Genomic DNA, 227,057 nt, shown 5'->3' on the forward strand with positions numbered 1-227,057 from the left:
AAAAAAAAAAACATCTCATCCAACTGGACCCTTGACTGGTCAGCAACTAAAGTCAGGGCACGTATAAGCTGCTTTTCCACCAACAAGCCCAGGATCTTTGAGTTCTGAATAAATGGAGTTCTTGGTTGTAAAAATTCAGCGGGAATTTCTAATTGTGTTTCCATAGCGTCTTAGAGTTCTCGGAAATTAATTCAAATGAGTTTGATGACGTATGAGTTTGATGAGCCCAGCCGATGTAAAAACAACACAGCCCCAAATTTAACCAACCAATCAGCCGTGGTCATTGCAGCACACCCCCCTCAAAGTTCCAGCCTGGCTCAGCAAGACCCTGTACTGGGATGCCCCCTGGGGAATTTAATTACCCTGGAAATTGTTGTTGGTGGAAAAACGCGCAAACTGAATTTTAGCAAGGTAAACTGAAAAGTTCTCCAAAAGTTCCGGCAGTGGCAAAGCCCCTAATGACAAACAGCCAATCACGCACATATTCACAGCTAAAGAAAATTTTGAGTTTTCACCTTAACCTCAGAAGCATGTTTTCAATATGTGGGACGAAGCCGCAGGACCTGGCAGGTGTGCTAACAATTTTTTCATCGTGCCGCCTAGCTAGTACTGAATCTCAACCTCCATTTGCACTTTGCAATGTGAAAGCTAACAAAAATGAGTGCCTTTTCCCCGATTGGCAAACCGATGACATGATGAAGGTCAGTCATCGGGTGTTAAGAGATATTGTGATCTGAATCCCGACGACTCTGAAAAGTTCAGCGTCACGGTAGGCTCTTGATTTGTGCTGACTTGAAGCTGATCCGGAACGTTATCCATGTCTTGGGCGGATCCACTCACTGCAAATGAAGACGCAACATTAACGGACAGGCATTGGTGATATCGTTTTGATTGACTCTGCATGAGAGGTATCAATTTGAGATTTTTCCCTGTAGCCAAGTATGATTTCGAAAGGGAATATCTTAAATGCTGACACCCACACAATGAGATATGTTTTACATACTGTTCGGAAACCAGGCGTCCATGCTGTTCCGACGTTTCAGCATTGACTTCATAATTTCCGTAGTCAGCTCTTCAATCTGTTGTTCAAGATCTGACAGTACAGATTTCTTCTTGACCTTGGCCTTGCCACCTATGCCTTTATGACGAGCAAGCAAGAAAACCATAAATATTCAGATGATCAATTGAAATCAATAGAATTTAACAGTACTTTTTCAATGGAAAAAGGAGAAACAAAAATAGTAGTTAGTTGTACAACGCCTGTTTGGATGAGCTTAAGGACACAAAATAGCAAAATAGTGGTGGTGGTGAAGCAGTTTATGATGGCCAGCCTTCATCAACCTGAAAGTAATAAAGTTTTTTATGTTACACTTTATGAGTTACACATATCCACCTTCGACGGCGGACAGCAGAAAACAGAAAAGATTTGTGCACTTTTTCACTTGTTTGGGTCCCGCTCGCTACTCCATGTTTTGGCAAACGGTCCCAAATGTTCTCAAACAGTGGCAAAAGAGTGGAAAATAGTTGCTAATCTTTGCATACAAACATACGAATACAAACCATAGCTGATCCGCTCCAACTGCAGGACTTGCACCTTTTTTGGACTTTACCAGTAACCACAGCCAAGCATTGCGGGGGTTTGGAGGGGGATGAGGGGTGTTTAATATTACCCGGTAGAGAATATTATGCTAAATACATTAATAATCCTCCGTATTTTGTTCAGCCACGCTGCTGTTGTGGGTCAGGACACGCCAAGCGCAACGGTTCCTTTGGGTCACTGCTCGCAATTGACGATGCTGTTCAAGAATTAGAAACAGTGTTGCGCAACCTCCATTGAATGAGGATTGAGGCAATTGAAGAGATTAATCGCTCTTGAGGTTGGCTGCCCAGGAGAATAATACGAAGTTCCTGGATGGGTTCCATTTCTAAATTTGTCAAAATAAAAACAAGAGATTGCTGTTGTTGCTGTTGAGTCGCTGAAGAAGACCATATCTGTTTTTTTCAGTGCAATGATTACCTGAAACGACGACTTTCATGTTCTTCCTTTGTTCCATTTGCTTTCTTTGTTCGGCCATCTGAGCCACTTCTTTTTACTTCTTCTTAATGTCCTTGCTGAACACGCGGTACCTGTTCCCACAACGAAAGGCCACCCTTTCATGTCTCCAACTGAGCTTTTTGAACGTAAGCACATTCGAATCCTTATTTTTGTATACCGTTAGCCGATGAGCTTTTACCACTCCGTCCAGAACCGATCACGACCAGCCTTCTCTCGGGTATCTGTTGTATGCCTGGAAAACAAAAAGACAATGTTATTGATGACCATCAGACAATGAAGCAGACTAAAAGCATAGTTATATAATAGAAAACTGAACTCTAATGTAAGAATCATTTTAATTTCCCTCTTCAATAAAGTAGATCGCTTAGTCTATCTCAGTGGTTCTTTACAACCAATCACAGCTCTGCTTTAAAAAACAGGTGAGCCATGATTGGTCATTTCCTGAGCCTTGAGGAAGTGTGTTGTCGTTCTCATTTAACAGCAAGTGGCAAAATGCCCAACCCCTTGTGATAGATAAAAACAGGTGTTTTTGCTGCGAGTCCTAAATGGTTTCATTTGGAACTGATACAATGCTAATTATACTTCCACTGATCAACTCTTTTGTTTTTTGTTTTTGTCTCTTTGTGACAACAATGGACTTTTTTTTACAAAATGACATTGACTGACATTTAGAGAAAATAAAACAGAATTAAAACAGAATTAAGCAAAAATTTAAGCAGAGGTCTAATAAAACGAGTCATTCACAGAACACCAGAGCGTTTTTCAAGTGTTTCAGGTTTGCTCCGCTGACAGTAATCAACAAGTCTTTCTCTTAGGAAAGATCAGGTCTTCCAGGTTTTTTCTGGCGGCATCTGTTCAAATGGTTATACCCCAAAACACCAAAGAAAGCAAAACCTACAAGAGCAAAACAAATGTTGGATTCCCCCACCCCCCACCCCCACACATCTATTTACAGACAGCATAGTAAACATACTAAACACCAAAAATAAAACGTGAACACCTTGTTGACAATTTGATACCCATTGCACAGGTGCAGGAATAAACTCACCCTCCTCATCTGCCATTCGTCCTAATTTCTTCTCAAAATAAAATCACGTTGCGCCAACTGAAAGAGTACTGTAATTCACAGCAAAAGTTTTTTTCTCTATTCTTCACCAGGAACAACTTTAAAGCAAAGTACTGGTTATGAGCTCATTCTTAAGTGTGCCTTGCCTTGCACGAACTAGTTGATTGACTGATGATTAGGGTGTGTTCGTAAGGAAAAGCTGCCCAACTGGTTTAGGGAGATTCTACACATTTGGTTTGCATCATGCAAAACTCAAAATTCTTGCTGTATTATTCAACACATATTTCCCCTATTTGCATGTACAATACACAGGGTGACCCAAATGGAAAATAAGCTGCTTGAAGTTGCAGACAAAAACTCAAACATAACTTTATTCTTAAAAAAAACAACAACAAAAAAAACGCACACACAACAACAGGACACATAAAAAGAACTATAAATAACACATATGCAATTAAAGAATTAAAGACCTGATTGTCTGAAGCTCATTAAGGGGTGGGGCAAGCCAACAAGGCATAGTGCAAAAGTACAATGATTGTTGTTGTTTTTTAACGTTTTATTGAACAACTAATAATACAGAACAGTACAGTATAACAGCCAGGGAGGAGAAACAAATACACGGGAAAAGAAACTTCTACAAAACTATATTATAAAGCTCACATAAATATAAAGTTTTACTTGCTTTCTTGTTTGTGGAGTGTCCAATAGATTTAATATATTGTTTGACTTCATTTTCAAACATGAAAAAAATTCACTATATTGTCCTGTACAATACTTAGCTTCACGTCCTCAATAGAGGCGAGTGGGAACCATCATTTGCCCGGATACAGCAGGTTGGACATCTCCATCCAGGACAGATCCCATTGTACCTCCGTCACGTCCTGTTTGGTGGCAGGAAGAACGGCTGCTGGAGTTTCCTCACCAGAAATTGTCCAACAGCTGCGCGTGTAAAGCATTTTGTACCTTCACAACAATCGTTAAAAGGATCAGCGAGATTCCTGACGGGAGCAGGATGTTTTAAAGAAACATGTAGATAAAGGGGTCATCGGTTTATGACGGTTTATGATAATTATGACTACTGTGTTAGTGTAGCTTAGTGATAAACTACAGACTGACTTTGTTTACACACTCGCTACCATAGTAACTGAACTCCGTCATAAACAGAGGAAATGCTGTATAGTAAAATAAAAGATATGATCTTTTAAGATGCCACAAACCTGAAGTGATGAATTAGCAGGATAGCAAGTGGGAAGAGGATCATAAGAATACATGAAGCAACGATCCATATCCAGGAGCCTGTAAAAAGAACCAGCTATATTTGTTTTAATGTGTACAAGTACTGGAGTGATGTAGTTGTACTGCAAAATACTGGTGGTGATGATGAAAGTCAAAAACCTCTAATGGATGTGGCACATAAATACATCCAGTCACCTTCTATATTGTTCCTTTGAGGCGATTCTTGGTGGATTAGTCAAGTTTAGCAATTAATTTGAGTCTATTTGTCTGCATTTTAGTAAATTAAAGTGTACTTCTACCACTAACAACAGGACTGCAAGCAAAGTTACGCTAATACGGATACTTCAGAGAACCGCCAGAGTTGCAAAGTTGTCAAGAGACCAGAGGAAGGATCAAAGGATAGAGAGATGAAGCAAAGTGAAATCCAGCACCAACCAGACACCACCTGCCACCCACGGGGTTACAAAACCAGAATCTTTCACCAAACCTCTAAATTCCAACAGATTAGGGAGATCTCAAGAGACCAGAGGAAAAACTAAAGAAAGGAAGGGAGGATAGATGAAGCAGAGTGAGATCCACAGAAGGTAAAGGTATTAATTGGATACACAAAAAATATGTAGTTATCTAATTCATTCTGGACAAAATATTGACTTTTTACTGTTGAAAATGGATCAATGAGTCAAGTATCCCTTTAATCTCTATCCCATACAAATCAAGAAAGTGACATGAATTGATGAATTTACCAGAAGTGGAGCCAGCTGACACATCCGCAGATAATAAGCTGCCTGAAACAAATAGAAAAAGTCAAAATTGAGCAACTGAAAGGAGAGAAAATCCAACAGGGATGATCTTACTTCTTACTGACAACCAGCTCTGTGGGCTCTCCAGCTTTCCGTCCTGTGACGCACACTTATAAAATCCTTCATGCGCCTCGCTCACGTTCTCTATCATTAGTTTTATTTCTGAGCCTGGACCGGGAAAACTGTAGGTGGACATTTCGACACCGTTCCTGAAGAAGGTGGTCTTTGTGTGGTTGCCTTTTCGGTAGCGACAAGCTAGCACCACGCTGCCCCCGTGGGGTACGGAGAAAGCGGGGGTCCTCATGATGACCGGACCAGCTGTGCGACAAAGATGAGTCATAAATAAAATAACAATACTGTGTTTGCATCCTTCTGAGGACTCACAGCTGACGGTGATATGGACCGCGTTGCTGCGGCCTTCAGCGCCCTCGCACCAGTACAGCCCACCGTGGTCCCTCGCGGCAGAGACGACACAGGTGCGAGACCTGCCTGGGCTGACTGAACTGCCTGGTGAGAAGCATGCACCAGTCTTGGAGTCAGCGGTCCTTATTAAGCGGCTGGTAGAAGTTTGCCTCAGGACCCAAGCGGAGGAGTTAGTCAGGGTGTCAGGGCAGTGCAAGGTGAAGATCTCCCCTACGAACATGTGTCTGGTGCTGGGGGTCAGAGTCATCGAGGGTGGGGGCAGTTCTGAGACACAAAAAGACGGTCAAATGTTGACTTCAAAGTTTAACAGTTTTAGGTACTGTGAGGCTTAAAAAGAATCATTTTCCACTATTTAAGATGACCAACCAACATCAACATCGTAATAAGATAAAAAGAAAAAATGCAAGTCTGAAAATAATCAGAACAAATTTCAATATAGTTCTTTATTGTAAGCATTTTCGTTATATTTACTAAGCTCATTTTTCCTCTTTCCAGTCGATGTGCTGTCAGCTCAGTGGCCTAGCGGTACAGTGTCTGCCCTCACATGGGAGGTTGTGGGTTCTATACCTGGCTGAGTTATACCAAAGACAATTAAAAATGGAACCTGTCACCTCCTTGCTTGACAATCTAGCTAAGTTGGCCAACCATAAATAAGTATAAATTTTAAGGAAATGCTTCTACAGCTTGAAAAATATTCAATATTACTTGTTTTTGTCTAAAAAAAACTATTTTCAAGACCGCGGTGGTTGATATGGGCCTAGTATTAGTTTCTTATTTTTCAAAATCTTACAGGTAAATGTAAGTAAAATTTTGTTGTTCTGTTGGTAGATAATTTTACTTATTTGAAGCAATTATTTTCTGATTTTATTATATTTTTAGTTAATTTTTCTACTGTCATTTTTGCAGTGGGTGCTACAAAACTCTTGAGTAGTTACAATATTGATACATAAAATTAAAAAAATATAATAATGACAGATAATTATAAAGAAATAACTATATATCCCATTATAGCATTTTTCCTTAAACCTGCATAAATTTAATGGCAATTTTCTAAATACTCATTTCTAGTTCCTGATCGGAAAACGGCCGACATTGCAAAAACCAATACCATCAAATAAAGCTTGGCATCGGCCATCACTGCTTAATAAGAACACAAATTATGTAATTTAAAAAAAATAAAAAATTCTTGTACACAAATAGTTGGGTTTCTAGAGTGCCACCCACTAAGTGTGAGATTACATCATCAAGCTATATCTGTGATTGCCTATAAATGTAACAATATCATGACGAAGGAATGTTTCTATTCAACATGTCTTTGGCCTAAGCACAAATACAGCTAGTAGTTGAGATTTTCGGTAAATGGGAGGATTTCAAAGCCAAAAGGTAAGCAGCACGTACTTGATTGCTCAGTGAAATTGTAAATGTGGGCCCTAAATCAATATGTGATGAAGTGATTCCTACACAAATGAAAATGTCTGTGTATGAGAATGGTTATTTTTCTACATGTGTGATTGGCTGGCAACCAGCTCAGTATACTACAAGGTAAGTTGAGATTGGCACAACCTCCAGTGACACTATACAAAAAGCACGATACAAAATGGATGAATGGATGGAATTTATAGTTGTATGGCGCCTCCAAGTGGATAAGCGAGTGAACAGGCAGCAGCCAGTCAGACTTTTGTGCTGTTTTCATGCATCTAGTAAAAAACAGCTTCCAAAAAATGCAAATAATTGCATTTCCTCCATTTTCCAATTAATGGTTACCAAAACAGCACTGTGACTATTACCAAACAGCAAATTTGTACTCACCTGATACACTCAGTTCAACCGGCCTGCTTTGGAGCGCCACGGTAGTGTTACTGTTTGAGCAGCACTCAGCCTGGCACCAGTACCTGCCGGCGTCCTCCCTCATCACGGCGGTGATGGAGTAGCTGCTGCCAGAGAGCAGATGCCGGGGGTTCTTCCCCATCCGGGTGGCATCAGGTTCATTCCAGAACCAGCTGTAGCGCCACGCCAAAGTGGAGTTGGACGCCACCGTGCACCGCAGCAGCAAACACTCCCCGAGGAAGACCTTCGTTCCCGGCGGCCAGACGGTCACGCTGACCTTCGCGCCCTCTGGAGTTGGGAGTTTGATTGTGGTTTAATGACAAATGATGAGAGATCCTTCACACTTAATGCTAATGTGTGTCTAATAGGGGTGCAATGGAGTGGAGAATGGCCGTGCTGGGCAATTTTGGAAATGTTCAAGGTTGGACGTTAACGGAATGTATTTTAGAACACATTTTTACTTTGGTTTATTTGCAACTAGTCCTTTAACCAAGTGAGGTCATTGCTCATTAAAATTCATGACTGCTGAATATTGTCTTTGGGACAGGGGGATGCAGAATGTGGGGTAGAAATTTTACTTGTATTAAATTTGTGTCTCTCTCGCGCAAAAGTTCCCAGTGATCAACCATCATGCAAATTTAATTTAAGTTCCCATATATTATTATAATGCCCATGAATTCCCATGTGAAATGTAGCCTACTTGCAACACATTTCAATTCACTATAAGCAACAGTTTGGCAAATATTTAACAATTAATCGAAAGCAGGCTTCAACTGTTTATTGTCACGCACACTTTCACGTTAAACATAAAGCAAAATGAATTTTGTATTATTTTAAAACAACACGCTTTGCCAAAGTCTGCTTATCTCAATGCTAACAATGCAAAACCCCATCGACATGCTAACATTAGCATCAATAATTGCGGTTTTAGAAACAATGGATATTTAAACACGAACAGTAGAGCGATACATTTAGACAAATAATATAACAATACCTGCAGGTGATGTACAAACGGCTTAAGTCTTTACATTGTATTGATTGAATTATATTATTTTATTTTTCTATTTTTTTATTAAATACAATATGCTAGTGTATTTGAGTGCTATTTTCCTTAATAAGATCGACATCCGTTGGAACGAATAAATGGCATTTCTATTCATCTCAAAGCGGAAAGATGATTTGAGATACAAGGGTTTTGAGTTATAACCAATTAAAGTCACATCTTCTCAAAGCAACACTGTGTGTAACATTTATTTACAATTACAGAGTATAAATCTTCTTAACAGTAACTAGTGTATGGTGATATTTTAATCAGAATTATCTGTATTTGTTTCGGTTTTTTTTGAATTTCCACTTGTCTCATGACACTTCTGAGTGAACTTGTGATTGTACTTACCTTGTGAAGCTGCGACAAGGAGTACAAATGCTGCTACATCTGAAATGAAAAACACATTTTGCACACATACATGACCGTGGCTTGAACTTTTACCAATGTTGTGCAATATACAATAACAATACAGCAAAATCTTCATATTGAGTAATATTAAAGGGCCAAAACAGACAAGATAGTGGAAAATAACTGAAAAATAAATGGCATTGTGGTACAAAACAATTAATTTCCAAGTTTTGTGAAAGCCCTGCAAATTGTGTTTATGGTTTGCAAGCTTTAATATGTAGGGCTTCACAAGCCTGGACCAGGCAGACACACACGCACGCAGTTGTAGTGGTCCTTGTGAGCCTTTTGCACGTGATGTAACACAGGACAGCCTCTCACTCCTTAATGAATCTTTTACGCGGACTAGTTGTCCTCATGGGAGTGTCAGGAATGTGCAATGTACTTGCTGTATTTTCCTCTCTCTCTCTTTCTCTCTCTCACACACACAAACACAAACATACACACACTAAATTAAACTAAAACTAGACAAGGTTCATAATAAAGTTAATGCATGGTTGTATTCATGTACAATGCATTCTCTGTGATGCTACATATGTAAATGGACAAAAACAGCTCATTGAAAACATCTTTTTTAACGATATTGAATCCATGATATGGACTATTAACGTAAAAAACGTGATGTCATATTTTTTTTCATACGTTCAATGACAATTTAAAAAAATAAATAATAATTTGCAACCATTAATTTACTCACCCAGCAATGACGAGATGAGGATGATGTTCATTGCGTCCACACTTTGGGATCTTTCGCACAAACAAAAAGAGAAATATTTAGAAAAGGTGTATTTGATAATACAAAAAAAAAAAAAAAAAAAGACTTTTCAGTCACACGTGTTGAATTTTTGGGAGTTCTAGTACAATTCAAAAGGCAATGATAGTGGCCAGTCACAGCAGACAGTGATGGTCATCTTGGTGGAGACGTTTCCTTCCTGTGACAGTAAAGAGGCAGAGCATCAGATAAGAAAAAAAAAAAAAAAAAAACAGGGCAGGGAGATGTGTCATGAAAGATCCGCTAAACTAATTTAAATTATTTCTTTACAAGAAAGAGTTAGTCTTCAATGAACCTTACATGCATGGTTTTGAAAGGTGAGAGGAAGCCCGAGTACTCAGAAAAAAGACTGGAGATGAGATTCAAACCCAGAACATCAGAAACGTGATGCAGACATGCTAAACGTTAATCACGCATAGATCGAGTCTTCCCAGTGTCTACCAGGCTTGAATTATGACACAAAATTGTCATTTCAATTATCATTTTATTAATTTTCCCAAGTCTTGTTATGAAGTGACCTAGCAACCAAAAGTTTGCAGTTTGAAAGTACTGTACTAGCTAGATTTCCACTCCCGCCATTTTGACCAAAGCCACGCCCCTCATTAATGTCAAGCGCATGTGCAGTATTATGCTAATGTGATTAGCACTGCTACATTGCTCTATTTTTTAGCTTTATGTTTTTGTTATTGTTTGGAGAGCAGTCCACTTCCTTCTTTTTAACTTTTTGTTGCTTACTTGAGGTAAAAAATTTGGTCAATGAAACCGAGGCTCTGTGTGGAGTGAAATTTCCTTGATTTCCTTGATTTCCACATTTATGGCATAAAATCGAGGCCAATGGGTGATAAGTTTTTCAAAAAACATTTTAATAATAATCTCCTGTCAGATCATACAGACAGCGAAGTGCTTTTTTTTCTTTCTCAAACTCCCCCTTTAACTGAAATCTCCCGCAGGTAACCCCCTCCCTCCCTCTTTCCTTCTCCCCCTCATCCCTCCCCTCCCCTTTTCTCCCCTCCGTCCCTTCACATCCATCCTCCCATAATCCATAGGTTTTCTTCCGGGAAGCTGGTGCGCGCTGCAGGAATGCCTGCAAGAGCGACCATTGTTTTTGTCCGTTACTGAGGAAGAATAACAAGAGGGCGTCCACCCAAAGGAGGAGGAAGACGAAGGAGTATAAAAAAAGAAAAAAAAGAAAAAAGGAGCAGTGGGGCCAGCTGCTGCAGCCATGGCCGCGAAAGAGATCACCGTTTTCGGCTTCGCGAGTGTGAACAAGGACATCACAGGTGGGTCTTCTTGTGCTTCTGCTTCCCAAACCATCCCCCCGCCCCGCCCTTTCTCCTCCTCTTCCTCCGCCGCCTCGCTGCGGGCTCGAGTCGGGCATCGTCCGCGCCCCCTTCGCCTCTCCTTCGAACCACGCAGTTTGTTACGCGTGACATCTTTTTCACATGCATGTGCAGATGCAAGCAGGGGTGGAACGTGGAGCTTACTTAATATGCAGGTTTACTGTAAAGAAGTCCGTGCATGGCATGAAAATTGTGTTGTAAAAGGATGTTATGATAGGCGATTTATTAGATTCCCATCTGATTAGAAGCCTTTAAAGTGTATCATTTCAGTTTTTTTCCTGCCATCTAGTGTGTGAAAAAGGAGGGAGGGGGTGCTCTCAAGCAGATGTTCCATGCATCTTTTCAGTAGTAATACCTGAGCAAGGCCAAAGTGTTCAAATACTATTTTTTTACAATTGCTGAATCCTAGTGAGCACAAACACTGGCTGGTTCTGGTGCTGTGTTAATTACTCCTAATGGCTCTTAGAGTCGCACTGTGATGATTGAATCAAGCATCACTTCATTCAAATCCTGGTAAAAAAAAAAAAAAAAAAAAAAAAGGGGGGTGGGCTGCTCCAGAGTTGGGGCTGGGGAACCCTGGGACCTCCTGTACACTGGCACAAGGTTGTCTAAAGACGCCAGTCTACTGGGTTGACATCGCTGTCGGCTGAATATTTTTGTCTGTAATTCACCTGAAAGGGCATCACGGTGGACTGGTGAGTGACACGTCTTCCCTCACAGTTGAGCGGCCTCACGTTCGAACCTCAGCTCAGTTTGCATGCTGCCTTATTTCAAAAACATGACTGGTAGGTTCATTGAATACGTGAAATTGCCCTTTGGTGCAAATATGATTGTAAGTGATTGGTTGTCTATACGTGCACTCTGATTGGCTGACTATCAGTCCAAGATGTACCCCACCGAATTTCACGTGGGATAGGCTGTAGCTCACCTGCAGATGATGCACACGCAAGACACTTAATTAGATACACCTGCATAGTCCAAACAGCGCCCATGGGTCATGAAATACGTTTTCCTGGACCCTCATCAGCTGTTATTTGGTGCAATTCGACTTACAGTACTTTGTAATAATTACATGGCTCATTTCTATTACTACAGCATGTGCTAGCTAGCTAGCTATGTCTACAGTGCAAAAATGCAGCTTTGTTGTCTATATTTCAATTTCCTAGTGCTACTGTATGTAGTTTATGTTATACAGGCTAGCATGTGGAACATAAAGTGAATATATAACAAGCAGGAAATATGTGTAAATGTATGCCATGTGAAACTTATTGATTATGTAAATTAGAAAATACTTAACTCATTGACTGCCATTGACGGAAAAAGACGTCAAATAATGCATTTTTGCTGGGCTGGCAGTGAATGTGTTAAACACAATGTGCCAATATATTTTGTGATTATATTGCAGCATCCTTTTTTCCTTTTTTCTTTTTTTAAGACAAATTTTGCTTAAAAATCCGTCAATTTTGGTTGCATCTCATCTTAACTCATTGACTGCCATTGGCGGAAAAAGACGTCAAATAATGCATTTTTGCTGGGCTGGCAGTGAATGTGTTAATTAAGTGTCATTTTCTTGTCTCTTTCATCCACAGACAGTATCAGGAAGGTCATCGAGAAATCAACCATCAAGTTCATTTGTGGAATTAAGCTCGATACCAAAAGTGGTAAAACAGAGGACCGGATATTGGTAAGTTTGAAAGCTTTATTTGTTGTAGTAGTAGTAGTAGTAGTAGTAGTAGTAGTAGCCACTACAGTGTTGGATTATAGTACCCGGTTTTCCACGTCAACTTTTAAAATGTTCATTACATGGAATGTATCGTCTGAATCTGATGTGTGCACCAATCACAAACTCATCTACTTTGTGATTTTTTTTTTTTTTTATTCAGGAGAAGTCAGAGTGCATAAAGCAGGCCTCTTCAGCAAAGCGGAATGTCTAGATAGAGCTAAAGGGGCAAGCTAACATTCGCGTGTTGTTCATTTTTGATCATTTCGTGTATCCCCAAATGTGACAATGACAAATTTGCTTGACCAATATGTGACAAGCATTTGAATCTTGGGAACACTTGTGCTAGGAAAAACTACCTGCCATTGCCAAATTATACGCATCATTAGCGAGTAGAGAAGATTCTCTGTTGAACAACCACTAGACTGCAATGTTACCCTCCAGCCCAAAGGGAGGGTGCCAAAAAGTGGTATCGTCTACTACTTTTGATAGCTTTCCCATCTATTTTTAATGGCATGCCCAATTGTACCGAACTATACAGCTTTGATGAAAAGGGGATTTTGTTAACCGCATGAAAGAAAGACTAGGGTAGGAGGGTGGGTTCCTTCAATGCCACTGTGGAGGCAGTAGGGGGTCTGAGCAGTCCGCGGCGTTTGAGTCCAGGGCACTTTCATCTGACAATATGGGGCAGAGATGCAAGATCTCTTTTTTTGTTTGCTGGAGTAAAGTATTGCCAGTTTATCTAGATTCAATCTGGCGCCCGCTATGAACTTGGAATTGACCAAAAGGATGAAGGCGGTGGCTTTGCATCAACTGCAGCGTTGACTCATGCGTAAGGTTTAGATCAAGATTTATGCAACGTTCAATCAGTTTTGGTTTTATGACTCAAAACCTACAGTAGCCCCAGTTGCCCTGCCTGCAAACCCCCGATAGGCCAATGAGCTTTTATCCTGGCCTGAGCGGGTTTGGCTTTTGGCAGCTTCTGCTGCTTTGTGGATGTGTTAATGATTCATCGTGTGGCAAGAGCAGGCAGTTAAAGATTTCTTCTTCTTTTTTTTTTTTTTTTTTTTTTTTGCATGTGCAGCCTTTGATTTCCACGCACTTTGATAGGTCTAAAAAATCCTTCCAATAACCTCTCATTTGCCGCTTTCTCTTTAGAAGGTGAAGCCTGAGTTATGTCGCCCCTGCTGGGCCCCCGCGTAGTAGACTTTGGAGCTCGATCCGAGTTTGATCAACCACGCTGGTTCAGGGATTTTTAAATGCACTTCAGTGTCATGTTCGTAATCCTCAGGAACATCGAGTGGGTGGATGGGAGTGCGAAGTCAGATGAGTCAAAACGCACTGGAGGTTGCATTCTGTGCGTTGCGCTCCGACACATGAAAGACTGTCGACGATTGAAGAGTTCGGAAGAGTTCAGTTCTGTTGTAGTAGTTGTGGTCGTAATGATGTCCCTCCTGCTGCGTCAGCGCGCTTCACATCCGTTTACTCTTAACTATGCCTCCAACTGCCGACTCATTACTGTAATGTGATACAATCGGGCTTTATCGACTCAGTCTATCTATCGAGCATCCCTCTCCTGTGCATGTTTGGAAGCAGACTCCTTACACGCCACATAAGCCGCCAGGTGGTGGCTCTCACAAACACGTGCCAAGCTCCCACGTTGACATGAGGGCATCAGACTAAGCGTCATTGCTATCATGTAAGAGCCTCCACATTTTGAACAGTTTTAACAATTTATCCAGAAGACAGAGAAGACACGCACGTGCCCTTGATGGAGGTGAAGGACTTGAGTAAACAGTGGTTGAAGAAAATTATGTATTGAATTCATCACCTTCATTACACACAAGAGATTTGGTCAAGCTCTGACCTTGAAGATTTGGTTCATTTCTTTCTTTATTTATTCATTTTTTTTTCATTCGTTCATTCATTCATTCATTCATTTTAAATCGAGTCATCAAAGACTAAAATTTTTAAATTTTTAGAGTTGCCCTGTCTACTATATATGGTTTAAATTCAGTCACAATCAGACAATGACACTAAACTGGCTTAAAATCAAAATGGCAGACTTCCTGTACCTTTTAAGGCATGGATTTATGAGACCCTTTCTGGCTGGGGGGGGTTGGGGGGGCAACTTATGATAGACAATTAGACATGCCTACCAAATTGTGTGTTACTATAGTGGAACATTGAAACTGGGTCGCAATTGGACAAAATATGAAAGACAAGTTCATCTTTATAGGAGCCCTAAAAATGGCCAAAATTACTGCAAAAATGGCTGCTTCAAATCAAGATGGCAGACTTCCTGTTGTTTGCTAGGCATGGACAAATTCACAACCATTCTCCGCCCATAATTATTGGTGAAAATATGACATTTTCGCCACTTAATTAGGATTATTTTAATAATAAGTTTTAACTGTAGAGTTGATTTGCTCAGTAGCATTTGTTGGAAAGCATACAGTTCCTGTTTTTCATTGGTAATGGAGGAAACACAAGGAGAGTCTTTGGTCTCGAGGGAGTGTTTTAGCCGGGCCTTCAGAGTGTATGAAGTAAATGATTGGGAGCGACGGGGCAGAAGATGCGAGCAAGAGTAGCAGAGGGCAGTGCTCTTTGCTGGTGGAGGAGAGCATCAACCTGCCAAAAAAGTAACCTCTTTGGCTGAGATGCTACCTGACTTTTTGTGTTGTCACTCTTGAATGAGAATGGATGTGGGCTCCATACTCCATGTGGTGTAATCAAGACAGCTGGGAAAGCAGAAATATCCATCTTGGAGCTAACAAGGTTTGACTTCTAAGAATTGCTGGTTAGAATTATGTCAAACAAGATGATGCTAAGCGAATTAGCTAGCTAGCTCTGTTTGTCAAGAGACAATATGACTGATAGCAGCATAGCATGGGGTTGTTAGCACGAAAGATAAGTCCTCTATATGTGTTACTATATACTATAAGTATATTTTTGATATGGACAGGATTTTTTTTTTTTTTTTATGGACACCATTTTATGTATTGTTTGTTTGTTTGTTTGTTTGTTTGTGAACAATAAATGAAGCAAGTCTGATTTAATGGGCTTTATTTTCATGCCCAGCATAAATTTAGCACAAAATGTGGTCTCGTTAGTTGCGGGTGAATTTTTTTCTTTTGGTATTTACACAGACAAGCACAGAAGAATTGCTGTTTGTGCCATTGTAGATGTGAACACAGATGATTAGCCTTCTTACCAATTGGAAGCGGCTTCTGTCATTTGCTTTAAAGTTTTTTGCTTTTAGTTTTGGTAATATTCAACTCAAAAGTCTGTTTGTTTGTTTTTTGAATTTATTTGGGTGGCCGGAACGGCTATTCATTTAAATGGTATGATTTGATTTGAAATAAGTGTGGTCACAGAATGAATTAAATTTGTATCTCACGGCACTACTGTATTGTAAATTTTATGTCTTGATATTTTGTAGCAGCTGGAGTTGAACTACCCTAGCCCAACACATATTACAACTCAAATGCTGAAGAAATAATGTGTTCCCCCAAAGCGCTAATGTAAATGTGGTAGGAAGGTTGTGGTGGCTTGTCGAGCCTAAGGCAGATTTGTGCAGATATATGTGCCACTTTGACATGTGCTCTTGCTAGACATATCACTAATGATATATCTTTTGTGAGAATGTGAGTCGAACATTTTTTTTCCCCCTTGTCTGAATCTATGAAGTCATCTCCCCAACACAGAGGGGCTTTTAGTGGGATCGATATCTGAACATGGACAGAAAGCAAGATAGGAGACTCATCCTTACTGTCTTGTATATTGTGCAGAACATCGTTTCCGTTCTATCATAACCATTAAAACTCTCTGGACTGTTTTCTGCTGGGTGGTGTGATTCAGCAGCAAACTTTCCCACAACAATACATCGATATGTTTTGTCTCTCCTCAGGTGCTGGCGACGTGGCGTCTTTACTTCCTGGCGCCCAAGATTCCCGCCAAGGTACAGCGATATATAGTTCCAGCTAAATTAGGAAACCTCTCTAACTGAATGTTTGATGACAGATTGAATCCACATTTAACTTCTTGGAGATCCGAGCTTTGAATTCACACCCAGATCACCAGGTAAGTTTTGACACAAGGTTATACAGTAGATCGAATATTAGCTGATAAAAAATTTCTGCTTTTCTAAATATTAAGTTTTAAGACATAATATAGCAAAATATCGCTTTTCGCTCATTGATTAAATGGTCCTATTATCTGTGTACCAGATTAAGTGGACGGCTGATTTAATTGTCTGATATTAGCGCTTTTAAAATTGGGAAAAATTTGCCCCATTTTTTACCCTTTTATGCAGATTTTTTTTCTTTTAATCTACTGATTAATCAGTTGTCAGAATTTTTTTTCTGTCAAATATCAGAATAAAAAATAAATAAATCAAATACTGTGTACAAGCAGAATGTTTAATCAGCTCTTTCATTACTTTTTTTAGTGTACCTAACCAAGTCTAATTTTTTTCCTGCGCAGGTCATTATCGACACCGACAAGTCCACTTGCTGCCTGAGGTTCGAGTCACGTGACCACCTCAACCATGTGGTCAGCCACATCAATTATGCACTCTCACGGATATTCAACAACTCAGTGTTTGCGTAAGACTCACCAGCTCTCAACTGGAAGACATAATAATAATCATAACGGCCCTGAGATCTCCATCTTTACTCCTTTTGTGCAGCCCATCCATCTGTCACTCTGACAGCGATCTTTCCGATGGCAGCAGGAAGTATTCGCCTAGCTCGGAGACGTCGGTGGAAACCCAGCGGGCGTGCGGTAAGAAAAATAGCACACACGTACAATTGTGTTAGTTAGAGTGAACATCAAATAGCTTGAAAAAGATGTCAACGTTTCGTATATACTGTACATGCTGCCTTCTCCTTCAATCGCACCTTTGTGTTATTGGCCATTAGAAAACTAGATGGATGGGTGGATGGATAGATAGATAGATAGATGTGCTTTGGATCAAGAGCATTCCCTTTCCATATAATATGGTATACTTTAGATCTTGATATTTCGGATAGATGGATGGATAGACAAACATCTATACAAAAATAGCAACACATCCGCACACACATACAGTACTTAGAACCACCCAAGCTCTCTTTTTTTTTTACATCCAAATTATGGTCACCCAACACAAGAGGAAGTCGTCTTTCACACAATTAATCTCCCAGGTGTTCTTTTTCACACAAAAAAAAAGGAAGAAAAACTTTCTAACGTCTGTTGCCGCCCTCAGGAGGCTTTTCAGAGACATATGCCGCACTGTGCGACTATAATGGCATCAGCTGCAAGGAGGAAGTGCAGTGGGTAAGTAAGTGCTTTGAAATGTTTCACCATGCCAACAGGCGGATGAGTAATGTCAGAGGTGGGGGGGGGGGGGGAGTCAAGTCACATGACTTCAGTTGTACAACTTTGGATTTGCGTGGTTTAAACTTATTAAAGACTCAAATTGGCTTTGACTTGCCCTTTGGCATTTTTGTGGTTAGTGTGCACCTCATTTTGTTTTTCTCTCTGGGATGTGCACACACTCACAGCTGACAACGAGACACTCTAAAGCAGCAATGCCAGGATGAATCCCTGCTCCACACGCTTGTAGTCAAGTTGTACTTTTTCCCACCGTTTCTCACTCTTTCGCTTTTCTCTCTATGATGTTCACACACTCACAGCCGTCAACGAGGCACTCTAAAGCAACCACAACAGCAAACTATCCAGAGGGAAGATGACTTTTCAGCGTGGAGACATAGCTCTCTTGCTATCTGCACGTCACATACAACCACTTGAGTAAACGAAGACGCTCAAGTTCTTATATAGTCGAGGAGTCGGATTCGAAAAGTGCATAATTTTAGCTAACTGAAATAGTGAAAACATTTTCACAATCTCCACTATATCTCCACAGTTTGTACTACATGGTTCTCAGTCTTTGCACATTTCTTGCACATGCAAAAACATGCATAATGTGTTAAGAATTAAATCTTTGAATTCACTTCTTCACTATTTGAGATATTGAGTGCTAAGAGGCTAATGTGCAAATATATGTTGTGACCGAGCAATATTGTATGAGTTGATCTATGACTTAGGTAAGGAGAGTGGATGTGAGTTTTGTATTTGAGTTTTGCCTCATAAAGTTGGGACTTGCTTTGGAAGTTGAAGGTTAAAAAAATTAAACTTACTTATGACTTATTGTACACATGTGTGACTGAGTCCAACCTCTGGGAAATGTCGTTTCTGTCCTCTAGGACGTGGACACCATCTACCATTCCCAGGACAACCGTGAGTTTAACCTGCTGGACTTTAGCCACCTTGAGAGCAGGTGAGGATGGAAAAACACACACAAAAATCCAAAACTGCTACTTTTTCAAAATAACACCCGATACCCCACCTCACAGGGATCTGGCGGTGATTGTAGCATCGGTGGCGTACAACACGTGGTTCACTAAGCTGTACTGCAAAGACCTGCGTTTGGCAAGTGAAAATTAATCCGCGGCTGTATTGTTTTGTTGTTTAGCGGGAAGCTTACGAGCTCATATGCTTAATTGTGTTCAGGGCTCAGAGGTGACTGAACAGGTCCTGCACACAGTCAGCAAATCATCCAGCCTGGAGGAGATCACGCTGGAGAACGCTGGGTTGAAATCGTAAGCTAAAAAATAAATAAATAAATTGTTCTAACCAGAGGGGCGCTAACATCAATTTTACAGCTGACCTGCGAAAGAGGGTTCAGCTCAAGTGGAAACTCCTTAAAGTGATCTCGGATTGAGCCTCAGCAGAAAGAACTTGTGAAAAATTTTCAAATGTGTATGTTAAGGCAGGACTGAAAGATGCTTGATGCATGGTGTGGTATACGGATCATTAGTTATTCATTTAGTTAGTAGGATTGGCCTGACTGACTGATTATAATGGACAATAAGATTACATAGGTAGATGTTTGACATATGAAGTGTTGTGTTTTGGATTAATACGCTGTGTTGCAGAGATTTCCCACAGAAGATGTCGGCCGCTCTCTCCGAAAACCCCGCCGCTGTCATCCACTCACTCAACCTGGCCCACAATTCTCTGGACAACCAAGGTAGAGCGATCACTTGCACAGCCACACTGTCTCAGTTTCATATAGTCTTCCATTTTTTACCGATGTCAAAAATCAAATGTTTGACAAGCATCAGGACCTCTTCACCGGAGCTTAATTTAAAAGGGGTGAAACGTCTCTGGAAGCTCTAGGGACCGTGTCTAAGTGTCCGTTAGCGAGATGCTTAAGCGCTAATTGCTCCTGATGAGTCGACTGCCACCACGCATGGATGCCTCGGCCACCAGCGTGTGACTGTGACTGTGAGTGCTAATGTGAGAGCGGCTGGCTGAACAGGAGGCAACGCTACAAAACACAACGTTCAGAAATGCCTCACATTTTCACGGTTCACTATTCAACAAATTCACCTATTTCAGGGGTCAACAACCTTAGCCAAATAAATTACAAAAAAAATCTCTCTGGAGCCGCAAAACATTTGAGTATGAAAATTTCTTGGCTTTTTCTTAAATCTATTTTCTGATTATTGCGGCAGTTTTGTCGACATTTTCTGGTAATTTTCAGGATTTCTTCTTTTATTTTTGCCAATTTTAAAGTTATTTTTTAAACATTTTTCTTTTCTACCTTTTTAATTCAATTCTCTGACATTTTTGGCAATTTCACGGGCATTTTATGGTAATTTTGTTCTTCCTTTTTGGGCATTTTATGGTCACTGAACGTTTTAAGGTAATTTTTAAAGGTTTTTCATCAACCTCTCATCTTGTTTTCTGACAGCATAAAATTTGGACTAAACATAAATTATTAGTTAACTTAAATAATATTTTGTGTAAAAAATAAAAATGTTAAAAGCAAAAACAAAACTTACATAAAACACATTGATTTTTTTTTCAACAACAATAGATCCACAGGTATCCACTGGAGAGGGACTAAAGAGCCACGTATGGCCATGTGACCATTGACCTATTTAAAAAAAATATATATGTATTTAAATTCACCTTTTTTTGTGGAGTCTCTTCCCAAATATTTGCAAAAAATATTCACCATTTTCGTACTCTTTCTAAAATGCCCAAAGATGCAGTAAGATTTTTCCATATCCCTGTTTAAATTGGAATTGGTGTCAAGGAAGTATTATTTACATTTATTTAACTTCCATTTTGCAGGCGTGGCCAATCTGATCCAGCAAATGTGCCATCTCAGCAAGGGTCTCCGTCTACTCAACCTCTCCAAGACCTCGCTCACCTCCAAAGGTTTGCAAAAAGGAAAACAAAAGATGAAAACCGTAGTTTCCCTGATTGATGCCCCACAATTTTTGATTAGAATGCAGTTCTAAAATTCTAAATACCATCTACCAAGCCACCTTTTCTCATTCCCTCATGTTTAACCAATTAGGGGTGGTGTCGCTTTCTATGGCGCTGAACTCCAGTGACGAGTACTCCAACTCGCTTCTGCACCTGGACCTGAGCAAGAACCCCGGCATCCTGTCTGGCGACGACTCCTCGGTCAGGAAGCGCAGTACGTTTGTTGAATTTCGCCACTTTTTCCTTGAATCCACTGACGTTTCTTCATTCTGTGTTTGCAGAGCTTGTATCTCTTTTTGTCTCAGCCCAACTGCCTGGTGCATTTGGACCTATCGGGCACAGATTGCTCTGTGGACTCAGTAAGGCTTTAACAAAGAAATGTCCCCATCGTCCGCTCGGATTTAACCGTTTCCGCCGTGTCTCTCGCAGCTATTCGGGGCTCTTCTGAGGGGCTGTTGCGCTGATCTCTCCTTTCTAAATCTTTCCAAAAATTCCTTCTCTCACAGGTTAGTCCTATCTTTGAGCGCTGCCTGAGCACAAAAGGGCTGAAACGCTTAAAGATATCATTTGAAGCTCTCCCTAACGCTCCATCAGTCCTTCTTCCTTATCGATGTCCTCTCATTCTGCCATTGTCCTGCATCTCTACTTTGAGGATTTTGATTTTTATAAAACAGAATTTAATTACAGTAAAGGCCTGTTTGCCGTGGGGAATATATTCCAATCCAGACCCGTCCGCATTAGGTGAATTCTGCCTTGTAAAGCAACCATACAAAAAATAATAATAATAAAAAAAAAAAAACTTTATGCCTCCCTCATGCTTTAAGTGCATTTAAACTTGTTAAACACTTTTTAAACAAGTTGTAAATGTCTGTAAAGACACAAAAATTGGCAAGCATAAAATGTATAGAAAATACTGTTCAGTTTGTTGTGTTCTGTGAATACTGCTAGATGGCAGTAACTAATATACAGTACTGAGTTCAATAAGATTTTAAGTCAGCAATCATTTAAAATAGTGACACTCAAATATACTGTAGTTAATGGTCTGAAGACAAAAAAAAAGTTTTTTGAGGGAGGCCTGGCTCCGATTAATATCAGTTTAGTTCATTGCAATGGGGAAAAGCGATTTGATGTTTAGAATGTGTAAACTGAGTCACGATCTTGGTCAGGGAATGAATTAAACTCTGAGTCAAGGCACCACTCTATAATTGTTTTTTTTAAATAATCTTACTGGAACTGTGTATATGCTCTGCATGGGTGTAGTTTGAGAGCTCTCATTGTGTATGAATATTTAAATGAGGCCATCCGTCATTTGACCCCCACTCATTGGCTGCCTCTGCATGCGATGTCTGCACTCTGCGCTCAGCATGTCAACAGCATCCACTTTTGTCTGTGTGGCCACTCTCATCTCATCCATCCATCTGGCTTCCTCTTTACCTACTCTTAACTGTTCTTTTTTTAATCTGACAGGAAAGGGAAGGATACGCTGCCGTTGTTCCGTCAGTTCTTCAGCTCCGCCTTCAGCCTCACCCACGTCAGCCTCGCCGCCATGAAACTGCCACCTGACGTCCTCAGGTACTCCTCAATTTTCCGTAATTCTTACCTGATTGTTGTCACGGTGACTGACTTTGGGCGAAAGTCGGGGTACAGCTCCGACTGGCCACTCACCAATCGCAAGGTATATTTAGAAAACCAAACATTGCACAGTCACATTGACACTGTTTTAGAGCAGGGACGACCAAACTTAACCTTGTGTTTATAAAACATGCAAAAAAACATTTCAGTATGCTGTGCGTTACCATATGCTAAGAAGTTAGACATATTTAAATAGAAAGAAAAAAAAAAACTTAAATCTGAGCTCAGTGTAATATTTGATATATCCTAAAGTTATTCACATTAGTGTCGTATAGAAAAAAAAAAGTTTAAAAATAAAATTTTAAAATGTGATATTGTAGCATTCTACTTAAAAATGTTTGAAATGAAAAAAAAATACAGGACATTCATTAATCTTCTGTTTAACATTTTGTTTTGTTTACAAAAATTGCGTTCTATCTTACAACATTTTAAGTTTATCCCGTAAACGCTTGATACCTGCCATATTTAATTTTAGCATTACACTTCCTTGTGGACATATATAAAATATAAAATGTATAGCAGGTTGCAAATGACGCCCTAAGTGGGATTTTGGAACCCCCTGATTTCGCCTTTAATTAACTTAAGATTCCATTATTATTTTTTTGTCATGAGGAGAGCTGTTGTTAGCATGATGACCAGCGAGCTACATACCAATGAAAACAGTAAACGCATCCGTTGTATTTTCACTCCTGGAAGCAACACTTCATCACCAAGCCAGTAACGCCTTGAAAATGCTGGATCTTCATCCAGCTTAGCTCCAAATCATGGGTAGAGAAACTCATTGTGTATTATAAATTAGCCACACTGGAATGTCACAATTCTGTAAAATCCAGAGTTCACTTACAGACACATTTTCAGACATGTACAGTAGCAGGAAGGAATTGGTTGTTTAATGTCACACTTACTATAATTGGTGGGAAGGCACTCCTTTGTATGCCAGCACCAATTCCATGTTCAGAGATATATTCAGGTTCTTGCTCCTGACTCCACAGGGCTCTCCTCATGGGCTTAACCTCCAACCCTCACATCAACGACCTTCATTTGGACATCAGTGGCTGTGAGGTGAGTATGCATACAAAAATAATACCTGAATCTCACATGCATGTTGTATTGGTATTATGCTTAAGATTAAAAGATGTAAAAATGAATCTATGGTATATCGCGAGGTTGGTCTGGAATCTCGTCTTTGAACCAGGGAGTACTCCAACAGAGAACCAGAAAACATTCATGTGCTCGCGTCCTTTTTCCTCCCATCCTCCAGCTTCGATGCGCAGGAGCTGCCGTCCTCCAGGAGCTCTTCCCCAGAGTCTCTTCCATTGCCACTCTGGACATCTCAGACAATGGTACGGTGACACGGGGCGACATGACATATCCACCCGCGCCTCCACCTACCCTCCCTCTGACCTTGCCTGTTTTTGTCTAGTTCGTCCCCGGGCGACTTTTGATCTGTTCTCGTGTCGACAGGTTTGGATGCAGACTTGCTCACGGTGCTGCCCGCCCTCGCCAGACACCCTTCGCTAAAGCACCTTCATCTCGGCAAGAACTTCAACATCAAAAACAGGTGATCTGCGTTGTGCCTTTAAAGTGGAATTATTTGCGTCTCGGGTCGTGCGTATGCTTGCACAAAAAATAAATAAAAAAATAAAAAAATACTGTGAGCGCAGCATGTGCCAGCTGGAATTAACAGCTCTGTTGACTCTACTTCACTTTTCATACGCCACCGGCTTCTGACTCGCTATGCAGCTGCAGCAAAATTGCAATAATTAGCCTCAGCTCATTCGGTCTTCACGTGTTTACATCCGCAGGGTTCTGGATGAAGTCCTGCAGAAGTTGGTGCAGCTCATACAAGAGGAGGAATGTGTGAGTGAGGATGGCCTATCCAAATGGACAGTAAACATGATTTTATGAGGACTAAGAATGACGTTCTGCAGATAGTACTGTACGCCTTCATTCTGCATATGCCTGAATTTGAGCACTAAGATTATACACTTCTACTGGCATGAAATTAAGTGGCTATCTAACCTCCTTGGTGGAGCTACTGAGAGAGAAAAAAATCCTGCTCACATCACGTTTCTGACATGAATTATTGCTGTCTCCCTGTTTGCCATGTTTCACCATCTCTATATCACTATACACACATGTATAGTCAATAATTCATCCGCACAGTACATCAAAATACACTGAATCACTTTGCCGGTTCTGCTTCAGGCACTGCAGACCCTGTCGCTGACAGACTCGCGCCTCCGTTCCCGGGGCACGGTGCTGGTCAACGCCCTGGGGAGCAACACCTGCTTAAGGAAAGTGGACCTGAGCGGGAACAACATGGACGACATCGGGGCCAAGATGCTGAGCAAAGCCCTGCAGATCAACACCACACTCCGGTAAGGGGGGAGGGGGGGTTGCAAGTTGTTGTTAGACGGGGTGGAAAAAACCATGGCTGATTTGGTGGTGTTCATCATGTGCATGCTCACTGCAGGAGCGTGACATGGGATCGCAACAACACCTCTGCAGCAGGATTTCTTGATGTGGCCAGAGCACTCGAACAGTAAGCGCATAAGAATACCGCTATATCATGTGTCGACGGGTATATCAAATTTTGTAGTTTATAGAAGACTAAAATACGGAATGTTTTTTTCATAGAACAAAAAGAAAAGTTCCCAAAAAAATTATCCAAAAACAAACAAAAAGAATATTTGTAAATAAATAACTCAGAAAAGCTGTATCTCCAAATGTTGCAAATATTTCTATGTTTTTTAATATTAAAAAAAAGCACTAATTATGAGCTGTCGATTTTTTGGTGTTAGAAGAGTTTTGTATCTAAGAATTGATATAAATGAGCACCTTTTGTAGGATTGTGTATTTTTTCCTGAAAAATATCATAAGTCTAAGCAAAACAGGGCTTAATATTAGATGTTTAGTATACATTATTTAGCATTCATTGTTTTGTATAACTGTTAAATGTAGTTTATATTGTCTTTTTTGTTTTAGTTGTGATGCTGCAATTTTCATCCATTCCTGAGCTCCGAGTGTTGTAGAATGCAGAAATAAACGAACATGTTGTTATTTATCTGAATTTTTATAGGTGCAGTTCTATTATCGGATATAATTTGTGCCATAAGACCTGCAGTGCAAATGCAGCCCAAGTTGAAATTGGCAACACGAGCTTGGCAAATTGATGCTCCTTCTCCTTGCTATCTGAAAATGTTCAGCCATTGCTTCAGGCCAAGTAGGACATGGTTGAAGAGGGTATTACTCACTCTCTCGTACAGGGGGGGGGGGGATATTATGAGATGAGCTTGTCCAGTGGGGATATTGAACTTAACTAACCTTCAAATATGGAGGTAGCCGTGGATAAGTGCTTACCATGTGTGGCTGATGCAACTCATTCCCACTTCTTCTCTGCCCTCTTTAGTAATTTCACCCTGCAGTACATGCCTCTCCCACTGAGCGACATCAGTCAGGCGTACCGCAGCGCCCCCGAGAGGACGGAGCAGGCACTGACCAAGGTTGGTGCGAAGTGATTTTTTTCCTATTGGTACGTGATTAAGGATGCCTAATTCCGGACTTCATGCATAGATCCAGCGGGCTCTGGTGAGGAACAACCAGACTCAGCGTTTTTCCCAGCGTCAGGCTCTTCGTCTGCATCAAGGCCTCGTCACCAGCACCGCAGAGCAGGTAGCGCTGCTATTTGGCACTGGTTTTATATGAAACTTAGGATATTAATATTACGGAGGTGAATGCCACAATCAACTAGTTTGCACAAAAACATAACAATATGTGGTCATTTTATACCAAATGAGATAAAATAATTATTCCTGTCAAAAAACAAATGTAAAAATCGAACTAATCAGACAAAAATCGGGCAAAAGACCTAGAGTAAAAGATGACAAAATTATGACAGATATGACCAAAAAAATTAATATTACAAAAGGGATACAAAGCTGACAAAAAAATATAAAGGAATGACCTAAACACTTAAATTAAATTAAAATCTATAAATTAAAAAATACAGACAAAATGACAACAAAAACTAAATCCAAACAAAAACTAGGAAAAGTACAGACCAAAATTTGTTACAAATCAGACAAAACAAATCTGATTTTAAAACAAAGTGACAAAAATTTGAGAAGAATCCAACAAAATTCTGAAATTTACAAAAAAAGGATAAAAGTCTGATTAAAAACTACAAAAGAGTGACCAAAAAAATGCTAAAAAGCTACAAAAATTACAAATATCTGGCAAAAAACAACAATAGCTTGTCAAAAACAGACAAAAGTCTGACAAAATTGTGCAAAAGAAACTGCAAAACATCTGGTATAAATTTTACAAAAGTCTGACAAAAAATGACCAAAAGACCTGACAAACATGACATAAAAATCTGATAAACATACAAAAGGAGGACCAAGCCAGAAGCAGATACCAATCTGACCAAAAATATATATTTTTTTTTTAATCCTAAAAATAAGTCGAATAAACCAGACTAAAGGCTGACAAAAAATGCAGCAAACACCTGACTAACCTGACAACTTGTGAAAAGTGTGTTTGTATGATTATATTTTTTTCTGTTTATAAGGTGATGGAGCGTCTATGCGCACGTGTTCAGCAGCAGGTGTGCCTGCTGCGAGGCGTCGGAGAGGCGGATGACATTCAAGCAGCCAAACAAGTGCTAAAGGAGGCCAGGAATTCCCGCGCGGTGAGCCTTGTGAAGTTCTCCATCACGTGCGGGGCAAAAAAAAAAAAAAAAATGAAAGTATGTTTTCTCTTTGCGCGCTCCAAGCTATACCCCTCCCTGTGCGAGCTGGCCCACGTGCTCTCCGTGGACGGGCCGGTGCGCCAGCGTCTGGACTCGCTGGCTGGCGAGCTTGCCAAAGCCGCTGACAAGGAGCTTCAGGTAGTGCTATTTCTTTTTCTTTTTTTCTTTTTTTTTAAAAAGAACTTCATTTAGACCAACTTTTTTTTTCTTAATGACGCAAATCCCAATTATGCCACTTGAGCGGAAAAAAAAAAAAAAAAGTGAATTGTGTCATTTAATCCATCTGAAGTGACGGCTCCTCCTGTGCAGGTGATTGTGGATTCGATGGTGTCTCTCTGCCGCGAGCTTTGTCCCCTGTCGTCCGCCGCGGCAGAGCGACTGACCCCGCCGCTCTCGTCCGTCTCGGACCGCGTGTCGGTACCTCGCGCCGCCATCCGCACTGCGCTGATGGAAAGAGCAGCGCAGGACGTCCACCGAGCCTTAGAGTAAGTCATAAAGAGGACAAACGACTTTTTGCACTTTCCTAAAAAAAAAGAAAAAAAAAAAGGAAGCAATACTATTGATGTTCTTTAATAAAAAGAAAGGATTGAAGCTAGCTAGTATGTTGTATGTTTTATAATATTTTTTTTATTGTAGACAGTATTTTGTTCATTTGAATATATTTCATATCTTGGAGAATTTACTTTTAGCAGTTTGTAATTTTTTTACTGTTAATTTTTAAATGTATTAATTTTGTTTACACGCTTACATACAAGTTTGTCTCCTTTTTCGAAATGTGCCACATCAATGGTTGATCTTCTTTTTAGGAAATTCCAAATAAATAGTCTGCCTTCTTTTTAGGAACGGATAATACTAATTTTCAGTCTTCTTTTGAAGAGTGCAACATCAGGAGTTTGTCATCTTTTTATGCAAATGTGACATTTATAGTTTGTTTTCCTTCTAGAAAAGTACAGTATCAATATGATATTTTCATTTTAGTAAGTTGTAACACTAATCGATGAGCTTCATAAGCAGTTAGTCTTTTTAGAAGTGAACAAAATCAGTTGTTCCTCTGCTTTTTTGGAAAGTGCAACATCTGCACTTGGCTATCTGTCTGGAAAGTACAACAGCAATAGTTTGTCTTCTTTTTTCTGTAGTAAGAGTGAAACAAACTGGTATGATATTGTGTCAAATTTAAATGTCTGATATCACTCACTCCACGTGGCTCCAATTTAAAACAAAACATGTTGCAGTTACTTGCTTTTGCTCATTTTCTGTCTTTATCTTCCGCAGAGAAGTCAAACTATCTGTAGTCGCTTATCTCACCAACTCCATAGTGGACCAAATCCTGCAGGAGCTCTACACCACCCACAAGACGCTGGTAATACACTGGTTGCCGACGTTTATGTTCACATGCACAATTCGTAATGATGGCTCCCCATCCCAGACCCGGCAAGTCTCTCTTCTCAAACGCTGGGATGGGTCGTGCGAAGACGGAATGGGCTGGAGGTTCAACAGACACAGAGACTCCCTGGACATCACTGAGGAGGAGCTCGGCACCAGTATAGTAAGTGAGGGTACGCTGTTAGAATGCTAGGGAATAGTTTGGTCCCACCAGGTAGAGGCTGCCCCTGCTTTTTTTGTCAGTTTTTTGGCATATTTTTGTCATATCTTCTCAGCTTTTAAAATGTTTTGTGTCATTCTTTTGCATGTTTTTTTTCTGCAAACCGTAGCTTAAAACCTTGTTGGTGTCTTTAGAGGAGTTCCTCAAGGATCCGTTCTCAGCCCCATTTTCCTCACTTTAAAAAGTAACTTCTCTGCAAACCTACTCGTGTCTTTCCTACCCGTATAAATTAAAAACCTCAAAAAGCTCTGTGTTTTTCACCCTGAAGGATCTCAGGTGTTATCTGTCATCTTCATTTTATATTTAGCTCTCTTTTAAGTCTGTGCGAACATTGCTGCAACAGAAAAAGGCTTTAAAAGCGGCTTTGTTTTTTTTTTTTAAACCTCCACTGACAAAAGTACCGTCTTTACCCGGGGCTGTCTTTGTATTCTTTGGTCTAGATGCCACGTTTCTGTCTCCAGTCTTTCAGCATCTTCCTCCCTTCCAGGACACAATCGCCATTAAGAAGCGCAGCTCGAGAACAAGACGAATACGACCCGTCTCCACCAGGCTGAGTGAGTAGTGCCACACATCCCGCCTCCACCTCCCTTTTTCCCGTCAGACCGCCAAACCCCCCCCCCTGCAGTGACACAAATTGCTCCATTAGCGTACTTTCTGATGAGCCCATTTTTCCCTTTTGCGGTATTGCCGTCTGAAAGATGACTCGATGGTTTCTTTTTACAGTGGCGGCTAAGCTGTAATGGACATTTCGAGGAATATCCCTGATTGATGATAGGGAAGATTAACAATCAAATATCAATTGATTGTTAGCTGTTACGGGCAGTATGGTGCGCTAATGGATTGCATGTCTGCCTCGCAGTCAGAGGTTACGAGTTTGATTCTTACCAGCGACCATTCACGGGTGTACCCATCCATATTGTCTTGGCCCTCAGGTCTCTGTGACGACTCCAGCTCCTCGCCGCCCCCTTCCATCCCGTCCTACTCCACGCCTCTGTCCCGCTCAGCTTCTTGGGAGGGCCTATCTGAGTTGCCCACGCAGGGTCTGCCCCTCCACCACGTGACCAGGGTACGGCCGAGACCTCCACGCAGGCACAAAGGAGGATACCTACCAGCCGAGACGGTGAGGAGCCTTTCACTACAAATATCTATTTAATCCAGCCATTTGTCGGATACATTAATACCAGAAAAAGTACTCACACTCTGAAAGTAGAAATATAGAATGCTATATTTAAGTAAAAACAATACAACAACACTTGAGCAAATATTCTTTATCCTCTGTGAAGAACAACTAACATTACTGCAGCTTCTTCTTAGTGTGTTTCTGTATGTCTGTTTTATGATGCCCTCTGGTGGCCAAAATGCACACATCAGGGGCACATTATGAGGATGTATGCATTAATGGCATGATTTGAGATACGAGTATGGCGACGGAATGATCTAAACTCTTAAGTCAAGGCTTCACTGTATGGGTAAAGGAAAATTACTTATTTTGACAAAGTAAGGAGTAGAACACTATCAGTTGTAAAATGGTGGGTGTAAAAGTAGGAAGTTGTCAAAAAAATAAATACTCGGTAATCTACTTAAGTACAGTCATGAATTATGTGTACTGTTTTTGTCGCTTCCCACGACTACTTAACGGTTCACCCACACACAGACGCACGCATGCACGCACACGCACACCCGCTTCTTCTCTCCATATGCGGCAATCTATACAGATTAGATGCACTTGGCTCACGTCATCTCATCGGAGATGGCAATCCATTTCTTTGATTACATTTATAAATAGAACGTACTGGAAGTGAAGTCAGCCTTAAACACATTTCATGTGTGATGTTCTGTGTGATCAGCATTGTAGCGAAAATGGAGGAATAAGCCCGCTGGATGACGGACTGCCAGATTTCTATACTAAAAGAGTCCTTCCAGATAGGTAAGTGCTAACTTTCCAATTGTTAAAATCTCTCAAGTCGCTATTCAGTGGAGTTTTTATTATTCATTGAACTGAGCATTCTCATTTGTCCAAGGTGCCTCGAATGCACCAGTGGGGAGTGTTTTTGAAACTGAATACTTAATTTGAGAAGAAATCTCCCAGGATACAATTATGTAAAAAAAAGCACAGTGGAATTTGCTTTAGTCTTTGAAATCAGCTCTTAAGTCTCTCATTTGTCCAAGGGTCCTTGAATGCACCAATAAAGTGTTTTTAAAACACGGTAAGTGGCAGTGAATTGTACTCTTTATTAAATACTTCATTTAGAATAATTCTGGCACACTTTGAAATGCATACAAAATTTCAGTGCTTTTTTTTTTTCAATTCCTCAACAGAAACACCTTCATTTTATGTGTTCAAGTGTACTTAAATGCACCATGAAAGACTTCATTTTGAGGCGAAAACTGCAGCAATAAAAGCAGAAACATTGAGGGTCTTTAAATACATGATTTAGAAGCAATTTGCCACACTACAAAATGAATAAAGAGTTATAGTGATTTTTTTTTTTTTTTTTATTTTTTATTCCAATTTCCTTGAAGAAATTTGCGTCAAGAAAATACTGGATTGTAATATAAAATGACCAAATAAGAGGAGGAATTTAGATATAAACCATCGTATACGGGGAGGTGTTGCCTAGCAACAGTCAAACAGCAAAAGGTGAAAGCGCCAACACGCGGGTGTTGAGTCCAATGAGGTCCCGACCGAGTTGACAGAGGACACGTGTCATGATTGTGCCAGACGGGGCCGCCGAGTTTGTCTGACACGCCAACTCTGACCTTCTTCTCCTCCAGTCAACTCTCCTCTCTGCACAACACACACTCACTGAGAAGGAAGAAGAGGAGGAACGTGCTCGCCATCTTCGGTTTCCGCAGAAACCGCAACCAGACGCTGCCCAACCAGGAGTCCGATGCCGACTTTTACGGCGATCACGCCGTTACGACGGCACCAACCGGGTTTGTATATTCAATGTATCAAAAACCCCTCTCATTTGTTTGTCATGGTCATAATTATTTTTATTCTAAGGGAAAGGTACCTAAAATAACCAAAATATTATGTGTAAAAAAAAAAATCCTGATAATCTAGTGGTTCACATAGCTGTGGTCTCGGTCCTGCTCGTTCTTCCATTAATGAACCTTTACCTTCTTTTAGCTATTAAAATCTTAGATAACACCACCAAAATGCCATCTGCTCCACATCTTTGAGTGCCCTCAATTGCTTCTTCGTAGTTCATTTGAGGACACTTGGCAGCCGGGAATCTCACAAATATCCCTGACAAATATGTGCCTCATCTAAATATGCCAAGCGACTTATGGTGTACACTGTACACAAGCGTGAGGACACAGATGTCGACGACAGCCGGCAGCTTGCATTCTCCGTGCCAGAAAATGACTACAGTAAACCTCGTCCATCACATTTTTTTTGTACCGCTTTTCCTGTCAAGGGTCACATATCGAGACAAACAGCCACTCTCACATTCACACTGTCAAAGTCAGTCATTACTTTACTGTCACTTTAATCTGTTCAAGCACCAAAAATCATGATTTTTTGTTGCGTTGTTCGTAAAGAACAGCAGCAGTGTATTGTATAAATAATAGAAATAATGAAACACAATGTAAAGAAATTAACTGGCTTTCATAAGCAGTGATGATTTTCTCAATTAATCATATTTTCCGTCACGAAAATTATTTTCCAGACGGAAATGAAACGAAAACTACATCGAAGGCGTTCATTGAGACGATGACGATAACTAAAATAAAATCAAAGACTAAAACTAAAACAACACAGTGACAAAAATTCACAAAATCCAATCAGAAGAAGGAAGAATGGCAGGTGGGAGAAAAGAACCACTTAGAAACTGTTCACTGCACTTTATTTAATATTCACAAATGTTTACATTCATGGTGTAACATTAATCTCAGGCAATTATGTTTTTGTTTTTTTTTATTCAGGCGAAAGCTAAGTTTTAAGACGGCATACTATTGTCAATTCAAACATTGAAACAAAGTTTAATAAAGATACCGGTGCGTTAAATGTGTCTTGTGTTAAACTACAGTTACAAATTGGTGTGTTATAATTTTATGTATAAAAGTTGAAATGTATGCTGAAGCAAAACAGCGACTAAATTGTCAACAAGTCGACAAAAATTGCTCATTATTTTGTCAACTAAAATTGTTCTTTATTATCATCGACTAAAATTGGATTAAAACTAAAATACAATCAGATGACTAAAATATCACAAACTTAAATACATTTTATTCAAAAGACTAAATTCAATTTCACTTTAAGTGGAATTACTGTTTGTCTTGACTGTGTTGCTAACGATGCTCATAATGTTCTATCTTCAGGATAGCCACGGAGAACGTGTACACCCTCCTCCAGCCCCCGAAGTCTGCTGCCAGGTCTCCTGGAGACGGACCCGATGGGAAGAATACTCTGGTTTTGAGTCCGCCACCGCCAATGCCTGGCATTCTGCATTCAGGAATGGGAGGAGTCAAACATCCCTTTTACTCCCCCACTGAGGTACAGTCAGACCAAGTTAACTGCTCAAAACGTACCAGTTTGGTGAAAGCCGCCTTAATCCGAGCTTTTTGACAGCAAAAGTGGGAAGGAGAGAGGAGAAACGGCAGGAAAACAGGCTAAAATCCAGTCGTAAAATTGGCCACTAGAGTGGCAATGTGTAGCATTTATCTCCGGTTCTAAACGTCCGACATTTCTTTTCAACAGCGCTCCGAAAAGGACGCCATGCCCGAGCATCCGCAAATGGAGGCCGACAAATACTGGGCGGATGATAAGCAAAGAACGAGCGAGGTGCTGCAAGCCGAGGACGTGTGGCCGGACGGCAAGTCGGGCGTGCGGCACACAGAGAGGCGGCGCTCGGAAGAGAGGCCGGGAGAGGCGTGGACCGTCGACAGACACCCGGACCGGCAAATGGACAGACAGTGGACAGCGGAAAGACACACGCAGTGGCAGATCGATCGCAAGATGGAGAGACAGCGGCTCGGCGGCAGGCAGATTGACCGCTCGTGGTCGGAAGGCAGGCAGACGGACGTACAGCTGGACGCCCAGTGGACGGACAGGAGCGTGTGGAAGGCGGACAGACAAGCCCAGGCGCTTCATTTTACTCAGAGGCCGTTGCCGCCGTACCCTTCGGACAGGACGCCGTCGCCCAAGCAGGAAGTGAGCGCCGAGGTGGACGCGCAGGGGGAAAGACGCGTCAGTCCTGATGCTTACGTAGATGGGTGGAGGAGTGGCTACGCGGGGCGGACAGTTTCCTGCGTGACGAAACCTGAACCCCCGCCGCAAAGTAGCAAACCTAACTTGTCCAAATTGAGGCAAAGGCATCGATTGGAGAGCTCCGACACGCTACCTGGTAAGAATACATGACAACGGTAAATGGTTTCTATTATGAGGTACATTATAATTACTAAGGGGTATATTCACTAAGAATGTGCTGTGTCCAGTAATCGCGCGAAATATTGCACCACAACTGCACCCGCAGTCTGCGCCCAGTTACCCACCTATTCACTAGGATATTGTTCGAATCATATACCGGCCCCTAAGAGTACAGTGCTCCCATGCTATATGTGATGGTTCATTCATGTGAGCATTGCTGTATTATATTATTTGAAACTCCTTGGAGGAGGTAATACAAAATACAACAGTGAGTATTCCTCTGTTGCTGCAGAAGAGGATGACGATGGTGAGAGGGAGCCGGCCAGGATGGACAAGAAGGACCAGGAAATAAGAAGAGATCTGGAGGGTCAACCACCGCCGATTCCTGAAAAGGTGTGAGGCAATGACGACAAATATTCTTCCAGTTAATCACATTACTCGCGAGCTCACTACCCGTTCTCATCGGGTTAAACAGCCAAAGACTACATCATACGTGACTTTCCTGAAAGAACCGGCTCCGGAGAGAAGCTTGCCCCCTCCGCCTTTGCCCCCTCCGTTCAGCAGACCCGCGTACGGGCTGCCTGACAGATCTGCCAGTCAAGGTCGGTGAACATGAAATGTCAATGAGTAAGACTCTTTTGTTGGAATTTCAGCCTCACACTTGCCATGCAAATGTTATTTTTGCACAACCGCTTCAAAGCGCAGAGGGACAAATAGGTGACAGTCACAATGACAGATGTGTCAATGTTGTCGATTTATAAATAGCTCAGTTCCCCACGACGTGCTCTGCGAAGGCTGTGGTGAAAATGACTTTCTGTCATGTAACGACAAAAATAAATGTCATTATGCCCTCTTTTTCATAGCGAATAATCATCAAACTTTGATGCCATTCTCCACCTTCATTTGATGGCTTAGGTAGAAAAGCTTGGCAATGTAATGTCACCCACCTGTCTAGGATACAGGCTTCGATGGGGTATATGCCACGGAAGAGGCGGGACTTCCGTGATTTTGCACTTGAGTTTGGTTCCGGTCCGAGTTGCGAACGCGCAAAGGGGCACAAAGTCGGAAGCACAAGTATTTTGACTCAGGCCACATGTCGTAAACCAAACCAGAACCAAAGCTGATGTGCAAAAACAGTCCCGCCTCTTCCGTGGCATATACCCCATAAGGGCTCATTTGAGCTAATTCCGAAGTTATAAGTTCAACCTGGAATTCTCAGAGTTGTAATTCGTTATTTGCAGCTGATCGGTATCACGTGAAAAGATTTTCTTCATTTTTTAATGTCACAAAGTGGCAAAATAATTGGAGAAACAAAAATATTACTGCATGGAACAGCGACATCTTAGTTGCATTTTACACAATCTAACATTTTGTTTTTGTATGGAATGAAAAAGAGTGGAGTCTTTTATTATTATTATTATTATTATTATTATTATTATTATTATTAATGCACTGCCAAGGTATTGGATCAGGACCTGGAATCGTCAAATACTCAGAATCAAGTGAATCTCACTTAGACTCTGGTGCAAAAAAAAGGCTGTTGTGACCAGATGTACGAAAAAGCTTTAAGAACCATGCTTAAAGTTGAACGGGAAGTCAGCCATTTTGTGCTTATTTGACAAACTTCTACAAGGGAATTCACCCAAATGGGACCCAATCGGAAGCAGGTATCCAGGATAAAAGAGCGACGCTAAACTGCCAAGACTTAAAAATGAGCAGGTTTGACATGCAACAAGGTTTGCTCAATGAATGAATCAATCAGGTGTGCTTCCCCTTGTTTCCTATCCGTCAGGTGAAGAAGGAATGCGGCCTCAGGCGCCCGTCAAGCCCCAGAGGAATCGAAAAGCCATGTCGTGCGATGCAGGTATCGCCTATTGATGTGGCCAGCGAGCCTATATGTCAACGTAGCGTATGTGCATAGCATTTTGTATCTCGCTAACATTGCTCCATGTCTCCTCCATGTCCTCGATCAACTCAGGCACGGACAGGGACAGCCCCAATAGCATTGAGAAGCCCCCAAATCGCAAACCCCCCGAGAAAAAGCCTAGACTGCCCCAAAACAGAAATAAGTCACTGGACTTGTCTGGTACATGTCTGCTTTTTATATATATGTGTCTGTGTGTGATTGTGCAAGCATGCAACACTGTTAGTGTGGCGTTTGTCCTGTTTTGAAACTTCCATGATTTAAAAAGGTAATCACAAATTGTCTTTTTTTGGGCTAGCAACCGCCTCCTACAAAACTAAGCAGATTTTATACCCTGGTGAAATTTATATAATCAAAGGGTCACAAAAATGGTGTGCGTGTCTATCATAAAGGACAAAGTCTCAGGGACTAAATTTGAACAGGAAGCCGGCCATTTTGGTTTGAAGCAGCCATTTCTCCATCAGTAATGCCCCTTGCAAAGTTAGAAAAAAATTTGCCACTGCCACTAGATTCGCCGGTCAACATGAAATTTGGTGAAAATTTCAATCATAAGACGTATGAAAGTCTCAAGGACCAATATCTGAAATTAAACAGGAAGTCGGCCATTTTGGTTTGAAGCAGCCATTTCTCACTCAGTAATGCTCTTTTGTAAAGTTAGAGAAAAAAAAAAAGCCCCCACCACCAGATTCACAGACCAACATGAATTTTGGTGGAAATGTCTGTCACAAGACGCACGAAAAATTCTCAAAGACCCATGTCTGAAATTAAACAGAATGTCAGCCATTTTGCTTTGAAGCAACCATTTCTCACTCATCAATGCGCCTTGCAAAGTTCGGGAAAAAAAAATGAGCCCCCACCACCAGATTCACAGGTCAACATGAAATTTGGTGAACATTTCTATCATTACAAGATGCACAAAAAAGTCTCAGGGACCCGTGTCTGAAATTGAACAGGAAGTCGGCCATTTTTGTTTGTAATGGTCATTTTGAGTGAATTACAGAGCTTGACCAATTCTTACTACGGAATTCACCCTAGAAATTTAGGTGATGCTAAATAAGCATACAGCTGCTTAATGTGGGAAGAGCACACCACCAAAATTAATTAAAGGATTTACCAATAAAGTAATATTGTATTCATAATGCCATAGGAGTAAAACACCTGCCATGATTCTTACTTTAGATGAACAAACTGGGATGTATTATATTTGATATTAATCAGCATATTATTTGTTTGTCTTCGCAGACAGCTTCAACACAGGACCCGGTCACAGTGAGCTGGTGTGATGATGTCACAGCAGGGCGCATAACACATACACACACACACACACTGACACACACAAATCTGCTCCACTCATTTAACAGTGTTCGCTTCTTGAGAAGACCCCCTCCAAACCCTAACAATTGCCCCCGATTTGACTCGTGGCTTGTAAAATGTCCTGTTTTTTAGTCATATTATTAGAATGTGATTTCTACAACTGGAGTGCCCGACGACACAGCCGACTGCCTTGAACATGACTTGAGGATTTATATCTGAAAGGTGATATTATATTTTAATAGAGAGAGAAAAATCAATATAGTGTATGAGCACCCCCTCTAAACCACAAACACTGTATGAGTGAATGTATGAATAAAAATGTAATGGATACATTGTTTTTGCCAGACTGTTTTTTGTACTTTTGCTTTCAAATTGTACTCATTTATTATTTTTTGCTTATTAGTTGTGTCCATTCATCCAGCCAGAAGAGTATTTGTGACACTGCTGTCGAACCAGCTGCCAAAGGTGCTCCATGGACTTGAGGTCAGGCTCTCCAACACCAAACCCATCCTTTATTCTTGTATTTCACCAGTAGGAAAAATGTATTACTCCTCTCTCTGTGATTTGAGTTTCTGTTTAACGCTCCCGTTAGTTATTTCTTGCTATGTGAAACTTTTCAGCATCTGCTTGTGCTATTTACTCAAGACTGTGCCACATTAAAGTGCAAAAATGCCCCATTATCTGCCATTAGTCCGGCGGCATTGACGGAAACGAAGCGCTAAACGTCCATTTGCAGCCATTAATGACTCAAGTGCTCGCAAGCATTTACTGTGTGAAGCGCGGCTGCTTTGATTTTCGACATCACAGGTGGATGCTATTTATACGCCTCAGAAATAATGTCAACCCTCCCACCCCATCCGCCACCCTTTCCCGTGTTGGCATGGCGACAGCATTTCCCGTCGCAAGCTGGAGAATATGGAACAGCAGGGGGCGACTGATCACTGCAAAAAAAAAAAAGGCAGAGGCAGGCACTGGACACACACACACACACATCAACACACTGATACACAACTGCAGCCTACCAGGTTGTCATTAGCAACAGTTGCCCTGACCTTCTCTCCGTTTCTGCTGTAATGAGTCAGAAACAAGCCTGACAAACACACCAAGCCATAGTTGAAACTCAAACTTTGAATGTGACATTCCACTACAAGTCCAGTTATTTCTGTACAGCCATGTGGAACTTTTACGATGCAATACCACACAATCCCTAGTCAAAATAAGGTTTCAAGCCAAGGCTACGGTTTCAAACGAGGGTTAGGGTTTAAAAATTGGGGTCTCAATCCTGGGTAAGGGTTTCAAATATGGGCTAGCGCTGTAAATTGGGGTTTCAAGATAGGATTAAAGCTTCAAATAAGGGTTAGACTTCCAAATTAGGGTTTTGAGACATGATTAGGATTTTGAAGTGAGGGTTTTAAATAAGTATTATGGTTTCTAATTTTCTACAGTTTCAAGTAGGATTGGGGTTTTAAATTAGTTTCAAACCTGGAATAAGGTTTCAAATTAGGGTTAGAGTTAAAAATTCGGATTTCTAGCCAAGATTGGGGTTTCAATTTAGGGTTTCAAACAAGGGTTAGGTTTCCAAATTATGGTATCAAGATAGGGATGGGGTTTAATCTGGATTAGTCATTGGAGTCAGGACTGGAGTTCGAAATTAGAGTTTTATGGTTTCAAAGATGCGGGTTCCAAACTCTGGTTTCAAGACCTGATTAAGGTTTAAAGCCTGCGTTTGGTTTTGAGCAAGTATTTGGGTTTCAAGACAGAATTTGTTTTTCAAATTAGGGTTTCAAGACAGGTTTCAGGTTTTAAAGTAGGGTTTAAAACCTGAATTAAGATCTTAAAATAGCATTAGGGTTTCAAGACTGGTTTAGAGTTGGAATTAGTTTCAAGCCCTGTTAAGTGTATCTGAGTAGTTTTTAAAGACTGAGTTCGGGTTTCAAACAAAGGTTATGGTTTTCAAATTAGTGTCTCGTGCCAGGGTTCGGCTTTCAAACACCATAACTTATAATTGTTATGTTTGTAGTATTTTGAAAAATTATCTTATTGTGAATTTTTTTTTCTGATTTAAAAAAAATTATCTGATTGCAATTTTTTTTTTTTCTGTTTTAAAAAATTATCTGATTGCGATTTTATTTTCTCTTAATATTTTTAAACAAACACAAGCAGCAAACACATCTGTATTACAATAAAGAATGTAGTGTTTAGAAATATTTTGGTCTTCCGTTAATTTAAAAGCCAATTCTTATGACATCTGAAATATTTAACAGGTTTGAAATACACGACTGCAAAAAATCGCGCACACCTCAGGATAATCGCTCAGGCTAATCTTTCCATTCTGCACTTGAGTAATAAGCCACCATCGGAGGAAATATTTTTTCCATGTGGGCAGTACGGCTGATGAAATAAAAGGTAAGGCTCTCGTTGTATAATTGACAGCTTCTCTCTGGAGGCAAGTCAAATGCGGATGAATGGCCAGATTAGCACTTTTATTGGAATTTACCGCAACAAGTTTACAAACAAGTCGTAGAAATATGGGCCAGACGCTGCGTGAACTTTTAAACTCACTCGTGTTTGTCGCACGTTCTCTTTTTTTTCTTTTTCTTTTCTTTTTTGCAGATGACCCATACGCATCTTCCTCTTCTTCATCATCCTTCTTCAGCGGTTGCCAGGCAACGTGAGGGAAGAAGCTGGAAAGAGAGAACATGTGTGGGTAGATGATGAACACAAATGGATCCGGTTACATTACAGGTCAAATTAGCCCATTTTTTTGAAAGTTTGGAAAAAAAAAAAAATGGGCCAATTTGATCTAGAATCTAGAAAAAAAAAATCTAGAAAAAAAATTCTATATTTTTCTTTGAATTTTATTTTAATAAAAAAAAAAAAAAAAGTATATTCCCATGAGATAAAAATGAATGTTATTTTTTTCTATTTTAATAAAAACACCAGCTGAATGAAAAATCAAATGCAACACATGTCAAACGAAATTTAATTAAAATAAATAGTAAAATAACTTTAATTCACTTCACTATATTATTAAAATCATATTCAAATATGTTGTTTTGTTTTGGGGGGGGTTTTTTCTCCATTAAATTAGTCTATATTATACCTTAATTTGAAACCTGAATGAACAAACAAATGCAACACATGTCTCATGAAATTGAATTAAAATAAATAGTAAAATAACTTTAATTCACTTCACTATATTATTAAAATCATGTTCAACTATTTTTTTTGCTCCATTAAATTGGTCTAAATTATACCTTAATTTGAAACCTTAACGCTAGTTTAGAAAATTATTGCATTTGCTTATTTCTATACTGAATAAAATAGGAATTTAATATTTATATTAAGTGTTAAACATCAATTTGTTTTTTTGTTTTTTATATATATATATATATATATAATCAATGAGTTCCATTTTGATAAAGATAGACTCCATTCTACGTATTAAGCAAACATGTATGTGTCCTAAAAGTTAAAAAAAATAAAATAAAATAAAAACTTAGATGGAAACTTTGTGAATGAAAAAGTGATGCGACTGTGCAGGCAGTGATGGGATGCAGGCGGCGCTAAACCTGTTTGCCCATCACGCCTGCAAAAGGTCACAAGTGGTTTGCCGGGCTCTGTCGCCATGGGAACCGCCTCCTTAATGGGGACAGCGCAGACTCCCCTGTACTATCTGTACACTGTGAGCACCATGATGTCATTACAGTACATAAGAAGAGAACAGGGATGTTGCTTTTAAATAGATGAGAGTCAAAATAAACAACTGATGTGGTTGCACAAGTGTGCACACCCTCTTATAGCGAAAGATGTGGCTGTGTTTCGAATTAGCCGATCACATTCCAACTCATGTTAAATGTTCTGGAACCTGTAATAGAAAAGTGGCTAAATAAGGTTCAGCTGTTCTTGTAGGCTTTCCTGACATTTTTGGGGGATGGTCGTACGATGTGGTATTCTTTGGAACTAATTATTTTGCTGTTTTTTTTTCTCTTTTTTTTTTTATTTTTTATTTTTTTAGGTCAAATAACTTCAGATTTTCTTCAAGAAAATAAAACTGTTAAAATATGTGAAATTGTGGGGTGTGATGGAGGAGAGGGGCTGCGTAACCAGCGGTGATAAATTAACAGATTTAGTGTCATCTCTCAGTCTGGGAGTATCGACCACCTTAATCCCTCATCATCCCTCTCTTCCTCCTCATCCTCCTCCTCTACTGTCTACCACCGCCCCCTGATTTTCCACCTCTCCTTATCCGTGTGTTTTTCCATACCTTCAGATTAAGATAATACTTCATGTTTGTTTGTACGTGTCAGCGTCTACCCTTTAAGCCTGTAGCAGCGTGACGCCGAGACCCCTCAAGACTGTCAACATATTGATTTAGTCTTGTCAATGATTGTCAGTGACATCATTCCCCGTTTTACTTTTTTTATTGATTAACCTACAGGGGGTGCCACACATCGCACTTATGAATCGATTGGGCGGCGCGCAGCGAGAAAACATCGATCCGAGGTGGGTAAAGGCGCGAGGAGTGCGAGGTAATATCCTTGGTGGCTTATGTCTTCACTGCAGATGGTTTATGAAGACGGCGTTGCTATCTGTTAATCTGACACCCGTTTCAAGGGGGACAATCAGCGCTAATCCCATGACTAGCCTGATAATACCGCTCACAATAAAACCCCACGTGTGGACAACTCGCAGTGCATTCATAAACAATCAACAAGTTTGCATCGGGCATGGGCCAGCTTGAAAAATCGATTCGAACAGAAAACAATGGCAACAGAAGGGGATTGTTCAGTATTGGACATTGGAATTTGATATCTAACACAAAATATGGTTTGCACTTTTCTGCGCTCATTTCTGACAAACAATTGATGTACTTTTGTAAAATTGAATCAACATTATGTTACAGCTTCCTAAGAAGAGAAGCTACTGAAAACTGTATTTGTTGTGTTTTACTAAAAAGAAGAGAAACTGCTGAGATTGTAATTTCGATAAAATAAACTTTTGATGCTACACTTGATCGAAAAAAATATTTTTTTTTTAAATTATTTTGGACCTTCCTGAAAAGAAGGGAAGCTACTGAGTTTGCAATTTCCAAAAAATAAGACAAAAAAATGAGATAATTTCCAAAAAGATAATTTTGATGTGCACTTACAAAAATCTATTTGCAGTTTGCTAAAAAGAAGACATTGCGTATTTATGTTGCAACTAACAAAGAAGAGAAGCTTCTGAGTTTACATTTTCTGAAAAAGAAAACGTTTTTTGTTGCACTTAACAAAAAAAAAAAAAGAAGAGAAACTACTCAGGTTCCAATCTCAGTTTGCAATTTTAAAAAAAGGCCGTGTTTTTGTTTTCTAAAAAGAAAATAACCTAGTGACTTTAATTTCTGAAAAAGAAAACCTTTTGATGCTGAAAAAACTTTGCTACACTTTCCTAAAAAAGACACACTTTATATTTTGCCTGTTCCTATAAAGTAGAGAAGCTAAGATTGCAATTCTGAACGAGACAAACTTTTGGACTTTCCTAAAATGAAGACAAACTTTTTTTGTTGCACTTTGCTAAAAAGAAAAGCTTTTGAGTTTGTGATGACCGAATAAGTAAACAAACTTTTGACGTTACGCTTCCCTGAAAAAGACACATTTTTGATTTTGCAGTTTCCTAAGAAGAAAACATACTATTAAGGTTACACTTCTATTTTTCTTCTATACATAAATGTAACTGTGAAAGACGTTACATGGCAGTTTTATGTACATGCATGCGCACGTGCGCTTGTAGAGAGTGAAGGAGGCGGCTCCTGCGGGGTGCGAGGGCGGGAGACGGCCCCTTGTGAGGTGAGACGTGTAAGCTTGATGCTTGCGGTGGCGTTAGTGCGGATTAGGTCATGTATCTGTGGGATCAGGCCGCGTTAGTGGAGACCCTGCGGCACCCTGACGCCTTACCGCTTCACCCCACGTTCGTCCTGTCGCTCGCTGTACCCCGTACGTCAAGAAACATCTTGAGATTCACTTGGCTGCTGTTTCTAATACCCAGAGGACAAATGAAATGACGGCTATCAAAGCATTTAGCAAGGTGATGAGGTCAGCTTGTCAATGACAGGAGGTGGCAGAGTAGCCGTTCCAAAAGATTATCCTGTGGTTTGGGGTGTGTTTCAGAATGATCCTGGAAATTATTTGTGGCCAACAGCGCATCTATCGTAATTGTTAAACCTGTTTAAGAGTTACTATGGCAAATACTTATGTGCATCATCATCACTGAGTTGGATTGAGATTGTGATATGAAACAGCATCCTGGTGTTGGAGACCATTTGCTCAGAAAACAGTTGGGCCAACAATCTTAATCTTAATGCGGGGTACACACATGCTGATAATCAGGCTGTATGATCATTTTTTTTCCCCCGGTTTTTGATCAAAGTTAGCTCAGGCCCAATACTTGTACGTGTCTAATTTATGATTTGATTGATTAACCTGAGTGATTATCCTGTGGTGTGTTAAGAATTATCTTTTCCTCGACAGGCCGCACATCTTCTATTTCTTCTTCTACTAATTATTATTATTTTGCATTTTTTGGATGCCTTGTACCACTGTACTGCCTGTATTTTTTTTTTCTCTTTACAAAAACTGTCTTTTTTTTTCATTTGTTTTATCAAAACAATCTAATTTTGTGCAAAAAAAAAAAAATAAGTTGGAGCACATTGATCCAAGTAGCAGTCAGTCCTTTTTGACTTGTGTTAACATTTTTTTTTTTTTTTAAGAGTGTAGGTTAGTCTGTGTGAAATGATTGGCTGCCACATTGAAAATTCATATGTGTGATCATTCTAGGATCCACTTTCAGGCTAAATGTGAGCGCCGCCGCCAACGCAGGAGGGATGACGATGTGCTGGTGGACTATGAGGTAAGTTCCTCTGTGTGCCTCCCACTCTTTTTGTCCCGAACCCTCGCCGGAGGCCCCTGTTGGTTTTGCCGCTAAGCTTTCCTCCGGAAACACAAACGATTGCCAGATAAAGAGGTTAAAACACAGAACAAGAGGGCGAGGAGCTAAACGAAGGGGGTGTAAATTGCCACGAACTGGGCTTTTAGCAGAAAACGCTTCTTTGAGGAACATAAGGGCAGTCACATTTTAACGAGTCAGCAGTTTGTTTATTGTACGAATCAGATTTGTTAACAAAAAAAAAAAAAAACATTAACTGCTTAACGAGACAGCAGTTAGACACACACACACACAGACTCCGGATTAGTAAGTTTAACGGTCAGAATCGCTTGTTGTGCATTTCTCGACTTAGATGGCTTGTACAGAAACAGAATTAATTGACAGATTTTGAGTCTAACAGATAGAGGCAGGACAGTGGTGGGGGGCGGGGTCTCATTTGCCATAACCAAAACAAAGTGCTTTGTGGACCTTTTTTCTTTTCTTTTTCTTTTTTTTTTTTTTTACATTACATATAATTAATTGGCTTGAAATGTTTTTATTTGACAATTTCAAACTAAAAACAATTTAAATTTTGCTTTTTATTTTGTTACACATTTTCAAACCATTTAATTTGTAAACATATTAGTGAATGAATTAAACTAATTAACTGTTTCTTTTAATTTCTCAATACCACTTGTTGTATAAATTGTGAAATTATTTAGCAAATTAGTTTAGAATCAATTAGAAAACAAACTTCTGTATGAAAATAAACTAGTTTTTAATTTAGAAAGAATTATTAAACCATTTTTAATTCAATTCAAAAAGTTATTTCATTCGTTAAAAAATGAAAGGAGACAGAAAGTAGTGAAATTTGTGATAACTGCCCGTGATAAAAATAAATAAATAAATAAAAATAAAATAGTCAACTAATCACTCTAATAATCAATTAACTTAATTCTAAACAAATTTGACATTCAGATTATACTTATAAGAGATATTAATTTAGTAGATTAAATGTATACATTTTATTTTTTATATTATGTTACTTCTTTTATACATTTTAAATTGAATAACTTTTTTTTTAATTAAAATGTAATTTTAATATATTACATACTGCAAATGTAGAAAAAAAAAAGAAGCTCTATATCCATCCATCCATTTTCTTAACCGCTTGCTCCTCACAAGGGTCGTGGGGGTGCTGGAGCCTATCCGAGCTGGCTTCGGGCAGTAGGTGGGGTTCACCCTGGACTGGTTGCCAGCCAATCGCAGGGCACACAGGGACGAACAAAAAAGCTCTATATATCCATGATATTCCTGCAGATATGAATAAAAAGCAATGACTGAAACACGAACTCCGCTCAGATGAGACCAAAAGCAGTAGCTGAGATTGTCTAACATGTGGCGACGCTGAGTCCATTTGCAAACGGTCCCAAGTTAGACAAAAGTGAGTGACAAGTGTGTCAATTTGGCTGCATCACCGTACACACATGTACATGCTGTGTCTGTGTTTTGGTTTGGTCTGACAGGTAGCCAGATACAAAAAAAAAACAGACAAAGCGCGACGAAGAGAGACAGGCCGACACAGGGAGTCAGAAAACAGTTTGGGATGGGGGAGTTCTGGTATGAAGGGGGGGGGGGCACATGCCAGTGAAGCATGTGAGGGGACGCGGTGGCTGCGTTAGGGGGTGCGAGGGGATGTCGGATTGTTGCAAACAGGGATTTGCATCAGCGGGGAAAGAAAGGAAGGGGGCAGTGGCGCTGAGTGACAGAACGCTTTAGACACACAGACTAACACACGCACACACTCCGTGTCCTCCTGTCAGTCACGTAGTCGGTGCGTCCATTCTTTTTGTGTGTGTGTGCGTGCGTGTATGTGTGCCGTCATGTTCACCCCAGCTCATCGTTCATCTTTATGACTGACGGTAAGTTCATCTCATCCTTTTTTTTTTTCTTTTTTTTTTGTTCATCGGTGTGTTAGTATACAGTGTGTGATGATGTGGGGCCTCCACTGACCACTGCGGCTCATTTGCCACTGTCGGGGTCGCAACTAATGAGGTGTGCCGCAGAGGCGCAAATCAAAGGTGGATTTTTTGTTTGTTTAATTAGGCATTCAGTTTGATGGCATCTTGAAGGCCTGTCATTAGCGACCAAGTAGCTTGACTCCCACACGCATGAAAGGTGAGAAGCGTGTGATAGCCAATGAAAAAAGGCATCATAAAGTCAATTTAATTAGGATTTTTTTTAATCCTCCTTTTCCATGTCCTCGGGTCAAAATGACCCCGTTGAATTTTTACAGTAGCTTTCCTGTCCGTGCTATTTTCATGGTTTTCATTTTTCGTTTTATTGGTACAGCAAATGTTGATGGGTCAATGTGACCCGTGAAAAATATAGGACATCTTACTCCCTGGAGTTGTTTGAAATGTTGGCGACATAGGAGTGTGCTTGTGTTCCCGTTGAAAGTGTCCGCTGTGGATTAAGCATCTGACGTTAATTGGATTTGGCCTGTGAGACTTGTGAATCTTTGTGTCAAAAATGATTAAGCCCGCTGAGTTGTCGCACTCCACAACATAATGCGTCTAATCAATAGTCACTATCACGTGCAATAGCGAGTCGTTATTGTTCGTTTTAATCTTCAGGAGTAAAATGTATTATTCATTTAGAGGTTTCAGGAACACGTTCTGGATTAAATTTGTTTGCAAGGAATTTTCAATTTCAATCATTTGTTTCATTTGAACTACTGACTGTTTCTGTCAGGGTTAATGTGTGTACAAGCTTTTTTTTTTTTTTATTTAATGAGAACATTTTATTTCATTCTTACCCATGTTTTTTTTTTTTTTTTCAGTTTTACAAACAAAGCTGAACTTTGTGATTTTTGTTATTTGTTATGAAACTATAAGTTTTGGTTTTTGAATCTCATGCTTGATGAATCCCAACTATTCAGTTTGAAATGACTCATTCTTTTTAGGAAAGGGAAAATGCTGAGAGACGCCCGAAATTGAAAGAGTATAAATTAAAGCACTGATGCTGGCTTCTTCTCAAATTACAAAAGATGTACATTAGTTTCATTGTTTGGATGGATGGATGGATGAGTTGGTTGGTGGGTTGGATGAATGTATGAGGTGGTTGGGTTGGTGGGATGGATGGATGATAAATGGACTGGCTGGTGGATTGATAGTTGGGTGGATGGGTGGGTTCGGGTGGTTGGTGGATCAGATGATTGGATGGATGGACGGATAGATGAATAGATGGAACATAGTTGTGTGAGTGGATCAAGAAGTGGTAGAGAAACCAGAACATGTCATCTTGTCATCGTCTGCCTTGCTTCACTCCAGGACCAGAGAGACACACGGCCACAAAGCATCCCGCTTGAAAAAAGAGGAAGATCCTCACTAGTCCTGCTTCCCGCTGTCGTCTATGAGCCGCCCTGAGGCTCTCCGGTGGATTTCCCAGCATTCCTGACAGACAGCAGACGTCATGTCCTCGCCCTCCCTCCCCATGAACTCGCTCCCTCCCAGCCCGCTGGCCATGGAGTACCTCAACGACTTTGACCTCCTCAAGTTCGAGGTGAAACCCGACACGCCGCCGCTGTCCGCTCAATGCGGGTACCCAAAATCTGCCGGCTCGCCGTACGCCGGCCACCCTCCGCCGGACTCCAGCCTGAGCTCCAGCCCTTACGACTCGCTGCCGCCCTCGCCAACCCTGAGCGACGCCCACCCGCCGCCGTCGGGCTCATCCTCGCTTTCGTCCTCGTCGTCCTCCATCTCCTTCCCTCTCTCCGGCTTCACGTCCAGCGTCGGTTCCGCCGGATCTCAGGGGAACGCGGACGGCAGCCCAGGCCACGCTGGCCACCCTCAGGGCCCTGGTCCAGCCTCGCTGGAGGATCTGATCTGGTTTGCAGCCCTGCAGCAGCAGTTTGGCGGGGAGGTCCCAGGGCCTGCCACCCTGTTGGGTGCTCTGGGAGACAGAGAGAGGGCGCCTGTCAACGGCTTCCTGGGATGCGAGGACGCCGTGGAGGCTTTGCTGAACTCGGCTGCTGCGGCTGTCAGTTCCCAGGTACCAAAACTGGTCTACACAGACCAATTTCCATCCTTCTATACCGTGGATGGATGGATGGATGGATGGATGGATGGATGGATGGCAAATGAGGGATGGGTGGGTGAATAGATGGATGGCAAATGAGTAATGCTGGATGGATGGATGGATGGATGGATGGATGGATGGATGGATGGATGGATGGATGGAGAATGAGTGATAGATGGATGTATGTTTGCTGGATGGATGGATGGATGGATGGGTGGGTGGATGGATGGATGGATGGATGGATGGATGGATGGATGGATGGATGGATGGATGGATGGCAAATGAGGGATGGGTGGGTGGATAGATGGATGGCAAATGAGTAATGCTGGATGGATGGATGGATGGATGGATGGAGAATGAGTGATAGATGGATGTATGTTTGCTGGATGGATGGATGGATGGATGGATGGGTGGGTGGATGGATGGATGGATGGATGGATGGATGGGTGGGTGGATGGATGGATGGATGGATGGATGGCAAATGTTTAGATGGATGGCAAATGAGTAATGCTGGCTGGATGGATGGATGGATGGATGGATGGATGGAGAATGAGTGATGGATGGATGTATGTTTGCTGGATGGATGGATGGATGGATGGGTGGGTGGTGGATGGATGACTAATGGTGAGTTTTGGGGCATTTTTTCCCATTAGAATAATAATAACTAGAGCTGCAATCTCCAGTGAATAGGCCCTTGCACTCCTTTTTCTATCTACAGTACATTAATCCAGTATGAAGAATATCCAATCGAAAATGTCTTCCTCCAGTTTCCAGGCCTTTCTCAGAGCTCCGGCAGCACCTTGGGAGACTCGGGCAGTGACAGCGGCGCCGACGTGTCCTGCCCCAAGGGCGCCGACGTGTGCCACCGGCCGCTCGTCTTCCTGTCCAACCCCTCGCTCCCCAACGGCGCCAGCTCCGTGGGGTCAGTTGCCTACCCGCAAGCCCTCAGCCCTCAGGCCCGCCACGTCCCCCACCAGCATCACCACCATCAGCACCACCTTCACCACCCCCTGCACGGCGGCCACCACCATCATCATCATCACCCGCAAGTCTCACAGGTGGCTCAAACGAAACATTGGACGCAATTTTTCACTTGGGAGTGTGCTCACTTTTGTTACCAGCAGTTTCGATATTGGCTTATCTTGTAGATTCTGACAAGTTTCTACGTTGCTCCAGTTAATGAATAACATAAAATTTGATTTTCAAAGACCAGCATTTCAATTTTACACTTGGATGTCTTGGTGGATCTCTTTGAGCTCGATGTGGAGCGCAGTTCAAGTCTTATATTAATATCTGCTATTATTGCCTGGCGTAATCCCGATAACTGTCAAGTACATTTATGTCAGATTACATGACAGATTATGGGACAGTGAGAATGCACCTCCTCCAACAAACAAACATCCACCATGACGCTGTAGCATCAACGCATTTTTAATTAGTTTTCCTTGTTGTGTATTTTGCAGTGCGGCGGCAACGATCGCTTCTCCGACGAGCAGCTGGTGAGCCTGTCGGTGCGCGAGCTCAACCGCCACCTGCGCGGCGTCAGCAAGGACGAGGTGGTGCGCCTCAAGCAGAAGCGCCGCACCCTGAAGAACCGGGGCTACGCCCAGTCGTGCCGCTACAAGCGCTTGCAGCACCGCCACGCCCTCGAGTCGGAGAAACATGTGCTCACGCAACAGGTACGTTGATGGCGCCGATTCTACCATTTTGGAAAATTCAATAAATGCACATATTCCCCAATTTAGTGTCTATTTAGTGGTGTTGCATCGCAACCAAAAAACTGCAGTAAGTGGGGGAAAGAAGGCACATGATAAAATTTAGTGGGATTTTTAAAATCTATAATTAGTGACTAAAATCAATATATTAATATATTTATTTTAAAAAAACTGCTACAATTTAGTAGGATTCCATACAAAAAAAATAGAAAAATGGGCAAGTTTGACAATTTTGAAGGTTCCATACAAAATGTAAAAAAAAAATCCACAAATTAATAGTAACATATACAAAATATTCCACTCAAATTAGTGGTATTGTATCCTCCAAAAATCCACAGTTATAAGTGAAAAAAAAATATATTGTCCAGTTTTGTAGGCAGTCTAAGAAAAAAAAAAAAAGGCAATGTCATTAAAGAGGGGGTCAACCCCCCAAAAATGTCATGACATTAATATGTTCTATGCAGCCCCACTAGTCCAAATATTGTATTCTAGTTAATATTGCATTAGTGGAATATGAGTTAAGCAGCAAAATCCAGCAGTTTTTATCAGTTTCAGAAGGCGGCCATTTTGCCACTTGCTGGCGAGTGAAAATGACATCACAGGTGCTCAGGTAACAACCAATCATAGCTCAGCTTCAGAAAACAGGTGATATGTGATTGGTCGTTGCCTGAACCCTGAGCAACTGTGATGTCATCTTCAGTCGACAGAAAGTGGCAAAATGGCCGCCCCTTGAGAGATGTCAAGTAATAACCAATCACAGCTCAACTTCAGAAAACGTGAGCTGTGATTGGTCGTTGCCTGAGCCCTGAGCAACTGTGATGTCATCTTAAGTCGACAGAAAGTGGCAAAATGGCCGCCCCGTGAGATTGGTAAAAACATTTTGCTACATAACTCATATTCCGCAAATGTAATAGTAATCAAAATGTCATGTTTAGACAAGTAAGGTCACATATAACATATTATTGTCAAGAAATATTTAAGGTTGACTTCCCGTTAACGCACAGCCATATTGTTCAATATAAAGTCCATTTAAAAATTGCATATAATTAGTCAAACAAAAACAAACTAATATGGCGGACAAATTTCATTTTCCTCAGTAAATGTCTTCCAGGGCTGAATTTTTAAAAACTTCCATGGACTCTCCTGACAGTTTTCCCGGCATCATATCCCCATTAATGTGAAATCTCAGAAAAATGAAAAGCCATATGTGGAAAAAAACATTTATAGCGTTAAAGTCTGACAATGTTTTCTGACTGGAACCACCATCATGTCTTTCGTCTCCGCAGCTGGAGCAGCTTCAGTGCGATCTGACTCGGGTGCTGCGGGAGCGAGACGCCTACAAGGCCCGCTACGAGAAGCTCCTCGGCGCCAGCCACGCCGAAGCACCGACGGGCCGCGGCGGCAACGGCGGCAGCCCGCCGTCGCCGCCCCCTGACTTCTTCCTCTGAGGTGACACCGCCGCTGCCGCAAGCGCGGAGAGGAAAAGACGAGAGCCAACACGGAGCAAACGTGGATGTTTTGTGACTGTTCATTAGTTGGGTTTGCTGCTTGGACTCACTTTGACTACACTGTGAATGACGGTTGCACTCGCTTAGTGCAACTGTGGACAGGGATATACTACATTATGTGGACAAAAGTCTTGGGACACCTCTTCATCCATCATTCATCGATATTTTGAGGAAAATGTGCTAATATTAAGAGTATGCATTTGTAACATTATGGCCGAAAACTATTTAGATATCTTTTTTTTTTTTTTGTAAAGTCATAATTCTAAGTGAATTTAGTTGCTATTACTGATTTATGAATATTAGGACTTTTGTCTCCTAATATTCAGGCACTGGTAAAATTATGCTTTTCTTTCATGTAATATTATGATTCTATTCTCATGATATTCAGATTTAATTACCTTTAAATATATCACAGCTTTATTCTCCAAATATTACGGTACATATATTGTCTGTGTAGATCAAAATTAAATTTAACAAAAAATCAATTGAATATGATTTTATTTTCAAAATTACATTTTTAATTTATATAATTTTTGACATAAATCAGACTTCATTTTTGTAAAATTATGATTTTATACTTTCATGCAATATTTAAGCTTTACACCACTAAAATTGCTAAAAAAAAATTATGTCAAATTCAGTCTTTATTCTTGCAATATTACAACTATATTTTCATAAATTCATTACACTTTCATCTAATATTATTTTATTCTCATAAAATTCCAAGTTTTTTTATATATAATATTACAAATGTACTCTGAACATTTCAATGTTATTCTCATAATATTACCATTTCATTCTCTTTAAATTAATAATTATTTATGAGGGGAAAGTAAAATGTCACCTTTAGTCTGCAAAAGTTAAACAATAATTTAATATTAAACTTTTAGTCACATAAAATTATCATTTTTGTCACGTTAAATTACTTTTTTTGGGGGGGGGGGGGTATCTAACAAAACAATTTCAGTTTCTTCAGTTGTGACATCATCGCACGTCCCAATACTTTTGTCCATATAGTAAATTTGAAATGAACGTACCTTGGATTAACACTGCTCAGCATTTAATCTATGCAAAGCTCTCTAGGCCTGCAATAGTCTCCAATAGAGGCTTGGAGGCTGAAAATGTAGTTATTTTTATATATCTATGCTGTATCTATAAATTTGTATAAGAGGCTGCTTAAGAGACGTGAGTTGTGCAGTGGTGCCGGCTAACCGAGTTTGAATGAAGCATCCGTGGCATGCAGTTAATATTTCACAGTTGCCTACCAAAGCGTTTCAGCTCTTTTTATCAGATTGAAGAATGTACCACGGGAATCTTTCTACGATTGTGCTCAAGTCGGAACAAGAAGCACTTTTTTTTTTTTTTTTTTCCTTTTGAGAGGGGGTCATTATGCTGTTTTCTATTTTGGTTTTGTACATACATACAAAAGAGCTGCGGCTTGAAAGGTGTGCTGATTTGTAATCGAGTGTGTGCTTGTGCTCAGTGTGAAGATATCTTTGCAGACCCTCATAAACCCCCCATTTTTTTTATTTTTTTTAAGGCAACCACTCTTTTTCTAAATTTCCAGGAGCTGATGCTGAGTCAGTTTTAGGGCATTGTGTTCAGTACCCATAAAAGACATAATCAATCACCAGGATACTTGGGCTTGCCAAATGTGGTGCATATTTGGGCAAGCTTTTTTTTTTTTCATTGGAAGAATAATAACTAGAGCTGCAAGCTGCAATGAATCGGCCCTTACATCCCTGTTTCCACGACAACCACTCTAAATAATCATCACACTTTGACGCCATGATCTGCCCGCCATTAGGTATCCTGGCAAAAGCTTCATAATTTAGAATTGAGGATACCTGCTTCCGGTTGGGCGAATTCTCTAACAGGTTATTGTTAAAGTAAGAGCCCAAAATGGCTGCTTCAAACTGAAAATGGCTGACTTCCTGTTCAATTTCAGTCATGGGTTCTAGAGACTTTTTTTTGTGTTCTATTAAAATAGACATGTACACCAAATTTCCTGTCCATTGGCTAAACCGATGTCTCGGGTGTTTTTTGTTTGTTTTTTTTCCCTTCTAACCTTCAATTGGCCGCTGCTGAGTGACTTTTGCGACATTTTGTTCAGCAACGATAAAACGCATAATCATTCACCAGGAGGCATGGCCTTGCCAAAATTGACGCATTTTCGGCCCAGATGAAGCTCCCAAACAGGCATTTTTTCAGGGGAAGAATAATAACTAGAGCTGCAAGCAGCAATAAGCGGGCCCTTTGCACTCAGTTTTCCACAGCAATCTGCTCGAAATAATGATCAAACGTTTTGAGGGAGTTGTGTATGGATGTACTAAAACACAAAATGATTCACCAAAATGCAAAAATCTCTTATCTTGGGTCCTTATCATAAGTAATGACGCAGGGATAATATAGCAAAACAATCTACTCATGAAGATATGAAAATATTGACTGGGTGGATGCATTAGAGCTATTTATTTTGTAGAATAAATAAGGTGCTGTTTTATTTATTCACTTATTTATTCCGTATTTACTGATTGTTTCATTTTGTGCTGATTCTAATCACTCATTTGATCTGATTAGTGTGTTTTTGACTTTGTTACTTTTGGTTTTACCCGAAGAAAGACAAATGAGGATGGTCCTCGCTTCTACTGTAGTGTGGTTTCACAGCAAATAAAATTGACATACTTTACCATATATTCTGACTCACTAGCATTTTCTGTAAAAACACTGCGTGGAGTCTTATTTTTGGTCGTAATATGAGATTAAAGTTGTACTTTTAATGAATAAAAGTAAAAAGATTGCATTTTTGCTTTCATAAAACTACGGTATTATTCTGTGAAATTGTGACTCTTGTCAACTTCAGAATTTATTCTACACAGATTTATTCTACACTAATTCCGTGATATATTTTCACTTTTAATCTAAAAAAATATTTTTACAATATAATATTCCATCTATATGATTATTTGTGATTTTTTTTTTTGTAAAAAAAAAAAAAAAAAAAAAAGACGTAATTATTTTTAAATATTTTCCTAGTCACTATAATTGTGGCTTATGTTTACATATGACTGATTATTTTTGACAAGTATTTTTTTCCTTGTAAATGAATGTCACTTTGTACATGAATACTGTGAGAATACTTTTAATAATTAATTAAAGATGTGTTCCATTTATTATGGGAATATTAAAATTAATAACAGAAAAAAAAATAGTATTGTCAGAACAGTTAAAATGGCACCAAAATTCATTTCACAAGAATGTTTTTTGTTTGTTTTTTTTGGGGGGGGGCAGGTTATCATGTTTTTATCATTTAGATATTTTATATAATAGTACATTAGAATGAAGTCATAAAACATGAAAAAAAATGCAATATGAATTTTTTTTTAGAATAAAGTCAGGAAATGATATAATTCGTGAAAATTTTTAATTTTATTAAAATATAACTGGAATGTTTTGACAATAAAGTCATAATATTGCATAAAAATTGTAAAATTACAAAAAAAATCATAAAATCTATTAAATTAGCACATTATATTTGCATTGCATACGAAGATACGTTAAAAACGTTAAAAATATTAAGTCTGAATAATGTGACAAAGGGAGAATATTGCGTGAAAAACTAATTTTCACAAAAATAATGTCATCATAATGCATTCAGTTTGTTTCGATACCATTGTAAAATCTATTCACAGGTAATTGACCCCTAAAATGTTTAGAATTAACTACTTTATATTCATAACATAAACCATGACAATATTAGCCTTAAAAATACAAGGTTGCCAGATTATTGTCTGTTTTTGCACTGTGGTGAAGAAACTTCCACTAAAAACCCAGGCTAAACTTAACTTCACCTCTCCATACAAAGCTTGTCTTTTCATCACGAACATCACTCCATACTGAATAACCAACTTCAAATAAGTGAGGGATTGATTACTGTACACGTCTATTTTGCCGAATCGAATCACTGCAAAACCCACATTTGAAAGAAAAAGGCCAGCGGCGTGCGGTGGGGCGCTGCCTCTCGTGCCCTTAACGCACTGTCGCCACCACAGCATCGTCATTTTGTAGCTTTCCATTCTTCTCTCTGCATGCGTACCTCTCCGCCTATTCTTTCCATCCCTCCATCCCTTTATCCGTGGCCCTCTATGGGAGAGGGGCATGCGGCGGGTTAGTGACCCCCCGGCTGCGCGCTGTTTGGGATGACCTCATCTTCAACGCCGCCTCCCTTCTCTCTGTGTGTCTCTGGCTCTCTCTCTGGCCCGCAGAATAGGCGCAGGATTAGGCCTATAATAGCGTCCTGGCAGCCCACTGCCGGACTCCATTGTGGCTTTCTTTGTGTGTGTGTGCGTACATGCATGTGTGCGTGGTGTGTGTGCGTGTGTTGTGACCCACACGGCCACGCGTTGCATTCTGACTACAGGGAGCAAGTCCACATAGTGGATTAGAATTAACTGCAGAGCGATCAATATATTGATAATATCGATACCAATGTTGAAATTGATGGATGACAGCAGAGTGAAATCGATACTTTACTTTCACTGCTGCGCTTTCATCAAATACAAGCAAATATTTTGTTGAACACTTTCTCTTTTTCACTCTTTTTAATTTTTTTTTTTTCAGGTTGAATTACACTTTGTTTATTAGAAATAACCCCACAACTTTGCCTTCCATTAGCTTAATGCTAACAGATGTAAGAAAACACCATATACATGCAAAAAAAATAGCATTGATAGTTGAGCGCAAATAATGCATAAAAGATAAAGACCAACAATATAACACTATTTTTTTTTATCATCTGCAAAAAACAAAATATATTACTGCAGTTTATTGAATCACTGACAGTAGCTGTGAAACTCCTCTACGTATTATAGTGCCATCTTGTGGCCAAGTTGGGAGGTACACATCAGATGCACACGCCTTAATAATGTGATTTTATTCTTAAAATATTATGATTAGAATTATAATCTACTATAGTATCATAATTTCCTAAAAAAAAAACAAAAAAAAACACATTGTAAAATTCTGACTTTTCCCCGTTTATTGAATCACTGACTGTAGTTGTGAAACTCTTCTATGTACTATAATGCCATCTTGTGGCCAAATGGGGAGGTACAGACCAGATGCACGTCTTAATAATGTGATTTTATTCTTAAAAAAATTCTTATTATAAATTTTATCTACTATAATATCATAATTTCATAAAAAACTGACTTTTCAACAAAGAACAGGAAAAAAATAAATGTTAAAAAATAATATGAAATCAGATCATATAAAATAATGTTTATGAGCCCCACAGTGGGGAAATTTGCAACATTTTTTAATCATTAGTTGAAAAATAGTATAACAAAGAATGTAAGACAGCACAATATGTGTGGAGAATTTTTTTTAAATCATTGAAAATGATCCTTGTAAAGAAAAAAGACAAATTAGAGCTTGCCCTTTATCTACTGATGCCAAATCTTACAGTATTGTTCATATCACAACTGTTTGCTGCCCTCTAGCGGTTACGTTCCAGCACTGACACAAAAAGGTCAACGAGAGAGAGAGAGAGAGAGAGAGAGCGCTCCCATCGTCTTCTTGTAGTTGCAGAGAGCCGCGTGACAGGTGAGGAGGGCTCAGGTGCTCAGTGAGTGGGTGGATGATTGAGTGAAGGGGACGATTAGGGGGGTTGGTGGCGCGGCTTTTGGATTGTGTCTTTTCCCCAGTGTCCCCACTTTGAGTCCTCATCCAGCGTCGTGTCTCAGCTTGCAGATGCCGACAGATGTGCCCCAAGACGGACTCAAGACCGAGGAGGACCCCCTCAACAAGGTATCGAAGACAGTCAATTAGTTGCTACTCGTGTGCGTGTATGTATGTTTACAGTGTTTATGCCTCCCAAAGAAATAAAAAAAAAAAAAATGGAATGTCTTTTAATATGGAAAATAGCACAGATTACTTAATTTTGACATACAGATTCCGGATTTGTGGCCCCACTATTTTGTGAAAACGCTGATAAACATATAGTAATATATTTCTGCAACAAATGAGGGGAGAGAATTTTCAAAAATTGAAAGTATAGAAAAACATTTTCATTTAATTTAAACACACACACAAAAAATCACAGCTATTTTTACATTTTTTTATATTTTATATTTCCATGACAAACAGGAGGGAATTTTAAAAATTTAAATATTGAAGAAAAAAAAAAAAAACTATAAATATGTGGGTGTCCACTGTTCTTTGGCGTAATTCTACTGTCCACCACTAGGTGGTGGCACATTATTAATTTCGACACTAAATTTGAAAGAAGAAGAGTGAAAACAGGAAGTATTTAAAGCACAGCGTAGTTTCTGCTGAAATTTATTGAGTTTAAAAAAAAAATCCTCTGTAATCCTCCTTTTTACTACTACACAAAGTGACGATTTTAGGTTTCTTGAATAATATACATCTTCACGCATAATTATTGATGTATATTGCGAGATGATTGTTACGTTGGAAAAACGGTCATTGTTTACTGTAAACATAGAGAGGTAGGAACACAGTTAAACTGTATAATATTTTTGTCTTATCCGTTGCTCTTGCTCTCTCTCAATAAACGTTTTTTTTATTATGTTATTTATTATGTTCTTATTTTAATTATAAAATGGACTAAATAGGATATTTTTATATTGTGGATTCCACTTATTTTACCGGTGGTCTGGATCGTAACCCCCACGATGGATGAACTATGGTTTACTGTCATAAAAATAATTACTGATTAGTTGACCACATTGTGGCTCCTTCTGGCCACTAGGTGGCACTATAATACATTAAGTCGCTCACTAACCTAGTAGTAGTTGTGTGCAGAGGATAAAGAATATATGTCTGAGTGTTATATTTTCTGTTTGTGTTCAAGTATCCATTCCTTAACACATTATAAATTTGTATTTATAATGATTAAAAATTCAGTATTCTTTTTACAAAAGTAGACTGCTACCTTTTTCTTGAACTGACTCATTGGCAGGCAAAAATAATGCCCTTAAGCCTCATAGCAAGACGTTCACGGTTTGAACGCCCACTGAGGTGAGCACAAACGATTCCCGTGCCAAACTTGCCAACATGCTTTCCAGCGTGACCCCATGACCCTGTCGAGCACGCCGAACGTCCGCCGAGGCAGCACGCCGCTGCCCATCAAGCACCAGCTCAGGCGGGAAGAGGCCGTGCACGACGACTGCGACTGGTCCTCGGACGCCGCCTCCGCCTCGCCGCCCATCCGCTTCAGCCTGGCCCCGGACGAGCAGACGGCACCGGCGGCGGCGGAGCAGGCGGAGGCGGAGGGCAGGCCCGACGGCCCCCTGAGGATAGCCCTGCTGGGGCAGAACGGCGTGGGGAAGTCGTCGCTGGCCTTCGCCCTGGCGGGGGACGTAGACAGGACGGCGTCGGTGGATTCGGACGGTTGTTTGGTTTTTGCTGGTTGAGGGGGGGGGCGGAGTAGCTTCTCGAGGCTAACCTGCGCTCTCGTTGTCCTCAGGGGAGGGTCACGTGAGCGCCGTCACCGTGGACGACGAGGAGAGCGCCATCCTGATCTATGACAACTGGAGACATGTGAGACAAACGCTTTCTTTTTCCTCATTCTTCTGTTTACAGTCAATATAGATACTGAATGCATTTAATTTGGTTATAACTTTAATGTTTGTCTTGTATTTTCAAATGGCTCCCACCTTAATTTTTTTTTTTTTTTTCATATTTAAAAAAATAAAATTTACGGAAATGGATAGATGGATTTAAAAAAAAATACTCTAAATCGTTCTCAATCTCAATATTTTTATTCAAATCAAATTTAATGAAACGTTTTACCCAAAACATTTTGGTTTATTAGCGCTTTTAAAAAAAAAAAAATACTATAATATATATTAAATTTACAGTTTTGTTCTTACCTAAATGAGTTTAGGGTGTATAATTTTTCTACTTAAATATTGGTCTATATATGAAATAGATATTTTTATTATTTTTAAATAATATTTTAAAATATTTTCTTTACATTTATTTTTATTAAAAATGTAAATGGTTTAAATTGATTACATTTTATGTCTTTATATAAAGATGATATTTTCTGCATTTTAACAAAATAATAGGAGAAAAAAACTATTTTTGCAAATATTGTTAAAAATAATAATAATAAATATATTTAAAAGCATTGTTTGAATTTTATAGCTTTCATGGGTTTTTTACATTTGAAAAAAAAAATGCGTTTTAATTATATTAATTTTGTACATTCATAAATTTACAGATTTATGTAAATTTTTTCATTAAAACTGTCTAAATTGCCAAATAAAAAATTGAAGTTATTAATATTTTTTATACATTACAAAAACATAATTTCCTTTAAAAAAATTAAAAAAATAAAAAAATGTCTTTTTTTTTACTAATTAGTTTGATCTCTCACTCTAATTAATTAATTATTTTCTATGAATCTCTGCCAATCACATTTTGATGATGATGACGATCACTTCTACAACATTCCTAGAAAATCCCAATGTCACAATCACGGGTGAGCGATTTTTATTACAGGGCTACTTATATGGTCCTTGAGGGCTACCTGCTACCTGTGGGCTCCACATTAACTTTTTTTTTTTTAAGTACAGCAATCCATTGATTGGAGGAGGTCAATGGTTTGATCAAGCAGATCTGCAAACGTGTCACAAACCAGGCCACAATTGAGCATGCAAACAGGGGAGGCAAATTCATCGTTGTGTGCACTTGCAAATTCTTCTCCTGGGATCAAAACAAACGGCCACATCGTGACGACCCGCCGTGCTCATTATCCGTTTGTTTTTTCCCTCAGGCACGACTCAGGTGCGCGTGTGTGTGTGAGTGTGTGTCTGCGGGCTGCCCACAGATGTGTGAAATGACTTCACAAAGTTGTCGAAGTCCAGTGGGCGTTCACACGAATCCGCGCTGGCTTTTCTATTGTGGGATTCACCCGCGCGCGCGTCGTGTGTTTGTCAGGACCTGTCGGCGCTGCGCTGCGAGGTGTGCGTGCTGGTGTTCTCGGTGACCGACCGGCGCAGTTTCCACCGCACGGCGCAGCTTCGCCTCCTCCTGCGAGAGACCCAGCCGCAGACTCCCATCATCCTCGTCGGCAACAAAAGCGACCTGGTTCGCTCCCGGGAAGTCACCTGCCAAGGTCAGACGGCCCTCGATTGGCGATTTGTGCTGTCTAATATAAAAGTAGTGCATTGGAGCCGGCTTGCTGTATCTTGATGACAAGGAACTATGTTGAAGTGAGGGGGAGGAGCTTCATTTGGTACGGCCATAGCTCTGTCTAATAGAAAAGTAGTGCTTTGCCGCTATCTTCTGGCATTGTGTTTTTTCAATTGCGCAAGTGTCGCTGCTCGAGTGAACCGTAAAGTGGTGCAATTAAAGCACTGTGATGCCCCCGCCAGTGGGAAAGGAGAGCCACAGTCGCCGTTACACGTTCAGCCAGGATTTCACAAACACAAATTCAAAATGAAACACGTTCACAGAGCTGCTGGAGGCCACTAGTCGCGCCAAATTGACCGGCCAACTCGACTGCATTTTCTGATGTCACCCGATAGGCCACGCCCATTAAAGGCACACATTCAACACATAAATTAGCTTCAGAGTGTATTGTTGTTTTCATTTTTACATTCTCTTGTATTATCTTTTTCGAAATAGTTTTTCATAATAGGACTGAGATGGATTTTCTTAGGTCAATTCTGAAATTTGACAGTGCAAAAAAAAATAAAATCGGATAACCGATTTTTAAAATAATGAATATAATGAATGAAAATAACTTTTTATAAATATGTATATATATATATTTTTTTTTAGTTTTTGTTTTAATCATAGTTTAATGCGTCAGTTATTTTGTTGAAAAAAAAATTTTTTTTTACTTTATTTCATTTAGCATTCATATTTAAATCTGTGATTAAAAAAAAATATAAAAAGTCCTTTTGCATTTTTTTTATAGCATTTACGACCCTTGATTTTTTTTAAACACACTTTTAAAATAATATAAAATATTGGAGACCAAGAGCCACCGACAACACAAAAATATTGCGCAAACTTTGTTACAGTGTACAATCCTTCTAGGTGTTTACAGTAAATAAATGACAATTTTGCCCAAACTAACAAACTTATCATTTCATATTATACATCAATAATCATGCTCAAAAATGAAAACTATGACTTTCTGCAAGATTACAGTGATTACATTCAAAGTTCTTGAGCAAAAACTCAACTGATCTTGAAAAGAAATACTTCCTGTTTTCATTCTTTTTCTTTCAACTTTACACCATCCCAACTAAAAAGTGTGCTGCCATCTAATGGTTGGCAGTGGAATTGCAACCAATATAAACAAGAGCTACCACACAAAGTTGTGTTATCAACAGTACAAGCCTAAATCTAAAATAATCGGGACGGCAAACCTGGCACCCGGGATGTCGCGTTAACTGCAAGACTCCCTCCTTGTGCGTCCCCCCCCCCCCCCTCAGAGGCCATGTCCAGCGCCGCCCTCTTCAACTGCCTCTACGTGGAGATTTCCGCCTCTCTGGACCACCGCACGCCGGAGCTGCTGGAGAGCGCGGTGCGGCTGGCGCGGGGCCAGCCCCCGTGGCCCCCCGGCGCCAGCCCGGAGGACATGAGCGCCGGGGGCCAACGGGAGAGCATCACCTCGCGCGCCAAGCGCTTCCTGTCCAGCCTGGTTCCCCGCTACCAGCGTGAGCGAGCGGACGCCGGCCGCTTCCTGCGGCAGAAGTCGCGCTCCTGCCACGATTTGGGGGCGCTGTGACCACGATGATCGTCACAGGAAACTTTGGAGTTAGGGTTGCCTTAAGGGGGCAGGTTGTCATGATGAAACCACGTGCACGTGCAGTCAATATCATAAGTCTACACACCCCTCTTGAAATGCCAGATTTTTGTGATATAAAATATGACACCAAGTGAAATCATTTTTAAACTTACTTCACATCTGAACATTAATTGAGGTTAATCACAGGCGCCTTATTATTTATTTATTTTCTTTAGTTTTGTTTTTTGTTTTTTTCAATTGAGTTGTACAGTCACAGTAAAGTATTTTTTTTTTTATTTAAATACAAGTAATTATAATAAAATACAGATCATGTGGTTGCACAAGCGTGCACACCCTTTTGAAGGTTGATTCATATTTGGCTCTTAAAAACATTTTGTTAACGTGGCGGGGAAGTGGGGGATACAGTCTTTATAAAAAGTCTACACACCCCTGCTCAAATAAACGCAATGTTTCATGATTAAAAAATAATAATAATTCCTGTCAAATGTCCTTCATTTTGGTCTTTGCTAATTAACTTAATGCACGAGCCTTTGGGGATGATTTTAAATGTGATTATAAGTAAATTTATTTTGATATTAACTGGAATAAGGATGTTTGAAAGTAGTGTCACACAGAAGTGACGTCATCACACGGCAGCCAATAGAAAAGCACCTTCAGATGATGTCGCTTCAATGGTGTTTTTTAAATATTGCCCACAAGTAATACATATTTAAAAACAAAAAATAAAAAAAATAAAACTAATACTGAAACTAACTAAAACTAAGCATTTATTAAATAAGTAAAACTAATAAAAACTAACAGAACCCGCCTGAAAACTAATTAAACTAAATAAAAAAAATAAAAAAAACTCAAAACGAAATTTTAAAAAATGAAAAATTCCAAAACTATCATAACCTTGGTGCCTGCACACTTTTATAACCGGTTTAAATGGGAGTCAGCGCTGATTTTTTTTTTTTTAACACATTAACTGCCAGCCCAGCAAAAATTTATCATTTGACGTCTTTTTCCGTCAATGGCAGTGAATGAGTTAAATCATAAACACCTCGTATTTGAGTGGGGATGTGTAGACTTTTTTTTAAAGTGCAAATGTATAACTGCTAGCAGTGTATCGGTACGCCAAAAATTATGAGTTTGTTTAGGTTCATATTTGGTACCATAATGGAACAAGATGGAAAAATAATCTTGTGCTTTTGTGTAAATAGGAATGAATTTAATACCATTTAATATGAACCAGCAAAAGCTAAAAATCATTTTAGTAAAGTGCAACATCAAACTTTGCTACAGTGAACAATGCAGACGAGGCCAACAATTACAGATTGAGCGGTGTGAATTATGATGCTATAAAAACGCTAATTAATGGCATTTGTCATTGCTTTGGGAGAACTTGTTGAAGCGATGAAATGAAGAGGTTAGGAAAAAAATATTTCATGGAACAAATATTAGAATTTAGTTTGTAAATGTAGGTCAGTGCTTCGGTCTCGCTGGCCCTGACGAACCACCCTTACCTCATATGTGACGTGAGAATTCTTATAATCATATTACATACAATAATTTGAATGAGTTGGCTAGTTTTGGACAGAAATCATGGAAAAATTGGGACAAAGCTAACAACGACGCAGATGACCTTAAGTTGTGTGCTGAATGGAAGAGTCATGTCATGTGTTATATCTAACCACTCATATTTTGTACACAAATGCTACTTTTCTGTAAATAAGCCGCTGTAAGTGATAATTAAATGTGAATAAAAGCCTTTTTTTTTTTAGTCTAATAATAGCTTGCCTCGTTCATATCAATTACAACGAGGAGGAAGCAGTGCAGCAATGCTGTTGACTGCAACTCAGAAGTCATCCGAGAGGAGGGATACCACGCTGATGATTCATTTACTCCCATTGTGGTATCCATGGCGATGGCGAGCAAGCGGGGAACCACTGAATAGTAAAGCGAAGAGATCAAAACGAGGATGAGGGAAAAGTGTGCGTCGTCGTACGCGGAGGCATTGTTGCCACGTTACGGTCGTCAGGGAGACGGGGAGCCATCATAACACACTTTGCGGTGATGATGTCACGGCGCTCTTACCTCCTCTGCTGCTGTTATGCATTTGCAATTTCAGCCAGCAGCTTTTTTTTTCCTTCCTCCTCCTCTTCTTTTTCTTGGCGCTCATCCGCTATCCTCCCACCTCTTCCGCCCACACCTGCACCGGGATTTTTGTAACATCACAGGTCATTTAAACCATCGTTTGATGCCAGCAAAGGATTGAGGAGCTGTGATATATTAGGATGCAAAAAGAAAAAACATTTACATATTGCAGAAGTGGCATGATGTTCTGACTCATTCCCTTGGCTGAAAACTTGGAAAGGACTAAAAAAGGGTCGATGGACAACGGACTCCCTCTTGTGGTTGAGATCGTATCCTGCAACTGGTTGAGAACGAATCATGCGGCTCAACTGTTGAATACATACAGTAAAAAATAAAACAGTTTTAAAATGATGCCAAAAACATATCTACACAATTTTCAAAATGGCAATTATGCACAAGACAAAATGTGCGAGTGGCACACGATCAACACTGAAAACAGGTGAACCGTGATTCGACCTTTTTTTTTTTTTTTTTTTTATTGAAACTAATTTTCACATTCACAGCATATGAACAATTATCAACTCGAAGTTTCCATCTCGTTTACATCCACAATATTGAGAACAGAAACTGAGCTGCGATTCGTCGTCACCTGCGCTTGTGTGACGTCATTTTCAGGCGACAGGAAGTGCCCCCCCCCCCCCCCCCCCCCTCTGTGCTAGATAAACGAGTGGATTTTGCCGCTTAACCCCTTATACGAGCAATTTTGGCGAAAATGCTTAAAAAATATATATAAAGTTGCATTTCAAAGTAAGTTTGAAGCTATTCCTGAACCATTTAGAGTATCGGCATAGTTTATATTTTATTAAGAATGTTTGCCCGCCAGAGACCATCCGAATTTTAAGGGGTTTTGTATTATTATATGTATTCCACAAACGCCACCGTATTTAGACTAGGGGGGCGGTGGGGGTTATAGAACATAAACATTTAACTTGACTTCCCGTTTAAGTAAATTGTTTATATTCATGCCTCTAAAAATTAAAAAACAAATTCTCACATTGTGACATCGTGCCAAAAAAAAAAGAAGAAAAAAAAAAAAAAGACCAGACATTTTGTTACAAAGGTTAACAAATTATTTTTAATGGAATGATTGAAGCACAGATTAATGTTGTTAAAGATTTTCTTGCTCAGAAGAGATGAAAGCAGCCTAAAGGATGAAGATGATGATAATTCTGTGACATTTGACTCAGAGGCTGCAGGCCTGGAGCTTCTTGTCCGCCACCTTAAGGGCCACCCAGGTGTTGAGCATGGAGGCCCTCAGTTTGCACCACACCAGATGATTGGTCAGACCGAAGATCTGAGCCGCAAACTGAGCGGCCGCATCAGGCGAGAGGATTGTGGAACAGCCCAGACCTGCGGCGAAAGAGGGAGACATTGAGTGATGTCGGCAATTCAAATAAAATAATGACAACAAATTTAAAGCGGGACTCACCGCTCGGCATACGGAGGGAGGACCACACGTCCTGGGAGCCCCAGTCGGGCGTGATGGGTGGGCAGTTGATGACGGGATAAGCCGTGTTACCCGACATCACGGGGCCGAGTCCGTTGCTGCGGCCGGCCACCGCCACAAACACTGTGGGAACGCCATCTCCTGGTAAAACAGGAAAATTATGACGTCAAAAAAAAAAAAAAAAAAAAAAAAAAAGGATATTTTTTAGGATATTAAAAATAGGAACCCGATTTTTTTAGACCACTTCCTATATTTGGCTCAATAAAACAGCAATAACCAAATTACAGATATGGTTTCAATTTGCTTTCAAATGCAGAAAGTGAAAGTCAACAGAAAAATAAACACTCATGTAAGTTCCATATACTAAAGTATTTGTTAGCTTCCATCTGTTTGGATAAACCAACCTTCGTATTCCGCTTTGATGCGCAGTGTCTCATCGGGGCCCTTGTGTGCAGAGGTGACACGCAGCACGCAAGGAATCCCGTACGAGCCGCAGGCCTTCTTGATCTTATCGCAGTGGGCCACGTCCGAAGTGGAGCCCATCAAGACCACCACCCGTCCATTGGCTTGGGATTCCAGCAGCAGCTAAGGGAGAGTAAGTCACCGTTAGCAACACTAATTTAGCCAGCAAAACAAAGTCCACAACAATTTTAAAATACATTTAGACATACATGCTTTGAGTAAAAAAAAAAAAAAAAAAAAATCAAGAATGTCATGTTTAAATAAGAGATTTTCCTTTTTATTAAAATAAAAATTATCAAGGGGGAAAAAAAAAAAAAAAAGTTCAAATTTGTTATCCAAGCAGTTATTTTTGTTAAAAAAAAAAAAAGGTAAATTTGTCCCCCCCCCTCATCATTTTTATGAGATTAATGCTTTATTTTAAATAAAATAAAATAAATACTATTTTGACTATTTTGTACTACATTGCATTGTGAGCTGCTTTAAACAGTATATTGCCTCTGTGTATTTATACACTAGTTTGGTAAACAAACACTGAAAACTTGCAAATTTCAGCAAGTCGAAGCAAGTCACATGGCCAAAATACGCTGATAAATATTTGTTTTTGCGCGAGCAGTTTGGAATTCACTTACCACAGTTAAAACTCATTATGGAATGCAGCCTACCAGAATTGATTCAAAAGATCCAAAAAAATAAATAAATCAAAAGCGTCTTGTGATAAGCGAGGATAAAAAGGCGTTGGCGCACCTTGACCCTTTCGGAGACCCACTCAAAGTTTCTCTTCACCATTTGCATGGCCTCGGGGGTCACCTCTTTGAGGTCTCTGTAAACCTGGAGGGAGGAGCAAAGTCCTTGGCTCACTCAAGTCAAAACGGTCAGCGAGTTCTTGGTGATGAAGAAATGATAAAAAGACGAACCTGCTTATCTTTCTGCTGGCTTCTGTCCCCGGCGGGCCACAACCTCCACGAGTCGTTGTCGATCACGTCGGCCAGAACGATCTCCTGAGTCTTCACGTTGACGCCAAACTCGATCTGGGAGCCACACAGAGCATTTGAAAGACTGTACAAGCGTACGTTGCCAGCAGGGGGCAGCACAAACAAAAATTAGCACATGTATTTCATTATATGGTAGTTCGTTTTTATTTGTATTTCATAGTGACTTTTTAATTCAGTTTTACTTCGTTTTTAGAGCAAGTTTGTTCGTTTTTATTTTTCTCTTTTTTTAAATTAGTTTTAGTATTGTGTGCATCCTTTTTTTTTTTTTTTTTTTTAAATATGGAGCAACTACAATTCTCAAACCGTTTCTCTACCAACGTGCAGCAATACTCAAGTAAATACATTAAAAATTAACCCCGAAAGCTTATGAATGATATTGACAAATAGGGGTGTTAAAAAAAAAAAAAAATCGATTCGGCGATATATCGCGATACTACATCGCGCGATTCTCGAATCGATTCAATTTTTAAAAAATCGATGATTTTTTTTTTTTTTTTTTTTTTTTTTTTTTTAAGAGCTCAGAATTGTTCATTCGGTATTCGGATTCAACGGATTCAACGTCTTATCATCATTGCCTTTTTTTTTTTTTTTTTGTGTGTGAATCGATTTTTAAACTTCCATTTTTAATGGAAAAATATTCAACAAAACGTCTGACTTCGGGTTAGGATTCACACCTTGAGCATGGAAGAATGTTATATGAACGGAACATTAAGCCTTAATATTTTATTTTAATGCTGTTCAAACATGAAACAGATTACAACCTCTATAAGATAAATAAATAATACATTTTCATATAAATCTTACACTCTACAAGCTTACTGATTAGTATTTTCTAAATTTGAATGAAAAAAAATCGCAACAATCGACTTATAAATTCGTATCGGGATTAATCGGTATCGAATCGAATCGTGACCTGTGAATCGTGATACGAATCGAATCGTCAGGTACTAGGCAATTCACACCCCTATTGACAAAGATGAGAACAAATGACATTACCAATATAGTTAATTTAATAAATGTAACATTTAGTTTCAGTTTGTTGATATTTTTTAAAGGCATTTTTTTAAATGTTTTCTCAATTTCAGTTTGGCTTATTTTGTTAGTTTTTGGTAACTAATAACCTTGACTTACAAAATATTAAATTATACCCTCCCATGCAAATACCCCACCCATGGCCAAAAAAAATGTCACACACACACCAAAAATCACACATTCATTTAAAGGGGAGAAGACGAGAGAGAAAAAATAAATAAATAAAAAATTACCCCCACAAAATAATTCCCCATATTCAAAAATTACACACAGAAATTTACTACACCCACCCACCCAAATAAAATAATAATAAAATATATATATATATATATATATATATATATATATATATATATATATATATATATTAAAAAAAAAAAAAAAAAAAATCACCACACTTTCATAACAATCATACAAAAAATAAAATAACAATAATAATAATAATAATAATAATAATAATAATATAAAAGTGCCCAAAATCCATCAAAAAGACATCTAAAATCCCGGCACGCACCTTCATGTCGACCAGCGTGCAGTTCTGCGTGGCCCAGGCCTTCTCGAGGATCTCGAAGATGGCCACGGTGCTGCGGTTCATGATGTCCACCTCGCAGCGGCCGATGTCCAGGCCGGCCAGGCAGAACTTGGCCTCCAGCAGCTGCTCCTCAGACCACTGCGGGTCGTTGTTGGCGTCGTCCTGGAGAAGGTAAGCAGGATTGCTTTTGAATGTGGGAAGCCATTTTGGGGCCACAATGCTGGGGACTGAGGAGACTCGACTCAATCATGGCTGGACGTGCGTTAAAAAAAAAAAAAAAAAAAAAAAATCAATCATTATCTTTTTTTTGGGATAAATGTTTATTTTTAAATTTGGAATAACTTGCATTTAAACAAAATTAGTAAAAAGAAACATAATTTTCTGGTTAATTTAATTTGTGAATTAATGTTTTGTGTTAATTAAAGATGAAGATCAAGTTTTTTCCACCCCTTTTAAAATGTTTAGTTTAAATTTTTGTGCAACATGCTTTGGATTTAAAAAAAATTAAATTACATTTTGATTTTCCTAATAAAATTGTTTCTAATTTGTAGATCAATGCTTTGCATTGCAATATTTTTCTTAGTCATTTAAAAACATTGCATTCAAAATACCACAATATGGTGATGAAGTTCTGCCTCCACCAGTGAAAATACGATCCGTGCTCACCCTTTGTCGACTCTGGGCGAAACAAGTCCCCACCCCCTACCTGCTCTCGTCGTCACGGTAACAAAAAGCCTTACTTGGCATTGGCAATGCAGTAGAAGGGGGCGTGGTTAACAATTGCTTATTTGCATACAAACAATGCGGAATGTGCACTTTAATTCTCAACCCATGCAGTACTTCAAAAATATCCTGGGAATTGTTTTCAATGTACGGTGGACTCACTTTGAAGAAGGTCTCCATCTTGAGCGGGGAGAAGCGGTAGCCCTCTTTCACACCCGGGTTCCTCTTGAGGAAGGAGCCGGTGGCGACCCTGCGGCACACCCACTCGATGGGGATCATCTCGCAGTGCGCCGCCACGAACGCCGTGTCCGAGTGCTGCCTCACGAAGGCCGTCTTGATGCCTGCAAGACGGCGGACAAAAAAAAAAAGAATGAAGAGCGTTAAATCGTCAAATTAGATGCAAGTGAGAGATGACATCGCTTACAAGTCACAAGGAGCTCGTGCACAATTTGATGGTCTCATGAGCGGCAGATGGGTGACAGTTAGACAATTTAAGCGGCGTGCCGGGTTACGTAAAAATCAAGCTAATGAAACGACACATGACGACATTATTGTGGCCTGTTTAACTCTACAAATTGTTCAGAGTGCTCATTATATTCATATGAATTAGATTAAAGTAGGGATGATCGATACCACTTTTTTTCTAGACTGATACCAGTTCCAGTATTCACTTTTTAACACAAATATCTTTCATTCTGACACACATGATGATTTACTGTCAAACTGCTACAGTATAGCGCCAACTACTGCTGAAGAGGACTTAATGTCAGAATTTATTTATTTATTTTTTTGCCTTAAGGATATAACTGTCTAATAACGATACCGTGTAGGTAATCGCCCAACCTCAAGATTAAGCAAGTTAAACTTGCTAAATGTGAATTTTGTTGTCGTTTTCAATATTTTTTCTTTATTAAGAATGTTAAGAACTTTTAAAAAAATAACTTTGTATAAAATAAATTATATAGATAAATACAAACAAATCCCATTTAACAAAGATTATGCACTAAAATAAATACTATAATTAAAAAAAACATGTAAATTTGGGCATTTATATAATTATTTTTAAAAGAACAGAAATAAAAAGTGAGTTTTTATTTTGTGTCAAGAAGAACAAGTACATAAATATAATATCAAATAAAGTAGAGGTGAGTTTAGATTAAATGTAGTGATTGCCATTGAATAATCATTTTTCCTTGTTTCCTCCTGGACTACTTGGTTAAGTGTCCAAGGTTAAAGGTCACTAACTTTGACGATGAACTAATAATTAAACTACTCAAGAGTGTACATGCATGCGTGTAAGTTTTTGTGACTTTTCACCGGATTGCTGCAGCAGTTCGAACACGCAGCTGGTGGTTTTATTGGCGATGGCCGCTTTGCCCTCCATCTGGTCTTTCCTCACTGCATTCCCGGCGGTGATCTGGTCTTTGGACTGCACCAGAACCAGTCCGGGCTGACCCACGATCTCGAAAATCTGCTTGGTCTTGCCCTCGTTCAGCTTCTGACCGATGCTCAGCTCTTAAAAAATACGACGAGAGAGGCTATGTTATAAGGTGTGATTTATTTTTCCTTTTTTAAATATAGTTGCAAAATCGAAAATATTGTACTCTACCTTGTGTTGAGGCCATGTTTCTTTTCGACGCGCTGCTGAACTGCACGACAAACAAACACAAAAAGACTGAGCAAGACAAAAAGTTGTCAAGCGAGGATGAGAGTTGGAGGCGTGCAGGGCACAAGACGGAAGTAGAGCGTTTCTTACGTGCTCTGACAGCCAATCACAACCCTCCACTAACTCATTTGGACCAATCACAATACCGAATTGGCCTCACGTGTGAGGGGAGACGCCTCTCTTCTCCAACTTGTCTCGAGGGGAAAAAAAAAAAAACTTTTTGGGTAACATTCGGAAAACTTTCCCCCATTTTCTTCTTTTTAGTGACGCAGTGCGACAAAACTGCCGACCTGCCAACTCGATTGAGGTGATTTGTTATCAAACTTATCGCACAGCACGTCGAGATGCTTGATTACATCTTTCGAAGTTGAAATAATGACGCCTGTGTTACAAAACCGCCAACCTATTATTTTTTTTAAACTGACTCCGACGTGATGTTATCACATATAAATGATTTTATGCTGTTTTCTTGCGGTATTAATCGACCGTGTCTTGTAGGAAACACGCTCCTGCTGTGGCACGTGTTCTGGTAGCGAGGACGGAGTTGGGTGCGCATGCGCTGAACGCCTTCACCGCCACTTTGGGACCACCAGCGGCAGCTGCTCCACCACCGCCCGGCTAGCGTGCAAGGGAAGAGGCGAGATGGAGTTCGAAGAGTCCGGTATCGGGGAAGAGTGCGGGGTGTTCGGCTGCGTGGCGGCCGGAGAGTGGCCCACGCAACTGGAGGTGGCTCAGGTGCTCACTCTGGGACTTGTGGCGTTGCAGCACAGGTAACGAAAACGGAAGGCATCTTGGCCACACTTTTGAAGTCACTCGAGGCACGTGCGGTAGTTGGGGTTAAACATGATACAAAAAAATAAGAAATTTCAGTGTTGTTTGCTAACTTGTTTGTAAAGGTGGCGTTTAAAATGGACAATGAGCTCCTATCTAGCGTGGAAGTGGGAAAAGTTTGTGCCGAAGTGCGTTCAAGGACCGAAGCTAGTCTTCGTATGACAGCGATGTTCAAACTGGTTTGACGTTCTTCACATTATGTATATTTACAATTAGAGGTTGTTAGAGTAGCCAATAATCTATTTTAGAATATGAGTCAAGTAAGTATAAGTACATCCTTTTTAAAAAGTGAAAATACTACTCAAGTACTGAGTAACTAGTGATCTTTTTTGTTTTTGTAAGCGCACTAACGTCAAAAATAGACAACAGGAATATGCAAACTTTAAAGTCTATCACCCATGAGGTACCTTTGGAACTTCTCCCTTTAACCCCAAAAGTTGATTTTTCATTAGCGGTGCAACAATAAATCAATTACTCGACAACTAATCAATTATCAAAGTAGAGTTTCAGAATCAATTAATCTTCTAGAGACATCATTTGTTTATTATCCTCCATCCAGGCTTTAATTTCCTTCAGGCAGGACAAAAGTGTCCATTTTGTTCAGCGGCATCTGACTGTCATTTGCATAACAGTGAAGAGAAATCCAATGTTTTCTTAAGATGGAACCCAGGGGTAATAAATACAATGAAAACAGGAGGGGCCCCAATTTAGAACCCTGTGGAACACCATAACAGTGGGGCATCGATCTATTGAAAAAATAGACACACTGATCTCATTATAAATTAGATACATTAATATAAATAATTATAGTATTCATGTTAGTTGCAGCCCTATTTTCCATTGAACTTCATATTCATTGCGTTATGTATTATTTCTACATCAATTTTGTTACAGGTGACTCACAAAGAAAACAGGGTGTTCGAAAAATCACCGTGCACTTGAACAGTCTTTTTACTAACATATGTTTATAATCTACAATCTAGTTTACTATTCTCACTCAGTCTGATTTGATTACAATAACAGGCATGTTTCAATATAGAATACAAGATGTAACAATGTGTACTTTTGTGTATGTGCAAGTAGACTACAAAATGGCCCCCGGTGGCCTTCACAGTAACATGATAAGCATTTCACATGTGCATCATTTGGTTGAAAGCGTATTTCACAGGGCAGTGGCCCAGTGTGGCCTTCGGCAGATAAGTGAACGCGGCATGATCGTTATTGAAATAATTACCTGCGTCTCTGGAGGTGCGTCTTGGTCGGCCATGGAGCAGACTGAAAGGACTTCTATTATTGGAACCTGAGTCTGCTCTTCTTTAATGCTCACATTGTCTGCAGTTTTTTTCACTGGTGTCTGGAGAGTTTCTGTAAGGAAAAAAAAAGAAACATAATCATGATTTTTTTTTTTTTTTGTTATGAATGCCAAAGGTTTCTTTTCGGCGGTTGCGTCATGAGTCTGGCCTTTTGTCCACGGTGACAAACGTACCACTATGCGTACTAATTTCATTAAGGGGCCTATCATGGGATTCAGGGGGAGTCGGCCAGTCGGGAATTACAAAGACTTGTGGCTGTCATGTGAAGTAATTATGCAATCATCGGACACGTTTTCCAACCTTCGTCGTCCGCCTTCCTCTTCCTCCCTCGGCTGGCCGACAAAGCGTCGACGTGCGTCAGGCTGCTTTCACACGATCCTGCAAACGACGATAGAAATATGTTTATTATGTAGAATCAGCGGTGGTTGTTTTAAAATAGTGCTGTACTTTGTATTCGTATAGCGATTAAAAAAATTTTTACAAAAAGAGAGGGGGTGCGCCGTGGAACGCAATAATTCCTCGTGAGTGTCTTTGTTGTAATTAGCCGCCATGCCATATATGCGTTTTACGCACGTGACGCGTCACGATGATCATGTGACTGTACAAAATGGCTGATACTGTACTTAATGCAAAACTAATCATAAAAAGTGCTTTAAAATCATAATCGCTCGACATAAATTGACAATTTTTTCAGGGAAGAGTTGAAATTAACCATTTCACAGAATAGCTATTTAGTTTTTCATAAGTCTTCTATTCCTTTAATAGTAAAACAAAGAAACTAAGTAACTAGAAATAACTAAGATATAAAACTAAAAAATTAACTCATTCACTCCCAGCCATTTTCACAGAAGCAATCCCCTTCAACTCCTGGCTGTTTTACTTGATTGTGACTGATTTTGCAAGGCCCACAGAATATTATACTCGATGGCTATAAAAACACGGAACCTACCAAAAGAAAGATTAAAGTCTCTTCTTTCATCAGGAAAAAAAGTATATTTCTATCTGTTTCTGTTTTGCAGGAATTAGCATTAGAATGTAGCTAAGTTTCATCATTATCCACAAATCGATTTAGAATTGTGAGGAATTGAGCTTGTCTTTCAACATGGCCCTGGTTGATCTCCTTTGCTCTGCTCCCACCCGCTGGCCGTTTGTAATAACTACTATTTCTTCACACGTTCTCTGCAGTTGAGAGGCTGCATCAAAGCCTTCTGTATGCTCTAGCATAAAAAAAAACGTATAAATACGTCTTTGGGACACGTAAAACATTTAAAATAGAACGTATTTATACGTATTTGGAAGCAAATGAGTTAAGTAAAGGTGTACCTAATGAAATGTCCTGTGGTTGCCACTGGTCCAAGTGAGGACTACTTTCTGTTTCCATCCCTCGGTCTTCCTGCGGCGTCAGCGCAAGGCGTATCGGCGAAACCGCCTCAGAGCGACACATTCTGTCCTCCGCCTCGCTCATTGTATGAGCGTCGCGCTCCAGCATCGCAATTTGGTGCAAGTCCGAGCGGCGGTCCGTCTGCGAGCCCCTCGTCCTGCCATTCATGATGGCGTCCACCTCGCCGTAATACCTCATGAGGCGCTTGGGGTCGCAGTCTTCTGTCTTGCCCTTCTGGAAGGTGCGGTAGAGGTACTTGAGGTTCTTGTACTTGGTGTGGCACTGCTTCCAGTCGCGTTCAATGCCCTGCTGCATCAGCCGGTTGGAGATCTGCGTGAAGACGTCCCGCTTTCTGGTGGAGCTCTCCAGTTGGCTTTGCACGCCCTCGTCAGACCACACCTGAATCAGCGCTCGCACCTCCTGGTCGCTCCAGTTCCGACCCAAGTCCGGCACGGTGACCACGTGGAGTTGGTCGGCGGCGGACGGATCCGCGGATGTCGAACCGGTATCGGTTCCTCCCCATTTGGAATCCATGTCGCCGTTCATGTTGTAATGGTCGCTGTTGTCGTCTGACGACACAAAACAAGACTATATTGTACAGGCAATTTTTGAAGTCATATTTTAACATATCGGCCTCATTTTGCAGTTTTAATGTCATCATTGTCTTAATGTAATGTTTTCACATGTAAAATAAAATGAATTAATTCAATCAACCGGCCAATAAATTTCAACCGGCTATTTCACTTCCTGAAACTATCAGACAGTTCTTGCAATACGCTATCGGGTAGTACGTCAGACCTGCTAACTCATTTGAAACGGCATCGCGCACGAGTGCAGCACGAGAAAAAATATTAGCACGCCTCCAGTGTAGATTCCATTGTCCTCTGCTGGGGTCTACAGATGGAGTCAAAGCGACAACAAACGACTTTTGGTTTTTAATATAATTCACACTGTCTATTACTGACTTGATACATTGTTCGTTTCCTCAGAAGGCAAACCATTGAAGTTGCATTTTCCAAAAAAATAAAAAAAGGCAAACATTTCCTAAAAAGAAGACAAACTATTGAGGTTGCGTTTGAATTTTTTTTTTTTTTAAAAGGGGGGGGGGGGGCAGAATATTGAAGTAATGTATTCTAAAAAGGCAAACTATTGAGGTTGCAGTTTACAAAAAATTACAATACTGAATGTTTTCCTAAAAAGAAGACAAGCTAGTGAGGTGCATTTTACAAAAAAAAAAAAAAAAGCAAAAATATAGACGTAACATTTTCCTAAGAAGACAAACTATTTCATTCTACAAAAAAAAGGGTAAAAAATATTGATGTAATGTTTTCCCAAAACACAAGACAAAGTATTGAGGTTGAACTTTCCCCAAAAGAACACAAACTATAGATGTCACACTTTGCTAAAAATGTGAAGTGGTTTTCGTAAGTTTGTTTTACAGGCATGGGCTGATACTCGATTGAGACGATATGATAACAAACCATGAGGGAAAAAAATACCGCGCTACCGCAGTGTCACTGTATGAAAATTACAACTCTAAAATTAACTTGTTTGATATGTTTAGGTAAATTAAAACCGTATTTAATCCCCCATTGAACAAAATCTATTTTATTTTTAAACAAAATATAGAATAATTGAGAGTGATACAGGATAAAAGTTCTTGTACTTATTCCTACTCCTTTGAACATATAACTTATGGAAATTATTGACGAATTATTTTCTTTCTTCCCTTTACATTTTTTTTTTTTTTTACTTCAACTGGCGTTTTACACTTGTGTTTATATAGTCAATAAACCAAACCAAACTAAAAAAAACATGTTGAGTTTAAATAAATAGATAAACAAACAAATAAATAAATTATATTTAAATTCTAATAAATTTCTATTTAAATTCTTTACTAAGTCACAGTGTCTCAATAAAGTTGAGCTATTTTTAGAACTGACCTTTTGACTACTCATGTTGTCCTTGGGGCCAACTAGTACCTGTTGGCACTTTTTTTTTTTTTTTTTTTTCGGACAGTGCACATAAAACAATAGAACAAAAGGCATCTGTGTTTGCACAATGTGTCTTTTGTCTTGCTCCTTCCCTCCTTCTCCGAACTGCTCACCCCTCCCTTCTACGAGATAAAAAGTTAATTTAGAGGCAGTTAACTTAAGAAAGGTGGCTTGTTTACGCAGCTCTGCAAGCAGTCAATCATATTGTGCCCTGCTTAGAATTCCCCTCAAAGAAAAAATCATTTTGAATTGTACAAATTCATTTCAAACATTCCTGTTGGCCGTGAGTGGACGCGAAGGAATGCGTCATACGTACAGTTGTCAATCTCGATGACGACCTCACTTTCTGAACCCGCCAGCGCCTTCTCCCCCATGCACAACCTCGTCTCCATCCCCAGGGAGCTGTCCTCCAGTCCGCGGTCCAGCAAGATGGCTTCCACCTCGTGGAAAAACTTCATGTACTTGCCCGGACTGGTGCGGCCACTGCGGGACGTGTGGGTGCTCTTGGCCATCTTGTAGTCGTACTTGAGGTTCTTGTACTTGGTGCGGCATTGTTTCCAGTTGCGCACCACGCCGAAGGTGTGCTGCATATGTCTGGAGATCTCCTGGAAGATGTACTTGTTGTGCAGCGTGCTCTTGAGGCTCTCCCGGACGCGCCGGTCGGACCAGACGCACAGCAGCGCTCGCACCTCCTCGTCCGTCCAGTGGCGGCCTTCCTCCGGCCCGAGGAATCCCTGATGAACCTGGACAGCTGTTTTTCGAAATATGGAAGGGCATGATCGATTTCTGCAAAATTGCAGGGACTTCCGTATAGATAGGTAGCTGTTTCACAAATAAAAATATGTGGCAAAGCTGTGGTAGATAGGTACACCGTCTCGAGATTTAGTCACATTTCCTAGCCGTCTAGCGACTATTCTACTGACTGCGGCTTAAATAATGACGTTTGAAGATAGCTACTGAAAATATGCAATGACTGAGCATTGTATCGTACTAAATTGTGGCACATATAGTATGTGATAAATGTTTGTTTTTCCCCTTACCATTTTAGTAGTGTCAAAATGAAACTATTCGTTGGCAACTAATCGATTATCAGATTAATCAACTATTTTATAATCAAACTATAAGCATGAATTATTTTACATTTTTCTTAAAGTACACGGCTTCAACGCATTATCAAGTCCATTCTGCAGTTTTATAACGATCAGTGGTTTTGTTCAATTTCAATACCATTAAATAAATCCAAGTACGACATATTGCTAAGGCTTAATTGTCTTTTAGTTGTAGTTGTAATGTAGTTTAACATTTAACAATGCAAAATAAACAACAACAGGGTTAATAAATAGTAAATGTAAACAAAACGTTTTGTAATATACTTTAAAGCAAAATAATGTTTTATCTGATTCAATTATCGGTAATCGAAGGAATAATTGACACTAGTAATCAATTCGCTTGTTTATTTTTTTGATTGTATTTATTTTTGTGCGTAGCTAAAATGGCGCCACACGACATGCTTTGGGGTATTAGTCCCGCCCACTCTGGGCTACATCATAACTTGAGTACCTTTGATCGCATCAGAGCTGTTATTAGGCAAAATGGCGAGTGACTTTGTTGTTCTTACATGGCCTATTTGTACCGCCACGGCACGCAATTAGCTAACGCTAGCATTGATTGCTAGCTAACTAGCTAGCATTGATTGCTAGCTAGCAATCAATGACCACACCCAGGAAATGCTTCTTAACTGGATGTCAACATTGACGTGAGCTGCTCAGCGTTACTTCAATTCCCAAATGTATTATTGTGTTATTTGGGTCATATTGTGCTAACTAGCAGGACGTATGCGCGCACATGCCAGTCATGTAGTGAGCCACAGGCTGAAGCTGTCTTGTTTAATAAATGTTTAACTTTGCCTTAAGTGTGTGTTGTGTGGACCCACTAACACAACACCAGATGAGAATGTGGCGCCACGGACGAACCCATTGAGATTAGCCTATGGGCTAGCTAGTGGCTAGCACCTCTCGTTGTGGTGCTTTCAATAACTAACAGTTAGCAATACAATATGTAGAAACTTGTAGCGGTGTGATATGAACATACTGATTGACAGTGGGGTGTGGTTTCAGTGCATTTAGCGGACACACCCACAGTCTTTGAGAGCGTCAACAGCGGCTTGATTGTTCACCATTTTGAAGCCTCAATTTGGATACTTGATTTCTTTCAATAAAATTCACAAAACATTTACTTTAATGTAAATGTGTCCTGTAATTGTAGTGATTAAAACAATTAAATGTAAAGCTTTCAACAAACAGGCCTACCTAAAATGAGTTTGGTTAGCATGTTAAGTGTGGCCCTTGACAAGCCCCTACCGTCTTGAGTTTTACCTTCGGGAGCTGAGGAGGTGTAGACGCCTCTCTGATGTGCCCCCACCTCCTCCATTGTCGTGTCTGGCTGAGAGGCCTCCCGTCGTTTTCAAGGCCCAGGCTCCGACCTACGTTCAAGCAGCCACGTTCGACGCTGAGCCTCCTCAGACGCTGCTGCGAGACCAGCTCAAATGTGACTCGGCTCTGAGCCTCGTGCTGAGCCGCCGCCTTTTGTCCCACCCCCCCCACACCAGAGCCAGCTCGTCCGCCTCCTCCACCCGCTGACGTGGAAACGCTTTCCCCACCCCCACCCCCCCTCGACCCGTCTGGCTCTGCCGCTCAGTTCCCTAGGCAACCAGGCGGTTAAGGCCGAAAGCAACGCCCCCGCGCAGGAAAGCGGCCTCACCACTGGCTTAAGCTATGTGCTGAGGAGGCGGGGCCGAGTGTAATCCGAGAAGCAGCTTGGAAAATAGGCTGGGACATGCAGCAAGGCAGCAACTCTTTGTTGAAAGAGCGGCTGAGCCCCCGCCCCACAACCCCTTTCAAGCTTTTCCTTCCCGCTTTATGAAACCTGCCTGGTTTGCCTGCAGGCTTGACAGATAATGCTGCACTTGTACAGGTACAGGTTGAGGCATGTTTAATCCTGTGAAGAAAGAGGGGCATGATTACAGTACAGTTAATACACACACACAAAAAAATGTGCCCAAATGTGACATTGTTCACAATGGAAATTACATCAGATAAATTAATGCGTTTCTGTGTCTAGCAAATGAAAGGCAGACACATACATTGCTTTTTTTTTTTTTCCCCTCCCGTTGACCCGTGTGATTGTGCCTCCTCAGGGGTCAGGAAAGCGCCGGGGTTGTTACAAGTGATGGCGCCAGTCCACCGACATACACAACCCTCAAGGTTAAATCCCCTCACAAACGACATCAAAGCGCCGTCGGTGATCCAATCGCCCTCCTATTTATCGATTGCCTGTGATTTTATCTTTTCAGGGCATGGGCTTGGTGAGCACCGCTTTCCCCCCCGAGGCGCTCCTCAAGCTGCGTTACGCCAACCTGGGCATCTGTCACACGCGCTACTCCACCACCGGCATGTCGGAGCTGCAGAACTGCCAGCCCTTTGTGGTGGACACGCTGCACGGGCAGATAGCCGTGGCGCACAATGGGGAGCTGGTCAACGCGCACGCCCTGCGGAAAAAGGCCAGTCAATTTCAATCAGTGCCAATCACTATTGCCTTCATATGCAGTCATCCTGCAAAAATTATATATACATACTTTTTTTAGTATAACAGTATAGTTTACATTGAAAATAAATGAGTTCAATCATGAAAAGATTTTTTTCTTCACATTATGTTCTATTGCATTTTTGGAATGTGAGTAAACCAGCAAATCCATCTCAGGGGGCGGCCATTTTGCCACTTGCTCTGCACAGAAGGTAATGACCAATCACGGCTTCCCTGTTTTCTGTGTTTGGTCATGTGACATTCACAAGATGAGGCGTGATTTGTTGTTACCTGAGCTCTGAGCAACTCTGCTGAGACAAGAACATAATATTATTGTAAAGAAGAAAAAAAAAAAAAAAGAGGTTGACTTCCCCTTTAAGATAAGAAAAAAAAATAGCATTGCATATTATGAAAAAAAATGAATTGTCAGAGGAAAACAGTAATATTTTATTTTATTTATTTATTTTTTAAACATAATACAATAAAGTTGAGGAAAACCATCCATAGGTTTTTCAGGGATAACTCATTATTTAACAAGGGAAAAAGTTAACTTTTTTTAAGGCAATTTTAAGAAGAAAATAATTCGTTTTAAATCAACAGTCACATTTGAATAAGAAAAGTCTTAATTTGCGGAAAGCCCTACTTTGTCAAAAAAAAAAAAAGTACAAATTTTACGACTCATTTCATAAGAAAACTTTCATAATTCAATATGATTTAAAAAAACAAACAAAAAAAAAACACGTATAATACAATAACATGACGAAAAACATCTGAAATTTTTGTACGCACGTTTAGGTGATGCGTCACGGCGTGGGCCTGTCCACCAGCTCGGACAGCGAGCTCATCACCCAGCTGCTGGCCTTGACTCCGCCCCTGGAGGAACTGGACGCACCCAACTGGGTCGCCAGGTTTGCGTCCTCGTGTGACGACGTGCTTTTTTTTTATTCTGCCAGCCATTAAATTGTCTTTTAATTATTTTGTAGGATTAAAAATCTGATGACGGAGACGCCGACGTCGTACTCGCTTTTGGTGATGTTCAAAGACGTCATTTACGCCGTTCGGGACCCGTACGGGAACAGACCCCTCTGCATCGGACGCGTGGTTCCCATCTCCAAACTGTACAACTCGGGTAGCCGCCGTCAAGTCGATAACAACAAATGAGCCGTCGATCAGCAGTGTGCAAAATTGTTGTCCATATAATGTCCTGATTGGCTGTCTTGGTTTGTCAGGCGGCGGCGAGGCGGACACCGAGGGCTGGGTCGTGTCGTCCGAGTCGTGCAGCTTCCAGTCCATCGGCGCCAAGTACGTCTTCCATCACAATTGTAACTTTAGAAATATGTCGAGCAAAAAAAAAAAAAATGCAATTTAAGATGGTGTTCCACAGGGCTCAAATCCGGGGCCTCTACTGTTTTTATTGTATTTGCTGCGCTGGGGTTCTAAGTTAAGAACACACCACTGCTTTAGATGTATTCCCTCGTCTACCTGCCCTCAGGTATTACAGGGAGGTCCTCCCGGGAGAGATTGTCCAGATATCCCGACACGGAGTCAAGTCTTTGAGCGTGGTGCCTCGCCGCGAGGGCGACCTCCCTGCCTTCTGCATATTTGAATACGTTTACTTTGCCAGACCTGACTCCATTTTTGAAGGTTCGTGCGGACACTGTGCTGTTTTTGTACCTTTCAGTTGGCCAATTACGGCACATATATACCAAAATGGTGGACGGGACATAATAATGGATTGTTTGTGCAACAGGACAGATGGTTTATACTGTGAGACAGCGCTGCGGCCGACAGCTCGCCATCGAGGCTCCAACGGACGCGGACCTGGTCAGCACCGTACCGGAGTCGGCAACCCCGGCCGCGCTAGGTTACGCCCAGCAGGTCCGCCCGAAAGCAAATCTGCAACAAAACGCCCCAAACTGTCCTCTCGGGTTGTAAACGAAGCTTTTTTTCTCACAGTCCGGCCTGCCCTACATCGAAGTTTTGTGCAAGAACCGCTACGTCGGCAGAACCTTCATCCAGCCCAACACTCGCCTGAGGCAGTTGGGCGTGGCCAAGAAGTTTGGCGCCCTGACGGACAACTTTGCGGGCAAGCGGGTCGTGCTGATCGACGACTCCATCGTCAGGGGCAACACCATCTCGCCCATCATTAAACTACTGAAGGAGGCGGGCGCCACGGAGGTATGCTCTACTGTTTGTTCTTTATTTATCATCAAACATAAAATTAAATCTACACTGTTTAAGGCTGCCAACTCTGATTTCCTAGTGGCTCAACCTCACTGTGTGTATTTTTTTTTTTAATCTTCTGGGGAAAAAACAAAAAACAAAAAAAAACTCTCGCTGCAGTTTAGTCATTTGTGAAACTGTATAATACTGCCCCCTGGTGGCCAGACCACACACTACTACAAGGAGTACAGCGACGGAGTGCTGAAATGATTGTTAGGTTGGTTTCTCTGGAACAGCAGTAATGTTCCTGGGTCAGTTTGACCCAAGCTATGTTTTATTGATAAAATATGATGATTAACATTCACTACTTTCATTGCAAATATTTCAAACTAACCATTTTAAACAGTTTTTCTCATGAAAAATCACCAGTGGGAGTTCTTTAACTTTCAAATGGGTCAATTTGACCCGGGCTGTGGTCAATGTTCCAAAAAAATAATAAAAAAAAATGGATTTATAGCCCATGATTAAGAGTTTTCAATGCATATACGTCAAAATTAAACATTTAAATTGTTGGCTGGTGAGAAGTTTCATTGCAGAAAACTGTTAATTTGTAGTTAAACTTTAAAATGTGACAATTTGAACCGGGATGTTCTTATTGTTCTCAAAACATTCTAATAAACATTATTAACTATTTTAATTGAAAATATGGCAAAGTGATGAGAAGTTTCCCATTATTATTATTTCAATTGTATTTTTTAACCTCTATACATGCCGGGTCAAATTGACCCATTTTAATATTCCAAAAGCAACCCAAGAAGGCGGGACCATTTTCATTGCACGTATGTGGATTTTCATTTCGAATTCCAATATTTTGTAGGTTTTAACTTTAAAATGGGTCAATTTGACTCAGGCTATGTTCAATTTTCCAGAAGCCTCCAGAAAAACTGTTATAGTTCAGTATTAACATGCAGTTTCATAGCAAATATGTTTATTTATTTTCTGTTGGTGCCAAGTTTCATCGTAAAAAGCGAATATTTTCTGTGCTTAAACTTGAAAGTGGGTCATTTTGACCCACAACTTAACTTAAGCCATTTCTTCATCTAATTTCAATGGGGAAAGTCAGTCAGGACATCACTCTTATTTGTAATAATTGGATCTCTTCCCATGACATTCCTCGTGATCTTTAGGAATCATTAATGGCAGGCACATTTCTCCTGAAAATCTGAACTGTAATTTTCCAATTTTACCATGATCATAACAGTGGATTGAGCCGCACTCCTCTGTGACAGGTCCACATCAGAGTGGCTTCTCCTCCCATCAAGTTCCCATGTTACATGGGCATCAACATTCCCACGAAAGAGGAACTCATCGCCAACAAGCCCGAATTCCAGGACATCGCCGGATACATCGGTAAGCACCCGAAATAATAATAATAAAAATAAAAAAAAGTCCCACATCGCATTTTACTTCTGTTGCCGTGTGGCGTTCAGGTGCCGACAGCGTGAAGTACCTGACCGTAGAAGGGTTGGTGACGGCGGTCCAGAAGGGAATCGCCTCCACGCAGGGCGACAAAATGATCGACTCCACTTACAAGTCAGGTGGCAGGGTGGGGCACTGCACCGCATGTCTGACTGGAAAGTACCCGGTGGAACTGGAGTGGTAAACTGACAGTCGGGTTACGCGTCTTCATCCATCTTGAAGTGAAAACGTTTGCCTTTGTTACAGCAGCTGGGTGTTTCTACTGACCTCTAGTGGTTGAATTATGTAAATATAGCATTAGAAGACTTCAGTTTGTCCAGTTTTATGAGCATATTTGTCATTTGTTAAAAAAAATATATATATACACGCACATACCAGCGACCAAAGATTTTCATTTTTATAAGAACATTTGAGTTTTGTACTAAAATGAGTGACTGTGTACAATGGTCCTGAATATGTTGTTTTCTTACACATAAAATACATGGAACAAAATAAACTGACTGAATTCACCAAGAAATCCCAAAGTAGCATTTGTTTCAATAAAGTTTAATTTGAACCAACATTAAAAACATAGAAACAGTTTTGAAACAGTGAACACACAAAATACTTTGATAAAAAATGCAAACTGGAGCTGTGTAAAAACACATTCACTAACATTTTAAACATATACTCGATAAACGTGGCAGGAAATGGTCATCAATTTCTGTTTATGTGAGGGAGGAAGGGCGGAAAAAAATGGAATTAGCTGTGGCAATAACACACCCAAAAGCAATAACTGGTTGTCAAAGACTGGACTGGGCATTTACACAAATCCACCCAAGCCAGTATCATGCTCCTTAGACACAAAATTCCGTTACCTTAGTAACTTGGGAACATATTTTCGTCTTCTGGACTTCCTGTTGAACAGCAATAAAGACAAGAATTAGTGAATGAAACATTTAAAGCAATCAAAAGTGTCTTAACGTGCTTTCTATAGAGGACCAAAACTGCCAAAATAAAAGTGAAAATAAAACCAATAAAAATAATTATCCATCCATTTTCTGAACCGCTTACTCCTCACAAGGGTCGCGGGTGGTGCTGGAGCCTATCTCAGCTGGCTCTGGGCAGTAGGCGGGGTACACCCTGAACTGGTTGCCACCCAATCGCAGGGCACACAGAGACGAACAACCATCCACACTCACAAGCACACCGAGGGACAATTCGGAGCGGCCAATTAACCTGCCATGCATGTCTTTGGAATGTGGGAGGAGACCGGAGTACCCGGAGAAGACCCACGCAGGCACAGGGAGAACATGCTAACTTTACTCCAACCAGGAAGGCTGGAGCCTGGACTCGAACCCGGCTGGCAACCAGTTTAGGGTGTACCCCGCCCTACTGCCCAGAGCCAGCTGAGATAGGCTCCAGCACCCCCGCGACCCTTGTGAGGAGTAAGCGGCTAAGAAAATGGGTGGATGGATTGAAATAAAGAATGTTTACCAAGTAGGGACTCCTCCGGCAAGCCACGCGCCTGATCAGAGTCTTGCCACAGCTGCCGCCTCCTGAAACCTCGAGACGTGCTACCAGGAGACTCATCGCGGCGGGGCCTCAGCGTCTCGTTTCTGTGCCGCTTGGGCTCGGAGCAGGAGAAGCTGTTCCGTTCCAACTCCCGGTGGCGCTTGCCCAGCTTGAAGCAGTGGGGCGACAAAGCCAGAGCGGCCAATGTTTGGGAGGAATGATGCCAGCGGCGGGCCTCGGCGCCCCCAGCGCACATTCGGCAGGGGTTCGCGTTGAAGTGTTTGCTTTGACACACAAACTTGTGGTAGTGCTCAGCGAACTTGTCGTCTAAGCTGGACTTGGGTCGAAGCGTCTGGGGCGTAAGAAGTCTTCGGAGCGGACGAGCCGGGGACCTGGAGTTGCCGAGCACGTCAGCAGAGTTGGGGCTTCTGGGGAAGACCCGAGGAGATCTTCTGAGGACTTCCATCTTAGCCATCCTCACTTTTAATGGACTCAGCCTGACCGGGACGCCATAAACATCAGGTTGCTCTTTAAATTCGGTGCTTTCAGGAGCAATGCCAGCAGTGGGGAAAATACATTTGGAGCTCTGAGACGAAGACCGCGAGGGGCTGAGGTCCCACAAGGACAGTTGCTGATGCTCATCGGCGGAGGCGGCAGAGAGAGAGAGTCTTTTAGACCTCAGCGAAAATTCCAAGGAAGGACCAAAATTGCGAGACGGGCTCAGGACCCACGAGGATGGCTGCTTCTGTTCCTGGGCCGCAGCATTAGCCAACCTTTTGGACCTCAGGGACTGGGCCAACAAGGCACCAGGAGAGCGTGAAGGACTAAGGACCCCGGAGGATGGCTGCTCCCTGGCCGTAGCATTGAAAAGCCTTTTGGATCTCAGCGACTGGTCCGAGGACTGTCCAGGAGAACGCGAAGGACTGAGGACGCACAAAGATGGCTGCTGTTGTTCTTGGGCAGCAGCGGGAGCTAGCCTTTTGGACCTCAGGGACTGATCCAAGGACAGACCAGGTGAGCGTGAAGTACTGAGGACCCCGGAGGTTGGCTGGTCTCTGGCAACAGCACTAAAATGCCTCTTGGATCTCAGGGACTGGTCCAATGCGGGACCAAGAAACTGTGAAGGACTAAGTATCCTGGAAGGTGGCTGCTCTCCGGCAGCAGAACTAAAAAGCCTTTTGGATATCGGAGAGTGGTCCAATGAGGGCCCAGAAGACCGCGAGGGACTGAGGGAGCATGAGGATGCCTTTCTTCCGGCAGCAGGACTAAAAAACCTTTTGGATATCAGGGGCTGATCTGAGGAGGAACCAGAAGACCGCAAGGGACTGAGAGCGCACGAGGATGCCTTTGCTCCGGGAGAAGGGCTAAAAAACTTTTTGGATATCAGAGCCTGGTCTGAGGAGGGTCCAGAAGACCGCAAGGGACTGAGACCGCATGAGGATGCCTTTTCTTCGGCAGCTGACCTAAAAAATCTTTTGGATATCAGGGACCGATCCGAGGAGGAACCAGAAGGCCGCAAGGGACTGACAATCCACGAGGATGGCTGCTCTTCAGCAACACCACTAAGAAGCCTTTTGGACCTCAGGGACTGGTCTGAGGAAGGACCAGAAGACCGCGAAGGACTGAGGAAGCATAAGGATGGCTGCTCTCCCATTAGCGTTCTGGATGTTAGCAACATGGCCTGAGAGGAGGAATGAGAAGACCGTGAAGGACTGGGAATGCACGCAGATGGCTGCATTCTGGCAGCAGAGACGGAAAATCTTCTGGAGTTTGGGGACAGGTCCGACGAAGTCCCTAAGGAGGCACTGGAAGGACTGAAGGCAAAGAAGGATAGCTGTTTTTCCACAGTGATGGTCTTATTCAGGTTGATCCTTTTGGATTTAGGAGATTCTGGGATGTAAGACAGTTCCATGGCCAGAACGGTTTGATCCCTCGAAGTGGGGTACGGCCAACTGGTACATTTGGATTCCGGATTGTTTGTCTCTTTCTGGCTTGTGATTCGTCTGTGATTGTGGTTGCCTCTGCCGGACTGCAGTCGCCACTTGCGGTACTTCTGGAGTACACTGCTCCCCATCTCGGAAATGCGGCACCGGTGCTGCGCTCGCCCGATCTGATCGATCATGCTCGTGTAGAGCTCTAACAAAGTGCTGCCTTGACTTCTCAGGGCCAACTCCAGCTCCTCGTCCTGCTTCTCCGGGGGGACCTCAAACTCAAGGAAGTTCTCCAGACTGCTGTCGAGCGAGCTCGGCTGGGAACGCACATTTGACATTCCTGCAGTGGGGTTAAAAAAAAAGTGAGACAGAAAATACCAAATGCTAAAAGGAGACATACTGTATAAAGTCATTTTTTTGGTCCGGTTATGAATTGCTACTCTTACCATCATCATCCTCATCAGTGAATGTCTGGCGAGAAACACGAGTCTCATTTCCACCATTTTGCTGCGTTTGGTCCAGCTTTTGAACATAAAAAAAAATAAAATAAATTTAAAAAAATACATTTTACATTCAACACAAAACCATTTACTCTGTACATTTTTCTGCTTTTGTCAAGAAGTGGACGTACCTGTGAAGTACCGGAATAATTGTGCACTGTGGTGGTGAGCCAAAAAAAAAAAAAAAAAAAAAAAAAACATGCATTACAACATGTCTACAAATATCATTGAAGATTCCTTCATAACGTGATTAACACTTACACTGCAATGATGCATCCTCTCTTAAATGCAGCGGGCTCTGAGGAAAGATTCAGCTTGAATTATTTTTATGGCTACATACACTTGATTTGGCACATAAAGTACTCACAAAATGTTAGGATAATTCTGCTTTCAGGGGAAATTTCAGGATCAACGACCTAAAATGCACTAATATATTAACAAGTGGGTTTCATTTGACATTGAGACACAAAATTCCAAACATCCACTTTTTCACTTCTGGGTCTTTCTGTCCAGCCTCTATATAAACCTGCATATGACACTTTTAGCCACTGCAGCATTTTATTTTATATTCTAAAGCCCCCCCTTCAGCCAAATAAGAACATCAAATTGTGCAAAAAAAAAAGTTTGAACATGGAACTGTTGGACACGTTGAATAAAAAAATAAATAAAATAAAAATAAAGGTCAAATTAAGTCGACCTTGGATGATAGTGCATTTTAGGTTCATCAAGAAAAATCAACCCGAAAGCTCAATATCTCTAATTTAAAGTGGAAGGTGTAGTCAAACTCAATTAAGGGATTCTCGTGATTGCACCTCCAATTCCTTCGACTTTATCTGCTCTTCATACAGCGTCATGTAGTGCTCCAAGGCTTGAAAAATAAAAAAAAGACAAAACGCAGTCAAAACAGGCTAAATCAAGAGCCTTAGCGCTGAACATGAATAACAAATAACGGCTTACTTTTTGCATCGGTGTTAGTGATGTTCAGTTCGATTGCCTCGTGTTCATTGTACAGGATGGAGTACTGTTTTTTTTTTAAGAGAATGATGTTTGTTTATGAAGTTTGAAACATGGTGGGGAAAAAAGTACGCTAACTGCAGCTCGAGCTAACGATTCCGTCTCATCATCAACGATTTGGAACACATACCTTGCGTATAATTCGACACAGCGATTGTTGATATTGGAGGCCGTTCAGGGTGATTTTCTTCTTCAATTCGTCTAAGTCCATTATAACGAAATAAAAGTGAACGATGAGGCAGAAAAAACAAAAACGAGGATGTGGCGAAAAGGCTACAGATTCAAAATTTGGCTGTTAGCAGTGAGCGAACGCTGATTGGACGAGGGTGTGTCTTGGTGCTTTTGTAGCATTAAGGAAAAGAGAAAACTTCATAACATCAAGAAGCGATTAAGTAAACATATAAATTTAATAGTTACTTTTGTTGCCCCCCTAATTAATATTTTAGAGTATATGACAGTAAGAAATAAAAATTTGACATTTTATGGGTGTAATTATTTCAATAAAGCTGTTTCCTGACACGACCAATCGCATCGGGGGACCTGAACGCAACAGTGTGGTTACATGAAACGTCATCATCACGCGACAATGTTATGACCGCGGAGGCGGACCTGTACGCTGTTGATTCCTGGATTATGTTCGCTATTAAAAAAAATATAAAAATGTATTTAATACGTTATTGTTGTGAGGCGTGGTAGCATGGAGTCAAGCGGAACTCTGCAGGGGCTGGTCGCCATCGCCGCCTCGGCTCACTCCGAGCGGGTGGCGGTGACATTTGACGGCGGGTCCTCGTCGAACGGTCCGGTGTCACTTTTCTACAAGGACCTACTCGAACTTTCCAGCGAACTCTTCCATCTCCTGCAGCAACACTGCGAACACAACAACGGTGTAATAGGACTGTACTGTAGCGACGATCTCTTCGTACCGGTGTGGATCCTTGGGTGAGCTCATTAAAACATGCACTAACGTTGCAGAATTGGGTGCAATGGATTGTTCATTTAATATTAAGACCTACTTTATCCCTCTTTTTAATTGGAGCAGGATCTTGCAAACACCTGCAGCCTATGTGCCACTTGATCCAGGAGCTCCAGGACTTGTCTCCTCCCGGGTCATGAGCAAGTGTCACCTCAGGTTCTGTGCTGTGAAGAGCGACCTCCTGCAGGTTCACCAAGTTTTTCTGATTTATGGGGTTGATTTACTTGAAATTAATACGGCCTCCAAACAAAGTAGGACATTTATTAGGGCGCTAAGTAGAAATTTGAGTCCCCATTCATATCATAAGTTAACTCATAAGTCAAGTACAACTTGTGCTTTTCTAAAAATAATAAATAAAATAATTGACTTTACTCTCCCATGAAGAGATTCCAGGCGGCCCTTTCCCAGCATGCGAGCGTGGAAGTGCTTGCGGCGTGGCCGAAGTTCAAACTCACTCTGGTTCGGGTCGAGCCGCTGACGGACGCCAAGCAGGGCGTGCAAAAAACGGAACCATCCCGCCCCAAACCAGGAGGAAGTTTGGCCTACGTGCTGCACACATCCGGAACGACGGGACAGCCCAAGATCGTGCGGGTGCCGCACAAATGCATACTTCCCAACATCCTACACCTGAGGTCAGCAAGGACATGCTGAAATTAATGAGGCCGATTAATCGCTCGATGAAATTTATTAGCACGTTTAAAACTGTCTTAACTCTGCCATTTTTTAAATGTGTACATTAAATATTGCAACACATGACAAAGATGATGACTGACATTTAACCACCCCCCAGAAAAGGTCAGTTAAAAAACTTTTTTTTTTCTTTTTTTTTTTAATGAATCAGTCGATAATTAGAATATTGGAAGTGGCAAAAATTATTGTTTCCACGGATACTGGAAAATAAATGCATGGTCATTTTAATTTGTGTAATTAATGACTTTATTATAGTAGCTCGAAATTTGACTGCTTGTGTAGGTTTCAGGATTATAACACAGCAATATAGATCAAAAATGAAATATTAAATACATTTATTTAATTTTAAATAGTGTAAACGTAATATAGTTTTATTTAATTCGTACATTGGAATTCTTAGAATGTTTATTGATGCTTAATATTAAATTGTTTAAATTGAGCAATAATTTCAATTAAATCAAGGAATGCTGTTATCTTCTAAAATGTGAATTAAAAGTAATTACATTAATCAATTTGTATTTAGGTAGCTAGTCCATTTTTATCCTTGTTTTAGTTAATTAATTTAGCCTTCATTAAGAAATAAAATGAAATCTAGCAAAAACACATTATAAAATAAATGTTCATCAATATTGGCTGTGAAAAATATTTGTGACATAATTGAAAAGTGATTATTTCCTTTTTTTTAAATTAAAATGTTTTATCCTAATAATTAATTAAATGCAAATATAATTAAAGCAATCAAATTAAATACATTGAAAATGTCTAATAAATTATAAGTAATAAATTAATAATAGTGGAATGTATTATAAATACTAGTGTATTGAAAATATGAATGCATAAATAATAATTGTAATTACAATATTATAGAAATATGAAAAATGTATCTTTGTGATTTACATAAAAATAATATTTAAATTAAATTTTGGTGTTATGAGGGTATAAAACGGAATTTTTGCTTAAAATAATTATATTTCACACCAAACATATTTCATGTATTATGTGTATGTTTTTGTTATAGTTATTTTAAAGCTTGCTTCAAATGTCTCCTTTATTGCAACTTTGGTCTGTAATCAAGGACGAGTGATGTCATTCAACGCGTGTTTCTCGTCAGGCGGTTGTTTGAGGTGTGTTCGACCGACGTGGTCTTCCTGGCATCGCCGCTGACCTTTGACCCCTCAGTGGTGGACATTTTCCTGGCGTTGTCATCGGGGGCTCGGCTCCTCGTCGTTCCCGCCGTGCTCAAGAAAATTCCCAAACGGCTGTGCCGGCTTCTCTTCCGCCGCCACAAGACGACCATCATGCAGGTCGCGCCCGTTCGCGCCGATGCCTTCAATGCCGCTTGGTTTTCTCAGGATTACGTGAAAGGAGCAGAAAAGGAGCATCGCTCTCACGTGTTTCTCGTCCACAGGTCACACCCACGCTGCTGTCTCGCTTCGGCCCGCGCCTCCTCCGGCAGGAAGTGCTGTCGCGCGGCTCGCCGCTGCGCGCGCTGGCCCTGGGCGGCGAGGCGTGCCCGTCGGCGTCCGCGCTGAGCGCCTGGCGCCACGAGGACAACGCCACGGCGGTGTTCAACCTTTACGGCGTCACCGAGGTGTCCTGCTGGGCCACCTGCTACGAGATCCCGCCCTCGCTCCTGCGGCGGCCCCACGGCTCCGCCTCCCCCGCCGTGCCTCTGGGGAGGCCCCTGATGGGCACCCGGGTGGAGGTGAGGGGCCGAGATGGCGACGTGGTGACGGAAGGAGAAGGAGAGGTGTTCGTAGGTGAGTGGTGTCCGGCAAAGTTTGAGAAAAGCAAGTCAAAGTTTGTTAAAACTGCGGCCTGGGGGCAGGCGGCGACGAGAGGGTTTGCCTCCTGGACCACGAGGACGCGCCGGTGCCCGGGACGATGAGGGCCACGGGAGACTGGGTGGATGTGAATGGAGGGCACATGTACTACCGCGGCCGGAAGGACCGAAGCGTCAAGCGCCACGGCAAACGCGTCAACCTGGACCACCTGCAGCAAGTAAACGTGTTTTTTTTTCAACTGTCTTTTGGATTAAATGAAATGAGATCCGATCCAAGTGCTGAATCCAAAAGTTCTCTCTTTACAAAGATAACAATGCTAGAAATGATTTTTTAATGAAATATGTAACATTTAATTAAGCGGTCAAATTTATTCTAAATGAATGTCATTTTTTTTATATGTATGATTTTTTGATATACTGTATATTTTTATTTATTATGCTTTTTAATTAAACTTTTACTTTAATCAGTTTATTATGAAATATGAATATTTGAATTTAATTAAAATTTGTTATTTTTGTAATTGTGTCCAGGTTTTTTCTTATAATTTATAATGAATTCATATTTGTATATTTGAGTTTAATTTTAAATGTTTTTATTTTTATTTTTATTTAACATAATTTGTATGTGTATCTTAATTTAGTTTAAATTTATTTAGGTATTTGTGTAATCATTTCATGTCTTATTATAAGTTATTTTATAATATATGATAAAGTAATTTGACATTATTTAATAACATTTTATTTCATCATAGTTATTCTATAGTACAGTATATTAAAAACTATTGTAGTTTGCAGTTGAATAAAGTAAATGGGTTTTTTTCAAATACAATTTTAAATAAAAATGGAAAAAGTATAGTAAGTAATTACAATAATATTCAGTATACATTATTTTTTATGTTAGTCATTTAATACACACAGTTTTTAGCATTTTGATTGAATTAAGTTTTTTTTTTTTATGATGATAGTAATAATAATAGATTTTCATAGGAAAATATCAGATTGAAATTTCTCTATATATTACAATTGTGTGTTTTTAAATATTTTTATGTTATCAAATTATTTAAATAATTATTTTTTACTAATTTTATTTGCTCAAATGGAAATTCAATCTTGTAAATATTCATGCTATTATTTATTTATTATTTCAGCTGCTCTCGAGTCTGCCCGATGTGGATTCCTGCGCCGTGTGTCTGCACGAAGGCGGCCGACTGATCGCCTTCGTCGTCACCGCCTCGTCCGCGGGTTCCGACGACGGCGGGTCCGCGTCGTCCTCCGACCCGCTAAGCAGGCACCTCGTGAGGCAGCTGACTCCGCTGCTGCCCTCCTACGCCGTTCCAGACACGCTGCTGCAGGTCCCGGCCTTACCTTTGACCCCTCATGGTGAGCATGGACCAAAAATGGATTTATGAGGTATGTCTGGAATGCTCATTGCTTCTCATGTGCAGGCAAAGTGGACATGCGGGCATTGGTGAAAATTTACCAGAGGCAACGATTGGACGTCAGTCAATCACATAAAGATGTCTCCCAACTCAAGAAAATGCTGCAAACTTTATGGCAGGTATGACAAATGTCCTCTTATAGTTCAGTTGTTAAGAGGAGACAGCAGCAAAGTGGAGACTCCTGTACTCTTTTTTTTTTTTTTCTTGGCAATTTTATCCAAGAGGAGACTAAGGGCCACAAGACAAAGCAACAGACACTACGGTCTAATCAGTCGGAATGAGACTCGTTAACAAAAAAATAACGTAGGATTAGCTGGGTCCTTTATTTATTTATCCAAGAGGAGACTAAGGGCACCAAGAAAACAGAGTCCTGCAGTAGAGTGGAGACTATGTGTCGTACAGTTACTGCAGTGTCCAGGATAAGCTCACATTCAAAACATTTCAGAGTCTCTGACTTGTTAACAAAAAATAACGTAGGATTAGCTGGGTCCTTCATTTATTTATCCAAGAGGAGATTGAGGGCACCAAGAAAACTGACCCCTGCAATTCATGGCAATTTTAAACAAGAGACTGTGTGGTCTAATCAGTCGTAACGAGACTCGCTACCAAACAACGCTATTTATTTATCCAAGAGGAGACTATGGGCACCAAGCCAACAGAGAGCGCTCGTAGCGGCTTCCCGAGGAATGTTTTTAAGCATGTATAAATAAAGATTAGCATCTGTAAAAGATCAGATTGGCGCCATCAACCGTCTGTCTGAGTCGTATAAGAAACATTTGAATGTCTTCGTGCCCGTCAACAGGACGCCCTCGGTCTCGACGAGGACGCCACTTTGGACGAGAGCTCCCGTTTCCTGTTCGGCGGCGGAGACTCCCTGAAGGCGCTTCGACTCTGCGAGGACATCCTGGCCGCCACCGGAGTCGGCTCGCCTCGGCTTTTGGAGGCGCTCCTCGACGGGACCTTCGCCGACGTCCTGCGCGTCCTCGTCGCGCCGGGGAAAAGAGAGCGCATTGCCGCGGAAGCGCCTCCGGGGGGCGGCGACGAGAGGCGGCCTTTAAAAGTCTTTAAAGCAGAAGCTGAGACGAGGATGCAAGACGGAAGGAGCGCGTTGGTCCTCAGCGAGCGCTGGTCTTCGGACACGGGCAGATGCGTGGACGCCTCGCCGGCGCTTCTGGCGCGGGAAGACGGCGCCGGGACCAGCGTGTTCGTCGGCTCGCACTCGCACAGGATGCAGGCGCTGGACTTGGACGGCGGACGCCTGCTGTGGGAGCGAGTCCTCGGCGGACGCGTCGAGGCCTCTGCCGCCGTGACCCCGTGCGGACGCTACGTGGTCGTAGGTCGGCTTTCACCGTTTTCGTCACCGTCGTCGTGACGACACGTTGATGATGTCTCCGCTCAGGTTGCTACGACGGCGGCGTGTACGCGCTGAGCGCCGACTCCGGGGACACTCGCTGGGTCTTTGAAACGGGCGACGCCGTGAAAAGCCGAGCCGCCGCGGATCCGCTCACGGGCCGGATGATGGTGGGCTCACATGACGGTTTTGTGTACGCCCTCGACCTCCAGGTGAGACGGGGTCATGTGACCAAATGAAGGCTACCAAAAAGGGTAAGCAACAGCTGCGTCGATTTTCCTTTCAGGGTCAACGTTGCGTTTGGAGACGTCATTGCGGGGGCGGGGCCGTCTTCTCCTCACCCTACCTGGACGACGCCCACCGCCAACTGTACGTGGCCACGCTAGGTGGCAAGCTGCTATGTCTACACCCCGTAAGTTTCAAAACGACCTCGTTTTAGAGTCGCAGACTCACAAAAATGTGACAGTTACTTTTTTGTGGCGTCAGGAGAACGGCGACATCCTGTGGTCGCACAGCAGGGACGTCCCCTTCTTCTCCTCGCCAAAGTGTGGCGGCGCCGGCGGCCGCGTGGCTATCGGCTCCGTGGACGGAAATATCCTCTGCTTCGGCCACGACGGCACACTGGTGAGGAAACGAGACAGTAAACCTGCGATTATGCAATTTTAGCATCAAGTTAGCATGCTAATTTTGTCGGGGTGTGCCAAAAAATCGATTCATAAAAGAATCGAGATTCTCATTTATTAATCGAATCGAATCGATATTTAATATCCAAAAATGAAATGAAGAAGAAGGGGAAAAGGCAGATAAAATAAATAATAAAAAGACAGACAAAATATATAGAATAAAATATAAAAATAAATGAAAATGAAACTAAATATTTTAACAAATATTAAAAAAAGTATATAAAAAGCCTTCCTATACATAATTGTAAAAAAAAAAAAAACTTATATAAATGTTTTTTTGTTTGTTTTGAAGACGCCTTACTATACATGGCCGTTTAAAAAAAATACTTTACATGGCTGTTTTAAAAAAAAAAATGGTTGTTTAAAAAAAAAATGCCTTACTATGTATGGTTGTTAAAAAAACAACAACAACAACAACAAATAAAACGCCTTACAAAATACATGGTCGTTTAAAAAAAAAAAAAAACCTTACTATACATGGATGTTAAAAAAACAACAACAACAACAAATAAAACGCCTTACAAAATACATGGTCGTTTAAAAAAAAAAAAAAAAAAAAAAAAGCCTTACAATACATGGTTGTTAAAAAAAATGCCATACTATACCTGTAGATCATTAAAAAAAAAACACAAATGTTTTTTGTTTGTTTTGAAGACGCCTTACTATACATGGTCGTTTAAAAAAAAAAAAAAGCCTTACTTTACATGGTTGTTAAAAAAAGAAATGCCTTACTATAAAAAAAAAACAACAACAAATAAAACGCCTTCTAAAATACATGGTCGTTTAAAAAAAAAAAAAAAACCTTACTATACATGGTTGTTAAAAAAAACAACAACAACAAATAAAACGCCTTACAAAATACATGGTCGTTTAAAAAAAAAAAAAAAAAAAAAAGCCTTACAATACATGGTTGTTAAAAAAAATGCCATACTATACCTGTAGATCATTAAAAAAAAACACAAATGTTTTTTGTTTGTTTTGAAGACGCCTTACTATACATGGTCGTTAAAAAAAAAAAAAAAAGCCTTACTTTACATGGTTGTTAAAAAAAGAAATGCCTTACTATAAAAAAAAAAACAACAACAACAAATGAAACGCCTTATAAAATACATGGTCGTTTAAAAAAAAAAAGCCTTACTATACCTGTAGATCATTTAAAAAACAAACAAACAAATAAATAAATAAATAAACACCTTACTTGATGGCCATTTAAAAAAATAAAAATGCCTTACTATACATGCTTATTAAAAAAAATAAAAATCCGCCTTACTATACATGGTTGTTTAAAAAAATGCCTTACTATACCCGTAGATCATTTTTTTTAAAAACAAACAAATAAATAAATAAATAAACACCTTACTTGATGGCCATTTAAAAAAATAAAAACGCCTTACTATACATGGTCGTTTAACAAAAATAATAAAAATAAAAAAAGCCTTACTATACATGGTTGTTAAAAAAAAAAAAGCCTTACTATACGTAGATCATTTAAAAAAAAAAAAAAACACCTTACTTGATGGCCGTTTTAAAAAATAAAAACGCCTTACTATACATGCTTATTAAAAAAATAAAAAAAAATAAAACCTTACTATACATGGTCGTTTTTTTTGTTTTGTTTTGTTTTTGTTTTTTATTAAAAGATTTTAGTGTGTGCTTGTTTTTTGGGTGAAGGATTTTTTATTTTTTGTATCAGCTTTGGCAGTTCCAGACAGACGGCGCCGTCTTCTCGTCGCCGTGCGTGACCTCCGACCTCCAGAAGCTCCTATGCGGCTCTCACGACGGGCGCCTGTACTGCTTGAACGCCGCCGACGGCTCCTTGCTTTGGACGTTCCGGACGGCGGGCAAAGTGTTCGCCAGCCCCTGCACCTTCGACGGCGGCACGCTAGGGGAGCTGGTGGGCGTGGCCTCCACCGACGGCACCGTCTACATCCTGGACACCAGGGATGGACGTGTGTTGTGCTCGCGGACGCTCCCTGGGGAACTTTTCTCTTCTCCGGTGGTGTGTGGACGTTCCTTGGTGGTCGGGTGTCGGAATGATTATGTGTATTGTTTACAAATGAGCGTTTAGTCATTATTTATGCTTTTTTTTTTTTTTTTTAAATAAATGGACTTTAAATGGATGCAGAAATTAGTGTTAATAATCTGTTGTCAACAAACAAGCAGCCATTCAATTCAGACATGTTTATTTAAATTCTTCATAACATTTTTTTTTTCATTAAAGAATTCCCTTCATAAGTTTTTGTGGGACCTCCCAAAAAAAGTGCAAATGATACCAAACATCTTTTCTTTTTTTTTTCATTTTGTTACACATAACACTGCGTACACCAGCAAGGTTAGAAACAGAAGGCTCTGTCTTACATACAGTACATATGTTGCACATGATCACGGCAGGAAGAACATTGACCTGGGACGAAGAGGAGGAAGTGATGATGATGATGATGATGACCTACATCAGGGGTGGGCAAATTTTTGCACTCAATGGCCACATTTGATTTTTGAAATGGACTGAGACAAATAAAAAAAAAAAAAAAAGGCAAATAATTTTAATTAATTTAATATTGATTCACGCATTGTCTTTAAGATAATCTTATTGTTCATTATTTAACAGTAATTAATCAACCAATTATTTAATAAAATAAAATAACAAGGATGTTCCAGGTCATTTGTAGATGAGGCAAAATAAATACATAAAATAAGTAAAATAATTTATTTGAATTAAATTTATTTATTTTGTATTATGTAATTTAAATTAAATAATAAATAAGCTTTTTATTACATTCGTTAATACTTATTATTTAGTTAATTATATTAACATTTGCCAATTGAACACAATAATTAAAAAAATATTTTTATTGTATTATTTAGAAAAAAATCCATTAGCAAATTATTTAATGAGAAAGACGGTCCAATTCATTTGCAGATGAAGTTTAGAAATGAATAATATGTAAAACCATTTATTTTAATTCATTACTGTTTATTTGTTATTATATTTATGTAGATATTTTCCGTTAGTTTTGATTTTTATTAAATAATAGGGGTGAAGAATTACACATATTTTATTATATGATTAACAGTAAATTTTGCAAATTGGCGGCAACAAATATTACACAACAATGTAAAATAAAATCAATTTAAAAATAAATTTTAATTACGCAATGACGGGCGAATGGCTCATTGCAACAAATATTACAAATAAAATAAATCAACAGTCATCCAGATTGAAGAACAAGACCCGCCCACCCCTGATCTACATTGTACAGCAAGCAGGAAGTGGCCGGAAGCCGAGCGGTGCGGGGTGCGAACCCCCCACGAATCCCCACCATCCCGTCACGGACACAGTGGAAATAACACTGCTAGCCCTTTAGAGACCCTTTAGTGACTCGTTCCCGTCTTCACACTGGCGAGCTTCACCTCGTCATTGGAGGCCTTTGAGTATTTACAATCCCAGTGATTGGCTACAATAGGAATACAAATGTGGAATTGTGTGTTAGCCGCATGCTTGCAACCTTTACATATTAGAATATTTGTATATTTGAATGCAGCCAAGTGCGATGGGAGTTGTGCAGTAGTGTGGTCTCTCCATGCAGAGCTGGTGTGTGTGTAGCGGAGTGGAGGAGTGCAGCGGTCCCCAACTTTTTTTTTTTTTTTATAGCACCATGGACCGGTAGCAAGATTTGGACGAGTGGAATTCGTTATGTGACCTAGTTGTTTAATTTGTGTTTTCATTGAAATGAATGTTAACTCATTCACTCGCCGCCATTTTCACAGAAGCAATCCCGTTCATCCCGGGTGTTTAACTGAATTTTGACTGATTTTGCAAGGCCCACAGAAACATGGAACCTATCTAAAGAAAGACTAAAGTCTCTTCTTTCATCAGGAAAAAAAAAGTATGTTTCTATCTGTTTCCGTTTTGCAGCAATTAGCATTAGAAGAGAGCTAAGTTTTATCAGTTTTCACAAATAATTAATTTTAAGTAATTTAGGTTTTTTTTCTAGATGGCCCTGGTTGATCTCCTTTGCTCTGCTGCCACCTGCTGGCCGTTTGTGTAATAACTACCATTTGCATTTGCAGTTGAGAGGCTGCATCAAAGCCTTCTGTATGCTCTAGCATAAAAAAAAAAAACAAAAAAAACGTATAAATACGTCTTTGGGACACTTAAAACGTTAAAAAAAAATGTATTTACACGTTATTGGGAGCAAATGAGTTAATATGATATCATTAGTGTGTTCCAGACCCCTTTGAAAAACATAGCCGCTATGCTAAATGTATTCAGTGCTAGTCGGACGGCTGACATCTTTGTTTTTCTTGTAAGCTTCTTCTTTCGTCTCATCATTTGGCTCGCCGAAGAAGCTCCCGCAACAATTACTCATTTCGCTAGCTTCTGCGCTAACTTTTTTTACAACTAGATCAAGCAGATGGAAGTCTGTTTTCCAACTCGAACAAAATATTTTGTTAGCGGTACCGGTCCACGGCCTGCGAGTTGGGGACCGCTGATGTAGTGAGCAGAAGGGGTGTGCGGGGTTGGTCGATGGTGAGGTTGTTACTTGATGATCTGAGGACAGTCACTCCAGGCTTTGGCCTTTCGCTTGGCCAGCGCCAACCAGGCGGGCTCGGTGGACACCTGCTGCGAGTCCGTTGCCGGGAAGCGCTTGGTCACCTCCTTGACAGCAGGGGGCGACGGCGTGGAGTCGGCGATTTCCACTAGCAAAGAAAAAACAGAAGAAAGAGAATAGTGTTTATTGTACGTCTAAAAATAACTAGCTACTGAACTGGTGTTATATTGAATTTCTAATAGCATCTGATGACTTTTTTTTACTTTTATTACACTATGTTTGAAAACCTGTTTTGTTTTGTTTTGTTTTTAAACCAAGAATCTTGTTACGACACAAGAATCTGTACAGTACAGAGTGTGACTACCAGTGACAGAGCTGGGCAGCGTGTTGGCTTTCTTCAGCTGCTCTCGCCTCTCGAACCGTCCCAGCAGGCTGTCTGGTCTCTTGGGTTCGTCCGGAGTCTGAGGTTTCGAACGCGGACTGACGCTCGCCATTCCTCCTCGGCTCTCCGTGGGGCTAATTGTCATCGCTAAGCCCACCTGCGGACCGACGTGTGGATGGGTGAGGTTTGAAAGGTCAGTACAATATATATCAATGTAATCACATAGAAAATGTAAAGAAATAAAACGGTTTTATGAAGTGTAATTTAGTATGTAATGTAGTATTCATGTGATGAATGCCTCTAAGAGGTGTGGCCTAGTTAGTGACGTCTGGAGTCCGGTTGCTACGGAGTCGCGGACTGCGATTGGCTGGCGACCAGTTCAGGGTGTACCCCGCCTACTGCCCATAGCCAGCTGAGATAGGCTCCAGCACCCTTGTGAGGAGTAAGCGGTTCAGAAAATGGATGGATGAGTCGTGGATTCAACTCACGCTGTCTCGCTCCCGGGCTTGCTTCTCGGCCAGTTTGGCCTCCCGTTGGCTGCGACGCTCCTCGCGGTTCTGCTGCTGTTCCCGGAATCCTTTCTGCTTCTGCAGCGCCAGCGTGATCCACAGAGGGCCCGCCTCCTTCTCCTGGACCTTGGCGCTGTCCAGGGAGTGCCTGCTCTGAAGCGACGGTTTCTCTGCAGAGAGGGAAATAGAAACTTGGATCGAGGACCATCTATCTGTTAATCTATCCGTTCTATATCGGGGTTTTTTTTTTTATATATAAATTAGGTAAGACATTTCGGAACTTTATGAGAATAGTCAAAATACATGTCATGAAATTAACGATTAACATGTATCTTTAACGTTTGAAACCGTCAATGGCAGTGAATGAGTTAACCCTTAAGAGAAAAACTTTTTTGGCAGGAATTCGACCACAAATCAAGGACCGTGTCTCTGTAAGCCCTAAATTTGCAAGACCTATGTGGACTTGCTGACTCTGACCTCTCTTGATGAGCTCCGTCTTCCTGTCCGCTTTCTCCCTCCAGGGAATGTTGATGGACGGGAAGAAAGATCTCTTCTCCTTGGGTTCTTCGTCCCCTTGGGCTTGGTTGCTCCGCTGCAGTTGGGCCACCGTCGTAGGATGACTCCGGCCGGCTGAGTCCTCGGTCTCGCCGTGGCTCACGATAGGCAGCGGCGACGGAGGCGGGGTGGGAACTCCTTCGGTGGGTTTGGGCGAGGCATTGGGTCTGCGGTACAGAGACGGTTTAGAGGGGACGTGGTCTCCATCGCATCGTGGCGTCGGGCTAGGAGATTTGCCCGAGCCTGCCCGCGGGATCACAGGGGAGGCCGAGGCGAGGGAGTACTTGGCTTCTCTCTGAGGTGACGGCGGACTGGATCGGTCGGAAAAGACCGCGGAGGCGTCGGAGTCCAGCTCGATGGGGGTCAGGGGTGAGGGGACGCCGTCGAAGCTATCTCCGGCACTGTAGCGCTTCTTCCGCTTCTCCGTGGACTGTTCGCTGTGGAAACGGAGCGAGTAGTTGGTCCTCCTCAGCTTGATGCCAAACGGCGACGGATTCTCCTCGCCGTCCCAACTTGGTTCGTCGGGCTCCACCCTGCTTTCGGGCTCTGCCGACACGCTGCGATCCCGAGCCTTCCACTCGGGTCCCTCAGGCTTGGCTCCGGGGCTGGGAACGAGGAAAGACGGGAGATCTTTGGCAAAAACGCACTCATCCGCCGCTCTTTCTGCAATGCGGACATTCTTATTGGTCCTGTTCTGAGCTTTACGGCTTGCGGCCGGCGAGGCGGAAGCAGATGCGTCGGATGATGCGGCATCCTCTCCCATTTTATCATCCGACATGCTGGAACTGGAGCACTCCGAGTTCCTTTTTGAATCTCCGAATTTCTTCTTGGCAGGCGTGATGGAGAACTTGGTGCTGGCGGACATGGTCTTCCTCAGGTGAGTGTGGGTAAACTCATGCTGGTCTTCGTGGCTGGCTTGAGGTTGGCTCCTGCTGGGGTCTGGGTACTCGCTGCCCTCCTCCACACCTTTAAATATCTTGGACCTGATGTTGGCCCACTCAGCCAGGACTGCTGCCCCAGCTGGTTCCGTATCAGTGGCCTCAGTGAGGGATTTCGTATTTGATGACTTGCGGTCCGGGGACGTCTTGGTCTTGGCGGGCGGCATTCCCTGGGCCTTCCGGTCCTCACTTAGACCGAGGAGGGACTTGCAGGCGGTGTCCCTGATCTGGTCCAGGTTGACGGCGGTGCCACACAGCTGCGCGCCAGTCACCAGGATGGCGGTGTGGGGGACGTACGGAGAAGTCTGCCGGCTGGGGGAGTCCGGTACTTCGGAGGAGGACTTGGTTTCGACGGTGGCTCCGTGGATGGCGGAGGTTGCCGTAACGGGCGACAAGTTCACTTTCGGGAAGAGGATTTCGTTTTCTCCGGATGAAACTTGGAAGGAGAATGGCCGCTGCCGCTCCTCCATCTCCCGCCAGCGAAGCTCCTCGGCTCGCCTCTTCTTCTCCTGAGGATCTGAGCTTCCGTGTGCCTCATCTTCCGCCATTTTCTTCAGCTGTCCCTCTGACTCCAGTTTGCGTTTCTCTTGGATCTCTCTCAACTTCTGCTTCTCTGCTTCCTTCTTCCGCCTCTTCTTGCTCTCCTCTTCCTCCAAACGTAGTCGCTGAGCCTCGAGCTCCTGCTGCCTCCTCGCCTCCTCTTCCTCCTTCCGTCTTTGCTCCGCCCTTATCCTCCTCGCCTCCTCCTCCTTGCGCTCCTTGTCCTCTCGGTGCCTCCTCTCCTCTTCACTCCTGATCCTTCTCTCCTCTTCCTCGCGGAGCATCCTCTCTTCTTCTTCCTTCTCCTCCCGCTGCTTCCGACACCGCACTTCTTCTTCGATCCTCAGTTGTTCTGCTCGCTGCCTTCTCTCCTCGTCCTCCAGCTCCCTCTTCCGCTTCGCTTCCAGTCGTTCCTCTTCTACTCGCTGCTTCTTGAAGGCTTCTAGCTCTTCCGTGGAGGATCTGCGGCGGTGCTCTGCGGAGACCCCTGCCACTTCCAGATCTTCTTGCACCACGCCAGGGATGGATACTTCCTGGAGGTCCTGGGGATGTGTAAGTATGGTTAGTTAGCCAAAGGTTTCAGAACGCTTGGTGTAAAATGATGTTTCTCACCTGCGTGAACCGCCGATGCTTGCGCGAAACTCTCTGATTCTTGGGTTTGACCGACAGTTTATGCTTGGCCGCCGTGTTGTCCAGGAGAGATGTTGACTGCGGAACGGCGTCTAGGTTGACCGACTCGATGGTACCGCCAGGTGGGAGGACTCTTTTGGATCTGGGGGACTTCACAGGGGTGGCGTGCGATCTGGCTTGTGGGACCGCTTGGACCTGGACAAGAATAAATGCATTTACAACAGCATTACCCGGCTGGGTGCAAGACTGTAAGTGTTGTCAGCATTACCGTCGGTTCAGCTTTTGCAGGCTCCATTTCAACTTGCGCCGTCACCCTCAGAGGACTCTGCGGCGCCTCCTCCTCGTCAGAACTTCCCTCATCCCCTTCGCTTCTTCTCAGAGAAGGGGGCCTCTGGCCGAACTTGATAGTCTGCGCGATCTGCTTCTGCAAGGTAACGTTTTAAATAAAGAGTGACGCAAAAGGGAGTACATTTCGCATCAATCTGTGCTTGGACCTGACCTGCAGATTTTTCACTTTGTCCGAGACGTTTTCCTGGGACATGGCGAAATCCAGGCCGGCCTGCTTGGCCGACTCCTCCGGGATGAAGATGCTATCGTGCGAGAGGGCTCGAGATCGGATGGGATTCAGGTCCCTGCGGACACAGAGACCACGCCGCCGTATTTACATTCTGCAGTCTTTTTTTTTGATTCAAATGGGTTTTGGTTGACAAAAAGAGGTGTACATGAACATATAGAAATATTTCTTGTCCATCACACTAGTACATATACACACTACAATAACAAGTTCATCTGTGCATCTGGGACGGAGTCTCAAGAGTCCTCGAAAGTCTGAACAAAGAACTAAACTATAACGGTATGTAGGGGTGTTAAAAAAAAATCGATTCGGCAATATATCGCGATACTACAGCTCGCAATTCTCGAATCGATTCAATAGGCAGCCGAATCGATTTTTAACACATTCACTGCCAGCCCAAAAATGCATCATTTGACGTCTTTTTCCGTGAATGGCAGTGAATGAGTTAAACTTCCATTTTTGATGGAAAAATATTCAACAAAATGTCTTACTTAGGGTTAGGATTCATACCTTAAGCATGGAAGAATGTTATTAATGGAGCATTAAGCCTTAATATTTTATTTCAATGCTGTTCAAACATGAAACAGATGACATGTTTGTTAAATACAGTCGCTCACAGTTATCAGACTGAAGTTTCAGATAAATAAATAATACTTTTTCATACAAATCTTACAGTGTACATGTACAAGTTTACTGAATAGTATTTTCTAAATTTGAGTCAAAAAAATCGCAACAATCGATCTACAAATGTGTATCGGGATTAATCGGCATCGAATCGAATCGTGACCTATGAATCGTGATACAAATTGAATCGTCAGGCACGAGGCAATTCACACCCCTAACGGGATGATATTTTTGCATGATTTCCCTTTTTGCTGACTGGTTACACAAAGGCAGCTCGTTAACGGCCCATCAACGGAGCACCTTAGACTTTGACTGGCGTTCTCGTCGTCGGACACAACTCCATTGCACACCTCCCCGGTGGAGAAACTGGCCTTCAGCTGCGCCCCATCAAAGCCCCCCTGGGCCTCCTCCCTCTTCTGCTTCTTCTTCCCAAAGAGGCGTCTGAAGGGCTGGAACTTGACCTGCCGCCTCCGCTTCTCTGCCAGCGGGAAAGAGAAGGGGGGAAAAAAAAAAGCCACGTGATAAAGGCACAGTATAATCTTTTTTTTTTTTTTTTTTTTTGTTATATCTCTGGCCAGATAATGAGAAGTAGAGGCGGAGTTTTTGAGAACGTGTGGCTTTGAATGATTGACAGATGAATGACAGCAGATAGCGACGAGTTGACTCTTGTTAGGAACAAAACGTGGGGAGGGGGAAGAAAACCCCATGCAGAGAAAACAGGGCAAGCAAAGCAGCGAATAGCACGAATCAAATCTCATGCTAAACCGGTAGCACTTCCCGTACAACTCAACGATATCATCATCATATCGCATCGTCATTTGAGAGGAAAGCTGCTGCCATAAAATAGGTTAATAAGTCATGAAATCGTTATTTTATGGACGCCTTTGATAGTGCTCAAATGTAAAGGATTTCCGCCTTCAGGTTTGAAGGTAAGTACTCCATTTAGCCTTAATTTTGTACATATTAAGGACTGTTGAGGCCATTGCAAACATGGAGGCGTGTCACGTTTTGTTGTGGGTCAAACTGAGTCATTAATAAGTTAATTGAGTATTTTTTTTTCCTCTACTTGATTTGTTTAATTCACATTCACAATAAAAATGCTTCACTTCACACATCTGTGCACTGAAAAACATTTCTAACATGCATGTTATTCCTGGAAGAAATTGTTGGTCAACAAAAAAAAAAAAAAAAAAAAAAAAGTGGCCATTTTATTTTGGAAAATTTGGAAGTTGGTCATGAAACGTGAAATTGGAGGTAGCATGATTTATCTTAATTTTGAATTTTATTTTGAAAATTTCAGTAATCAGTATAGAAATCTTGAAGGAGGGAATTATTTAAATTAGGTACGGGCTACTATCTTGACTAATTGAAAAACAATCAACATTTGAAAATGTTGAAAAAAAAACATTTTTACAAAGCCAAATTATACTTAAATTTTTTTTGATAAACATTCAATACACGTTATACCAAAAAAAAAAAAAAGTCAATGGGGGAAAAAGTATCCCGGAAAAAAAATATGAAAAATATGTTTTTAAAACAGAAAAAGAAAAAAAAAAATCTATGAATATGCAAATCAGTGGGTGCCGAATGACTTGTTATGGTGACCGGTGACAGAGAGAAGTTGCAGCTTCTTCTTAGAAAAAAGTAGCTATATTGATAATTTGGTAACCCATTTTCTTGGCTGCTTTAACTTGTCAGTATTGGTCATTTTGGATCAACATCAAATTGGATTTTGTTGAATCAAAATCTTGACCCAACGTGCTGGGTCAAATCCTCAACCCATTACAATGGGTATCAATTACCCAGCATTGGCCCTGTCCCTCTTTAGACTAAGTGCTGGGTTAGTTATTTGACACAATTTGGGTTACTTTTAACCCGGCAGGTTTACGAGTGTATTGTTATGCTTCAGTGACAGCAGGACTTCATTTTCAGGTGGGACACCCCCATGCACATCCCCTTCTTGGGGGTTGGACCACGACTAACAACCTAATCCCACAAAGAAAACATTTATTAACAATAACAAAACATACGCTGGCACATGATGTCTCTCTCTCTCTCTCTCTACTCTGGCCCACGAAACAAAGACCTTAATGCACCGCCGAGGGCGCGCTCACACACTCATGCGTGAAACGAGAAAGGACCAGCCGCTCTTCCTGCGTGCTGGCGCGCTCACTGTGTTGGAGCCCCCCAGAGCCTCCTGCTGGTTCCTCACACCGGATGGACATCCAATCAGGCGAAGAAGGCGAAGCTAGCGCAAGGGAGGCTGGCGGCAAACCAGCAGGAGGCTTTCGCTTCTATCTAAGTGTGCCCTCCGAGATTCAAAAGCACCACAAGCAGCAAAAGTCAAGCTCTTGCATCACTCAAAGCACACCATGCAACTCTTAAAGAGACAGATGCACACAAAAAACAACAACAACAACACTGCCCCTTTAAGAGGTTTAGATCTTTTTTTTTTTTTTTTTTTTACCTGTGCCTTTAGACTGCTCTAAAAGCATGCCGGGCTCGGTTTCCGTGGCGACCGTCGCCATGGTCGTACCGCAGCACACCTCGGCTGCGGCGACACAAAGGAAGCGCGGGAATTTACTCAACTGCAGATGGGCAAAGCTTCGATTAAGGGTGTGGTGGGTAGTTTTTCAATAAGAAGTCGTATGTCACTACAGGCAGCTGGGCCAAAAGTGTCGGTACAGTACACACGTTTTAAATTCTGAAAGGAATTAAAAAGGAAACATGGATGAAAGTATGCATGAAAAGAAGAAATTGAGGAAGTTTGGAAGATAGTTAGGAAGGTTGGATTGAAGGAAGGGAAAACAGATGGCTTGGAAGGAAGGAAGGAAGGAAGGAAGAAAGGAAGGAAGGAAGGAGGGAATTGAAGGAAGGAACTGAATGAATTGTTGGGGAAGAAGGAAGGAAGGAAGGAAGGAAGGAAGGAAGGAAGGAAGGAAGGAAGGAAGGAAGGAAGAAGGGAATTGAAGGAAGGAACTGAATTGTTGGGGAAGAAGGAAGGAAGGAAGGAAGGAAGGAAGGAAGGAAGGAAGGAAGGAAGGAAGGAAGACTGGATGAAAGGGTAAGAAGGACAGATGGAAGGAAGGAAGGAAGGAAGGAAGACTGGATGAAAGGAGGGTAAGAAGGACAGATGGAAGGAAGGAAGGAATGAAGGAAGACTGGATGAAAGGAGGGTAAGAAGGACAGATGGAAGGAAGGAAGGAAGGAAGGAAGGAAGGAAGGAAGGAAGGAAGGAAGGAAGGAAGGAAGGAAGAAGGGAATTGAAGGAAGGAACTGAATGAATTGTTGGGGAAGAAGGAAGGAAGGAAGGAAGGACGGAAGGTAGGAGGGAAGGTAGGAAGGAAGGAAGGAAGAAAGGAAGGAAGGAAGGAAGGAAGGAAGGAAGGAAGGAAGGAAGGGAGGAAGGAAGGAAGGGAGGAAGGAAGGAAGGAAGGAAGGTAGGAAGGATGAAAGGAGGGTAAGAAGGACAGATGGAAGGAAGGAAGGAAGGAAGGAAGGAAGGAAGGAAGGAAGGAAGGAAGAAGGGAATCGAAGGAAGGAATGGACGTGGAAGGGTTTGGGAAGGATGGTTGGAATGAAGAATACAAAGATCTTTTGAAAGGAAATAAGAAAATGGAAGGTAGGCAGGAAGGAAGGTTTCGTGGAAAGAAAGTAACAATATATGAAAGGAACAAAGGAAGGGAGGAAGGAATGAAGGAATATTGATAGGAGATACTGGGCGTGAAAGGGAGGAAAGAAGGAAAGGACACAAGAAAGAAGGAAGGAAACAAGTATTTAAGAAAGACAAGAAGGCAAAATAAAGAACACTAACGTTTGTTTTCACAAGTTAAAGTCTATTTTACGAGACTGAAACGCTTTTTATATGGTCTCGCTATATTGCGAATGTTCATCAGCGGATGCATCGCATGTCAAAACTGTGGGTAAAAAAATGCGTGGACAAAAAAAAAAAAGCCCCCATGTGGCAAATCGTTAACTGGCGATGAGATGCGATAGCGCAGCGGTTAGCGGCCATGCGCAAAAGCACGGCAAAGCGAGGCGCCGGTGCATCACATCGGCCGGCAGTTGCCGGCGGCCACGACCAGCAGCCAAAGAGCAGCAGCGTGACGACACTTTTTTTTTTTTTTTTTTTTTTTTTTTTTTTTGCCGGACGGAAGTCGCCGTTCGTTTTACCTATTTGTGCCGCGCAGCTCGACAGCGCCGCGCACCACTGCAGTAAAACCTTAGGGAACATGGACGGGCTCGTTTGCAAACTTTTGAGGCTCACGGACGCCTCGACGACGGCTTGGAGGGAGGAAACGGTCACAAGAGACACAAAAACAACAGGTTTGCTTTTGTTAGTATCACGGGTCACATGGAACATGAGCGTGGCATGGAGGGGTGGCATGGAGGAGGGGGCGGGGCAACAAAAGCAAAATAATAAGAACACCACCAGCTGCTGCATTTTCTAATAGTACAGCCGACAAGCATTCGTCATTAGGTGAAAGTCCACCACATATAGAGAAACCATATAAAAAACGTTTGTTTTTTTTTCCAATACTCTTAACTGTTTAAAACACATTGTAAACATATTTATTAAAAACACCCAAAACATACTAGCGCAAAATAATCAAATAATAACAACCCAATTTGGGTAAAAAAAAAAAGAAAAAAAAAGAAAGAAATTCAAAAATGAACTGATCCACTATTTGGGTCAGTGTAATCCAACTTTTGAACAAAAATTTGGTCGTTTTGTATCAAACAACCCAAAAATTGTCATTTTTATAAATTAACCCCAAAAGCTGGGTCAGTTTGTACAAAAAAAAAAAAAAACAAAAAAAAGGTTGTTCTGTATAAAACAACCCTCGAAAATTTGGTAATTTGTAGCCTATACAACAACTCCAAAATTTTATCATTTGTACAAAACAAACAAATAAACAAACATTTTGGACAAAACAACCCCACCCATTTTTATTTATTTATTTTTTTAGAATAAAACAACACAAAGAATTTGGTCTTTTGTATAAAACAACCCCCAAAATTGTGTCATTTTGAACAAAACAACCCCCCCAAAAATGTGGTCATTGAGTATAAAACAACATCCAAAATTGGATCATTTTGGACAAAACAACCCCACCCATTTTTTTTCTTAGTATAAAACAACCCCCAGAATTGCGTCACTTTGAACAAAACAACCCCCCCAAAAATTCGGTCATTGAGTATAAAACAATCCCACAAAAAAATTGGTCATTTAGTATAAAACAACATCCAAAATTGGATCATTCTGTACAAAACAACCCAATTTTTGTTCTGTACAAAACAACCCAGCAAGTTGGGTCAAATGAACCCGAGTAGCGGATTGTGACAGAAATTGTGATATTTTTAACCCAACTGTTTTGGAGCGTAGAAACTACTCTACATATTGTAATGTACAGAATGTGTCTTTAAGGAGGCGGAGCTTCTCGAGATGGCATGTGATGCTATATGAGTTTGAGCTGTGGTTGACAGCAGTTCCTATAAGTGTTTTCATTGATTAAATGTTAATGACCTTGTTGTCACTTTTGTTTTGTGGACAATTTAATGTCTTCTAGGCACAATGCTAACGATAATAAGAAATCAATTTAAAGAAGCAAATTCATGCCAGAAGCTTCGTAATAGCAGGAAATTTGATCAGAACTGTACATTGTGGCTTCATTTAACACATTCACTGCCAGCCCAGCAAAAATGCATGATTTGACGTCTTTTTCCGTCAATGGCAGTCAATGAGTTAAGATGAGATGTAACCAAAATTGATGGATTTTTAAGCAAAATTTGCCTTAAAAAAGAAAAAAGGAAAAAAGGATGCTGCAATATAATCACAAAATATATTGGCACATTTTGTTTAACACATTCACTGCCAGCCCAGCAAAAATGCATTATTTGACGTCTTTTTCCGTCAATGGCAGTCAATGAGTTAAAGAGGTGGGATCATTAACTCATTCAATCCCAAAAACGTGTAAAAATGTTTTTTTAACACTTTGTCCTTCCCTCCCAAAAACGTGTTTACACGTTTTTGTTTTGTTTTGTTTTGTTTTTTTAATGCAAGAGCATACAGAAGGCTTTGATGCAGCTTTTGACATGAAGAGGTGGCTTAAAGCAATGGTAGTTTATTGCAGCCAGCAGGTGGCAGCAGAATAGAACAGATCAGCCAGGGCCATGTTTGCAGCAAGCTCTTTTTGTCAGTGTTTTCACTGGGAATGTGAATATGGACAAAACTTAGCTATATTCTAATGCTATTTGCTGCAAAACGGAAACAGATACAAATACACTTTTTTTCCCTGGTGAAAGCAGAGACTCTAATCTTTCTCTTGGTGTGTTCCATTTTTTTTTTTTTATATAGCAATAGAACACAATATTCTGTGGGCCTCAGTCAAAATCCAGTAAAACAGCTTCAGTGAAGATGGCTGGGAGTGAATGAGTTAACTTCGCATCCAAATGTCACAAAGATCCACCATGTCAATATGGACCAAGTAGCAAACGATGTCGTAGATTTTTTTTTTTTTTTTTTTTTTGGGCAACGTGTCGCCGTGTATCGCATGACATGAGATTTTCCACTCGGCGGTTAAGTGGAGCGTTGGAGTGTGCACGGAAGGCAACTGCACCCCCCGGATGCACAAAACAAACATTACCAAACAAAATAATAAACAAACGCAGAAAGGAGAAGATACAAAGATCTTAAGGGTCGTTTTTTTGTGTGTATTATAGTTCTTACCGTCCAGCTCTGTGTGCAAAGGCGATCCGGGGAGTTTTCCACCTGCCTGCTGTCACTGTGCAACTAGGGCATCACCTGGAGTCAGGTATCACACACAGGCAGTGACGTTTGCTTGGCCATGCGCGTGCGCGCGTGTCGTCCACGAGTACAGCACTCGCGACTTCATCGTCTCACATTGAGGCTGGTCAGCTGATCTATTTGTGTGCGCGCGCGTGTTCCGATAGCGCTGCTGCGTGCGAAGGAGGCACAAAGTGGCACTTTGTCTGGCAGCTGGAAAGGCAACATTGCGGCGAGACAGAAGGCCATTCATCCCGCGCATTGGACGGCGACGCGCACAAAGCCGCCGGTTGTGGACGGACAGAAGGGCAAATGCGTGCGCGTGCGCGAGGATGCGGTTTGATGATGTGAGTTGCACATCTGGAAGCGCAACGATGGTTTGCCTCATATTGTGACTGTTTATAAAAGTGATTTTCCTTATTGTTTTAAACATCAGCTTTGCAGATGTCACATCTGCTTGTAAGGTGCTGCATGTTGTGGTAAAGGCCCAACATAAGGTGGTAACAGAAATAAGGCAGTAAAGGTGTATACAGCCCCCTAGTGGCATTTTATAGTCATGGCAAATGGGAGGCATTTCCCTCATGTGAGGTGTTGACTGTATTTTTTATTTATTTTTTTTCATTTTTTTTCCCAAACTATATTTTGAATAGATCCTCTCCAGAGGGATGAACATGACTTTTTTATTATTATTAATTAAGATGGTTGTTTATTTTATTTTATTAACTCAGTCACTCGCAGCCATTTTCACTGAAGCAACTGGATTTTGACTGATTTAGCTAGGTCTGCAGAATATTGTGTTCTATTGCTACAAAAACACGGAACCTACCAAAAGAAAGATTAGTCTCTCTTCTTTCATCAGGAAAAAAAAGTATATTTGTATCTGTTTCCATTTTGCAGCAATTAGCATTAGAATATAGCTAAGTTTCATTGATATTCACATTCCTGGTGAAAACATTGACAAAAAGAGCTTGTTGCAGGATGGCCCTGGCTGATCTCTTATACTCTGCTGCCACCTGTTGGCCGTTTTTTGTAATAACTTCCATTTCTTTAAGCCACCTCTTCATGTCAGAAGCTGTATCAAAGCCTTCTGTATAGTTTATAATAATAATTTAAAAAAAACCATATGAAAACGTTTTCAACCGACATTGTTCCAAGGGGAAAAAAAATCATCCATCCATCCATTTTCTTGACCGCTTATTCCTCACAAGGGTCGCGGGGGTGCTGGAGCCTATCTCAGCTGGCTTTGGGCAGTCGGCGGGGGACACCCTGGACCGGTTGCCAGCCAATCGCAGCAATATCCTTCAACTAAATGTTATTTTTCCATTACATAACTGCATGCTTTTCTTTTGTCGAGCTTTCATTCATGTCACACAGCTGCATCCCATTTTAGCATAATAGAAAACAATACTTTGAGGATTCGTCACAAAACAAACATTTGGATAGATTTATTCGTGTTAGTTTGAGGCTTTTGGGGGAGCTTAACTGTCAAATGGTGTTGTTTAGTTTTATTATCATTCTTCTGACAAATTAAATATCTTTGGACATAGCTGAACTCGTCAATTTTTGCAGACACATGAATCCCATTGAAAGTGGACATTGGGCATCCAAAACAGCCACTCAAATTCACACAGGAAGATCAAACAAACAAACAAACAAAAATACCCGGTCCTCGACCCAACACCAGATTCACCACTTGACACCAATTTGGGTCATAACAGGACACATGAAAAAGTTTCAAGGACCTATTCCTGAAATTGGAGCGGAAGTCAGCCATTTTGTTTTGAAGCTGCCATTTTAGGCAAATTCTAGGGCGAAGAAAATTTGCTCAAATGAGGAGGCAGATACTTGATAGATGGGCTAAACTACCAAACTTAATTCAATGTCAATGTCATGTAATGTGGGTGGAGCCTGGTGTCAAGTTTCATGCCTGCCTGAAACGGAACAGGAAGTTGACCATTTTTGGTAGAAGCTGCCATTTTGGACAAATTCCAGGGTTTTTACGCTGACGAACACCTACGAGACAATTTGTCCAAATCATCCCCAAGTATCCCAGACAAATTGGCTGTCATGACTAGGGTCATGCAAGGGTTATGTTTACTGTCATTCAGGGGCTATGTTTGGGTCATGACCGTGAGGTCAAGTGTCCGTTTTGAACTGATGCATCTAATTTCAACTGGTAATACGCCATGTGATGTCAGAAGCTATGTGATGTCAAGAATCTTTAATCTCTTTATCTGGTCAACAGCCAATCAGATAATTCCATGTCAGTCCTGTTACCCACATGTCCAGCCACAGACAATCAGATCAATTCACTGTCTATATATGCCTGCCTGAGAAGTGTGTTTTTGTCAGATTATTACCTCTGTTCCTCTGTGCAACTCTCGTTGTTTCTCATCTAGTCAAGTTTGTTCAACGCCTCTCGATGTGAATAGTTCAAATCTTATTTGTGTCTGCGTTTTTTGGGATCCAACCTCAGCGCATAACATTGGCAACATTAAAATAGGCTACGATAATGACAAAGTCTCAATTTTTCATGCCTAAAACTTAACAGGAAGTCAGCCATTTTGGTTTGAAGCTGTGGGAAATTCACACAAATCAGAAGCATGATAGACATATGCACTAAACACTAAATTTGCTTTTTCTGTCTATTCAGTGGACTATTATGAGCGGAACACTACATCAACATTCAACAACAATTTTGAAGAATTTAGCGCAAAAACAAGAATGTGAAGGGTTGATCTGCACTTGCCGTTTTCATTTGTTTTTAGAATGACACAAAACGCTCCCAACTACCCCATATGGTTCCCCCTCCTTGTGTTCATGCATCTGTACCTGCAGGACTCCATCAACCTGCATCGTGCAGACGGCTGCAATACATGCACACAACACCTGCTTCGGAGCATAACAATCCGTGCTGGGTTTTACATAACTCGATCTTGACTGTGAGACATATACGAGAGCTCCATAATTCCAAAAAAAAAGGAGCATGTCATCCTGCCACCACATGACAGTATAATGCCGCATTGATTATTAATTAAACACTCAATAAAATCCAAATGCGTGATTCCATTTTTAGCAGGGTGGGTGTAGTAGAAAGGGGGGGGGGGGGGGGGGTGCAATCATCGGCCTTCCAAACCTCCACATCAACAAAACGATGCATTGTCTCTTGACAAACACGCCACTTAAAAAAAAAAAGGCGTGGATCAATATAGGTAACGCGTTTAAATGGCAGATTTGCGCGCGTTGAACAACCGGAACGACAAATGTGTTTAAATTATTTGCATTGCAATAGCCGTCAGGATGCTTTTCGCAAAAAGACACCCGCGCACAAAAGCCGTTTGGCAATTAGAGGCCCGCGCGTCCAAAATTCCACGCGTTGGCGCACGTTGCGCGCGCCCGCGTCAGGAAGAGAGGATGGATGGAGGGACGGACGGACGGACGGACGGATGGAGGTGCGGTGACAAGGTCATCACGCGACGGTTCGAAAGCGACGAAGACTCACGGCGATCGCGTGGCGGTTCCTTCCTGTTCTGTCTTCGACGCTTTTGTTGTCGCCGAGGATGAGGATGAGGATGATGATGATGATGATGAGGATGCGCGTACCAGACAGCGAGAAGCACGCACACGCACAGCTGCACGCGCCTGCAGGAGGGGGAGGAGGAGGAAAGGGGGGAGGAGGGTGTGGTGGTGCACACGAGGAAGGAAGAAAGGGGGAAGGAGGGGGTTAAGTGTGTGTATGAAAATGCATGTAAACAAACACCTAATGACATAAATTACATGCGAATTCCATCTCACACTCACAAAATATAGAATCTAACAATAATAATTTAAAAATAAATAAATACCTGGAGCAGTTTAAAATCAGGAGCCTTAACTGACACACACACCCACACACAAAAAACAACAAAAATTATTAATAAATATGCTCCATACGTACGTGTTTCGCTAGTTGAAGTTGTCTGGAGCAAGTTTTGCTCTGACCAACCAATCAGAGGACACAGAAATGCTGACGTCATCAAATCTAATGATAGAAACCGTTACATTGCTCATGCAAACGTTGTGTGTAGATGAGATGAACATGGAAACACATAGAAGCTGAAATCTGATTGGACGAGAAAAAAAATAAAAGTACACATACTGAAAGCAGTGCAGCCAGGAGAAAGCGAAATGAAGAGAATGTTGGGAATAAATTAATGCAATTTCATTGGACAAATATTGTGTTTTAGACTGCAAATGTTACGTATTCCATAAATGGAATTTATACAGCAATTCGCTTTAACGTGTTGTATATTGCTACCGCCTGCAGCACAAAGGATTAACTATTGGAATCTGGCCTATCTTCTCCAAAAATGTTAATAGGCTTTCGGGGTGGAGTTAAGAATGTAAGGGATCAACATAGTTGGAATACTTAACAAGGCAACACATCATTTTCTATAGCATAAAATAGCCGACACCATTTTGAGTGCCAATTGGTCTGTGTGCGAGTGAGAGCAGCTTTGTGAATTTCCTTACATTCTCTTTTATTGTTTTATTACAATACGTGTTATTAAAACGATAACAGTGTTTTGGAAGGCAGGAAGGTATTAATGGCATTAATGGAAGTTAGGTGAGTAAACATTTCCAATACAATTGAATGGGCGCCAATTATTCGCTGATTTTCCGTTATTAGCATTAGCAGGGGTCCACTAAATAAAATGTATGTAAATTAAGTCTCGAGTTTGGTGCCAGAAAAAAAAAAAAAGTAAAATAGAAGCATGGTGATATGCGGGTATTAACGCTATAAAAGGTATTTTATTGTGAAATTTGAAACCGGATGTCTTTTGTTTTTCGGTGTTAGGGGACGTTGTTTCCACCAGGAACATTATAAACATATTCAGTAATGATTATTATTAGTGTTATATGATGATTCGTGTATTTTTGTAGTTTTTCAAAAACGAACCTGGTCCTTTTATTTTGAAAGTCTGACACGAAACGCTACGCGCGGATGTTGTCTGGACAAAAGTTCACTATGGGTACGTGGTAGGTAACACATCCAGCGCTTTTCGTTTGCTGCGCCAGTATCCCCGAGAAGAACGTTGATAGCCGGTCGGACGACCCGGTGATGGCTCCTCGACGGCCGGACTCGGCGAAAAGAAGCGGCGGCGTTCGGGCCGCCGACTTTCGGAGCTCCGGGTCGGCGGCATCGGCGCGCCGCCACTCCGCCGCGGTGCTGCCGTCCGTGCTGACGTTCCTGGTGATCGTCGCATCCGGAGGCCTGCTGCTCATGATCGAGAAAGGAATGCTGAGCGGCGTCGAGACGCCTCCGCCCCGGGGAATCAGGAGGTTGGGTGTCGACCGCCACACGGGCCAACGGGAGAGAGTAGCGGACGACGTGGAGTCGCAGGTAAGGAGGACTGGAGTCCATCCGCGGGGAGTCCGAATCGAGGGGTTGGAACAACTTGGTGTGGTGGTATTAGTAGGAAGGCCTAAAGAACTACAACTGAAAAAAAAGTAAAAGAAATGTGTGTATTAAACAAATATAAAGTACTTAACTCATTCAACTTTGTAGCCCGTAGGCAGTATCTTATTTTGAAATGACTTGGTCAGAACCACCAAAAAGGCCAAAACGGGTCACAATACTGCCTATGATTAAGTAAAAGTAAAAAAAAAAAATGCATAGTCTGCAAAGTACAAATGTTTTTTTTTTTATTATTCAAATTCTAATTTGTAGTTTCTAATCATAAAACGGCCACAAGAGTGTTGCCAGTTCCACTACCTTGACATAAGGTAGTGACATCCCTAGACTATTAATACATTTTACTGCCAATTGTATATGCAATACCTGTTTTGATAACTTGGCACAATGGGGACCCAAACCTCTGCAAAAAAAAAGTTTCCACCTTTTCTAAACTTGCATATAGTACTCATATAAGAAACAAATTCACTGGACACTATCAATACATTGTAACTTACCATCAAAGCAAGCTGAACTGTTTTACAGTGAAAAATAAGTATAGAAATGCTTGCAATTTCTGTTTTTTTTTTTAAATGATGGGCTGCAGCTTATTTAAGTCTTACCTTAAGCCATTTTGCAATGCCGAAGCTCCGCCCCCAGTCATCATGGTAACAAAACCTGTTGTCTGCAGGTCAAAATTTGTTTGAAACAAGTTTTGCTCTGACCAATCAGAGGATGGCAAAAATGCTGACATCATCAAGGATCAGCATCTTGGCCCTGTGAGGAAAAATTTGAAATCCGATTGGTTATAGAAACAGTTCCGTTGTATAGTTGAAGTTACACTAGTGAGCACTGTTGACTCTGAAGACTTTGGGCTGATTAGATTGACATGGCAACAACATAGAAGTTGAAATCTGATTGGACCCCAAAAAAAAAAAAAAAAAAAAGTCAGCAAAGGATCTGCTGGCCCCGACTGCATGTACAGTGCTCCCTCGTTTATCACAGGTTCATCTTTCGCGGCTTTGTTGTTTGGCGGAGTTTTTTTTTTTTTTTTTACATTTTTTTAATGTGCTTTTTGGTGTGTTTATTTTTTTGGTCTTTGCCTGGCCATATCTCATTAAAATATATAGTGTGCTGCTCTAAAACCCCTCACCACACAGTTTTATACACTTTTCTCATCGAGACATTTCTATTTTGTCACATTTTACTCTTGTTTAATATTAAACATTCTGTGTTCAAACCCTCATAAATTTTATAAAATGGGTGTCATGTCTGGGCCACGCCAGGTTCATGACCTGTTAAGTGTCTGTTTTGGAATTAACAGCTGATTCAACTGGTTTTATGCTATGTGACAGCTAGGTGATGTCAGGACCTATGTGATGTCAATCTTGAACCCTTTACTTAGTCACAACCAATCAAATCGATTCACTGTCTCTGGTAGCTTCTGAGAAGTGTGTCTCTTTGTCGGATTATTGCCTCTGTTCCTGTGTGCAGCTCTCATAGTTTCTCGCCTCTCGATGTGAATAGTTCAAATCTTATTTGTGTCTGCGCTTTGGGATCCAACATGAGCACATAACAATTGGTACATTACTGTTAAAAAAAAAATTAATGCAAAATTGCACTAAAAAAAAAAAATCTGTGATACAGCGAGACTGTGAAAAGTGAACCGCGTTAAAGCGAGGGAACACTGTCTGACAAAAATGCTCACCTCTTGTAATCCGTTTCCCGTCCCGTTCCTTTCTGTCCAGGTCCTCCAGGACATCCGCAACCGGACCATGACGTCCATGTGCAGCCAGAAGAACATGCCGCACAGCCTGTGGTCGCTCACGCCGCAGCAGAGGAAGACGCTGCTGCAGCACGTGCTGGTCAACGACGAGTACCGCTTCCTGTACTGCTACGTGCCCAAGGTGGCCTGCTCCAACTGGAAGCGCGTGCTGAAGGTGCTGGGCGGCGCCCTGGAGAGCGTCGACGTCAACATCAAGATGGACCACCAGAGCGACCTGACCTTCCTGTCCTCGCTGAAGCCGGAGGGCATCCGCTACCGGCTGCGGCACTACTTCAAGTTCATGTTCGTGCGCGAGCCCATGGCGCGCCTGCTCTCCGCCTACAGGAACAAGTTCGGCGAGATCGAGTCGTACCAGCGCAAGTACGGCGCCGACATAGTCCGGCGCTACCGCAAGGGCAAGAGCTCGCGGGCGGCCGGCGACGACGTCACCTTCGCCGAGTTCGTCCGGTACCTCCTGGACGAGGACGCGGAGCGCATGAACGAGCACTGGATGCCCGTGTACAACCTGTGCCAGCCGTGCGCGCTGCGCTACGACTTCGTCGGGTCCTACGAGCACCTGGAGCGGGACGCCGAGTTCGTGCTGCGCCGCGTCGGGGCGCCGCCGCACGTCAGCTTCCCGGCGAGGCAGTCGTGGTACAAGCCCGTCACGGCGGAGACGCTGCACTACTACTTGTGCGGCCTGCCGCAGAAACTCCTGAGGGAGCTCCTGCCCAAGTACATTTTAGACTTTTCTCTCTTTGCGTATCCGCTCCCCAACACGACCGCTGAGCACTGCCGGCATTAAAAAAAAACGACAACTAAAAACTGAACTGGATTAGTTTTTAAAAGACTCATTTGTGCAGAGGGCCAGACACGACAAGAGGAAAGAATAATTGTGGCCACAGTATGCCTTGACATGTGAGTGACCTGTCTTTTGAGTTTTTCAAGATACGAGCAGTCGTTGTTTGCTTTGACTTACGACTCAAAATGATTCCTATTTTGGTGCAAAACAACCCAGAAAGTTGGTTCAAACCGACCCAAGTAGAGGGTCTGATCCAACTTTCTGGGCTGTTTTATAGAAAATGACCCAATTTTTTATTTTTTTTTTTTTTTTTTTTTACCTCAATTTGGGTCAGATTAACCCAAGTAGAGGATCTGACCATTTTTTTTTTCCTGCCTCGAATATCTGCTTATTTACATTTTGTCAGGAAGAAGCGGCAAATTTCAAAATGAGCCGCACGTTACCATATAATGTCAATGTCTTGGTATGCTTTTATTTTGAAAATGCTTTTCCAGCCTGACATATTTGCCGTTGCTATTAATCACTTTTTAAACAAAGCGGGCTAACTCATATGTGCTGTTTTAGCAGGCAAAATCCCGACTGGGGTTCTGACTTTGACTCAGAACAAAATCTATGGGGGGAGATTTGCCTAAAATATCTGTAACGTTTCTAGAGAGGAAAATTATATCATATATTGCATAGCACATATCGAGTGCTATTTTTTCCTAATAAGAACAATGAACATAAAAAAAAAACGTTAAATGGAGAACCCCAAACAAGATTTCAAATTTGCCTATGAAAGCCATATTTTTTTTATTTTTTTACATTACTGGCCACAACTGCATTTTTTTTCTTCATGCCATGTCTGGTGTTGTGCAAATTTGTACTGTACTTTATTTTTCTACTTTTCTATAAAGACTGTTCACATTTTTAAATTTTTTTGTTTAGCTGCAGGTTGTGGATTATTTTCACTCCGCTTCCGCATTCGTCGTTTTGAGTGGGGGGGAAAATCAGGATTTTATCGCCTGCTGAATTGTTAGGCCTTACAATGAAATGAACAGTTTCCAATGTTTATGGTTGTTTATTGATTATCGTAAGAGACAGAAAACAGGACACAAAAACACTATAAAAGATATAAAAATGTGCAAATTAGTGTTTGTTCACCTGTTGGAATTTGGTGGAAAAACCCTCGCTGTCAAGATAGTTCATCAATTGTTTTTATGAACGCATGTAACGGGCTGTATTTTTGTGCCCACTGCAGATTTATTAGCACGAGGCGCAGTGTAAGTGTGCAGGGGCGGGCTAGACTCGGTTTTGATATTTTTCGCAGATGCCCACAGTAAAAAAATTGTGTTTTGCGCCGCTGTGGGCGTGAACACAAGCAACTGGATTCGCCGCCAAAATAGAAGCGGCTCCTCTCATTCAAAACACAAAAATTAGAGACTGCTCATGCAAATTCACTTGACATCATTTGCAACTTCTGAGGTTCCATTTTAAGACTTTTGACGCGATTTCTTCGTCTGTGCAACTGATGTAGCATCATGGCCAGCGCAAAGGTCTTTCGTTCCGATCCGCTACTACATGTAAACATTTAGAACATGGGAGAACTCATATAGGAAAGGAACCCTGTGGTTATACAGCGCTAATGCTAGTAGTCCCTTATTTCCATGATTTGAATCCAAAGCCAAGTCCTAATAGAGCCACTACCGCCTTATCTAAGAAGCCAAAAAGACAATGAAGACATTTTACGGCCTCGTTAAGGTCCAGTTTGGGATCCTCTAATGTAGGACGCTCCAGTCCAGCATCTGGAAAGCATTATTTATGGTGGATCTCGCTGCAAGTCAGTCCCTGAAGTTCACATGTCTGAAAGCATGACAAGATACCAGCACGGTTATAATAGTTTTTTTTTTCTTTTTTGACTTTAAATTCAGTTTGTTTTAATTAGTTTAGAGCAGGTTCCTTTTTTTTTCTCTCTGAAAAAGCTTCCTTTTAGTTTCTTTTTTTTTTATTAGTTTAAAAAAAAAAAAAGAATATTTATCGAGTGTAATAAATCCATCCATTTTCCGAACCGCTTGCTCCTCCATTAGGGTCGCGGGGGGTGCTGGAGCCTATCCCCGCTATGGGCAGTAGGCGTGGGACACCCTGAACAGGTTGTCGGCCAATCGCAGGAGTGTAAATAAAGTAAACAAAAATTCTGAAGTGACTGTTTGACAGCAATACCGTAATCAATACATTTATAAAATGAACCCCAAAAGCTCATGTATGATATTAATTGACAAAGACGAAAAGGAAGGAAATGTTTGTTATAATTACTTGTAGTTAGTTTCAGTTAAGTTTTGTTTTTAAAAATCATTTTTGTTTTTATTAGATTTTGTTAATGACATTTTTTGTTCCAATTTTAGTTTTAACTTAGCTTAGCTTAGCTTATTTTAGCTTACTGGATGCTCAATATTTTCAGCGGGGCCACTAAAAGACGGACGGACGTGTCTCCTGTAATTCAATCTATTTTAACAAAGTTGTACGAACACATAACTGGGAACTGTTTTAAATTGTCAAACCAAAACAATATATCTACCTTCCGTTATAAATTCTACCGAGATTGAGACAAACTGACTGTTCTCCGGTCTGTCTTGTGTTCGGTCGGTTGGTCGTCTCCGTCTGCCGCTGAAGTGCTTGAGGATTGGTCGCCTCTCTCGCATGGTTGCAGTCGCCGCTGACAAAACAGTAAAACGTTAGTGACCATTTAAAAAAAAAAAAGTTTCTGCTTGTACAGTTAAAACCATGTCATTAACTCATTTGCTCCCAATAACTTATACATACTTTAAAAAAAAAAATGTTTTAAGTGTCCCAAAGACGTATTTATACGTTTTGTTTTTAATGCTAGAGCATACAGAAGGCTTTGACGCAGCCTCTAAACAGCAAAGAACGGTTGCAGAAATGGTACTTATTTACACAATAGGCCAGCAGATGGCAGCAGAGCAAAGGAGATCAACCAAGGCCATGTTGAAAAAAAGCTCAATTACTCACAATTCTAAATAGATTTGTAAAAATGGATTAAATGTAGCTATATTCTAATGCTAATTGCTGAAAACGGAAGCAGATAGAAATATGCTTTTTTTCCTGATTAAAGAAGAGACTTTAATCTTTCTTTTGATAGGTTCCATGTTTTTATAGCAATAGAACACAATATTCTATTCTGTTGATTAATGTTCTTATCAGAATACGGTCTAGCTCAGAAAAAATAATTTTCACAGATTTTAGTTGATGAAGTTAACTCATTCGATGCCATTGACGGCTATAGACGTCAAAAATCCATTTTAACTGGGGTGACAGTGAATGAGTGAATATTCACAATCTTTCGTGAAAATATTCATATGATGTGATGATTGTGACGATTCCAAAAGACGTTGTGGTGAGGTGAAAATATCTTTTTTTTTTTTTTTTGTCAATGCAGTAAAAAATAAAATAAAAAATACGTATTTTATCTGCTATATCAATGAACCGTGGCCACGCAATCAACAGTAAAAGAAAAAAAAGTTTTCCTTACGTAACATTCCGAGCTGGGGTGAGCCGGTCTCGAAGCGCCCTCAGCGTGGCCTCTCTGTCGCTGACCTTCTGAAGAGCGGAGGCGAGCAGCGTCTCAAGGTTGCGCACGCTCGCCGTCTCGCTTGCCAGCTGCTTTTTCACCTGGAGAACAAAGACAATTTACACTACAATGTTCTGAATAAAAACAAAAGTGAGCCTATTTAATCAGGATTTTAACATCAAAATAATTGTGATTCTAAATCTTTTCACCAAGTCGAGCTCCAAGTTTTTGGACGTCAGCTCGCAGGCGGCGAGCTCCTTGTCCGTGTCCAGTCTGGCGCAGAGCTCACGGATGCAGGCCAGGTCGGAGAGGAGCGTGGCCGGCCCCTCCTGGGCCTTGCGCAACTCCACGCCGATGGCGCCGACCAGGTCCTCCACCTGCTGCAGCCTCCGCTCGCGCTCTTGCAGGTCCGACTGGGCCGCTTGCAGGCGCTCCACCAGCTCCAAATTCTCCTGATCCTGCGCTTAGCATATTGTGTTTGTTTTTTTTTGTTTTTCTAACGTGACCTAAGAAGGATCATGAATTTAATTTCCTTGCCTTTGTCCTTAGCAGGTCCTCGATCCTGTACATGGCGTTGACGTAAGAGTGCACGCTCAGCTTGAGCTCATCCCGCTCACGCAGAACCACCTCCATCCCAGCGTGTGCAGCCTAAAACCGGGCGGGAGGAAATACAACTTGTTGTAGCCAAAAAAAATGAACATGAAAGGAGAAAGAGAATCCACAAACGATGATTATTATTACTTGCTTCTCTCTGGTTAGTGCGGTCAGGTCATCTTGTAACCTCATGTTCTCTTTCACAATGCGTTCTTGGGAGTCGTCCAGCTGTTTTGGAAGGCCGGTGAGATTCCGCTCCTGGTTGTTTGGCGCCCCCTGGTGTTGACTGGCACACAAACGGCACAAACATTTTCCATAACAATGCCTTATTGCCCCTTCAGACCCCTTTTTTTTTCAGCTGGGCAATTTATTTATTTATTTTTATTATTATTTTTTCTTACCGCTTGTTCCTCACAAGGGTGCAATTTATTTATTTATTTATTTGATTTTTTTTGGACTGATTTTGACTCTTTTCTCCATATAAGAACAACATGGATTATTATTATTTTATTTTTATTTTTTTTGGGGGGGGTTGGGTGTTATCTTATGTTTTTATTTTTTATATTGGACGCCAGAATAATATGGCTGTAAAGTGTTGTGAACTTAGCAATTTTATATGTAACATTTTTAACATGAACATCGTGCAAATCAACTTGCGACGGATTGGTTAGCGAGGATCCAATCAGGAACCAGAAGTGTTGACATCGTCCAAGTTATGCATTTTTATTTGTTTAGACACACAAATACAAGTATGTCATGTCCACTATAATCATCTATGGGTCAGAAGGGGTTAAAATAATCGTCTAAGTCATTTTTTTTGTCAGATGATTGCGACAAAATAATTTTGGTACTGCCTAAGATAAATAAAAAAATAAAAAATAAATAAATAATTAATGTAAAAAAATTCTACATTTCCTTTCATAGAAGTCTGAAAAATTGTTCAATAAACACGATTTAAGTCTAAGACATTGCAACAAAGTAAAGATTGTAATTTGTATTTTAAAACATTTTGACGGCAATATTTTACTGAAAATGAATATCGGCTTCAAAAATTGGCAACCGTATGGCTCTGAAAACCCCCCCAAAAAAAAACACATCGGTTTGTCTCTATATAAAAACTTCATCCACAACACAGGAAATGTTTTCAGGAACTTAAAAAATTCTTAACCGTCACACATGTAGAAAAAGAGCATCTTATTTTCCAAACAAACCTGTGAGCGCGAGCTGCTTTCCTCTGCTGTTTCGCCGCCTCCGCCTCCGTATCCTGAAGCCGCTCGGCAGGCTGAAAGGCCCACCGGGGCTCCGCCTCCCACCTGCCATTTCGGAGCATGGAGAGCTGTGAACGCAGCTCCAGCCGCTCCCGTTCCAGCTTCAACGCACAACAGCAATTTAAGTGCATCTGATTGGATAATTTGCTTCTTTTATCACGGTTGTAACAATCAAGACTCACGTTGCGGACGGCATATTCCAGGTCGACGATCCGATCCAATCCGACTGAACTATTTGAACTCGTGTCTGGAAGCTCCTGAGAATATAAAAACGCAAAAGGTGGAATCATACAAAAAGGAAAAGAACAACTGTAGCTACCTAATGGATTCCATACAGTATATTCCAAATTCTTATCATTTCGCCTTATTATAGGAGAACTAATTCAGGAGGTTGTGCCACATTATTAAACAAGTAACATTTTTTATGTGTAATGGAAAAATAACGAATGAAAAAAACTAAACTCACAATTAATCACAAATTTATTTCTAATTTTTCATACTTGGAAAAAAATGAAAACATTTTTAAATTAATAGGAGTATGGCTGAATCTTTTAGTCATTGATACAATTTCATAATTCATGAAATTGAGTTAAAATTGAAAAGATGTACTGTACTGCAACAAACGAGTGTGATATTGATTTGTGTTGAGTTCATTTTTTTCTGCCACTAGATGGCATAATTGCATTTGTAAGACGGTGACAGCTAAGTGCATTTTTCTTTTCATATTCAGAGATATCTAATCTTTAACATGCAGTAACTTGTGAAATTATGCGCATTAAATACACATTAAAATACAACTTGACCCCGGTCTCCACAAATACATGTGTTATTATTAAATTTATTACTGATAAATTCTGACGTGGACGTGTCTGCTGCGTTGTGACTGGACTTCCGCAATAGAGGCTTTCAAAGTAAGGGGCGGTCATTTATCGCATGTTAAAAAAATTAGTAGCATTATTAAAATTAATTCAAAATTAACGCGCAAATTTTGACACCCCTAGAAAAAACAACACATAAAGTCAAATCAATCAAAAGATTTGTCAAGCAGGACAACAAGCTAGCAGCTATTAGGATTAACGGTTGAACAACTTAAGTGTGGTCATCCCTGACCTCAACCCGATAGAGGTATATATATATATAGTGTCAATATTTTTGAGAATCAATTCAGTATTATTGCCTCAAAATTAGTCATGGAATGAAAAACAGCATGTTAAAAAAACAGCAACTTACCACTCTTAATTTTATAAGGTTATCCTCTAAATCTTTAATGACTTCCTGTTGACTTATAATCACTTCCTGTTTAGACAGAAGACAAAAAAAAAAAAAACACCTCATCTTGTAATCGACTTCATTTTCTTCATCTCCCCCTCCGACACCCACCGAGTAGTCTCACTTTGGAAGCGGACAAGTTCCGATAAGCGATATCCAGCACCCGCTTCTTGTCCATCTTGGCCCGCTTCATGATGTTGGTCTTTTGCGTCAGCTCCCGACACAGTTCCGCGTTCTTCACGGAGAGCTCGGCCACTTCGGCGGACGACTTGTGTTGCACTCCCTCCAGCTTCTGCTCCAACTTCTTGTTGCTCTCTTGCAGGTATTCGATCTGTGAAGATGGAGTCATTTGCAGTCAATACAAGCAGCAAGAACATCAAACATGCGTGCATTTCATTGTACCTGAAGGGTAAGATAGGCGATCAGTTTCTTATTGGTGTTGTTCTGAGCTTCCAAAGAGACGACTTCACAAGGTCCATGAAGCGCATGATTCAGACTATTGATCTCTTTGTCCCTCTCCGCCACCTAGAACAAGCGTTTGGGAGGACTCAGTGACAGCATGAACTACTCTTACAACCAGTAGCTGTTAACTTACTTGGGTAAGTAAGAGTTGTATACACCCGTGGGCATTGTCCAGGTCGGATTTGACTTTGACGACGTCTTCCTGCAACCTACGAGAAATGAAACGCAAAGGAAATCAGGCGGATGCGGGGCAAAATCAACACAGAGTGGAACCTCCAAAGGTTTCGCTTAATGGAAATAATGTCAGGTGACTACAGTCCATCAGTACTAGGGATGGTTGATACCACTTTCAGACCCATACCAGTACAAGTGTTCATTGTTTGAGTACTCAGAAATTCAGAGTAACATCCATCCATCCATTTTCTTGACCGCTTATTCCTCACAAGGGTCGCGGGGGCTGCTGGCGCCTATCTCAGCTGGCTCTGGGCAGTAGGCGGGGGACACCCTGGACTGGTTGCCAACCAATCGCAGGGCACACAGAGACAAACAACCATCCACACTCACAAGCACACCTAGGGACAATTCGGCGCGCCCAATTAACCTGCCATGCATGTCTTTGGAATGTGGGAGGAGACCGGAGTACCCGGAGAAGACCCACGCGGGCACGGGGAGAACATGCAAACTCCACCCAGGAAGGTCCGAGCCTGGACTCGAACCGGAGACCTCAGAACTGGGAAGCAGACGTGCTAACCACTCGACTACCGTGCCGCCTCAGAGTAACATATAAAGTTTCATTTAAAACAGTGACAAAATAAATAAATGATATTCTGTCCGTCATCGCTGGTCCTTTTGTTTTAACTTTTTATTGGGGAGCTTTGGAATTTGGGGGTCACGCTAAGCAACAAGCACTTTGGATTCTCAACAAACCTTCCATCTGCCAGCGGCTGTCGGTCATCTCCAAAGGAATGATCGGGCGATTTAGGTGGAAGCTGATTTGGAAGAGGTATGACTTCATCATGGGTCTGCATTCTCTCTGGCATCTGAAAAGAATGAAAAAGTTGCTTACTTACATGACATAAAATGTCACAGGTACATATTGTGGTTAATTAAAATTTGACAATTCATCCATCTCTTTACGTTCTGTATAGATCTGTTATAAAGGGATAGTCTGTAGTGATTAGAACATAATTCACCCACGGAACATTTTAATTTGACCTCTGTGAGATGGTCCCGCTTCCACTTCACATTATTCTCGTCCTCTGCCGGTTGCGCCTGCCCCGTCCCATGTGGTGGCTCCACAGTGACATCATTGCTTTTCCGTGTGGGTCAGGATTCCCAGTTGACAGCTGGCAATTCCAAAGTGGACGTGAAGTGTATTCCAGTCCAGATTCCCCTCCTGCGCTGACCCTGCGCTACTTTTTACTAACGGTGCCAATGGCCAGTTACGTAAATACACAGCAAACGTCACGTTAAGTATTTAAAAATAAGGATTTTAAATACACAGGCCGCATGAAAAACACGAAGGCGACAATATTAGGTGTTAGCGGCCGCAGATGAAAGGTCGGCAAATGTTTACGGCCGGCGTTGCGCGACGTCATCAGCTAGCATAATTGAGCTAACTAGCATAATTGTGCTAGCTACGGCATTTAAAATTATAACAAGCATGAACGGTGATACGACTTCCGAGATTTTTTTTTTGACGGGAGGTTCGTACTTGTTCCATTAAAAAAAATTGTGAAATGTATTTCAAAAAATCACGACGGAAGTCATGGTCAAGTCTTTGATCCCATGTTGTAACGAGTCACAAAGGCATTCACGTCATTGCTGATGTTTTATTTTTTTTTCAATATATAAAATATTCACTGTACAGCCAAGTTGCGTGACACAGGCATATTATTCATGTTTGTTGACAAGGTGCCAGGATACTTCAGGGTGCCACACAAGAGACCATAAAAAATGAGAGAAATTGGTTGTCATCGGCGTTGCACTGGCAGATGTACCCCAACAGGTTGACATTGTTTCCCCCCTCCCAATTCCTTTCAACAAAACTGAAACCTGAATCAAACTGTGGGTGAGTTATATAAATCAAGTAAGTGTCACAATACTGTATTACTTTTGCAAGAAGGTCTGTTTTTAAATCAACTTACATTTTGAAATGATTACCACTGTTATTTTTCACTAAAATTGTCAATATTTCAATTCAATTTTCAATATCATCATTGACTGACACTTAAAACATTCAAATTGTGGTGGTAGACACGAAGTTTAATATCCTCATTCAAGCCATTTGTCGTGTGCATTTGCCCTATCTTGGTCAAATGGCATTACCCTGAGAATATTTGGGCTTTTGCCACCTGTAAGGATTGTGTTACAAAATAAAAGTGTCAATTCATCTTCCTTTTGGAAATGTATGTTTTCCTCAATTCTTATGAATTTTCCACTGTTTGAGGCAGACGAGCGTCATGGATATCAACAAAAACAGCAAATGGTCCAAGCTGAGGGGTCGACTGCACATGTTGGGCTACAATCAGGATCTTGGAGAAGAGTCTGCGCCGCTTGTTGAGCAACTTTTTAGGTGAGCCTTCAGTATTATTTGGCAATTGATATTTTCACGAAGTAAAAAAGAAAGTGAAAGTACCATTTTTCAACTGCAATCAATGTTACGATGTTGTTAATGCAGTGATCTGGTCCACACCACCGAAAGCCTGCGCGAATTCCAACGATCAGCTGACAAGTCAGAGAAAGAAAGCCAAAACAGTGATGTCCGCCTGGCCCGGGAGAACCAAGAGATTCACCTTGACCTCATGATGTCGCGGGGCGAGAAGGCCCGCGTGATCAAAGGTAAGAGTCACGTCAGGGTGTTGACAATAAGCAGACCCCGCGAAAACGTCTCGTTTCTCGGCCCAGAGTTGAGGGTTCACATCTCGAAGCTGGACGAAGACCTCGCGTTTCTGAAGTCTTTGAACGAGCAGTATTTGCGAGAGATCCACAGCCGGGAGAAGGACTGCAAAGAAAAGGCCAGGCTCATCCGTAAACTGCGTCAGAAAAATTTGAACGTAGAGGTGCAGGCAGTAGGTAAAGTTACAGGGCAGTTTTAATACTTAGTGTTTAGTGTTTCTGTGCTATTTTCTGGTTCATGGAAGATTACGCCATTTTTTTTAAATTCTGGGGTGGTCTTTACCTAGTCTGACCTTCCTTATAGATGGAAACCATGTGATACAAACATCACCTCATGCTGCCTCCCCGCCTGATGATTCAGACACAGCCGACCTGCTTCAGGGGGAACTCAGAAAATTAAAAACACAGCTGGGAAAGTCTCAAGGGCACATACAACACTTAAATAACCAAGTAGGTCGATCCGAGACGCCGCTAGTTCCCCTTTCCAGACATTCATTTAACATCTTTGTGTTTGCATGCATCGCCGTACGCAGATTCATGACCTGCAAGAGACCAACGATAAACTGAAGGAGAAGCTCAAGGAAGTGCAGCAAAAGTCATCCAGCAGAGTGGCCGAGATCACCTCCAAGAACCACGAACTGTGTCAAGAGATCACGGTCATCCGCAACCTAGCGAAGAAGCTGGAGCTGGATAAGAAGCAAAAGTTGGAAGAGGCCGAAATCAAATCGCAAGAGCTGAGAGTGAGAAAGAACTAAAAGATTGCTTGGATCAACTCTGAGAAGAACCATCAAAGAGTGAAGATCTGTTTCTTCAACAGGTTATCATACGAAAGCTACAGGGAGTCAATAAAGATTTGGAAGCTCAGCTAAGTAAAAACAGAATGGTGAGCACTGCATTTATGGTACAAACTAAGTGTAGGAATAATTGTAAATATAAGTTCTCATACATTTTCTGCAACAAATATTTGCTTCTGCTTGCAATGAAGAATGCTTTGCTCTGCTCCGCACTCACATTCACGTTTAACAGAAGATGACTCAAGAAGCTCAAGAACCAGAACATCTAACTCAGCAGAATGGTTAGAGCCGGTCTGCTGAGGTCGCCTGTTTTCTGTTAAGAAATGATTGCAAACTTGACCAGACATGTACTCAGAAATCTTCCACTCACATGCGCACACACATAGACAAACAAGTACACTGTGTTCCAACTATGTTTTGCATTTGTATTAGGGTTGGAACACCTATGTAACTAGGGGCGTGGAAACCAAATAAAAAGAGAATGAGGAGGGGATTTTTTTTCCAGAGAGTGCAGTCGTGAATTGTATCAGTCAGTTCCTCTCCTCTCTCCTCGCAAGCTTTGAACTGAGTTTCTTCTCTCCTGTTTGCTATGTTTAATAAATGTCAAACAAGTAAACCTAACACTAAGGTAGTTTTTTCCTCTGCACACCTTTTAACACCTGATTCTGAATTTCAGACTTCAGATCTCCCAGACGATCATGAACAAGAGTCAAGGACTGACCCTCAGAACGACATTCACAACGTAAGCCCTATTGAAAACAAACTTGTAAGAAATCTACTCTAAACTGCCCTTCTTGTTTCTTGGGTGATTTGCATCTCAGGACTCTTCTGACCGGGAGTTACTAAAATCCCAACTTGGAAATGAGTTGGAGGATCTAAAAGAGCAAAATGACAAATTTGAGGCAATGGTGGAATTCCTGGCGGCCGAAAAAAGCAGGCTGGAGGACAAAGTGCAGAAGATGATGTCCGTCGGTAAGCTTTTTGACCGCTCTTGGATTTTGTTCCACTGATCCACAAGTCGCTGTTGTGCAGAGAAAGTCTTGGTGTTGGAATTGGAGGGCTGGCGGACCAAATACGGCATATGCGGAATGGATCGCCTGCCGTCGCGTCTGGATGACTTTGTCAAGAGTTTGGAAGAGGAAAGGAATCACTATCGTCAGGAGGCTGAACACTATAAAAACATTCGCAATTTGAGCAGTCGCAGTCCAGAGAGGCAGAGCAGTCGCGTCATTGAGGTAAGAGATGACTAGTGAGTACTGTTTGTCAGGACTCGTTGGCCGACACGTCGTCGTCATTTTGTTGAAAATACAACAGCATCCTGACTACCCAAATGCAAAAGCACCCGATGAAATTCGGAACCTGAGAGAGCAGCTCCGGCTAGTAGAAGAAAACCTCCAGCATGTGACAAAAGAAAAAGTCTCTCTGATGGAAGAATTGAAGGCGAGTACCACTGGACTTAGTCACAAAAGCAAATGCGGAAGGACTGTTTCATGCTAACGTCATACTCCGCAGAAAATGCAGCTGCAGCGCGAGGCACTCAACCTCAATATGTCAGAAAAGATCCCGAAAGAGGAGCACAAGCTGTCAGAAGAAAGAATCCGACAGGCAAAAAAAGACGCATTGGAGGAGGAACTTCGGGTTAGTACCAATGTCTCATGTATAGTGGCACAGTTTTGCATCGTGACTATGTTGACCAGATTTTAAAAGTTAAAAAAATCAACACACCATGATTTCACTGAAAATGAAATCTAAACTATTTAACAGAAACTATTTAAAACAAATGTAATCGCTAGTCAATCTGGTTGTTAGGACTTTCGCTAATGCTATCGTGGTTGACAGTTCAAAAGATGTAAATAAGAAATGCACTCACCACTCGGGCTGGGTATCAATTCTAATTTCCTCAGTCGATTTTGATTCACAGGATTTAGTTCGATTCCATTTGGATTTTTTCCCCATTCAATTCGATTCACTTCACTTCAATCCAATATTGATTAATTATGGAACAACAAGTGTTCTGAAATATCAAGGACGTGATAAAACCGCACAAACATTAAATTCCAAATGAAATTTTGCGGCGGAAGTAACCGGTTAAATAATTTAGTCTTATGATCGCTTTATTTACACAAACATCATCAGCAAGGATGAGATGAAAATGTCATAATTCTAATTCAGTCGTTGTAAATATAAATTCAAAAGATTCTGAATTGTCTTAAAGTACAATAAGTCAGGTCTTTCATAAATGTAAGAATATACTTTTAATACATTCACTCCCAGCCATTTTCACTACCAAAAGAAAGATTAGAGTCTCTTCTTACATCAGGGAAAAAAAAGTTTTTCTGTTTCCATTTTGCAGAAATTAACATTAGAATATAGCTAAGTTTCATCATTATTCACAAATCTGTTTTGAATTGTGGGGAAATCTGCTTGTTTTCAACATGGCCCTGGTTGATCTCTTATACTCTGCTGCCATCTGCTGGCCGTTTTTGTAATTACTACCATTGCTTCACCTGTTCTCTGCAGTCGAGAGGCTGCATCAAAGCCTTCTGTATGCGCTAGCATAAAAAAAACAAAAAAACAAACAAACGTATAAATACGTCTTTGGGACACTTAAAACATTTCAAATAGAACGTCTTTATATGTCTTTGGGAGCAAATGAGTTAAATTCATGTGAACAGTAAATGTCAAGAAAACAGTAAAAATACACACAAAAAAACGTGGCCTTTAAAATTCTGTTTTCTTATAAATTTATGGGGAAAAAGAGATATTAAAATTATGAATCGATACAAGGCTCGAAAAGGAAAATCCATTCGCTATCTCAACTGTGTGATTAACATGCACATGGCCCAAACAATTGACTTGACCTCGTCCACGCCTAAAAGACATCTCCTCCAATGTGTAGCGAAAGCAGCTGCAGCCCGAGCGGCGTGACCCGACCACGTCTGCTGAAAACCTGGACCTGAAAACGGAGCTACGCCTGGCAGAAGAAAAAACTCAGCTGTTGACTGCTGAGAACAACGCACTCGTGGAAAAGTTTCAGGTTAGTGCAGCACTAACGTGCATACATTTGGTTCATTCCAAGTAGCCCTAAAGAGTTTCTGAAATTGTTAGAAAAAGCAGCAGCTTTGTGAACAACACACCGAGGAACTATACGACCTTAAGAAGCAACTCAAACTGGCAGAAGAGAAAGTCCTGCAGCTGACGGGTGAAAAAGACGTAAAAATAAAAGAATTGAAGGTTGGTAAGCAGATCACTTCCTGTGTATCGTAGTAGATCTTGTCAAACCACATTTCCTCACTCAGCAAATGCAGGAGCAGCATGCAGCATCATCTTCTGAAATCCCAAACCTGAAAGAAGAGCTGCGCCTGGCGAAGCGAAAAATCCCACAGGGGTTGACATCCAAAGATCCAATGATGGAGGAACTGAATGTTGGTATCGGAGGAGCACTCGTGTTGGTAGCATTTGCGATGGCTCGTGAACATGTGTGCGCGTTTCCCCAACATTTATAGCAAATGCGGAAGCAAAATGAAAAACAGCAGTCGGAGGCCTTTGCTGAAATCTCAAAACTCAAAAAGGAGCTCCAACAGGCAGAAGATAAGCTCCAGCGGTTGACTTCTGAAAAAGGATCACTGATGGAGGAATTTAAGGCAGGTTCCAGAGGACTTCACGTGACTGACGTGACCGTTATAATTGAATTTGTCTACACGTGCTTTTTTTGCAGCAAAAGCAGCTGCAGTATGAGAAGCACGATACAAAAAAATCTGCTGAGATGTTCAAACTGGAAAAGAAGATCAAAGAGGCGGAAGACAAACTCCAGCAGGTGAAATCTGAAAAAGACACAGAGATGGAAGAATCGAAGGTAAGTCCTGGAAGTCCGTGTCTGCTCTTCCCTCGGGAATACGCGACATTTCCTTTCCCACAGCAAATTCAGCGACAACACGACGAGCAGCAGTCAAAAACCTCAGCGGAAATCGTCAAACTGGAAGAGAAGCTCCGATTGGCAGAAGAGAAAATCCGGCAGGCGACGAAAGAAAAAGACGGACCCCGAGCCACGGTGCGTTCTTTACAAATATGGTTCAACTCAACAAAAATGAAATTATTTCCTCATCCTTACAGCAAAAGAGCAGTTCAAGTAACTCTGACGAAAACTCGGCGCTGAAAGAGAAGCTCGGACTGGCAGAACAAAGAATACAGACGTTGACTGAAGAAATTGACTCACTTAAGGAGGAATTGAAAGTTAGTACCAAAAGACGTTATTGTCATCTTCACGAATATGGATAAAATCAACATCACTACGTTTCCTAATCCATAGCAGAAAAACAGTTCAGTCACATCTGACGAAATCTCTAACCTAAAAGAGAAACTCAGACGGGCAGAAGAAAAAAATCAGCAGTTGACCGAAGAAAACGACAAACAGGAAGTCGAGGTAAACAGAGAAAATTCTTTTGTCATTTGACCAAATATGAATTTATCAGGACTACTAATTTTGCAGCTGCAAAATGTTGACCCAAGCGCAAATTCAGCTGCTGAAGTTCTTCAACGGAAAGTGAAGCTCAGACAAGCAGAAGAAAAAATTCAGCAGTTGAGTGAAGAAAAAGGCAAGCAGGAAGATGGGGTAATAAGTCACGAAAAAAAAATCTTGGTCTTCTGCACCAAATATGAATTTATCAAGACTACTTTTCTAATTGTGAACAAAAAGCAGCTGCAAAATGTTGACCCAAGCGCAAATTCAGCTGCTGAAGTTCTTCAACGGAAAGTGAAGCACAGACAAGCAGAAGAAAAAATCCAGCAGTTGAGTGAAGAAAACGGCAAGCAGGAAGATGGGGTAATAAGTCATGAAAAAAATAAAATAAAATCTTGGTCTTCTGCACCAAATATGAATTTATGAAGACTACTTTTCTAATTCTGAACAAAAAGCAGCTGCAAAATGTTGACCCAAGCGCAAATTCAGCTGCTGAAGTTCTTCAATGGAAAATGAAGCTCAGACAAGCAGAAGAAAAAATCCAGCAGTTGAGTGAAGAAAAAGGCAAGCAGGAAGATGGGGTAATAAGTCATGTAAAAAAAATAATAAAAAATCTTGGTCTCCTGCACCAAATGTGAATTTATCAAGACTACTTTTCTAATTGTGAACAAAAGCAGCTGCAACATGTTGACCCAGCTGCTGAAGTTCATAAACTGAGAGAGAAGCTGAGACTGGCAGAAGAAAAAATCCAGCGGGTGACGTCTGAAAACAACTCTTTGAGGGAGCAATTGAAGGTAAGAACTTCATTATGTTACTATTATCAAAACTTATCTGGACAACAATGCTCCCGGCGGTATAAACTTGAAAGTTTTGACTGTTTATCAGGGCGGCCTGACTTCCCCGCTGCCGCACGGATGTGAGCAGGAAATCCGGATTCTCGACCTGCAGAATGCCATTCACAACGTAAACCCCGTGACATTTCTCAACACTTTCTAATCTGGAATATTGATTTGAGCCAGAATAATCTTTCACATGTGGGAAAGTTGAATCAGATAAACTCTGAACTAGATAGAAAACAAAACAATGAGCTAGAGTATTGAAAATGCAGCTTTTGAAAAAAGTGGTAGTTGTGGTATTTACTTAAGGTAGATCGAGAATCATCAACTTTAAAACAGCAGATACAATGAAAACAACAGAGGCCCCAGAATTGAACCCTGTGGAACACCTTATACATCATATAGCGCACAATGGACTTCTTTGCTAATATGCTGTCAACAGTATCTTCATCTGACTATTAGATTCTTCAGGTCTTACCTCAAAATCCAAAGTTCTTGTGACTTCTCTGTTGTGATTCTGCTGACTTGTGTGTTGCGGGGGTGAAGCTGGAGCAGGAAAAACTGGAGCTGCGTTCGCAGATCTTCGCTCTGCGGGACCGCGAACTCGATGCTCGTTCTGCTGCGCTGGTTCAGAATGCGGAGGCGACGGAGCGGCAGAGACAAGTAGCATCCAGTCTTAGGTTTGTTTGATCGACAAAGTTCAATGTAACGCTGTGCTGAACACAGCGGTACATTTGATGAGAAATGACTTGATGACATCACTTGACTTGACTTGACTTATCTAAAGGAGGCAACAACAGCAGATTCAGGATGCGATTATGGACCTCCAACAACTGCTGTCGATAAAGAATGATGAATTACAAAGTGCTCACTCCCAGATGGAACACCTGAAGGTCATAATCGGTACGGATGTAGCCCTCGTTCCGTTCCCTAAACCCTTGTCTCATTTTTGGGCTCGATTTCCACAAATGTGTTTTTTTTTGCCAGAGTCGCTGAGTCAGGAGGTTTGCCAGCACAAGCAGGAAGCCGAGGCCCTTCGCATTTCTTTCTCGGCGTTGTGCATAAAAAGGGACGTCCTGCAGGAGGATGTGGTGACCAAGACCAGGAGGCTGGCGGTTCTCCAGGAGCAGCTCTGCAAGAAGGTTGCTTCCACGATGTTACCGTTTTTTTTTTTTGTTGTTTTTTTTTTAATGCCATCTATACATGTAGATGCACTCATAGCACACAATTTTCTTCAGGAAGAGTCTGAATAATGAACCGAACCTCTGATGTGAGTATCTCCGTCCCCAAGAGGCAACCAGTCAACACTGTTCACGTCATCGGCTGTTTGTTTTTTTTTTACATTCCAGACAGCTGGAGGTGGAACAGAAAAGCCGGGAGAGGGAGCTGGCCACTCAGAAGATCCTGGAAACCCACCAGGAGGCACTTTTGCGACTCACGAGAGAGAACGAATTGATCACCGGCGAATACAGGAGGCTGCAGGATGACGTGGCCGCCGTCACGCAGGAGAAGCAAGTCCGTAAAAATATATATGCTGCTCGCTGGTCAAGTAGTTCAAATGGAATCGTCTCGTCTAGGCTGCACAGGTGAAGATGGAGGAGGCTTTATGTGAGCGGGAGGAGCTAAAACAGAGAGTCCATTCGTATGTCAATACGGTGTCCAGGATTGAGAACATCTTGAAGACAAAGGTAAGGGAAAACTGCAACTTGGCAGGCGCTCCAGCTAGCCTAAAATGCTGCAGCCCGAGTACTGATGAGAGTCAGCAGTGTGGCTCGTTGGTCTAGTCGTATGATTCTCGCTTCGGGTGTGAGAGGTCTCGGGTTCAAATCCCTATTTTATTATTTTGTCCCTTCCAATGGAAATTGCCACACAATGGCCCATATGACAAGTAAGAGGGACGTGACGTCATTTGTGTGGCTCGTTGGTCTAGTCGTATGATTCTCGCTTCGGGTGTGAGAGGTCCCGGGTTCAAATCCCGGACAAGCCCTCTTTTATTGTTTTGTCCCTTCCAATGGCAATTTCCACACGGTGGCCCATGTGACAAGTAAGAGGGACATGAAGTCATTCGTGTGGCTCGTTGGTCTAGTCGTATGATTCTTGCTTCGAGTGAGAGAAGTCCCAGGTTCAAATCCCTGACGAGCCCTATGACAAGAGTTTTGTCCCCTTTTCTCTGGAAATTGCCACACGGTGGCCCATAAGGGGGTTATAGGAATCTTTTGGGGGTCTTAGGGTTTTTGCTCATGCTAATTATGATATGAAACGTTCATACCATCTCATCTCCTCGATCTGCTCTGGAGTATATGTTGAAAACAGCTGACTATGTGTGTCTTCCTTTGCAGGACGAGGAGAACCTTAACCTTGCGGAGCGTTTCCGCATAGCCTGCTCAGACGTGCAAGAGCGGGAGCAGCAGCTGCAGCAGTTGAACGAATTCATCGGCTCCGTCCGCCTGGAGCTCCTCTCGTCTGAGACCGAACGCAAGCGCCTGCACGAAGCCCTCGGGCACAAGGAGCGAGACATTGAGCAGGTGAGACCACAGTTTTCTGAGTCGATCCTGCCTGACCAACTGACCCAAAACTACATTTCTTTGCCTCTCTAGCACATGCAGGACTTGCAGACGTACAAGACGCAAGCGGCGACGTTCGCCCAAGGGTTGTCCCAACTGGAAGAAGAGGTTCGCGTTCTTCAGGAGGAGAAAGCGTCTCTCATCGCCGAACTGGCGTCAGTCAGGGAAGTCTGCGTCAAAATGGACTCGGACAAGGAAATCGCTGCCCAGCAACTTTTGCACACGAGTATGGAACTGGAGAGGGTGAGGCTCTGGTATAAGTGGAAGTACTGATTCAACCCATTTAACTATAAAAGTACACTGAATTGTTCTTCAATGCAAATTTTTGCTGTCAATTATTTCCAGAAAAAAAGGGGGCAGACAAATAAACACAATTAATGATTAATTAAAATAATAATGTAAAAAATATGACTAAAATATTCTTTGAGAATTTAAAAAATACTTCCACAATTGAAAAATAGAAAAAGGTACAGTAAACAATTACTTGTACTTACTTCTCACCACCATCCGTGTGTTGTGCAGGCGACTACAAGACAGGACGACGCTCTGACGGAGGCGGCCCTCCTCAAGGAGCACGTGGCCAGCGAGAAGCTGGCGGTGCGCAACATGGAGGCCGTGCTGTCCGCCAGTCGGCAGGAAATGTTCCAAGCCCACCAGGCGGCCAGCGAGAAGGAGGCGGAGCTCAGGGCCCTACGCCTCAGGCTCACCGTGGCCGACAACAAGATGTAAGAGCGCGTGTTTGATTGGAGAAATGTTGACTTGAAATGGTCCCGCCGGTGTTTTTGCTTTCGCAGCCTGGTGCACGCGAGGGAGGTGACCAATCTCAGGGCGAAAGTCACTCAGCTGCAGACCAAGATGGAGGTTTTGAGTAGCAAAGTTCTTGGACAGTGAGTCTTACTCTGAAATGGGAAATGTTTCACTCGTAATTGTTTCGTAATTGTTCATTGATTCATCCAAAAGGGAACTGACCTGCTAGCTCGAAATAGTTAATAGGTGCGAATGTGTGAATGCTTGGCTATGTGCCCTGTGATTGGCCTGGCGACCAATCCAGTGTGGACTCTAACTTGGCGGTAAATGGTAAATGTCAGTGAGATCATTGATATACTTGCTAAAATTTATACTATTTCTGCAAAAGTAACTGTAGTCAGATTACGTCACTGAGAGAATGTGTTCGATTAGTCGCTCCTGTAAAAACTGTGTATTTTTGAAAAAACACTTAACACATTACCAGTGTCGTCTCTCCCAAAAGCGATGCCCTCCAGGACACGCCCTCGCAGGATATCTCCTTCAGGCCCCTGAGGGCCTCCTCGCCCGTCGACCAATCAGCCGCTCCTCGCCGGACGCCTCGCGATAGCTCCGACCAAGAAGAAGAGTTCAGGTTTGGGCTCACTTGACATGAAGACCCTGAACTCAAGTGATCCCAAATTAGTCCCACAACCGTCTACATGAATGTGAGGCCCTCAGAGCTTTGGCTTTGATGCCAGGGAGCTTTGTTGTAGCGAGTTGAGGAGTTTCACTTTGACAAAAGTAGTGCTTAACTGCCATCTTGTGCCATTTGTAGGAAATTATTCCCATCTTAAATGGGAATGTGATCTACTCTGAGATGTTCAGTGCTTGTGGTAGGGCTCGGTCTATATTCGTGTAGGAATACTGTACAACCATACCGATAATCACACCAAATTGGTGCATTGCAAAGGGCTGATTATTGAATGTTACAAAAATGTCTCACATTCTGTTGATGGTTAAACATGCAGCAGGTCACAGTGGGAGAAAACCATCTGAAACAATGTTATGTTTATTCAAAAGTAAATATAAACACATTTAAATTTATAACATGGTGAGGAAAAAATGATGGAGGTATACAATGTTATATCGTACAGAAAAGTAGAAAATCCAAAATGTGTGTCAAACAATTCTATGGCTCAATAAATATTAGTTGGTAAATGCTGGTAGGGCGACTCTACTGTGGTTTAATTTATGGAAAACGGTCAAACATATACAAAAATATATACACATTTGCAGTTTTTGTGCATCTCTATGAATTAGAATATGATAGAAACATTTATTTTTGTAGTTCTATTCAAGTGTGAGTCGTGAATATACAGTTTACGTGTTTCCTGTTTTGAATAGAACCGCTCAAAATAGAGTTTTCCACCATACTCGAAATATTAATGAGATGCACTTGTGGCACCTTGACTTGCGAGTATTCCTATTTAATATTTGTGGCTGTTTGTTCCATTTAAAAAAATGGCTGAAAGTGCATCAGCAACTGCGGCTCTCCTTGCCCACACACAAACACGCAGTTAATTTTGTAATAAAAGCTAAAGTCAGTCAACAGTTACAATGGACCCAGTAAAAAGTTGGGGCACTCAAGTCAATGTACCACTGTATGTACTGTAGAAACATGGAAAAAAAAAAAAAAAGATGTATTAATTGTCTGACTTGTCAGTGGAGCTGTTGATGGGCGTGCGCTGCGACTCCGTTGAGACGTTGAGCGACGACGAGCTCCGCAGCGGCGAGACGGACAGACCTTGCCGGCGCATTTCCTGTACCGCCCTCTCGCTGGCAGCACACAGACAATCAAATAGTAACCAAACACCTGCTTTTACTTTAGAAAACAGTTGATCACATTTTTGCAGTATCCAAACCAGTGACATATATTTAATAAAGCATTCAACACTAGGTAGGAGTCATTGAACTCACCGTTCAAAGCGCTCTGACGTCAGTTGTCTGTTGAGGACGTCCTTATCCGCCTGCAGCTGGGAGACTTTAGTGCGCAGGTTGGAGACGTCCCTCGCGTGCTCGGCACTGTCGTGCAAAAAGAAGAAGGAAAAAAAAAAAAAGTTATCCCATAATCTTTTGATATCCAGCTGTCTTTGTCCTGACTAGTAAAACAATTGAGCGCACAAGTAGGAATGACTTCAAGTCAGATCAAGTGTGCGTTCCTTACTTCTTGTTGTCAGCCAGGGTGAGTCTGTCTCGCAGGACCTTGAGCTCGGACTCCTTCTCGCTGGCCGTCAGGTGGGTCTGGAACTCCTTCTGCCGATTGGTGGACAGTATCTTCTCCAGATTTTGCACCGCCAGTCGCTCGCTGGCCAGCTGCTTTTTCAGCAGTGCCGCTTCAGAGCGCACGTCCTCCAGCTCTACTTCCACCTGGATGGGATTCATCTCAAACGTTTTAGCAAGCGAGTATAACCCGGTGAACGCTGACGTACAATTCCAAACACGGAGGGTGAAGCTGAGATTCGAAACTGGAACCTCAGAGCTGCGAGGCAGGCATGTGAATCGCTCATCCGTGGTGCCTGGCTCACCCTCTCTAGTTCCATGCTCTTGGACGTGACGTGTCGCGCGGTGAGCTCCTTAGCGGAGTCCAGTTTGACGCATAGCTCCCTGACGGAGGCCAAGTCAGAGACGAGAGCCGTTTTCTCCTCCTGGGCCTTGCGCAGCTCCTCCTCCAGTCGGGCCATGGTTCGGGCCAGCGTTGACACTTTGGCCTCGTATGCCTGCAGGGCTTGCATATGCTGAAGAAGACAAAAAAATGTAACGAAAAAACTAAAACTCAAAAACAATTTTATTAACGAAATAAAATAAAAGAATGAAAATGCATCATGATACGATAATTATCACGATATTGTTGACATATTGTTGATAGGTTGACGATACAGAAAAAGGTCACAATATTGTCAAAAAAAACAAAACAAAAACAGCTCACACAGCAAAAAAAAAAGAAAAAGAAAAACAATATTGTACTTTTGTACATTACAGCAATGCGTATAAACAACATACAATATCTAATAACAATAATGAGGCACTTGCTAATGCAAGCACACACCGAGTTCCTCCACATATTGACTCGGTTCACAAGCATATCACGTCCCCTTCATATGACCATTAACATGGATTTTAAACTCACAATGTCCAAAACATGCCTTGTGAAAATTAAACTGCACTAAAAAAAAAAGCCACCAGAGGGTGCTAAAACTGCACAAATGGAAATCAACCTGACTTTAACAGACGTGCTGCTTTTAATATCGTGACATGACGATGTATTGTGGCAGTTTTAATATCGTAATACAACGATATTGCCGTTATCGTTACACCCCTATAAACTACATTTTATGTTTACAAAACTAACTAAAACTATCTAGAATTATAGCGAAAATGTCAGTTTTAGTCTTTGGTAATTAATACACGAGACTTTGGGGATGATTTTAATTATTTTGATATTAACTTGAATAATGACGTCTGAAAGTGTGTCACGTAGAAGTGATGTCATCCAGCAGCAGCCAATAGAAAACGTAAAAAAAAATACTGAAACTAAGTAAAACTAAGCATTAAAAAAGAAAAAAACAAAACTAATAAACACTAACAGAACCACCCTGAACTAATTTGAAAACTAAACTCAAAACGAACTAAAATGCAGATTCCAAAACGACAACAATTCTGGTGTAACCTGCTGGATCTCGAGCTCCTTGTGGCTGAGGGTTTCGCGCAGGTGCCTGCGTTCGGCGTCGGACGAGAGGAGCTCCAGGCGGATGGAGTTCTTGATCTCGTCGATCTGCTGCAGCTTGTGTTCCCGCTCCTCCACGTCCAAGTGGGCCGTGCGGTAGCGCTCCAGCAAGTCCAAGTTCTCCTGATCCTGCGGGGGGCAACACGACACAGTCAGCTTCACGAGGGAAATACTGGCCAATACAACCCAGCAATGACAGATGAAAAAACTACTGTCAGAATCGGATGAGCTGGGATGAGGAAATTATGATATTGATTTGATCACTTCTCGTTCTAGTATTTTCTGAGATGGTACTTGGTGTCATGTGTAGCAATTTTCTCCTGCCTTCGTCTTCAGCTGGTTCTCAATCCTGGCCACCGCGGTTATATAAGAGTGCACTCGCATTTTCAGCTCGTCACGCTCACGTAAAGCCTCTTCCATCTCCACATGGACCGTCTGGACGAGACAGCAGAAGCAGAACTTGGCGTTCGTTCTTTGCTTTTGAAAATATGACGGAACGTGCTCCTTACTTGGTTCTCTCTGGTCATGGTGGTCAGGTCGTCCTGAAGCCTCCTCTTTTCTCTGGATGTGATCTCTTTAGTTTTCTGTAGTCCCGCCAATTCCATCTGGGCTTCGTCCAACTGTTTCCTCAGACTGGCGATCTCCCTCTCACGGCTGTTTAGCGCCCCCTGCAGTTGACTGACACGCAAAAGTCTTGACTCAGTATGACGGCGCTTTAAAAAAAAAAGAAGTCTACTTACGCCATAGATCTGTCCATCGCGGTCACTGTGAGCCTCACATCCTCAAGCGTCTTCGCCTTAAGAAGAGAGAAAAAAAAAAAAAAACATTCCAGTGCATTGCAATTATCACTATGGAAACTGCTGACATGCGCCCAACAAGCTTATTTGAGAAGCTTAACCCTGCGGTTATGTTTGTTTTTCAGCAGCAGAAATAATGTCCATGAGTCATTTTGATCAATGGCTTGTTTTATAATTGAATAGTGTCAGGGGGAAAAAAAACAAAAAACATAATAAACATTGACTATATGTAGCAACAGCGGGTCAATCTGACATTTGGAGACACTACCTTGTTTTCAAGCTCGCCCTGAAGAGCAACCAGCTTCTCGGCTTTTTGATCCACCTCATCCTGCAGGCCGTCCTTCTCCTTATCCAGCGAAGTGAAGGAGAACTGAAGACGTTCCGCCTCCTGCTTGTGCTTGGACACCTGCTGACGCAACATCCCTGAGAGACAAAAATCAGAGCATTCAGGCGGCAGACTCATTAAAAAGCCGAGTTTAACATGACAAATAGTCACCTATGGTCTCGTCTTGAATTTCCATCTGTTCTTGAGCGGCGTGCAGCTCGGTGGTCTTTACAGAGAGTTTGTGTTGGAGGTCAGAGAGCGAATATTGTGTCTGCTCCTGCTGCAGCCTGACATACAGAAAGAAAATGCGCAAGATCAAATTTCACAACCAAAAAAAATGGTGAGGTTTTGAGCATGTTGTTTCATAATTAACTCATTTGCTCCCCAAAATGTATATGTTCTCTTTTAAATGTATTAAATGTCCCAAAGACGCATATTTTGTTATGCTTGCGCATACAGAAGGTTTTGATGCAGCCTCTCAACTGCTGAGAACAGGTGACTAGAAATAGTAGTAATTACAAAAACAGCCAGCAGGTGGCAGCAGAGGATAATAACTCAACCAGGGTCATGATGAAAACAAGCTGTTTCCCCACAATTCGAAGCAGATTTGTGAATAATGATGAAACTTAGCTATATACTAATGCTAATTGCTGCAAAACAGAAACAGATAGAAATACTTTTTTTTTTTCCTGATGAAATCTTTATTTTGGTAGGTTCCATGATTTGATAGCAATAGAACACAATATTCTGTGGGCCTTGCAAAATCAGTCAAAATCCAGGAAAACAGCCGGGAGCGAAGATGTTGCTTCAGTGAAAATGGCTGGGAGTGAATGAGTTAATAAATAAAGACATCCTCTAGCCTCTAGTAAATAATAATTTCCTGGCATTCCCTGGAATAGGGCAAAGAAGGTCCACTGGTCTAGTCTACTGTGTATTTTGCAAACAAACCTCAAAGCAGAAGCCGTTTTCCTGAGTTGCGCTGCCTCCTCTGCGCTCTGAAGCAGCGCACTGGACTGAACGTCCAGCTTCTGCTCCATGTCCCGCTTGCTGTCCTTCAGCGCAAACAGCTGTGAACGCAGGTCCAAGTTCTCCTGTTCCAGCTTCACGCCACAATTTAGAAAGTGTGCAGAAAAGTTACAAGTCGAGACGAAGCCGGGTATGTTTGACATTGAGGTTATTCCGGGTTCTTATTCAAGACAGCGGAGGCAAAAAGACTTCAACCTAATTTTGCAAACATGGAAAACAATGTGTCACATGTTAAATAATTATCAGGCTTACAATGTGAATGCCATTCTGCAGGTCAAGAATCCGCTTTTCTTGCCCATGTCCATTTGGGACAGAAGTCGTCTGGCCATCCTAATGAAGAAGAAGTAGAAGAAGACAGAGACATCCAATAATTTAGGAACTTGATGACATGGAAGAGAAAATGCTCAAATTTGGCCAGATTGTCAGTAGGCGCTTTTCCGTTACTGGTTACAAAACGGCCTGGCCCCGCTCTACCTCCCTTGGCCTCTGTTGCTTTGGGATCAACTGAATTTTATTTTGTTTGATCATTTTTCATATTGCCTATATTGTTTGTTCTTTAAACTGAAATACTATTAATAAAGTTTTTTTAAATGCATTTATTGAGCATTGCATACCTCGCCGGGTCTTTTCATTTGAACGGAACTCGAGCGCCAATTCCTTTGAATGGACCGGGCAATGCACACACTGCTTGCTAAAATGGTTACTACTAGCTTGACTCTTTTCATTGGTACATATGAAATTGTAAATATGGTTGAGCCATAATCTAAAACACAATATTTGTGTAGTCGACCTGGCACCAGCGGATTTGCATGCAGTATTTGCAAATTTGAGATTTTTTTTGTTAATTTTGTTCTTTTCATGGATGCCCCTGGAACCCAACCACCACCACTCTCTTTTTAAAGTATTTTTTTGTAGGCTTTCGAAAGAAGAGAGACGTGAAGTGCATGTACAGAAGCATACCAACCTTAAATTCCTCCATCAGCAAATCTCTCTCCGCCTTCACCTGCACAATTTTACTTTCTGCCAGCCTGAGTTCCTCTTTCAGGTTCAAGACGTCTTCGGACGTGCTTGAGCTTTGACGGGCGTCCTGCAGCTGCTCTTGTATCTGCAGAAGTGAGCCCTATTAGATGCCATTTTCAAATATAAATATCTTGAGGTGGGGCTTTTCACCTGGTAAAACATAACTTTGAAGTGGTCTCTCTCAGCAGTGAGAGCGTTCACGTTGGTCTGGATATCCTCCATGCGCTCCTGCCCCTCCTGCAGAGCCGCCTTCAGCTTATCTCGCTCCTTGCCCAAAGTGAGCAAGTCTGACTCGGCGACGCCTCTCTGAACAGCGTCAACAAGTTCAGAATTTTACTACGGTGAACCCACAACCATTAAGGGGGAACACGAGAAATGACACGAGAAATACAGTAAATAAACTACTACTACCCTGATTACCTTTCCCGCTGGACTCCGGCTCCGGACCGGACTCCGAACGGGGCTGCCGGCTCGCCTGCAGCGTTCGACTTCCTGACGGTAGCGGTCCCGCTCCTCCTCCAGACTCTTGACGAAGGCGTCCAGGCGCGACGGCGAGCGTTCCCTTCCGCAGACGCCGTGTTTAGCTCGCAAGGCCTCCAGCTCCAGCACCAGGTCTTTGTCTGCGAGACGAGAGGTGAACATCGTGACTAAAATAATTACAACGGCGTTGATAAAAGACATTTCAGATACTGTAAATTCACCGGCAGACATCATTTTCTCCACTTTGTCCTGCAGCCTGATTTTTTCCGCCTCCAGGAATTCCAGCGTTCCCTCCAATGTCTCGTTCTGCCTTCGAAGCTCCAGCAGCTGCTCTTCGAGAGAGCCTTTTTCGAAGTCCCGCTCAGAAAGCGCCTGTTATACATACAAAAAAGGCTAGTGTAGATCCAAAAAGCGGGTTTTCATTTAAAATTTCCACTAAATACTCACTGCTCGTATTTTTTTAAGATTCTCCTCCAAATCGTCAATGACTTCCTGTTGACTTTGAATGACTTTCTGCATAAGCAAAAAATAATAATTAAAAATGCTTTTAACGTAAAACTATTAGGATTGCAGCACACATTTCACGTTCAATTTAAATGTTAATCAGTCTGTTTTAGGGAAGGGGGTGGCGTCTTATACAAATGGACCACTGCTCACTCCCACAGTTTGTTACCACAACAACCAAGGGGTGGAGCAAGGTAGTTGCAATGACATAAACAGCTACTTCTAGTCTGGATTGTGAAAAGTCAACATCAGGTTTGGCTAATTTTCACTCTTGGAAGTAGCACAGAATTCAATGTACTAGAGCGATTCTTCAAATAATCGATGATTAACAACAACAACAACACTTGGTATACTCCTAAGTCATGGTACCACTTTTCCATAATGTCCATTTAAAAACTTTGAATGTCTCATGCTCACCTTATTATCCCGCAACTCCGTGTCAGCCATTTCCAAGGCCCGCTCCTTATCCATCTCCATCCGCTTGGCCAGGCCGTCGATGTGTGTCAGCTCCTGACACAGTTCAAAGTTCTTCAAGGAGAGGTCAGCGACCTCGCTGGAGGACTTGTGCTGCAGCCCCTCCACCTTCTCCTCCAATGTCTTGTTGCTCTCTTGCAGAAACTCGATCTGTTTGACACAAGGCGACTTTTGAACAGCCCAAACGGGTGGCTGATATTTCTCGACAGAGTGACGCGCTCACCTGAAGGTTGAGGTGGGCGATCAGTTTCTCGTTGCTGACGTTCTGCGCCTCCAAACTGACGACATCGCGAGGTCGGCCTCCATGAAGTGCGCGGTTCAGACGCTCGATCTCTTGGTCCCTCTCGCCAACCTCAAAGAAATGAATTCACTTGAAATGTAAATAAAACATGATCTGGTGATATAGAGGGTACTTACTTGGGTATTTAAGAGTTCGATACATTCATGGGATTCATCTAAGTCTGATTTGACTTTTGTGACTTCATCCTGCAGCTCAACAATCCTACAAATCAAAACAGATGACATTTCTTTTTTCTTTCCAGAATTTGAAACCATCCTCGTGTGTCTTATTAACATTTTTGTGAAATGCTTTCATCCTATTGGCACCAAAACTGAAACAGCAACCTGTTATCAGCCAGCTGTAGGAGATCTGCTATATACGGATCATCAGGCTGGGCCACGGGATACCCGGAAGTCACAGGTGGAGGGATGAGCTCATCCGTCTGCATTCTCTGACGACGGAAAGCGATGTTACGCTTTTTCCCACCTGGTAAAAATACATGATAAGACCTTCATTCAGCATATAAACTCACTCGCCAGTTTTAGTCATTACCCGGCGTCTGTACGACAGCCTGCAGGTTCTTCTCCTGAAGCTGCAGGATGCGCTCGGCTTTGGCTTTGCCGTCCTTCTCCAGGCAGTGGATCTTGTGCGCGTACTGATTGTTTAAGAACTTCAAGTCGCACATGTCACGGTCCAGGTTTCGGATGTGACTTTTCAGCTCTGAAACATGGTGGGCGGGATTGTTTGGAAGGGATGATGACATCATACAAGATCATAGTTGACCAATGTTTACATTTTATACATGTTAAAAGGGGCCTTGCTGCATTGTGACATTTTATGAGTTGTGTTCAAAGTCAGCCAGTCTGAATACAAACCTAAGATTTCAGTATTTTTACTTGATTTTAATTTCCTCATTATTATAAAAACTCATGTATCAAAAAGCATAAAAGTTCAGAAAGGTTGAAGTGGATTGATGCTTATATTGCATTTTTACACCCCCATGAACATGTTTTTTTTTACATAATGTTCATTCTACCCGCACACATACACACTTTAAAAACAATGGCTCCGCCCACGTCATCACATCTTACCTCTAGTTATGCGCTCCATCTCCTCCTTCACCTTGAGGACCTCAATGTGAAGGTGGTTGTTCTCCCGAACCAGTCTTGCATTGTCTGCTCTGTAAGGCTCCAGGAGGGCGTCACAGTTTTGGCTTTCTTTTTCTGACTTTGCAGAGAGTTTTGCATTGCGCAGGCTTTCGGTTGTGTGGACCAGATCACTGAAACAAAGAGCAGTTTATTGCGCTTAATTACCGTTTAGTTAGTAGTTACTGTTTTTCATTTGATTGTAATATATATATTTTTACATACAAACATTTACTGTAATTGTGACTTTACTACATTACTGATAACAGCACCACATTTACAGTGTATTTTAGTTTGAAAATATTATTTTAACAGGCATATGGAAAGCCAACAACAAAAGGAGAGCTATTTATTTTTGCATGGAAGTCTGCAAAAAGTTTATATTTATGCTTAAATGATTCTCGTTTAGTTTTTGGATTTCCCCAGTAATTCACATGGAAACTAAATTGGAATTTGTAAACCTACTTTTGAGGAGGACACGTAGTCGTGTTTTACCTGAAAAGCTTCTCGACGAGAGGCAAGTTTTCAATCCCAAGAGGATGCCTGTAGCCCAGCTGGTCCAGACGTCTCCTCAAGTTGACGTATTTCCTCTCCGCGCTGCTCGCCATGACTCTTAATAACTGTTACACGTCGAAAATGATACACGGAACGGCGTACAGTTGTTAACCAATGCCACTAATTTCATTTAAAAAGCGGAAGCGGAGACTGTTTGCAAACTACAGTACAGTACTTAGCTAGCTAACATTAGCCAAAACCTACAAACACATTTTTTCTGTCTTTTTTCAGTCTGCACGTTCACCACAACCACGCAATTTAATCATTTTTTTACATTACAGTATTAAAAATATGTCAAGCTCGAACCCAACTTACCTCCTTAGGCGGAAGGAAGCACTTTTGTCTGACAGCTACAATTTAGCATAACAAAAAAAAAAAAGACGCTGCCGTCACAACCAAACCATTACAGGAGCAACTATTATATCTTTAAATATTATTTTAGTAGCGCGTATGTCAAGCGTGAGCGTTTTTTAAGCTATTGCGAAAGTTTGAAAAGAGCGCCGATGACCTCAGGTTTGCGTTCGTCACCATGGATGGAAGAACACAAAGGGGGGGGGCGCGCGTAATACTGACCAGCGTCGCCCGTGCGACAAAGTCGGAGGGGCGGGGTGGAACGATTCAACAATCAAAAGTCTGTTTTCTTTAGTTTGGAGTGTTTCTCCTGGTTGCACTAGTTCGTATTCGTGGATCTTTTTTTTTTTTTTTTTTTTTTTTTTTTTTTGGTACAATCAGATTTCTAACTCTTTGTTACCATGTAAATGTAAACAATCAGATTTCAAATTTATCGTGAATCGCCAGTTTTTGTTTTGTTTTTAGTGGGGGGAAAGCTAGCTTTGACGAGCAAAACATTTTTGGAACAATATTCACATATAGTTAATCAACATATTGAACGTATTGATTTATTTATTTTTTTTGTCATTTTGTAGTGATTGGAACATAATTCACCCACAGAACGTTGGGACGAAGGGGGAGTTTGTTGGGATGAAAGGATGAAAGGATAAAAGGACGAGATGTTAGTAGGTCTGTGAGCCTCGCGCAGAGTGAGTTGTTGTTGCTGTTAAACGCTGAGAAGCTGATGTCAATAAATCGCCGGTCTTTGGCTCCGGACTTCAACACTCTGCCTCCGACTCCCGTCACTGCTCGCTACAATTTTATATTTAAAAAATTCTCATGTCGTCATGGTAGATAAATACTAACCCTGAATAGTATTACAGTAATTCTTTCTTTAAATGCAACATAGTGTTGCTACAAAATCCGTTGTGTTTCCAAAGTAAAAAAATACAATAAAATAAAATACAACAATAATAATAATTTGGTGAATGCAATTTTATTAAGAAGATGGAACAAAGAAATAAAGTGGAGTGAACACGAGGGCAGTGCAGTAGCCTAGTGGTTAGCACGTCTGCCTTGTCGTTACAAAGTTGGAATCTCAGCTCCTGCACTCCTGTGTGAAGTTTTTAAGTTCCCCCAGTGTTTGCATGTGTTTCTTTGGGTAGCCCAACTAATGTTAGGTTCGGACTCCATAAATGTGAAATGTTTATTGTTTAAATGTGCCCTTAGCTGATAACCAATCCAGGGTGCAACCTGCCAAGCATTATAAAAACCCATAGACGGACGGATGAATAAATGTGGCTTTTGCATGTTTATCCAGCGTGTGTCAGTAGTGAGTCATTGTCAGCCGGACTAATGGGACTGAGCGATGCTGGAGAAATACTCCAGCATGTCCTGAATGGTAAACTCCATGGTGATTCCAGAGCCAGGGTAACACCTGCCGATCAAGTCTTCAAAGTGTTTGTACTGCCGGATGAACTCGTCTTGCGTGGAGTGCCACACCACCTGCAGGGAGGTGATCATTAGATTAGTTGATACAGATGTCTTAACTGTGTTTTTTGTGTGCTATTTTTCTAACAGATTTCTAGCATTTCCATTCATTTCAATAGGGAAAAATTATTAACCATACATATGCTTTTCAGTAATCGTATCTCACCTGAAGCAGGCTTTCCTCTTCGCACAAGTGTTTGTCCACCTTCTTGTAGAGGTTGTCCAGTCCCTTCTTGACCTCTTTCCCGGGGTACTCTTTGATGACCTTGCGGAGCTCCTGCTTGTTGAAGGCCAGCTGATAACTCACCTCTTCCTCGCGGATCCCCTGGGCCACGCGGGCTTCCACGCCCTCGAAGAAATGCTGCAATCATGATGATGATGATGATGATGTGTTAAACAAAGGTCAACATGCTTTTTTTTTTCTCCTCACGTTGAGCTTTTCCAGAGGCTGGCCCAGAGAGTTGATGACGTAGGACTGCAGGTGGTCTGTGTATTTGTGCTTGGCCTCGCGCCTCTCCGCATCCAGGCAGGAGATCTTCAGCTGTGACAGCGTGGAGAAGATGTGGTGGAAGTTCTCCATCATCACGACGTCCCGCGGCGTCTTCTGGCTCTCGTTGGCCACTTTCTCCACTTAAGATGAGGCGCTCATCAGATTTTTCTTTGCCTTCCGTGTCAAAACAAACAAAACAGTCGGCGTTCTTACCGTTCATGAAGACGGCGCGGATGAGCTTGACGTAAGCTTTGTCGAGGTCTCCGCGACGTTCCGCGTTTCGGAAGATGGTCTCGGCCAACTCGGCGAACTCTTCAAAGCCGGTGACGAAAGGCAGGATGCCAACTTTGCTCTTCTTGGAAATTTTCACTTCCTCCATCTGTCTGATCTGGCCAGACTGCGAGGAGGAAAGACACAGCTGGATACAGTAGATATAAAAAGTCTACACACCCCTGTTCAAATTCCAGGTTTTTGTCATTTGAACTTTTTTTCCACAATTAACTGCATAACCTGTACCACTTTTTAAGAGGGAGAAAAAAAACAAAAAACAAAAACGGAATCTAGTTGCACAAGTGTGCACACCCTCTTATGTGTAGAGGTTAACATAACATTACATTAACATGACATTCAGACTCATGTTAAATGGGAGTCAGCACAAACCTGCCACCATTTAGTGGACCTCTAATTAACTCCAAATAAGTTCAGAAGTTCTAGTAGGCTTTTGTTGACATTTTTTTACCTCATCTTTTGGAATTAAAAAATGCATAATGCCAAAAAATGCTCCCAAAAGCATATGGAAAAATATGTTGCGGTCTGACGAAACCAACCACATGCCCACATAAAAGACTAAAACCATGTCCGAATATAAAAATAATGCTTTGGCGCCATCTGGGTGCCAAGCAAGTATAATGAAGAGGAGTTTCATTTCGTCAGGCCATAGCCTTGTCTTAACTCATTCAAACCCAAAAACGTATAAACACGTTTTTAAATACCTTGTAATGTACTCCCAAAAACGCATTTATACGTTATTGTTTTATAACCATAATCAAAGCTATAAGAATGATACACCTTACTCACAATGCATTTGTCAAAGTTTCTCTTGACGGTGACCAGCACGTTTCCCAGCGTGGTGCTGAGAAAGGATGCCGGGTCCACGTTTTCCGCCGTCCACACGTGGTGGCTCATCTTCACCAGCATGTACAGCGAGTGAAAGCTGTCGATCTTGTCGCCCAGAGCGATGAGACTGTTGAGCTCCGTCTCGATGCTCTGGAAGACTTTGTTCATCATCAGCCGCACCATGTCTTTGCTTTGAAGTGGGTAAGAAGATGGGAGAAAACACGAGGGGATCTGTTGAGACTGTTGATGCAATTGAAGTTAATGTGAGTACTCACTCTGATGACAAAGAGTGTCTATGTTCCGCCTGGGGAGGCATTCTTGAAGGCGCAATGCCATCCGAATCTTCGGCTTCCGGCTGACAAAGTAGCGGAAATAAAATATCACAACTCTTGCCAGACATTTATGAAGGATGAAAACGGGCCAGCGACTGTTATTGCCTCGCAAGTTTATGTTTTTTTGGAGGGCAGAAAGAACACAAGTGCATCGTTGGATTATAACAAGAGATGGCATGCTGTGCTTGGAAAATGGTAACCTGGTTGATCGAAGGCCTACATTATTGTTGTAATGTGGTGAAAACAACAAACACAAACTGCAGTGGAGATCACATTTTCATAACATATTTGACTGGATGTTCACATTGCGGTACAATATTCAATATACAATTAAAAGCGTATTTCCTGTTACTAACAGGGAAGTTGGTAAATTTGTGTGTAAATCCTTGGAACCACTTGACGAAACTTTCATAAAGTTGTCTTAACACTCTTGAATGAGAGGCACTATAACAACTAGGGATGTAACGATATCCAAACATCACAATACGATTTTACCACAATATGAAGCCCACAATACGATAATTATCATGATATTGTGGGGATGTTGGCGATGTACAAAAAAAACAAAACAAACAAACAAACAAACAAACAAACAATATTGTGCTTTTGTATGGAACAGCAATGCATATAAACAAATTAGAATCTTTAATTGCACTTAATATTGCCAATAACTTGCCAATGCAGACATTAAGTTCCTCCACATATTGACTCTCTTCACAAGTATATTACACAAGTATATTATGTTCCCCTTTATTTGACCATTAGCGTGGATTTAGAAGGGCCAAAACATGCCTTGTGAAAATTAAGCTGCACTAAAAATACTAGCCACCAGAGGGTGCTAGAACTGCACAAATGGAAATCAACCTGACTTTTTTTACCAAAGATGGGTGCTGCTTTTAATATCGTGACATGACGACGACAATATTGTGGCAGTTTTAATATCACAATTTGACGATATTGCGGTTATCGTTACATCCCTACTATCCACAAAGCAATTCTAATTCCACTGTTATGTTGAATTAGGGCAGGGAAATCAATCAAATTAATTCGATCAATCGTCATTTTAAAAATCTAATTGTTGAAAATTTGCTATATCGTGAAATTCGAGTTTTGTCTTCTGGATTATTAAACGCTGTTGTTTTTATGTTCTGTTACATCCACGTTTTTTTTTTTTTTTAGCTGTAATTTTGCACAAGTTGGCAGAATGCTGGATGGGTGGTTTACAAGAAATGTTTACAAATGCTACCAACTACTTAATTGTGGCATTTAAGTGCAAATTATGAACATTAGGTTTATCTTAAAACTGATTGAGAATCAGTATACATTATTGTTGTCTGAACAATTTGCACAAGAATCATTTTTAAATAAATTAGACATTTAAATAAACGTTTGTTGGATGTATTAGATTAAAATCGATTCAAATTGTAATCGTCCTGAATGACTAAAAAAAATAAAATAAATAAATAATTATTTTTTGGCCATATCGCCCAACCCTAGGTTGAATATTTATTGAATTGGGGGGTGGGGGGTGTCAATCTCTAAATCAAAAAGTCACCTGAGCCAGAGGAGGCAAGACGGTCGGGTGCTGCTGCAGTTTGAAGAACTTGCTGATGAAATCTTGCTCCGCGAGGCACAGGGGCTCCAGCTCACTTAGAACCTGCTCGAATATCTGAAAACAACCACTCCATGTCGTTAAAACTTCATTTCCGTCAACCTCGTCCGACCTTCCCTGTCGGGCGTACCTTGTCAAACTTGGTGCGGTCGGCCACGTCCAGGTCGGAGGCCGACATGTTGCCCATGTCCAGCAGTGAGGACGATTGCGAGCGTCGGCTGTTGGAGCCCTGCACGCTCAGCTTGTTGAGGCTGGACGTGGAACCTGTCAGCTTTCCGGAGCTGCCGTGAAGGCCTGAGTTCAACATAAGGTCACGTGAAATGACACGTATACATAACCAGACACAAAAAGAAACACGCGAACATGACGCGTTGTTGTAACGCAAGCAATAAAGCAGGCAGCTTCATGTCAAGACTGGCCTTGTTTTCAGTTGCAGTTTACATGGAAAGCAAAGTAGCAGGGTGGGGAGGCTTTTCCTCGGGTCTCACTTACTTTCCGTCTCCTGTTTGAGCGCGCTCTCTTTCCGCGGGAGCGTGGCTGCAGCCAGTTAGAAAAGGGGCGGGCGTCGAAGACAGAGAAAGGTTAGGCTTAGTACATGCAACACAGGTGTTAAGACAAGCCGCTCGACGGAAGCTGAGGCGCACTGCAGTGGACAGACCTGCAGACAACAGACCCCTGGACTGCTCTCAACGGAAAAGCTAACATAGAATGCAGAAAGCAGACTTGGCCGCTGAGACATTACACTGGTGAACAGGTCGAAAAAGTAGCAAGGCATTACTATCTGCACAGAAGCAGTTCTTTCACATCTTTTAAGCTTGTGTTGATAAAAAGAAGTATCAGGACTCAGATGTTAATGTGGAATGCACACGTCTACAGTGGAACCTTTTAAATTAAACTACCCTGAGGTCATACGGCGGCGTATTTGGGCCATATATATATATATATATATATATATATATATATATATATATATATATATATATATATTCCAATCTCACTCACAAGGTATTAATCCGCCATCTTACCAAACTTCCCCTTCGCCTCCTTGCTCGTTCCCGCCATCTTGATCTTGGCAATCTCAAAAAAGTCTTTAATTTCTCGTTCATACAGTCGGCTCATGTAGTCCACATAAGTCTGCGGAAAAACAACAACAACAAAGTACTGTAACTTGTGTTTTTTTTTTTTTTTTTTTTTTTAATGACTGCAATTATGTCACTGTATACAAACAAGTTACAACGCAAGCGTAATGGCGGCCCGTGTTGTGTGATTATGAAGGAATTCAACAAGCGCAAGAGTGGCTCTTGGACGAGTGAGGGGAGAACTGTCACGTCATGGAAAGAGCACTGACCCTCGATAGGCCCTCATACTTCTCCCGGTGGGTGATCTTCAGCCACTCCATGAGCTTGGAGTAGCGCAGCAGGTCCCGGTGGAGGGGGCTGTGCTTGGGCAAGGTCAGCTCCACGGTGTGCTGGGACAGGGTGGAACTCTGGTCGTGGCCCTAGAAAGCACAAAAAGGAAGATTAGGATCATAAACGCTACATTTAATAAATAATTGACTGACTCACAAACGCTCGCAGGACACAGGTAGACAAACAACCATTCACAGTCCTACTGTATGTGTATTTTCTATCACAAACAGCTATTATTGTCATTTGCACTTCTCGAGTGTTACGTGTGTTGGTTGTACACAACACAGGCACACTTGTTAAGGATGTGAGTCCTTCAGTGACAAAAATAACACCCTATTAGCACCAAAACACTCAAAGGGGGCTCCACTTTTTGGTCAAGGGGCCGTTAGGTGGTTAGAGACAAATTCCATGCGCAGCTTGTCTGTCTTTGGGGGCGAATTCTGAGGGTTGTTGTGAGGTGAGGCTACTCACTGGAAGTGACAAACAGGAAGACCTATAGAAGTGAGGGATGGTCATTTTGAAGTGACTGAAGTGGTTGAACTGACAGAGACAGAAAGAGCAGAGTGGGATGATTCAAAGGGAGACACTGGCAGGTAATAAGAGGATGAGGAGGAAGGAAGTGGGAGGTGAAGGAAGGAAGTGCGGCGGTCCAAGGAAGTAGAGGCAAACGAGCAAAAAAGGAAGTCCACCGTGACAACCTTAAACAGCAACAAGAGCCAAACCCTGAGAATGGTTGGTCAGTTTTGCATTCTTTCTTTTAGTTGCCGTTAGCGTAGCCCACTGAAGGACAGACGTTTGCTCCATCAACGAATGTTGATTTCATCTCAGGGCTCGTTCAGGGTAGCAACGTTTCTTAAACGTTCTCGAAACAGTCTTAATAGTTCTCGAAACAGTTTTAAAGGTCTTTCATGGAGCAAGGAAATTTTCAACATGCGTTTCCTAAACATTCTGTAAACAGTCTTAATAGTTCTTGTCACAAGGAAATTTTGAACATGCATGTCCTAAAAGTTATCTAAACATTCTTAACAGTTCTCTAAAAAGTTTTAATGGTCTTTCTTGCTACAAGGAAATTTTGAACATGTTCTAAATTGTTCAAAAAACAGTTCAAAATGTTCTTGCAACAGGAAAGACTATTAAAACAGAACCATTAAGACTGTAAAGAGAACGTTTAGCAAACGCCGTGAACTTGAATGAACCCCGATGTGAAATCCACATTCGCTAGCGTCGCAAACGATCATCCCTCAGTGGGATACGGGCTTAAAGGAGGGAGACAATATTTCAAGGGTACATATTGCAGAAAATTGACTTTTTAATTGCTCGTACACAAATATTCAGGTTTCAGAAGTAAGAGTGTAATGACACAATCAATTAAATGCTTCCTATTTCCCATTATGAAATTTGGGGCTAATTGCAAAATAGCACTCACCACATCGAGTTCCTCGCGACTGTTTTGACTTAAAAAAAATATAATAGGCAACAGTGGTTGTTGTTGTTCACCCTACACAGCAATAATCAACATTACCTGGTGCACGAACACATTGTTGAGATGATTGGTGAGGCGGCGAGCGAACGTATCCCTCAGCTCGGTGAAAAGGTGCTGCTGCTGCTTCACAGCCATCAATTTGTCGTGACCTACGCCGGCAAAAGATGGATTTGACTTTGACGAATGGAACGAGCGTTTCGGATTTATGGTGAGCAAAAGATACCTGCCAGGAGGGCCACGTTCATGCACTGCAAAAGGGCCTCGGCGGCATTGATGCAAGCCTCGATGCCTTTAGGGGAGGTCAGGTCTCCGTCTTGCAGGGCTCTGATGTGGCCCTTGGACAGGTCCATGTTATGCTAGGCGGGGAAAAGATGACACGCTCACTAGGCAATGGCTGAAATGATCAGATGGAGCACTGACCCGCATTTACAAACTAAATTTGAGTATTTATTCCATGAAATTGTGATACTTTATTCCCTAAATTGGTCCCTCACCACAAGGAACTGGATCTCATCCAGCAGCTTGCCGTTGTTGGTGTTGCTGATTTGGATGAGCCGATTGCTCTGCGAGATCTGGTCCATCTGGTCCTTGACGCTCTGCAGCATCTCCTCGTAGCTGCTCAGCTTGCCCTCGATGGTGTCCACCTCGCCCAGCGCCTCGTCCAGCAGCTGCATCAGGATGTTGACCTGCTTCTCCGACGCCATGATGGACTGGATGTTGGCCTTGATGGACGGAGACGAAGTTGAGTCATTTGTTTATGGCTCCAAGACTCGCCATTAGCATTAGCATTGAGGCCAGTTTCCCACGTTCCCGTGAGAAAGTCAACAAATGACAAAGAAATGAATACAGTATTTCCTCAGTCCAATTTAGGATTTGTTTGACGTTATTGTTGCACTCACCCCATCGAGCACCTGCAGCTCCCTGGAGAGCTGCTCAGCAAAGGCCTCGGCGTTGGAGATGGCGTACTCGCACACCTCCATCATGCCCTCGATGTCTTGCTCCTCGCGAGCGCTCAGCTCCTGGTACTCATCCAGAGCGTCCTCGTCGCCGCCGGCGACACTTTGGCTCTCGCCACTGGGCACCGACTCTATTGGCCAAAAAAAAAAAATAGAAGAGGACATGAACACACAAAACCTTAGCAAAGGTTTATTCCTGGCCAAAAGACTTTGAGGTGGAACATTTTATTGACAGGTGAAGAGGTTCAGTGATAGGGAGCGGACATTTTCATACACTGATTTCATTAAAAGTTCAGTATCGCGACGACGATGACTTTATAAAAATGTACTCATTCACCACCAGTTAGTCACTGGCAAGAAGTTATGAGCATCCAGCACAAGTATGAGGCTATGCTGTGTCTACAATACCACCCGAGTTAAGAAAAAAAAATAAAAATCTACCTATGCATTAGTGTTATAGCCACCCTACATGATTAACTGAAAACTTTGGAGACAAAGAGTCACAGCTTGACAAGAGGAAACCTTGCTCATCACGCAACAAAGGATATTCTTTGTTCGTATTATCCCGCAATATTACGACTTTCATTAAAAAATATTAATAACCTTAAAATATAAAACTTTCAAATATATAACTCTATGCAATATTGTCACCTTTATCTAAAACAAAGATAACTTATTCTCTAAATATTGCAATACATGTAAAAAATATACTTGACCTTGTTTAACTTAAAAAAAAAACTATTTCTCAAAAATATCATTTGTTTCAAAAAACATCTAATTTCATTCACGTATTACTATTCTGTTACAACTTTATTGTTGAACATTTCCTTTAATTCTTTTCTAACAAAATAAATCTTGAAAAGATGCATTTTTTCATCAACTTTTCTCCTATATATATATATATATATATATATATATATATATAAAAAATAAACTCAATATTGCAGCTTTGATCTCGAAAATGACTCTCCAAACTTCTATTTTTCTTCCTACAATGTACAACTATATTCTCCTAATAATGGCAATCCCCAAAAAATGTTAAACGTTTCTTCTCAAAAATATACAACTTTTTACACCATAAAAGTACAACTTTAATCTAAGAAACATACAAATTAATCTGGTAATATTGCAATTTTAATCTTTAAGATTTACTTTTTTTTTGCAAATTGTTTAAAAAAATAAATAAATAAAAAGTATTTTTTTTTCTATAAATACACAACGTATTTCTTTTCTTAAAACTAAACAATGTTATTCTATCAAGATTACAATTTTAATGTAAAAAATATATTAATTTTCATCTTGAATTTAGGCAACTTGCTAGTGTTTTTGTTTTTTTTTAAGTGGGGCATCAACACTCATAGTATTTATCAGCTAAAAGTGTATTGAAAAGTCTGCTAAACTTAAAGAAACAACATGGACACCAGAGGTTTGCTTCAATTAGGTTAGAAGATAAATGATAAGCAGACATATACCGGTATGTAAAACATACGACGAGCATAGCAACGTGGCCTGGACCGTGACGTTTGTGATGAGTTAATGCATAACCAGTTTAAGTTGGTGATGTTTATGAGAATGAGTGTCCTTTAATAATGGTGGCTGGGAACATCATGAAGAAAAATGGAGAGGAAGGAAGGAGGGCGGGATGGAAGGGGGGAGTTAAGTCCTACCAACCTTCCGCTTTAGGAAGTTCTGGCCAGAGAAAGTTTAAGAGAGAAACAAGAAATTTAACACAAAAAGCCACACTACAAAGCAGAAAATACAGAGAAGAAAGGTTGAGTAGTTAACTCTACAAACATGCTTCAACAAAACACAACGGTAACATCAGTCTAATTTCAAATGGTAAGAGAAGTAATAAAGTGTGGGAAAGAAGGAGAGAGGCAAATTAGCGCACCTTCCAGCAGCTGAGAACTGACATTGACAAACTCCACCTTCTTCCTCAGGTAGCGCTGGTTCAGCTTCCAAATGCACGAGATGAACGAGTTCTTCTCAGCCGTGCTGCTGGCAACCCAGCGGTAGACCTTCTCAAAGTGAAGGTCAAACTCTGGGTTTTCCTGGAGCATAAAAAGCAAAGCACTTTAAGAAAAGAAGGGAAAAAAATGACATTAAATTTACAAGTGTCCCGTATTTTTAATCTGAGAAAAAAAAATGCATACTCTTCCTTTAACATGTCACATTTCGTCAAATATCATCCCTGGAGACTGCATTTCCCATATCCCCTTTAATTTTGTTTGCTTGCTACATTCCAAAAATGTTGAAACTTTAACTAGTATTTGTAGTTTTTTTTTTGGTGCGTCTTTCGCCAACCTTGCTCGCATCTTTGGCATCCACTTCAGTCAAATCGCGAAGTTCCCACGTCAGCTGTCGTTTGTAAAAGTCTCCTTTATCGGATTTCTTCACCTTGACCACTTTGACCTGCACGGGCCTCTCGGTGGTGACTGGAACAGCAACAAAGGGCAGACTCCATGAACAACTTTTATCCATTCTTCAACAGAATGTTTACAGGGAAAGGTTAAGAACAACAACAAAAATATCATCAGGATGTCACATACCCGTGGCGCACAAAAAGCAGTTCTTTTTTTTCTTCCCCGCCTTGCAGACGTTGACGATGCCCAGCAGACGCTCATCATTGGGCGTGAAGATGTCTCTCTGGAGGGCGTGCTTGATGGCCGTCATGGTGGATGCTGTAAAATACATTCATTATTCATGCCTAAAAGCAGATTACAAGAAAAATGGGGTGAACGATTTTGAACAATACGTAAATACGATTTTTGTTCTCATTACTGTGATTGTGATTTAATATGCAATAGTTTTTTTTTCTTCCCATGTATTTTGAAGCAACAAAAACAAGAACATTCTGGTAATGTAATGCCACCACGTGTTTTTAAAGGGCTGTAACAGATTAATGGCATATAATTCCTTTCAATGGGGAAATTGACTTAATACAGGCAATTATTTTTACGTGTAAATCGCGGTTTAGACAGTGTTTTTGACAGCACCTGTCAAATGAAAACACACAATTGCATTTTAACAAGTGCCGATGTCTCCGGAGAACTTCAGAAGCAAGTACGATTTTATGTAGTCAATTCCAACGCGTTTACAGCCCCCAGAATGAAATATTAAAGCTTTGTTTTTGTGGGTGACAGTGGCGAGGACCTTGCCAATGCTAAAGGAAACATCCTCACTGGCTCCAGCTAATGCTAGCTGAAACGCGCTAGCGACAGCCGCCATTATGTTTAAACTTCATGGATAATACAATATCAATAAACATACCAATGCTTTAGCAGCTGCCACGTCCCAGAATAGAGATTTAAAATGCGACCTGGCGTAAATGAGGTATATATAGGAAGTCATTACCTTGTTGGAGTTCACTCCACCACCGACTTCCGTCAACTAAACCCCGCCCCTCTCACTTCCAGGTTACGGACGACGTCACGTGATTACCGCAGTAAACATTTGCGAAATACAATGTGGTAATAAATTATGGTTATGATTTTTTCATCAAACTATCAGTGAAAATAGGATATTTCTTTGTGCGTTAATTAGCTGTGAAATTTTAAAACACTTGTCTTTACTGCTATTTTAAGTCTTTACAAAGGAAATGAAAACACCGCCTATTGGACATTTTCAATTTTAATGTGATGTAACAAACAGCCAAAAGTGAAAAGAGTGCCATTACCTTGTTATGCATCATAGAATTAGGATCTTTATTGTCATTGTACACTGTAGTTTTTTGTTTGTTTGTTTGCTTTTTAATCAGATACTATCAGTGATCATGATTTGGTTAATGAATGGTGACATTACTGGCTCATTGTGATCCAATGTCTTTCTACAGCGGAAAAACAACAAGAATTGACGCTGGTTGTTGTGCAATTTAATTTCTAAAACTAATTGGTATATTTATGTATTTATTCAGGTCACTGAGGCTGTAGTCGTACAGGTGTGGGTTCAGTACCGACTAAGTAATGGTATACTACATGTATTTCTCTATTTTATATTAAACCCCCATTACAATAGCTAAACATGCATTGGGGCAAACTGACCCAGGTACATTTTAGTACATACTGTAGCTTGATAAGTGGGTCTAAATAGTAGAAACCAGAGATGAGATGTATTTTTAATTTTTTTTAATTTTGTATGGTATATTATTAACACAATTTTTTGAGTGGTGGGTAAACATGCAGTTGGTCGTAAACACAAATTTAGCAGGTGGGTTAAATTAAATGCAGAAGACCCTGGATTTGACGCTCTGCCTCGATTTTTTTCTTTTCTGCTGTTGCCTTGACGCACTGAGGAGATTGACACAGAATGTCATCCGACCCAACACAATGAGTCAGACATGACAGAGGGATGTTTAACGAGTGATCTGCAGAGAATGCCTGGCGGTACCATTTCCAGCCTTGTTGTTATTGTGAGGAGACAACGCCGCGTTCCCCGCACGGTGAATACGACTTGCACGCCCTCACGTCTTTGTCACCATACGTGTACCCTTGGGTGGAGTTTTCTGCGATAAGGTGACATTTTGTGATAAAATACACTCACTCGTTTGCACAGGCATACCCGATGACATCAATCCTGTCATACTTGTTTAATTTTGTTGACAAAATGTCCGACCAGCCTGCCATGCAATCCTATAAACATAAAATCGCATACCTGTGATATAGTAAACAAAGAAAAATAGTAGCGGTGTGAATTGCCTAGTACCTGACGATTCGATTCGTATCACGATTCACAGGTCACGATTCGATTCGATACCGATTAATCCCGATACGAATGGTCACGATTCGATACCGATTAATCCCGATACGAATTTATAAGTCGATTGTTGCGATTTTTTTCCATTCAAATTTAGAAAATACTATCAGTAAATTTGTACATGTACACTGTAAGATTTGTATGAATATATTTATCTAAAACTTGAGGCTTATAACCGTGAGCCACTGTACACAAACAGTTTGCAATCTGTTTCACATTTGAACAGCATTAAAATAAAAATATTAAGGCTTAATGTGCCGTTCATATAACATTCTTCCATGCTCAAGGTGTGAATCCTAAAAAAAAAAAAAAATCATTCTGCCAATTATTGAATCGATTCGAGAATCGCGCGATGTAGTATCGCGATATATCGCCGAATCGATTTTTTTTTTTAACACCCCTAAAAAATAGCATCAATATACTGTAAATGTTAAATTACCGACCTGCTAAATGGGTCACTTTGAGTACCCAAATTGACCCAAGTAGCGGATCGATCCAATTTTTGACCAAAAATAATCTATTTTTAACAGTTTTAAGATTGTAAACGATCCCACAAATATTATTTTCCTTATAAAGACAAATCCTCTCTGTTCTAAATTCACCATAGGGATGTCATCATAAATGTGTTTGGGTCAACATGACAGTAAAATAATTCAACAAACGCACATCGCTATTTTCTCCCCTCGCCACATTTTCCCACAGTCATGACTCATTTACCCTGATGTGCACTTCTGACACTTTCATTTACTCGATGTCAAAAGTCCAGCGCTGACGTGGGCACAAAACACAACAAAAGTTCTAAATTGGCATGATTGCGGAAGCTGTTTGAGTTCCTTTTAGTAGGGACCTGGGGGGCCCCAACAAGCACGGAGGTTGAAGCGCAAACAAAGAGGCTGCTCTGCCATCAATGCAACCTACATTTGACATTCACAGTCCGCAGATGAGCGGCAGGTAGCTTTTCTTATCACAGCCAGCTTGGAATTTCTATCTGGATGGCATTTGGCGCAGGCCTTTTAGGTCCCCGCAGATTCCATCGTCAGTCATGTAGATATGGACATAAATAATCAGTCATTAGGCTTGGTTGCACACTTTGAGGGCTCACTATTTTATGAAGTAGATGGAAAATAGATCTTCTCGAAGGCCAAACTATCCGAAACAAAAATCAAGGGTGAGACTGTTCCAACACAGTCCAATAGTGAGTTAATTTAAAGTTCTTTTAGCGCAACAATTTTTTTTAACACGCGATTTATAAGAATAGAAAAATGCACTGAGCTGTCACCAACGTCTTACAATTGCAATTATGCCATCTAGTGGCAGAAAATGACCTCAATGCAAATTAATATCACACTCGTTTTTTTTTATAGTACAGTACATCTTTTTAATTTTAACTCAATTTTCTGAGTTATAAGTTACTGTATCAATGACTAAAAGATGCAGCCATACTTCTATTAGTTAAACTTTTTTTTTCACTTTTATGTTAACAAGAGGATGGCATGGTGGTCGAGTTGTTAGCACGTTGTTAGCAGTTGTTCGTCTCTGTGTGCCCTGCGATTGGCTGGCAACCAGTTCAGGGTGTACCCCGCCTACTGCCTGAAGCCAGATGGGATAGGCTCCAGCACCCTCACAACACTTGTGAGGAGCAAGCGGTTAAGAAAATGGATGGATGTTAACAAGAGTATGAAAACTGTGTGGAAAAAAACGTATTGCATGTTTTATTGTATGTTTAGAACAGATATAAAATTTGTGATTAATTTTGATTAACTATTGAAGTCATACTCAGTGGCATTATGGGTCAAATGAAGGAAATCATACACTGCAGACATAAAAATACACACAATAAATCACGAATAAGCAATGTTTGCCCACCTAATTTTTGGACATTTTGGTGTAATGTAGGCTGCTATACTAAGGGGAAAAAAACTTCTTTTTTTTTAAATTGTGGATACATAACTTCTGCCTGTCATTATGGAGGGGAAATGCAAAGATTTTAGCATTTAGCCTACAAGTATATGTTCAAACATTTGCAAGTAAGTCCGAACGTACTTGCAAATACATTCAAACATACTTGCAAACATGTTCAAATCAATTTAAACACGTTTGAGCTCCAAATTGGCAGTTCCATTCTTTGCTTGGTTATTTATACCTAGCGCATAGGGTTGAGGTTTTGACCCAGTAAGTTAGTTCAAGATTTGGATAAAAGTAACCCAATCTGCTCAACATCCATAGCTACCCAGCGAGCAGGTTAGGAAAACAATCCAGCAATTTTTGTGTGTGTGTGTGTGAACAACTGTAATGATCGCGACCTTTGACTTGAAAGTGACTGTAGCGTCAATATCGCCCTCACCAACTCGAGGGCTGTAAAGTTATCAACGTGCCCTACTTTGGCAACCCCGCGGCGAGGCGAGGCCTCCGCTCAGCCGCTGGCCAAATTGCACGTCAAAGAAGCGCGTGTACCCCGGCCCTCCGGAGCCAAGTGTGCGTGAGAGAGCCTATTAACGCTCTCCGCTTGTTCGCGGTCGGGGGTTTGATCATGCGTGCCATTTTGTTTGAAAGCAATCATGTAATTTCCAAGCCTCTGCTTCGTCTGTAAAAAAAAAAAAAAAAAAAAAAAGTGGAATATGTGGTAGGTTGTTGTCATTGTGGATGTTTGAGAGAGACATTCAGTTAGCATAAGTGAAAATGTGACGCAGTGTAGAGCGATTTTTTTTTCTTCAATTTTTTACAGGATAAAGTTATTATCCAAATAAAGCATCTAAAGCTTTTATTTGCAATTTATTCTTTTTTTTTTGTTTCCCAGACTTAATGTGTGCTTTTTCAGTGTAATACAAGCAGGATTTTTTTTTTTTACACAACAGATTGTAGACGTACACAACTAGCTGACCTCGAAAAGAAAAATGGTTTGTTTACTATGAATGCCAAAAGTTCTCTTTATTCACGTCATTTGCGAATAACTAAACATCCATTTTGATGTAATATTATGGATGGCATATGACGTCAAAATGACTTTTTAACCGTTTGCTACAAAATCCAGGTCTCAAGCGTGAAATGGATCAACCAGGTGAATCAAGTTTTCAAAAACGTGCTGAGAGCGATCCCGTTCGGAATGCTGTCAGATTGTGATGTAACAGTGGGGCTGATTTACATGATCCCGCCCCCACACTGAGTTTCTCTGTCTATGACATTACAAATGACAGACTACACGGAATAATTATGTCAACGACTAAAGGTAAGCAGGGCTGCAATGATGCTGGATGCACAGATTACACTGCATTATATTGCCCCCTGGTGGTCAAAGGGCACAAACCAATTTCTCAAGCCACCACTGTACAATGTTTTTGAGCACATTATGTGTAATATACTGATTGGATCATATAATCATCACAGAAAACCATAAGACCATGAAGGCTAATGTGTTTAGGAGGCAGGAAATTGGAAATGTTGGGTTTTGATCCACAACGACACTTAGCGCCCTGATTAAAAACTTGCTTCTCACACAGTGATATAATAATATTGCACACGTGGCACATGTAAAACGAGTTGATGTGTGCCAATTAGTGAATTGGATCACATTCACCTCAATGACGCGTATGATGGAGATTCCACGAGTCCATTACATCGTCGAGGGCCAATCTGAACGTAATTGCAATAATGTTATATACGCATTTATAATGTGAATCCATTCTCAGTAGAACATTAGAGATTATTAAAATGAGATTGAGCAGGGGAGGGGGCGACTTACATTTAAAAGTCCACAATGTTTGTTTGTGAGTGGAACGTTACTTGTAATGATTCTTTTCATAGCATAGCAGCTGAAAGGAAAAATACCAATAAATGTGAAATCAAGTAAGTCCTCCACAGCACTAGTTGGCGCTATGCTGCGGCAGTTTGTGAATCATCATCTGCATCAGAAAGAAATATGCCTGTTAACGAGTCAACATAAATGAAGAAATATGACGATATGTATTTTTAAACACTACCAAGAGCCAACCATCCATTTTATAACACAAATGGGAGAACATAAAAATTCCATACAAAGATGTTCCAGTGGACTTTTGACTGCGAGACATAAGTGCAAACCACTAGGTAGCCATGGTAGCTACAGTCCCACTAGTCAAAATTTGGCATTCTGGTTAATATTGTGTTAGTGGAATTTGGGTTAAGTAGCAAAATCCAGCTGTTTTTTATCAATATCAGAAGGCGGCCATTTTGCCACTTGAGTGAAAATGACACTACAGTTGCTCAGGTATCAGGAAACAACCAATCACAGCTCAGCTTCAGAAAACAGGTGAGCTGTGATTGGCTGTTGCCTGAGCCCTGAGCAACTGTGATGTCATCTTCAGTCGACAGCAAGTGTCAAAATGGCTGCCCCCTCACATGGATAAAAACGGCTGGATTTTGCCGCGTAACTCCTATCCCACAAATGTAATACTAATCAGAATGTCATGTTTAGACTAGTGTTTAATGTGTTTAAACTAATGTTTAACGTTGACCCCTTTAATGACACAAATATTCAAATTTAAGGGTAATGTTAGTCAGCGCTTCTAAAAGCTGACTGTTTTCATTTCAGATGAACACGGCTGCCATCTGTTTGTGTTGATTCGCCGAAGTTGTAACGTACTCCCCTTCATCTCCTCGGAGAGCTTCGATGCAAACAAACCCTTCTTAGACGGGCGAGTGCGAGTCCCAGTCATAATCAAAGCCAACTCATTTCAAAGGTCTTGACATTTAGACAGTGCCGCAGAAATGGCGGACGCACACGCGGGGAGCGTTGCCCCGCGATGAAACAGCTGCTGTGGCTATAAGTATTACTGAGAATTATTTGACCGCAAGATTACTCGCGAGCGTGGCTGTTATGATGTTGCTGACTGGGAGGGCAGGAAGAGGATGGATGCGGAGATAAGCGTGGGCGGACGGACACGGGTGGGGACCGCAACAGCTCCTCGGAATTGTTCCGTCGTATGACAATTAACGCATGAAGTTCAGGCGCTGTTTTGTTTTTACCCTGTATTGCTTCAAGACAATCCAGTGCCGGATAGGGATGTAACGATAATGGCAATATCGTGATATCGTGATATTAAAACTTCCACGATATATCATCGTCGTGTCACGATATTAAAAGCAGCACATCTATTTAAAAAAGTCGGGTTGATTTCCACTTGTGCAGTTCTAGCACTCTCTGATGGCTATTTTTTTTGTGCTGTTTGATTTTACAAAGCATGTTTTGGCCCTTCTATGTTTAAAATCGACGATAATGGTCAGATTAAGGGGAACATAATATACTTGTGAACCGAGTCAATATGTGGAGGAGCTCAATTTATTGTATTTATTAATTTCTTATTTAATTTAAATAAATATTAATGAGTTAATTTATTATTTTTTTATTAATAAAAATGTATTAGTGCCTCTCTCTGTCTCTCTCTCTCTCTCTAATATTTATAATATTTTTATATTTTTCATTGCTGTAATGTACAAAAACACAATATTGTGTTATTTTTTAGTACAAGCTCATTTTTTTGCAGTATTGTGACCTTCTTTTGTATCGCCAGCCTCTCCACAATATCGTGATAATTATCATATCGTGACCTTCGTATTGTGATATCGTATCGTGATGTTTGGATATTGTTACATCCCGAGTGCCGGAAGTAGCAAAGCAGCCCCAAGAACATAACCGAGCCAAAAATTAATGAGATTTCAAGACTATCAAGGTAAACAGGATGAAACCATAAAACACAAGTCTATTCTCAAAAACTTTGAGAACCCCAGTAAGAGGTTCCCCACAATAAAAAAAAAAGAAAAAAAAGGGGAAAAAAAAGGAAAAAAATAATAATTAAAAAAATTCAATAACAAAAACAATTTTATTATATTAATATATTATAATTGTATCTATGAGCCTAAAAAAATAATAATTTTTTTTTTAAAAAAATCACGTTTTTTTCCCCTTAAATTTATTTAATAAGAAATAATAATAATTAGAAATATCCGTGTACCTAAAGTTGTGCCCTGTAAAGATCTGATGACGGGGTGTCCAATCCCAGCCTCAGTGACGCAGTTGAGTGACAACCCGCCTTCATATACTGCCGGCATGCTGCTTCCAAAGTCACTCACAAGTCTCACACATCACGCACGAACATAGCGGAGTCCACGCAGCAGAAGAGGGGAAAACATGCAAACGAAAGAGAAGAAGCGCGCAGCCGCCAGCAGCAAAAGCAGCTTGGCCAAGCTGAGTGGAAGAAACGTGAGTGCAGTCGGCGCGGCCGGCGTGAGCCTCGCCGCACTCCTGCTCCTCGTCAACGTTCCTCTCGTACACAGTAAGATGGATTTTCAGAGATAACTTCTCGTTTGTTTTTGTTGTTGAATCAAAATTTGAGGCTTTCTTTACATATTAATGTATCATTTGTTGTATTGGTTTTTAATATTAGAACTTTTTGTTATTGTTCATTTTAATGTTATGAACATATTGTACTACATATAATGAATTTATTTCAATATATTGTATAATTGTAACTATAAGTAAAAAAAATTGTAATAATAATAATAATAATAATAATAATAATAATAGAGTGTATGGCTTTAAAAAAAAATTTTTTTTTAATCTATGTGTATTTAATTTATAAGAAAGTAATTGGAAATGTTAAATGTTTACATGTTTAGTGTGCAGTGTTTGGTAGGCTGAATATTTTTTGAAAGTCTACAACTGCAATTAAAGTTTTACATTGTATTTTTTTATCCATCCAGCTAATAGATATCATCTATCCATCATACAATGATTATTCATCCATCCATCCATCCATACATACATACATACATACATCCATGCATGCAACCATCCATCCATCCATCCACCCATCCAATAAATATTACTGATCCACCCAATAAATATTATTCATCCATCCAATAAATAACATTATGCATCCATCCATCCAATAAATATTATTCATACATATTCACCCGTCCAATAAATAACATTACCATATCCATCCATCCGTCCGTCCATCCATCCATCATCATCTATCCACTAAACATCATCCATCCATCCATCCATCCATTTTCGACAGTCTTCTCTTTCCCTGTGGCTCATTGGATGAACACTGATTCGCTCCATGTGATGTTTGTCTTCAGCGAAATTCTGGCCTATATGCAATATTTCCATCCGGGGTGGATAAACTAATCAGACGTCAGCACGATAAGTGCGTGCGTTCTAAAGAAAAGCTTTTACGCAACTAATGGCCAACGGCGCCAATCACGTGGATGACAATCTACAAAAGCTTTCAGATTTTACACTCTCATCACGCGCCATCTGTTAATGGGAGGCCGTTTGGCTTCAAGATGTTTTTGTTTTGACTCGGCTAATCGGTTGTGTTGTGCTCACACAAAAAAAGGTGCTCGGCTAGAACCTCGGCAAGCTGCAGTTGACCAGAGTCAGCTTCTTGGCCAGGTAAGGAACACCGCTTCTTAATTCTCTCTCCCTGTCGTCTTTGTCATCTGCTGTATGTTGAACCTCCACAGATAGACGCAGCCTGTTCCTCTTTCTTCTCGGCAGACTTTCAGGTGCTGCTATAAACACACGCACACATTCAATAGCACTATTCCTCCATTCAACCACCATCCAACTCATGGAGATATCTATTCATCCAAACAATATATAGATCGAACATCATCCTTCATCTGATAGCACTCTGGGCTCTATTTCATGGATAGCGTACTCTGCACGTTAAATCTGTTTTACTGTTAATTTCACAAACAAAATGGAGGTCAGTAGATTCAAAAACGGGAGGGCTGGGCTGTTGTGGGAGTGGTCAAAACCAACTTCAATCATGGCCAGTCAAAGTGGCTCTTCTTCTGGCATCATTCTCGTGAACAGGCATAAACCCCTTTTCACACTGCACTCGCTCGGTGTGAAAGAGTTGTGCGGCAACAACCATTGTGCCCATATTTGGAAATGCAGGAAGTAAAAGTAGTTGCCAAAGAATACGAAATGAATACGCTGATACGGAAATCGGCATTTGCGCTGTCCATGAAAACAGAGCAGCACGTCTTCAGCAATAAATCGAACGGCAAAGCAAACAATCGTCTTTTCCAGGCATCGGACATCTTGGGGGAAATTTGCTTCTTGATGCTGGTCCAGAAGTCCAAGGTAGACAAAGAAGTATACATTCCATCAATTTCATATCAATGACATTTATGCAAACAGATGATTATCTTCTTTCTTTTCAGGAGTTCAAAGGACAAGAAAACAACCAAAAAGTGAGCGCATTTTGCAACAGTGTAATACAAAACCTGTAGACCCCCCCCCAAGTTTTGTTTATAGTTAAAAAGAAAAGTGTCAGAAGTGGGATCCAAAGAGACTCGCCCCACAAATACAAAAGCCCTTTGTGATTCCCAGTGTTTATATTACACAAATATGTCTCTCACGATAGCTCTCGTCTTTGTGTCAACCAGAACCCCGCATTGCAGCCCCTCCTGCATTTGATGCCTGATTTGCATAGCCGGCGACAGAGAGGACTCTCAGTGCAAGTAAGCACCACTGCTTAAAAATAATAATAATAATAATAATAATTAAAAAAATTATATAACAAAAAAAGAGTAACGGAGGTATATTAAGCATTTTTTGTCACAATTTAAAACAGTTCCCAGGTGTCTAAATAACATGTTTGTGACATGCGTTTGTCCAGCTAGCTTAGCTTAGGTTAGCTTAATGCTAACACATAATGGGAAACACCGTAGATGGGCTAACAAATAGCATCCGTACTTACTGTTTGTCATCACAGGCTGAACTGGAGGGGCCCGGCGGGATCCAAAGCAGAGGCTACTTCCTCTATCGGGTATGACAGACAAATCGATCCAACAACAAATACAGAAAAAAACATTTATTATTATTTTTTTGCAGCCTCGAAATGGAAGAAGAGCGTTTGAATATGAGTAGCCAAAAGTTAACACCTGACCTCTTGCGCCCTCAGCAGCCTCCTCACAGCCGCTGCACCGGAACATCGAGTCGACCACACAATCTGCCGAATGTACATGAAGAAAATATTATGAAAAAAAAATGAACTCCTGATTTTATTTTGTGCGATACGTAAAATGTATATATACACGTTCTTTGCATTAAAACTGCTATCAGAATTGCTTGTTATTTTTATTGCTAGTTACAAATCTACAGGAAGACATTAAAACATGTTTATTTTTCAACATGTTTTCATTGAATGAATGCAGCAAATGTCTGACTAATATAAAATGTAATAGTATTCTAATATTATTGTTTCAATATAAAAATGTTTTTAAAAACATATATTTGTATACTGTAAGTCTTTTAAGATGTAGAATTATATATATTAAAATGTATTGTTTTAATCCAAATGGCTACTATGAAACCAATTATTCCTTTGCCTATTAGCAGCATAATTTCCCTAGTCATTGTTCGCAATACTAGATTTAACAATATGTCAAGAAATCAATTAAAAACATCAATATTTTAATTTTAAAAATCAACTTGCTTATTATTATTATTATTATTATTATTATTATTATTATTATTATTATTTATTACATTTTTACAATTTTTATACAGATCCTCAGTCATGCATGTCATGGTAATCCGCAAAAGTTAAATCAGAGCAACTGGATTCTTGTTGGTCAATTTTTTTTTAGGTATTTATTTTTTACAGGTTTGTGAAAACATTCACATATGACTTGGGCATCTATGCTATTATCCTAAATATTAATTGCAATACAATTAAAAAAAACATACTATACATACATTCTGTATATAATTAAACAGCAAGTGATATTACACATTTAAATAATTGCCGAATTCATCATTGGAAAATGTGAAATTATATATTAAGTGTTTTTTTGTATATATTAAAATAATCATACATATTTGAAAACCTGTTATTGCATTGTCTTCCATTTTATTGTACCGATTTTTAAAAATATGTTTTCACTCATTTGCCAAATTCGTCATTATAGAAATGAATTTATTTTGAATATTTTTTTTAACAACTAATAATGAAATAAACAGTCAATTATATTGATTGTGAAAGCAGAATCTAAATGTAAATCCACTTTTAACCGCTAGATGTCACCATTATCCAACAACTACATTCAAGGCAACCACAACACCGTATACAGTTACGAGTCGGACAACTCCATGTTACTAGTTAAGTAAAATTACTCGTGGGAATTTTGGTGCTCTCAGGAAGCCATTAGGGTGTGACACATGCTTGCTAGTTGAGCCTAGTAATGTTTTTAGTGCAGAACAGTAGTTTACAAGGATTGTGTAAGAGTAGGCCAAAAGTCACACCGGCAGTACTATTCTACAAGTAGGCTTACTAGTCTTACTAGCGAGGACAAACTGCACTAATGTATGGATGATCAAGGATTATGGAATAAATGTAATTAATAGTCTTGTAAGTAAGCATTCTTCGAAGTAATTCTGAAGTGTGATTTAAAAAAAAAAAACGCATTTCTTTCGTTTGAGCGACATGGTAACTTTATTTTATGTATGATGGAAAGGCTGTGTGAACACTACACTTAAAAAACAAACAAACAAACAAAAACAGGAGCATAAATGCGTGAGACAACCAGTAGTAGTACACGTTGACCATGGTTAAAAAAAAAAAAAAAAAAAAAAAAAAAAAAAAAAAAAAGCAGGTAGCAGATTATTGGTGGGATTTTTTTCCCTTAAAAAAAAAACTGCAAAATATTTTGCACCACATTTTAATCATTTTTGGCAAATTTCAAGGATTGTCATTAGAGGAAATGTCTTCATACAACACTAGAAAATAAAGCGCATATTCACCCTCATGCGTCATATAAAATAGCACTTCTTTCCCATCGTTACATATTTACATGATATATTACACATGACCATCAATCAGTACAGTAGTTAAAAGTCCAACCTATAGAATATTCTTTTCATAAAAATAGTTCATCGGGGAGGAAAAAAAAAAAAAAAAAAAAGGTTTTACAAGAGCTTTTGCATAAAGCAGGGTTCCCCAAACTGTGGGTCGGGGGCCCAAAAATGGGCCGTAGGTCCGCTTTTATGGGGTCGTGGTGTTTTGTTGTAACAAGTTAAAGAAGTTGAGACTACTTACGAAAAGTGGGTGAGATTTCAGGAGGAACCTAAAATGCATTAGAACCTTTTGCAGTCCAGCTTCTTGTTAGCGAACAACAAGTAGTCAAAAGTTTCAAAAAGGTCAAATGAAGTTCACCTGAGGGGTCAAAGTGCATTTTGTGTTCATTCTGAAAAGCCTAACGTCACCAACTTTTTGCGAGTAAGTGCGGATGTTATGGCGGTGGGATGTTGTGTTTGACTGAGGTGAACCAGTTTGGGGGAAACCCTGGCGTAAACTGATGCGGCGGCGTGACTGCCGAGCCACGGGCGGGCGCCGTTGCGGCCTTCAGTGCAAACGAGGATCCTTCGGGGGTTCAAGTCCAGTTCGCTCCCCCTGCTGGCGGCTGAGAGACCGTGCGATTGCTCTACGTGTCCGTCCGGTGGGCGTGCGGCTGTTGTTTCTGCTGGTTGGCGGCGAATGTGCCCGCCTGCTGCAACGGGAAGGCCGCCGCCGGTAGGATCAACTGACTTCCATGAAGCATCCGTGAAGCCTTCAGCGGCAAGCCACACAATTTGTGTTACTTTTAATACACGTGACATCGATTTCTTTTAAAATAATTTTTTGGTACGCTTTCTGTTGGCTTTTGATCAAGCCCAGAGAAAACTGCTGTAAGAAGTCCTGCCAAAAAAGTGCACACATATGCTTGTAGTAAGAAATAGGAAATGTTGTTTGGATTGTTTTTGTTCCATCAATTCAGATTGGACCTCATAAAGTTGGAAATGATAAATTGAAAAAAAAAATAATGCAAAAAAAAAAGAAAAAAGTTTTTAAGAATTTTTGTATTTAAAGAAAAATATATTCAATACACCCATTTTATTTTTTTCCTAATTAAAAATGTTTTTTTTGTGTATTTTATGAATTTTTTTTTTTTTTTAACAAATAATAAAACACACTTTCTCTTTTTAAGTGTATTGTTTTAATTAGTAGTCAAAATAACTTAATTTTTTTTAAATCTTGTAATTATTTGAAAACAAATTTGTAATTAAATAGCTTCTTTTATATTTCAAACAATGTTTTACATTTTATAGGACAAAACGATAATTATCTATATTGAGTTACATTTTATTTTTTCACTTTTTTTATTTATTTAGTAAGCAGTAAGTCATTAAAACCACTTTTCCTGTATAAAATAATTATGTATATAATTATTGTATGATGACATATTTTAATATAAGTTTATAATAAATTATAATTTAAATTGTCATTCATAAAAAAACAACTAAACACCATCTTCAAAGCTGTATTTTCAACGGTGAACAATGGTTTTAAGTTTTAAAAATAAAATAAATAACCCTAAAACAGCAGTTAACCCACAAATGATAACTCGTGATTAATATTGCTAAATCATATCAATAATAAAATAAATATATTAATGACTTTTAAAACTGACATTAATTGCTAATAATTTACTTGTTTAAATGTATGATGCATCAAGAGAAAAAATAATTCAAAGAATATTAATAACAAATAAAAGGCTAAATATTTGTATGTTATTTTTTTCTCTGCATAACTGAAACAATCTTAATAAAAGAGAGAGAAAAAAAAAAAAAGTGCACCTGTTGCTCCTGCTGTTGCTGTGTCGGCTGCTGGGCAATACTGATGGTCTGCGTGGGGCCCGGCTGGGGGGCGAACGCCGTCACCACTTGGCCCATGAACATGGTGGACGGCACCATGACCGCCCCGCACGCCATCTGGCCCGTCACCAGTTTGGTGAGCAGCTGGCGGGTGGCCGGAAACCTGCCCGGCGGGCCAAACGTGAACACATTTTTGACTTGCGTTTACAAAATTGTGACCTACTCGTGTGCAGCAATGTCACATAATATTTCATAGTGTAGTTTGTCCGTCCCTGAAATAAAAAATGAAGAAAGCGCAAACCTAATTTGGCCGGCGCGGTCCTGCGTGAAAGTGGCTACAGCGTTGGCGGCCGAGTTGGGCGGCAAACCGCTGGCGATCTGGAGCACGTTGGCGGCGTTTTGCTGAGGGATCATCACCGTGTTATACAAAGACGCCGCCAGTGGAGGCTGCGGAGCAAACTGAGGTGAGATAAAAAACAAAGGGGATTTAAATTTTTTTTTTTAAAGTGTCATACCTGTGCCAGTGCTGCGTTCTGTTGGGGCTGGACAGCATGATGATGTTGTTGTTGTTGTTGTTGGATGGTCTGCAGAGGGCCCGCGGGGACCACGTGACCCTGCACGCCGAGCACGGCGGGCCCCTGGGCCGCCTGCGGGGCCACCTGCACGGCGGTGACGTTCACGGCCCCTTTCTGCATGAGCATCTGCAGGCTCTTCTCCTGCACCCGCTGCAACTCCTGCTGGATCCGCCACAGCTCGTCCAGCTGCCGCTGAATGTTGGTCTCGATGGCGTGCGTGCGCTGCTCCAGCTGCTTCTTCATGTGCTGCATGCTGTCCAGCTGGCCGGAGAACTGCGCCGACGACGCCTGCAGCGCCGAAATACTCTATCAAGTGACATTTTACTGCATTTTAATCACCTTTCCAATTCCCATTCATTGCCATTTGTACAGATAAGAATGAGCTCGGACTTACTTGGCCATTGGTCTGAACTTGAGGTTGTTGTGAAACCATTGGTGCCATCTGAACTGTGCTTTGGGAGCTCATGGAATGCTGGAGAGACACACATAAAATATATACTGTATATTTGGGGTGTCAAAATGAGTGCATTTATTTTTTGAGTTAAGAATTTTATTCTGCAAAATATCAGAATCAAGTAGGGTGATATGGTTTGTTAATATTGTGACCCAACTTCTGAAACCAAATCATCGTGTAATTGATCAGTGATTGTGAGCTTGCCAAGATTTAAAAAAAATAAAATAAAATAAAAATAAAAAAATTGGAAAATTGAATGAATCTCTTACTGGTGATCTTGACAAGCGAAAACCACTCTACCCAAGAGGCACCTCCCACTTCTGACACCAATTTGTCAATCTGATGTCGTGTTACGTTGTTCGGACTCGGGACCAACCTGGCTGCCGACTGACGATCTTCTTTGCGACGTGACGCCTACGTTGGATCCAGACTGGCGACCCGGCGTGCTCCGGCCGCCTTGGGGCTTTACTTGGGACGCTGAGGCCACAAAAAAAAAAAACAGATGAAGCGCGCTTGATCCAACATGGCGCCCCACAACACTCACCAAGGCATCAGAAGCGGGGTTCCACTTACAAGGGGTCTCCGACAGCGCCGTGTGCGCGGATTTACGCGAGCTCCGCGACGACGCCGAGGGCGGCCCGCTGTCGCCGAAGCGCTCCAGCGCCTCCTGGAGGCTGGAGGCGGTGGGCTGCGACTCCAAGCCCGAGTCGTGAGACTGCTGAAGCGGGAGAGGGAGGAGGAGGCGGTCAGTGGAAGGGAGCACGGACGCAGCCGACGTCTTCGCTCACCTTGTCCGTCGTCATCTCCGGCGGCGACGCTTTCGATACCGACTCTCGCCGCTGTTCCGACCGCACTTCACCATAGCTGAGGGGTGAAAAATTACGCAACAGTCAGAAAATTGAAATCAAACACATCTGAGGATGTACAATTTTCAATTGAACTTAGTTTTACGTATCATGGCTGATGAGTGCAAACACTTCGGATCAACTTCTGACAACAAATTGTTGTGAAAAATCTAATTTTTCATGACTGTCATATTTAAGTGTTTAACTTCTTTTTACACCATTCTGCCTTGTGGAAGAGCACACAAGGGATCCCACTTCTGACACCACCACATTGTCATGTTAATCTAATAACTACATTATGTCAAATAAATTTACATTTACAGTGATTTATTTATTTATTATTATTATTATTATATACACAGACGGATGACCACCTAAAGGTTCCCACTTCTGACACCAACCTGTCATGAAAACTTTGTAATTTCATTTTTTTTTTTTTTTTATGGTCTATTTTGTTGTTTCTTTTCACACAACCATCCCGCTTCTGTCATGGCTCATCATAGACAATCAACCACACAAGGGGTCCCACTTCTGAAACCAAACTGTCATGAAAAATCTAATTATATAGTTTTTCAATTTTCAGTTCAAGGCTAGTACCTCAGAAGGACAAACACAAATTGTGTGACAGTCCCATGAAGGTTCCCACTTCTGACACTAAATTCTAATTGGAAATCTAATTTGATTTTAAAGGTAGATTGCTCAGTTTTGTTTTTGTTTTTTTGTACATTTACAGCGGTTTACTACCGTAATTTAATTTGACACCTCAAGTGTGACGTATAAAATTCCATGAACATTTAAAGGTTTATGATGGTGAAATTTGGACATTTTCAATGATTTTCATGTTTTGTATCACATTATAAATGGCATTTGTGAGCGTTTCCTTTACCTGACAACAGTGTGAGTGCAGACGATGAACTCGGGCCGAGAGTTCCACTGGTGGTAAGTGATGTAGTAGTGAGTCTGTAACCAAATCCACTGCTGCCCTTTGGTGAGGAACCGGTAGTAACAGGACTTCCCTTTGCCATATTGCATAACTGCAAACACGTGATGTTGACGACGGTCAAAAAGCGGAGGTTGCAAGTATATCACATCGGGTAACAGTTCTTAACAGAGGCGTACTCACGGTGCTCGTGGCATTTGGCCAGAGTATCCAGGTCGTCCACGTGGTAGTAGTCATAACCGGATGTGCCCAGGACTTCAAACGGCAGGTAACCTATAATAGGCGGCGCTCTGGACACACCCACATTCAAAAGTGACTAAATTAACACCTCATAGTATTATTAGGCTCCTAATGAAGTGGCTAAGTGTACCTGTGATCCAAGAAGAGAAACTTCCACTCTAAACTGTGTCTAGAGGTGAATTCTTCATTGGGCTCCTCGACAGTGCACATCTCCTGTGGACCAAATATCATATATTGGGATTAAAAGTACAGTATATCTTTTAAAAGTACACACTTAATTTTAAGTGTCTCAAGTGCGCAGGTAGTGTGAGTGCGTACCTTGATGAATTTGGGTTTGGCGAGCCTCACAGTGGCTACGAGACACAGCTGCTCCTCGCTGGTCGAGTGGACCGACCGTTCAATGAAGGCCTCCGTGAGTCCGTTGTGAGGGCAATTAGGCACTGGGGGATCAGATTGCAGTTACGACTTCAAACACACGTTAGTAGCAGCGGCAAAACAAAAACAAACATAAAAAAAAAAAAAAGAAGACATATTATGGAAAAAGGACTTTTTAATAGCTTGCCACAAATAATTGGATCGAAAGAATACTTGTTCAATACAGTATCAGTGAGAAATTGCATGGCCAAGAAAATCGGCCTAGTTTTTCCATATTAATCAAAAACTCATTTTTTTGTATACAATGCCAAATATTTAATTGTATATTTTGCTTTTTTACACATGTAAAATACGTCGACTGTAATGAGAACTTGTGAAATTGTTTGATTACGATTTTTTTTCGTATCTCATTCCTTTATTTACGTATGATAGATGGCATTTCTGTAATTTACTGTCTATTTATTGTTATTTCAATATTGAAAATGAATGATGTAAACTTGTGTAATTGTGTCAATGTAAAATTCATTAAATTACTGCAATTATATTAGAAAATATAAAAAATAAATGTAGTCTTTTTAATTACAATTAAATATGATTTATGTCACTAAATTATATCACATGGTCTCAAACGATTATCAAAATATTTACTGATTACTTTGATAGTTTGATTAGTTGCCAATTCAAAATTACACTTATCTGCGGTCATATATGCAGTTTAATGAACATTTATTTATTTATTTTTTAATTTTTTAAACCAATATTATTTAGTTGCTCACCATTGTTCAGGGACTTGAAATTTCCAATAAACTTGACGTATTCATACACAGGCGGCTCACTGGGGTCCATTGTCCCTCGGAGCATGTGGCAACAGAATTCCAGCTGGTTCTTGGCTATGATTTGGGGACAAATGGGACGTGACTAAACGCCGGCACAGCACACACTCGCAAATTAGCTCAAATCCTGGGCAAATAACAACAACAACAACAAATATATATATTACTCTTCAGATATTCGGGCGTCAGCATCTCCCTTTCGGCGACGTGCGAGGACAGCAGCTTGTAGATGTCCGAGTGCTCCCCACTGGGCAGGAAGTTCAACAGGTTCTGATCCACAAGATCGCACTGGAACACGTGGAGTGTCTTTTAGCGCTCCTGTTGTTACACAATGAATGCACATTTGGAAGAGGAAAACTCACAGGGAGGTGCTCCAGCAGCGACGTGACGCTCTCCGATGCGTAGATGATGTTCCCGTCGGTCGTGATGGCGAGGAAGAAGCCGTCCAAAGCCTGAGAGTAAGCAGACCGTCAAGTTTGGCTGTTAGCAGAACAACTTATGAGAAAGTCTTTTGCTCTTGTGTACATTGTTTTTGCTATTAACTCATTCGCTCCCAATAACGTATAAATACGTTCTATTTTAAATGTTTTAAGTGTCCCAAAGACATATTTATACGTTTTTTTATGTTTTGTTTTTTTTATGCTAGATCATATGGAACGCTGTGATGCAGCCTCTCAACTGCAAAGAACGGTTGAAGAAATGGTAGTTATTACACAAACGGCCAGCAGGTGGAGGCAGAGCAAACAAGATCAACCAGGGCCATGTTGAAAAAAAGCTCTATTACTCAGAATTCTAAATAGATTTGTGAATAATGATGAAACTTAGCTATATTCTAATGCTAATTGCTGCAAAACGGAAACAGATAGAAATATATTTCCTGATGAAAGAAGAGACTTTAATCTTTCTTTTAGAACACAATATTCTGTGTGCCTTGCAAAATGAGTCAAAATCCAGTAAAACAGCCGGGAGCTAACGGGATTGTTTCTATGAAAATGGCGAATGAGTTAAAAAGCTCAAAATAAAAGCACAGATTCCACTTTATGCTTTTGTTCTCCTAGAGTAAACTTTTAATAAACAACTTGAAACCTCTTTTTTTGAGAATTGCTCATTTAAGGACTGTTAAGTCATCATAAATGTTTAAGAATAAAGTTGTAAGGTTAAATAATATCAAATTGTGCGAATAATGTGGGTTTACATTTCACATTCCATCATCTAGCGGCGCCTCACCTCCAACATCAGCTGCATGAATTCCTCGTTGCTAAGAAACGGAGGCTTCCAGTCCTGCCTGATCTCCGTCGACTCGGACTGTGCGGAGATTTCTGATGGGAAAAAAAAGATGCAGTTAGGACTGGGCCAGTCACAGATTATTGATTAATTCAAAGATGAATGCTAAGGGGAAACAATTAAAAGCCAAACTTTTGCATGATGCCACCCTCAAAAAAAAAATAAAGATAATTTAAATTGGAAATCAGATTTTGTTACCTTGTTGTTTTTGCAGGAAGTCGATGCTCTTCTGCAAAATGGTGGACTTGTCCATCTTGCGGGTGTTGCCCGGCAACATGGTGCCCAGCTCTTTGATGAGGACGTTGAAGTGATCTCGCCGCTTCTTCTCCGACTTGTTGCGGGACACACTGCAAACACGTTTGCTTGCGTCAAGACCAACAAAAGAAAAAAAAAAAAAAAAAAAAAAAACATAGAAGAAAATAAAAATGCCTTCTTGGGAGCGCTTTCTTACCGTTTTGCTTTGTCCTTGTCATCGTCGTCCATTAACCCAAAGATGCTTCCGTCATCCCTGAAAGTCACAGGGAAAAAACTATTACAATTGTAGTGTAAATCGGGATGGTCTAATTTAATAGCGACTCTTTAGCACAATTCTGAGCACTTTTTTAATGAATTTCCACTGGTGGTAGAAGTCAGACTAAAAGGTACCACCAAGTGGCACTGCATCTTAAAAAAAAATACATAAAAAAAAAAAAAAAAAAATAATATATATATATATATATATATATATATATATATATATATATATATATATATATATATATATGTATAATATAAAATGACAGTTTTTCATTGCAAATAAATATATTTTAATAAATAAATAAGATAAACTATTACAAATAAATATTGTTTTACATGAATAAATGAAAGCTATTTGTGTTCAAATATCCTGCGACCATCAATGCTAATCATTGGCCCGTCTATAGTGTTTTCCATTTTGTGTTAGCATTAAGCTAGCAGGGACATTTCGAAGGCAAAGTTGTTGGTTCTTTTAAATACACAATGTTTTATTGTTTATTGTTTCTTTAATGTATTTGTTTTATGTCTGGTCCAACAGTTTACTTTAACTGGGAGTGGTATTAAACAGCTTGAAGCCTCTTAAAAAAAGAAAGAAAGAAAAAAAAAAAAAAAAGATTAGCCATGATACCTACTAGAGCGAAGGCCACAATTTGAGAAATTGCAATATTTTCTTGCAATATGACTCACTGATCGATGCTTGAGGTCATTTTGATCCTTTTCAAGGTTACCATGTCAGATGGGGTCTTTCAATCGTGACGAAGACATTTGTGATTCAACCTTTTAAGAGAATTAAGAGCAAAAATAAACAACAACACCGCACACCTTGACGACTGGCAAACCGAGCCCCGTCCTACCTTGCGGACAGCCGAGCCGGTCCGGAGAGAGGACGAGGAGGAAAGCGGACGACGGTGGCGTCGAGGCGGACGTGTGTCCCTGGATCAGCGTGTGGAGAGCTGCCGAAAGGTCCTGGCGTAGACTCGGCGTGGGAACCTGACACATGGCAGCGACATCGGAATCTATGAGATTAAGGGCAAAAAAACAGAGCCGTGAGACATGTCCCGACTTGAAACAATGATGTCTTTCTCTTGGAGATGTCTTAGGACTAAGTAGCCACTTAATTAGGTACACCAGCAGCATTAGTGCCCATGTTAAAATGTAGGTCTGAGTGTTTACCTTATGGTAGAGCTGTGCAATTAATAGAAATTCTATTACAATTTCAGTTATTACTAGGGATGCAACGATAGCCAAACATCACGATACGATATCACGATATGAAGGTCACGGTATGATAATTATCACGATATTGTGGGGAGGTTGGCGATACAAAAAAAAAGGTCACAATATTGTTAAAAAAAAAAAAAAAGCTCTTGTACACAACATTGTGCTTTTTTACATTACAGCAATTAAACATGATAAAAATATGAGAAATATATATAAAAATATATGAATATAATATATCTAATAAATATCGCACGCACACATTAGGTTCCTACATATACTGACTCGGTTCACAAGCATATTATGTCACCCTTCATCTGACCATTAGGGTGGATTTTAAACGTTGAAGGGCCAAAACATGCCTTGTGAAAATTAAACTGTTAAACTGCACACAAAAAAGCCACCAGAGGGTGCTAGAACTGCACAAATGGAGATCAACACGACTTTTTTTTTTAACAGATGTGTTAACAGATGTGCCGCTTTCAATATTGTGACATGACGACGATGATATATTGTTGCAGTTTTAATATCGCGATATTACAATATTACCGATATCATTACATCCCGAGTTATTACACTCCACATTTACAATATCAGTATAATCATAAAAAAAAAAAAAGGTTAATAATACTAATTTTCTGAGTTGGTAAAATGTATACGTTTGCACCTTTTTTTTTTTTACAATTTTTTAAAAATTAATATAGTACATTTTGTCATCCAAAATTAACTTGCAGAATTATAGTGTTTCAAAAAATTTTAAAATGTTCTTGTTTTGTTCCAAAAAATGAATTATCGTCCTACTGCAATGTGCACATGCTGCACTCCAATTTCAGGTTTTTGTCAACATAAATAAATATATATTATTATAAATTCTGTTTGGTCCAAAAGGAACTAACATAATAGTATAGTATATATATAGTATATATATACATATACATATATATATACATATAGTATTTCTATTTTTTAAATTGGTCTTAATATTTGTAAAAGTTTATAAACATTTTCTCGTTTTGTACCAAAAAAATAATTGTTTAAATAATCATGATTTCAATTGTTGCCAAAATAATCACGATTATTATTCTTTCCATAATCGAGCAGCCCTACCTTATGGTTAAATAAAAAACATGTCTTTGGGTAGGGCTAGTGTCTCGATCATTTCAAATAGTGACACTTTTCACGTGACGACGTATAAAGTGGTGTCATGACGACTGAGTGACTTCAAGCTATCGGGCCGCTCGCTGCATGAGACTAGCGTGACTTCAGGTTTCCTCCCCTGGGGCTGCGTTTCTTGCCAACCGTGGAGCAGTGGCAGCAACAGAAGCGCAGCGGCGGTATGTCATGTGCACATTAGAATGCTTTATGCCGCCCGCCCGCGGAAGCAGAAGCTGCAGAGTGAGCGTTTCATAACCGGGAGAGCAGAGGTTGTGTAACTGTGATGTCACCGCTGCTTGACTGACCCGCCGGCCCAGTGACCTACTTTCATCCTCCTTCGCCCTCCAAATTTAAAATCACTGGCACCTCGGGTAACACCGACCCACTGCTGCCGGCACCACCCTGTCAAAGTCATTCCACCTTCCAGCGCGGGCGGGTCCAGACGCTGGCAGTCACGCCATGCAAAAAAGGCTTTTCCTAACCACGCAGCCAAACTAAAGCATGTGTGTGAAGTAGGCCAGCGTTTCTCTAATCTTTTAGTAAATATACGAGGGTTCACTTGACTGTATGTGATATAGGATAACTGCTTCCCACGCCACAACTGATGTCCATTCAACGTTGGTTTGGAAACAATGTTGTAGGCCCCCGAATCAATGAAGGTGTGGAGTTACTGGTGGAACTCTAGTGGTGAGCCTCGCCATGCCCGGGGCTGGCACTGGCGGCGAATGGCGGTGTGCCATAGTAAGCATGTGGCGTAAAAATAGACTCGAGTCTCCCCTGGAAGTGGCACCCAGCTTCAAACTTGAGTACCCGAGAATGAAGCACTGTCAGCTAGGGATGTAACGATTAGGGCAATATCGTGATATCGTGATATTAAAACTGCAGCCAAAAAAAAGGAACACCATCCATCCATCCATCCATCCATCCATCCATCCATTTTCTTGACCGCCTCTCAGCTGGCTCTGGGCAGGAACAAAATAAAATAAATAAACAAATAAAATTACTTAAATATTAAATCCAATTAAATCAATATTAATATTCCTCAGAAATTGTGTGCTTCAAAAAGTCCAAACGTAAAATATGTTTTAAAATGTTAAAATTGAAGATATAATACACATTTTTCATAGAAACGTATACAAAACTGAGTCAGTTGCTGGACAGATAAATATCGTGCACGAGGTAGCTGATGAGTCTTCTTCGCTTGAATATTTACGTACATTTCCCAGCCACTTTTATGAGGCGCTGCCCCTAGTGGACCGCCAAGTAATTGCTCAATAAGTAATGAACAATAGAGCCATTAGTGGCTGCATATTAACAACAAATATCGCGATACTTAGGAAAGCATATCGATAATCTATCGGGAGACAAAATATCACGATTTATCGTGATATCGATATATTGTCGCACTCCTACTGGGAACCATTTGTTTTTGTTCGACATTAAAACAAAGAAATGTGAAAAGTTTAAGATTTCAGGTATTTTTAAATTTTGGGAAAAAAATATTTATTGTACTATAGAGAGCTATGGTATTTATTTTAACTTTTTAAGATGTACTGATGATGATGATGATGAGCTCCCTGAATGATTTGGAAATAAAAAGATGACTAAAAAAAGAAAGATATAGTTAAATTTAATTAGAAATAAAGATTTGTGCACATAAAAATGATCAACATTAAGTGTCCTCCTTTGGGATCATAGTAAAGCTCTGTTCTCAACCGAATTTTCAATAAAGTTTTCATGTGACTGACAGGTGATTCTAGGCAGCATATGACAAGTTGGGTTGAACCATTCAGGTATGGGGCAGATGCTGGGTTTTAGGGATACTGAAATTTCATAGCCTACTGAATATAAAATTAATTTTATGAACTTGTGTTTTTCTGAAATATTTACATATACTTTTAAAATACATTTTAAAATCCCCTGGACTGCCTTCACGTACCCCCGTTTGAGAACCACTGGTCTAAACCACGCACAACAGAGCACTTGTATAAAAAAAAAATAAAAAAAAATAAAATAAATAAAAAAATCCTGTTAAAATAAGTCTAAATGCGCACTCATATAATTGTGCAGGCAAGTAAATAATCATAATCATTGGTGCAATTTCATCAAAGATGACCGCGTATGAAACACGATTAGGTTAGGTAAACCCCGGTGTCATAGCAACGCCTTGTTGCCTTTTTCATCATCTGCGTCATTGGCTGACACCCGAAACTGGAACATTGGTGATCACTCATAAGATCCCCTGTCAGAACGCAGACCGCAGCTTAGTCTAGCATGAATAAAACACGAGAGAACACGTGTGCTGCCAAAGGGATAGCAAAAAATTGGAAAAGGTTCAGGTTGGATATTTCGGGACGCTTTACGATGGACTGCGTGCCATGCTGTCGCATCGGGACCGTGATATAACATATTTGAATGTGATGTATGGTGTGTGAAGGCTTGAAATAAGCAGCAAAATTTTGCACCTCATCAAAACACATTGAATAGCAAAATCTGTGTGGTATGAGTTGAGGTATCCCACTTCTGACACCAAAACACACAAACTGTGTTCCATGAGGGCTCTGTTGCCTCTCGTTTGATTCTAGCTCAGGACAATGAAAATTTATGGGGCACTTATGTGATGGATCCCACTTCTAACATCACATCATTGTGGAAAATAACTCACCCACACTACACGGTCCAGTGCTGAGTGAATACCCGACTTCCAAACTACATCAGAAGGAGGAAATTTTTTGACGTAAGATCATGTGAAGGATCCCACTTCTGACAGCAAACCATTGAGGACAATAAAAATCACGCTTTGGTTCTGAGAAATTGACGAGTCAAATTCTACCTAAAATGGTGGCTTTTACTAGGGCTAGGTTTAAAAATAAATACAATAATAATAATAATAATAATAATAATAATAATAATAATAATAATAATAATTTCAAGCCTGGTATTGATTCATTAAAACATGAATCGATTTTTTAAATATCTCTTTTTACCATAAATTAATAAGAAAATAGAATTTTAAAGGCCGTTTTTTTGTATCTTACCGTTTTCTTGAAAATTACTGTTTACATATAATACAATTTAAAAGTATTGCCTTACATTTTTTAAAGACTTATTGCACTTTAAGACAATTCCGAATCTTTCAAATTTATATTTACAATTATTCAATTAGAGTTATGAAAATATTTTCATCTCATCCTTGCTCAATATTTGTGTAACATGTAAGTGATTATAACGTGTTACTTTCATTAATAAACTAAATCATTTAACCAGCCAGTGACTCTGCAAAATATAAGTTGGAATTTAATGTTCGTGGGGATTTAATCATGTCCTTGATATTTAAGAAAAATTGATTTTCCATAATTAATAAATATCGGATCGAAGTGAAGTGAATGAAATCGAACTGAACCCTTGTGAATCGAAATCGAGTCGATTCCCATTCCTAGCTTTGACAGATACTGGACCTAGCTTTTACAAATAATGAATTCGAACCTCAACCCTTGAGTGACTTTTATTTATTTTTAAAATATTTTATTTTACTCTCTTTCTAGTGTAAATCTTAGTTTACTCTTAAAACTGAGTCTATTTGGTCCCGATCTAGAGTCAAATTTACACGACAGAATTTACTGTGTACATGCGCCCCGCGACGCCTTGGCCTTGTGTCTCAGCCGGGAAGGGAATCCAGCCAGGTGCGTCGTACTAGTGCCAAGTGGGTCGTTGTGGAACTCAGAGTGTGAGTACCCGTGGCGAATGACGGTGGACGTGAGCCATGGAAAGACCACGCAGCAAAACGGTTCCAAATACGAGCCACATGTGACCACCGAAAGCTAAATCTGGCATGTTAATGCTATGCAGATAGTTCGAAATGAGTTGGTCCCAGTCGAATCGGAAAGTTTGTAGCCGATTCCACAAGGAAACTGCCCCTTAGCAAACTGGAGCAGTAAATGCAGTGGCGTGCCATGTATTTGAGTTAAAATCACATTAGTTCAAGAAACAGTCTCATTGCTAACATCAGATCACATAAAGGCATAAGGCATCCGGCATCTGACACCAAATTGTGGTTAAAAATCTGGTCTACGTGCAAGAGTCAGTCCAGTTGTCATTTGATCTGTGTTATGGCTCTGATACTTCCTTTGAAGCTGAAACATTTTCAAAACAATCAGACAAGGGATCCCACTTCTGACACCAAATTGAGGTGGACAATCTATGTAACATAGAAATTAGTCCAGGCCTCATCCTATCTCAGTGAAAGCTATGATACAACTTCTAAAATCTGGAAAACGCATGAGACAATCACGAGGGATCCCACTTCTGATACCAAATTGAGGTGGACAATCCATTTAACATAAAATCAGTCCAGCCAGATGTCATCTAGCCATTACCATTGCAACCTTAAAATGAGGAAAATTGCTGGGACGATCACACCCGGGATCCCACTTCTGATACCTAATCCTGGCGGGAAAATCAAATAATCTGATGGAAATGTTGAATACTCATGTTCCAGCTATACATAAATGCAGCTATGCTATGGTGAATATTTTCAAAAACATCCGAAAATGATGCCTGTATCTTACAATCAGGTGACTTGATTTAGTCTCCATGGTAACAAGCAACAAAAACACCAGAGCCATTTCAAATTGGAGCAGAAATGCATGCAAACAAAGGCTGTGTAACAACATTTCAAATCGTTCGTTCACGTTCAAGTCCAAAACCAAGTCTTTCCACTGAAGTGATGCAGATTTAATAGGGCTTACCTTTGACCTCGTCACGTCGCGGCAGCTTAGCGCAGCGATCCAGATCCCGTGTCAAGTCTTCCTCTGATCAAAAGACAAGAAAGGCAACATGAACAGAGGCGAAGAAGAGCTCGCACCGGTAAATCACAACATCTGGGTCACCTCAGCACAGCCGCAAGAGAACACTCACACACACGCACACACGCACACACACACATGATCCACTCAAACACACATTTCCTGGTAGTTCATTCATAAGCAGGACTCTCATCGGCTGGCGCTTCCAAGAAAGGTAAACGTGAGCAGCTGTTCTTGGAAGAGCATGAATGGAACCTGCTTGTTAAAATGGTGTCACGCTAAGAAGGACTGCTGCTACGGTCGCTGCAGATCGTTCGTACCTGCAGCATTGAGGCAAAACCTGATTAGGCTTTGCAATAACTGCAACCAAATTGTTGTTGCCATTCATAGCGTTACATTGCACACCAGTAAAAATCTGCCATATAAAAAAACATTATTATCCACAATCCACATGCTTTACACACATCTAAATAAATCATTAAAACTCACTTTTAAAACATACTTTTAATGTAGTTTAATATAGAAAAAAACATAAATGAGTTGAAATAAAAACAACAATGCTACTGGATTTAACATCAGTCGGTTTCTGAGGTTAGAAGACGATGGTCAATTAGTAGACCCCAGAGTTCAAAGCAAAAATGGTGAATCAGCATTTAGCTGTTATGCTGCACGCAAATGGAGTAAGCTGCCAACAAAACTGATGTGTGAAATGTTTTAAAATCCAAGTTATTACACATGTATAATTTCCAAAATCATGTTCTTGCGCTGCACATACATTTACGAAACTACTTTTTTATTTCTTTACAAGTCGCAAATTCTTCTGTTTTTGTTACTTTTTCCTACTCTATGCGAATCTTGGTTCAGGAGAAGGGTTGCAAAATTCCGTGAATTTTCATCCTTGGGTACTTTCAGTGGAAATTACTGAGAATAAACCAGGAATTAACAAAATGGAAAGTTGGCAACTCGTTTTCTGCCGGTGAGTGCCCAATTTTCCAGATGTTTTAGAGCATTTTGACTGATCTGTCAAAAAAAAAAAAAAGAATATTCTGTTCTGTGACAACATAAGCACACAGTACATTGTGTAGTGTACATTTGACTGCATTTAGAATAAATTTAACTCTATTTAGAGAGGGACCAAATACTCAGTTTTAGATTAGGCTAAGATTTACTCTAGGAAGTGAGTAAAACAAAATTTGAAAAATGAAAATGGGGGGATTCATTAAACCTTACAAAATCAGATGACAAAAATAAGTCAAATATCCGTCAAAAGAAGCAGCGATCAATATTTAACGGTACCCCCCTCAGAGTGGAGCCCCTTGGCACGGCACCTTGACCCGCACGTAGCCCCCTCAAGGGTGGCGCCGGCCGGCAACGCTGAGCGGCGAATCACCGCTAGGCTAACAGCACCTAGCCCGCGTGCTAACCAACTACACCGGACCGGTTTATATTACAGCAGTTTTGCGAAAAACAACACCGTTCTAGGTTGTCACCACTTACCGTTTACTTTTGACGGCAACTTTTCAGGGGACCTCTTGTACGACGTTAAAATGATAAAATGCGTAGTTTTCCCGTCCCAGTGAAATGGAGGAGTTTAAAAAGCCCGACGCATCAATTTCCAGAGAAGCGAGCGAGCGAACGAGCGTCAACCTACTTTCAGCGAGGCTAGCCGGCTAGCTTGTTAGCTTAGCTACCACCGCGTTAGATAAGAATGTGGGTCAGCGGGGCCTTTGGCAAGAGCCCAAGCCCGGCAAGGCGGCGCGGTTCCGGCTGTGATACAGACTGAAGCAGAGCGGCCAGCACTGTTCCACTTATCCCCGTGGAGAGACAGAAAGCCAGTCGGTCAACTCCTAACCGGCTTGGTGGATATGCTGGCTGACTGCCGGGTTCAACGCAGCCCGGCTGGATGGAAGCGGACATGCTGCGGGGAGAAGGCGAAAATATGCCCGGAGACAGGGATCACCTGGAACAGGTGCCATGGTGGGTCCAGTGGGTGTGCGACCAACATGTCACGTACAATACATCAAAAGGTGAAAAGCTCGCTAAAAATTAAGTGATTTATATACACAAATTATTAGAATTTTACATTAGTAACATTCGCATTTCATTAACAAAATTAACAGAAATACAATGGGTGACTAAATACAGTTGTATTATGGATATTATAATTTACTGATAATACAATTTATTCGTATTCATGATATACGTACTGTACATTTAACAAGAAATAAGTTGTTGCATGAATGCTTAGCGTGGCTGTGATGCCACCTGTTGTCCACATACACAAAGTTGTTTTCAATTATTAAATTATGAAAATTTTACATTTTTAATCCTTATGTACTAAAAGGTTATATACAATACTTACCTTACTTTTCACAAATTGCCACTATTTTGATAATTCCACAAAAAAAAAAAAAATAATCAAATTGGGGGAAACATTCCAAATGAGGAAATTTTACAAGTTCACAAATGTTCAACCAATTCAAACCATTATAACTGAACCGCTACTCTAAGAATTACATTTTGCATGAGAAATTTAAATTGTTTTAAATCCAAAAGTGCATGATTCTAACATCCTACATTTGAATTAATTCTACATAATTTCACTATCAACAGCATCCACATGCCAATTTCTAGTTTGGCTCATTGGCTGAGTACTTGGGAAAATGATTTGGCTCACACAGCACAAAAAAAACGTTGTTTTTTTTTAAATTGAGCATTACGACTTTAACAAGACATTCGACTGAACGTTTAAATCATTTATTGCGGCTTGTTACATATTTCACAGCTGACTTGTCAAACATTTACAAAAATATTTCCTGGCCACCGCTTCCTGAACACCTCTTGAAAGTAACATGACACAAAATAAATACAATGTGGAGAAAAAAACATTGTGGAGTGACAGTGACCATAAAGGATTTGCGCCCCATTACAGCAGAAAAAAAAAAAAGACAAATCAATAAAAGAAATTGATTACATGTATTCCTGAATTAAAAGCTCACCAAAGGCGTTGAGTAACATTTTTTTAAAAAGTCAACACAAAAAAAAGCTGTAAGGAATCAACTGCTCGTCTTCAAGTTTGGGAACATCCGTCGTCTTCGGACTACATCTTCCAGAATCCCTCGACGGGTGCACCGGAGGAGACTCTGGGATTTCTGACACGCAGTCAATATGGTACAATCTCTCTACAGCAACTACTGGATACAGTATGTACACTCAAGAAAAGTCTTTCAGTGGCGCTCTCACAGTCCAGCGTCGGGCTTGATGAAGAGGGCTGAGAAGGCAAACGCCAGGAAGACGATCCCACCGATGATTGTGACTGAAAGACGAGAAGAGCGGTGACACTCGAACCCTCAACCTCCCAACTGTGAGGCTGTCGTGCAAACCCCTCATTCACCCTGCTGCTGGATGTATTTCAATTCAATTCAATTCCCCTTTCAGTGGTCTCACCTGTTCTGACTGATATTTTCTGGGCGATCATCCGGCCACCAATCACAGCCAGGCCCGTACACAAGCAGTGTCCCAGTGTGCCGCCCACAGCCACGCCAAAAGGATCCTGGTTTGGGTAAATCATTAATAATCGCCTTAATATTTATTCCACCAACCTAATATTAATCACAATACTGTATTGAGACGAATGGGGCCACATAGAACTTTTCACTTGACTTCCACTTGGATGAAGACGCAACTTTTTTTGTACACATGCCACGAAAATGTGTGTTTTTACATGACGCACCTCGCGGGCAGCCAGGATGATGGTGGTGAGCTGGGAACGGTCACCCCACTCGGCGAGGAAAGTGAGCGTGAGCGCCTGGATGAAGATGGGCGAGATGATGCTGTGCCACCTGGACGATGACGGCGGCGAAGTGGAACCCGAGCCCGCCTCCACGTCCGGCGCACCGTTGACCATTTTGGAACGCTGCAGCTGAACAGAAAAAGAAAAAAAAAAAAAAATCAGACATATCCTCCATTATTAACCGTGTCACTCAGTCGAGGAACTGATCTGCACCAGAGTTCAATGTAAACTGCGTTTTGTAAAATCTCTCCAATGAAAGACACTGTCGTCATTACCGTGCCAGATAATGCAGTTCCACTCCTGTCCTCAAGATGGTGGTAAGGTGAATTACAAAATGAATGCCAACAGTCACAAATATCTACCTACACTGTTGGAAAAAAGTTATATAAAAACAAAAGTATAACCACAGTCTTTGGACTCGCACCTCTTCGTCCTTCTTCTTGATCTCGGCCTGCACCTCCTCCAGCTCCTCCTGGCCCTCGTCGGGGCTCATCTTCAGCCCCTCGCGCAGCATGCGCACACCGAAGATAGCGAAGAGGCCAGTGGACACATAGTAGGTGTAGATTCTGGGGATGATGGTGGTGGCAAAGCCGAACAGCACTGTAGCAGGTGGAGGACAAGAGGAAGAAATTAGTCTCGTCACATTAACATACAGCTGTCATCACCCGTTTTTTTTTCCTCCTATTTTTTTTCTTTCCCCATGACATTTCCAAGGCGGACCATTTCAATTGGTGTTTAATGATTTCACGACCCAGTATAATCATTTATGTAACATATTGGTTAATGTTTGTGTACATGCTTGATGCCCTCTGAAACTACGATGTGGCCCTCACAGAAAAATGAGTTTCACACCCCCTGTTAGAGGTTCCAGGACTCAACTCACCAGACAAGCACGTCATGAGCCCCAGGGCCAGCATGGCGCCAGCCAACACCGTGAGCCGATTGTACCGCATGGCCATAATGGCGGCGATGAAGAAGGTCTTGTCGCCCAACTCGGATACGATGATGACAGAAATGGAGGCCACGAAGGCGTGAATGAATCCCAGGTTCCCTTTGCTGGTGTCATCCTCCTTCGATACCGGCACCAAAGGGTGGTTGGTGGTTTTTTTCTGTAAAGAAACATTTGTGTGAAAAATAGGATTAAAAAAATAAATAAATAAATACAATTCTCATTTATTTCGATGCTTAGCTCCTCCCCTACATAGGTATGTTTCTCATTTGAGATGACTTGAACAGTCAAAGTATTTTCAGTAATTGGTCCCTCAAAAAAAAAACAAAAAAAAGTTTAGAATGTTCCTATAAATGCCACTAAACTCCACCTTTCTATTAGACACGGTATTGGCAATAAACATGAAACTCCACATACTTCCTTCCTGTATTGAATTTCATGAGTTTAGCGCGTATAATAGAAATATTATGTGGTACGAATGTATAAAATAAGCATGGCACACGCTGGTGTGTCCACATCAAATGCAATTAAACGCTTTAAATCAAATAGATACTTCTCTAATATATGTGTGTAGCATGGCTTGCTTACATAGTGTCGAATGGAAATACTAAGTTTACGTGTTTTGGCTAGCTAGCCGAGTTCCCTAATATGACACGTCTCAATTAGCATGTAGCAGATACGCTCTGATGCTAACGCAAATAACGTCGCTGAAAACATGTTTATTCACGATATCTAACAGATACTTGTGATCATAAGCTACCTCGATGGGTGCCTGTTCCTTGACGGCGTTTGCTTCCTCGGGAATAGCTGAGACTTCGACCAGCAACACGAAGAAGAGCGAAGCGGTGACTGTGAGAAAGAAGCTCCCAGCTGTCCGTCCATCGCCACCGCCGAACCTGAGATGCATATTCGTATTTTGATGTTTTATGGCTTTCTTAGCCGCCCGCTCGCGTCTTTTCACCCCTCCAACGAATCACTAGATCCAAGCGGTAGCAGCCGAAAAAGGAAACTTCATCTTTTTGCCGTGTTTTTATCCGATGTCACAAACAGACTGATTGTGTCGGAAACTCCGGAGGAAGTTGTTCTCGTGTTCGACTGCCGCATGGAGGACAAGCCGCCGCTGTGATTGGTCGATATAAATATGATGCACCCTAAAAGGGCGGTCTCTAAGTAGGTTGACAGCTCACTGATTGGAGCCTCTCAAACGCCAATCACAAAACATTGAAATTAAAGGGATACGTACTTGACTCAATTAGCATAAAATAAGTTCATATTTTATCAATAATTAATTTGATAACTTAATTATTTTTCATTATGTACAATTAATACCTTTAAAAATACATTTTGTCACTTGCTGTCGGCTCAAAATGAGTGTGCTCAGGTAAAAAACACGGCTCAAAATGAGTGTGCTCAGGTAAAAAACAATCATGGCTCAGTTTGTGAATGTCACATGACCAAGCCCTGAAAACAGGTGAGCCGTGATTGGTCAATGTAATTCGTGTAATAACCAATAATTTGAGTAATAATCAGACTGTAATTCTAGATTACGAAACTTTTTAATGAGCAAAACTTACTGGAAAAGCCCAACATAAATACACACAATAGATCAAAATATAATACAGTATACACACCAGTTTCCATGATCACATCACAAAAGGTATAAATGCTTTTCTGTGCGCAGGGTAGGATGGGTATTTGCCAACGTAGTGGTCGTGGCAGAGTAGCGCGGCCAGCGCCTGGTTGAAGAGCACGTATAGGACCACCATCCACCAGGTGAGTGAAAGACCGCCGGCCACCAAACTCAGCGAGACGTACACGAGTAGCTCAGCCAAGTAGTGCGGGCAAGACACCAACTCAAAGCAGCCACCCTTTGGCATCCGATGAGTCAGTGTCTCCACCCTTCCTGTACCAACAAAACACAAGAAACAAGCGTTTAATAGTTTATTAGCAGTTTGGAAGGGACACATTATAGAAGACTGACTTCAAACACATTTAAACATACTTATGCGCAAACAACACTAGCAGAGCATAAAATAAAACAAATCAATAAATTAAATCTAACAACAACACCAATATTCCACCAGATGGCGCCAAAGTAATCCTTTCAGTGTTATGGCCTGAGTATGCAACAACAAATGGCTGGTTGCTAACATTCTACCATGAAAGTAATGCTGAGCAAGGTTTTTGTGCCATAAAAATGAGACCAAGATAATTTTAAACCATTTTCACCATTAATGTGCCCTATAACCTGTTCACAATGTAGAGAGTAAAAATAAACAACTGAGATATGAAGTTGCACAAGTATATGTTGTCCACTAGCTCAATGCCAACAAACAATGCAAAATGCCGCAAACGGGACAACCAATAGCATTGCTGTCAGTGTTACAACTGCTACAAGTAACAGATATTTGAACAGTGGAACAACCCATGTAGGCAGATCTGAGCTAATATAACAATACTCGATGGCATGATATTTTTTCTCTAAGAAGAAAGATTAATAGTACTGTAGCTTACTGAGGAGCTGTCTCAGTGTTACATCTGTATGTCTGTGTTATACTGCCCCAAGTGGCCAAGGTATGCAGAACAAAAGGAGCAGCATAAAGTCCACTGAATTGAAGCAAAAAAAACAAAAACGTAAGTATTTAATAATAATTGTATTTATTTATGCCTATTTATGGTTATTAAAAACACATTACAAAAATTTGACACAAGCTCACCTGACTTCCCAGTACGTAGTCCAGCCAGAAGCACCATTGACTGATGCTGCAGCAAAGAGGCCGCAATGAAAAGTGCAATCCCAGCAATGTGACACCACTCCAGTTGGGATAAGAGAGGCCCACTTGCTAAAAATCACAAAAAAATGACAACGCAGGTTGCGTGAACATCAAGCAGAGAATCGATCAGTACAACTTTAGGGGTCTATTGGACCTTTTGCTTGGCGATCCGAGCAGAGTACGGTCAGCCCCAGCAGGAGGTAGTACGCCAGGCCGAAAACGTACTGCAGCAGGTGGATGACGCCATCAGAGAAGACGCTGATCCAGAGACACTCCGCAAGCCTTCGGAGGGAGTGTGACCACAGCAGCAGCTGCAGCAGCACCGTGCTCACATGTGGAGCTATGTGAGGAACCAACAACATAGAAGATGATCCAAGGCATCCCACATGTGATAGCTCGACACATCTATCTATCTATCTATCTATCTATGCATTAAAAACTGAATTAATTAATTAATTACTTTACCTTGTTGTTCTGCATGCGATGAACCAGACAGAACATTTATCAAGCCTGTCAGCCATTTTGGATATAAATGTTGTTGTAGAGTCACGTTCAGGCTGAAAGCCAACAGAAGACCATTCCAAACGAGAGAAGTGGCGTAGAAGTGCCAGAACCACCTAAATGACGAGGTAAAATACTTGTTAAAAACTACAATTATTTATTATACATTTTAAACAACGTGTTGTATAAAAGGCTTACCTCTTTGGGACGTCAAAAACGCGCAGCCAGTCGTCGCGTTTGAGATTCTGTTTGGTTTTTCCGTATCGAACCAGATCCTGGAACAACACGTTAAGACAACACGTTTGGTATTTGGAGGGCAAGCGCTTTACTATCTTGTGTGCCCAAAGCGCCGCGAAGAAAGATAAAGACAAAACTAACCACACGAAATCTATCAGACGTAAGCCGAAAGCCCTCCAAGTCATGTTGGAACCGTCGCGTTATTGTTTTGTGTAACACCGAAAATGTCCGGCCTGAGAACAGAGACCTAACCTTTGTTCCGGGTTGAAGAAAAGCCGAATAAAGTTTCCGAGGACAGATGATCGTTATTGAAATAAATATTTTACAACGTTACCAGATATATTCATTTATTTCATCCGTTTAAGTGTACATGAACATAACTTAGCCTATTTCCAAATTACAAAAAAAGAGCAATAAGAATTATTAACCAATCAAAATACAGAACCAAAAATTCACTATTGGTTAAACACAATGAAATTTTATGATCGAGTCGAGTTTAAAATAGCTCAAATAATGTACAAAGTACACAACAACCTACTTTGCCACAATATTCAGAAGCTGTTTGAAATTAGAGAGCGGCTATGATTTAAGGGGTACAAGTGTCTATAAAATAATCCGAATAAAAACAAATATTAAGCTAAGGTGTGTTTCAATTATAGGCGTAAATTTGTGAAACAATTTTGGAATTAACCTGAAAAGGTGTGAATCACTGGTTGCGTTTAAAAATATGTATAAAAACAAAGTTTTTCAAAGAAAAATAATTTCAATATTTCTGTTGCTGGTTTATATGTTCAATAAACAAATAAACAATCAAACAATAAATGGAATTTGTTCACGTAATAGATTACAAAGTGGGGAGGAGGAGCGATGATGATATGTTTACTCGGGAAGGCTGCTGAATGATTAATACTGAGCTTTCAAAAAATAAATAAAAAAAATAAAAAAAAGATTAAAAAGCGGGAAATTGTACAGTTTTTCATAAGGGAACTGATACAAACCACTACTCAAAACCACACACACGCACACACACGGTATAACTGCTTGGATCAAAGACCAGGATTATTATCTACGCTGGCCTTCATACGTCAGTCATCATATTTCCTTTTTGCTGAGCTCTCTCGCTCTCTGTACTTTTGTGAGTCAACATGTAAGTTGTGAGGCCTTTGAGATTCCAGGATGCCTCTTGGAGAAGCGCAACATCCTGTCTGAGGAAGTGTGGACTGTTTCCTGCTTCCTCCCTCTCTCCCGGTTGGTGCCAGTGTTGACTATGCCAAGCAGCACCCTCACGCCCCACACCCCAACCCCTACTTGTGAATGTGCTGTAATAGTTGGCAGTCATGTTGGTGCATTTGTTCCATAGAAAATCCCAGAAGTGATGCACATAGTTGCTAAAACATTCTCCAAAACTTAAAAACATGCACAAGGCATCAGCATTTGATGTGACTACTCGGCAGGATTTCTGTATGAAAGGCCAATGAGTACAGATTTCATGACTTATCTGGCTGTTTTTCTGTTGCTGCTGTTGTTGTTGTTGTTGTTTTGTGAGTCTGAAAATAGGCATAAATGTTATTACGGTTGTTTGTCTATTTATTTAAACTTTATTCATCCTATTAAGACAACTGAGAAGGGATTTTAATTTTCAGTGCTGCCCTGACAGCAAATCAAAGTAAAAAAAAAAAAAACGTACATAAAACAAACTGTAAATTAGTTACACATTTACATAATATATTACAATATATATTTGCCTAATATATTACAGTACATCACAGCACGTGGTGAATGAAAGATTCAAAACAGTAGTCTACCTTACTTTTTAAATGATATTGCATTGAAGAAAGTTTTGCTATTAGTTGCTAACTGAAAAGTAGTGCATACTTTGAGCAGTTGTACATTGTTACTGGAAAATATTAACTAATTACTTTATTCAAAAATAACTCTGTTGATTACTTAAACTAAAAAAAAAATAATGCATTTCTGTACTGTTAAAAAAGTAACTTGATTCTCAAGGTTACTAAAACTGCAGTCACAAAGACTGGGGGTGGTGGTATGCATGGTGAGCAGGGAACGAAGCTTGTGTATGGTCTTATCAAGGAGTTTTTTATTTTTATTTTGTGGGATGTCTGATACCTGTTATGGTTCAGCTATTTCCTCTGTTGGTCCAGCAAGTGGAGGTGTGCACTCAGCCTGGGTTGCTCCTCCCCTGCAGGCCACCCAGCGTGCCTTTCCTCTGCCCCTTTCAGAAGCACATCCACCTCCATGGGGACCTGCTGCTGAGCACTGGTCGCTGGTTCTTCAGCATCCCCCGGTTGGATGGATTGGTGTTGAAAGGATTGTTTTATTTGCCTTTGTCAACTTTTTCCCAAAATATTAGTCCGTTTGTGGAATAATGGCTTGGGCATTTTTTGTTATTTTCAGTCTGGGACTTTGCCATATTGGTGGTAAGGCCATTCCATTATTATTACTTTTTGTTTGATTTGATATGGTTTAGCAACTATTCCATTTTTTTTAAAATATGTAAAACAGTTACAGTAAGTTTCTATTGTGTTTCCTTGTGACTTTTTTTTTTTTTTTTTTTTCCATACAATGTCTGCTGACGTCAGGTGGGTGGGGGTCAGCCCGTATCCTCCGAAACAGGAACCCCACCTAGGCCGCGCTCGGGCCCGGGCCTATTGAGCCTGACCCGGCCCATCTTTCCCGGCTTCCTGTTTTGACACAGCTCCGCCATTTTGTTGCCGCGCTGGGAAATAATTCACAGGCGCACGAAACTGTGGAGTAAAAAAAAACTTGGTGGTTTCATTGATTAGTGACAGTAATTGCCGAAATGGATGTTGTCATTATCTTTAAAGCACTGTAAGGATTAAACTGTTAGGGCACAATAAAGTGGATGGATTAGACTGCCGAGCTCGACAATTTGTATGCTTCCATCCTGGCGGGAGCCATTTGCGAAAGGCCCAACCGATTGTGTTACAGCATGGCCTATCAATGGATGTGTTTGGTGTGCCTCGACGAATGTACACACACCTCCGTCCCTAGTAAACCTGCCTCCAAGTGGGGCTTTTTTGGGTAAATTTCCTAGTATGAGATTGTCAAAGTATGAGACATGGAATACGCTCAAAACGGCCAACTTTGTTTTCAATTTTGGGCCCTTGAGACTTTTTAATGGGTTCTGTCCACCCAATTTTGTGTCTATCGGTAAAACTTGTGCCAGGGGCTGGTTTGTTTTCTAACTTTCCAAGAGGTAGTACTGAGTGAATTTTGAGCAGTTGTGTTCGGGACCCCTAAAATGTATGTTTTCACCATGATGCATGGTTTTGCCAAAATTGGTGCATATTTAGGCACATTGAGGCCCCCTATAGAGGTGATTCATTCATCCGTCTGTTCTGGACTGCTTCAAATCAAAATGTCCATCTTCCTGTTTGTTTTTAGGCATGGGTTATGACACATTTTTGGGAAGGTTGTCAGTTATTTCTTTTGAAAGGCTGCATCTCTGATCAGTGCTCTCTTAGTTTGATGAAACGATATGATTGATCGAAATCTTTTGACATCCTAACCCTCTTTAAACTTGCGTTCCATGATGCTATTTGGTCCCCAATAGTCTTTTGACACCATTACAGAGCAGGTGCATTTATACAGAAACTCTTTTGTCATCGTCAGTCATTTAGGTCTTCATTGGATCATTCAAATACCATCAGAGAACTTCTACAGTCAGTTGGCTGCACTGAGAGAAAAGGGGGTGAATAATTTCACATGCCCTACTTTTCATTTAATTAGTTCTTTTTGTTTTTCACGATCGTTTCTGACTTGGTGTTCATTTGTCACAAAAAAAAAAAAAATCAAATTTTATATCTTCATATCATCCTGAAATGTGCCTAAAGGTAAAAAAAGATCAAGGAGGCTAATACTTTTGCAAGGTATTGTATATGGGCAAGCATCTCTCCAATAAAAGATAAGTCGAAATGTATCAACTATTTTAAAGTGGAACAATTTGGTTTGATTCAACACCCTCAAATCTTTTACTAAAAATTGATTTTCCAATTCAAAGCTATCGAGCTGCGCTTCACGTCCGACCCGCCAATACTGAACATCCAAGGCGTCCACAGAATGAACAAATCTGACAACCTGGAGCTCACATGCAAGTACGTCTGACTTTTGACGAGACCCCCTTCTAGTGTCACCCAATGAAACCGTATGGGACTTTCACAGAGGCCGCCAGTACCTACGTTGGACCACTCCTCCCACCAGCGCTCGCATTTCCATCAGCGACTGTAGCGGATTGGGACTCTTTTGCACGGAGTTGCGGATCACCAACGCCACCGTCAACGAGACCGGGCAGTACCGGTGCTCCTACCGCGATCTCAAAGCGGAAGGCAGCCGGACGTCGGCGGCGGTTCACGTTTTTGTTCACGGTACGGTCGTCGCTTCAAGATGTGTCCGGTGTACTTGAATGCAACGTTTGAGAGATGTTTGTGGTTTTAGACGACAAGGTGCCGTTCGTTCCATCCGAGAAGGAATACGAGGTGGTGTTCATCCGGGAAGGCGAGCGGGTTGTCATACCGTGTCGAGGATCACTGGAGAACCTCAACGTGACACTTCATACTGTAAGGAGATTTTTTGCGGGCACTAAAATGGAAAATATCTCCTCGTCTATTCTCTGTTTAAACTGCACACCTCCCTGTCTGCCAGAAGTATCCAAACAAAGAGTTCCATCCAGACGGGAAAGACTCCCTGTGGGACGCCAAGACCGGCTTCACCATCCCCAGCCATCAGATCAGCTACGCCGGCGTGGTCTCGTGCCAGACTCGCATCGGTGACGAGACGTTCAAGTCCCCCCTCTACGTGGTGGCCGTCGTCGGTGAGAAATAGAAACGTCTGACAAGTCTCGGGAGAACAATGGAAGCGGCCAGACTACTGACTGCCCCTGCGCACCCTCTCTCCCTAAACATCCACCCGCCCTCTTCCGCAGGATACAAGATCTACGACCTCACCCTGAAACCGGCGCAAGTCAGGCTGGCTGTCGGGGAGCGTCTGCTGCTCAGCTGTACCGCGTACACGGAACTCAACGTGGGCATCGAGTTCAACTGGACGCACGCCGGCCAGCCTTTGGTTAGCACCGCTAACTCACATGCTTCTATACCGCTTCTACGTGAATCTCTACACTACCAATGGCCCATTCTAACCTCAAAATGTTTCCCATTCTCCCCTTTACAGACTATATAGCTTAAAATAATTTGTTCCAGAGTCAAACCATCATTAAAAATGAACGATGGAAACTGTGAAGCAAATAAAGCAATGCGCTCTAAAGCGTTCATGCTAGCGTGAAGCCACATTCAAGAGTCAACCATAGAACCAGAATTGGACTGGATTTTTCTCCCAGCTGGTGCCTCCCGACTAAGTTAGCAGCTAATGCTAGCTTTGTTTGTCCGGATGTCTATGTAAACACCGTATCTGGATTCTCACTAGCTCGCTAGTAAGTAGTGTTAATTTTGTTAACAAAAACTAGACAAAAATATTTTCGTCAACAAATTTTTCACGGGACAAAAACCAGACTATAAACCCTCATTAATACCTGGGACTAAATCAGCATTTTCATTTTCAATATGCATTTTCGTCGACTAATGAAGAAGAGACTAAATATGCTTCACTTAAAAACTGGACTAAAATCTATGGACATTTTAGTTCATGAACAAAGACGAGATGAAAATGTATAATTTTCAAAAAATTCTGTCTGCTAATCTGTCACTGTGACGCTGTCATGTAACACATAGTGACACACCACCTGTCAAATCTGCAGCTAGAGTGCAACATGTACAAAACACAGACAGGAAGTAGATTCATGGTGAAAGGTAAAAAAAAAAAAAAAAAAAAAAGTAAATTATAGTTATTTCGTAACATTAATCTAATGGCTATAACTTTCCAACAATAATGTTAATCTGACCGCTAACTAATGCTAGCTAACTTACTAGCTAGTAGCATGGAGCCATAGTAGCCACTTGTTCATATACTGTAATTGTGTGTGAAGTTGTTTTACATCAAAAAGATGAGAACATTTTTATGTACTAAAAGAAAGACTAAGATGCTAGATTTATAGTTTACGAAATAAAAACCGAGTGAGGTTGACTACTAACTATGATAAATAAAAAAAAACAACAACTGGCAAGCGTGATTGAAACTGCTAACTAATGCTAGCTAACTTACTAGCTAGTAGCATGGAGCCATAGTAGCCACTTGTTGATATACTGTAATTGTGTGTGAAGTTGTTTTTCATCAAAAAGATGAGAACATTTTTATGTACTAAAAGAAAGACTAAAATGCTAGATTTATAGTTTACTAAATAAAAACCGGGTGAGGTTGACTACTAACTATGATAAATTAAAAAAAACAACAACTGGCAAGCGTGATTGAAACTAGACTAAAACTGAGACTAAATTTAAAAATGGCAGAAAAAATTAACACTAGCATTAAGTCCTGTGTCTTCTATCCTCAACATGTCTTCTTTCCAGAAAGCGGGCAACGGTTCGAAGGCAATTCACATGACGCCACACAAGAAGAAGCTGTGGGACTCTCTGGAACTGTCGAACACGCTGGTGGTGGGCAACGTGACGGTGGAACATACCGGCGAATACACCTGCACGGCCTCCAGTGGAGCCATGGAGAAAAGCGCAACGGCCTTCCTCAAGGTCTACGGTACGTTTGTTCAAAGCAAAACCCAACCAAAAAGAATCCCGCGCTGAATTTGAGTCTGTCCGTTCCAGAGAAGCCATTCATTGACATAAAGGAGCCATGGACCAATGTGAGGGAGGTGAATGTGGGAGGTTTGTCGTCCACCTACATACCCGTCAGCTACACAGCCTACCCTGAACCAAACTTTAAATGGTAAGTCAAATCTCTGCCCAAACAAATAATGCTTTTCTGATTTTGAATATCACCAATGTTGCGTTCATGAGGGCATTTTAGATGAACGCCCCAATGGTGGTCCAATTTGGAGTTCAACCTGTAAAAATAGGTCTCAAAGTCAAACAAAACTTGGAGTTAGACCATCATTATGAGTGTAATCAGTTCATCTGGTTGCTTTTATGATGTGTACCCCCTCAAAAATTGTACAAATTAGACTATGTGGAAAAAATGTGACAGAAATCAAACACAACTTGAAGTTCAACCAAAATATTCCTGGGAAATTGTGCTTCAAAATCCTAACACAATGTGCACTTCAACCAAAATGTTCCGGAACATTACGCCTCAAAAAGCTTGGAAGTCAACCAAAATTCTATGGAGCAATATGCCTCAAAAGTTGAACAAACTTGGTGGTCAAACAAAATGTTCTGAAACAATATGCCTCTCAAAAGCAAACAAGAATTGGGGTTCAACCAAAATGATTTGGAGCAATATGCCTCAAAAGTAGAACAAAACTTGGAGTACAACCAAACCCAATTGGAAATATGTGCATCAAACGTAAGCATCGCTTTGAGTTCAACCAAGTAAAGTGTTCCTGAAATATATGGCACGATATGTAAAACAATACTTTATACCTTAAAAGTCAAACAAAACTTGTGAGTTTATTAAAAAAAAAAAAAAAAAATCTGTTGCCATATGGCTCAGAAGTCAACCAAAAGGTCAATTTCTGGAACACCATGCCTTCAACTTTGAACACAGCTTGGAATTCAACCAAAAACAAGTTGTCTCAAAAGTTAATTGATTTTATTATTATTTTTTTTTTAATGTATCCTTGAAGGCTCACGTTGAGGATGTTTGTCCCTGCAGGTTGAAAAATGGCCTCCTACTGAAGGAAGACTACCGGATCAAGCAGAGAAGCGACGCCCTCATCTTCCGCGGCGTCGCCGAAACCGACGCGGGGAACTACACCATCGTGCTTAGCAACAAAATCACCAAAGACGAGCAAAGGAGATCGTTCCAACTTCTGGTCAATGGCACGTCATCGTTACAAATCTCCACTCAGTCGTTCTTAATGCAGTGTCCGTCATTGTAGTTTTCTCCCTTTTCAGTTCCTCCTCATATCATCGAAAAAGAGGTGGCGATGGACGCGGACGTTTTTTTGTACGGCAGCAGCCCCACACTGCGATGCACCGCCCAAGGCTTCCCGACACCAACGGACATCCAGTGGCAGTGGATGTCCACAGACGACTGCCCGGAAGCCTTTGTGTGAGTTTGCATGGAGAAGAGTACAAAAGTACTAAAAAAGGGAAAATATTCTTTACAATAATATGTTCTATGCGCCCCCACTGTTTTAAACATGGCATTCAGATTAACATTGTGTTTGTGGAATATGAATTAAGCAGTAAAATCCATCTCAGTGGGCGGCCATTTTGCCACTTGCTGTCAACAGGGCTAAGCTAACGGCTCAGCTAGCAAACGTTACATGACCAAACTTAGGCACTGTGATGTAATTTTCAGTTAACAGAAAGTGACAAAATGGATAAAAACGGGTGGATTTTGCGGCTTAACTAACTTTCCATAAATATAATAAAATTAAACAGAAAATCATGCTTGGACTAGTGGGGCCACATCAAACATTTTTGACTTGCCTTCCCCTTTAAGCAGAAGTGCAGTAGAAGTTCCCACCAACTGGGAAAGGGACTGTTGACAAAACACAGGTGGAGACAATGACCAGATGCGTCGTGAAGGCCACATGGCGTCCATTTTGAGTTGACCAGCAGTTATCAGATACAAAGCGGTTTCACAACAGCCGGGAGACGAGCATGCACGGAGCAGGCTCCTTATCTGCTGTCCGCACATCCCGCCGCTTCCTCGCGTCCGCGTCGCGCGAGGTTTCCTGTTGTGTTCCCGTCCATCATTTTCAGTCGTCCTTGAGATGCCAATTTCATTGAACCGGCCCTTTTCGCTCCAAATGCAACGTAGCAAAACAAGGAAATCGAGGAAATCGCATGAAATCAAACGGAAGCAGCGGTCTGTTGTCTTCTTTTAAGGGGTTAGCAAAAGATACGGAACAGGTTTGAGAAATAAAGAAATAAATGCTTGTTAACGTTAGGTAACGTATTTTTCTTGTACTGTGCCACTTTTTTTTCATTTTTCATTTTGTCTGTTATTTTCTCTCCCATTTTTTGTCAGCATAGTTCTTTCAGATTTTGTATTTTTTTTGTGTGTGTGTGTTTTTGTTGCTGTTGTTTGCCTTTTTTCAGTTTTTCACCATATTTTTGCCAGACTTTTGTCTTGTTTTTTTGGCAGTGTCTTTTGTTTTTTTTCCCTAATTTTAATACTTGGTTTAGTTGTTGTTGTTTTTTTTGTTTTTTTTTGGCAGATTTTTTAAAACCTTTTTGTCTGTTGGTCAGTTTTTCGTCCAACTTATTGGGCAATATTTTCCTTTTTAGTTTTTTCTTTGTTTTTTGTTGTTGTTGTTTTTAGTTTTTTGGGTGTCTTTTTTTAAAAGCAGTTTTGAAAAATCAAAATTTTCTCATGTTTGGTAATTTCTTGCCATAAAAAACAAACAAAAACATCGTCAGATTTATGTCTGTCTTTTGCTATATATTTAATTTGTTAAATTTTTGTGTTTCAATTTTTTTTTATTTTTGTCAGATTTCTCACCATTTTTAATGACATTTTCATAAGGCTTTTTGTCTGATTGTTGTCCAACAAGTTTATTCTTATTTTGTAAGATTTTAGTCAGTCGACCCCCCCTGTGATTTTCCATCAGGTGTCTCATTTTTTTGTCATGTTTTGTCATGTTTTTTTTGCCTTTTTTTTTTGGTAGTGTATGTACATATGATTTTTGTTATATATTGTCATATTTTTTTGCCCATGCTGTTTATTTGAACCAGTGTTTCACCTTCTCCATCTTGTTTTTCGTCTCACAGGCCGGGACTGCCAGGATCTGAGGCGCAAATAGTCTATTGCAAAGCTTGGCGTGACATCCACAACGGCACCGCACACAACCCTGTGGAGCGGATCTCCACTGATGTCGATCACGATCAGAAGGTACACGCAGTCAGTCGCCCAATTTACATCGTCCAGGTTTAGGGGTAGAAAAATCACAACCAACAACAGTGAATATTTTTATTCAAGTGCCACATAGGCCAAGAAATAAACCATTACTTTTGGTGCGGATGTGGATATAGGCACAGGGTCATCTTCACAACACTTTGAGTTGACAAATGGGTGGGGGGGGGGAAAAACTTATAAAAATATTTTTTGGCTGACAGAAAATGGTGAGCTCCTTAAAGTTCCAGAAAGCCGAGATCCACGCCCTGTACCGATGCACGGCCGCCAACAAAGTGGGAAAGGATTCTCGAGTCATTTTTTTCCACGTGACACGTGAGTATGCACTTGATGATGTCACTATTGTTGTCAGGACGATAGTTTTCACCTTCCATCGGCCGCGTGTATTTTTTATACACTGTTATTGCACTAAGTGGATTTTTCAGGTAGCTATGGTTTTTTGTAAATGGAAAATGTTAAAAGAGAGAGAAAAAATGAAAATGTTAAACTTCATGTCTTGGGGGAGAAAAATTCTCCTAAGATTGCATTTATTATTTAAAAAAAAAAAAAAAATAGTTCCAAAACATCTGACATTCTTGTAGCATTGTGACTTTATATTGAAAAGTTACAACTTTATATCTAAAAAAAAATATATATATATATTATTCTTGTAAGATTCCAACATTGTATTTAAATGTTTTAGCTTTAAAAAAAAAAAAACAACAACAACCTGAATGTAGCCTTGTAAATTGTAAAGTGTTTCCCTAAAAAATGTGCAGCTTTCTATCTAAAAATAAATAAATAAATAAATAAATAAATAAATAAATAAATAAATAAATAATAATAATAATAATAATAATAATAATAATAATAATAAATGAAATTAAAATCTCTCAAAAAATCAGATTTAAGACAAAAAAAATAAATAAATAAATAATAATAATAATAATAATTATATATATATATATATATATATATATATATATATATATATATAATTTTCTACATAGAAAACAATACAAATATTCTCACAAGACTGCGACTTCCATCAAAAACATACCACTTAAAAAAAAGGGTTGAGACTAAAATACATTTTTCTTTCTCAAAAATATACAACCTTTCACCTTGACAAAATACGATATTACAAAGCTACTAAAATTTACTATATAGTAAAGTAAAAAGAGACCTGACTATTCTGTCTGATTTCTTTCTTAGTAAATTTCGTAGTCTGTACGTTTTTTTTTTTTTTTTTTGTTTTTTTTTGTTTTTTTTTAGCATCTGTGCTTCTGCTTAAGTACAGCCTGCGAGGATTTTTGCAACTTCTGTCTACAGGTGGTCTGGAGCTGAGCGTGTCGCCATCCAACGAACCCCTGGAGGAGGAGCACGTGACTCTGCGCTGCAAGGCCGACGGGCTGATGTACGGCAACCTGGCCTGGTTCCACCTGTCCAACACGTCCGGGTGGGAGCGGGCGGCGGCCGTGCAGCCGTGCCGCTCGCTGGCACTGCCGCCAACGCCGCTGCTGCGCCGCGAGCCCTTGAACGGCGAGCATGGCGCCAACGTGAGTTTGGAGCTATTGCTGCCCAACGCTTCCCGCCGGGACGAGGGCCTCTACGCTTGCCAGGTGGAGACCCTCAAGACCAGGGAGAGGACTTGTCTGCTGCGATATCTGTCGCTCAGAGGTGAAACTTTTTTAAATAATTGATAATAGTACTATCATTTCTATTTGTGAACCTACAAACTTTGCAATTTTATTTGCCAAACTTGACAAATGGAGACATAATAGAAGCAATGTCTGCCAGGCTCCAAATTTGGTAACCCCAGCCTGATTGATTATGATTTCATCGTATTCGATCCATCCATTGTCTCTATCTTCATTCTTGCAACAATCACACAAAAATCTGGCAAAAAAAGGCAAAATATGACAAGAATTTATTTTTAAAAAATTGCAAAGAAATTTCAACAAAATGTGTTAACAAAAAAGAATAACTCAAAACGAATCGATCAAAAAAAAAAAAAAAAAAAAAAGAAACCCTGAAAATCATACAAAAAAATACCATATATAAAAATCGGCCCCCCAAAAAGGGGGTGAGACAATAATTGGGTAAAAATCTAAGTGGTAAAATTACAAAAAATTTGACCCCCCCCCCCCCCCCCCCCCCCCCATGAAAAAAGTAAACAATTGGCTAAAAACGGACAAAATATTCCACAAAATATATATGTAGTAATATAAGTATAACACAAAATTTATTTAATTTTAAATTGACAAAGGCTTTTAAAAAAAAAAAAAAAGGAAAAAACTTGGGCAAATGTGACCCCAAAAAATCCTCCAAATCTTGCAAAAAACAAAAACAAAACAGCAAGCAGACAAGTGTCAGACAAAACATTGACAATATTTAAAAACTGACACAATCAAACAAAAATTTTGAGGGGTGGGTATGGGGGTGTTGATACAATTTGACGTAAAATGACAAAACTGGAAAGAAAAACTGAATTAACAATTAATTCTGCCCTCCCTTGTTCGCTCTACTCAGGAAAAGTAATGTTTAATATAAAATTATTGCTTTGGTGCCCTTTTGTGGCATCTTAGTGCCATGTAAGGGGCGGGGCATCGTTTAGTCAGGCCTTAGCCTTATCTAAAAGAAAAAGTGCTTTGGTGCCCTCTTGTGGCATCTTGGTGCCAAGCAACTATGCAACTAAGTGAGGGGCGGGGCATCGTTTAGTCAGGCCATAGGCTTATCTAAAAGAAAAATCTTTTTCGACATCTTGTGGCATTTATAGGCAATTATAAACCGTTTTTGCGTTTATTACTCATGGAATGTAAATGTATCGCAGGTCTTGAGGCTCCGAGGATCCTCAACAATCTCACCGACCTAAAAGTCAACGTGAGCGCCACCGTCACGCTCCTGTGCGCCGCCGACGGCACGCCCGACCCGACAGTGGTGTGGAGCAAAAACAATCACACGGTGGTGGAAGGACCCGGTAAGACGTGCGTTCATTTTAATCTGCGGAATTATTGCAGCCTTTTTCGACTTACCTTGGTGACGCCTTTTCAGGCGTGATCCTGAGCCGGCGTGGTCACGTGCTGACCATCCAGCGCGTCAAGAAGGATGACGGCGGCTTGTACAGCTGCTCGGCTTGCAACAGCCGCGGATGCGACAGCTCGCAGGCCTTCTTGACGACCGAAGGTCAGTATGAAGCTCAACCGTTCGCGTATCTCATCTCTTGGCTGCACTGCTTTCATTGCGTGTTGGATTTTTTTTCCAGTTTGATTTCATCCTTTATGTGTCGTTGTAACTTCAAAAGTTTGACAAAAAGGGACAAAATCAGATAAAACGTAAAAAAATATCATGTAAAAATGAGACAAAACTTGGTCAAAAATATGACGAAAATCTGGAAATCGAAAAAAAGCTGATAAAAATTGACACATTATGACCAAAACTGTTTTGTTGTTGTTGTTGTTGTTGTTTTAAATCTGGCATAAAACAAAGAATTGGGCAAAAATCAGTTAAAAAAAAACTTTAAAAATATGTAAAAGATCTGGCAACAAACTGACAACATAGGAAAAAAACTAAGAAAGAAAGAAACAAGAATTGAACAAATAATTTGGCAAAAACAGACACAATCTGACAAAAAAATCTGGCAAAAACTGAAAAAATCTGATTAAAAAGAAATCTGACAAAAAGCTGAAAAAACAAATAAACAAAAGAATAGGACAAAATATGCTAAAAATAAATCTGGCAAAAGCTGGCATAGAGCAGACAAAACTAGAACAAAAATATCACAAAACTAACAAAACAAATTGACCAAAAAAAAAAAAAAAGCAAATATCTGGCAAAAACAAAGACAGAACATATAAAATTTGGCCAGAAATGTGACAAAACTGACAGAAACTGATTTAGAAAATATCGCCGCTAATATTTATAGCATGTCATGCTGCTCTGCTGTGATGCGGTGCTATTTAGGCCCATGTACAGCTTGGAGGCGGAATGTTATCTCCAGCATTCCAGAATGGGATGCAACATTTCCTGTTTGTTAATATTAATAAGGAAAAAATTGTTCTGCCTGAAACCTCCTGGCTAAACTATCTTATTTATATTTAACCTCGAGGCTAACATTATTTTTTTTTAATATATCAAAGGTTTCAAAGGAGAATAACTTCCTCATGACAGGAAACTGGCTCCGTTTGTTCACTTTATCCTCCCGGGAGTTTCTAAATCCAAAACAATGGGAGGACTATAGAGGACAAAGCGGGGGTGTTGGGGAGTGGGGGTGGGGGGTGGGGGGGGGGGGGGGGGGTGTTTCTGGGCCTCGCCTCAGCTCTCCTGTCCGAGCCGACCACCGGCAGACACACAAACAAACCCGTCTACGTGACCCGGGTCTTGCCAGCAGAATGTGGACCTTCTTAGAACGGGGGCGGCGCCGCTGCTAACGAGCTAGACACCACAAATTAGCGCGTGCGAGAGAGAGAGAGAGAGAGAGAGAGAGAGTCCTCGTTTCCAACAATACACGCCTATTTGGACAATTGACTTTGGCAGTTATGGAAATTTCTCAGATTTCTGCCCAATTCTTGTTTGATTTATCCATTTCTGTTATTTTTGGGGGATTTTTTTGTTCCTTTTTGTTATTTTTGTCATACTTGTACCCATGTTTGATTTGTTATTTTGCCAGATTTTTGTACTTTTTTTGGTCATTTTTTTTCCCCCCAATGACTGTTTGTTGTTGTTTTTTTGGCACTCATAATTTGTCAGATTATTGTCTGCTATTTAGTTTTATTACACTGTGTACTAGTTGGCCAAGGTTTGCCAAGTTTTTGATATTTTTGTTTTTCACTTCACAATCAATGTCTAATAACCCGACAAAAGCATTAAACATTTTAAAAAAAAATACGTCATACCAGCAAGCTTTGCCCATTATTAAAAGTGGAACAGTTTTGCTCTGACTAACCAATCAGATAAATTGTTGATCAAAACAATGAGTCTTCACATTCTCCAAAATTCCCCACATTTGATTATTTTCACCACTTTTGCTGTGTGCTTGTGCTGCTTTCAGGCGCGGAGGAAAAGACCAACGTGGAGCTGATTGTTCCCATCGGCTCGGTGGTCATCGCCATGTTTTTCTGGCTACTGATCGTCTTCGTCATCCGTGGGAGAAAAAGAGTAAGAAGTTCCTCCTATAAGGAGCCACCGCAGACATCATTCAGGAGTACATCTCTCACACACACACTACTGAATTGCTCTCATTTACACTGCTAAAATAGATTTTGCTGTCACACTACTGAAACACTCATGTCCACTACTGAAATGCTCTCATACATTGCTGAAACGCTCTCTCACAAAAAGAAACCATTTAACATTACTGAAACATTATTATTATTATGCCGCTCTCACACATACACGACTGAAACACTAACCCACACTACTGAAAACTATCATTCATGTAAATTACAGAAAGGCTCTTACACTAATAAAATGCTCTCGCACATGTTTCATATTTTTTCCATGCACATAGACACTACTGAAACACTCACACACACCCCTGAAAAACTTTCACACATGCTACTGAAATATATTTGGCTTATATATATTGCTCAAAGGCTCTCATAATACTAGCATGCTCTCATGAGAATTCTGATTTCTTCGTCACATACATTCACTACTGAAATGCTGTCACATACACCACTGAAATCCTCTCCAACACGCTACTGCAATTTGTTTCACTCAAACAGAGGACTAAAAAGTTTTCACACAACTAAATTGCACTCACACTCACTTCGTATTTTCCCCTTGCACATACAGTATACACTTCTGAAATACTCTCACACACACTACTGAAACCTTTTCACAAAACACTACTGTAAGTTTCCTTCATACTGTATGCTGCTGAAATGATCTCCATACTAAAACTCTCACATATATTTCTATTGCGTTACTGAAATGCTCTCACACACACTACTGAGACCGTTTCACAAAACACTACTGTAAGTTCCCTTCATACTGTATGCTACTGAAATGATCTCCATACTAAAACCCCTCTCACATGCATTTCTATCACACTACCGAAATGCTCTCACACACACTATTGAAAACACTCTAACGCACACTATTAAAAAGCTTTCACACACACTACCAAATTTTTTTCTTACGCACACAGATGAAATACTCACATACACTACTGAAATCATCTCACACATCAAAAATATGTACCATACAATATGGAATGCAGTCAGTAGTGCAATGAGAGAGTTTCAGTTGTGTGTACGACCGCATTTCAGTAGCGTGTGTGAGAGGCAATCCTGAATTATGTCCTGATGTCCTGGGCGGCCCCTCATATCCTCGGCCCACACACGTGGAGGACATGGTTGAATGCAACACACGCACACACACACAAAAAGACACACCACAAGTATGAATGATTAGAAGCGACCGCTGTCTTTTGTGCCCAAGAACAGCGGGGTCACATTCTGCTCCCGTAAGTCACGTACACCCACTGGGCCCCTTTTCAGCGGAGGGATCTTCACTGTAAACGCGCCAGACTGTGGCACAGTAATGCAAATGATGCTCTGTTTCAGCCCAACGGTGGCGATCTGAAGACGGGTTACCTCTCCATGATCCTGGACTCGGAGGACGTGCCCATGGACGAGCAGTGCGAGCGGCTCACTTACGACGCAAACAAGTGGGAATTCCCTCGGGACAGGCTGAAGCTCGGTATATTTTAAAAAAATATATATATTTATTTAATGGTTGTGAATTCTGCGATTGGCTGGCAACCAGTTCAGGGTGTATCCCGCCTATTGCCCGAAGCCAGCTGGGATAGGCTCCAGCACCCCCACGACTCTTGTGAGGAGTAAGCGGTTAAGAAAATGGATGGATGGATGGATGGATGGATGTGAATTCTGTTGACGAATAAATGATTGTTCATATCCCCCATGGCCGACCAAAGAAATGAGGCAGGATGTTCCCTACAGTCGACCAAAGAAATGAGTGAGAATTTTAAGATTTCCATCACTTACTTGTTTAAGATTTGACCAAAGAAATAAGTCAGGACAGTCTCCATAGATGTCCAAAGAAATGAGTCAGGACATTTCCCATAGTCGACTAAACAAATTAGTCAGAACCATCCTGAAAGTTAACCACAAAAATGATTATATTAATTAATGTTCATAGTTGACCAAAGAAATGAGCCTGGACATCACATTTTGAATTAATTGATTATTCATATTTCCCATAGTTTACCAAATAATTTAGTTGTGACTTTTGACCCAAAAAAATCAGGTCAGGATCTCATATTTTCATAAATTCTTTAATTGATGATTTACCCTTTTGTCGACCAAAGAAAGGAGTTAAGACATTTCCGTCTAAAGAAATGACTCATGAGGTTTCCCATGGTTGACCAAAGAAAGAAGTCAGAATGTCATAGTTTCATCAATGAACTGATTGTTAATATTTTCCACGTTCAACTGAAGGAATGAGTCAAACTATTTGTCGTTGTTGACCAAAGAAATTAGTCAAAAGGTTTGTCATTGTCGACCAAAGAAATGCCAGGGCATTCCTCATAGTTGACCAAAAAATTTTCATCAATTGAGAAATATAGTTCATTGTTGACAAAAGAAATTAGTCACCATTCCCCCATTGTTGCCCAAAGAAATGACTCTGGACGTTTCCGACCCAAAGAAACAAAGTAGTCATATTTTCTTAATAAGTTATAATAAAAATATGTTATTAAAGAATAGTTAGTGTTCCCAGCTAGGGTTTTAAATCCCAGTTAGCAATCTCAACTAGGTTTTTGAATCCCATTTAGTATTTCTGGGTCTAGTCACAGTTCCCAGCAAGTATATAATGTTGAATAATTTACAACAAATGTTGTCAGTCATATTTTTTTTGTCCATTCGTAATCTCCAAGTGTGATATTTCCCAGTATTCTTGAACGCATCATCAGTCAAACAAACGGATAACGAATGTGCTTTTAAAGGTGATCCGTTGGGACGAGGCGCGTTCGGCCAGGTTGTGGAAGCCGCCGCTTTCGGCATCGAGAAAGTCACCACCTGCACCACTGTTGCGGTCAAGATGCTTAAAGGTGAGTCAATACGCTCAATGTAATAGTAGACATAAGTGAAAGACGTTGGTCAAATGTGGTGTGGCAGAGGGAGCCACGTCCAGCGAGTTCCGAGCTCTGATGTCGGAATTGAAGATCCTCATCCACATCGGACATCACCTCAATGTGGTCAACCTTTTGGGAGCCTGCACTAAGCCTGGCGGTGAGCGCTATCATAGCTTATTATAACGCTGCATCAATTAATAATGTAATGCAATTTTTGTTTTAATTAGTTTGTATTTCGTTTTAAGATTTTTTTTTTTTATTTACTTAGGTTTAATTAGTTTTTATTGCGGTTCTGTTAGCTTTTGCCAGTTTTAGTTATTAAAAATGTTTAGTTTTAGTTGGTTTCATTATTAGTTTTTCTTTAAAAAAAAAAAAAATTACTTGTGCACAATATTTAATAAACACCATGATTAAAAAAAAAAATAAAAAAATAAAATGTTGCCTAGGAGGAGCGACATCATCTGAAGGTGCTTTTGTATTGGCTGCTACTCGATGACATCACTTCTGTGTGACACTTTTTTTTTTTTATTGCACAAATGTTTCAAACATACACATCAATGTGAAAAAACAAATATATACAATATTATGGCATTTGTTATAACATTACAACATTCTATCAGGAACCAGTATACAACAAATGAAATAAAACACACACACAAAAAAATAAATAAATAAAAAAACACAAACAAAAAAAACACTAAGGCTTTTCACTTAACATGTATTTATCCATTATGCAAACAAATTTCATAGCATTCCTATTTTTCATCAATGTAAGGCTTTTCACTTCTGTGTGACACACTTTCAAAACATACTTATTCCGGTCAATATTGAATATACTTAAAATCACATTTAAAATCATCCTCAATGGCTCATGTATTAAATGACCAAAGACTAAAACGAAGGACATTTTTGCAATAATTATAGTTAGTTTTAAGTTAGTTTTGTAAACATAAATGTAGTTAGTTAATTTTCGTTTTTTAAAAAGCGTTTTATTTTTTATTTTTTATTTTATTTAGTTTTTTTCATTAGTTTTCATTAACTAAAGTAACGAGTAAGTAAGTAATGATATTTCTGGAGATTATGTCCAATTGTGACCAAATTTGATCGATTTGATCATTGATGACTCGCTGTTAGATAAGTGATTTTGATGATTTCCTTCAACGCCTCTTTAGGCCCTCTAATGGTCATCGTGGAGTACTGCAAGCACGGAAACCTCTCCAGCTACCTGAAGAGCAAACGTGGAGAATACAGTCCGTACAAGGTAGACACATCAAAAACGACACAGACAGCAACTTGATATTCATTCTTGTACTTTTGTGGTCCTCAGAGAAAAAGAACGGATAGCCAGAGGTGGACGTACGCGGAGGACGACGTGATGGAAGGTGATCTCGGCCTGGGGAAGATCGCCCAGCTGGACATCTGCACAGGGACGGCCGACAGAGCTTCAGGCAGCCACCCGAATCCTCAAGAAGGTACCTAACTTCCAGTTTGATCTTCTCTTGCCCTATTTTTGTTTGATCCTAACATCCACCGTGCTTTGTAGAGAGCACCGACGATGACCACCTGACCATGGAGGACCTGATCTGCTACAGTTTCCAGGTGGCCAAAGGCATGGAGTTCCTGTCCTCTCGCAAGGTGAAATAACGATCCAGGATTGTGGACGTCCATCCAGATTCTGTAAACATAAACACTAAACGTATTCATACGCTTTTCAGTGCATCCACAGAGATCTGGCCGCCAGGAACATTCTGCTCTCTGAGAACAACGTGGTGAAGATCTGCGACTTTGGTCTGGCCAGGGACGTCTACAAGGATCCCGACTACGTCCGCAAGGGAGATGTGAGTTCCCTCGTTTTAGCGGGTTTTTAGTTCAACAGGTCAAACAGTTTTTTTCATGATTTTGGGGTGGCCCGCACCCCTGCATCCTACTAGCATCGATCCGCCCCAGCCCTGAGCCAATTTTAACATTCAGAATCAAAGAAAGAGTAATTGGTAATAAAAGGACAATTTTTAAAGCAGTGTTTACTTGAGGATCTTATATTTAATCATTATATGTTGACAAATCAGACCTTGACACACATAGCGGAACATGGAGGAAAACATTTTTTGCTTCTGGAACTGAAATATCTCAAATTACAAAGCAAAATATTTTTATTTTTGTTTTAAATAGTTTATTTGTATATCTAGAAAAAATGTGTGTCAAAAATTTTTTTTTGTAAATACTGAGTACCGCTAGAAAATGGACAGCGGGCCGCAAATGGCCCCTGGACCGTAGTTTTCGCACCTCTGTTGTACGAGATGTGTCATAAAACTTCCAAGGCCAAATTACAAGTTTTTCCCCTTCAACGTGGGCCAGACGATCAACCAGCACGTCTACAATAATGAGATTCTGTGGGAATTAATTACGACTGCTCACAATGACCTGAGCATCCTGCAGTTCCTGGCCAAGAAGAATATCGCCATGCTGGAGCAACCTTCCTACTTTTTTTTTTTTTTTTTTTTTTTTTTAAATCTCAATATGCGAGTATCTTAATAATGAAAATAACGTGTGAGAATATACCATTAAGTTATATACTCGAGTCACAAGCAGCTAGCTAGCTAGCTAGCAAGCAAGCACAACAAGCAATAGTGTAATGATGAGTGAAACAATACAGTTAGTTTGTTGTCATCCAGCAAAGTGACTATTGATAAACTCTTTACAACTACAGTTGTGATCATAAAATGATATAAAGTACAGGTATGTCGTCAACTTATGAACACAACTGTATGTTGTCAATTGTATACAGTTCATGACACGTTTTAAACTATGGAAGCTGCTACAAAGGGGAAGTTTCCTGACAAATAATCTTGAATTAGCCACTAAAATCGATTAACTGTACTCAACGTACACATCAAAATTGACATCTCGGTTGTTATCCCCTCAGGCACGTCTCCCTTTGAAGTGGATGGCTCCTGAGACCATCTTCGACCGGGTGTACACCACCCAGAGTGATGTCTGGTCCTTTGGGGTTCTTCTCTGGGAGATTTTCTCACTGGGTAAACTAAGTTACAATACATGACACAAAGAGGATTGCTGTGCATGTGGGAGGGGCCTCTTTTCACACTTGGTTTGGCAGGTGTACCGTGGTACCATGATTGACAAGTTTAACTCATTCACTGCCATTGACGGAAAAAGACGATGCAAATGATGCATTTTTTGCTGGTCTGGCAATGAATGTGTTAATGTGTTCCGTGATTGAGCTCGTAACTTAATTTACTGATCTATCTATCTATCTATCTATCTATCTATCTATCTATCTATCTATCTATCTATCTATCTATCTATCTATCTATCTATCTATCTATCTATCTATCTATCTATCTATCTATCTATCTATCTATCTATCTATCTATCTATCTATCTATCTATCTATCTATCGTATCTAATGTATCGTATCTAAATTCTGGAATGAAATGAAATGATCACAAAAAAAAAATCAGGCACCTAGGAACTGTTTCCTATTCCCTCTCTCTCGGCTCTATTTCTGTGACCAGAACAGATCCGGCGCAAGGCACGGTCCAAATGTGCGCAGGGGCAGGTTAGACTTCGCTTTCGTATTTTTGCTCATGAACTGGGTTTGCCGCAGTTTAAAATGGTTTTAAACCATGTTTGATGAATTTACAAATGACTTGATTCGCCGCCAATAGAAACGGGTCCTCTCGTTACCTTTAAATTCGGCACACGAGATTGGTGCACAGTCCTTGGCATGGTGGGATCACGGATCTGTGAAGTGGGCAGATGGGGACTGCCTTCCACACTGATCACACATTCGGATTTTAGCTAATAACGCGAAGCAAAATGGTACTCAAGTCAAGGTACCATTGTATATGTTATTTCTAAAAAACAACAACAACAACAACAACAACAACAATCTCTGTCCCATCTCTAGGAGCGTCTCCCTATCCTGGCGTGTGCATCGACGAGACCTTCTGCCGAAGGCTTAAAGAAGGCACCAGAATGAGACCGCCGGAGTACGCCACCTCGGAGATGTGAGTGACAAGGAGATCATTTTTACCAGCTCGCATCTATTGTCACTCACAAGTTCACAACCTACTAAAAACCACTCGCCTTGGCAGATACCAGACCATGTTAGACTGCTGGCTTGACCGCCCCACGGACAGGCCCACCTTCGCAGAACTGGTGGAGCATCTGGGCAACCTGCTGCAAGCTAACGCTCGCCAGGTATACATATTAGACTTAGACTTAGACTTAGACTTGACTTTATTGATCCCTTTGGGATGGCTCCCTCTGGGAAATTTACATATCCAGCAGTAATGAGGACAGATAATAAAATATTTAAAAAAAAATAATTCAATCAATAAATAAGGTTATTACACCAGAGATTGAATTGATAATAATAATAATAATAATAATAATAATAATAATGAAATGAAAACTAAAAATTCAATCAATCAATAAATAAGGTTATTACACCCGAGATTGAATTAATAATAATAATAATAATAATAATAATGAAATGAAAACTAAAAATTCAATCAATCAATAAATAAGGTTATTACACCAGAGATTGAATTAATAATAATAATAATAATAAGAAGAAGAAAAATAAAATAAAAATAAAAAAATTCAATCAATCAATAAATAAGGTTATTACACCAGAGATTGAATTAATAATAATAATAATAATAAGAAGAAGAAAAATAAAATAAAAAAATTAAAATTCAATCAATCAATAAATAATGTTATTCTTCTGAAGAAAAAAAAAAAAAAGTACATGTGCAGTCATTTCCTAACTTAAGACGTTCTCTCCTCCAGGACGGCAAGGACTACATCCCCCTGACGGCAGGAGCCGACGCGGCGGGAGCTCCGGGTTACGTCGCGCCTCAAAGCAGAGACGTCTTGGAAGCTCAACCGCACTATGACAACAACGCTCTGTCTCTCGGGTCCGCGTAATGTGCACTCAAGATGTTCACGTTCCTTCCCGCGGTACGTTTTGCTGTTCGTCTAACGTTGGGATGCACCTTTGGGGTCCAGGCAAGGCGAAATGTGCAGCCGGAGGCTCAGCGTGAAGACGTTTGACGACGTCCCCGTGGAGCTCAGCAGCGTCATGGTGAGCGATGAGAAATATTGACAAAAAATCATTTCTATAAATAAAAAAAAAAAAACGTACACAAAGTTTTAAAAAATTCGACAGTAAAATCACAATTTTACTAGAATAAAGGAAATGTTATGAGAAGTAGAGTGCAACAATTAATCAACAATTTAAAAAAAATGAAGGGACCTTTTTTCATCGTTCATATAGGAGGGTCACATGGACTGTTCACCCGAGGAAGCAAAAGGATCGAATCCGCAGCTCCTAACGACGCCCAACTTGAGGTAAGAAGTATAAAAAAAAATTTTTTTTTAAATGTGATATTGTGAAAATAAAATTGGAATATAAGAAAAAAGCTGTTCAGAAAACTCGGCTCAACTTTATTTATAAAGTACTTTAAAATGAGCATTGCTGTATACAACGTACATGAAACAGAAATTGGACATGCAGTAAAGAAATAGGTCAGAAAAACAAGATCAAAGCAAACAGTTTAAGTGAGTATACATTTTTTTTCTAATACAAGTAAATGAAGTTTACATTAGTAAATTAATAAGAAGTAGGTGGGTGAATAAATAAATAAATAATACATAGATAAATAAATACAATACAATAGAAATATACTCAATATATAAATAATAAATAATAAATAAAATAGAAAACAATGTCAGTATCAAAAAAAAATTCTGAAGTTGTGAAAATTACTTAACGTTAGGAATATGAAGTTGTAGAAATGAGAGAATTGCAATTTTACAAAAAAAATCAAATAAAATTGCTGAATTCAGAATTATTTTTAATATCAAGTATATTAAATATAAAATTACAAATATTACAGGAAAACTATTTTAGGCGATTAAGTCCTAAAATTTATGAGAAAACAAATTGAAAATTTCTGAGAATAACATTTAAAAATTACTACAAAATAAATCTATTTTTTTTTAAATAAAATGAATTATTCTCGGTTGATTTTTTTTGTTTTTTTTGCTCACACTCACTACTGAAACGTTCTCACACATACTAATGAAAATTGCTAAAATCATATCAGCAATGGTTGTTTTAAAGTGCACTATAAAGTTGAATTGCGTTGAGAACTAACGGTGATTATGAATGCATTGAAAAAAAATTGTTAACCCCAGAAATGTTCACAAAAATGTTGATGAACCACCAGTAAGATTTCCATGAAAATTGAGGGTTAGCTCCCCCCAAAAAAGAAAGAAAATATTGAGAAGTAAAAAAACAGGGACTAGGTGACATCCCCGTTTATCATTTTGTATATATTCGACTCTTTTAAGGTTTGTGATTGATTGACAGCATGTCATGTCATTCCCCCACATCAGCCAGCTCCTGCGCTGCAAAAGCAAAGAGTCTCTGGCGTCCGAGTCGTCCAACCAGACGAGCGGCTACCAGTCGGGCTACCACTCGGACGACGCCGACGCGCCCGTCTACGCCAACGAGGAGGCCATCGTCAAGCACGGCATGCTCCTGAAAAAGCAGAAGACCCCTCCTGCGCCTCCTGTGCCCAAATTTGGCGTGGAGATCCGTTACAGCACGCCGCCCGTCTGACCCTGGCGCCCTCTGGTCTTGTACAGTTGTTTTGTTGTTGTTGTTATTGGTGAACAATGTGGAGAGTTGCGGCGCTGTTGTTGTCGGCGTCAGAAATCAACCGGAACAAAAATGAAGGTTGAATGACGAGCGCGTGTAAACGATCCCGGCTATCGTGTTTACTCAGCGAGCTAACGGGAGGACTCGCTTCCTGCACGGCAGGAAACGCCGTCGGAAATTTTGAGATCATGGCGTCAGTAGGGGGGAATGCTTTTGTTTGGAATTGGAGGCAGTTCTCTTTTCTTCTTTGTGTACAGTCTCTTATTTGTACCCGTATTACAGTATATGTGCTATCCAGATAATTCATGTAACTAGTTTTATAAAATCATTGGGATTTTCCCACTAATAAAGTGTTTGACATGAAACAAAAAAGTATTTTAATGCATATTCTTTCAACTTAAGTGACATTTTATTTACTATTCCTTAGGTGTTTGTCAACAGATCAACCCTTGTAATTCACTCAAAATGGCTGCTCCAAACCAAAATGGCCGACTTCCTGTTCAATTTCAGGAATTATGCTGCATTCAAGGATGGTCGGATATATTCGAGTTGGTTTTTCTCAATTTCGACCTGAAAGCGTTCGAGGTAAAAGTAAACAATCAAAATGGCGGATAGTGATAAATAGTTTTTTTATTTATTTTGGTCCTCAAAACTCATGTTGACCTCCAGCAAACTTACTTTCTCGCAATTTTGCTTCATTTATTGTTTTTATCTTATTTTATAAGCATTCCATAGAGTTCATTTGTTCACTGTATAATTTTATACAGGGAGTTAGTGGCATACTGTCATGTATGTTGTGTTACATGAAGTTATGTCGAATATTTATAAATAAAGAAAGCTATCTAGTTTTACACTCGAGTAAATTGTGTCCCCATTGTAGAGTGACATCACTTTGTCGTCCGTTGGTGAAGTCGGGGTCCTTTTTTTTATTCCGACTTCGCAAGTGGAATTTCCGAGTTCCCGTACACACTTCCTGGTTTGAACTCGGAAAAGTCCGACTTCCGACCATCCTCGAATGCAGCGTTGGGCTTTTCAGTTCGTTTGTTTTTTTTCATGCTTCCTGACATGTCCACCAAATGTTGTGTTGATCAGCTAAATGGATCTCGTGGTGTAATTTTTGCTAACTGCGCTAAGCGCTAATGAGTGACGTTCACGCTATATGTTCCCCATTTGTGACTGTGTGCACCCTATTTCTCATCCTCACCCTGACTGCTATGACAAAATGTTTCCACAGGGCAGCCATGGCAATCACCGTCTGTCATGTTTGGCCACCACGTATAACCCCCGCATTGTTCCGTTTCATCCACAGGGACCCGAAACGCGGTTGCCTTGGCCTCTGGGAACAAAGTGCGAACGTATCTTGAGCCTTTTCAACAAACTTGTCGTGTAAAGAATGAGCGTTGACGTCACCTCTCAGCTTCTGAGTTGGTGACGAGTGACGGGGGCGCGTGGGAATGTACTACTAATGTGTTTCGTCTGCCATCTCGGACCACTAAAGTTGCTCATTTTAGCATGTTGTCGGATGAAGGGATGTCAAGGACGTCATTCCAGATGATAGATTACGTCTGAATTTTACGGTGGAAGAATGATAGGACAAGAAGAAGATTGATTTGATCATTAACTGGTTAGTAGCTTCATTACACTCATGCGCGGTTGCGCAAAAATCTGTAAAAAAAAAAAAAAAGTCACACTGTGAAAAAGCAACACTGCCCTCTGTTGATAGAAATGGTGTCATCACATGGAGAACATCCTTCAGGAAAGTTACAGATTATTATTATTTTTGGGTGCTGAGGTTTGCCTTTAAAGCCTCAAAATGTACTTTGATCCACTATATTAAAATGGTAGTTGTGAATTATGATGATAGATAGATAACAGACAGATAAAGTATGTTGGGAAAACAATCTTTGTTTTTAAATAAAACATATCTCAAAATCTGAAAAGTAACTTTTTGTACATTTAGGGAAAAACGACAGGAGTAACGTATGAACATTCAGTAGAATTAAGCAATTGCATCCTTGTCATCTTTATTTTTATTTTTTTGAATGTTTGTCACTAGTGCTGAATGGGAACCTTTGTAAATCCACAATATTGAGAAAATACAAAAAAATAAATAAAAATGACACTACCGCACTGTAAAACTATTTTTTTTTCTACATGACTGTATATGAATAACCTACAAGCATATTCAGCTGAGTAATAATATACAAAGAATGAGGTAGTGCTAGTTACGTTTAAAGTACTTTTTCCTATACTCCCTTTGAACACATAAACTGCAATGACGTTATCGAGCTTTTCCTTTTTATCTTCTATTTGTTATGAATTTATTATGTATGGTATATCTGATCAAAACAAGTGTTGGTCAAATATGAAGTACTGTATGAGTGAGAGGTGCAAGGAGCCTCTCAGTCCAGCAGGTAGCGCTGTGGTTAAAAAAAAAAAAGGAAAAAAAAGTGAGTTGTACTTGCAGAGAAGCGATTCAAACGTAGCTCCTCATCTTCTATAAATTGGTGGAGTGCTGCAACAATGTGGAGACTGTAGTCTGAATTTATGAAGGGGGCAATTTTGATCTTAAAGGAGACTGAGGGCAGTGAGTGAGCAGAGTGGAGATTGCAGTTCCTGTTTTTACTACTCTACTCCCCTTGGATAAAATGTCTTTTTTTTTTTTTTTTTTTTAATTATCCTCAAAAGTAACCAATCTGATAGGTAGCATAATATGTAATTTAAACTGGCTCAAGCTGATTTTATAGTATCCATTTAATTGGAGACGTGCCTTTGTATACATCAAAATACAACCAACATAAATGTAATGTTGGGATAATTATGTGTAATTTAGGTTCAGGTATGTTGCTATTAAATCCTTTTTTTCAGGATACCACCCCGTCATTACGTTCCGAGCTTGTGTGTCATCCCTCTGCTCTTTTTCCTCACCTGTCTGATCACATCACTGACATATCTGCACACAGACAGACAGACAGACAGACACACCTGCAGCTGTCAGACGTCTTGTTTAAGTTGTCAGACCGGCGGTGGCGGTGTGCCACTCAAGAGATAACAAATCTGGATATTGGAAACGAGACATCTCTTAATCCTGGGGGGGGAAAAAATGAGCTGTCTATCAACGCCGGCTGATGGGGGAGGGTTTGTCAAGTTTTATGTTTTTGAACTGGCACACAACCTGCACGCAGACACAAGCACGCCTACTGTACGTCGAATTTAAAGGTGTCTGCCACAATAACATCGTAAGACAAGAGCACGTAGACACACTCACTCAGTTCAAATGTATCAAATAAAGGTGGGTTGTCATGCTACATGAATATAGAAAGAAAAGAACACGCAAACAATTGTTACCAAATCAATTTTTATTAAACTAAAATGCTAATAATTGTATTTTTTCCACGTTATGAGTTAGTTAGCTATGCTATTGGGCTAACAACAAGTTAACAGCATACACACAAATAAAAAGTACTGTCACAGTTTGGAGTGAGAGATGTGGACCCAAATTGAGGAGACAGATCAGACAACGGAAATGGATAACTTTGGGTGGTTTATTAACAAATGGGCAGGAAAACCAAAACTTCGACGAGGCGTGACAGAATTGGACTTGACAGAACTGGACTTGACGTGGCAGAACATGACTTGACTTGATAAAATTGTGACGTGACTTGACTTGACAAAAATTGTGACGTGACTTGACAAAATTGTGACGTGACTTGACTTGACAGAATTGTGAATTGACAAAATTGTGACGTGACTTGACAGAATTGTGACGTGACTTGACTTGACAAAAATTGTGACGTGACTTGACAAAATTGTGACGTGACTTGACTTGACAGAATTGTGACTTGACAAAATTTTGACGCGACGACAAAAATTGTGATGTGACTTGACTTGACAAAAATTGTGACGTGACTTGACTTGACAAAATTGTGACGTGACTTGACTTGACAAAATTGTGATGTGACTTGACTTGACAGAATTGTGACGTGACTTGACAAAATTGTGACGCGACTTGACTTGACAAAATTGTCACGTGACTTGA

At 40.7% G+C, this 227,057-nt stretch overlaps 19 protein-coding genes and 1 long non-coding RNA gene across 51 annotated transcripts; 10 read left to right on the forward strand and 10 right to left on the reverse strand.

Annotated features, from left to right (window-relative positions):
- Nucleotides 1–3,380: 3,380 nt before the first annotated feature.
- LOC144027426 (uncharacterized) lies at nt 3,381–10,554 on the reverse strand. 2 transcript variants are annotated; one of them, XM_077534933.1, is made up of 9 exons: nt 9,723–10,554; nt 9,559–9,608; nt 8,805–8,843; nt 7,391–7,696; nt 5,543–5,845; nt 5,213–5,476; nt 5,102–5,143; nt 4,340–4,418; nt 3,381–4,085 (listed from the first exon to the last, which is right to left on the reverse strand). In XM_077534933.1, exons 1-9 carry the CDS (start codon nt 9,770–9,772, stop codon nt 3,935–3,937), a joined length of 1,284 nt encoding a protein of 427 aa, XP_077391059.1. In that variant the 5' UTR covers nt 9,773–10,554; the 3' UTR covers nt 3,381–3,934. The 2 variants fall into 2 exon arrangements, with proteins under 2 accessions (XP_077391059.1, XP_077391060.1); XM_077534934.1 differs by lacking the exons at nt 3,381–4,085; nt 4,340–4,418 and adding an exon at nt 4,462–4,893.
- Nucleotides 10,555–10,658: 104 nt separating this feature from the next.
- Nucleotides 10,659–47,909, forward strand: LOC144026914 (capping protein, Arp2/3 and myosin-I linker protein 3-like). Of its 6 annotated transcripts, XM_077534045.1 has the most exons (45): nt 10,660–10,913; nt 12,563–12,657; nt 16,604–16,654; nt 16,717–16,776; nt 17,179–17,300; nt 17,384–17,478; nt 17,942–18,012; nt 18,942–19,015; nt 19,092–19,167; nt 19,249–19,337; nt 19,674–19,768; nt 20,881–20,967; nt 21,110–21,219; nt 21,300–21,377; nt 21,448–21,524; nt 22,486–22,590; nt 23,643–23,712; nt 23,912–23,993; nt 24,115–24,211; nt 24,456–24,510; nt 24,859–25,031; nt 25,127–25,195; nt 26,063–26,156; nt 26,227–26,325; nt 27,224–27,343; nt 27,428–27,541; nt 27,713–27,888; nt 28,676–28,763; nt 28,830–28,949; nt 29,494–29,560; nt 29,939–30,126; nt 30,854–30,933; nt 31,782–31,943; nt 33,336–33,510; nt 33,715–34,360; nt 34,676–34,776; nt 34,859–34,985; nt 36,176–36,247; nt 36,362–36,469; nt 37,550–37,843; nt 38,025–38,104; nt 40,235–40,324; nt 42,063–42,127; nt 44,437–44,509; nt 47,857–47,909. In XM_077534045.1, the coding sequence occupies exons 1-40, from the start codon at nt 10,856–10,858 to the stop codon at nt 37,588–37,590; spliced, it is 4,467 nt and encodes a 1,488-aa protein (XP_077390171.1). In that variant the 5' UTR covers nt 10,660–10,855; the 3' UTR covers nt 37,591–37,843; nt 38,025–38,104; nt 40,235–40,324; nt 42,063–42,127; nt 44,437–44,509; nt 47,857–47,909. The 6 variants fall into 6 exon arrangements, with proteins under 6 accessions (XP_077390168.1, XP_077390169.1, XP_077390173.1 ...); XM_077534042.1 differs by having other exon boundaries at nt 10,659–10,913; nt 28,676–28,949; XM_077534043.1 differs by lacking the exon at nt 42,063–42,127 and having other exon boundaries at nt 10,659–10,913; nt 28,676–28,949.
- Nucleotides 47,910–47,965: 56 nt separating this feature from the next.
- Nucleotides 47,966–54,521, forward strand: nrl (neural retina leucine zipper). Its single transcript, XM_077534048.1, has 4 exons — nt 47,966–48,577; nt 49,372–49,662; nt 50,068–50,283; nt 51,606–54,521. The coding sequence occupies exons 1-4, from the start codon at nt 47,999–48,001 to the stop codon at nt 51,765–51,767; spliced, it is 1,248 nt and encodes a 415-aa protein (XP_077390174.1). The 5' UTR covers nt 47,966–47,998; the 3' UTR covers nt 51,768–54,521.
- Nucleotides 54,522–57,391: 2,870 nt separating this feature from the next.
- LOC144027658 (GTP-binding protein REM 2-like) lies at nt 57,392–64,361 on the forward strand. 2 transcript variants are annotated; one of them, XM_077535389.1, is made up of 6 exons: nt 57,392–57,431; nt 57,572–57,635; nt 58,916–59,240; nt 59,317–59,390; nt 60,795–60,972; nt 62,303–64,361. In XM_077535389.1, the coding sequence occupies exons 2-6, from the start codon at nt 57,579–57,581 to the stop codon at nt 62,596–62,598; spliced, it is 930 nt and encodes a 309-aa protein (XP_077391515.1). In that variant the 5' UTR covers nt 57,392–57,431; nt 57,572–57,578; the 3' UTR covers nt 62,599–64,361. The 2 variants fall into 2 exon arrangements, with proteins under 2 accessions (XP_077391515.1, XP_077391516.1); XM_077535390.1 differs by lacking the exons at nt 57,392–57,431; nt 57,572–57,635 and adding an exon at nt 58,140–58,336.
- A 1,441-nt stretch (nt 64,362–65,802) lies between these two features.
- Nucleotides 65,803–79,711, reverse strand: paics (phosphoribosylaminoimidazole carboxylase, phosphoribosylaminoimidazole succinocarboxamide synthetase). Its single transcript, XM_077533663.1, has 14 exons — nt 79,504–79,711; nt 77,445–77,879; nt 75,077–75,703; nt 74,054–74,131; nt 73,675–73,805; nt 71,553–71,592; nt 71,261–71,458; nt 70,106–70,284; nt 69,203–69,382; nt 67,579–67,692; nt 67,409–67,492; nt 66,607–66,787; nt 66,185–66,343; nt 65,803–66,105 (listed from the first exon to the last, which is right to left on the reverse strand). Exons 1-14 carry the CDS (start codon nt 79,556–79,558, stop codon nt 65,939–65,941), a joined length of 2,628 nt encoding a protein of 875 aa, XP_077389789.1. The 5' UTR covers nt 79,559–79,711; the 3' UTR covers nt 65,803–65,938.
- ppat (phosphoribosyl pyrophosphate amidotransferase) lies at nt 71,765–84,869 on the forward strand. Its single transcript, XM_077533664.1, has 12 exons — nt 71,765–71,916; nt 72,108–72,379; nt 80,325–80,391; nt 80,481–80,687; nt 81,506–81,618; nt 81,694–81,839; nt 81,940–82,012; nt 82,203–82,354; nt 82,461–82,588; nt 82,667–82,888; nt 84,163–84,283; nt 84,364–84,869. The coding sequence occupies exons 2-12, from the start codon at nt 72,252–72,254 to the stop codon at nt 84,534–84,536; spliced, it is 1,530 nt and encodes a 509-aa protein (XP_077389790.1). The 5' UTR covers nt 71,765–71,916; nt 72,108–72,251; the 3' UTR covers nt 84,537–84,869.
- A 19-nt stretch (nt 84,870–84,888) lies between these two features.
- LOC144026722 (uncharacterized) lies at nt 84,889–89,578 on the reverse strand. Of its 2 annotated transcripts, XM_077533662.1 has the most exons (9): nt 89,422–89,578; nt 89,235–89,298; nt 89,090–89,145; nt 88,539–88,575; nt 88,409–88,434; nt 88,224–88,299; nt 85,829–88,117; nt 85,210–85,248; nt 84,889–85,055 (listed from the first exon to the last, which is right to left on the reverse strand). In XM_077533662.1, the coding sequence occupies exons 1-8, from the start codon at nt 89,500–89,502 to the stop codon at nt 85,211–85,213; spliced, it is 2,667 nt and encodes an 888-aa protein (XP_077389788.1). In that variant the 5' UTR covers nt 89,503–89,578; the 3' UTR covers nt 84,889–85,055; nt 85,210. The 2 variants fall into 2 exon arrangements, with proteins under 2 accessions (XP_077389788.1, XP_077389787.1); XM_077533661.1 differs by having other exon boundaries at nt 84,889–85,248.
- Nucleotides 89,579–89,840: 262 nt separating this feature from the next.
- aasdh (aminoadipate-semialdehyde dehydrogenase) lies at nt 89,841–98,330 on the forward strand. Its single transcript, XM_077535195.1, has 13 exons — nt 89,841–90,230; nt 90,331–90,451; nt 90,649–90,896; nt 92,066–92,258; nt 92,363–92,714; nt 92,783–92,955; nt 93,886–94,117; nt 94,183–94,295; nt 94,979–95,513; nt 95,576–95,739; nt 95,814–95,939; nt 96,014–96,151; nt 97,904–98,330. Exons 1-13 carry the CDS (start codon nt 89,989–89,991, stop codon nt 98,276–98,278), a joined length of 3,012 nt encoding a protein of 1,003 aa, XP_077391321.1. The 5' UTR covers nt 89,841–89,988; the 3' UTR covers nt 98,279–98,330.
- A 675-nt stretch (nt 98,331–99,005) lies between these two features.
- Nucleotides 99,006–115,973, reverse strand: cracd (capping protein inhibiting regulator of actin dynamics). 9 transcript variants are annotated; one of them, XM_077533143.1, is made up of 11 exons: nt 115,805–115,967; nt 109,689–109,799; nt 105,816–105,993; nt 104,817–104,949; nt 104,586–104,741; nt 104,300–104,512; nt 102,132–104,220; nt 101,634–101,824; nt 101,128–101,302; nt 100,755–100,911; nt 99,006–99,665 (listed from the first exon to the last, which is right to left on the reverse strand). In XM_077533143.1, exons 2-11 carry the CDS (start codon nt 109,747–109,749, stop codon nt 99,647–99,649), a joined length of 3,372 nt encoding a protein of 1,123 aa, XP_077389269.1. In that variant the 5' UTR covers nt 109,750–109,799; nt 115,805–115,967; the 3' UTR covers nt 99,006–99,646. The 9 variants fall into 9 exon arrangements, with proteins under 9 accessions (XP_077389269.1, XP_077389270.1, XP_077389277.1 ...); XM_077533142.1 differs by having other exon boundaries at nt 99,007–99,665; nt 102,132–104,229; XM_077533145.1 differs by lacking the exon at nt 109,689–109,799 and adding an exon at nt 107,983–108,066 and having other exon boundaries at nt 99,007–99,665; nt 102,132–104,229; nt 115,805–115,960.
- A 1,156-nt stretch (nt 115,974–117,129) lies between these two features.
- On the forward strand, nt 117,130–123,191 carry chst14 (carbohydrate (N-acetylgalactosamine 4-0) sulfotransferase 14). The gene is made up of 2 exons (XM_077533157.1): nt 117,130–117,685; nt 119,485–123,191. The coding sequence occupies exons 1-2, from the start codon at nt 117,404–117,406 to the stop codon at nt 120,304–120,306; spliced, it is 1,104 nt and encodes a 367-aa protein (XP_077389283.1). The 5' UTR covers nt 117,130–117,403; the 3' UTR covers nt 120,307–123,191.
- Nucleotides 121,344–132,946, reverse strand: LOC144026509 (uncharacterized). Of its 3 annotated transcripts, none has more exons than XM_077533155.1 (14): nt 128,659–132,946; nt 128,389–128,501; nt 127,595–127,670; nt 127,402–127,524; nt 127,124–127,330; nt 126,961–127,026; nt 125,913–125,987; nt 125,674–125,831; nt 124,610–124,748; nt 124,406–124,516; nt 124,078–124,326; nt 123,830–123,969; nt 122,858–122,995; nt 121,344–122,145 (listed from the first exon to the last, which is right to left on the reverse strand). In XM_077533155.1, exons 2-14 carry the CDS (start codon nt 128,499–128,501, stop codon nt 122,124–122,126), a joined length of 1,617 nt encoding a protein of 538 aa, XP_077389281.1. In that variant the 5' UTR covers nt 128,659–132,946; the 3' UTR covers nt 121,344–122,123. The 3 variants fall into 3 exon arrangements, with proteins under 3 accessions (XP_077389281.1, XP_077389280.1, XP_077389282.1); XM_077533154.1 differs by having other exon boundaries at nt 128,677–132,945; XM_077533156.1 differs by having other exon boundaries at nt 122,897–122,995; nt 128,677–132,944.
- LOC144026505 (uncharacterized) lies at nt 128,774–140,964 on the forward strand. 7 transcript variants are annotated; one of them, XM_077533140.1, is made up of 35 exons: nt 128,774–129,532; nt 129,915–130,036; nt 130,142–130,302; nt 130,369–130,536; nt 130,664–130,809; nt 130,893–131,099; nt 131,177–131,242; nt 131,830–131,895; nt 131,975–132,125; nt 132,186–132,388; nt 132,468–132,593; nt 132,666–132,791; nt 134,053–134,190; nt 134,262–134,387; nt 134,453–134,578; nt 134,660–134,797; nt 134,872–135,009; nt 135,073–135,204; nt 135,267–135,386; nt 135,463–135,576; nt 135,643–135,765; nt 135,850–135,975; nt 136,071–136,193; nt 136,290–136,406; nt 136,498–136,575; nt 136,995–137,128; nt 137,236–137,351; nt 137,436–137,590; nt 137,802–137,963; nt 138,026–138,136; nt 138,788–138,973; nt 139,046–139,255; nt 139,535–139,737; nt 139,807–139,899; nt 140,262–140,964. In XM_077533140.1, the coding sequence occupies exons 2-35, from the start codon at nt 129,924–129,926 to the stop codon at nt 140,404–140,406; spliced, it is 4,647 nt and encodes a 1,548-aa protein (XP_077389266.1). In that variant the 5' UTR covers nt 128,774–129,532; nt 129,915–129,923; the 3' UTR covers nt 140,407–140,964. The 7 variants fall into 7 exon arrangements, with proteins under 7 accessions (XP_077389266.1, XP_077389265.1, XP_077389267.1 ...); XM_077533139.1 differs by having other exon boundaries at nt 135,466–135,576; nt 136,068–136,193; nt 136,287–136,406; XM_077533141.1 differs by having other exon boundaries at nt 134,262–134,366; nt 136,068–136,193; nt 136,287–136,406.
- LOC144026508 (centrosomal protein of 135 kDa-like) lies at nt 140,792–150,721 on the reverse strand. 2 transcript variants are annotated; one of them, XM_077533153.1, is made up of 25 exons: nt 150,444–150,721; nt 150,069–150,193; nt 149,520–149,707; nt 148,981–149,148; nt 148,773–148,914; nt 148,566–148,650; nt 148,372–148,500; nt 148,092–148,298; nt 147,618–147,683; nt 147,392–147,542; nt 147,111–147,310; nt 146,841–146,996; nt 146,635–146,775; nt 145,923–146,000; nt 145,593–145,711; nt 144,816–144,931; nt 144,588–144,742; nt 144,263–144,318; nt 144,032–144,200; nt 143,847–143,957; nt 143,466–143,651; nt 142,324–142,533; nt 141,963–142,165; nt 141,716–141,820; nt 140,792–141,574 (listed from the first exon to the last, which is right to left on the reverse strand). In XM_077533153.1, exons 2-25 carry the CDS (start codon nt 150,179–150,181, stop codon nt 141,442–141,444), a joined length of 3,387 nt encoding a protein of 1,128 aa, XP_077389279.1. In that variant the 5' UTR covers nt 150,182–150,193; nt 150,444–150,721; the 3' UTR covers nt 140,792–141,441. The 2 variants fall into 2 exon arrangements, with proteins under 2 accessions (XP_077389279.1, XP_077389278.1); XM_077533152.1 differs by having other exon boundaries at nt 145,593–145,744.
- Nucleotides 150,722–151,439: 718 nt separating this feature from the next.
- On the reverse strand, nt 151,440–173,074 carry exoc1 (exocyst complex component 1). Of its 5 annotated transcripts, XM_077535080.1 has the most exons (21): nt 173,042–173,069; nt 172,853–172,914; nt 161,897–162,028; nt 161,652–161,782; nt 161,239–161,398; nt 161,019–161,036; nt 159,291–159,478; nt 158,886–159,113; nt 158,615–158,747; nt 158,431–158,540; nt 156,848–156,997; nt 156,525–156,633; nt 155,992–156,036; nt 155,630–155,793; nt 155,443–155,556; nt 153,831–153,910; nt 153,517–153,745; nt 152,653–152,836; nt 152,380–152,579; nt 152,116–152,310; nt 151,440–151,964 (listed from the first exon to the last, which is right to left on the reverse strand). In XM_077535080.1, exons 2-21 carry the CDS (start codon nt 172,860–172,862, stop codon nt 151,812–151,814), a joined length of 2,733 nt encoding a protein of 910 aa, XP_077391206.1. In that variant the 5' UTR covers nt 172,863–172,914; nt 173,042–173,069; the 3' UTR covers nt 151,440–151,811. The 5 variants fall into 5 exon arrangements, with proteins under 5 accessions (XP_077391206.1, XP_077391209.1, XP_077391207.1 ...); XM_077535083.1 differs by lacking the exon at nt 161,019–161,036 and having other exon boundaries at nt 173,042–173,074; XM_077535081.1 differs by lacking the exons at nt 172,853–172,914; nt 173,042–173,069 and adding an exon at nt 162,702–162,780.
- Nucleotides 170,215–173,302, forward strand: nmu (neuromedin U). The gene is made up of 8 exons (XM_077535085.1): nt 170,215–170,407; nt 171,479–171,534; nt 171,606–171,647; nt 172,180–172,233; nt 172,314–172,343; nt 172,539–172,613; nt 172,868–172,921; nt 172,987–173,302. The coding sequence occupies exons 1-8, from the start codon at nt 170,263–170,265 to the stop codon at nt 173,020–173,022; spliced, it is 492 nt and encodes a 163-aa protein (XP_077391211.1). The 5' UTR covers nt 170,215–170,262; the 3' UTR covers nt 173,023–173,302.
- A 1,423-nt stretch (nt 173,303–174,725) lies between these two features.
- clocka (clock circadian regulator a) lies at nt 174,726–191,819 on the reverse strand. 3 transcript variants are annotated; one of them, XM_077533861.1, is made up of 22 exons: nt 191,525–191,819; nt 189,971–190,033; nt 183,704–183,865; nt 183,537–183,626; nt 182,785–182,841; nt 182,532–182,680; nt 182,277–182,368; nt 181,412–181,501; nt 181,217–181,337; nt 180,993–181,106; nt 180,160–180,281; nt 179,972–180,054; nt 179,785–179,891; nt 179,548–179,695; nt 178,605–178,680; nt 178,390–178,531; nt 178,193–178,293; nt 177,757–177,834; nt 177,303–177,668; nt 177,089–177,234; nt 176,770–176,950; nt 174,726–175,703 (listed from the first exon to the last, which is right to left on the reverse strand). In XM_077533861.1, exons 4-22 carry the CDS (start codon nt 183,578–183,580, stop codon nt 175,578–175,580), a joined length of 2,343 nt encoding a protein of 780 aa, XP_077389987.1. In that variant the 5' UTR covers nt 183,581–183,626; nt 183,704–183,865; nt 189,971–190,033; nt 191,525–191,819; the 3' UTR covers nt 174,726–175,577. The 3 variants fall into 3 exon arrangements, with proteins under 3 accessions (XP_077389987.1, XP_077389988.1, XP_077389986.1); XM_077533862.1 differs by having other exon boundaries at nt 177,303–177,650; nt 178,390–178,534; XM_077533860.1 differs by having other exon boundaries at nt 178,390–178,534; nt 191,525–191,818.
- On the forward strand, nt 191,357–194,992 carry LOC144026836 (uncharacterized). Its single transcript, XR_013285317.1, has 2 exons — nt 191,357–192,054; nt 194,656–194,992. It is a non-coding gene; the product is annotated as an uncharacterized LOC144026836 (long non-coding RNA).
- Nucleotides 192,769–195,887, reverse strand: tmem165 (transmembrane protein 165). Its single transcript, XM_077533863.1, has 6 exons — nt 195,530–195,887; nt 194,704–194,929; nt 194,245–194,420; nt 193,761–193,949; nt 193,475–193,580; nt 192,769–193,343 (listed from the first exon to the last, which is right to left on the reverse strand). The coding sequence occupies exons 1-6, from the start codon at nt 195,674–195,676 to the stop codon at nt 193,267–193,269; spliced, it is 921 nt and encodes a 306-aa protein (XP_077389989.1). The 5' UTR covers nt 195,677–195,887; the 3' UTR covers nt 192,769–193,266.
- A 419-nt stretch (nt 195,888–196,306) lies between these two features.
- On the reverse strand, nt 196,307–198,528 carry srd5a3 (steroid 5 alpha-reductase 3). The gene is made up of 5 exons (XM_077534503.1): nt 198,243–198,528; nt 198,009–198,160; nt 197,698–197,883; nt 197,487–197,612; nt 196,307–196,672 (listed from the first exon to the last, which is right to left on the reverse strand). Exons 1-5 carry the CDS (start codon nt 198,464–198,466, stop codon nt 196,413–196,415), a joined length of 948 nt encoding a protein of 315 aa, XP_077390629.1. The 5' UTR covers nt 198,467–198,528; the 3' UTR covers nt 196,307–196,412.
- Nucleotides 198,529–200,532: 2,004 nt separating this feature from the next.
- On the forward strand, nt 200,533–223,384 carry kdr (kinase insert domain receptor (a type III receptor tyrosine kinase)). The gene is made up of 30 exons (XM_077534916.1): nt 200,533–200,719; nt 202,324–202,417; nt 202,485–202,687; nt 202,758–202,879; nt 202,965–203,133; nt 203,245–203,384; nt 204,782–204,965; nt 205,034–205,154; nt 206,040–206,206; nt 206,282–206,438; nt 208,109–208,229; nt 208,454–208,565; nt 209,562–209,909; nt 211,063–211,209; nt 211,284–211,415; nt 213,280–213,386; nt 214,799–214,934; nt 216,199–216,303; nt 216,371–216,484; nt 217,500–217,588; nt 217,655–217,799; nt 217,871–217,962; nt 218,043–218,165; nt 219,251–219,362; nt 220,256–220,355; nt 220,443–220,548; nt 221,143–221,270; nt 221,362–221,437; nt 221,630–221,703; nt 222,754–223,384. The coding sequence occupies exons 1-30, from the start codon at nt 200,668–200,670 to the stop codon at nt 222,977–222,979; spliced, it is 4,002 nt and encodes a 1,333-aa protein (XP_077391042.1). The 5' UTR covers nt 200,533–200,667; the 3' UTR covers nt 222,980–223,384.
- Nucleotides 223,385–227,057: the final 3,673 nt, after the last annotated feature.

The sequence above is a fragment of the Festucalex cinctus genome, chromosome 10, assembly GCF_051991245.1.
Source record: "Festucalex cinctus isolate MCC-2025b chromosome 10, RoL_Fcin_1.0, whole genome shotgun sequence".
Classification (NCBI taxonomy): Eukaryota; Metazoa; Chordata; class Actinopteri; order Syngnathiformes; family Syngnathidae; genus Festucalex; species Festucalex cinctus.

Bases quoted from the DNA above. Each gene is read 5' to 3' on its own strand.
- tmem165 (XM_077533863.1), bottom strand. From the start codon at position 195,676: ATGCATCTCAGGTTCGGCGGTGGCGATGGACGGACAGCTGGGAGCTTC. The intron at 194,930-195,529 runs GTAGCTTATGAT...GTTTCTTTACAG, and splicing joins AGGAACAGGCACCCATCGAG to AAAAAAACCACCAACCACCC. The intron at 194,421-194,703 runs GTGAGTTGAGTC...CACCTGCTACAG, and splicing joins GCTCATGACGTGCTTGTCTG to TGCTGTTCGGCTTTGCCACC.
- nrl (XM_077534048.1), top strand. From the start codon at position 47,999: ATGTCCTCGCCCTCCCTCCCCATGAACTCGCTCCCTCCCAGCCCGCTG. The intron at 49,663-50,067 runs GTGGCTCAAACG...TGTATTTTGCAG, and splicing joins ATCACCCGCAAGTCTCACAG to TGCGGCGGCAACGATCGCTT. The intron at 50,284-51,605 runs GTACGTTGATGG...TCGTCTCCGCAG, and splicing joins AACATGTGCTCACGCAACAG to CTGGAGCAGCTTCAGTGCGA.
- cracd (XM_077533142.1), bottom strand. From the start codon at position 109,749: ATGTTCCCTAAGGTTTTACTGCAGTGGTGCGCGGCGCTGTCGAGCTGC. The intron at 105,994-109,688 runs GTAAAACGAACG...TCCCGCTGGCAG, and splicing joins GAGCTGCGCGGCACAAATAG to AGAAGCGGAGGCGGCAGGTC. The intron at 104,513-104,585 runs GTAATGCTGACA...ATTCTTGTCCAG, and splicing joins CTGCAAAAGCTGAACCGACG to GTCCAAGCGGTCCCACAAGC.
- clocka (XM_077533860.1), bottom strand. From the start codon at position 183,580: ATGGTAACCTTGAAAAGGATCAAAATGACCTCAAGCATCGATCA. The intron at 177,835-178,192 runs GTTGGTCCCGAG...GTGTCTCTCCAG, and splicing joins GATCGTCAGTCGGCAGCCAG to CATTCCATGAGCTCCCAAAG. The intron at 177,235-177,302 runs GTATGACACTTT...TTTGCTCCGCAG, and splicing joins AGAACGCAGCACTGGCACAG to CCTCCACTGGCGGCGTCTTT.
- kdr (XM_077534916.1), top strand. From the start codon at position 200,668: ATGGCTTGGGCATTTTTTGTTATTTTCAGTCTGGGACTTTGCCATATT. The intron at 213,387-214,798 runs GTAAGAAGTTCC...GCTCTGTTTCAG, and splicing joins TCATCCGTGGGAGAAAAAGA to CCCAACGGTGGCGATCTGAA. The intron at 217,800-217,870 runs GTACCTAACTTC...CGTGCTTTGTAG, and splicing joins CCACCCGAATCCTCAAGAAG to AGAGCACCGACGATGACCAC.
- nmu (XM_077535085.1), top strand. From the start codon at position 170,263: ATGCAAACGAAAGAGAAGAAGCGCGCAGCCGCCAGCAGCAAAAGCAGC. The intron at 172,344-172,538 runs GTGAGCGCATTT...TGTGTCAACCAG, and splicing joins GACAAGAAAACAACCAAAAA to AACCCCGCATTGCAGCCCCT. The intron at 172,614-172,867 runs GTAAGCACCACT...TTGTCATCACAG, and splicing joins AGAGAGGACTCTCAGTGCAA to GCTGAACTGGAGGGGCCCGG.
- LOC144026505 (XM_077533135.1), top strand. From the start codon at position 129,924: ATGGATATCAACAAAAACAGCAAATGGTCCAAGCTGAGGGGTCGACTG. The intron at 130,037-130,141 runs GTGAGCCTTCAG...TTGTTAATGCAG, and splicing joins CTTGTTGAGCAACTTTTTAG to TGATCTGGTCCACACCACCG. The intron at 132,792-134,052 runs GTTAGTACCAAT...TCCAATGTGTAG, and splicing joins CATTGGAGGAGGAACTTCGG to CGAAAGCAGCTGCAGCCCGA.
- LOC144026722 (XM_077533662.1), bottom strand. From the start codon at position 89,502: ATGGACTTAGACGAATTGAAGAAGAAAATCACCCTGAACGGCCTCCAA. The intron at 89,299-89,421 runs GTATGTGTTCCA...AAAAAAAAACAG, and splicing joins TGTGTCGAATTATACGCAAG to TACTCCATCCTGTACAATGA. The intron at 89,146-89,234 runs GTAAGCCGTTAT...TTATTTTTCAAG, and splicing joins CACTAACACCGATGCAAAAA to CCTTGGAGCACTACATGACG.
- exoc1 (XM_077535080.1), bottom strand. The intron at 161,783-161,896 runs GTATGTGACATC...TTGCTGTTCCAG, and splicing joins CTGCTTTTTGTGCGCCACGG to TCACCACCGAGAGGCCCGTG. The intron at 152,311-152,379 runs GTGAGGAGAAAA...TCATGATTGCAG, and splicing joins AGCCTCTGGAAAAGCTCAAC to CATTTCTTCGAGGGCGTGGA.
- srd5a3 (XM_077534503.1), bottom strand. From the start codon at position 198,466: ATGACTTGGAGGGCTTTCGGCTTACGTCTGATAGATTTCGTGTGGTTA. The intron at 197,884-198,008 runs GTAAAGTAATTA...TTCCTCACATAG, and splicing joins ATCGCATGCAGAACAACAAG to CTCCACATGTGAGCACGGTG. The intron at 196,673-197,486 runs GTGAGCTTGTGT...TTGTTGGTACAG, and splicing joins ACTACGTACTGGGAAGTCAG to GAAGGGTGGAGACACTGACT.
- LOC144026914 (XM_077534042.1), top strand. From the start codon at position 10,856: ATGGCCGCGAAAGAGATCACCGTTTTCGGCTTCGCGAGTGTGAACAAG. The intron at 19,016-19,091 runs GTGAGGATGGAA...CCCACCTCACAG, and splicing joins TTTAGCCACCTTGAGAGCAG to GGATCTGGCGGTGATTGTAG. The intron at 34,361-34,675 runs GTAAGAATACAT...CTGTTGCTGCAG, and splicing joins GAGCTCCGACACGCTACCTG to AAGAGGATGACGATGGTGAG.
- chst14 (XM_077533157.1), top strand. From the start codon at position 117,404: ATGGCTCCTCGACGGCCGGACTCGGCGAAAAGAAGCGGCGGCGTTCGG. The intron at 117,686-119,484 runs GTAAGGAGGACT...CTTTCTGTCCAG, and splicing joins CGGACGACGTGGAGTCGCAG to GTCCTCCAGGACATCCGCAA.
- LOC144026509 (XM_077533155.1), bottom strand. From the start codon at position 128,501: ATGCCAGAGAGAATGCAGACCCATGATGAAGTCATACCTCTTCCAAAT. The intron at 125,988-126,960 runs GTAAGTTGCTGT...TTATATTCTCAG, and splicing joins ACCTTATAAAATTAAGAGTG to GAGCTTCCAGACACGAGTTC. The intron at 122,996-123,829 runs GTAAGGAAAACT...CTGTTTTGTCAG, and splicing joins ACCCCAGCTCGGAATGTTAC to CGGCGACTGCAACCATGCGA.
- ppat (XM_077533664.1), top strand. From the start codon at position 72,252: ATGGAGTTCGAAGAGTCCGGTATCGGGGAAGAGTGCGGGGTGTTCGGC. The intron at 82,355-82,460 runs GTTCGTGCGGAC...TTTGTGCAACAG, and splicing joins ACCTGACTCCATTTTTGAAG to GACAGATGGTTTATACTGTG. The intron at 82,889-84,162 runs GTATGCTCTACT...CCTCTGTGACAG, and splicing joins AGGAGGCGGGCGCCACGGAG to GTCCACATCAGAGTGGCTTC.
- LOC144026508 (XM_077533152.1), bottom strand. From the start codon at position 150,181: ATGGCGAGCAGCGCGGAGAGGAAATACGTCAACTTGAGGAGACGTCTG. The intron at 146,997-147,110 runs GTAATCAGGGTA...GACGCTGTTCAG, and splicing joins GCCGGAGTCCAGCGGGAAAG to AGAGGCGTCGCCGAGTCAGA. The intron at 141,821-141,962 runs GTAAGGAACGCA...TTTGCACGACAG, and splicing joins ACCCTGGCTGACAACAAGAA to TGCCGAGCACGCGAGGGACG.
- LOC144027658 (XM_077535389.1), top strand. From the start codon at position 57,579: ATGCCGACAGATGTGCCCCAAGACGGACTCAAGACCGAGGAGGACCCC. The intron at 57,636-58,915 runs GTATCGAAGACA...CATGCTTTCCAG, and splicing joins AGGAGGACCCCCTCAACAAG to CGTGACCCCATGACCCTGTC. The intron at 59,391-60,794 runs GTGAGACAAACG...TGTGTTTGTCAG, and splicing joins TCTATGACAACTGGAGACAT to GACCTGTCGGCGCTGCGCTG.
- LOC144027426 (XM_077534933.1), bottom strand. From the start codon at position 9,772: ATGACCATCACTGTCTGCTGTGACTGGCCACTATCATTGCCTTTTGAA. The intron at 7,697-8,804 runs GTAAGTACAATC...TCCCAACTCCAG, and splicing joins CCTTGTCGCAGCTTCACAAG to AGGGCGCGAAGGTCAGCGTG. The intron at 4,086-4,339 runs GTTTGTGGCATC...ATTGTTGTGAAG, and splicing joins CTGCTAATTCATCACTTCAG to GTACAAAATGCTTTACACGC.
- aasdh (XM_077535195.1), top strand. From the start codon at position 89,989: ATGGAGTCAAGCGGAACTCTGCAGGGGCTGGTCGCCATCGCCGCCTCG. The intron at 90,452-90,648 runs GTTCACCAAGTT...TCTCCCATGAAG, and splicing joins TGAAGAGCGACCTCCTGCAG to AGATTCCAGGCGGCCCTTTC. The intron at 92,956-93,885 runs GTAAACGTGTTT...TTATTATTTCAG, and splicing joins ACCTGGACCACCTGCAGCAA to CTGCTCTCGAGTCTGCCCGA.
- paics (XM_077533663.1), bottom strand. From the start codon at position 79,558: ATGGAGGAGGTGGGGGCACATCAGAGAGGCGTCTACACCTCCTCAGCT. The intron at 67,693-69,202 runs GTGCGTGCCGGG...TGTGGCTCCCAG, and splicing joins GCACGCTGGTCGACATGAAG to ATCGAGTTTGGCGTCAACGT. The intron at 66,788-67,408 runs GTGCGCCAACGC...ACTCTCCCTTAG, and splicing joins GGGTCTCCGAAAGGGTCAAG to CTGCTGCTGGAATCCCAAGC.